At 41.2% G+C, this 285,914-nt stretch overlaps 18 protein-coding genes, 1 long non-coding RNA gene, 2 other non-coding genes and 1 gene segment (V, D, J or C); 7 read left to right on the top strand and 15 right to left on the bottom strand.

The window, feature by feature from the left end:
- The first annotated feature begins 196 nt into the window (after nt 1-196).
- On the top strand, nt 197-8,150 carry LOC133151642 (phosphatidylinositol 5-phosphate 4-kinase type-2 beta). Of its 2 annotated transcripts, XM_061274843.1 has the most exons (11): nt 713-830; nt 902-944; nt 3,401-3,498; nt 5,453-5,549; nt 5,655-5,807; nt 5,974-6,120; nt 6,399-6,437; nt 6,601-6,714; nt 6,873-7,131; nt 7,341-7,444; nt 7,866-8,150. In XM_061274843.1, exons 3-11 carry the CDS (start codon nt 3,434-3,436, stop codon nt 7,944-7,946), a joined length of 1,059 nt encoding a protein of 352 aa, XP_061130827.1. In that variant the 5' UTR covers nt 713-830; nt 902-944; nt 3,401-3,433; the 3' UTR covers nt 7,947-8,150. The 2 variants fall into 2 exon arrangements, with proteins under 2 accessions (XP_061130826.1, XP_061130827.1); XM_061274842.1 differs by lacking the exon at nt 902-944 and having other exon boundaries at nt 197-830.
- A 1,229-nt stretch (nt 8,151-9,379) lies between these two features.
- On the bottom strand, nt 9,380-12,756 carry psmb3 (proteasome 20S subunit beta 3). Its single transcript, XM_061275231.1, has 6 exons — nt 12,605-12,756; nt 11,738-11,922; nt 11,558-11,665; nt 11,297-11,474; nt 9,588-9,682; nt 9,380-9,513 (listed from the first exon to the last, which is right to left on the bottom strand). The coding sequence occupies exons 1-6, from the start codon at nt 12,605-12,607 to the stop codon at nt 9,465-9,467; spliced, it is 618 nt and encodes a 205-aa protein (XP_061131215.1). The 5' UTR covers nt 12,608-12,756; the 3' UTR covers nt 9,380-9,464.
- A 719-nt stretch (nt 12,757-13,475) lies between these two features.
- Nucleotides 13,476-13,665, bottom strand: LOC133152108 (U2 spliceosomal RNA). Its single transcript, XR_009714073.1, has one exon. It is a non-coding gene; the product is annotated as a U2 spliceosomal RNA (small nuclear RNA).
- A 751-nt stretch (nt 13,666-14,416) lies between these two features.
- Nucleotides 14,417-18,566, bottom strand: cwc25 (CWC25 spliceosome associated protein homolog). The gene is made up of 9 exons (XM_061275233.1): nt 18,381-18,566; nt 18,066-18,238; nt 17,754-17,990; nt 17,596-17,665; nt 17,359-17,510; nt 16,865-16,937; nt 16,584-16,780; nt 15,510-15,677; nt 14,417-14,856 (listed from the first exon to the last, which is right to left on the bottom strand). Exons 1-9 carry the CDS (start codon nt 18,396-18,398, stop codon nt 14,745-14,747), a joined length of 1,200 nt encoding a protein of 399 aa, XP_061131217.1. The 5' UTR covers nt 18,399-18,566; the 3' UTR covers nt 14,417-14,744.
- A 3,798-nt stretch (nt 18,567-22,364) lies between these two features.
- On the bottom strand, nt 22,365-29,988 carry LOC133151809 (transcription factor Sp6-like). Of its 3 annotated transcripts, XM_061275155.1 has the most exons (3): nt 29,780-29,988; nt 29,645-29,680; nt 22,365-23,938 (listed from the first exon to the last, which is right to left on the bottom strand). In XM_061275155.1, exon 3 carries the CDS (start codon nt 23,819-23,821, stop codon nt 22,913-22,915), a length of 909 nt encoding a protein of 302 aa, XP_061131139.1. In that variant the 5' UTR covers nt 23,822-23,938; nt 29,645-29,680; nt 29,780-29,988; the 3' UTR covers nt 22,365-22,912. The 3 variants fall into 3 exon arrangements, with proteins under 3 accessions (XP_061131139.1, XP_061131138.1, XP_061131140.1); XM_061275154.1 differs by lacking the exon at nt 29,645-29,680; XM_061275156.1 differs by lacking the exons at nt 29,645-29,680; nt 29,780-29,988 and adding an exon at nt 24,201-25,673.
- A 6,407-nt stretch (nt 29,989-36,395) lies between these two features.
- scrn2 (secernin 2) lies at nt 36,396-44,537 on the top strand. 3 transcript variants are annotated; one of them, XM_061275143.1, is made up of 9 exons: nt 36,422-36,543; nt 36,633-36,664; nt 37,715-37,877; nt 38,681-38,862; nt 39,149-39,348; nt 39,877-40,092; nt 41,236-41,401; nt 43,315-43,495; nt 43,847-44,537. In XM_061275143.1, the coding sequence occupies exons 1-9, from the start codon at nt 36,478-36,480 to the stop codon at nt 43,997-43,999; spliced, it is 1,359 nt and encodes a 452-aa protein (XP_061131127.1). In that variant the 5' UTR covers nt 36,422-36,477; the 3' UTR covers nt 44,000-44,537. The 3 variants fall into 3 exon arrangements, with proteins under 3 accessions (XP_061131128.1, XP_061131127.1, XP_061131129.1); XM_061275144.1 differs by lacking the exon at nt 36,633-36,664 and having other exon boundaries at nt 36,396-36,543; XM_061275145.1 differs by lacking the exons at nt 36,422-36,543; nt 36,633-36,664 and adding an exon at nt 36,912-37,068.
- A 2,755-nt stretch (nt 44,538-47,292) lies between these two features.
- LOC133151352 (uncharacterized) lies at nt 47,293-61,267 on the top strand. Of its 5 annotated transcripts, XM_061274299.1 has the most exons (8): nt 47,896-47,938; nt 48,016-48,114; nt 55,743-56,111; nt 56,195-56,338; nt 56,900-58,534; nt 59,050-59,118; nt 59,311-59,337; nt 60,962-61,267. In XM_061274299.1, exons 3-8 carry the CDS (start codon nt 55,782-55,784, stop codon nt 60,980-60,982), a joined length of 2,226 nt encoding a protein of 741 aa, XP_061130283.1. In that variant the 5' UTR covers nt 47,896-47,938; nt 48,016-48,114; nt 55,743-55,781; the 3' UTR covers nt 60,983-61,267. The 5 variants fall into 5 exon arrangements, with proteins under 5 accessions (XP_061130287.1, XP_061130283.1, XP_061130282.1 ...); XM_061274298.1 differs by lacking the exons at nt 47,896-47,938; nt 48,016-48,114 and adding an exon at nt 55,015-55,138 and having other exon boundaries at nt 60,962-61,266; XM_061274300.1 differs by lacking the exons at nt 47,896-47,938; nt 48,016-48,114 and adding an exon at nt 55,164-55,654.
- Nucleotides 61,268-61,685: 418 nt separating this feature from the next.
- LOC133151974 (uncharacterized) lies at nt 61,686-68,755 on the bottom strand. The gene is made up of 20 exons (XM_061275429.1): nt 68,707-68,755; nt 68,467-68,634; nt 66,884-67,003; nt 66,677-66,799; nt 66,588-66,617; nt 66,365-66,508; nt 66,129-66,278; nt 65,745-65,879; nt 65,515-65,675; nt 65,327-65,450; nt 65,197-65,251; nt 65,055-65,121; nt 64,721-64,854; nt 64,607-64,650; nt 64,361-64,534; nt 64,139-64,284; nt 63,909-64,067; nt 63,654-63,739; nt 63,402-63,573; nt 61,686-62,863 (listed from the first exon to the last, which is right to left on the bottom strand). The coding sequence occupies exons 7-20, from the start codon at nt 66,151-66,153 to the stop codon at nt 62,693-62,695; spliced, it is 1,653 nt and encodes a 550-aa protein (XP_061131413.1). The 5' UTR covers nt 66,154-66,278; nt 66,365-66,508; nt 66,588-66,617; nt 66,677-66,799; nt 66,884-67,003; nt 68,467-68,634; nt 68,707-68,755; the 3' UTR covers nt 61,686-62,692.
- A 35-nt stretch (nt 68,756-68,790) lies between these two features.
- LOC133151188 (macrophage mannose receptor 1-like) lies at nt 68,791-75,021 on the bottom strand. The gene is made up of 22 exons (XM_061273994.1): nt 74,914-75,021; nt 74,676-74,843; nt 74,467-74,574; nt 74,276-74,392; nt 73,349-73,563; nt 73,170-73,279; nt 72,886-73,001; nt 72,761-72,817; nt 72,526-72,681; nt 72,365-72,453; nt 71,832-71,955; nt 71,702-71,752; nt 71,466-71,633; nt 70,997-71,113; nt 70,803-70,922; nt 70,364-70,572; nt 70,181-70,290; nt 69,891-70,012; nt 69,766-69,822; nt 69,531-69,686; nt 69,349-69,440; nt 68,791-68,946 (listed from the first exon to the last, which is right to left on the bottom strand). The coding sequence occupies exons 2-22, from the start codon at nt 74,815-74,817 to the stop codon at nt 68,791-68,793; spliced, it is 2,592 nt and encodes an 863-aa protein (XP_061129978.1). The 5' UTR covers nt 74,818-74,843; nt 74,914-75,021.
- A 4,526-nt stretch (nt 75,022-79,547) lies between these two features.
- Nucleotides 79,548-80,841, bottom strand: LOC133151438 (uncharacterized). The gene is made up of 2 exons (XR_009713907.1): nt 80,332-80,841; nt 79,548-79,945 (listed from the first exon to the last, which is right to left on the bottom strand). It is a non-coding gene; the product is annotated as an uncharacterized LOC133151438 (long non-coding RNA).
- Nucleotides 80,842-80,869: 28 nt separating this feature from the next.
- On the top strand, nt 80,870-82,710 carry LOC133151437 (Ig kappa chain V region 3374-like). The segment is given in 2 exon segments: nt 80,870-81,023; nt 81,140-82,710. Coding segments are annotated over 2 exon segments (360 nt in total).
- Nucleotides 82,227-85,124, bottom strand: LOC133151436 (group XIIB secretory phospholipase A2-like protein). Its single transcript, XM_061274459.1, has 4 exons — nt 84,808-85,124; nt 84,309-84,397; nt 84,025-84,190; nt 82,227-83,592 (listed from the first exon to the last, which is right to left on the bottom strand). Exons 1-4 carry the CDS (start codon nt 85,067-85,069, stop codon nt 83,474-83,476), a joined length of 636 nt encoding a protein of 211 aa, XP_061130443.1. The 5' UTR covers nt 85,070-85,124; the 3' UTR covers nt 82,227-83,473.
- A 1,425-nt stretch (nt 85,125-86,549) lies between these two features.
- On the top strand, nt 86,550-91,404 carry LOC133151435 (uncharacterized). 2 transcript variants are annotated; one of them, XM_061274457.1, is made up of 10 exons: nt 86,685-86,726; nt 86,822-86,900; nt 87,380-87,479; nt 87,834-88,184; nt 88,257-88,355; nt 88,444-88,558; nt 88,727-88,836; nt 89,452-89,594; nt 89,665-90,950; nt 91,032-91,404. In XM_061274457.1, the coding sequence occupies exons 1-10, from the start codon at nt 86,690-86,692 to the stop codon at nt 91,115-91,117; spliced, it is 2,406 nt and encodes an 801-aa protein (XP_061130441.1). In that variant the 5' UTR covers nt 86,685-86,689; the 3' UTR covers nt 91,118-91,404. The 2 variants fall into 2 exon arrangements, with proteins under 2 accessions (XP_061130442.1, XP_061130441.1); XM_061274458.1 differs by lacking the exon at nt 87,380-87,479 and having other exon boundaries at nt 86,550-86,726.
- A 1,097-nt stretch (nt 91,405-92,501) lies between these two features.
- On the top strand, nt 92,502-101,454 carry LOC133151187 (sodium channel and clathrin linker 1-like; the record flags this gene model as incomplete). Its single annotated transcript, XM_061273993.1, has 10 exons — nt 92,502-92,582; nt 92,675-92,754; nt 92,885-93,062; nt 95,244-95,342; nt 95,492-95,563; nt 95,671-95,745; nt 95,837-95,976; nt 96,083-96,275; nt 97,072-97,268; nt 97,586-101,454. Coding segments are annotated over 10 exons (1,191 nt in total), but the record flags the coding sequence as incomplete, so codon positions are not given.
- Nucleotides 98,845-113,615, bottom strand: zmp:0000001082 (integrin alpha-D). The gene is made up of 29 exons (XM_061274314.1): nt 113,475-113,615; nt 112,790-112,907; nt 112,550-112,641; nt 111,790-111,872; nt 111,211-111,325; nt 110,993-111,123; nt 110,370-110,512; nt 109,561-109,717; nt 109,194-109,406; nt 109,020-109,137; nt 107,965-108,107; nt 107,284-107,430; nt 107,020-107,217; nt 106,213-106,343; nt 104,562-104,719; nt 103,264-103,430; nt 103,057-103,173; nt 102,901-102,971; nt 102,687-102,834; nt 102,506-102,604; nt 102,164-102,243; nt 102,005-102,082; nt 101,397-101,472; nt 101,039-101,146; nt 100,910-100,951; nt 100,709-100,834; nt 100,504-100,620; nt 100,137-100,247; nt 98,845-100,064 (listed from the first exon to the last, which is right to left on the bottom strand). Exons 1-29 carry the CDS (start codon nt 113,515-113,517, stop codon nt 99,879-99,881), a joined length of 3,516 nt encoding a protein of 1,171 aa, XP_061130298.1. The 5' UTR covers nt 113,518-113,615; the 3' UTR covers nt 98,845-99,878.
- An 837-nt stretch (nt 113,616-114,452) lies between these two features.
- LOC133151360 (nicotinate-nucleotide pyrophosphorylase [carboxylating]-like) lies at nt 114,453-118,254 on the bottom strand. Of its 2 annotated transcripts, XM_061274317.1 has the most exons (5): nt 117,738-118,254; nt 116,584-116,837; nt 115,809-116,119; nt 115,563-115,694; nt 114,453-115,483 (listed from the first exon to the last, which is right to left on the bottom strand). In XM_061274317.1, exons 2-5 carry the CDS (start codon nt 116,834-116,836, stop codon nt 115,292-115,294), a joined length of 888 nt encoding a protein of 295 aa, XP_061130301.1. In that variant the 5' UTR covers nt 116,837; nt 117,738-118,254; the 3' UTR covers nt 114,453-115,291. The 2 variants fall into 2 exon arrangements, with proteins under 2 accessions (XP_061130301.1, XP_061130300.1); XM_061274316.1 differs by lacking the exon at nt 117,738-118,254 and having other exon boundaries at nt 116,584-117,064.
- A 3,067-nt stretch (nt 118,255-121,321) lies between these two features.
- On the top strand, nt 121,322-136,965 carry ppp1r12c (protein phosphatase 1, regulatory subunit 12C). The gene is made up of 20 exons (XM_061273310.1): nt 121,322-121,677; nt 122,559-122,733; nt 122,810-122,940; nt 124,344-124,462; nt 125,342-125,501; nt 125,606-125,750; nt 125,838-125,912; nt 125,991-126,070; nt 127,520-127,632; nt 127,712-127,779; nt 128,165-128,298; nt 128,396-128,483; nt 129,174-129,291; nt 129,777-129,892; nt 131,168-131,211; nt 131,971-132,004; nt 132,219-132,323; nt 132,914-132,964; nt 133,042-133,092; nt 134,159-136,965. Exons 1-20 carry the CDS (start codon nt 121,469-121,471, stop codon nt 134,243-134,245), a joined length of 2,103 nt encoding a protein of 700 aa, XP_061129294.1. The 5' UTR covers nt 121,322-121,468; the 3' UTR covers nt 134,246-136,965.
- An 11,944-nt stretch (nt 136,966-148,909) lies between these two features.
- Nucleotides 148,910-153,672, bottom strand: LOC133150797 (THO complex subunit 4-like). 2 transcript variants are annotated; one of them, XM_061273313.1, is made up of 7 exons: nt 153,366-153,499; nt 151,087-151,257; nt 150,819-150,974; nt 150,593-150,740; nt 150,438-150,504; nt 149,469-149,694; nt 148,910-149,267 (listed from the first exon to the last, which is right to left on the bottom strand). In XM_061273313.1, exons 2-7 carry the CDS (start codon nt 151,174-151,176, stop codon nt 149,253-149,255), a joined length of 702 nt encoding a protein of 233 aa, XP_061129297.1. In that variant the 5' UTR covers nt 151,177-151,257; nt 153,366-153,499; the 3' UTR covers nt 148,910-149,252. The 2 variants fall into 2 exon arrangements, with proteins under 2 accessions (XP_061129297.1, XP_061129296.1); XM_061273312.1 differs by lacking the exon at nt 151,087-151,257 and having other exon boundaries at nt 153,366-153,672.
- Nucleotides 153,673-154,635: 963 nt separating this feature from the next.
- On the bottom strand, nt 154,636-154,754 carry LOC133152093 (5S ribosomal RNA). The gene has a single exon (XR_009714060.1). It is a non-coding gene; the product is annotated as a 5S ribosomal RNA (ribosomal RNA).
- A 1,258-nt stretch (nt 154,755-156,012) lies between these two features.
- On the bottom strand, nt 156,013-158,949 carry LOC133151431 (ras-related protein Rab-33B-like). The gene is made up of 3 exons (XM_061274445.1): nt 158,627-158,949; nt 157,536-157,714; nt 156,013-156,509 (listed from the first exon to the last, which is right to left on the bottom strand). Exons 1-3 carry the CDS (start codon nt 158,843-158,845, stop codon nt 156,194-156,196), a joined length of 714 nt encoding a protein of 237 aa, XP_061130429.1. The 5' UTR covers nt 158,846-158,949; the 3' UTR covers nt 156,013-156,193.
- Nucleotides 158,950-160,229: 1,280 nt separating this feature from the next.
- On the bottom strand, nt 160,230-174,732 carry naa15b (N-alpha-acetyltransferase 15, NatA auxiliary subunit b). Its single transcript, XM_061274443.1, has 20 exons — nt 174,520-174,732; nt 171,926-172,010; nt 171,715-171,819; nt 170,954-171,111; nt 170,671-170,805; nt 169,395-169,548; nt 169,045-169,164; nt 168,432-168,527; nt 168,173-168,279; nt 167,707-167,779; nt 166,950-167,119; nt 166,730-166,882; nt 166,243-166,371; nt 165,929-166,142; nt 165,150-165,343; nt 164,955-165,063; nt 164,746-164,844; nt 164,025-164,168; nt 163,161-163,258; nt 160,230-161,640 (listed from the first exon to the last, which is right to left on the bottom strand). The coding sequence occupies exons 1-20, from the start codon at nt 174,571-174,573 to the stop codon at nt 161,443-161,445; spliced, it is 2,595 nt and encodes an 864-aa protein (XP_061130427.1). The 5' UTR covers nt 174,574-174,732; the 3' UTR covers nt 160,230-161,442.
- Nucleotides 174,733-180,916: 6,184 nt separating this feature from the next.
- On the bottom strand, nt 180,917-285,517 carry maml3 (mastermind-like transcriptional coactivator 3). The gene is made up of 6 exons (XM_061274526.1): nt 284,397-285,517; nt 231,742-232,479; nt 224,761-225,693; nt 187,439-187,705; nt 186,231-186,306; nt 180,917-185,013 (listed from the first exon to the last, which is right to left on the bottom strand). Exons 1-6 carry the CDS (start codon nt 284,775-284,777, stop codon nt 183,947-183,949), a joined length of 3,462 nt encoding a protein of 1,153 aa, XP_061130510.1. The 5' UTR covers nt 284,778-285,517; the 3' UTR covers nt 180,917-183,946.
- Nucleotides 285,518-285,914: the final 397 nt, after the last annotated feature.

Below are 285,914 nucleotides of genomic sequence, written 5' to 3'. Positions count from 1 at the left end.
AGTCAATATTATTGACAAAATTATTCAAATTTAAAAAAAATTAATAATAATCGAAAATACCATGGGGCTTGGAGGCAACATTTTTCTGAAATAGTCTTCACAAATTACAGTTGAGTTTTGAAGAGAAACAAGTTGTATTCTGAAAACATTCAGAGTGTGAGGCAGTTCACACGGGAGCCTGCTGGGGGCGCTGTTGACCAAAGCGCGAAAGACGCCATCTTGAGGAGACCCTCGGATGCAATGCTGGTTGGTGATGACTGTCAACAATTTTGGGCGCATCAGGATGAGATTACCGAGTTCAAAGTGAACCCGAGTCACATGGGTTGTGGGTTATAAATATTAGGAGAGGTGCAAGAGGAGCTCTTGGACTAATGTTCGCCGTGTGGGGTTGTTTTTAAAACGCAAAGCCCGCTATAGCCTGATGGCTGGCTAGCTGCTGTGAGGACCCGCGGCCTGTACGGGAGGAGGAAGGGTGGTGACGGCGCAAAATGCTCGACTACCCCTGACTCCCAACCAGACAGTTCCAAGACAGAGACTCGCTTCGAGTTGAACGACGAGCACAATGCACTTAGAATTTTTTTAAAGCTCTTCGCTTTTCAATTTTTTTTGGGGGGGTGGGGTGCTGTTCAGACGCTCCGAACGACAGTGAATGCCGTGGCGCGTGCTCTGAATTGCCAGCCCGAGACATGTCATCCAACTGCACCAGCGCAGCGCCTGTCAGCGCTAGCAAAACCAAGACGAAAAAGAAGCATTTTATAGGACAAAAAGTGAAACTGTTCCGTGCAAGCGAACCAATCCTCAGCGTTTTAATGTGGGGTGTGAATCACACGGTAACTTTTTTTTTTCCATTGTACTTACATCAGCTCTCGAATGGTGTGTTTATGTTGCTGTTTTGATTTAGCTGGTTTGTTAGCCACCGTTACGCCTCTGCAGAAAGGAACGACGTGAGCTCAATTCCTTTATTGATATTAGTTATAGTGTGATGCTTGTGTGCTTCGAAGGGTGTAAAACCGTTCATGTTGTCAACCGCTCACAGTTGCAATGCAGTTTAACCACACTGGCGCGTGCATGTGTATGTGGTGCAACACCCTGCATTTTAATATACAACACTAATGAGGTCGACTGCACATTGTGACTCCAAGCACGTCGTAACTTTTTGCATGTGTTCCCAATGTCATGGACAGAAAGAGCTGTTGCCGAATGTGCAGGCATGGTGGGAGGGGTGTGACCGGCAAGAAGCAGGTTTCTCTCTTTCACTTCCGCTGCTGCAGAAGGAACTCGATTTGTAGTAGCCACTCACTGGATTGTGCATGCGTCATCATAGATAATGCAGGAGTTGCATCAACTATTCCAGCTCTTTCCATCATGTTTGTTTGTTGCGATTTTACTTTCCCCGCGGTCAGAGCTTTAGACGTCCTCTGTTTCACAATTTCTCAAACGCGTTCTTTATTTTTTGAATATTGTGATCAATCATCACCAAAGTTTATCTTATTAAATTAATTAATGACTACCTTTTTTAGTTAAAATGGAAGAGCTTTAAATTAAAAAAATAGCTTCTCACTAAAAAACAGATTTCTGTAGTCCTCTACGAAAGCCGACTGATTACCTTTCTGTTGAATCAATATGAAATCGTTTTCCGGCATCATTGCCAATCCGGCTCGGTATGTGGTTAGTGGCATGACCTCGGGGGGGAAAAAAAACTGATAAAGGGTGCACATCCACGCGTGCACAAAAAAACTAAACAAAAGCAGTTGTCAACCACTTTGTCATTTCAATTTATTACGACTTACTAGTGTTGAGTGTGACATTGCCAACTTTAGTTTAATTATAACAGGGCTCTGCCCTGTACTTAGATTAACCTCAGAGCAATTTACAAATGCTGCACTGTTCTTATTAAATACATCATTAGCCACTAAAAGAAGCAGTAGAAATCTACTACTGACAAGTGTTGTTGACAAAAAAAAAGAAGCCATATTCAAATTTACAGCACTTTTGTTGAATTCCATAAGTTTATGCACCTGTTCCTTATTTGTCCGGTTTGCATGCACCACGTTCACTTTTTGCTGAGCCAGTTGAGTCGCGCAGTATGGACAACAAAGGTTACGGTTTGTCTAATAGGCGATACTCATTTTCAATCATGAAGACTTGCCTTTTTAATGTATGCAACATACAATACAGTAAGTATATCAGTAAATGGTCAAAGCACAGAGTGAGGATTTTTTTTTACTGCATCTCTGATATTCAATGAGTGTGTGGGTGCCGTTTATGGGAAATTTTGATTTGTGGTGTGGGCAGGAAACCATCAGACAGACAAGCTTTCCTCTGCGGAGCCGTAGTGGAATGCATTTTAAAGCCTGAAGCTGCCAATTTTTGGTGTTTAGATTCTGGATTACGTTGGTGTAAGGAAACTTTGAACTTGTAATGTTGACCAAAAAGGATTCATTGCATTTTATTGCACGCCTCACTCTGTCATTTTTTTTATTGTCTCAGAAAGTTATGCTCGGAGATAATTTATTTTGAAATGGTGAAGTCCTGTTCCTTTGATGTTCTTCAGTGAGTTTTAAGAAAGCCATGTTTTTATGTGACAATACTGTTAATTTTACCTTTCAATGGTAGTTTCAAACAGTAAAACAGTGCTCTGGCTTGTGTTTACGCCACAGGGTGAAAATGATACCTATGGAAATAATTTGGTTTAAGCCAAGGAACGTAATATCTAGCTAGAATTTGTTGTCAAATATGTATTGTGGTTCCAGAAATCAGGTTTTGTTGAAGCCACACACCGTTCAGACCTTTTTCTGTCCTCTACACGTAATGTTGTGAATTTATTCTTACATAACCATTTTAAAGGATTTGTACCACCATTTGTTGTCTCCCTCCAAAAGGGACAATCGTCTGTTGACCAACTGAAGTTGAATGGTGTGGACATTGTTTTGCTGCTTCCATTTTTGGCAATGGAAATACAAAAATGAGTTGCTCTCTATTTATTGTACTTTGGTTGGAAAAAGATTTATTGCGCCTTGGATAATGTTTGTGTCATCAGAAAAAGGTTGTTTTAGTACCATGCAAATGTGCTCAATTCGACCCTTTCAGCCATTTCAAATTTGGCTTTGTGCTTGATGGTTATGCCACTTTCTGAATACATTCATAGATTGACAATCTCGAGACAAAACGGAACCTCTTTGAGTTGAAATCAGATCGTCCTGCAAATGAACAATATTCTTCTCAAGTATTGTTTGAGCGCAGCACATCCATTGATGGCTGATTACTCTTGGTTAACGTGCGAGTTGCCTTTCCTTTTTAGCAAGGTTAATTCTATTTCTTTGACTTGTTTACAGTGCTGACAAGATTTATTTGTCTCTTTCTCCCAGTTATCTGATCCACCGCTCTTTTCCTCCTTCAGATTAACGAGTTAAGTAATGTGCCTGTACCTGTAATGCTGATGCCAGATGATTTTAAAGCCTACAGTAAGATCAAAGTGGACAACCACCTATTTAACAAGTAGGTACATTCATGTTCCCGTGCTCTCATTGCTCTGACCGCACATCTGAAAAAAAATATATATATAATATTTTCGCAATCCTTTTGTCGTGTTTGACTGCTTCTACGTATATTCTGTTTCCCTTAAAATGTTCTGTAACTTTTCTTTTGCAATCCATAATTTTGTTGTTGGGAAATACCATCAAACACATGTACAGTCTGATGCCTCTCCCAAAAAAGTAGCCTGAATTTGAGTCAATTTGATTCCCAGCCCTCACTATGGCAATGAAAGGAAGAGATTCTTTTTCTCACAATTTAAAACATGCTTCTGTCAAAATACACCCAAGGATTAAGATTGGAAGCATACTTTACACAGCCCATTTTTTTGTCTTGCTGAAAGTATTTGGTCACCACTTTTCCTTTGCATAATGACAAGAGGCGTAGCTGCTTGTTGAGCTGAGATGCAAGCCCCACAAAGGTGGCTTGTACACAGCTCAAAAAAATTAAAGGAACTGTATTTTTATCAGGGTATGGCATAAATTCAATTAGACTTTTCTGATAAGGTTTTGGTCAGGTACGTGGCAGAGGGCATTCAGTTTCAGCTGCATTGGTGTTGATGGAATTAACAACGGGTGCACTAGAGGGGCAACAACGAGATGGTCCCCAAAACAGGACTGCTTTTGCAGGTGGAGACCATTTCAAGTTCTTCCTCTTGATCTTTTTTAACAGTTTTTCCACAAGTGTTGGCTTTAGCTAGAGTCATTATCACGAATCGGAGCATGAGGCGATTTCTTAACCCTTCTGAAGTTGCGCAGATTGTCCAACTCCTCCAGGATGGCACATCCATGCGTGCTGTTGCAAGAAGATTTGATGTGTCTCCCAGGACAATCTCCAGAGCATGGAGGAGATTCCAGGAGACAGGCAGTTACTCTAGGAGAGCTGGACAGGGCCGTAGACGGTCCTCATTCCATCAGCAGGACCGATATCTGCTGCTTTGTGCTAGGAGGAACAGTTTGAGCACTGCCCGGGCGCACAAGATATTGAAAAGAATTTTGAGTTGCAGAAATTGAATTTAGGCAAAATGGACGAGCCTGCCATACCATTTTTTCACTTAGATTTTTGGGGTGTCTATATACTGGGCCCTCTGTAGGCTGAAAACTTTTATTTCCATCAAAAGATGTGGCGTCCTTTTGTTCCTGAGACATTAAACTGTCCATATAAGTATAGGTATCCAACCTTTTTTTTTTTTTTTCACCATTGAAATCTGATGTGTTTTCAAAGTGTTCCTTTAATTTTTTTGAGCAGTGTATTTCCTCCCATGGATTTGTGACTTTATGTGTATATGTATATGTCGTGCAGACAGCAAACACAAATGGGTGGGGGTACCCATCAAATATATTCTTCTTATCAGACGTTAATGCTAATCTATGCGTCCGACAAAACTCAATGCGGTTTACTCTGTTGACTTTTTGCCTCCACTGCTCTGGTACGTCACAATTAAGTGAAATTTTGAATGACTTGCTCACAGGTGCATTTTTGGAAATGGGCTGCTGACAACAAATTTACTCTGTTAATTTTACACAAGGTGGCCCTCCAGACATCCACCAATTTGTACGCCAACAATGAAAAAGTCAAATATGCTACCTTTAAATCTGGAAATGGCGTTTCCGTATCTCTCCAAAGTGGGAATGATTTCTTTCAAGAGAGGTAAATTGCAACATATCAGACAGTGGAGGTGTACAGTGAATGTTGAGTATTCTTCCCGTTCCATTGTGACCAAAGTCTGCTGCTTCCTTGTCACACTCACGTCAAAGTGTTGAATCTCCTTTTGAATGGGATGTTAGCGAAAGGATGCCGTAATATTCTCATCCAAAAGGCACAATTACATTTAAAAAACCATTTGTAACATTGTGCACGAGTCAGACAAAGAGGAGCAAGCATAACATTGCTTGACTGTGTGACTCTCCCTTGTCAGAGAAAACCTTCCTAGTCGCTTTAAGTTCAAAGAATATTGTCCCATGGTGTTCCGAAACCTGAGGGAGAGGTTTTCCATCGATGACCAAGACTACCAGGTAAGCGCTTAGTGACAAGTAGTAGTGTTGTAATTGGATGAGCTCCTGCCAATATGGGAGGGTTCTTTAAGGAATCCTGTCCGTTTCTCTCTCTCCCTCTCGCAGAACTCTCTGACGCGGAGTGCTCCCCTCAACAGCGACCCCCAGGGTCGTTTTGGCAATCGGTTCCTCTCCAGCTACGACCATCGATTTGTAATCAAAACTGTGTCCAGTGAGGACATCGCTGAGATGCACAACATCCTAAAAAAGTACCACCAGGTAGAATGCTTGCCGCCATGTTCTATTGTGGCAGGTATTTTGTGTGTATTTCTCCCTTCTGAATGTGCAGCGCAAGGGGAGAAGAATATCTCTTCCTTCTGCGTCTTTGTTACCTCACTGCCACTCTTTGTCTTAGACCTTCCTCTCTATTCTCCATTTTCCACAGTTTATAGTGGAGTGTCATGGCAACACGCTGCTCCCTCAATTTCTGGGTATGTACAGGCTAACAGTGGACGGGGTGGAGACGTACATGGTCGTGACCCGGAATGTATTCAGCCATCGCCTCACTGTTCACCGCAAATACGACCTGAAGGTATTTTGGCATGTGTGCTCAATGCTAACAACAAACCTATTAGTTAGTGGCCAACGACTTGGAAGCTGAACTATATTTTCCCTTGTTTATCTTTGTCCTTGTTCTATTATGGCTCTACTGCCATTAGTTGTGGATGTTTGGCCGACTCCCAGCTAAGAATTTCTTATATGGCATTTGCGTCTTTTCACCTGCCAAATATTGTTTGTACAAAGTCTGAAGCGTGCTTTTGTATCATCTATTCCCGTCATTTCTATTTATACCGATATTTCTTCTTTCAGGGTTCCACAGTCTCAAGGGAAGCAAGTGACAAGGAAAAGGTGCATTTGATTATTACCCCCAAATAAGACAAAAATAAATGCAGGAAATTCATTTGGGATCTGTTTTAGTTGACCGCTTATTGCAATCAAGTTGGTTTGTTGTGCAGACAAAGTGGAGTTTGTTGAAAATTCTACATGCACTATTATTGTGCGCTCTCCTCAGGCAAAAGAGCTCCCCACTTTAAAAGATAACGACTTCCTGAATGAAGGCCATAAGCTGCAAATAGGAGACGACAACAAGAAGTACTTTTTGGAGAAGCTAAAACATGATGTGGAGGTAAGTGTGACTGAAGCGTAACACTTTACGCCGTGAAGCAACACTGTGTAATATTGAAGGAGGGAGTGCTGTAGTCCTCCGTTTCTCAAAGAAACACACGTTTGAGCTACAGCTGCGCAATTGTTTTGTGGTATCAAATGGAATGTTGGATGTTTCAGTTCCTGGCCACTCTCAAGATCATGGATTACAGTCTTCTCGTGGGGATCCATGACGTGGAACGAGCAGAGCAGGAGGAGATGGATGTGGAGGCTGGTGCAGATGAAGAAGAGTATGAGAATGACGGGATGGGCGGAGGCGCTCTCACTGGCTCCTTTGGCACACCACCCGACAGCCCTGGAAACCCCTTTAACTGTGCATTCTTAGGGCCCGGCGACTTTGACCCCTCTGTTGATGTTTACGCAATCAAGAGCCATGACAGTGAGCAATGTCTTTCGGCTCTTTTTAATGCTGTGCACGTTTTTGCATTCCTATTTTTTGCATGTCACTTACTGGTACCGCCGGCATGTAATTTTTTTTCTTTAGTTACCCACCGACCTATTACATCGTAATTGAAACAGCTCGTCTTTTTTTTTGAAAGTACGTGTTATGTATGTATGAGTTAAGTACGAGTTACTTTTTGCCGCTAGGTGCTGTCAAGAAGGAGGTGTACTTCATGGCGATCATCGACATCCTCACACATTATGATGCGAAGAAAAAAGCTGCACACGCTGCCAAAACTGTGAAACACGGGGTGAGTGACATGACTTTAGCACAAACACAATTGATACTAGCCATTTGGTTACTCAAGTGTTCAACAATAATTTGCACCAATGATCAAAGGCCGTCAAATGATCTAGTGGAGATGAAATGGTGATGATTTACCAATCAACTGTGATGCAATTTTAAATGCTTCGTGTTACAGTTTAAAAAAAAAGTTTATTCTTAATCTGGATTAAGCACAATGTGCTTTGCTCTGTGCGTGAGTGGGAATTAAGTGGTGCAAGTGCTCAGTTGTTTTCGCACATAATGTTGCCGGTTATCTTGTACATTTAATGGTAAGCATTGCTGGTCCTCTATTTGGTTGTAGGAAGTTGATGAAAGAATGTTATTGGCAGTATTACCTTCCAAGATTCCTTTTCATGCATTTGTCCATCTTTTGTGTTGTTTTCCAGGCAGGGGCCGAGATCTCAACGGTGAACCCCGAGCAGTACTCCAAGCGCTTCTATGAGTTCATGTCTAATATCTTGTCATAAACTCCTCTCCACTAAGCCTGCCCAGCCACAGTTCTGTCACACGTGTACGCACGCACGCACACACACGTACACACTTTATTCAGCCAAGTCTTTCTTGTCTTTCCTTACCCTCTTCAGCATCATGACGTCGTCATGTTTTGAGGCGGTTACAAACCCCTTAACACAAATAATCAAACAATGCACCCCCTTCCATTAATTTTAGAACATCCTGACCACTTTGGTTTTGTTGAATTTTTGTCTAAATTATTACTCCTGTTTTCTCGTCCTACCTTATCACCCTTCTCGCCAGCACAGGAACTGTCTCACTGATGCCTTGAACAAGTGTCCGCTTCAGCCGTTTCTAAGCACCGTCTTCTCACTTTCTAATATGTTGTAATTCCTTTCATTTCCATTCGACGTGAACACACACAAAAAAGACAGCATGATGAGCATGTTGAGTCTTTTTCAAGCTTCTCTTTCCATATCAATAACAGACAAACAAACCTGTTGACAATTTGGAAGGAACATCTATCCATTATTCTGTTGAGGGTCACAGCAATGTTGGAGCCTGCCCCGATTTTCTTTGGGCAGTAGGCGGGGTGAACTGGTCACCAACCAAACATTAACGTGCATATTGATGTGCTACAATAAGTAAATGAATGCAGTTATCAAAAATGCATGGCTGATGTGCACACGAGACCCCACCAGTACATTTGACATTGAACCACTCAACGTAACATTTAAGTGTTATCATGAATACTGGACAAGCAAAGACAAAAAATTGGTGTTTGAATGTTACGTTTCCATATCGATTTTGAATATTTTGGAATCATTAACGTAAACTTGGTGTGAAGGTTGGTCAGAGAAAAAAAGATTAATTTAAAAAAAGGAGGAATTCAGCAGAAAATATGTTTTCATAAGAATATTTTTTTTTATATCTTGTTTACATTGATGTAGCAATTTTGTGTTTGTATACAGTATTGTTTTGTTAATGACAGACATTAGTAAAAAAAAAGGTTACTTGAAAATGGATTCATTGCATATTAAAGGGAGTTTTATCTTGTCTGATTACTTTTTGGTTATTGGAATGCTGCATGCATAGAGCAGGACAAAACGCATGATCCCATTAAATTATTAATTTATAAATTGCTCGGAAGAAGGAAAGGTCCCACTTGGAGCACCTGAGTGTTTCAGTCAAAGTTCAACAAAACCATAACTGTTGACCTCATGGCAACTAAAAACTAAAGGTAAACCATCTTTTTAATATCAAATAAATCAAGATAGGACATGCAGTGACTGACAAGTAAACCTGCCCAGCAGATATGAGGAATTCAAACCTAATCAAACCATTGACCACTATGTAGTCACTTTTTTTTTTTTTAATGCCTGAATTGTACTCTTAACTAAAGATTTACATCGAGCTGTAGATAACTCATTTATTTACGCTGAAAGTCTTGACTGTGTAAACAAGTTTATTTGACAATATAAATGGGAAAAAAACTGCAAATGCATTGTTTTAATATGAACATTTGATGGGTTTTAATCCATCCGCGCCTTCAAGGTTTTGGAGGTGATCTTGTCTTTCTCACTGAAAGAGAAGACAAGCATGTCAATCACCGCAACTTTTCAGCTCCAACCCATCAACAGTGTCACCATACTTACATGACGTGTACGACAACGCCCATGCCGGAGACTGCGTCCCGGTCGACTGCATTGAGCATGGCTTGTGAAATCGTCTCAAAGAGGTCATCTGGCTCCTGTGTGACCATCAAACAAGACACGTGGAAAATGTAAGCAAGGCACAGACGTCTTCTTTTAAAATGCCGTTTTTTTCCATGTATAATGCGCCCCCATGTATAATACGCACCCTAAAAATGGCATGTTGATGCTGGAAAAAAGCCTGTACCCATGTATAATACCCTAATTTTTGGACTATAAGTTGCACCAGCCATAAAATGCCCAAAAAAGTGAAAAGAAAACATATATATGTATATAAGTCGCTCCTGAGTATAAGTCGTCGTCCCCCCCCCCAAACTATGAAAAAAAAACGCGATTTATAGTCCGAAAATTACGGTACGCACCCAAACTTTGACTCCTACTTAAGTCCGTAAACGTAAAATTATTTAAAAAAAAAGAGATCATCTTTGGGAACAACCAGATGTTATTCTGCCGGTCAGTATCACTGCGCATGCGCTAGCAAACTCAATAGCGAAGAAATGTTTTGGATTTGTGTAGGGTACATTGTGACAGCAAACGAGCAGGTGATTGAGCAAGCGTCTGATACGAGAGCATTGTGTTCGTATGGAGCGTGTTTGAAGTGAACAGCAGAGAAGAAAGCGCATCTCTAATGGCGGCCTCCGTATGATATCCGAATTAAAAAAAACTTTGTTTTTTTTTTGTACCCATGTATAATGCGCACCCCAGATTTTAGGACAATGAATTAGTTAAATTTTGCGCATTATACATAGAAAAAAACGGTAAATGCTTCCAGTGCCGTCAGCTACTGGGGTTTTAATGACTCCTGTTAGTCATTTTTAAAATTATGAGGATGGACTTTCCTGCCAAAAAGTGACGTCGCACACGAACAATACATCAGAGAAAATAAACAAATTTGATCGCACAGATCGTTTTGAAATGGACTGAGCTATGATCAAGGGCAGGCTGTCAACATTTTTTTATTTCAAGCAGAAAAAAGTGGTCTTTCCTTCCTTATTCTTTTAATGGTCAGGTGTGACGAACCTTTTTGAAAGTGCGTGCTACTTCTTGACTACCGATTAAAGAGAAGGGCTACCAATTTGATACATACTTCTGAAATAACAAATTTGCTCTAATTACCTTCCTTTGATTATGAGCATGTATATTAGTTAATAATTGATATCCATCTTTGTGAAGACACTATCAAACTCTGGCGCGCGGGCCAAATTTAACCCGCAGTGTAATTATATCTGGCCCGCGGAGACAAATTGTGCATCGACTTTGTGTCACTACTACAATTGCAAATTGTCTTCATTTCAAAAAAATTGAGATGTTGCTAGTTTTTTATATTATCATTCATCTTTTTAAAAATTCAAACAGTTTTTACCAGTCTCTGATTTCAAAACTAGTTAGTCATCAGTTTGTTGTATAACCTATACTGTATATAATATGAGATGTTCCTACATTTATTTGGGTTGACAGTCATAATGGCCCGCAGAAGGAAACTATGATTATGATGCAGCCTGAGACAAAAATGAGTTTGACACCCCTGCTTTATCACAATAATTAGGGAACAGAAAATGTCATTTGGCACCACATCAGGACACCCTGGTTTACATTTTGAATCTTCACTAATTGCAGGTGGTTGCTGCAATGGCTTTTGACACTCAACTTACCATGTCGGGTCTCCACAAGGATTCACACATTCCATACATTTGCTCCGAGCATGTCCCGCTCACGACAAAGTCCTCCGTCACCATGGGACATCCAATCAAATCCAGGGAGCAGATGAATGGCTCCAAGGTCTTCGGATCCAGCCCGGCAATTACAGGCTCGATGTAGTAGGGTCCGAACCTACCAAGAAAAATCCCTGTGATCTTTCATCTTATCTCTACGCAGCTTTTGAGACTAATATGGAGCCATGGAATGGCACAGACCTGCGTTCATACAAGAGGTTAGACACCATGCTCATGAAAGTCTTGGGTTTGATCTGGCGCCCCTCCTTCAGCTCGTAAAGGTTCAATCTGAATTTAAGCCTCTGGGATCTATTTGCAACAGAGACACACACAAAAAATGATCTCGGTGATGACTTACCTCAAACTGTCACAAACACTTACACTGTCTGAACGTCAGTGGCTAGACCGGCAAGTCCAATGTACAGCCTCTCGCCCATGGGGAAGAGCTTCTCAAAATCGGTTGTGACCATCTGAGCCTGAACGCCAAACCTGCGGTCGGATGCGATGGCCACACAGTTCTTCCCTCTCATGGCCATGACAGCCCCTCCATTATAGGACATAAAAGACTGCATGGTGGGGGACAAAGGAGAGAGGGCATAATTACATGGTTTCAAAAACCCTGAGAATCAGATATTACATGCAGAAATAATAGGAGATGAAACAAAACATTTTTTACTGTTCTTCAGACTTTTATTATCCACTGGTGGTGGGAGACTTAACAAGCTCCCCTCTCATCTATAACCACTCAACAATGAGACGTATGTGGAAATAGTTGTTAGTTATATCATTGACAATGTTTTTAGCGTGCTGTTGTATTAATATTTTGCAACTGCTGCTTTTGTGAAATCACTATAAAGATGTATTATTGTGTTGTATTGTACTTCTCCAGTATGCGTTCGGTGAATACTTCTGGAGAGTGCGCAATTACACGTATCACAGAGTTATGTAGAATATATGTTATGCGATTTTAGATAGCTATTACGAACGGTTCAGAGCCACATTTATTCACCCCATTTTGGACCAACTGTTCAAATGTGACTTTCAACCTGCATTTGAACTACTTTGTAAACATTATGCAACGTTTTTTTTCCCGTACACTGTATGTATTATACATATGTTCATGCAAATGTTTCCTATAGTACTTAGTTTCCCGGCCATGCTAAACGATTAGCATGGCTGGGATGTCCATCTACTTAAAATTACTTTCAACTTTCAAGCCCATCGTTCAGTATTGTTGCTTATTCCTACCATTGTTAAGATGTTGTAGTCCAAGTGTCACAAACAGGACTTTAAACTGGGCCTCGCAGGGAATTTTGAAAGACTAGCTTCCCGGTGTGACTACACAAATTTGGAGAAACACCGAGCATATACACACAAACATGATTGGGTGTGTTGCTCGAATATGATTGGCTCTTTAAAAACCATTTCATTGGCTGTGTCGATGGACAACATAGTTTCTTTGAGGCGCGTTAAAGGAACATACCCGCCAAATTTTATTTTCTGCCATTCGGTTAGTAAGCGTGTATAAAGAATAAAAGTGCAAATATCATCCATTTTCTGGACCGCTTTATCCCCACGGTGGTCGCGGGCATGCTGGAGCCAATCGCAGAGCACACAGAGACAAACAACCTTCCGCACTAGCACTCACACCTAGGGGCAATTTGGAGCGCTCAATCGGTCTACCAAGCATGTTTTTAGGATGTGGGAGGAAACCGGAGTGCTCGGAGAAAACCCACGCGGACACGGGGAGAACATGCAAACTCCACACAGGGAGGGCCGGAGGTGGAATCGAACCCGCACCCTCCTAACTGTGAGGCAGACGTGCTAGGCAGTGTCTGTAGAGTCTGATGTACATTTAAACTTATTTTAGTCCACTGTAATATACACAATTTTACTATAAACACTACTTTAATATAGGAAAAAATATTCCCAATAATTACCAAAATGTCATGCATGTTTAAAATCGAATATATAGTACATGTTTTAAAAGAAAAACAGTTGATGTTTCTTCAGGACTCCATTAAGTTACTTTTATACATTCTCTGCTGTAATAGTACTACATCAACATCTCTACCAACTTCAAACACCATAATAACCAACGTATTATTTTCACCAGAAAAGGGGGTGCACCATTCCTGGAGGTACTGCAATACCAGGTCGATGCATGGAGTGGACGGAGCAAGCCACTATTCCAACTTCCTGTTCCAAAATTCAATTTAATATATGGTCCCTGGTAGGGGACGTATCAGATATTAAACTGATAAGAACAGATGCTACACTTGACCTTAGCCAAAAGGCCGAGAAGCGATAACCCGAGGTAGTCAAATGGGGACCATGTAATTTCCAGCACTTCAACCTAAAGTGAGAGTGACAAACGTCACCGAACGACAACAACACTCATTTACACGCCAGGACATTTTAAGTGAAATGAGGACAGTTGTGCCGCTTTGGGGCCTATAAAAACTAATAAATATTGAGTAATTGCTGGGTTCTATAAGCCATGTGATCTATGTTGGTCCAATGAAAAAGCACCAAGAATGTTATCTCTATTAATGGCATTACAATGTTATTTGACACTCAAAGAACCCAATTACAAGTATTTTAACTTTGACCAAAACAAAATGAGAAAATGTAGCTTGACTAATATTCTAATCAACAATATTACGCCTGATGTTGGATACTGTATTTTTCCCACTCATAATTTTCGGTATTTACCTAACTCACAATTCCAAAGTAACTAGTATCAGTATTATGGTGGTGGGAAATATAACAAAATGAAATGTTACTAGATGCAGTGAAAAGGTGTATGTTGCAACTAATTAATGTATCCACTTTTTATGGGAGGAAACTTATAAAGGGCACTCTAGGCATTAGCAGGGAGAAAAAACAAAAAATACCTGACATCTTTATACAATCAACCACTTTTTATCCACTTGCCATCATGTTTAAAAATAGTCACCAAACAATTTATCAAACTACCCCAAAAAATGAGTACAATTGTTTCGGAAAAAATCATACTTCATCGAGCCATTTCAAAAAAATTTGTGTTATGACTTCAGATCAGTTCCGTATGACTATTTAGCCAAGTTGGAAATTTATTATAGAGAGGTCAAGCAATACAAGTTGTAATTGAAAAGACTTCTGGAATAACATTTATGATAAAACCATCAAAAGTCTCAATTGTCTGGAAAATTTGAAAGGAAAAATACAATATTTTCACAATGGTAAACAGTTTCTACGAAATAATTTTATTTTACAGGACTGAAAATTGATTTTATGTAGACATAGGCTTATTGTTCATCTCAAAACAACATCCATTCCTCTACTAAGGATATTGATTAATGTGTGTTTCCTCTTTTTAAGTCATTATGTACAATATTGTTCATGTTCATCTCTTCATGAAATTATCCAACGAAGCCGGTGTCCTTTGAATGGAGTGAATATTCCGCTTCACTCTGTCCTCTAAAGAAGACGTGGCAGCACTCTCCAACTTCATATCACTGCAAGAATGGAAAGAGGTGTTATTGAACAAAAACTGTACAATTTAAGACTTGATATTCCTCCTTGACAGCAATATCAGCACAAAGATGATCTGTAAGTTCAGTGATGATCTAACTTTGTGTTGTAGTTCTTAGTCCTGAGGACAATTTTTAAGGGTCTTTGTCTTGTAGCGAGGTCAAAGGTATTTTTACTTGTCTTTGCTTAGGACAGTGCAGACTCAAGATTTTAGATCATGACCAGTCGAGACCAGGGCAGTAATAATGTGATCAGTGAGAAATGCAGAATGATAGCATAATTTGTAGACATTAAAACACAAATTAACTTAGATTTGAAATTTGTTTCATTGTGCTATTTTAAAATCAACACAGGAGATTTTGTTTTCATTGCAAATGTAATGAATGCAAAGATACCGTTAATTTATTTCCGTTTTTTTTTTTTTCTTTTTGAAGGGGTGTGATTTTACTTTGATAGACAGTCTTGGTCTCTACATTATACTCTCAAGTCTCGGTAAAGTCTTGGTCTCAGTTTGAGTGCTCTTGACTACAACACCAGTGAAACTTAATTAAAGCTATTAAATTTAAGAGGTCATCCAGTGACATCAAACACAAAGGGCCATAAAGTTTGGGTTAAAAAAATGTAAAGACAAACGTACTGGATAAAACCAGCATGACGGTCATGCTTGGAATTTTGTTCCTGCAGTTTTTCCTGCTCATCTTGCTTCCTGTATCTTCTCACGTTATTCTCCCGGTCCTCATCTCTCTTCTTGGCCTGGTCCATCATCTCCTTTCTTTTCTGCTCCAGCTCCTCAGCAGAGAGCTTCCTGAAAGAAAAGCATGACAATAAGCCAAACTTTGCTTAAATGCTGCTAAAAATTAGTGCAACAATCTGGTTTTCTTTCACAGATAATCACAATAGTCAATCTCACACAAGTGTTCCTACATGCAAAGAGGCATTGGCAATGCATGAACAGTACAAACGATGCCATGTCCCTGTTATGACCCTATCTTTTTTTTAACCAAAAAGGTTGAGTGTATCACAAACGGGAATACAAATTTTCATCTGCCTGTTACATGCCAGCAGCACTTAAGGGACCAACCCGCAACTGCTAAATACAAAATATATCAGTTTCTGCATTATAAGACAGTGTTGGCTTAATACAAGTTAATAATTCGGGTGGGGGCATCAGTGCCTCCCCAGTCATGAACCTCACCGCACGTCACTGCAGCAGAGGTTGTACTTTCTGAGACAGCTCAGGAAGTTCAACTAGCCAAGGAGCAGCTGAAGACCTTCTACACTGCCATCATTCAGTCTATCCTCTGCACCTCCATCACTGTCTGGTTTGAATCGGCCACCAAACAGGACAAGCACAGACTGCAACGGACAATCAGGTCTGCGGAAAAGATAATCGTGACCAACCTCCCATCTATCCAAGACTTGTACCTGTCCAGGACCAGGAAACATGCAAGTAAGATCTCTACTGATTCTGATTCTGAAATAAAGTCACTCTCCATACAATTACAACAAATGTCGATTGTTCCTATCGCCAGCAAATAAAGGGGTCAACACACTGAATATGGTTTCACAATCATAACAGCTCTCAAAAAAATATAACGCCAATGTAGGCTGTGACAAAAATGATTTTGATGGCCCAGACTGATTCCAGTGTATACAAGCACACAACCGCACACAACACACACACACACTGACCGATATCCCCAAGTCTTACTTTGACACATGATTCCGCTGCCTTTGATAACGTTGTCTCTGTGGGCTACAACCTTTGACATCTATCTTCCTGTCGTTTCGGTGTGAGGAAGAGCGGTGATTTTCCCCATTTTTTCTTGCAGGAGATCGGCTTCGGCTCCTCTCGTGGCGTTTTGAGTGATTCAAAGCAGAGGACTGGTATTGTTTGCCGACAGGTAGCTAGGGTGTAAAGAGAAGATTGAAGAGTAATGGTCGTGGGTCCACTGATAATATGTGTGACATGACACTTTGCTGCTTACTGACCAGGAGGCCATAGCCGGGCAGATGATGGGAATGAGATTTGTTATAAGAGGTCACTCCATCTGGTGAGCGCAACCTGAAAGACACGTTTAATATTCAGATCTAAATTCGTAGATGTTTCTAAGCAATTAATAAGCAATACAATACATGTTGACATGGACCCCCCCCCCCATTTTTAAAAAAAACATTTTAATACGAATTTGTTTTAACCGTGTTTGTTATTGTATGACTTATTATTTCTGCATGAACAGCACTTTGTATGCAGGTGTTTGTTTTAAAGTGATAAATACAGTTGATTGTTACAAGTAACATGAAAAGTTGAAGTCATAAAACCACAGATTTGTTTGCAATATTGTTGTAATCTGCCTTATGATATATACAGTTATGTTTAAGCCACATTTATTAATTATTTAATCACAATATTAAGAGGGATCACAATTAGATTTGTTTTCTAAAACATTCAACCCTACTTTTAATTATCAAACAACCTTGTGTACCTGTCTTTTTTGTCATCTCTTTCATCCGAACTCGAAGTTGAGTGGCTTCTCTTGTGTTTCTTCTCTTTTCTTTTCTCTTTGTCTCCTTTCTTTTCCTTCTTGTCCTTCTTCCTCTTCTTCTTCTTGTCTTTCTTGTTGAGGTTCTGGCGCAACTATGACCGTGACACAAAGTTTCCCATAAAAGTTACCAAAAAACAGCGAAACCTGTAGTAGGAAAGCTTTTTAATTCTTTTTTACCATTTCTTTAATTTTCTTCATCTTCACTGGATTCGTCAAGACTTCTCTTTTCTTTTCCTCCTCACGCTTCCTGGAATGCAAAACACAAGATTTCATGCAACAAAAAGTTGCATGAAAATAACAAAAAGGTCTTGAAAAGGAGCAGAGCAACGTCTTACCTAATTACAAAAAGAGGATCCTCCCGGATCTTGGCGGCCATGTCCAGGCTGGAGGTAGCCGTGATGGGACTAAAGATGGAGCCAGGCAGAAGGCCAGTCTCTGCTGATGGACCACTTTCAGGCTCCTCATATTGATCGGTGATCTGCTTGTCAATGGCACGACCCATGAGATACTCATCTCTGGACACCTGACTAGAAACGCCCTGGTACATCCAGTCCAGACGATCATCCTTCTTTCTGTACAAACGATACATAATGAGAAAATCTGACTGACATTCGAACGTTTTCCATGTTGTGTTCTTGAAAACTAACTTGATGGCACCGCTTTCCTGGGCGTATCTGGTCATCTCTTCGCGGGCTCTTTCCTCCTTTAGCTCCTTCTGAAGCTCCTCGATTTTCTTACATTCAGATTCATGTTTTTGCTCGGCTTTCCAGACACGCTCGATGTTTTTCATAGTCTGGGGGTGCCAGCTTTTCTTTAAGTTCTATCATAGGACGAAAGAAATTCATTGAGTAGCAGGGTAATTTCAATAAACAGCTTCAATTTGTAACAGAAGACGTAATTGATGATGTACACAGAAAGGAATTGGCATTTCATGCGATGGCAGCTTTCAACAGATAACTTACCAGATCTCCGCCCCCCATGTTTAAACCTTTGTTTTAGTTACTAATGAAAGCGAGGAAAATGAAGATTATTGTCCTTTTCGAAAGACCGGGGGTAAACGAACGTTTTACATTTACACAAAGGTCGAGAAGGCTGGGAACAACGTAGCGAGTATGCTGCTACGGTCTGTTGTGTTTCCGGTAGGTAATCTTCCGTTTCCGGTACAGATCGTGATGCATTCAAGGCCTCAACGTGTGCTGTGTGAATTCAAAACACACAAATAGCTACAATTAAAAGACAACTTTAACGATTGCTCTGTGTTACATCATTGTTGTCACATGTTATGTTACTAATTAAGTATTTAGCATATTATTCGTCACAACCCTCGTTGGGAGATCAAATTTGGGAGAGGGAACCCCTGATGACAAAGCAACAATATGGCTAAATTGATTTTCAGCATTCAGGGCATGTTAAGAAACGTTGGTATATGCCCTTATATTTGTTTTGATGTGTTTATTTCGGCAAGCACATAAACAACACACTTATTACAAATTCATTTCACATTTTCTTGTCATGAGTTGCCGAAAAGGGAAGCGGGAGGAAGCGATTGTGCTTTTCTAGTCCCGTCCTCATTACAGCCAGGGTTTCACAGCCAGTTTGCATGTTCTCCCAGTGCCTGCGTGGGTTTTCGCCAGGCACTCTCCCATGCTGGCCTCCTGTCGTTTGACCATTTTCCTAAAACATCATTACTCTAGATAAGATCTGCATAGAGGAATGGGCCACCATACCACCAACGGTGTGTGAAAACCTTCTAAAGACTTACAGAAAATGTTGGACCTCTGTCATTGCCAACAAAGGGTATTTACTATATAACAAAGTATTGATATGAACTTTTGTTATTGATCAAATACTTATTTTCCACCATAATTTGCAAATAAATTCTTTAAAAATCTGTGATTTTCTGGATATTTTTATTTTGTCTTTCATAGTTGAAGTGAGGCTCGGTAGGGCACTAGTTAGCACGTCTGCCTCACAGTTAGGAGGGTGTGGGTTCGAGTCCACCCTCCCTGTGTGGAGTTTGCATGTTCTCCTCGTGTCCGCATGGGTTTTCTTCGGGCACTCCGGTTTCCTCCCACATCCCAAAAACATGCTTGGTAGACCGATTGAGCACTCCAAAATCTCCCTTAGATGTGAGCGCGGACGGTTGTTCGTCTCTGTGTTTGCAATTGGCTGGCAACCAGTTCAGGGTGTCCGCCGCCGACTGCTCGATGACAGCTGGGATAGGCTCCAGCATGCCCGCGACCTTCGTGGGCACAAAGCGGTACAGAAGATGGATGGATGGATGTTTGAAGTGCACCTATGATGAAAATTACAGGCATCTCTCATCTTGTAAGTAGGAGAACTTGCACAATTGGTAGCTGACTAAATACTTTTTTGCCCCACTCTATCTGGAACAGATCAGTGCTTTTTAATTAATCTACAGGAGCAACAGTCTTGTCTCATTTCAGCTTTTAATGTTACCGTTACCCATTATTAGTGTGAAGGCAAAGGCATTATGTTACTCTACACCACAGGTGTAAAAACTCAAGGCCCGGGGGCCAGATACGGCCCGCCACATCATTTTATGTGGCCCTCGAAGACAAATTGTGCATCAAATTCGTGTGTCATTACTAGAATTGCAAATTGTCTTCACTTTTAATAATATCTTTTTTAAAAAATATTTGACCAGTGTTTACTCATCTGATTTGAAAACAAGTTATTTGTCAGTTTGTTTTGTAGCTTTTACTGTATATAATATGAGATGCTCATACATTTATTTGGGTTGACAGTCATAATGGACCTCAGAAAGAAGCTATGAATACGATGCGGCCCGCGAAAATAATGAGTTTGACCTCCCTGCTCCACACCATTCACTTTATTAGTGTGAAGGCAAAGGCCTTTACACTTATGTTTTTCTATACCATTCACTTTATTAGTGTGAAGGTGAATTCTACACCAAAACTTTATTGTTCGCCTTCGCACTTATGTTAATTTACACCATTAACTTTAATCTTGTTCTTCTATTTTATTCTCCTCACTTTTTTGTCCTGCTACTACTTCCACATAATTCATCCGATTCACTCCATTCCACTTTTGACGTATTCCGAATATTCACGTGATGAACCCTTGCATTTTTCTCATTCTAAATATTTTCCGTTTTCGCAAAATTCGCAGATTTTTCCCCATTCATTGGCACATACAGCATTTCACATTTACGTCGTTCCAGTTTGAAATCCACATCGTTCAGCAAATTCAAATCACATTGGGGAAGATTTCCAACATTCCCAAAATTGCCAAGTTAAAAAATTTCACTTTTTCATGTTTAAAATTTCACAAAATTTTGTTTTTCATTTCTAATTTCTACATTTTTCAACCGATTCAACCCATTCCAACTTTAAACTGTTCATGTTTTGGCTACCTATTTTTTAAATCTAAGCCAGATTTTACAAAATTTCGTTTTTCCCTTCTAATTTCTACATTTTCTAACCTGTTCCAACTTTAAACATCATTTTGTAGCATTCCCAAAGTACTGCTCATTTATTCAGCTTCATCACCTTCACACACAATTTCTCCAGAAATTGCAAATTCTAATTTCAGATGGTATACATGTGTGACTGTGTGATTTCCTAACCAAACAACTGCAATGTGATCCACTGCATCCACTTTTGCAAATAATTATTAGCAGTCTTGGGGTGAAATAATTCACACGCGCACATTTTTTGTATTAATTATAGAGGGCAACAATAGTATAGACAGTATACATCGCATCCTCAGCATTTTTATTACAGTAGCTAGAACGTAACATGACAAATGACAAACAACTAACCCTTTTTTCAAATGTATCTATCTTGTGCTACTGTTCAAATCAACATAAAGAAAAACGCCATAGACTATTACAATTCAAAATATTAATACTCAGTCGTACATAACACGTACACAACAATAAAACAACCACTGTTAAATTTCTTATCTTCTAAGACTGCAATATTGTAAATTTACTAGTTACACTAGTCATTATTATCTTAGGTCAACATTAATTCTTTGTTATACCTTCTGTTAATTCTTTTAGTTTTAAAATTTGCAGTGATTGAAATTAATCTTGTACAAATTATTCTTGATTCAAATTCATCTTTAAATATGGAAATAGCATTGTAAAATCCAGCCGATGAGACTCATTAGATTCATATTTCCAACACGTGTTGTGTTGAAGTTCCTCACCTGGAAAAAAATAAACGTCACTCCTTCCTTCTACAGTGTTTTCTTTAGAATAGAAAGAGTGCTCAGCCCAGAAAAAGAATGCTGTGTGCTACGTTATATGACCATTATGTACTCAGTTTTTCATTGTTGATCAGGTTGGTGTTGAGTTGTATATGCTTGACATAATTGTTGTCAAACATGTTTGTACAGAATCATGCATCATAATAACTGCTGTGATGTGATGTATGTTCATAGTTGGCATAACTTGTGGGATTTATTTGTTAGACAGGTGATGGGTCAATTTGCTTAATTTTCTTTATAAAAAAATATTCCATCAATGTAATTTACTAATAAAATATATTTACCATAGCAACTCCAACTGATGCACCCCTTGTTGTTGGATCTACAGGTAAAAAGTGTCCTAGCAGAATTTAAATTTGCAACACACTCTGGTATCAACAGAGTGGGTAACTTCAGCAATTCTAATACAGTATTTCTTTGCCTCTGCCAAGGAGAAGTAAGTATTTTTCATTTGTTAGGCAGCAGGATTATGAAAAAAAGCGCAACCAAAACATTCCATAGAATATGTGCATGGGGAAGAACCCATTTATTTTTGGTTTAAATCCAGACAGGGGGAGTTATTCTCTCACCCTATTCTCCATAAACAAACAAAAAAGAAGTTATAGTTTTTAAAACTTTTCTTGTAGAACGTAGTCTTGGTTTTCTATCATGTTGACACTGTTGCCATAAATATGGACACTGAAAAAGAATGATGTACTGAATTTATTCAATTTTATTTCATCAAGTGGTTGCACAAAATAAAAGCATCTGGATCAAAACAATTTTAAGTAGAGCAGTAGTCTTAATCTACTTTTAAAATGTATCTGAATCAAGATAAACATATAGGGCCCTGTTTTCATTCTGGCGGTCGAAGCTCATATCCGAGTCCATTGTGCCCGACAATGCGGGAAGGAAAAGCATCACCCCAATACACAATACCGTCAATCAAATACACTAAAGTCGCGTTCGATGGCCTGCACCCGGAAGTAGACCTGAGCCTGTTTACCAAACCACTTGACAAGATAAAATTGAGTACATTCAATCCACCATTGTTTTTAGTGTAGTCGTAAATCACTGAGTTGATAGTCCCATTAATATCAATAATTTACTGAACCACAGAAGAACACGTTCAGATCCATCTGTTTAGTTTTCTAGCGTCAAACTCATGCAGGTCAATTATAGAACTGAAAGTGCAATGGATGGTGTCTCCTTTTAGATCAAACTTGATTCAGAAAGTAATGAACTTAGCCGGACCAGACTAGCCAGTTACACTGGAGATGGAGGGGTCTGTCTCGCATTTCAGCTTGAGTGGAGGCTCGATGGTGTCAGGTGCAGACATGTTTGACGATGACTGAGGAGGTGTGGGGGAATCAAAGCCCTTGCCCTCTCCATTCACACTCTCTTCTCCATGCTCCGCTGGGGACTCATGCGTGCGCATGTGCTTGGCCAGATGATCGCTGCGCATAAACACCCGAGGGCATAACGCACAGCTGAATTTCTTCGTACCGGTATGCGTCTGTAAATGTCGCTGCAGTTCATCAGAACGTGTAAAACGCTTGCCGCAGAAGAGCCAGTTACAGACGAAGGGCCGGTCCCCGCTGTGCCACCTTAGGTGGGCCTTCAGATGAGAGGTCTTAGCGTAGGCCTTACCACAGCCAGGGATGTGACAGTTGTGCATGTGCTTCCTCCTGCTGTCATCCGTGCTGTGGCCCATCTGCTCAGCGTGTACACAGTTAGGACACCGACACGCTGCCTGGCCGGTACCTCTGGAAGAAGAACGTCTCTGGGACTTTGGCCGGGCCAAAACCACATTCACCCGTGGCTCTTCCAGTGCATAAGGTTCTTGTTGCAAGATATCAGGTGCCAGTGGTTCGATCTTCAAGCCATCGGGAGGGAAGAGGTGAGGTGAGTATGAAGCTGGTAGATGTTGACTCAAAGGCAGGGAGCACATTTGCGGGTCGGAACTGTAGGAGCCTAAAGAGGACTGCAGACCCATGTTGCAGCCTGGACTCACAGACGGTAAGTCAGCACTTTGCCCTGTGTGGAGGTCAATCCAGTTCCCAGACTGAATATCCCTCTGGAAGTCCCACCAGGAAGGGATGGGCATGTCGTCTGTGCTACCACTAGATGGTGCTGTCCGAAGCCAGGGTTCATAATGGTGGGCCATGTGAGCTTTGCAGGTGCACTAGTGTAGATGAGATCAGCGGCACAAGGTGTTGTTCAAGTATCTTGTTGTGTTGTACAGATGATTACCACATGGCAGGGTGGCAAAGCACTACAAAACCTGCAGACAGAAAGAGGGCAAATGATTAATTCATATACATTAGCTCTTTATTTGTTACAGGCATTCCATCAGTGACTTCACAAAACCATGAGAGATGAGGTCACCCCCCCCCCCACCTTCCCAGACTATGTATACGCCTTTGTGGTGCTGACATTTCTACACTTCAGATATGAAAGCATTGAGGCCAGAATCCTCTTTAATGCAATATTTAAACAATCTTCACATACACCTCCGTCATTGCCGTGGATACTACAATTCTCACATTACGTGGCCGTGCAGACAGAAGAGAGGGGGAGACAGACATGTCCAGGCACAGGCCTGCCACTTGTATCCGCTGCCAGGTACTTCCCATGGAGGACAGTCAAAGAAAAGCTCAAAGAAAACAACATCATTGGTCTTGTGTAAAGGTAGTGGAGGGGGAGATAAATGTTGGTAAGGTTGGAGGAGGGAACAGTGGTAGGGAGGGGTGTTGACAGGGGAGCAGTTTGGTAAAGGAAGAAGTTATGGCTGCGGGCCAAAATCTATTTGTACGTCTCTGTGGTGTGTTGAGATGAAATGAAACTTGGCAGACAGCAGAACCTGTTTTGATGAATCACACTTGATTTATAACCCTTCACGCATCACATGCCTTCAGGCAACATACAAAAGAAACCCTGTAAAACATTTCAGCTTAAACACACCGGAGGCACCAGTTGCAGTCTGATGACAAACAGAGACAAACAATATCAAGAACAATCTTCAGGTCCCTCCACAATAAGGAGCAAACACTTAGAAAGGCCAGCGGAACCCTGACTCTAGCAGCATTCCAGCTCTGAACAACTCTTTACACCTTTAAATATGTCAGTCAGCTGCAGAAGGAGGGGCTCTTTTGAAAGGTGACACAAAGCTTGTTAAAATGCAACATGTCTGTAGAAACCGACAACAAGTCGAAAGCTGGCGCGACTTGCGCATGGCTCCAAACAATAAATTCCTTGCTCCAAACAATCTTGTTGACTTCCACCACACCCCCCATCCTCGAAGATCTACAATTACTTTTACAGCAGGAAACAGTAAAAAAGTCTGAAGCTTTAGGAGCTAAGTATCTCGGTCTGAAGATCCTTTGGAATGATATCATATCTGACAAAGCAAACAGGACAGACTCCATGAGAAAGCTCGTTAAGACTACTACTTCAAATTTGCTTTACATACATTTGGCGTCAGGCTGACTGACAGAGACATATTTTCTCAATCTTCATTTGGTGAGTCAACATGAATGTAGTCTTCTTTCTTGAAGGTCCAGTCTTTAATACATGGATCCGACATGCAATGAAATTGTAAACCAATTAGTTAGGAATTCCCTAATGAAAGGTGCGGTGCCTAGGGTCAAACAGATTTATTTCATGTCGGCCTGGAGCCACAGCTACAGCTCTGTAATTTTGGGGGAATGTGACTCCAGCGTATGTCGGAATAGTCGCCCGATCTCCACCAATACATGAAGCATCCTACTCTTCCATTTGCCAAACTGCTGGGAATACTGCGAGAAACAGCTGGCAGAGGGCGAAGGGGAGAAGGGGTGGAGTTGATGGGCTGGGGCGATTGGAGGTCTGGCTTGGGAAGAAAATAATGGTGCTAGGCAATGACAGAGCTGTGGTCAAAAAACCTGCCTGGCCAAGACCCAGCATTGCCCCCGCTTTACAAGTCACCTATTGGCAGGAGGCAGAGAGGGGAAATAGTTCATGTTGATCAGCAGTGTCTTCAGACTAATTACATGATATCATTAAAACTTAAGTACCGTTTTTTTCCATGTATAGTGCGCCCCCATGTATAGTACGCACCCCTAACAATGGCATGCTGATGCTGGAAAAAAGCTTGTACCCATGTATAATACGCACCCAATTTTTATGAATTTCTTTTAATTTTTTTTTTAATTTTTTTTTTTTTTTTTTTTTTTTAAGTCCCAAAGATCGTCACACACGCAGGGAGGCAATGGGTCCCATTTTTAAAGTCTTTGGTATGGTCTTAACTAGGCTGGATGTCATTTTTTTGTTGGCGTTGATTTCTCCGACTGCCCCTAAACGCACCACCGCGCTCCGTGCGCACACGGCGGCTCTGTATGGGAGAGACGTTGAAGAGGAATAAAAACACCCTTGGAAACCAAAACTTGCCCCTCGTCGTGACTCGGAGCCGCAACAAATGTTTCGGATTTGTGTAGGGTACATTGTGACAGCAAACGAGCAGGTGATCGAGCAAGCGTCTGATACGAGAGCATTGCGGTCGTATGGAGCGTGTTTGAAGTGAACAGCAGAGACGAAAGGAACAAGGCAAAGTGTTGTGAAATAAAATATTACCTGTAATACGCATTTTGTTATTTGCTGATTGAAACTGCTAATTAAACTGTGAATTGAAACTAATAGGTGGAGAACTGAACTCTCGCTCTTTATATAGCTGACGTGTCTTGCGCAACCGTTCTGCGCATCTGTAATGGCGGCCTCCGTATGACGTCCGGTCCGCGATGGAGATTAAAAAACAAACAATATTTGACAATAACACACCATCGATTGCACCATCGCATCAAACGATGTGTCGTCAATTATGAATTTTACTAAGTGTGTTGGGCAGGATGGCTGAATGCGATGCGCGATTGACAACAAACAAGAAGAAAGGTGAGTTTTATTTCGGGGGAGATTTGTCATGTCTCGTCCCCAGTTTTGCTATGTGTCTAGGTTGCCATAGTTTCTGTTCGTGTCACCCCGCTCTTCCTGTGTCACCTCAATCGATGTAACGTGTTTTGTATTTAAGTCCTGTCTGCCCCTCGCTCACCGTTGGATCATTGCATGTGTTACTGTCATTCTGTTCCTGTCTTTGGTAATGTCACCCTGTCTTTTTGTTCCACGACTTTGTCGGTCAGTCCTGTTGTTGGTTTTGTTGTACCATGACTTTATTTAAAAAAAAAAAAAAAAAAAAAAAAATTAAAAAAAAAAAAAAATTACAAAATTTTTTCTTTGTACCCATGTATAATACGCACCCCAGATTTTAGGACAATAAATTAGTAAAATATTGCGCACTATACACGGAAAAAAACGGTAGTAGTTAATTCTCGTAGTAAATGTGGTTTATTGTGGACATATCAGCTTAAATCAAAAGTGACCAGGACTTGTGGCAAGGATAGTGACTTTGAAATTACCGCTCTGAGCTTCAAACATGTTTGGCTCAAAACTAAAGCTTTTAGACATGATAGGAAAATAGAAAATAAATACAGTGCAACTTACAGAATGTTTACTACATTTGACTGAAAGGTTGATATTCACAGATGAGGACGCTGTTCCTGTATGATTCAGGACAGCTAGTTTTGTGCGTGTCGAAAAACTCACAGGGTCTTGTTAACGCATAAAACCCTCCTTGGTCTATCTTAACCCGACCTGTCTCAGTTGCTGCATATCTCAACATCTGCTTACAACATTCGCTCTGCTCAGCGGATTTTTTGGATGTCCCTAAAACATCCCCTGCACTGTCTGCATTTCAGGATGCTGGAGTGACAACCTGAAATGAATATCAAAAACCTTTAAAACTTCTACCCCTGTTTGGCCTTTTAAGCCGTGACAATGGATGTGCTCAAAGAGGAGCGCTACAAGTGGTTGTCGAAAAATTCACCCTGTGTACATTTTTGAGGGTGTCGGATTGCTTGATTTTTTTTGGTTTTATTTGTTGTTGTAATTCTTTTCATCCCGAATACTTCTTTCCCTGGAGAAGTTTTGGTTCCTGCAAATAAATAAATAAATAAATAAATAAATAAATAAATGGATGAATACATACAAACATACATACATGCATGAACGAACAAACAAACAAACAAACAAACAAACAAACAAACAAACAAACAAACAAACGAATAAATAAATAAATAAATAAATAAATAAATAAATAAATAAATAAATAAATAAATAAATAAACATGTCTGTCTCACAGTTCAGAGGTGCAGGGGTCGATTCCAGCTTTCCTGAGTCGTTGACATGTTCTCCCTGTTCCTGTGAGGAGTTTACTCCCACATTCCAAAGATGCATGGTTGGCCGATTGAGCACTCCAAAATGTTTGTAGATGTGAATGAGAGTGCAAATGGTTGTTTTTGTATGTGTACTCTGCGATTGGATGGCGACCAGTTCAGGGTGGCCCAAAGTCAGCTGGCATAGGCTCTTGCGTGCCCACAAACGTGAGGAGAAGCAGTTCAGTGACCAGAGGGAGGGAGGTAGGTTGGGCGGGAGGGAGGGCTAGGGAGGGAGGGAGGGAGGGATGGATGGATGGATGGGTGGATGGATGAATGGATGGATGGATGGATGGATGGATGGATGGATGGATGGATGGATGGATGGATGGATGGATGGATGGATGGATGGATGGATGGATGGATGGATGGATGGATGGATGGATGGATGGATAAAAAAAGACCAGTCATTATGCCGTGGGATATCATCGGACGTGCTGAGGGAAATTATCATATTTAGTTGGCTAAAACTATTAATAATATTTTATTAATAATATTTATTCTAAGTCTATATTTTGCATCAGGGGCAGAACCCCCCATTTTTCATGGAAAAGGCTTGTTGCAGGTTTATTCTTGCTTCTCAAAAAATTTTTGTGTTAAAAAAAGTTATCATTTATAATGGCCGTCAATTTAAAGTAGATTTTCAATATTATTTGTTCACAATTAGTGGGGCTCCACTGTATCTTTGTTTATCCATCAACTAACAATGCATAGTGACAGACAGGACGTTGAAATGCTCTTCCATTGAATGGCAGAAAGTACAATAAACCTGTGTATCCTGTTGTCCTCTACACAAAAGAATTACGCATGGCTTCTGTCAAGAATATCCCCTTTGTGTTCACTTCAGTAGGCCCTGACTTCATTTTGAGTAAGTCAATTTCTGAGGAAATTGAGACAACAACTTCATTATTTCAGTATGTATACTTTTTTTTGTAACATTTTACTTTGACACGTGAAACGCTGTGAGATTTTTTTTAATGTAAAATGGGTGCGTCGGTTCATAAAACGTTGGGAAACATTCATTTGGACACTCACAGAGCTCTCATGAGAGTACATCTGTGGGTGATATCACTAGGAATGTATTTCACAGTTGATTTATGGGTTGTCACCAGTTTGTCATATGGCACATATCCAGTATTGCAACTTTTTTTTTTTTTTAAGAAAGCCGGTCAGGCTTGATTCCTCTTGTACAACATTTAACATTTTACCCAGCATTACAAGTAATATTTGTTCTCGCGTGTTGTGGGGTTTTTAAACTAATATTTTTGGCAGGCTGGGCTTGAATAATTTTGTCTTTTATAAGATAGATGGAACATCAAAAATGATTGATGGACAGATGAATCCAGGTCTCTTTAATGTCTAATCTACTTTTAGGCAGTGTACTTTATGTCCAAAAATGTTTGTTGTTAATGCAGTGTTGCTTCTTATTCATAGTTTTAAATTAATTATAATTCAGACTAACTCATCCAAATTATCATGTTACCATACAAGTAATTAAAATTAACCACAAAAATATTTTGGCATGCACCCCATTAATTCATTTCTGCTGCACCCAGGAAACCATGGATTTATGATACTGCTGCAAATTGGGATTACGTATTATTAAAACATATATGACCACAATTAGATTTGCAATTACATTCTTTGCGGTAAATTCTTTTTAAGTAAAAAAAAAAAAACGCTCTTACCTGAATTGTCACTCTCTTCTCTGGGGTTGACGGCAACTTTTCAGATTGTCAATAGATAGGTAGACGTGTCATCCTCAATCAATCAATTAATCTTAAACACTCGTAGTCAAGATATGGTGCAATTTAAGCATTTACCTGTTTGACTATGAAAACTCGCCTTGCCGTTGAGGGGGAAATATTAGGTCACATTGGCTGAAGGAAGTTTGGCTCAATTCAACTCTGCTTCTTCCACTGGGTCGGAAAAAGTCCACAGAAGAGAAATATGTGCACATGTTCCACGCGAGCTGATAGAGCTTCTTTGTTGCGCTCACAATCGTGTGACAAACTTTACTGCAGCGCGTGTCTTGAGGCCCCGCCCTCTCCTGCTGCGTCCTCACCTCCACAGAACATCTCTAATTCCTCGTTCCATTTATGTCGTACTTGCATCTCTTGTCTCGTTAAGCAGGTTTTATTTATTCATGAAGAAAAATCTCATCAAACATAGGCTCCAGCCTGCAAACGCACGCACGCACACACACACGCACACACACACACACACACACGAAATATATCATCATTACAGTATCCAGGTGGCACCGCCACTGAAACAAAGGGCCTAAAAAAGAGGCTGAGTGTTAAGGAACCAAAACAGCTGGTGAGAAACTCAGAAGATGTTCATCTAAAGCATGCATGATGGTAGGGGATGATCTCTAATAAAGCATAGCATAATGGTGTGTCTTCCCGGGGGATTATTGGTAAAATGAGAAAATTGCAGCGTTTCAATGTCCATCTGGCTAGCATAAAAGTCGTGCATCAAACCGTTAAGCTATTCCTGCAATCGGAACCGTTTTTATGTGTTGACTTTCAACTCTCACCGCATTTTACAGCCACCCACAGCATAAAAGCGATTTTGAAATTTAGAATAGAGCAATTAGGATCAGCAATTAAATTTGTGGTTAAAAGGCAAAGGTGGAAAATGGGAGGAGAAGATGGGCGGCATCAGTCGTACAGACAGTAATGACGGCGCCACTGCTGTTCAACAATCAAAGATGGGAGGCGGGTGCTAGCGAGGAAGTCTAACTTTGCAAAATACAGGTGTTTGCCACAATCAAAGCGCAGCTTGCAAAAATGACTGGGTTTGAAGTTGAAAGAGGAGGCAGGAGAAGAGGGGGGCAGTGTGATGAGTGAGTGAGTGAGTACCTATTTGAGGAGGAAAAGGTATCTTAACGTTCTGGGCCAGAAATTACCTGTGAGATTTTGAATCATCAACAAGGATAAGAAAATTGGTTACTTCATTGTTTACTGTTTACTTTTCACATTTTCTTAGCCGATAGAGAGAAAGTAAGGCTTTGCTCTAAAGTCTGGTCAGTCAAAAGGAAACGATGACAAGGTTCCCATGGGATATGACAACAACGATGGTCAGCGCATAAAATGTTCATACAAACTTCAAATAGTAGGAACATATGGACACAGAAGGAAGGTTATTACACAAAGTTTGGAAATTCATTGTTTTCTCTCATGGAAGTAATGTCACCTTTAGATGACAAATTGCAAGAGTAATCACTTATACTTCAGTGACATAAATATAAAACCTATTAACTACTGTAGTTATTCACGTACACCCCAAGAAGAAGGTAAAGATTATTTTGGGAACCACAGGCCTTTTTGTGTACGTTACAGACCACAAAGTCATGCTGAAGTGACAGTAACAGTAACACACAAGTGTGTGCGCAAAAATAGTGTCAAGGACAATGTGTCAACAAGCTATGAAACATTTGGTCTCTGTTTCATTGGGAGAACAATGACACAGCAAAACTCATAAATTGCATTGAATAAATGGCAATAAGGCCTTTTAATTGTTGATTAAATATATAGCCTATATACCAATGACTTACTAGGTCTTTTTTATTTCATAGTCAAAATACATAGAAAATTAATTTGGCTGCAAATCATGTTGTGTTTTTTAACTTGTTGCCTTCATGTTAGGTTTTGCCTTTTCAAAAATGAGCAGTAATGAAGTTATTTCCCAATGTGTCTGTGTTTGCTAGTTGTTTTGAAGACGCTCCACCAACATGCTGTGACACGTAAGGAATTACCGGTGGTGACGAAATTGTTGTTGTTTTTTTTAAAGTAGATGAAGGGGTGACATTGAAACCTGTGTTAAGTACATTCAAATAAATCAATGTAAGAGTTGCAAGAGATCGCAAAACTCAGTCTTCTTCAACACAAAAGGATTTCAGGATTTTGGACTTTTGAAACAATTCATTTCTGAATAAAGCTCTGTACTGTATTTACAAAAAACTTGCAAAATAATTCACAACAGAAGCAGAATCAGACCTCCTGTTTTGCATATACTGCTCAACTGTCAAACATATCAATCAATCAATCAATCAGCCAGTCAATCAATCAATCAATCAATCAATCAATCAATCAATCAATCAATCAATCAATCAATCAATCAATCAATCAATCAATCAATCAGCCAGTCAATCAATCAATCAATCAAACTATCTATCTATCTATCTATCTATCTATCTATCTATCTATCTATCTATCTATCTATCTATCTATCTATCTATCTATCTATCTATCTATCTATCTATCTATCTATCTATCTATCTATCTATCTATCTATCTATCTATCTATCTATCTATCCATCCATCCATCCATCCGTCCGTCCGTCCGTCCGTCCGTCCGTCCGTCCGTCTGTCTAGAGAGAGAGAGAGAGAGAGAGAGAGGGAGAGAGGGAGAGAGAGAGAGAGAGAGAGAGAGAGAGAGAGAGAGAGAGAGAGGGAGAGAGCTAGACATCTTAAAATACATAGGCCCTATACATTAAATTTGAATTACATTTGGAACCACACAAGGAGTCCCAAGCACAGAGACTCTATTGTTCATAATTTCCCCAATTGTTTTTGTATGTGTACTGTATTCTGTATCCATCCACCGACACGACTCTGGTGGGTCTCATCACCAAGGGAGACGAGACTCAATACAGGCTGGAAGTTGACCTTCTGACCACGTGGTGCAGGGACAACAACCTCCTGCTGAATGTCGACAAGACCAAGGAGATTGTTGTGGACTTCCGGAAGGGTCACACCCAACACCTGCCGCTGACCATCGACGGTGCTGTGGTGGAGAGAGTGAGCAGCGCCAAGTTCCTGGGGGTGCACATCAGTGAGGATCTCTCCTGGTCCACCAACACCGCATCACTGGCAAAGAAAGCCCAGCGCCGCCTGTACTTCCTGCGGAAACTCAGGCGAGCGAGCGCTCCTCCGGCCGTCATGACTACGTTTTATCGCGGCACCATTGAGAGTGTCCTCTCCAGCTGTATTGCTGTTTGGGGTGGCGGCTGCACTGACTACAACTTGAAGGCCCTGCAGCGCATAGTGAACACGGCTGGTAAGATCGTTGGTGCTTCGCTCCCCTCCTTGAAGGACATTTACACCTCCCATCTCACCCGCAAGGCAACCACGATTGTGAGTGATGTGAGTCACCCTGCTCACTCTTTGTTTGAGCTTCTGCCCTCTGGGAAGAGGTACAGGAGCCTGCGCTCCCGCACCACCAGACTCTCCAACAGCTTCATACTCCAGGCTGTTAGGATCCTGAACTTGCCCCCCCTTTCTGCGTAGCGTCCTGTACTTTGCGCTATGCTTACTGTCTGCTGTACGCACACTGGCTCAGTTTTGCTCCTCTTATTTATTGGGTTATTTGTTTATTATTTATTCATCACTCATTTTATTTATTTATTATTTATTAGTTATTGTTAGTGCCTTCTTGTTTTTATTTTGTGTCGTCTACTTGTATGTTTATCGTGTACTGTGTCTCGTCATCGTGGGATGGAGGAAACGGAATTTCGGTTTCTTTGTGTGTCTGACATATGAAGGGATTGACAATAAAGCTGACTTTGACTTTGATTTTCTTGCCACTTTAGATGATATAGAATTATTTTCTAGAGAAATATTGACTCCATTCATGTCTTTGGTCTCATGATTAAGAATATTTTTTTCAGGACTTCAATAACGGCTGCCTGTTATGAGAGCTCCACTCACTTTCATGTTGGGGTGGTTGTGCTAGTTGTTTGGTATTCGGTATTTTGGGCCACAGCGTTCACTGGAGGGAATTGTTGGCATTTGTTGTTTTGCACCTTAATGGCCAGAATTTTTGCAACCAGACCCATTTTTTTTTCTTTTTGTTGGACAGTGAATGTTGATGCTACTGTCTGCAATGGTACAGCTGTGAGGAGCGGTAGCGGTACAGTTGGTTGAAGGGAGCTATGGTCTATTTTGTTTGGTGAAGCAGAATTTGTACAGTTATTTATGACTATTAATATTGCAGTTCTTATGATGATGATTTAGAATATTATCTTGTTTTATTATATGGTTTGTTATATTTTTAGTTTATTTTGTGTATTGTATTATCCAATTTGTTGTAGTTAATGCCTGTATTATTATATCTCTAATTCAGTGGTTTGTAACCTTGTTGGAGGTACTGATCCCCACCAGTTTTATATGGGCAATATTAAAAAAAAAAAGAAATTTTAAATCAAGACATAGATGTTTTTTACTGGTGCACAAAATGAGCCGTGCATGATCATCACCTTGTTCAAAGAACAAAACCAACACAATGCATGAACTCAACAAATTACATAACTGCAAATCAGTGTGCCTTTGCGAGGCCTGTTCAGATATGCATTATCACGAATTTACACAATAAAAGTGTGTTCGGACCTCCGCGGTGGAGGGTCTGCCGAACCCCGGAGACCGACTCACCAAACCCCTAGGGTTCGATCGAACCCAGGTTAAGAACCACTGCTCTAATTGTATTTGGTTTCACTTAGACAAGAGAAGTGATTCTTAGTCACAATAAATAAATAAATAAATAAATAAATAAATGAATAAATATTGCTCCATTGGCTTTTTTTCAGTGTGTTCTGGCTTTTGTTTATGCAATACTGTACGTATGTGTGAGTCACCTCACATTTGTGTTTGCCTTTGATTCAAGAGGGTGTCTATTTCCAATGGTGTTTTTGCTGTTTGTGTATAAGGATAGACAATATGTGCAGTGCCTGTCAGCACACTCCAGGAGATGAAAGGCCAACAGGGGTGTGTAAGAGGATGAGTGCCATTCAGGTAACAAGTTGTCTCCTCGAAACCTCTCAAGAATTCATTTCTGGTGCCTCCGGCATTCCAAAGTTACCATAAGCCTGTTCACTGCACGCTGCATAAAAATAACTCAAGATACAACAATATATATGTATTAAAAAAATGTTTTGTGCATGACGATCTGTATGTGCCTGCCATCATAAATATGACTGAGCCACTGACAAGACTAACAGGTAAAAACTGAGTCACCTTTTGGGTGTCATTACGCATGTAAATTACAATGTGTATCAGTTATTAACACAACAACATTCTGGTTTTGACAAACGTAATGACATACAAAGAATGTTGCAATGCCGTTGGACAGGTAGTGTCTATTTGAGATGGTAATTCACTAGTAGCACATTCCCGACTTTTTTTAATTCAGATGAAGTACCGTATTTTCCGGACTATAAGGCGCACCGGACTATAAGGCGCACCTTCAATGAATGGCCCATTTTGAAACGTTGTCCTTATATAAGGCGCACCGGACTATAAGGCGCACCATTAATGCATCATGTCAGATTTTTAATCCAAATCAAATCATTCTCCATTTTATCTTTTTTATTTCAACTTCAGACGCAACAAATTACTTTATAATCACAAAATAATGATCCATAGTCTTTTTGATTCATGATTCATAGTCTTCAGCGGGCCACTTATGATTGATTTCATGACACAATGCTTCGGGCCAGTTTAAATTTAGGAGTTTGGTCCATATATAAGGCGCACCGGACTATAAGGCGCACTTCGGCTTTTGAGAAAATTCTAGGTTTTTAGGTGCGCCTTATAGTCCGGAAAATACGGTAATATTTGGGGAACTACGTACATGAAAATGAGTTAGCAGAAATTACATTATCATGCTGTGACTATGGGCAGACCTACAATGATTTCAGCCATAATGGAGTGTCACTTAAATCAATTTATTAGGGAAGAAGAAGACAACATTATGATAAATTTTCTAGACTGTAGAAAGAAATTGTAATGGTAACAATAGTATATATTTTTCCCCCCCTTGACCTGTTGACATATCAGCTAACGCAACTAGAATGAACCCTACCCTCGAGTGAAAAGTCCAAGATGATCATTTATTTCCAACATAAAGTTCAATTAATATTTAAATAGATTTTAAATTTCTTTATTTAACTGTAAATAATCTATTCAGCAATAATTTTGAATGAAAAATTTCAATGCTGCTTTCAATGCTGCTTATATTACATTGTGGTGCCGAAGAAAAGGAGACGCAGGAGATATGTGACAATAAACTTTCTTGAACATGCATGCTAGAGAGCAGGGAAAAAATACGACTCACAATGAACGAGCGTCACTACATAAAACCACACGGTCAACACACACCCTTCAACCTTAGGTTCCCCGTATATAAACACCACAACATGACAATCAAAATATCTCATCAAGTTTACACTAACAATTGATGGCTGAGTTGGACGAATTAAATTCAATTTAGTATTATTATTATATATTATTATATAATTATTATACAATGCGCCCGTTTTGTCTAAAAAAATTACTAGAAAGAAAACGGCAAAAAATTAGTCAATTGTCGCTTTTCAAAACTGTTAGTGTTGTTATCGTTGCCCAATTCCGAAACGACCCAATGGATGATCCGTGCACTCATAGCACAACGAAATACTCAAATGGCTTGCCGTAGAAGGCTTTCCGGGGTCGAGCACTTTGGCAAACAAAATGAAGCAATGTTGACAGCCTTAGCAGCGTTTAGCAGCCCGAGCTCACATGAGCGACAGGAAACCAAGATAAAGGTAGTGCCAGGAGAAACGAGTCCTTTAAGTACACACTTTAGGATTTCTTGATCACGTGACTCTTGTGTCTCCAACCTGTCTGTCCCCAGCCGGTGTTGTCAGCGTTCACAATTTCCGACAGGTAAATTAAGTATTTGGCAGCAATCGTAATGGTGCTTGCGCTAGTTTACACAGTTTTGACAATAGCACTATAGCGTAGCAGTCTCCCCCACCTCCCAAAAAAGGCATTAGACATTGCACGACATGCGCGTTACGTTTATCGAACATTTATATTCAGGCCTTTTCTTGTTCAATAAACACGGAACCTGCAACCATCTCACATTTGCTGAATTTATTTCCGGAATTAAACGCTGACGTTGATGTAAACGTGAAATCAGAGCGATTCTTCGGCTGTGTTGGTGGGCGGATTTGTGCAGATTACAGTCAATAAAGTGCTCTCTGCACAAAACTCTCTCCCTAATCCTTAGCCGTCGCTGGCGTGGAAGAGGTCGTCGGTGTTTTATCACTTCTGGGACTCAACAAGAGGTTTTGCGTGGATTTATTTTTTCTTCTCGTCCGCACATAAATGCACCTTTGCAGTGCTGCACGCATCCACGTAAACTCACGCGCACGCACACACACATTCGTGAGAGGATTAAAAACAATGCTGCACACCCTTTTAAAGACTTTTAAAGACATGCAGGCACATCATGGTTGTTACACTGAACACAAACAAACACGAGGGGTGAATCAATAGGTTCAGATTTTTTAGGATGTCAACGCCAATCAGAATGTAAAGCATACAGTATATTAAGGCAATGGATGGTTATTACAGTATTTTTAAAATTAGTAGACTATTTAGACACCAATTCTTAAAATCACATATCATCACATGCCCATATTGCCGCAAGTATTTTTAGTGATACTTTGAAATTTGTACTGTATGTAAGCACAGAAGGAAATGGTGATTGAAGATATAGCAACCATCAAACTTGCCTGCATTTCTGTCTTCTGTTAACTACAAATAAAATGTCTAATTATTTGTCTTGTGAAAACGACACTTCATAATACAAAAAACGTGTATTACTATAGCTCCAGAAGTGACAGCCATGAATCTGCAGTGTTTGAGAGCACCGTTTGAGGATTTCTTTCTTTCTTTTATAAGAATCTAAGAATTTCCTTATTGTTTTAGGATGGCAGAAGATCCCATGTCATGTGACTGTTTTGTTTCATTGCCGCCTGGCTCTCTTGATGACCATGTCATTTTTGGGAAGAACTCTGACCGTCCCCGGGATGAGGTGCAGGAGGTAGTACATTATCTCCCAACATCTCACCCTCCCGGCAGCATACTGGAGGTAATATCACTATAGTCACCTATTTTCAATGATGTACATAGACATTTTTGGGATCAGGTGCTCAACAACAACAAACAGCAGTTCATATTATACTGTACCTACTGGCTATTTATTGCATAGCAACTGAGGGTAACTTACAGAAAAACATGTATCACAGTAATGTACAGTGGACCTCTGCCATTGGTTGGGGACAGCCTGCCCGCATATAGCAAAAAGCAATGTATTGTAATACGTAATTGATGACCAGTTTAAGTTAGGGTTTTATTTTTTTAAACTTAGGAATGACAGCCATGCCAGCAGCTGTATTTCCCTGGAGTCAGAAAATGATCCTATACTTCAACTTTGACCTTAATTTTAAAACAACAAATTGAATTTTTAAATATTTTTTTCAGCCCTTTTGTTTATGTTTCAATTAGTTGCACACTGTTCAAGAATGTGATCGCAAGAAAACCATAAGAATATTTAATATCAGGTTAAGTTTATTATTTTTGTTGTGAAAATAGCATTTGATCTTCCGTTAATACAGTATTTAATATGTTAGCAAAGCCGCTATTACAACCTTACTTCGGTGTCTGATATCATAAATGCATGTCTGATATTTCTAATCAACCAGTGTCACAATTGGTAGAGAAACTGACGAGTTATGAAATTATTGGAACCAGATAGAGTTATGAACAAGATTGCTTGGGAATTGACACAGAAGAAATGTGTTGGGAAACATCTCGACAGTCCAGGGGTCACCAGTCTCATTTATCTCCTTCTCAGTTATCTCTTTCCACTTTGTTGTTCTCTTTCATTTGTAGTGTACGTACATACAGATCCCTCAAGTGGAGCAGACTCATGCTGTCATTCTGAGTAAACCAGCTTGGATGTGGGGAGCTGAAATGGGAGCCAACGATCAGGGAGTTTGTATCGGGAATGAGGCAGTCTGGACTCGGGAGGCTGTTGCTCCTGAAGAGGCTTTGCTGGGCATGGATCTTGTGAGGTGAGCTAGCTACTACTGAACACACTGACAGCATCTGGAGCAACTGAAGGTTTCAGTATTTTCGTAAATGATATGTAAATAAATTGTGTTTTGAAACACCTTTTATTAACTCAATGGTCAATTCGCCACCTGCATCTCTAGACAGCTGAAGATTTAGTTCAACATTGACTCACGTAAAGAAATGTTCAAAATTCCCTGCTGTTCTTTTGTTGAAAATGATTATTCATTATTGATTTTAATTTAAGGACAAATATGCTAAGAAAAGCATTATTTCTGCTCCCCTCAGGTTGGGCCTGGAGCGTGGTGACAGTGCACGGGCGGCGCTCACCGTCATCACTGGCCTCCTGGAGCAGCACGGACAAGGAGGTCAATGCAGGGAGGATCCAGAACCTTTTTGCTACCATAACACTTTCCTTCTGGTGGACCGTAATGAGGCCTGGATTCTGGAAACAGCTGGAAGACTGTGGGCGGCACAGAAGATCTCAGGTGATACAGTTCATGGAGATTTCCTCCGCCTCAACGTCACATGAATAAGGTTCTGAGTTTCGTTGTTCAAAAGTGTTGTTTGGTTATTCAGAGTGACTCCAAACGGGTATGTGAATGGGTGAACGTGAGACTTTGTAAAGCGCTTCTAACATTATGGTGTGGATAAAAGCACTATATAAGTGCACTCCATTTGCTGTTAAAATGAATAAAGTCACGATATGATGACACCCCCAAAAACATCCGCCAAACAGCAAGGTGAAAGGTGAACCTTGATAAAGCGAGGCAGCACTGTTCTTTGAAATTGACAAAGTGACTATAATAATAATAATAATAATAGTAATAATAGTAATAATACATTTTATTTATAAGGCGCCTTTCAAGGCACTCAAGGTCGCCGTACAAACATAAAATAGCATACAAAATTAAAAGAAAAACAAAAACGTTAAAAAAAAAACTATGCCCGCATGCCTGCTGACTAGCCACAAAATCACATTTAGCCCGTGTGTAAAAGCCAATTTCTCTTCTCAGAGGGTGTGACAAACATCTCCAACCAGTTGACCATCGGCACCGACATTTCTGCAGAGCATCCTGAGCTGCGGAGTGTGGCCCAGGCTCAGGGCTGGTGGGATGGTGTAGGAGAGTTTAACTTTTCACAAGTGTTCAGCCCGGAGACGCAACCTGTCAGGATGGAGCTTGCCAAAAAGCGCTATAAGGGGGGTGCAGAACTGCTCCAGCAACATGACGGTAAGGGTCATAGGCTTTTAAAGTACGACCCAGAAAATTCTGAATTGGCTTTGGTTAGCCTGTTTGTATTTAAAAAAAAAAAAAAAGAGAAATAATAAAATGATGTTGCTGGATTGTAATTTACTCTGTTATTTTTTGTTATTAATTGCATAGATTTTTAAATACAGTGGAACCTCGGTTTTCAACCACAATCCGTTCCAGAAGGCTGTTCGAGAAGTAAATTGTTCGTATTCCCAATCATGTTTTCCCACTACAAATACTGGAAATAAATTAATCCGTTCAAAGCAAAAAACAAAACAAAAAAAAACCCCGCCATTTTTAAGCCTTTTTTCATTTGCGCATTTTTTTCCGATCGCGCAACTGCAGCGCACCACCGAACGCGCAACCGTAGCGCGTCGCCGACTGCGCAACTGCACCGCACTGGTCGCATTATTGTCACATATAGAAAATATTTTTAATGTCCTGATGTACTTTCCAAAATTTAAGTGGACCTCAGTGCGCAAGGAGCTTAATTTGGTCCGATCGCGCAACCGCAGCGCAGCCGGCCGCTCACTGTCGCATTGTTTTAAGAGCGTCTTTGTTTTTTTAGGATGGCTTTACTGCTCCCACTTGCTTCCTTTGGAGGCATGATGCGAGTTGATGCAATCCTCAGAGTAACGAGATTTGTTCGAGAACCGGGACGTTCGAAAACCGAGGCTCCACTGTATTACATTTGGTGCATGAATAACTATCATGCAGCATCCCCTTTTAAAATACAAGTCTGAAAATGCACTTCAAGAATCACATAAAGGGGGAAAAAATTATAATATTATAATAAAACTAATGAATATAATAGGCTGACGTCTACTTTTTTGTTTGATTTTAATATGTTTGCATCTACAGCCTGTACCTCTGTCTCAGTGTGTCTTACTATGCTCATCATATGTGGCTAGGAAGAGCAATATTGTTAGTGACAATAACTAAAACTAAAGAGACTGTATCTAGATACAGTGTGTAAATTCATTTCTGGGATTGTGAACTTGAATGGGTTTGCGTATGTTCACGGGGTGCAAAGTTTGCTATTTGGATAACTGAGTTGAATACTTATCCTATGTACAGAATTTATACTATTGGCTTCTCCAGTAATTTTCCTGTATGGTTTAGGTTCCATGACAGCAGAAGTGATGATGTCTATTCTAAGGGACAAGCCCAGTGGCATCTGCATGGACTCTGGCGGTTTTTGCACCACAGGCAGTATGGTGTCGATATTGCCCAGAAACACCAACCTGCCCTGTATCCATTTCTTCACTGCTACTCCAGACCCCTCTCGGTTTGTAAATTCCTAAACCCCCAAATTACCCAAATATGTATTCCAAACATACTGAAAACAATGACTTTAACAGACAGACAGACCAGTTTTCTGACAAGCAAGGAATTGCAAAAATTGAAGGAAAAAAACTCTTTGGCTGTTAACAAGGATTTTAACAATTAATACGAATGGACTAAAGGCTGCTCAAGCCTTGAGTCTTTTGGTATTTCAAAAATGTTTACCTTGCTAGCAAAATCTGTGAAATACTATGAGAAAAGTTAGCTCGCTGATTAGTACTCTACATACTATATGATTTTATATACTATACCATTTTTGAAAATAATAGAAAAGATTTGTCGTTTTTTTTCAAAAAAATCATGTTTCCTCGTTTACAGTTTGCTTGCTGCCCAGTAATAATGAATGTGGGGAAAAAATATGAGAAGTAAACTGATTTGTTCCCATTCATTGTACCAAATAAAAAAAAAGCTAAATCAGATCAATAATAGTATAGGGCGGTGGTGTGCTGGTTAGCACGTCTGCCTCACAGTTAGGAGGGTGCCGATTCGATTCCACCTCCGACTCTCCCTGTGTGGAGTTTGCATGTTCTCCCCGTGCCCGTGTGGGTTTTCTCCGGGCACTCCGGTTTCCTCCCACGTACCAAAAACATGCTTGGTAGGCCAATTGAGCACTCCAAATTGCCCCTAGGTGTGAGTGCGGATGGTTGTTTGTCTCTCTGTGTGCCCTGCGATCGGCTGGCAACCGGTTCAGGGTGTCCCCCACCTACTGCCCAATGACTGCTGGGATAGGCTCCAGCACGCCCGCGACCCCCATGCGGACAAGCGGAATAGAAGATGGATGGATGGATAATAGCATAAATTTCATCGGTGGGCTTCAATCCCCTAACCCACTGAGCCACAAACAATTGCGGTGTTTTTGAAGGCAACAAATGTTTTGCTCTTGTCAGTGTTCTTTTAAGGTCGCAAATGTTAGCAAAACATTCGCCAGATGGGCGCGAAAGGTTTTATTGAGTTTTTATGTCATAAGGAAATTTGGAAATATTTAAATTACCAGGCGATTGTTTGGCTAACATTTGCGACCTTGAACGAACACTGCCGAACCATGCAGACAATGTAACGTTACATTATGACAACACTCACAATTGTTCACCCCTCAGTCGGATATGGGCTTTAGTATTGAATACCTCCGGACCGGCCTTATTTAGCCCGGTTTACCCGCCGTTCCTTTTTCATTACAATAGGCACCAATCAATTGGGGCAAGAATGAACTGAACTGTGCAAGTCACCACTCCACAATGAACACTTGCAACTTCTTAGGTTTTGTCATGATATTTCATGAGTTCGTAAATTTCGGCCAGTGGTGTTGTTGCCAGATGTGGTTGCAAATTACAGCCCATCAAATGCACAAAGGTTTCACACAGATGAAAGATCAATTTTCGGATTACAAATATTATGTTTTATTGATTGGGTGTTACCTGAGCCCTGAGTACATGGGATGCTATTTTCAGTCGACAAGTGGAAAAATTCGGTTATAAAGATTTTTTACTGTACATGAAATATAGTGAAGTTATCAAATTTATTTAGGACAAAAAAACTATATGTGTGTGCAGCTGAGTTCCTTGCCGCATTGCTTAAGAAACGCAACATTCGTTGGCCAATCAGATAATAGTGACAGTGGCCCCGCTTGTCCTGGGTTTTGGAACCACCTCGGAGAAGGTTCTGCAAAGGAGTTCCATTGTAACTATAAGACCCCCAAAAATCTAATGGAAAAGCAACCAGTCAAGGCCATTTCAGTGTGGAACTGGTACGATGGAAAAGCCCCATTGGAAAAGCTTTTTGAATGTACTTCTGTGTCAATTACTTTTTTTTTTCTTTTTTCTTCCTCCATCTCGTCATTTCTTGCTCCTCATCCTCCAGGTCCATATTCAAACCTTATATCTTCTCTAAGGATGACACACCTGTGCTCAGTGTGGTCTCCCCATACTTTGGTCCTGATGATCCTGTTAGGAAGTACCCGCGCTTTCAGGGACAGGTGGACCGCAGACATGACCTTTACAAGGCTCACCAGGAGGCACTTAACACCATGAAGACTGACCCGGTAGGTCAATTACTTGTTCAGTAGTTTAAAAAAAACACGTTTACTTAACAGATGAAATGCATTGTTCAAATGTACATCAAACATTAACAATAATAGACTACAAAATGTTGAGTTGCTCAGTGTTTTGTCAGAGATTGCAATGAGCGCTACTAACAATTTGACACAGTAAGTGCATTGGGTTATAGTGCACAGTAATGAGTCAGAGAACACATTTTAAATATTTATTGAACAAACTTTGTCAATTTACAGAATCCTGCTAACAAAAGAAACCAAAAATACAAAGCTGCCAGGACTTCAAATTCATCCAGTTATTTCTCTTTGTTTGTATGTCCTTTTTCTCATTCCTGGCAGGACAAGGGCGTGGCCATATATGAGATTCTGAGGGACCTCGAGTCGCAGTGTCTGAGTGAAATTTCCGCCATGTTGAGTGGAGAGATACCAGGCGATGAACTAGGAAACTTGTTTTTTGATTGTGTGGACACGGAGCTCAAATTCTATCAATGACAGGTGGGAAGACGATTGATTTTGATCCTAAATGATCTATCACAGTCTGAAAACTTGGCCTGGTTCAACAACTTTTCTTATAGTGCATAGATATGACAATCTAACCAATTAACTGTGAACATTAAGTTAGGAGCAACACTTTTCCCCATCCTGTTGGAACAGCCAGTCAGGTTAAAGGTCACACTGTTTGTGGTGTCAGTGGCTTATTCTCTGCATGTACATACATGAAGCTGTCATGTATGATGAGCAACTGTTTTAGCTTACAGTGGCCTCAACTGTTCATTCCCAGCAAATGGAGACTGGCAGGAGAGGCCACAGTGGGCTTTTTGGAATGTTTATCCTCCAACTTGCCACTGCCTCACCACACACATTGGTTGATACCATTATATCAATAATTAAGATTAAATATTTAAAGTGTGTCTGTAATTAATAATGGTGTAGATGGCACGTGCAATAATGTCGCAGTGGCTTTGCACTTCAGCATTGTATAGAGTATGGCTACATGAACAATGTGAAATAAATACTGTTTAGAACGAGACCTGTTTCTGTTCGAGTCTCGATACCAAAGTGCAAAGTAAAAGAAATACCATAAATGTGAATAAGGGGAAACACGATCAAATAAGATAACCTTTATTAGTCTCATGATGGAGAAATTTGTATTGTTTCAGACTTTCCTCTGCAATAATGGTTACAGAAAAACAGCCGTGTGCAAGGAAAACACAGTACCTATTGTATGTGTTCAAGAACCTTGATATAACTGACGTACATCTGTGCACAGAGCAGAAGGAAAAGAGTCACAGTGATTTTCTTTCAAAGAACCCATAGAAATCACAGTGAATTTCCACCACCAGGTTCTTAGTTTTTCAATGTTTGTATGGTGGCTATTTTACTGGCACCATTCCACACAGCCCTGCGTAAATTCTCTTTGTCTGCGTCAGTGATGAGGTCAACAATAACAGTCATCAGAGACCTGCAAATGACAAGTGTGTGGAGGAAGTAGATGATAACATCCTCTGTGGCCAAAGGCTGATAGGTCTCACTAGTGGACGGAGCTGAGTTCGGAGCAATCTCGGACACAGCAGGAGCAGTTGGTAGGGACTGCAGCAGTGGAAGCTGACTGTGAGATGAGGTCTTATTTAGATTAAAGTAGACATAATACCCAGCCAATGCGTACCACGGTCCCACTGCAAGGTAACCACATAACACCTGGACAGCCATACACTTCATGTTAAAAAACATTAAGTCAATTAATGTCATAAAATTGGGACATTAAGGACTTTACATTATTTTGTGTGCACCTTCCCCCTCGACTCACTCAAAATTTAGTTTGCCCTGCATATCATTCCAAATTCGCAAAGGAATATTTGGCCAGCTCAGGTGTCAGTAAGACCCAGACTAAGTGTAAGTCTGCCATCTTGTGGTAATTTCAGTTGATTTACTCAATGCATTTTCATGTTTATAGATTTCCTTCTTGTCTCAACTCAGCATCGGACTTGTTTTTCCCTGTGTATTTTTTTAAATTTCTTCTTTCTTAATATTTTGTTTTAACTGTGTTTTTGTATGACTTAATTTTGATCCATGTAGGCTTGCCCGATTTTAGATGGAAGTCCACCACCTTCCTCCCCGAGATATCAAACTTCCAGGCTCCTGTCCAAATGCCTGCACTTCCCCCTGTTCTCCTCAATGAAGCTTCCAATTATTAGAAGGTCGTCAAACATGGCGGCAACCGGTCTTTCTTATGGCAGTTTTAAAATGATTTGAAAACTGCAGTGAAGTTGTAGTAAAGTAAAAGTCGACGGCAGTTGTGGCTCTTCTATTGCACTATTTGGGGCCTCTGCTTAATGTGCGGCGCATGCGCAGAACGTTGCTATTATACGGCAGCTACACAGTTTATGTAGGTGACTTAATCATACGTCAGTAAAAGTTGGTGAATTCAATAAAATTGTATTAAAATATATTCAGTGTAATAATAGGATATTTATACTTGAAAAGAGTTAATTTTCCAGCACATGAACATCAATTTCAACGAAGGTCGCCAATTTCCGCTATAAATCCGCATTATATTGTTGGTGATACGTTCTCTCGTCACCGTGGGATAGAGAAAAACGTAATTTCGGTCTCTTTGTGTGTTGTGACATGTGGAGAGATTGACAATAAAGCTGACTTTGACTTTTTGACTTTGAATTGAGGGGGGCATCTATGCAGGATCGGCCAAAATGTGGAACAAGGGCAAGTGAGTTAGACCCCACTCAACAAGCTCTTTAGAGAATTTGGACAACCGTCCCATTCGCACCCCCAAGAGGCACAGGGGGGAAGGTGGGAGTACAGGGCCACGAACAACGAACGACGATACTCCATCCTGTAGGTGGCGATAGAGGCTGAATCCACAGTCTCAAGGTCCAGAGTTCCGATGGCGACTGTTGAAGCGGTTGATCGGCGCGTTGGCGTACACTAGCATAACCTTGCAATTTTAGTGCAAATCATTTATTTGTGACCAAAGGGGGTCTGGCTCCAATCAGCATCCAAGTGTCTTTGGAAGGAAAGGTGACTATTGGGAAATCCAAGTTCATTTATGAAATGCTAAGTGCTGAGTATTGCTAGCTTACATTGGTCTCCAAACCGGTTTGCTGGAACCTAACAACTGTAGCGGGATAATAATTTTACTGCGCTAAAGTTGTGATTGTTTCAACCCGGTGATAATGCATTTATTTTCTTGCCACGTTTTGTTGTTGAATCCGACTATAAAACTTTCAGAACCTTCTTAAAGGCTGGCGTCCTTAGAAAGATTGCTGAACACAGAAACACTATGTATAATAATGATCAATTGATGGACTCAAAGAAATTATAGAAAGCAAAAGGCCAGAGTTTACAAAATAATGGTAAAGAGGCAAAATGGAATTTGTAGATGTGGTGTAATTTGGCACTCAAAAAATGCATACGAAAAAAAAAAAAATTGAGAATGAACAAACACTCCACAAGTTGTCAAAATACACAGTATATGAATATTACACAGTTAATAGGCATTTATAGTTGCACAAATTTATGAAATACATGTTGAAAGCGATGAAATGTATGAGCACCATGGCAAGTCAAGTAACATCACAACAGACCTCAATCTGTGTCTTGTTAAAAAAATGGTGTGTGCGAATTGCGCAATTTACATTACATTTGGCAGAAGCATAAAAGGAAATGTAATTAAATATGTGCTTAAGAATTTGAAAATGATCTTACTAACCTTAAAGCCTTTGAGGTGGATACACTTTTAATGCTGGCTCACGTTTCTCCCCCTGTAGTTGCTGGAGTTGTCGTGTGAGGATGCACTCAAAACAACCTAAGTATGGCCAAAGGCAGCTCCATTGTGACAGAGACAGAAAATGGAGGGATGATTACAATGATAGACAGGAAGATAGGCATGAATACTGTCGGGATGTACAGTGGGATTCCTATCACAGTCATTTTCAAACTGGACCTGGTAGAACAGAAAGAAGCAACAGAAGTACAGACTACAGAGACCCTCCTCAAAAGCTGTACTCTAAAGACTCCCCGGTCAGAGATGGAGATACGGGAAGTCCAGCGAGGGGACGCTTGTCTTCCCCGGACAGAAGGGTTGCCGAAAAGAAAAGGCGATGGTTCACAGGTGACAGTCGTGATGACTCCAGCTATAGGTGTGAGCCTGATGGCAAAAAATATAGGCGGTTGCCAGATAGTTTTTCAAAAGACTTTAAACATCAGTTGACTCAGGAAGTCGACTTTAAATACAGACCGAGTATGCAAGATTCCCAAAGCCGACACAGACGTGAAGTGTCGACTTCAAGGTACCACCAAGCCTATAACTCCAGTCACAGGCAACCTTCTACATATAACAAAGAAAGGGACGATCACGAAAGAAACCACAGTTACTCACTTGAAAGGAAACTTTCCAGAGAAGACTCAAAAAAGGTAAAACACTTGTATCCAGAGTGAGAAATTGTAAATTTGTCATGTAATAATGTAATCTGACTTGTGTTGATGAATAGAGACATATCCGATCCAGAGAAAGGAAGAATAGCTCTCCTACAGATCCAATAGATCATCGTCAAAATCAAGCAAGGGATTTGGATGAATCTAAAAGACAGGTAGGTTCATCTCACATAAAGCAAGTTATGATGACAATTCAACAACAAAAAACTGTGAAAAATATTGTTGGTATTTAAGCTCCACACATGGCATTCAATGCAGTGCAGCAGTTGTTGCCTAATTTCAACGTGAAATTCAAAACAATGCTGTATCAAAGTTTGCCTTAACAAAGATAATGATAAAGTACATCAGAATGTCATTTCAGACTCATCTAAAAACATCCAAATTTTTTATTTTAAAACATTTCACTGTGCATTATGTGTATATCTACAAATACATTATATGTATAGGCGAAAGTACATGCATTTTTGCTTATCACAAACAAAAACATGCATTTTTGTTAACTGATGTTTGCTTGACTTTTTCAATCTTCCCGTGTATTTAACACTTAATATGATAAATCTATCATGATCTGTTATTCATTCTAGTGACTTTGCATTACTGCATTGCTTTCGTTTATGGGCAGATTTACAAGTTGTGTAAGGTTGGTCGTGTCTGTGAGATTCTTAATGAGATATGAAGTTGGATGATTTAGTAGTTGCGTCTCTTAGAGTTGTAAAACTTGCATTTTGTCATTCTTTTTTGCCTGATTTGATCAAAAATGTAATCCTTAATTGTTATAATCATCTTCTGAACCTCCCACTGTAAAGCATAGGGGTTGCATGTATCAACACAAAAATTGATAACTTGACTTTTTAAAAAACAAAATGCACACTTTCTTGAAATATACATTTTCAAATATAAACAAGATAACAGCTAACCTCATGTACAATTAAAACTAGTGTTAACACAATACCAAAATCTAGACTTTGATAGGATACCTGCATGAAATACCTCTGTACCGGTACCAAAATGATACCATGACAAAAACTTAAAAGGATCAGTAAAAAGCATTGAAATAGCTGACAACTAAAAAACCCAAAAGTAGATTGTATTTGTATTAATTGAATTAAATACATTTGATAGCATAAAAGATACATTTTGAAAAATTTTAAATGATTTGAAAAAATTATCCAGAAAAAAATAACATTTAACTTTTTTTTCTCACTATTGATCATTTTATTTCTATAAATTATTGATTGATTGATTGATTGATTGATTGATTGATTGATTGATTGAACTGTACAATAGTATTGCATCACATTAGGATTGATTGTTTATAACTTCAGTATTTGGGCATTATGAACATTATAAGCCATTTGTGGAATACACACAGTTATTCCACATTGGTGATTATCATTGTTGTTCTGCACTGATAGGCCCCAATGCTACATAGATTGTGAGGATGTACCGAATGATGGGTATGGTTGAGTGTCTTCTGTTTGTCTAAGCGAGTGCAGGTGACATTAGCATGAACTGGTTGCCTTTGTCCATCTCCCATCAGTCTTTTGAGCATGTGACCAAGCCCAGTCAAGATGTACCTGAGAAGAAAAATTCCAATGGTTTCCAACGGTTCCTTGATGTACTCAATAAAGGTGTGGATGTGGACATGCTCAACCAGATAGTGATTCAGAACCCTGCAGATGACTGTGGGAAATCACCACCTGCAGCACTTTCCCACAATGTGGTGGATCATTCCTACATTCCAGGAGAGCAAGTCGGGCAACAAAATGTCAACAAATGCAACGAAGAGAATTTTGGAGAGGAACGGCATCGGCTCCATTTTCCACAGCATTGTCTTGAATCTATTAGCCCAATAAGGCGCTCCCCTTATGATGCCACGTCAGTGCAGAGGAGCGATGAAACACAAGGCTGCATGGGGTCCGGGATTCCTCCTGTGGTGGAGAAGAAAAGCCTGGCACCTGAAGATGAGCACAAGCACCAGCAAATTCAGGAAGTGCTGCAGGCTATTGGGGTGGACTTGGGACCCGAAGAGCTCGGCCAAATGTCGCACCGGATTAATGAGCGATTATATGGGAAGAGAGGAAGCGATTGCAGCTACCAGAGCACAGAAAGGAGGGAAAGGATCACAAGATCGGCCCACTCTTCAAGGCGCCGCAGCAGGTCATCATCTTCGTCATCTTCATCAGCAAGCAGATCGAAACCTTCATGTAATGACTCCTCTGTTTGCAGAGACTCGTACGGTGCTCAGAGCAATTTCAAAGTGGAACAAGTCAGGGTCCCTAACAACAGTAGATCTTTACTGGATCATCAGAAATGTGAAACCCAAGCAACTGCTTTTCCAAATACTCCCACGACATTAAGACCCACAATGCTCACAATGCCAGCCTATGGTTCTGTGAATAGGCCCCCAATGGTTTACCCACCTCAGGTCCCCAACATTTCCAATCTTGGGCCCAAGTTTGTTTTTCCTCCCCCTCCCGCGTGTTTGCCTCATCAGCCTTCCATGCTCCCTTTGCCAAGTTGCCCTCCCTTCATGCCTTACCCTTACCCTTACCCTCGTCCATTCTCCTTAAATATGCTTCCATCTGTCCTAGCGCAAACAAGACACCTTCTTCCACCACCTGTCAATAACATGCCGCCACCATTTATAAACCCATCAAATGTACAAATTCCATTGCCCAGTATAGTTGATACTATCAAGTGTAGAACATTATCAAGGCCTCGCTGTTTGCTGCTCATTGATACAAAACCGCACAGGTAAATCATGCTAAATTTGGATCTGTTCATTCCAGTGTACACAGAATTGTGGCTAGGCATTTGTTCATGAAAGAAAAAGCTCACAATGGTCACTGAAAACTTGTAACTAACAAAAGACAGAATAAAGAAATTGAAAACCACCCAATGAAACTCAGTCATTGCTTTTGAACTGTGTCAACGATATATGTATGTATTTATACTACTATATCGAGAGAGAGCAATAGAGAGAGGGAGAGAGTGTGAGAGAGAGAGAGGTATAGAGATAGCTATAGATACCATATAGATAGATATTTTTTTGCACAACCTTTTGAGGCAATCAAACTATTTCTGTAAGACAAGGGTCCCCAACCCCCGGTCCATGAACGGGTACCGGTCCGTGGGTCATTTGGTACCGGGCCGCCAAGCCGCACAGGGAATTTTTTTTTATTTTATTTATCGACGATCAATTCATTCTGGTCAAGACGCTCGTCCTGGTCACGTGATATGTTTTCCGAGTCAAGCCCGCGAAAATGAGTAAGAATTTATTTTGAAAAATATCAATTTAAATTTCTTTTTTTTTTTTTAAGTCGCTGTGTCCCTTAACACAAGACGCTCGTCTCGGTCACGTGACATGTCACCCCAGTCGAGCCCGCGAGGCAAGCAAAAATGAGCAAGAAAGCTTTTTCGGAAAGGGAAAAAAGCCCAATGAGGAGACTGAAGAAGAAGATAACCACTTCTAAGAAAAGAAAAGCTGCATTTAAAAGAACATTTCTGGAGTCGTACTTAATATATGGATTTATCGCCACAGGTGACTGAGGCGCCAAGCGCACTCGGCATATGTGGCGACAGGCGAGCTAACAAGGCAATGAAGCCTTCAAAACTGCTTCGGCACACGAAGACCAAGCAATCCTGCATTAACAGACAAACCTTAACCACTTCGGGTGTCATTTTTTACGATTACGACTAGATGGGGCCGGCTCGTTTCTAAGAAACGAGCTCAGTGCTCCCACTAATTAAACGTAATGGTGAGTTTTATTTTTATGTCGTTTATACTTGGTTTTATGCCAGTCATACAATTTTATTTCATCGTATTTATATATTTATTATACATGTATTATTTATATAAATTTATCATTTATTTATATAAAGACTGGTCCGCAAAAATATTTCTGACGCGTAACCGGTCCGTGGCGCAAAAAAGGTTGGGGACCACTGCTGTAAGACACTGCAGCTGTCAGCAGGAATTGTGGCTGACCAATATTAATTGTTCCGCCAATTAAATCGGCCTATTTTTGCTTTTTTCAAGAAAATAAACATCGAACCAAAATTTTAATATATCGTATATTACGTTATCTGTACAGTGAAACCTCTACTTACAAACTGAATTTGTTCTTTGATTGCATTTGTAGCTAGAAAAATTCGTAAGTAAGAGAAAATGTTCCCAGAAGAATGAATGTAAAATGTAAATTTAAGGTTTAAGTGCTTTGCCTTGAAAGTTGTGTCAACTTGCTGTAGGACTAGGCGCTTAAGAGTGGCAGAATCATCTACCGTGCTTAATTTCCACACCCTCTTGCCGCTTTTTGCACTAGCTTTCTTAGGAGACATGATTGACCCCAAACACTCTGGACGAACTACGGATGAACTTGTCAATATGCTAACGCGCGGCAAGATGAACACAGGTAGTGGCCGAGCGAATGCTAGCGACACGCACACACACACACGTCACATCACTTGACACGCTCTGACAAAGTCGCTCACGGGTTTGGATGTCGTATTTGGTTCGTAAGTGGAGGCAAAAAAATCTTGCGAATCTGATTTGTATCTCAAAATATCGGTAAGTATATAGGCGTTTGTAAGTCGAGGTTTTACAGTGTACGTATATGTTAACTACCCCTTAGTCAAACAATAACCATATCATGTATTAATGACAATTATGTAAACTTCTCATACTTTGTGTACCTTGACGCACGCACGTACACGCACACAAAGGTCACTCACACATGCACACATTATGGACCGCATTTGCGCACACTCATTTTGGTTTTACATCTGCACGTCCGGACACAGACACTCCTGAGTCAATTGTTAAATGCTCCACACATACTCTTGCCAAAATTGCCTATTAAATTAGACAACCTAGCCATCACCAGGTGTACAAAGGATGGGTCTAGTAGGCAGTGTTTACAGGATGTCTGGACTCATTCAAGGTCAACTTTGGCACTCATGAGAGCTGATCTGGAACCCAAGGCAGGATGCGTGGGACACAACTATCAGAAAATAGGCTGCGTGCCCAAATGCCCAGTTGCGTTGAGGAAGTAACTTGGGAGGGCCACTGATTGAGGCTGTGATTAATAGAGATTATTAAATGTGAGTGCTGTATTTTAGGATGCTGTTTTCTGATGTCACCCATCAGTGGGTGTGAGTGTCGCGAGGATAAGAAATTAAACCAGTTCTAACTTGTGTACTTTTCCTAAACTCCAGACGCTAAAAGAAACAGGAGGAAATTCAATACTCCTTGTGAGTCTCTACTCTTGATTGGCTGGCTTACTTTGTGGACAAACTGACTATGCTTTGAGGAAGCTGTAGTAATAAATTATTAATTAAGGCTTATTAATAATTGCTGATCAAAATTATAACAATATGTACGATTGTAGTATGTACATACATACTGTGCGTGTGTGCGCGCGCGCGTGTATTTGTATATACGTATTTATGTGTTTGTGTGTGTGTGTATATGTATGTACGTGTACTGTATGTGTATGTATGCATGTATATACATATTTAAATGTATACTATACACAAATAATTTCGTGTATGCATGTATATACATATTTAAATGTGTACTATACACAAATAATTTCGCGTGGATCTCAAATGCGAACCAGAGGTGGTTGTCATGCAGTCCACTTTTCATTGACAAGAGCATTGGGTGTGTGCAGATGTCACCAAACTGCATTTTCACCTATTTTGACTGGATAGTGGTTGCAAATTCATGTCACCAAACTGCATTTGCACCTATTTTGACTGGATAGTGGTTGCAAATTCAGCTTTCTCAGATGCTAATAAGAGGACATACGTAAGCCCCATTCATTTTTATTATTATTTAAAAAAAAAAAAAAAAGATTAAAGTCCCAATGATCGTCACAGACACATCTGGGTGTGGTGAAATTTGTCCTCTGCATTTAACCCATCCCTGTGTGATTTTGATCCATCCCCTGGGGGAGAGGGGAGCAGTGAGCTGCAGCGGTGCCGCGCTCGGGAATCATTTGGTGATCTAACCCCCCAATTCTAATCCTTAATGCTGAGTGCCAAGCAGGGAGGCAATGGGTCCCATTTTTATAGTCTTTGGTATGACCCGGCCGGGGTTTGAACCCACAACCTTCCAGTCTCAGGGCGCACACTCTACCACTACTCTTGCACAGTTCTTTTGAACCACAATTCAAAAGCACTGTCTGATTTCCATTGGGCTATTATCAGTACATTATTTGAGATGACTTTTGTCAGTTTCAAGTTATTTCAGTGATCATTGTGGGTTTTTCTTTCATTAACAATAATATCAACCATTTTGTCCAGGAGTCTCTGTTGCATGTTTATTTGTTGTTCATTGCTAAGCACTGAGGCTTCATGCTGCCCATTTGCTTTTTAATTCAACAAATGAAAATGTGGTTACAAACTGTCCATCACCAAGCAAAAACATAAGACAAGAAAATATCAAAATACACTGACAATAACAATAATTGCCTAACACTGTGATGTGACGTGAATTTGGATTTAAACTAAATTTCCAATTAGTTTCTTTTTTTTGACACATTTTCTTTATGTGAGTGCAGAGTAAATGCTTGTAAATATAACTGTATATATTGTAATACGCCTGTTATTTTCTCCAAGTAAAGGGTTTGAAGTGGTCATGGAGTTGTTGTTTTTCTTGCAAGTTAGCAAAATCTGACCGAACTACGTAGCTACTGCATGTAGGTACATTTCACACATTTTTTTTCCTGTCTCAAGTTCAAAGGTTTGTGGACCTGCAGTAGCGGCTACTGGGGGAAAAAAAACACAGGAGCTTAATTTGTGCTGCTGCAAACCTGTCAGACAATTTTTTGTCCTTCAACGTTGAAGCATAGTGACCATAGACATATTTTATAATATACTAACTGTATCTCTGCATGCAATGGAGTGGATCCATTTGCACATGTGGGTGTGAGTAGGATCATGCTATATTCATATGAACGTCCTCAAGGTGACTGGTAAAGTACATTAGTAGAAAATGGGGTTAAAGAACGTTATGGAACGCACTGATGCTGGCATCCGTACTCCCACACGTCAGGGGGCGCCCCGCACTTCAAACGGGCCGGAAATACCGAAGGAAAACAGTTGTTGTTGTGTGCTTGGTCGTCGAATATGGTAGTTGGATGTTTCAACAACCTGCACTCTATTTAAGTCAAGGTACTTCATTTTAACACTACAAAGATTACAACATTTTGTTCCAGAATGCCAAGTGCTAAAATGCTATTCAAGCTACGTAAACGCTCAGTGATACTGAAGAGCTACTAAGCTAAGTATTCGAACGTTTTGCTGTTTGATCGATTAATACGGGAAGAAATGCACGGTGGGATACTAAGGTTAGACGCTTAAATTCAGTGACCCAAACTTCGTGGGTTCGACTCCCCTCTTCCATTTTCAGCCGTCGAAGTGTCCTTGGGCAAGACACCGAATCCCAAATTGCTACCATTAGACGTTCGTTGTAAGCGTCTAATAGGCGCTGTCGGCACCGTGATTCTGTTGCTTAAATGCGTGCACGTGGTTTAGTATTTACTGCAGTAATATATCGTTGGTCTAATGATATGAGAGGCAACTATTTCGAGCCCTTATACATCAAAATGTAGACTGTAATATATATTCTGGAAAAGGTCAGAGCTTGCTTGGCCAATGGATGCATAGGTGTTCCAAATATTTTTAAAAGTAAGTTTATCTTTTTCGTGGCACCAGACAAACATTCAACATGCTAACGTTCGTTGCTTTTTCTCCTTCAACTCTCTCCACTTCTCAGGCCGCACACGCCATACATGAAGGAGGCCTTGGTTGAAGAATGGATCCGGTAGAGTGGGAAAATGCTTCTCTCAGGCAACAGAGGAACCTGAACTTAGTTCAACAAAGAGACATTCATGATATGGAAGTGAACGGACCTCATTGCTATTGCAGTGATGGGGAGCCTCTGGAAGATGACGGTCCGGAGCTGACCAGAAAACTTAATCTGCTTCGAGATATTGAGGAGCGAATATTACACAAGAAAGCCGCAATTCTTATAAAGACATTTGAAATGATCAAAAAGAAACCGCTAGACTCTAAAGCTAAAACTCTCAAAGACAGGGTGTCTACAATTTTGCAACAGAGACATTGTCTCAACTCTCCAGCAAAGGTGAGAATCAAAGTATGCTATGACCCTTGAGCACTTTTGTTATTACATTTTGTTGTTGGGAATGTATTATATTTGAATCACAGTGCAAGATGTATGTGTCGCCTGAGCGTGATGACTCTCCAAGCCATAGCAGAGAGTGGCAGGAAGACCATCCCCTGAAGCGCAGAGTCGAAGCTTTGATGAGGCATAGGTTCTGTGACCACAGTGGATCCACAACAAAAAATCCAGTTAGTAGATTGGTCATTTCTATCACTGTTGGGTCACATGAGCACTGTACATTTTAAAAACAGTTTGTTGCTATCAGTCAATGAAATGATTTTTTTACATTGTACTTTTCATACATATAAAAATGCGGTACATTTATGAAGTAAAGATTGCCTGCTCATTTTTTACAGTAATTGTGGAAATGAAAATGAGTTCACAACATTCAGCGGTTTCAGATTTCTCCTAACGCCCCCCCCCCCAAAAATAATAAAGAAAAATGTTTAATGGAATAATTCAATGTTAATAGACTATATTCAGTCAATCGCAATTGATAAATTACATCCCATGCCTAGAACAAAGTAGATCAGGTATTCTAAAACCCTGTTGCAAATTTACAAATAGAGCAATATTGTTGTAAATTGTTAAGCATATTCTGGATGAAGCGGCCTTAATAGCTTGCGGTATGTTGCTGAATTTAGAACATGCGACATTCTATGAAGACTGTTTCATCCAGAATATTCGACGTGTAATATATATTTACTTAACTTGTGACAAAATTAAGATTACGTTTTGACTTTTTCCAGGCTTCCGCTCATGAAATAGCTACGCCGCCTGTTACCCCACCTCCCCGCAGTCAAAGTATTACTTCACAAATCCAGAAAGATAATGTCGCCAACAAAGGCTTTGAGCGCTTTCTTAGCTTGCTCAACAAGGGAGTTGACATGAACCTGCTCAGTAGGATCGTCAATGATGACAGCGAACATCTTCAGCTAGGAGACCAGCCCTTTAACAGCCAGCACTCCAGTGTGAAGGATGATTTGCATCGGCCTACTAGCAACGAGAGCCTTCAGTGCAACAGTGGAGCCCAGTTACTTGAGAATGGTGGGGAGAGGGCAGAGCTTTCTACTAGCAACACAAGCCTTCAATGCAAAAGTGGAGTCCAATTACTTCACAGTGGTGGGGACGGGGCAGAGCTTTCCACTAGCAAACACTACCGCAAGGAGAGACTCTCACTGTCGAATGACAACAACATGGGCAAAGACAAACACACTTCAGGCTCCAATAGTGTCTCCAAGTCTCCCCCGACAGTGGAGCAATCTGAAAAAGAAGAAAAGGAAATGGTTGTGGTAGATGAGCAGCATGAACAGCTCCAGAACATTCTAAACACTTTGGGCTTGAGCCTAGAAATGGAAGACTTGAGTAAACTAACACATCGGACTCAAGAGAGGCTGTATGGGAAAAGGAATGAAAGTAAGTCTGTGAGTCCCAGCACAACAGAGCAGCCAGTGAGTCCAGTAATGAGTGGATCCTGCAAATCTGACAGGAAATCATCTTCCTCCTCATTGTCGCCTTCCAGAAGCTGCCGTCGCAGTCCCTCTCACAGGCAGCTCTCCCACCACAGGGTGTCTCGGGATCGTCACGAGCAAGATTCATTGTTAGCATGCGGTGACTCAAGAAAGAAGACAGAAAATTCATTTCATTTCTATAAACGCCAAAATGACGTGCAAGAACAGAAAACTGTTGGCATAAACAATGATGCCAACATCTCGTATGAGAGCCCTTATGTTCACTCACATTGTGATCCCGATTCTTCGTTCCATTGCCCGGATTACGATTTATCTAATTTCACTCATCACTATTCCTCATGCAGTGGTGACACCAATCAATATTGGACCAGTACTACGGGAGCCAGTGTCCCTCCACACTATTCCGGTAGTTATCCTTACTCAATGGACACCCACGGCTCCCACTGCGCTATCCCCTCAGTGCAACATAACGGCCACTCCTTTCTAGATGTTTCTTTTGTAAATCCCGACCTGTCTACAAGTGAAGGTCAATTTGGCTCAGTCACTGCTCCAAGGAATCTGCATGTTGTCAAAATGAAGCAGCCACGTCGTCGTCGGTTGCCACAGAAGCGGTTTGAGCAAGGGAAAGCCAGATGGCTAAAATGGATGGGGAAACAGAGTCGAAATGTGCAGATGTTGAGGGCTCTAAGTGAAATTCCCCTTGAAGTTAAAGAGACAAAAGCCTCAGGAAAGCAGGCAAAGCCTACCCAAGATCATGAAAAACTCTCAAGGGCTCAAAGTGAAATTCCCTTTGAAGTTAAAGAGACAAAAGCCTCAGGAAAGCAGGCAAAGCCTACCCAAGATCATGGAAAACACTCAAGAAAACAACAAACACAAACAGATGAGGAGATTAAGGCAAACTTAAGGAAAATGGTAAGGATTTCCCAAACATAGTTTGTTAAAACTGAGCATATTGAAATGCAAATTGACTGAAAAATCACTGCATAATGAGACAATAGTGAAAAATTGTAAGACAGCGGATTGTCTGAAGGCACATTGTTCACCTTCACCCGCAACAAACAATACACAAATGCAATGGAGCAACATATGTACGCTATTTTATTCAAGCTTTATCTGTTCAGTTTTTGTAACTCTTAAATTTTGCATTTATAAGTCAAATCCAGTGGGGTTGATGCAAAGCTTTAATAGCATTAGTCTTGTTGCATTTGCTGTCATACTTTTACAATTTGTAAAACACAACTGCAAGAAGCAGAAGAAACAAAGGTGAAAAAATGGAAAAGCCTCAAACAGGACTGAGTCTGTGTATGCCTTGAGGTGCAAGTTGTAAAATCACTCAAAGTATTTTTTTTTCTGTGGTAGATTTGTGGGTTTTAACCTTTTTGTTACAAACTCATGGATGTATCTTCATATTCTCCTGTATTTTTAAGCTGGAAACATTCAACCAGATGTCAAAGAACAAGTCTCATGCGCCGCCAAATTCCTATCCTGACACACAGGTAAGCAACTAATTCACTGCAGCATTTTAATACAGGGCGTCTCTGAAATGTTCCAAGACTGGTGTCATGAAAGATATATGAGGGACCTATGAAAACCTATGAGCCTAACTGAAGGAATAACAAGTATGTCAGTGAAAGTTGATGTGCATATTATATATATTTTAACTCTTGTGATTACTATTTTATTTTCAGTTGCTGTGTGTTTTGCTGCTGAGACAGGTATTTAAAAAATGTTTGTTATAGAGGTTTCTGGAAATTGATCGAGTCGAGTACACCTAAATCTCGATTTTACGCCGACTTTGGGGTTGCACAATTTGGGAATTGTGTTAACCCCAAAAGTGTGTTATATAGAAAGTAGTGGCACTAATTGAAAGTCTTGTTTTCTTTAGAAAGGCAGGTTTTTAAGGCAGTCGTTTGTCACGTTAATTTACGCCAGGCATGTTGTTGGGCAGCTAAGGGGTTCATTCGCCATTCGTCATCGTGAAGACTCGCCCCTACATTGAAGTCATTGACATTTATATTAAAAGACAAGCAATACGCAGATGACAATGTCAGGCGGACTGATTAAGTCATTTTGATGCTATGCGAATTGAATGGAAGAGAGAATATAGCAGCTACTTATTCTACTACTATGTCTGGCCACGCTCCTTGACTTGTGTTTTATTTTATATCCCTTTGCCTGTTGCTACACCCAGCCATAATGCATCTAATAGGCATCCTTAAAATGTTTAAAAAAACACTGTATTCCAAAACAGCAGGCCGTTGCCTAAGGCAAGCAAAAAAACTAGAGTAACATGCCTTTGCTACCTTCTCTGATGTAATCCAGATGATGTGTCAAATAAGCACTCTCTACCCAAAAAAGTGTGTTTGAGTAAATCCACCGCCACTCTGTCCCAAAATACTGCCAAATAACTTTTTTCTAGGTGGGGATTGTAGTAGTGACATCATTTTTTAATACAGACCAGGCCCGCAAAATTATCTGACACATTTGTAGGTTTAATAAAAAAACAAATAAAGAAACAAAAACCTTTTATTTTTGAAAAGTACATGTCGTTTCATTTCATTTTTGCTTTTGAATAATGTTTTGTTTCGTTTCAGTTGCTAACATGAATTGGGCCGGTGAGCATCGCGCTTTTATTGTGAAAACGTTTATCAAGAACACATCTAACTGCAACACAACGAGCGTTCCGTTTACGCTTCAGACTTGGTAGACATGATCCTGTAACTCCTCGGAACACGATCTTGTTATGGGTTACTAACTTCAGAGCCAGTGGATCAGCATTGAAACGAAAATCAACCGGCCGACCTCGCACAGCGAGAACTCCAGAAAATGTGGCAGCGGTAAAATCAAAATAACATTATTCAGAAATGAAAAGAAACAAAACAAAATGGAATTTTATGTACTTTTTGAACATAAAAAAACCAACAAAAAAAAAACGTTTTTTTTATTTATTTGCATTTTATCAAATTTACAAATGGGTCAGATCATTTTGCCGGGACCCTGTATAAGAAGTAAAATGTTGGGTCCGCTTTACTGTCTCTTTAACCAAAAAGTTCAGCGGCGTCTGCACAGAGCTAACTAAGGTCATCGTCAGACTGTATATTCCAGGGCGATTGCCAGGGTGAACCTTTTAGAGTTGGGACGAGGTCTTTGGAAGACCAGTCTTGGAACATTCATGAAACGTATGCACTTATGTCTGTATTGATATAAGAAGTGTGCTTACATACAAATATATCTCTATCAAATCTCTTTTCATACAGCCATCTGACTCTTTACATTGTTTGGGCTAATGATGATTTGGAGAAAATCACGCATTTTGTGTTTTATCTTTTTTGTGTGCAGATGTGTGACGTTGGACTGTGAACCCTGACCCATCTGTTAGATGCAGTAGTCCACTTTTTTTTATACTTAACATTTTTTATACTTAACATGAATAACAATTTTTTTCTTGGGGCCGATTCTGAATTGCTCCATTCGCAAGATTAGTGGTTGTCATACCATTGCATAAAGTTTGATCTCAAAAAATATTTATCTTTTATCTTCGGTTTACGATGTCCATCCGTTCTGAGGGAGTAATGTGAATCGAATTTTGGTGTAAGTCGGAACAGTAATAAAATGAAACAGTACAGTAATAAAAAAAAAAAAAAAATGAAAACAATTCCTTTCCTTCATTCCTTTGGTTGGCTTGCACACTGGAAGGGGGGTTGCAAGAGAGAGAGATTGCAGCAGTCCAAAATGCCGTATACCATGCGAGTAGGTCACGCCGTCTTCCTCGGTCCAGAGTCTCTCTCGCTGTGTATTCTTCCACCGCGTGCACCAACTAGTTCCCGCGCACGTTAAGAATCTTAGGACGCCTTTATGACACAAAACCGCTTTAAGTGCATGAATTGAAATACGAAATAGGGATGCACCGATACCTCTTTTTTAAAAACCAATATAAGTACGAGTACTTTGATTACACTACTTGTTGACACAGCACTGAAAACCACAAAAAATATAATTCCACCAAATGTAAATGTCATTTTTATTTTTCACTGCAACAAGAAGGAAATGTTACAGTTGACAGTAACAGTCTACTTTGAATATCTCATTTTTCTATTACTTTATAATAAGAACCTCTTCTACATAAATTCTTTGCAAAAAAAAAAAAAAAAAGACTGAGAACGGCATAACCTTGTTTGTTCAAAACGTTCTGTTAGCTACACTAATGCCTACTTGGAAAATGTAAGTGGAAGGTTTTTTTCTTGCATGTAAAACGACTCTTTGTGGGGTGAAAGTCAATCCACTGTGCTGTCAAACTAATCAGAGAGACTGCCCTGTGAGCACTTTGTCGTCTACCTAGACGTCTAGGCTAAAACCCGGCTAAAAAGGTCTAAAAGTGAACGTTTTTTAGACGTTTTCTAGATGTAGACGTTTTCTATGCTATAGATCAGGGGCCCCCAACCACCGGGCCGCGGACCGGTACTGGTCCATGGGTCACTTGGTACCGGGCCGCCAAGCCGCACAGGAAAAAAAAAAAAAAACTTTTATCGACGATCAATTAATTCAGGTCAAGACGCTCGTCCCGGTCACGTGACAAAGAATTGGCGATTCTCTCCCAATTAGTCCGTTTTTGTCCGTCGGAAGTATCATTTTTGTGAATCGTGTAGATCCGTTGAGAAAAAAATTTCTTTCCTCGCTTACCGTTTTTCTCACTTACGTTTTTGCTTAGTATTTTCCTGCTTCCCGTGTTTTTGTCGCTTAGTGCGTGCTTACTGTTTTTCTCACCTACATCTTTTTTGCTTCGTTTTTTTCTCACCGTTTTTTTACACTTACCGTTTTTTCTTGCTTACCGTTTCAAATTCAGTCCGTTCAATGCGATAAACACAAAGCCCGGATGCAAAAAGGCAATCAAAAAGAAAAAAAAGCATGAAAGTCTGGCTTTTTCTAATAGCCCATTAGACTAAGATTAAGTATTAGATCAAACTATAAAGTGGTTACTTTTGTACAATTATCCCACAAACCATCTGTAGCTGGTGGAAAAGGCTGTGCCAAAAATAATTTGAACACTTTGACGACGTCTGTCCTCACATTTTAGCGCAGACTGGTCAAAGCGGAGCTTTGCTTGATGTCCTTGATGGAGACGTGACCCCACACGATCATCTGCGTGATGCTTTGTAGATTGGCCTCTCTGTATTTGTAAGTCACCTCGTCGAGGCCGTTGATTGTTATCTGGAAATGATCGTCGGCGCACTTGATGACAACCTGAGCAACAACAAGGACACCATGCACGTGATGAGTGTGAACGGCATGGCAGCGAGCAAAGGCGGGAGATGTGACGTTCACGTTGACATTTTTGGGACTCGTGACTTTTTTTGGCGAGCAAGCCTTACAGTTTGGTTAGCGATTGGAAGAAAATTCATGCTATGGTCGACATTTCTGAGTAGCATCACAAAGGACTAACATTTCCATTCCATACTTTTTGTACTTTGAAGAAGAAAATCACTCCAGACTTTCTTAGCGGCTAGGTGCTCTTCAACCGGTAAATGTCTTCTTCCCATTGGAAACACTCAATTATATTTTAAGATTGACGTATGTTTAGGGAGGTTCTACAAGATGGAATGGATTTTGACAGACAGTTGTATGGATGCGCCTTGTGCATATGAACAAACAACGAAGCGACAATTAGATAGAATTAACTAACCGGCACCAATCAAAGGTAAAGAACATTCCACACCAAAGTTTGGAAACCCCAAAACTGTAAGTGAGTGTGTGTGCAGAAATACAGTGTGATTCACGTCACCTTGACTTCTTGTCCACGTCCAGAGCTTTGCATGGGATGCTCCTCTCTTTCGTTCCAAGTTGTGTTCACTCTGGAGTACAACCAAATCTTCTTGGTTACAAAATTCAACTTGAGGAGCAGCGCGACCACGTTGTCGGTTTCGTCATCAGGCACAAACAGGTTGATTTTAAACCTGCAACACAGATGTACAACTGTGTGTTTGTGGTATTAGCATTCTTGTGCCCGTGTGGGAGTGGCTGGGGTTCCTCATACCAATCTGCCAATTTATTTGCTCGTCCTGTGATGGTGATGACGTTGTTCACACGGAGACCTCCCTTCAGCTTGATCATTGATCCAAGCTGCAAACATGTAATCAAAACATAACTGGCCAAAACATCTTGAGTAGAAATTGCATGCAAATGCTAAGATCTGACACTGAAATGAGATTGTGTGGAAATCATTACAACTGTCTTTTGAACCTGTCCAGAAACGTGGGATGCAGAGAGAGAGAGAAAATAATCAACTCACTGCATTCGCTGACTTGGTGAGCTTGCTTCTGTGCAAGCGTACGCTGTCACCAGAATGGCTCTCCTCTGTCTTCTCTGAGGTGATTGCATAATGCACTTTGGGCATCTTGCACATGAAGCTGTTGGCTATCTTGCAGGTCATCTGCTTCCATTTTCCAGCCTGAAAGATGAGCAAGAAGGATTGCAGTGGATCGTGCAAATGTTCTTGCAAACGGTCAATTGGGCACGCACCTTTTGCGACATCGCCACACAGTCCTTTTTCAAGTGTTTGGGTTCTTCCGGGGCCCAGTCGGCGAAGGTCACCTCGTGGCGGTCCGACCACTCAAAAATGCCGAGGACAGTCTGGTCATGCAGTCCGGTCCACATATCGCTGGTGTCTGCAGAGGACAAAGGCGAGCAGATCTCTCACCCAGAGTTCAGGGGATAGTAGTTCTACAAAGACGGTGTACGCACCGAGGGCGGAAGCACTTTTCACCCACGTCTGCTCCACCTCGGAAAGGATGGACACCAGATTGGCACCCAATTTCTTACAGTCAGTTTGAGCAGCGGCCCACTCCTTCTTGTCCTCAAACGTTTTGTAGCAGAACCCCGCAAACTCCTCCCAGGACTCTCCCAAGCATCTCGGCTCTGGAGGTGAGATCCCGTGCGGGGTTAGCAGTAGTTGAGCACTTAACATGAAAAAATGCTCCGTGAACTCACCTCCGTCTGCAAATGTGAAGGCCTCATCCGTCGAGTCGGCATTCCTGCAGGTTGTACATGTGACAATGAGCTGGGCCTCTTATTGGTACTTTGCCATAAATAATGGCCACTCACTTGAGGGAGGTGATCCCGTTCTGGGTGGAGCCAGCAAAGCCCTTCTTTGCCAAGGCTTTCATCACAATACAGTCTCCTCCGATGTCGTTACGAATGACGCCGGCGTGAATAGCGGCCGCGCACACGCTTGAGTCCTGCACTCACATCAAGTCAAGAACTCAACAGGCTGGGCACGATAGGGAGGATTTGACTTCCTGATCGGTGTGTGGAAATGAAATAATCTTTCAAATGGAAATAATTTGAAAATCCCAATTGAAATGTACATTCATCTTTGAAATGTTTATTTTTGCCAAGAGCCAGTGCCTCTCCAGTCCAAGGGTCAGCAATCACGTACCTTATTGTAGACCAAGGTTCCTGTGACATTGTGTTTGGAGTTGGCGCACTTGGGTGGGCAGTGGAACCTGCAGAAGGCAAAGACAAGCAAATTTACGACAGGCGCTCACCGTTATGGAAACACCGGGGCAGGTTCGACTCACGTCATTGCTTTGGTCAAGTGGAGGCTGTTGAACGTGCTGTCACAGGTCATCGCATCTGTCAGACAAACGGTGATATCAAAAGATTTGGACTGTATGTTTTACCCGGCAGCGGAGGGAGAGACTCGCTTACCATCACGTGCGCATCCCAAGAGGTCAAAGCTGAGGCCGAAGTCAACGCTGTCCTCCAGCGGCAGGATGCGGACGTACTGAGCGGAAAACGCAGAGCCAAACCGGTGCTCCCCCCCTCCGGTAAACTAGAAATAACACTCTCATTTGTAATGGCCCGGTCGGCGTCAGGTCGACTGGCTGGCCGCTCACCTTTTCGTCCGGGTGTTCATTCCAGCTTTTGCCATCCAAACTCATCTTCATCTCAAAGTCGATGATCCAGGACCTTTGGTCAGTATGAGGACAGCCCTGGGTGACGATCCCGGTCACCTTTCTCACGTGACCGAGGTTCACCTGGATCCAGCTGGTGGAGGCTGCAGGACACAAGTTCGCTCAGGACACCAAACTGCCAGCCCCGAAGTAACTTTCGGTTGTCTACGTACGATCTTGTGACGGTCTCCAGCAGGAATTCTTGTTCAATTGAGCTTTCTCTGGGCTGGTGTCGCTCATAAACGAGGAGGCTTCAAACGCTGAGTCGCCGATGCGCTTGTCCGCCTCGACTAAACTGTCAAGACACACTGAGGACAACCCAGAATCATGTTGCAACGGATTCCTGATAACTGAATCCTTGTGTTGTATTGTTCTGGGCATTGTTAGGCGCCGTCGATTCACTAGGCCAATGGTCGCCAAGCTTTTATGGCGAGTGGTCCCCTGAACCTTTTAGCCATCGCATCAACGTCCGTAGCAGAACAGACCCTTCAACGTGCCGTCATATCCCAACTCTGGTCGGTAGATACCGCATTAGACAACAGAGACGCGAAGCCCACCTTTCCGTTCACAGCTGTAGACCATGTGCAGATATTTGGAGACTGCAGGGCAGGTCTCCCGGACGCCCTCATAAGGGTCAGCAAGACAATATTGACGGTTGTCACATTTCTGCCTGTAATGACGGAGGGCTCCTTGCACCACACAAGTCTCTGCAAGTCACAAGGCCGAGAAGCTCATTTGGCTGCAACGGTCGTATCGTCGGACCACGGACGACGTCGCTTATGTCCTGTCTTACCCTTTGTTGCGTTCTGAGTTGGACAAAGGCTGCCGCTCCTCCGTCCGTAGGTGGCCGACTGGATGCGGATGACGCTTTGACCCTTACTCTGACAAAAGAGTTCGACGTTCTTCTGGTGGTTGCACACAAGGATCTCCCGAAAACCTGCGAGCGCACCATGATGTCTTTTTTCCGTCTCGCATCTTTTGACGTCAACATTCAGGATTCGGGGAGACTGACTTACCGTCATGGCGTGGAGGTTCCGGTTTATGTCCTGCGAGGCAAAAGCCAAATATGGGCATCAACATAAATTGGCCATGAGTCATATCTTACCTCGAGCTCTTTTCTTGCATATGTAGTTCCTCTTCTTCTGGCAGTTGTCAAATTTCCAATTTCCCAGTTCACGTTTAGTGTGAAAGGAAAGGCAGCTTTCATCAGAGGGTTTACTAGGGCTATCTGTAAGGAGACGGTAGATGCTAAGCGCTCCTCTCCATTGCTCCAGACTGTCGGCAACAAACCATGGACGGCGTTTGGACCCACCTGTGGTCCAGTGGGTATAACGAAAGGGAGACCCGTCAGTCCACTTGCACCCCTCTTCAGTGATTGTGGTGTTGGTGGCCAACCACCAAGAAGAAATTTTTTTATAAGCGCTGGATAGACCTTTGGATCAAACAGAAATAAGATGACACCAGTGAATGACTTAAAGCCTATACGTATTGTAATGCCCCTCAGTGCGTCAAGGATGTTCAGACGGTTTGATCGCCGCTTTTATTATGACAAAAAAAGGCAACAGAAAAACATGCAAACAAGATTTGCTGGTGGCCACAACTCACGCCTCACACACCAACTGATTGCCAAGCTAACCAGCCCGCACAACCCACCCGCATGACGTCACTTCTCACTTCTGGCCCCGGCCTCACACGGCTAGATACAACAAACATTACACTATCATGGTTATAAATTCATTTGACATTCTACTCATTCCGTTGTGGTCAACATAAAGTGGAACATCAAATCCTTTGTCTGAATTCTTCGTCGTCATAGCGTCACAAGCTCCTCTTTTATCCCTGTTCTGAATAGTTTTGGTGCGGTCTCTTTAAATGCAAATAAGATACTTCAAGATACTCCCCTCCATGCCGGACGTATTTGTAGTTTTTAGCGGAGGTAGCATTTCCTTGCACCGCAAACCTTCAGCTCGAATAAAAGAGCAGAAGACTTGTCCTTCCAACCATACATAACACGTAACAGAATAAATCCCCTCACAATATTTATGAATGCAATCAAGTTGAGCTAATGCTAGCACTAACGAGAGGCTAACAAACGCATTTAACACATTCTTGCGTTCCCCAAGATTAAAACATGCAACTAGCTAATACCACTAGTCAAAATACATCCACGAGAAGTGACAAGAGGGCACAGCGCTAAAATCAGCAGAAAGACCAATGCTAATGCTACGACAGTGAGCGCATACTATACACGCAATACGAAAGTTAAATACAGTTTATTATTTTTGTGTCGTCTCAAGCTTAGCGCTTTACTGTGTCCGCGGCCCGGTGGTTGGGGACCACTGGTCTAAAGTACTTCATTTATGTTTATTTAGTATGGCGGAACCGTTACGCGCATTTAGTTATGTGATGTGTGCCGTCTATTAGTGTTGTGTGGTGTCAGAGGTTGACCATTGACTTAAGTGTATTTGCAGAACCACACACTCACACACACACACACACACACACACTCACCCATGAACACTACACACACCTGCTCTCACATCCTTACGACAAAATGTGTGCCTTTGCCAATTTGCCTGTATCCCCCTATGATCCAGTAAAGCAATCAAAACCGAACCACGTCTTCCCTCCCGTGTTCTGACCAGCACCTGGGGGCGAAAAGAGCATTAACATCCGAGCCAACCCCCTATACAGTCCTCAGCCTACACAACACAACCACTTGGGGTCTGGTAACCAACTGCAGGTGACGTCACAAACAACGTTTTCTTTGTCTTGAGCAATAAAAGAGAACTGGCAAAAAAGTTCTTTCAAAATGTCACTTTCTTTGGCATATCTAGCCTCTACAAATATCGCAAGATTCTCAACCAACAGTACCGATCGAGCCCATATGCCTACCTAGTATGTAGGTCTGCTCCGTGTTGTCAGTGATGCTGAGCAGGTCGCCTCCGAGGCGGACGCAGTCGTCTCGCGCCTCCTGCCAGGTCTTGGCATGGTTGCGGTTGAGCAGGTAGCAGATGTCCTTAAAGAGGTTCTCCACCCACGAGCCGCATTTTTCGCTCCAGCCTGCAAGCAAGACTCGCGTCACTTGAGGGCCAACTGGCCAATGACCAATCGGCCGCAGGATGGGATGCCCACCTGCTTGCGGCTCATCATGGCGAGTCTCTTGGATTTTGGCTGCAAGAACGCAAGGGGGATCAAATATGAGAGAGCAGTGAGAGGTTAAGGGGGAAAGTGAGCTGTGGTGACTTTTGGACCTTTTTTGCAGACAGATGGCTGCTCTTTGATGCAGGGCCACTGATAAAATTGTCCAGAAGCTGACAGAGCAAAGCAGTCACCGCGTCCTGTAGACTGTTCTCCCTTCACTGTGATGTAGTTCTGCGGACGACAGGGCGGATACCAATCGAGTGCGTTTGGTGTTGTAACTTATTTTCTTCAAACGTTCAGATTTTTCTTCTTTTCCCATTACTCTACTCCATATTAAACATCAACAACTACTACTCTTCCAGTGAAATCACAGTGTTCCTTTTTTATTCTCAGACTGTCCATCTGTAAAATTCTGCGCTTTTATATGACCAGAAAAGCTTGTTATAACTATTTTATTCAAGCTTGTCAATTTTATTTGTCTTCAAATAAATTCGTGGGCCAGCCCCTTTGAAACTTTACAAATATATTTTTTGCTCTTGCAACATTGTGACCAACCCAATTTTGGCTTTGTCATATGTCATTCTGGACAAATGGCAACATTTTAGACTTTTTGCTTTTAGATGTTTTGCTTACTGCAGACGTTGCGTCGCTCCAGAAAAAATTGTTGTCTTTGTTCTTCTTGAGTCCCATGAAAGGCCAATATCCTTTATCATCTCGCACGTGAGCTTGAGGAAAGCAGAACAAGCGCTAGTTGCAAAGATTCTGGTGATCATTGCGGGATGATCACAGAATTGTTGGTTTGTCTTGGTGCTCACCAGCCAAGAACTTGTTTTCGTTCTCTGAGTGGACGCTGGCCAAGTAACCATCCCGTCCCTTGCAGAATTTCTCGGCGGCCTGCCAATTCTTACGTTTCCACTCAAAATGATAGCAAGAGTCGTCGAACAGGAAGTCGCCGGGGTCGCAGGAGGAAGCTGAAGCCACAAACAAACTTGGATTGGAAAAGCACGGCGGGACGATGCAGGAGTAAAAACCAGAGTGACAGCCACTCACTCTCCACTCTATTGTAACCAAAGTCTTCCAAGGAACACTGCCGGCCTTCTGGGCAGTCTGCAGAAAGACCACACAATTAAAATGTCCCTTTCGACATCAACATGACAACTCCTGAGCAGGCTTACCGTCCAGCGAGCGCTCGCACATGAACGCCAACGAGGATCCGCACGAGGCTTGTCGCCACTTTCCTGGCTGATTCTCGGTCCACGAGCCTTGGTTGACGTACGCGCAGGACTCTACATCGGAGCTGTCGGGAGAAGTGGTGAAAAGCATCTTACAAACAGGATGAATTGGAGGTTCTTTTCTTGCTCTCTTTTAACAAAAGACTTTTTTCTCCCCCTCGTCACATGTGCTCTTTCCCATTTTGGAAAGGGCCCCCAAACATTACCTAACATTCAAGACATGACCTTCTTACCTTCCAACTTGACCTGGAGCCCAGTTGGAGTAGGTCATCGTCTCACGAGCATCTGACCAAGTCAGCTTCTTTTGCTCGTTGTCATACCGACACCGAGCCTCGTCGCATTTCTGCAGAGACCGATCCCGCTTGTCAGTCGCGTGCGTACCAGTAGAAAATCAACTGCTTGCGCTTCCGTCTCACCAGATTGGAGAGTCCAATCCAGAAGGGGTTCTTGCCCATTTCCTTCTTCACAAAGGCTTCCTCGTCCGATGAGCCGATGGAGACCAAGTCGCCGCCCTCCCAGAAGCAGTTGTACCGAGCCCCCAGCCAACCGTTGGGGGTCTCCATCTTCTTGTAGCAACTGGACTGGTGAAGACTCCACCCCTTCTCACATGTTGATTTAGGAATGGCTGAGGACACCATTATTATGCCGTTATTTAGAATGGCAGAAATATAGAATTATCCGCACGTAATGGCATGACTTGTCTTGTCAGCATTTTGTGGAAACTAAATTCCAGTGAGTTTTTTACCAATCGTGTCAACTGCGGCACCGAGAATCAAAGGACTTTAGAAAAGGCCTTCCCTAACACTTCATATCTGATGACACAACTCTAAGAATAAGACCAATGTCAAATCATGCCTCTTCCTCTTCTCTTGCAGATGTAGCTGCTGCGCTTCTCCTTACAATCGGCTTTTGCCCAGCGGCCGTCGGCAGTGAGCAAGGAAAGGCAGCTTCCACCGGGGTCTTCTCCGGCGATGCCTGGAAGGAGACGACAAATGCTAAGCACTCATCCGTTTTGGCGCCGACAAACATTCCCCGGGTTGTAGGCCGACCTGTTTTCAGATTTTTGTAAGTGGACGTCGATCCGTCAATCCACTCGATGCCGTTAGTGATATTGGCATTGGCGCCCAACCACAGAGTGGGACTGCTCAGGGGACGAGCGTACAGCCCTTTGGATCAAAGTTAAACAACAACCAAGAGTTTGAACATCGTACAGGTGCGTGTCTAACAGCATTGTTCCTTCTGGAGTCCACGGGGCATAAACTGTGCGAGCCTCTATCGCAGGGGTCACCAACTCCGGTCCTCAAGGGCGCCAATCCAGCCTGTTTTAGATGTATCCCCCCTCCAACACACCTGATTCAAATAATCAGGATCACTATCAGCCTTAATAGAGCTTGCTGATGAGCTGATCATTTGAATCAGGTGTGTTGTTGTAGGGCTGCACCTAAAACGGGCTGGATTGTCGCCCTTGAGGACCGGAGTTGGTGACCCCTGCTCTATCGTGTCCTCTGGGAGGTTTACCTTGTATGAAGTTCTGTTCATCAGAGTGGGTGATGCTGAGCAGGTCGCCTCCGAGGCCGACGCAGTTGTCTCGCGCCTCCTGCCAGGTCTTGGCACGGTTGTGGTTGATCAGGTAGCAGAAGTCGTTTGACGGGTTGTCCATCCACCAGCCGCACTTTTTGCTCCAGCCTGCAAGTGAGACCCGTGTCACTTGAGGGCAAAGCGACGACCGACCGAATGCAGGGTGGGATGCTCACCTGGTCCCCATGTTGATGACGGCAGAACAGGGAGAGCCCCTTGCACCTTGGCTGCAAGAACGCAAGGGGGATCAAAAAAGAGAGTAATAACGGGTTCAAGGGCAAAGTGAGCTGCGGTTAACTTGCGGACCTTTTTTGCAGATAGATGGCTGCTCTTTAGCGCATGACCACTCATCAAATTGTCCAGAAGCTGACAGAGCAAAGCACTCTTCGAGTCCTGTAGACTTTTTTCCCACCAACTGCGTGACGTAGTCCTGCGGACGACACGCCGGACGCCACTTGAGCCTGTTTTGTGTTGCGCTTGGTTGAATGAGTTTTTCCATTCCGTGTTGGAGCATTTCAACTTTCTTTTGGTGAAATCACAACTTTGAGCGTTTCGGTGAAAACTGCATACTGGGACCAGTTTTGTCATGTCATCCTGTTTTATTCTCCGGAACTCCGTCAAATTCTGCACTTTATCCTTCAAGACTGATTCCTTTTTTAAAATCTCATTCAAGTTTCCTTGTTCATTTTAATATCATTCTAAAGGAGAAACGGCAAGTTTGTTCCTCAAATGTTCCATCTTATATACTTCAAAAGCATTTTTCTATTCAATTCCAATCTTTTGCCTTTGGGTAGAGGCGAATGCCAACTTCTTTGGACTGCAGTAAATTTTTTACTTACTGTAGATTTTCCGTCAATCCACTCTACAATGTTTTTCTTCTTCTTCAGTCCAACAAAAGGCTGAGATCTTCCTGCGTCTCGCATGTGAGCTTGAGGAGAAAACAAGCGCTTCAGCACAAAAAGAGCATCCACTTGTCGAATGTTTCTTGGCATTTGCTGACCTGCCAAGAAATTGCCTTCATCCGCTGAGAGGACGCTGGCCAGATGACCTTTGTTTCTTTTGCAAACCCTCTCGGCGGCCCACTGCACCTTCTTCACCCCCTCGAAACGATAGCAAGACTCGTCAAACAGGAATTCGCCAGGGTCGCAGGAGGAAGCTGAAGCCACAAACAAACTTGGATTAGAGAAGCACGGCGGGACGGTGCAAGAATAAAAACAAGCGTGGCAGCCACTCACTCTCTACTCGAAGGTAACCCAAGTCTTTCAAGGAACACGGCCGGCCCTCCGGGCAGTCTGCAAAAAGACCACGCAAGTGAAATGTCACTTTTGACATCAACATGACAACTCCTGAGCAGGCTTACCGTCCAGTGGGCGTTCGCACATAAACGGCAACGAGGATCTGCACGAGCCGTGTCGCCACTTTCCTGGCTGAGTCCACACACCTTGGTTGATGTACGCGCAGGAATCCACGTCGGAGCTGTCGGGAGAAGTCGTGATAAGCATTTCAGTATTTTTTTTCTTGCTTTCTGGTGAAAACTTGACAAAAGGTCTTTTTTCCCCTCATCACGGTGCTCTTTCCCATTTTGGAAAGGGGCCCCATAACCTTGCCTGACGGTGAAAGGACATCAAGACGTGACTTTATTACCTTCCAACCTGACGGGAGTCCCAGTTAGAGTAGTTTCCCGTCACGCGGACATCGGACCAAGTCAGCTTCTTTTGCTTCTTGTCATACCGACACCAAGCCTCTTCGCATTTCTGCACAGACCAATCCCGCTTGTCAATCGCGTACCGGTAGAGAATCAACAGCTTGCGCTTCCGTCTCACCAGATTGGAGAGTCCGATCCAGAAGGGTTCGTCGTTGCCCATTTGCTTCTTCACAAAGGCTTCCTCGCCCGATGAGGCGACCGAGACCAGGTCGCCGCCCTCCCCGACGCAATCGTGCCGAGCCCCTAGCCAACCGTTGGGGGTCGCCATCTTCTTGTAGCAACTGAAGCCGAAAGGGAGCCACCCGTAGACCATATCGCATGACTTCTGATCGACTGAGGAAACATTTGGGGGATTGTAGAATATTTGTATTTGACGCATATTCCACTTATTCAAGCTCATCTCTGTTGAGTGTGGGCCTCAGGTCATAGGTACTTTTAGCCCTCAAGAAACGCTGACGTACGAGTACAGAGAATAGAATTGGCTCAGCTGGCTCCGATCCAAATTTAACCATCAAGCAGTCGTTTGTGACCATCTTTCCCCCGAGAAAATACTGGCAGTCTGGGATCAGAGTTTGAACAATGAGTGGTTTGGTTTGTGACCGTTTAGGGTAGAGACTCAATGTAAAAAGCACGGAGTCTGGAAGGCACGGGAGGAACTTTTCTGGACGCGAGACATTTCCACATCTTGGAGGAATAAAATCTTTTTCCAATCAGCTGATTGTCTTAAGCTATTTTTTTCTTCCCTGAGGAAGCCACTTTCAACAGCGAGTTCCCGGAGATTAACTACTAATAATAATAATACATTTTACTTATAAGGCGCCTTTTAAGGCCCTCAAGGCTGCCAACTGACCAGCGAATACAATTTATCACAGTATTATCAACGTTTTGCCACCAATGTTGTGGGAAACAAGAAATTCAGACCAGCTGCAGTCTTAATTCCAGTTTTGCCGATTGCGTTAGCTCCATGACTTGACAATTGACACGCTCACAACACACAGACATATTTCATCAGAAGTCAGTGCGAATCGGCCAAGCGTCACGTTACCTCTTCCTCTTCTCTTGCAGATGTAGCTGCTGTTTTTTCGGCATTGGTCAAATTTCCAGTCGCCGTCGGCAGTGAGCAAGGAAAGGCAGCGTTCGCCAGTGGCGTCACTGGCATTATCTGGAAGGAGACGACAGACGCTAAGCAGTCGTTCGTTTTGTCAGCGACAAACATTCGCCGGGTTTTAGACCGACCTGCTTTCAGGTTTTTGTAAATGAACGGGGATCCATCAGTCCACTTGCTGCCTTCAGTGATCTCGGCATTGGCGCCCAACCATAGAGTCAGCGGAATGTCACGCAGATCTTCCAATCAAAGTTAAACAACGATCAAGACGCATTGTTCCTTCTGGAGTCCATGCGGCATAAACTGTGCGATACTCCATCGTGTCCTCCGGGCACTTTACCTTGTATGAACTTCTGTTCAGTGTCGTCGGCAAGGCTGAGAAGGTCGCCTCCGTGGTCGACGCATTTGTCTCGCGCCTCCTGCCAGGTCACGTCCTGGTTGTGGCTGATCAGGTAGCAGAAGTCGTTGGCCGGGTTCTCCATCCACCTGCCGCACTTTTCGCTCCAGCCTGCAAGCGAGACTCGCGTCACTTGAGGGCCAACTGCCGACAAGAGCGCGACCACGGATGTGACGCCCACCTGGCCTGAATATTGACGACGGATGAGCAGTAAGAGCCTTTCGGACCTTTGCTGCAAGAGGGATCAATAATGAGTGCGCGTGAAAGGGCAAAGGGAGCCGTCGTGACTTTCAGACCTTTTTGGCAGATGGCTACAAAGTTGTTTTTGTCACAGCCATAGTCATCAACAAAACCACCATAGGAGACAGCTATGCAGTTGTACTTTAAAAATTGCAATCGTGGGGTGTCTTCCTGCACACATGACAGAGATAACTTGAGCGCATGATGGCTTTTGTTTTTTTTTGCTCTTGTGAATTACAATCCTAATTGCCATCAAGCTGCAGCTTTGTCCTTGTTCCAGCTGATTTTCTGAAAAACATTTCTTCGTAGCTCTTCTCGTAACATTGCGGCCATTCCGGTCAAAGTTTGACTTTTTTGTTTTTGTTCAAGAAAGCTTTTTCCTGCTTAAATGACACTTTGTATCTCACTTTTATCTTTTGCATTTCAGTACGACATCTCATTCATTCATATCATATCATTCTGGACAAATGACAACTTTTTAAGTCACTTAAACATTTCACTTACGATAGATGTTCCATCAGTATACTCATAATTGCCATTCTTCCTCGCGAGTCCCACCCAACCAAGTCGATAGCTTATGTGAGCTTGAGAAAAGCAGAACAAGCGCAAGTTGCAAAGATGCTGGTGAGCATTGCGGGTAGATCGTGGAATTGTCGGTTTGTCTTGGCGCTCACCACCCAGGAATTTAACTTTGTCCTGTGAGTGGACGCTGGCCAGGTGACCTTTGCGTTCCTTGCAGAAGTCCTCAGCGGGCTGCCAATTCATCTTCTCCCGCCCAAAATGATAGCAAGAGTTGTCGAACAGAAAGTCACCAGGGTCGCAGGAGGAAGCTGAAGCCACAAACAAACTTGGATTGGAAAAGCACGGCGGGACGGTGCAGGAGTAAAAACAAGCGTGGCAGCCACTCACTCTCCACTCGATCGTAACCGACGTCTTTAAAGGAACACTGCCTGCCCTCCAGGCAGTCTGCAGAAAGACCACACGTTTGAAATGTTCCTTTTGACATCATCATATAATTCGTGCGGGCTTACCGTCCAGCGAGCGCTCGCACATGTATGGCAACGAGGATCCGCACGAGCCGTGTCGCCACTTTCCTTGCTGATTAGTGGGGTCCACGCCAAGGTTGACGTACGCGCAGGACTCCACGTCGGAGCTGTAGGGAGAAGTCGTGAAAAGCATCTCAGTATTTCCTCTTACTTTCTGATGAAAAATTGACAAAAGCTCTTTTTCCCCCTCATCACGATGCTCTTTCCCATTTTGGAAAAGGACATTTTGACAGTGAAAGGATGCAAAAACGTAACCTTCTTACTTTCCGTTTAGACCTTCAGCCCAGTTGGAGTAGGTCACAGTCACGCGGACATCGGACCAAGTCAGCTTCTTTTGCTCCTTGTCATACTGACACCAAGCCTCGTCGCAATTCTGCAGAGACCAATCCCGCTTGTCAATCGCGTACCAGTAGAGAATCAACTGCTTGCGCTTCTGTCTCACCAGATTGGAGAGTCCGATCCAGAAAGGGACGTCCCCCATTATCCCCTTCACGTAGGCTTCCTCGGCCGACGAGGCAACGGAGACCAGGTCGCCGCCCTCCCAGACGCAGTCGTCCCGAGCCCCCAGCCAACCGTTGGGGGTCTCCATCTTCTTGTAGCAACTGGAGCCGAAAGGGAGCCAGTCTTCTTCACACGCTGAGCCTGGATCAGCTGAGGACACATTTGAGACTTACTTGTATGACGTACTAGCATAACGTCAGCAGCGTCTTGGCATTTGTATCGAGTTTTGTTTCAAAAGACAGAAAGTTGGTTCAGATTAACCCAAGTAGTGGGTCAATCCAATCGGTATTTCTTTAAAACGAATTTAGGTTATTTTCGTAACCAGCATTCATTCCAGTGCATGTTTCTCCATTTGCACTTACGATGACATTCTCCCATGTTATTTTTTCAAGTCCTAAATGGCATTCAAATGCAAACAACACACTGTACACACCTCACTGCCAGTGACTATTGGACGAAAATCAAAATGGATCACGTGTCAAAAGGATAACGTTAAAATAGAGAAAAGAAGCTTGAGATTAATACGTTTGTGGTGGCATTTTGCTTGCATCGACAATGTGGCAGGCAGCTTGTGACGCAGTGAATCAAAAGGCACGCGCTTTCCCTTTTTGGTTGTTGCCTTCTATTAGCTCACCACTAAATGACACTAATTTCTACACTTAGCCCACAAAAGACATGCTCAAATACGCCTTCGTGTGGATGATTTATGTACTGCTTGCTCTATGAACCTGAGCCCCACATTATTGATGTGGCTTCTTTGTTAGCGTAATGGAGAAAACACAGCAATGAAATGGGAGAACGTCAAGTCAAGTTGGGGGTAACCAAACTTGGTTTTCCTGCAAGTCACTTTTTTATTTCTTTACGTCAGGCAGGGGTTGGCAACCCAAAATGTTCAAAGAGCCATATTGCCCCCCCAAGAAAACCATACCTATCTGGAGTCGCAAAAATCTAAAGGCCTTTTATAAGGCTACATAGACTGTCAATACATAAGCTGTATGCCTACTATTGAAATAATCAAGCAGGCTAGAAATAAAAAATGAACATTAATAATTGAATGTCTATTCTCCCTGCAGCGCATCCTGGAGAGAATTAGGCACCACGGGACAACTGATGTAGTACGATAGCGTTCACGTACCTGCATAGCAGAGCTGTCTGATCGATATCGGTCACGTACGACTCATCGCAGGCAATTGAGAAAGCTGGAGCTGAATTGATGTCCTTGATTTGCTGATCGGTGATAGTGTTTGCTATTTTAATCACCCTTTCCCTCACTGTCCGAAAATAGGCACTCTGGTAATTTAATGAATGAATCCTTCATCTACTCGCTATCGGTGAATGGTTTATCATCTTCTGGGCTGCAACAAAACTTGTAGCAGCAGTAGAGTTTGGAGATGCAATCCACTTCTTGAAACTGTTTTTTCGGTCCTCAAATCTCTCCACCAGCACAGTTTGTTTCATGGACTTAAATTTTTCTCTTTTTATGTTTTAAATATGTTCGAAATAAAGATATATCATCATCATGTCGTTGTGTCCTTGGGCAAGACACTTCACACACATTGCCTCCAGGTCGCCATTGAAAACGAGAAAGTGTTCTCAATGGACACACTTGGTAAAACATTGAATGGATGAAAATAGAAAAACAAAGCAATAAATACAACAAAAGCGGCCCCCGATGAAAGAACGAGCGTCACGAGCGCTTTCTCATCGTCTGGGAGTCCACGAGGGGCCCGCGGACAGTGGCGAGGTGCCTTCCACTTGCCCTCGCACAACTTACAAACAGCAGGCGCGCACACGTCGAGCTCGCGTACGCGCGCACGCCGCCGGCTTTCCGAGGGGACGTGACGTCATTTGGCCCGTTTGACTACAACCTCTGAGCAACGAAAAACTTCATTTTTATTTTTGTCGAGATTTTATTCGGGAAGGGCAAACAAAGCAAGCACTTCACCAGGATAAAGGGGGCCGGGGGACGTCACCTTTTGGGCTTCGAACCGGGCACAAACCTGCTTAGTTGGATCGACGCTAATGTGGTGACGTAGTTTATACTTTTAGTTTGTCATAATGGATTTGCCGGTAACGTCATTTGCTCGTTAAACAAGAAAAGATCAAAATCATCCAGGAGACCTTAAATAAATCATTGGTCACTTAATTGTCTAAATTCTCACTTTAAAGTCGAAATGTTGACTTTAAAGTGAAAATTTAGAGTTTCAAGTGAGAATTCAGACTTTAAAGTCACAATTCAGACTTTAAAGTGAGAATACCCACTTTCTGATCAAAGAATTCTCACTTTAAAATCAGAATCCTGTCCCCCTCTTTTTTTTTTCTTCACCGGCCGTAATCCTCTTCCGTACCAATCCAACTCCGAAATCGCAAATTACTCACTTGACAAAGTCCACGCGGCGCTCAACGCAAGAATACGCACAAGGCGCGCGGCCAGTCCCATCGCTCACAGGAGAGAATATTCCACGCAAATAGTTTGCAGTCAACAAATTCGACTCCAAAGCAAATGATGGACGGACTATACCAGTCACAATAAGATTGCGTGTTCTGATGCTACTCGGACGTCGACCACCACGTGACGTCACAAAGACAAGAATAAGGTTGACCGCGACAGGTGAAGGGAAAAAAAGGTTCTTCGTTGCATTTTTCCCATTAATGTGTCATTGTGATGATTGTTTTTCCATCCAAGACAACATTACGTTTTTATATATGACATTAATGCTTTCATTATTCCTCATTCCTTAGGAGCAAAACATAGTTTTGAATTAGGCTGTGTTCATATATAGATTTGCAATACATAATACAATATTAATGTATTCATTTTGAATTTTAATTACAACTATATGTGGTTACTAATTTTTTTATAGTGCAAACTATACTCTGTCTATGTGCCATGATAAATTCATCGTTTTGTTTCATTTTATTTCTCTCGAGACTACCTGTACAATATAAATGTGCTTGGTGAGACATTAATATGTCGTGTTACCAAGTTTGCTTCCCTTTTCTGATAAGCAGCTGCTACAGAGACAGATGATGATACTCAGACATTTTTATTTCACAATGCTTCAACGTCGCAAAGACACAGACACGAATTCAGGCTCTACTCTGAGCATTGTCCTGGGTTCGGCAGTGTTTGCGTGACAGGGTTTTGCCCGGCTAGGCTGGCCTCGCAGCTCACTGACTGGGCCTTGCGCCACTGGTCCGGTGAGAGGCTCAAGGTGCTGGTCCAGCTGTAAAGCCCACCTACATCAGCCTCTTCCAGGGAGCTGTGCGATACCCCCGAGGTAGCGGGGGCGCCATCAACCTTCCAACCCAGGGTCCAAGTTTGGGGGCCCCCTTTGGCCAGGCACACGGCTGTGGCCTGTTCCGTTTGCAGCTGCTCCTTGGAAGGAGGGAAGAGGGTCACGGTGGGCCGATGCACCTCACCCGCTGTCAGGGGGACAGGACAAGAGACAAGCAGTTTTCTCCAATTGCACACACTTTCAATGTCACTTAGGTCACGGTTCGGCTCATGTGAATTTACAAGAACACACTTTATGAAACACTAACCTTTTCACCGGGCAAAAAACGACCAAACGGTCATAATAAACATTATTCCATCATTGCATTGTAGGTACAGCTACACTTTGGGAAATAGCCGTTAACAGCTAATATCAAATTAGGATTTTAGCTGTTACTCAAGAAAGGGCTGGGCGTTTGTTTTGTAAAAATTGACAAAAATAATGTTAGTCGTTTTCCAAAAGCTGGCTAAGGAACTGGAGAATTATCAATTATTTTGATGCAAAATAATAGATAATCAAGTAAATAGTACTCACCAAGGATAAGTTTGGTTCCTTCTTCAGTGAAACTCCACCACAGTGATGCAAAGCGGTGAGCCGTCCGTACAAAAACTCATCTACTGTCAATGAGCAATGATTTGCTGTAATACCGAAAAGCACAAGTCCAAACAGGAAGTGGCGGCCTCGCACTTTCACAAAGGCAGGTGCGCTCGCAGCTTCATTTGCATGCTCCTCTGCCATCTCTAAAACATGATGAATCAGCTCAAAAAATATTTTTGCTCTCAAAGACCACCACAATGGCCCACACTGGAAATGTTAATTGTATTTCTTTCAGTAATTCTCTCACATGCTACAAGAGGGCGGCTGCGTAATAATAGTGGAACTTGTCCAACACTAGCAGAGAATCATGACTCTAAAATTTAGAGTCTAAATTGACAATTGTTTTCGTGCGCTACCCCGATGAAGATGATTGTGAGCAAAACCATGTTCATTTTTGCTAAGTACAGCGCAGCTACTGATGCACTCAGACGTGGAAAAGTCCAAAAAAGGAGGAAGTGATATCTTCTCGCTTTCATAAATGCCAGCTGCGTTCGCAGCCTCATTTGCATGAGCTTCTGCGCTTCTTCAAAAAGTCTGCAGCACTCCTTTTGCGCAAACACCACTCGCACTACGAGTCAGAATGTGGTCTTCCGCACTTGCGCTTGTCCTTTGGGCTCTGCTGATTCCTGGTGAGACTCTTTGAAACTTGGTGTCAGAGCAGAATATTTCATAGGAATGACTAGTTTGACTTGACATTTGGTGTTGCTTCATGGTGGCAGTTGGGTTCTCATTCATCTCATTTCAGGATCTTCTGCCCAGAATTTTCTGAGGCAGACGGACAGACTCATGTCTGTCTCTCTCGGAGGAAGCGTGACCATCAGGGCCACAGGGAGTCAAAACATTGGTAGCGATCTCAGTTGGTACCAAGTGAAACCTGGACAGGCTCCCAAACTGCTCATCTACTCCGCAAAATCAAAATTCTCAGACGCGCCATCTAGATTCAGCGGCACTCGATCCGGCTCTGACTACACTCTGACCATCAGAGATGTCCAGAGAGATGACCTGGCCGAATACTACTGTTTCGCCTACTACAGCGGTGACAGGTCGACACGGTGACTCAGAGACGTACAAAAACCTCCTTGGACTTTTGAGAGAAGTGAAAGTGGTCTGTAGAAGGTGGCAAGTGAAAAGCAGAAGACAGAAGATTGCTCAACATAACTGGTCAGAATTCAAGTTTGATTCAAGACTATTTATGTCTATTGAACTATTTATTACAATATAACATATAAAAAAATGTCCTCATAAAAATACACATCACCACAAATTTTCTACTGCTTTTTAGCTGTCACAACAGTAACATTGCGCTCGAGGGGGATTACATACAGGTTATTGGATTGGTGGCGAGTGACGTTGTTGGACATCGTTAAGAGAGACAAGTTCAGGACGGTGGTGGCACCGTGACTGTCAGTATCATTTGACATAATTCTGCAGCATTCCCCAAGTTTTTATTCAGCTTCTTCGCCTTCACAGGCAATTTCTACAGAAATTGCAAATTCTAGCTGTTTTTAATATACCGTTTTTTTCCATGTACAATGCGCAAAATTTAACAAATTTATTGTCCTAAAATCTGGGGTACGCATTATACATGGGTACATAAAAAAAAAAAAAAAAATCTTTTTTTTTTATTATTATTTTTTTTAAATCCGGATATCATACGGAGGCCGCCATTACATTACTTTCTCGCATGCGCAGTGATACTGACCGGCAGAATAACATCCGGTTGTTCCCAAAGATGATCTTTTTTCTGAAATAATTTTACGTTCACGGACTTAAGTAGGAGTCAAAATTTGGGTGCGTATTATACATGGGTACAGGATTTTTTCCAGCATCAACATGCCACTTTTAGGGTGCGTATTATACATGGGGGCGCATTATACATGGAAAAAAACGGTAGTTCATGTAGCATAAATATTTACTATTGTATATTATTCAGAAACGTGTTTTTTTTCTTGGATTTACATTCTTGGCGTCAGGTTTCACACATCGGCGCTTGCCACCAACATTTTCGAACAACAACGAACATTTTCGATGACCCAAATTAAACATCTAAAAATGGTTCAGCACCATAATCTTACAACATCATTTAGAAAACCAACCAATTACTGTAACTTGAATTGAAATAAAATAATACCCGAGAAGAAGAACAGAAGGATGAAAGCGCCACATCTGGTTCTGGAACCATGGCAACTCACAGAGCTGAACTCACTGTTTGTGCATATTGTGAATTTTGTCGGGATTCCTAAAAGGTTGTAAACAGTTTCTTACGATAAGAAAATATGTTGACGCCTATTAAAATGCAAAAGTCTTGTGAACGTCTTCGTGAATACCAATGAACCCTACCGAACAATCAACATTATGAACGTGCGCAACCCTCGCTACTTTTTGCTGCTCAAGTTAACCCTTGCAAAAAGTGCTTTTAAAGTAGTTTGTATGACAGATGGAAGGACACAATGACTAGAGATCAGGAGACAAACATCTTAAAAGCTGGATTTTAATGATATTATTAGAAGAAATTAGGCCTTACTGGTGACTGATGTTTTCTAAGCATGTTATGCATGTTATGAGTGGCTTAGTTATTGCCCAAATAAGGGAGTGGTAAAAGAAGTTAGAACATGGCTTCTTTTTTCTTCCTTAACCAGCCTAGCCTCAATTTCTGGCCAATGACTCATCCACCCAGTGAATGGCAAGTAATCCGTTGAACAAAAACAAATAAATTAATGGATGAAAAAGCTTGTTGCTAAAAGTGAAATTAAAGCAAACGGAAGTTTAATATAGTTAGCAAAGGTTATTTCGAGCGTACGCTATGCAGTTTATCTACAGCACTGTCAATACAATACACTTTTAAAAGGTATTTGGAACAAAACGAATGTCATGTTATGATTGTTATCCCCACCTAGAAGTATAAATAAACAGCATTGCTGATAGAGCAGAACAGTACTTTGAAAATACAACAATATTGTCATTCAAAAAATACCATTGCAGTTGTTCATTGCAATACCACTTATACTAGTGTACTTAATAGTACTTTTGATATGCTACTGCAACTTCCACTGTCTTCTTCATAGTAATATGATATAGGTTAGAGTTCATCTTTCTCTTCTCCTTGGCAATAGCATGATGCTCTCTGGCTGTTCATGTAGGGTCTGCAGCCCAGAGTCCACACTGTGTTGAACAAAGTGTCCGCCACCGTTTCACATGCTGATGAGAGAAAGTAATGGACAAGAGTGGAAGTCAGCAGCATTATCAACAGTACCTACCAGGAAACACTACATTTTTAAACTCACAACTTTTAAACTAGGCTGTTTTAGCTCTTGTTTTGTTAAGCAGTGGGCAATAATCCTGAAAAAAACAAATACCGTTCCCCTCATTTATGGATTAAAAAAAAACTTTTGAGCACAAATCGTTTGTCAACTTATTGAAAGCATTTAAAAGCAACTCATTTATTGGATTGCTCTGATTTAACCATCAGTGACTTACAAAGAAATAGAAATGTTAGACATCATTCAGCAACTTAGATTTAAGAGAAGCCAGTTTTTTGTGTGTGTCTTTTTTACAATGCAACAAATGGTCCTCAAACATTCAACAAGGTGAGTATTGTATGAGGAAATGGTATGAAGAGAGGATACCAACCTTCAACTTTGGACACGAAACCAAGGCTCTTCTTGAGGTCGGTACAGATGCTCTGGAGGCACCAGCGGAACTTGGAGTCACAACGGTACTTGTTTGAGCCACAGGTATCATAACACATGTCCAGCTGGTTGCAGCACTTGGTCATGGCGGGGATTCCCATATCCATCTAGGGCACAACAAAAGGTTGCCGTAATCATACACCATGAATGACTGTAAGATTAAGTTTTGAATCAGGTCATTTGAAAACGGGTTTTGATGAAATTTTTAGGTCAACAAATACATACCCCCTCTGGAACAGGGAGACCAAAGAAATATGAGCTGCACCCATCAGGCTCAGGCATCTGATACCCAGGACGTGGAATTGGAGGATTACCTGAGAAAGGTGAAAAATCCAACATCACATGTACGTATATAAATATATTGTGGGGTCCAACATGTCTTGAAAAATCAGATAACAGCATGAAACCATTTTGCTATCAGCTAAGGTCACAGTCCATTTTCTGACCCTCCCAGATGATAACAACATTGATAATATCAGGCGCCCTGTAAAAGGGTGTTGTACTATTTTTTAACTTGATAACAAATATAGGTTGTCACTGTGGTGTATGTATATATGTATTATTGTCTTCATCTGATCAGCATGACCAAATTAACTCCTGAACGCTAACACTGATAAAACAATGCCAATATTAAATGTTTATCATTTCAAGACAGCAAAGCTCTGACAACGCTGGATCAACTGACCCACATTCTATGTTACTTTGTGCATCAAATCTACTTCACCATATCGGCAGCGATACTGGCAGAGTCCATCCCGTCCACCCATGAACTCCAGAATTGAGTCAAAGTAACCGGTAGCAGCCTCAAAGCCGCCTCTCAGAGAGTTCAGGCCCCAGTCTGTGTCGTCTTCCTCCTTGCCATTGGATGCCGGAGTTGGAGGTGATGCTGCTGCGACAGTTTCCTCGGTTTCTTGAGTGACTGCACTGCTCAGCAACAGGAGCAGGAGGGTAGAAATGAGGGCCAAACGGGTCATCCTGCACCTCATACAGTTCAGCGCGCAAACTAAAAGCTGAGTAGTGAAATCGCACAACCTGAACTTTGAGCATGCAGACGTCAGGACAACCTCACATGTGGAGGAACAAAGTCCAGGTTTTGTCTTGCAGAACTTGTAATCACTCTTTGATTAATGGCACGCATTCATACAGTGCACTGTTCAATCTGATTTCATTAGATTTACTGTAGTCTCACTTATTTAAAACAAACTCACAACTCTTGTTAGGTTTGGGGAAGTTTTCTCAGTTGGTCAGGTGTGCTCCTGGTCCAGTGAGGTATCACCAAAATAACAATAGTATGTACCATGGAAACGGGGAATACAGTAAGCCAAACGCCAAAGAAATGTTTGCAATTTATTTTTTAGTTAAATGGAACACTAAGAGCGTTGCATTAGTCTTTGTATCTGATGTGTGTGTTTTAATACTTATAATGGTCTTAATTTGACAAAACGATTTTAAAAGAAGCAGATCATGTCCAGGGTCAATCAAGTTAACCCGCCAACGTTCAAGAGTACCAGTATTATTTGCAACTGCGTAACAATACAGTAGAAATGATTTGCAACTTCGTGATTACAGTATGTATTGCCATTATTAAACCAGTATAGAGGAAGACAATAATATTCACTCAGCATTTTAAAATACTTGATGTTGTGATGAGACATGGTAACCATGACGAGTATAATTTTGTTGCGTTACACTTTAACGCCACTGCATGTTTTACAGTGTCGTTCCCTTGATCGTGCAGCAAAGCACCATGAAGAATCACCTTTTATGAGCCAACTGAGTCCAAAGACAACATGAAGATGAATCTAAACGTATTGAACTTCTAATTTCCAATGGGTCAAATTTGAGTAAGTCTCCAAAGTGTCAGCAAATATATCAAATAGGTGAGGGATGAGCAACTTAAGTGCCATTGGTCGGCCACATCGTGCCACACAGTTCCTAAACAGATGTATGTCCGAAATGCCATTTGAATTATGGACAAAATATGTGCATACATGTTAAATCTTGTATTTTCTTTTCCATTATACTACATTTCTCAAATCATGTATAGAAGATCCACTTCCATAACCCAAAAACAAACCCCTTATTGCCACCCCCCCTCTCCGTTTTCAGATTTATTTTTTTACAAACATTTTTAGTATATCATTATCATTTATAACTCCTTGCGTCTAATGCTTCATTCGGTGGTAAGGTTAGCCATGAATCATAGAAGATAAATATAGAAATATTGAAATTATATATATTAAAGCATGTTGTGCTGTACTGACCCCTTTGAAACAAACAAGTATATTGGCATGTGTTACCCAATCAATATAATTTCTTAGCTGAACATTTAATTCTTTCTACTTATTACTTAATACACTTAATCTTATTTTTTATATGCAGCCCTATTTATGTTTCTGTAATCACCACAGATACCACAGATAGTTTGAACTCATTTCAAAGAAAACGAAAACGTCCGAGGGACCACGAACGCAGCAAAGTTTTGTGACGCCAAATTTACGCGACAAGACCAAATCGGAATCGTAATGAGACGTAAACTGAAAAACATTATTTTGTTTTTGTCATAATGTCTTTCACAAACCTCTTCGCGAGTCTCTCTGGAAGTGATGCGAAGAAAAATGATCAGTCGTCTTTTACAGTCAGGTAGTAGCGGCAACCTTCGTATTTAAGTTTCCATTTGATACACTTGTACATTAAGCCTCGCTAATGGTACTTTTAACTCATTCATTTCTTATAAGGGGCGACATTGGCAAGGTTCAAAGTACTACAAGCAAAAAGAGGACGAGCGAGGGTGAGCAACCTGGTCCCCATACAAAGGTATGTTAAACCGTGTAAAACCTCACAAGCATTAGCATTTAACCACAATCTAAATGTACTTTCATATTTTGCATATTAATGCTGCGCCAGACGGTCAAATGGCTGCTTTTGTCTTAGTCCTTGCGAAAGAGTGAAGAGCTTGTTAAGAGCAGACGGCATAATTTAAATGTTAACTAAATGCTGAAATTTTACAGTATAATCACATTAGGGCCACACTGACGCTGTTCACTAACTTTCTCTCTTGATAGATTTTCTTGTGGGTTTGAGTTGCTGCAGGAGGGACTGGTGCATTGACAAAATAAACGTGGAAATAATGAAACAACATCTTAAATCTTGGGTGCAAATGGTTCAGAAATGGGCAATGACGTAAAACATACTGCCAAACTGGCTGCAAAGTGTCTTAAGAACATCAAAAGTCAATGTTTTCATGGAATGGCCGTCACAGAGCAGAATCTGTTGTGTTCAACATTTATTAGCAGACCTGAAAAGGCATGTGTGAGCAAGGAAGCCTCCAAACTTGATTACACCAGTTCCGTCAGGGGAAATTGGCCACAATTTCTACTAGTACAGTATATTTGTGTAAGCGTATACAAAACATTTCACGTAGGCCATTTATTTACAAAGCTAAAGCAATGTATCTATACTTCTGACTTGGAAAGAAAGTCATGAAAAATTGCTGACATAAATCCTTCTCCCAAAATCCAGCACATCCCTTTGATAATTTCAGCTGGTTTAGTTAGAACAACAACAAAAATTGTATGAGTTCATGTTGGACAATGAGGGAAAAAGTGTCTTTCATACACTGTGTGTAATCTTGAGTTTAACTAAACAATTATATTAGTTTAGAGTACAGTATATAATTGTGACATTTTTGGATGGGGTGCTGTGAGAATTTTCCACTGTAAAGTGATAACCCTCACATTCCTTTCACAGAAGCAACGTAACTGGACACAGGCAAGCAAGCCCAATTTGGACACCCAAGATTATTCCAAGACATTTGACTATCATGTGCAGCTCACTGACCACAAGAATAAAAGGGCTGGCTTCACCAAGGGCTCAGCATATAACTGTGCCAATCAGGTCAGTTACAGTGGCCCCAAATTTCAAACAAACCACAATGGCAACCGGCAACAACAGACAAAACAGACCAAGCAGCAGAAAGGTCGACAGCAGAAGCGAGGACAGCCACAAAATGGAGGGGGACGCCATCAGACAAAAAGTTCAAGGAAACCTGCAGACAGAACAGAACGCAGAAATCATATACAGAACAGAATTAAGACTCGGGTGAGATTTATAATTGTGACAGATTCAAGTGGCTGAATTTACTGCCATTCTTAAAGTTCTTTCTCTTTTTAGCCAGTCAAATATTTCACAGACGAGTTTAAGGAACAGAATATTTTGTTGGTGAATGAACAAATGGTTTGCCGACATTTTCTTCATGGAAAGTGCATCAAGGTGGGTGATGTACTGGAAACTGATATCCAACAAAACTTCAGTATGTAAGGTGTTGATAAATTGCTGTATTCTCTTCCTCTTGTTGCAGGGTGACAACTGTCAAATGCAACATATTGAGCCTGAGAACGATCTCGTCAAAACGCGTTGCAAGTATTACATGCAGGGAGCCTGCATGAAAGGGGAGAAATGCCCGTTTATGCACAATATCCTTTGCTTTAGCCAAAACAAAGTCATAGTGGACTCCACTACAGGTAAAGACGCTTCGGTAGAATGTAGCATAGGCTACGCGGACCTGCTGTTTGGGTCAAGTTTCATATTAGGGTAGAGGCCAAAGTGTTTCAGTTTTAATATTATCCTTAACAGCTATGCACGGTCCTTCCCATGCAAATTTTTCCATAAAAAGGGAAAGTGCTCTAAAGGAGACGACTGTAGGTTTTCTCATGAGCCGCTTAATGACATCACCATGAAATTGCTGAATGAGGTGGGTGTATAAAGTTTGCTTTGTTCGCCTTTCAATTGCAAGAATAAATAGGAAAAACTCTTTGGAATGACATTGATTCATCCATAAATTTATCATCAATTTTGATCTGATCCTAATCACACGTCACAACAAGTGCGGTACGTTTAACGCCAAACAAAAGTCATTTAGATGAATCAGTCTCGACTCATCAAAACTACTATCCGATGAATGATAAGATTGGAGATGCTGGTTACCCTGTCCAAACCAGGACTTATCTAAAATGTCATCTACAGTTCAGAATTACTCACTTGTACGAAGGTGGAAACAGTGACAAGGGTCAAGTTTTGATGTTCATCAGTCCATAGTATGGCAGATTAGCACTGCTGCTACTCTCCCTTCACGTGGCAAGTGCATTGTGAGGTGAAGAGAAATCTAATGACTTCCAGAAAACAAAAAAACATGTCCACATAATTGTGTGGTATTGCTCCAAGAAAATGGTGTCCATTAGATGAAAATCAGATCACATTTTATGACCAATTAATGCCAAAATGCAATATTTCCAAAGGGTGCGCAGTTAGTTGCGTACTTCTTGCAATTTCACAACTTCCAAACTACTTCCCATTTCTTTTTCTGCAGTTTATGGAATATGAAATGGAGCTTGCCAAGAAAACTGAGCAGTCTTCAGTTCAGTCCGTGACAGTAGATGAGCCGGAGGTCACGCAAGCACCCAATCTCGAAGAAGAAAATAAGGCGTCTGATAACATAGAACAGCCCTTCAAGTATGTGCTAACTCAATATGTAGAATTGCAGCTGGACTCACAATAAAATAATTGTTTTTTTTTTCATCAGGTTCAACTTTTATAACAGTGCCACCTCAAATGCAAACGAGGAAACATGTCAGAGTGAAGAAGTAGATGATGTCATTCAAGAAGATGGTCAGCCATGTGAACCAGCTTGCCAGTCAAGTAACCTCAGTCCTGAGCCACCAGTTTTATATTCTGTTGAAGCAGTGCTGGGCCTTCAGTCGTCCGGCGTCTTCAAAACTCCCATAAGTCCAAATCCGACTATCTTCCCTGTCCTTCCCGCTTCCCCTGGTTGCAGTGACTCAGAAAATCATTGTGAGGTCCCTTACTCAGTTAAAGTTGTCCTCAGAGCATCTACATCCACAGATAGCTCAACTTGGAGTGGCTCACCTACCAATGCTGCACCAACGCTTCAGGTCGTATCTTACACTCCAGCAGACGAGCGGAGTTCGGCAAGCCCAAATAACAAAGCTTCCAATTTATTAGGTACACAAAACAAAGTGCTGAGAGAGACTTTAAAAAATACAACAGCCCTCAAAGTGGCTCAAGACAGTCATTGTGACGATACGGCAGTGCCTACTACGACTTCAAAAGTCACAGAAGCAGAGGAGTCTCCAGAAAACATGAGAGCAGAACACACAAGACCTAGGAGCCCTCTTCAGAGTCCGAGAAGAGACAAAACCCAGCATCTAACAACAGACAGTGCTCAACAGCTCAAGTCCTCCAAGGGGGGCTTACAAAGCCTTTTTTCAAGCCCCCCTCACCTGATATCTCCTCAGAAACACTCACCACCCTCCAAGTCCCGTCAGTTGCATCATTTCCATTCCCTTAGTCCGTCATCTCAGAGGTCCACACAGTTTAAAGAGAGTGCTTCGGTTCCCGCTGCACTTGCCAGCCCCTTCTCAGAAAACAATCACCTTCCTCTGCAGTGTCACACACAATCTACTCTCACTTCCGAGGCGCCAAAGGTACATTGTTCTAGTGGAACTACAACACATTGTAAAACTGACTGCCTTAGCGTGTCTGCACCTAATCAAACCTTGCAAACGCCATTTAAAAGCCTTTTTGCAAGAACCATCCATGACGCTCAGAATTCAACAATTTCATCCATAACCCACAACTTGACAGCTTCTCCCAAGTCTACTAACGTCAAATGCCAAGATCCCATAAAAACGACCGCTGAACCAGACCAGCCTCGTGCTAGTTCTCTCTTCAGCCTGTTTGCCACCCCTCTCGGTTTCCACTCGCCACCATCCATGTCTCAACCAAATCATTTGTACCAGCCAGCAGCTCTTTCCTCAGATACCGCTCAAAGCGATGCTCCTTCCATTGGTAAGAGGACCCAACAGAATGCTCATGAATACCATGATGAGAAACTGATGAGTTGTGATGCAAGTTGTCTTTTTCATTTAGGAGGTTCTTCATCACCAGGAACTTCAAATTCAGTCCTGAAAACACTCTTCCTGTCACTGAGCCCATATCAGCAAGACGGACCGTAACTGATTAGTCTTCAATTTTTCTTCAGTTACGGCAGATATTTAAGTGGGTTCTCATGTACCAAATTTGTCTTTGGGGAAAGCAACAAAGCAAAATGTCTGGGTTGGTTTTGTATTGTCTACACAAAACATGGACGCTCCAGTTGACGTGACTTTTGAAGTCAGTCTTTATTCTAGGTACATTTTTTAAAATTTATTTTTGTATTACTGTATATTGAATATGTTTATACGATGTTTTTTTATTTTGAGCACATAATGAAGTAATTACAATTAAATGTCATGCAAATTGAGGTGCATTGGGGTGTCTATCCATCAAACCATCCAATTTCTACACTGCGTATCCTGTTCAGGGTCACAAAGTGGGAACTGAATCTAGGCTGCTTGCACTGAAGTTGGACATGAACCACTACAGCATTAATGACTTGTGATGGTAAAGGCGCGACTAAATCAAGTGCTTACTTTTTTTTATTTTTATTGACAAGTATTGTTGTATACAAGGGTCCTGACAAGCAAAAAAAAATACTTTGGACCCCAAGCTTTTAATGCTGACAATACTTAAATTTTGGGGTATCTTGCATAGTGATTGTTTAATGAAGACCAAACAATCTGAAAATGTTTTACCTGCACATTAAGACTCAATGCATCACTTGTAGTGATGCCAGGAGATTTATATAAGGTGAGCAAGACATGGTCACCAGCCTATGCTTGTTTGTGTTGAAACATTTGGAACAACACGAAACGAATTGACTGCAAGTTTCAAAACGATGGAGAAGAAAAAAACTATCAATACCAAAAAATTATTTAAAAAAAAAAAAACTGCCTTCGAATATGATAAATGTTTTTAAGAGTAAAACGACTGGTTTAGATATAACGATGTCTAAATAAAAATACTAGTTTCCCAATTTTGTTTCATGACTAACCCGAAGGCTCACTCTTTTAAAACTTGAAAACGCAACGTGCTTTTTGCCAGTAGGTGGTGACATTTGTCTGGGAAATGACATTGCATGTTTCGTTGAATAAGTCAGTTAGCCCGCGCAAAATACACGACATTTGACACAGGCACTATGTTCCTGTATTGTCCTTTCAACGCAATGGCGACGTGACTTTACGTTACGGCTTTATGTGCCTTAACGACGACCTAATGAGCAGTGCTAAGTCATTACGTAAAATGTTTTATATACAATACATAGCTATATGTATATATATATAGAGAGTGAGAGAGAAGGAAAGAGAAAGATAAATGTTTGTTTACAGCATAAAAATAAGAAAGCAACACTTCATGACTGCAATGTGGTTATGATTAACAATGTAGACCATTACTGAAAGGTACTTTTATTCACAAAAGCAACATTACACTAATCGTCTCTCTTGCTGCAAAAATTAAAAATATGATCTGAGAACTGCCATAGACAAAACGGATGGAATGACCGAACAACAGGAATGCGTTGAAGGGCAGATTAATAAAAAGGTGAATAAAGATACATTATATGTAATTGTTCTTATAGGACAGTAAATTTAAACTTTTCAACAAGACTTTCCAACTTTTAATTGAACTTTTAGGAGGAGGATGTAGCAGAGGCTCAGTGCCATGAGGAAAACAATGTCCAACCACTTCAGACACTTAGACAGCAAGAAGCAAAGTAAGCATGTGACACAGTCTGCCTCCCCTGCAAATGACCTCTTGTACCATTTTCTCTCTTGTGGATTAGGCAATCGAAAAACAGATGAATTAATTGGAGAGTTTAACATTGTTTATATATACCTACCTAGAATAAATGATGAGTTCGGGAATGCGTTGGAGGAACAACCTGTCTTGGACACAAAGATCAGTACCATCCAGGTCCCATGTGCTTCCCTTGACCACAACACGTATGAGGTTGTGAACAAAGTCCACGGGTGTGCGCCGGTGGATGAGGTTTTGGCAGTCCAGAAGCATGATGTGGTTAAGGTCTGGATTGTGTCTTTTTCAATTAACAAAACTTCCCACTTCAAAGTGGTCATGGATTTGGTTGATTTAGTTTGTGATTTGGAGTTCCTTTTCATCTTTTCTCATGTTACTTTGTGTGTCTGTCTTGTTAGGATATTGTGTCCACTTGTGTTCAGTTACCCGGTCCCTCGTGTTACCCAATCAGGTCCCTCCAACCCCTTCTGTCTGGTCCAGGTATTCCTTGTTGTATGGTCAGTGTTTTTGTATTTTGTCCAAATGTGTTAAGAAGTGATTCCTTTCTCAAAGCTCATTAGGGACATCTACTGGTCAATACCGTATTGGCCCGAATATAAGACGGTGTGTTTTTGCATTGAAATAAGACTGAAAAAGTGGGGGTCGTCTTACATTCAGGGTCTAGACATTACACCCATTCACAACGCTAGATGGCGCCAGATACCTTTAAAACGAATACTGAACTTAACTCCCCAGGCCAAAGCGCACCCCTGTCATGAAGAATAAAAATAGAAATAGCGATAGCATGAAGAAGAAAAATAAAAAATAGCGGTAAGAAAGAAAAGAGAAGAAAATAAGATAAGTGATAACAGAAAATGGTAAAACCAGAAGCCATTCATTTACAAATGTGATTGCACTTTAGTTTACATATTTAAATGTTCAGATATTGTGATACAGTTTTTGCATGATTTGAATGAGGAAAAATAACATGCTTTTTCTCTCGAATATATTGTTATAATCATTTGTTTCAGATGTACTGTAATTATTTTCTGTATAAAAATTACATCTGGTTTTCAAAAAGTCTTTTTTCAAACTTGAGTCTTGAAAAAGAGGGGGTCGTCTTATAATCAGGGTTGTCTTATATTCGGGCCCATACGGTAATACTGAAGTAGAAGTAACAATGCTTCAGTCTTTGAACATAAAATCAACGCAGTCTGCCATGTCACCCAAAAATTTACTATCTGTGCACGCAGGGGTATTTAGTTATAGACAGGAATATTTATTTACCACACACATTGGGATGTTTTGTATTTAAGAATGAGTGTGTTTCATGAAATGCAAACCAAGGTGTGAGCTCCAGTTGTTAAATTCCCAGCGCAGCAGCTGAATGTACACTACCATTCAAAAGTTTGGGGTCGCTTAGAAATGTTCTTATTATGAATATCAAATTGGTATTTTTTTCAACGAGGATAACATTAAACTACAATCAGGAATACACTTGATACATTGCTCACGTTAATATGTGGTAAATGACGATTCTCGGTGCAAACTGGTTATTATTGCAATATCTACGAAGGTGTAAAAAGGCCCATTTCCAGCAACCATCCCTCCAATGGTCCATTGTGTTTGCTAATTGTGTTAGAAGGCTAATGGATGATGAGAAAACCCTTGAAAACCCTTGTGTAATTAATTTAGTTTTCATGGAATACACTAAATTTCCTGGGTGACCCCAAACTTTTAAACTAGTGTAACAGTGCTTTTAACAGTAAGTGTGGAGTGGAAATAATGTGGTGCAAATATGGAATAAATTTAACATTATGTTTATGAGCAACCCTGAATAAATATGAGCTTCTAACATTGAAAAAAATGAGCCTCGAACCCGCGATTAGGACTTGATTGACAGTTTTTGCAAAAGGTATACGTATATAAAAAAACAATGAAAACATCCACTAAGTACATGAGCACTCAAATATTTTCTAATGCACAGTGTGACTTGTCAATTACCTTTAAGAAAATGACAAGGTTGCCCAGGGTTACATTTGAGGCAATGGTACATGGAATGACCAGTCTGTCATCGGTCACATGATTTTTTTATTTTGACCTAATACATACTTCGATTCGGGGCTACATTTAGCATGCCCACTTTTCTTCAAGAATGCTCCAAAGCACCGCTTCATTTGGCCTATCATGAGTTCCAAGCTGCTTTCCTGAATTTTGATTACACTGCCCTTTTTCATTTTGGACTTTAGTTGCGTTTTGCATTTTGAAGACCGAAGTACCTTATTCATGTATCTTTTTATTAAACTTGCCATATTTGCACTCCTCGTTTGTGTTCCTGCACTTGGGTCCCCAATCTTGCTAAAACATTAACAAATTGAAAAAGTTGAAAAAGTTAAAAGTTGTTCAAGTTTTCTCTTCCTTTAAGCAATGATTGTGTGTGTGTGTGTGTGTGTGTGTTTCCCCTTTCAGGCATTGGTTAAAGAGGGGCAGAAGACAATGGATCTGGAGAGTAAAGATAAGGCCATCCAACAGTTAATCCAGGAAGCTGCTGTCCGCACCAGGAAGGAGGTACACATGCATGGAAGAAATTGCGTGTGTGTGTGTGTGTGTGTGTGTACACCATATTATACCATATATATATATATATATATATATATATATATAATATATATATATGATATTTATTAACTGAGTGAACTATGACGTATATTTACCAGGTAGATAATGTGCGAGAGCAGTGCAACGTTGAACTCCTGCAAATAATAGAAGAGTTGTCCCATTTGCAAACGGTAAAACCCTTTGAGATTTAATTTGCTCTCATCTCAACTGATGTTCCAGTCAGTGTACAACCTCTACACTGCTCTCTCTTATTGTAACTCGCCCCAACTCTCTCCAGGAGTGTGCAATCAAAGACATTCAAATCGAGAGGTGCAAGCAAGACAAAAAAGCGGTTGAGAAGGAACTGGAGAAGGTACTATGCATGAAATGGAAGTTGGAAGATTTTTTTGTGTGTATTTTAAGGTTTTACGTGTGACAAGTTTTGCATTTTGTGTTTCTTTCAGATGACAAAATACCGGACAGAGCAACACCTTGAAAAGATCAATGCTCTTGAGCTGAGATGCCTAAATGCAGAGAGGATAAGAGACGACATGAGCGCCACTCTGCAAAATGCTCAAAGCAAAGTAAAAAAGTTTGAAATTGAGTGAGTGAGTGTTCTTTTTTTATTATTTAATTGTTACAGCTTGCTTCCAAGCTACATGACACCAAGTCAGCCACAGGCAGCGGTTGTCTTTTTCTCCCATCTACAGCAACAATGAAGAGCTGCTGTGCAGTCAGGAGGAAATACATCGTCTGCAGAGCAGTTTGGCCGCAGCTCGGAAGGAGTTTGACCGTATCAGTGAGGAGCGACTCCAGCTGCAACAGGAGAACATGCAACTCCGCAGGGAGATTGATGAACTTCAGAGAAGAACCTTGCTGAATCAAAACAAGACCAAAAATCAGGTAAATTGTTTCAAGTTTTTAAAGGACAGTTAAATAAAACAACACAAAGTACAATAAATTTAATCAATAAACTATAGCAGAACATTTCTCTGCTATCAAACATGTCTGCAGAATGTGCTGAAATTGCACACCGCTTGAATGTAAGCTTTCAATCAAATACTACTGCTATGACCTAGAAAAAAATGTGTCTGCCTGTGCCTAAATCAAATACACCAAAATTGCTTTTCACCACGTGTTTCACCAGTTAGATCTGCTTTGAGTCTACTTTTAGTTTCCAAATTTGCAGATATGCTAAGGAGCACGGCAAGTACCCCCAGTCAGACATAGCACATCTACGAAATTAACACATTACTGCTGGACCAGTCCATTGCCCTAGCACGAAAATGACGATGTGCCTGTTTTTTTACATTCTGGTACCAACTTGTGGGATGAATCTAGGATGAGTTGAATCATATTCTGTATGATTACTGCATAAATTCATTTCTTTTACAGTTGCCGCATAAATTGCTGCTCTGATTCTGTTCATTATTTTCCCAGATGTTGGAATTATGTTCATAGATTCTTTTCATTCTTTGATATTCTTATGTATGTGTGCAACTAATTTCCCCAATGCAAGACTAACACTATAATAAAGGCTCCACTGTGTTATGTTAATTTATTTCTTTTGGATTACTATTTATTCAGAATTCACATGAAGCAGATTTGTTTTTAATTCACCAACACATTAAAAAAAAGTTATTGCAACCTTTTTCCGTTTGAATATAAGAATCCTTTTTGTTCTGCTGCCCATTCCCAGATAATGCAGATGGAGCAAGAGTGCAAGTTGAAGGAGCAGACATTCAACGCACAAATACTGATGCTGGAGGAGAGAAGCCGTAATTTACAGGCTGAGAGGATGCATCTCCTCGCAGCCCAGCAAAGAAGTATTCAACGCTCAAAGGATGAGGCAACAAACATTACAAAGGCCTTTGAAGCCAGAATTCAACATCTCACGTAAGAACTGAACAAGATATGGAATTCATTTAATGAGTAATTTATTGGTTAGAGGATCAGAAGGTTGCCTGTTCGGCCCAATCATTACTACTTGTGATAAGACGAACTTTCATACAAACCAGTGAGAATTTTCTTCTGTCCTTCTATTCAATGCGTGCTTTCAGATTGTGGACATGATTGAGAAATGCAATCTGTCACCTATTGAGCCTTAAATTCATAGGGAATAAAATCCATTACACAATATTGACAAATTCAGACACAAAATTAATGTTGAAACGTGCAGTTGACTTACCTGTGATTGTCATTCTACATTTTAGGACACAGATGAATGAACACAAACTGCGATTACGTGAGCTAGAACTACAGCTCAGAAATAACCAAGACACTCAATGAGGTTTGAGCAACACACAAATAAAACTCTTCATCTGCAATGGACTCTCGCATGGCATGATGGCCTTAACTTCTGGTCAGCATGTAAAAGCATATAATAAGCTGTGATTGGTTGCGACCTGAGACAGGCAACCTGTGATGTCATTGTCAGGCCACAGCGAGAGGTAAAATGGATAAAAACATATTTTGCCTGTCTAATTCATATTCCACAAACAAAACAATCAGAACACTGTGTTCTGACTTGTTTTATTGGACAGAACATTGTTACAGAGAAAATCTGGGGGTTGACTTTCCCTTTGACCACATAAGGTAAGAGGCCACTCATGCTTAGTATCTCAATGATACAGTGGAACCCCAGAAGTCGACCACGTCGGTAGTTGACATATTTTTCGGTTTTCGACGCAAAATGTCTGTGTTTGCCTCTCATCTCGAACAACACTTTGTAAACGTTGTTTTAAACCACTGTGGTCGTGTGCGGTTCGCTTCCGGAAAGCTGCACGCGCTAGACGTCAAGATCACGGGGGTGCACGCTGAAGATTTGAGTTCACGCTATAACAACTGTAAAAAGAGAGCTGCTTTATGTTATATTTAAGAGGCTGGGTCCTGAATCTGGATAAGAGCAAGCTTTAATGCGGGAGCTTTTTCAGAGATGCAACACACTTGCTCAACTTCCGCACATTCGCAATGACACGAGAGCAATGAGTGCCTGTGTGCTTTTACATTCGTCACACGGTATTTGTAAATAAAAGCCATCTTTTCATTCACATTGAATTGCTTCTGGAACATTATTTCCAGGACTAATGCTCTTCTACCACGGATATGTACGTTTTGTCATTTTAATTTATTTTGATATCAGTATTTGTAATTTAAATGTCCAACACATTAGACGCTGCTTATGGACCATGTAAGGCTGTGCTCCAGGATTTTGCTGTAAAGTATTTTCATTGTTTTTGTGGTCTTATGTTCTGTTTTAGACAAAATTGGACAAATTGCTTCGGAACGCGTTGACTTTTCTTCTTGACGATCCTTCTAGAACGAATTAGCATTGAGATCCGGGGTTCTACTGTATACCTATTTATTGTAAAACTATATGCATGTGATCTGAATTCATCATGATGACAGTTATTATTTTGCCGACAACGGTCAGTTGACATCCCAACAAATCAACAACTTTGAAGCAGCATAATGAAGATTTTTGACTGGTATTTTTTTTATTTTTGTGTGGTTACGATTTTTCACCTTGTTGCTGTAAAACCGGAATTTCAGATCTGTTATTTTGACATTCAGTGTAAATTTTCACACATCAGTCCATCCAATATTCTCCACTTAACAAGGCCAATTCTGTAGGCGCAGTAGTCTAACTCATGTCCATACCTCCTTGGCCGAAGCCAACTTCTCCAGTTCCACCTACATAGGGGACACAGTGCACCCAAGTCTGCTGTGTGATGTAGGCTCTGATGTGTCCATGATATGCATTGACATACCAAACACATAAGGGATGTATCCAAATTTCACATACGAGTCACCTCAGTTCATTCTCAGATAGCCAAGCATTTCACGCCAACTCTAAAGTGAAGTCCAGACACTGTCAAAGAACTTGATTTCCATCAGCTAAATTTCCAACCTTGGCTTTTCTGTCACTATATGAGAGCACGAGACAATGGGTGAGCTTGTACATTCAACCAGACAAGCTTTGCACCAACCACTCACTGAGCCTTGAAATACCTCAGTTGCAGCTCAATGAATCCAATAGGACTAAAACGTCTGTTATCATTTGCAAATATCATTTTGGACAGAATACCTATATTTTTTTAAATAAGAAAATTAAAATTCTATGATGTCTAGTGCTTGACAGAGTCATTACTTTCAATAATTGCCTATACAGTACATACAATACAATGATTACTGGAAAATTGCATCACTCATGTCATCCGGGGTTATATAGATCTGCTGCTCTATCCTTCATTGGCTAAAAGGCAAGTCATGTGCTCAGCAGAACCACATTTCATCCTGGGGCTGAGGGAAAAAAAAACTTTAACCCAGCAAAGATCGTCCAGACACGTCAACTCAACCAGTAAGAAACACCACGTAAAATAGATTAATCACCCCAAATCATGGGAGTTGAACAGTTCGATGACAGTATATGATGACTGTTTTCTAGACAATGATCCATACAGGTTTGTCCATGAGTTACTTGACTATTGGTCCAGCCATGGTCATTTATTCCGGTGCTGTCTCAGTATCAGCCGGCTGGTTGCCTTCAAGAAGATTTTTTTCTTCAGCAGGCACGTCATTTCCGGGCTGGCTGGTACAACCATTGTTCTGAGTGGCAGCTCCCATCTGAAGGCCAGCCTCTTCTTCCTGCTCTTGATAATACTGGACTGTTTTTCTCTTGAAACATCCCAGCTTTGTACACAAAACAAATGATGAGAAGAGGAATATGAGTAGAATCTACCCGCTGACATTCAGATCACTCACCTTGTACATGATGACGGTAAGAAGAATCAAAAGTGAAAGTCCAAATCCAGTTCCCGTGAGTATTATGAATAGTTTATCAGGCGAAATGATGAACTCAACGTGAACTTCAGTCTGTTGACAGATGAAAAATGAAGTATATAGTATATGTATGTGATTTATGATGATGATTACTTGGTGGTATTTTTGTGTGAGCAAATATGTCCAGCAAAACACCAATTTCTGTGTGGGGTTGTTCTCATTCCACATGGCATCTCACTTTTCATGTGACAGTCCTTTAGTCTTTGCATCACAGTGTGACCATTTGAACATCATTAGCATAGCAGTAATGTCAAAAATGCTACCTGGAGCCAGATTGATGTAAACATACCTCTTGTTCATAAGAGGAATCCAGTACATATCGTTGTTGGTCATAATCAAGGTGGATCATGCTTTTGAACTTAACCTCTCCAATGTCCCCAGTATATCTTTCCAGAAATGCCTTATTCTGCAAAGTGGGAGTTTTATCAGTTGCCAGATTAGCTACGTGTGGCATAGCTTGTCTGTGTGAGTGCATGAAGGAAATTAGTACTTACCTGCACACGCGCCTCAAGATTGCTAAATTGTACATCTCCAGACAATACAAACTCGGTGGACGATGCACTCTCCAGCATGACAGTGTCACACTCAATGATTTTGCAGTGTTTTTCTGGGGAACAATACTAAAAACGAAGGGAGAAATCAGTTTGAGTTAACATCATTTGTAAATGGACAACTGTGAGATTTATTTGACTTACTTCAGAATTGATTGCAGTCATGTTTTTGCACTGACTTTTGTTCTTGAGAAAAAAGATACAATTGAATAAAGACTAATGTAAATGTCAACATGCAGACAGCTATCGGTTTGGTGGAACTATGAAAGTTACCTGATGTACAAAGACTTGATAATTTTCAAATTCAAAGTTGTATTGGAGTTTAGTTGGAAAGCTCAGAGACACATTCACAGGAAAGGCTTTCCAGCCAGGGTTATCCACCTGCCAAGAGTGAATGTGCATTTTTAACAAGGATGTGGAAAGGAAACTGGTATCCTGGCGTGACAGCATCTATGTGCTAAAAATACATCAAAAATTTAAGTTCAACCTCTCACCCGCACCTCTAAAGTGGTCAAGTTGCTAGTATGAAGTCATGATAGTAAATATTAACCTCCGATGTTAGCAGTACTTGTTGCCGTAATCAACTCATGTTTAAATAGATGTCTACCTATAGTTAAATGATTGGTTTCACCTTATATATAATAAACATCTTTTTGGGGCCTGTGTCCTCTTCTGTGAAGTTCACATAAGTGGTGGTGTCCTCTTTTCTGAAACAAAAAACAATGCAGTAGGTATATAAAGGATGATCCCAGGGTCTTTTGAGTCAACCATAAATCCATTTCCAGAACTGCTTATTGTTTTTGGTCATTTTTTAATCCATTTGTTGTTTCGTTCTATTTGCTGGTTAGTGCGAAGCTAACTAGAGCTTGTGCTAAGCTTCTAGTTTTACACCGACTGATTTCACCCACTGCACAGTGCACATTTTATATTGAAATGTATTTTTTATATTTCTCTTTTTTTCATTTACTAGTTTGATTCTCGACCCCTGTGCCATTGCCCAACTACTGCCGATTCTAAGGCCGGGTATAAAGGTTGGCCAGGTATAAAGGTTGGTATAAGGTTGCGTCAGAAAGTGCATCTGCGTTACAAATTGCGACACAAATCATGTGAGTGACGAGCCAAAAGTCACGACCCCTTCCATTTACTGATTGTAAATATGGCGGAAAGAGACCATGAACTCTGTATGTATAGGAAAAGCACAAGTCTCACAAGGTAACAATCCTGTTAATAAGGACTTACACTGTTATTGCCATTTTTATTTCATATTGTACTGGAAGCATCTTGGTCAGGTTAGACATGGTGGAGTTGTTATTATCACTGAGAATACAAAACAGGCAGACATTTTTAAAGAGTCAGAAAATGTTAAAATATGAGTAAAACCATAGCAAAGACATCTACCTTTTCGCAACCACACTAATTGCAATAGTGTCATTCCATTGATAATTGGTGGAGATTTGGAAAGAGCTCTGAAATGTTGCCTTCACATGTAGAAAAAAAGAATGACGTTAGACAAGCAGAAAGAAACAGTTCAATGAAAGAAATTATAGGTGCATATTCAAGTGAGTTTAAGTGCGGCTTTATGGCTAAATCATTTTCCGTTTTTCCAATCGTATTATGCAACAAATCTATGAGGACACTTGTGCTTTTTTGGGCCCACGGACATTTCGTTGGACATGTGGTTCAATTTTGCTCGCTATGTCATGAGGTTGCGTGCTTAAATTGTGCTTAAGTTGAACTCACGGTTGATCTGCTGCGATACACAGGAAGGCTGATTCCACATATTGTTTTGTCAAATACTTCTTCCAGATCATCGCAATTGTGGGGCGTTCGTCTTGTGGCCTGTCATTGTTTTAAATGTATAATATTCATACTGATATATTCAACTTGGTCTTTTGTGATCAATATTTTTTGGCAGTTATACCTGTGTAAGAATTTGAGCCATCCTGGAGTAGGAGAGGCCTGGGGGGTAGTACATAGTCAAGCTGGTGTTGTATGAGTCGTCACCATGATTGGCTATTGTAATGGACATGTTAAAGTAAGATTCTTCAGCCACCAGTAATGTTGGAGTCCTAAAGGATACAGCATATATTTTAAATGTATGAATATGCTGTGCTGCACTTGCAAGATATACTTACAAGAAGTTGAAGTCCACTTCAATTTCAGCAATACAGGTGTCATTCTTTTTACACTTTCTTTCAAAAGGGACCTGCATGTATAGTTTGAAAGGATCAGAACATACTATTAACGCATGCTAAAATGAAAATATACATCAGTGATGTCACAGCTGCTACCTCGACTACAGCTTGTGTTTTGCCATCTGCATTGAGGACAACATCTGCATGCTGACTGTCCACCTGGGAGAAGTTTAATTTGATGCTGAGAGGTGACAGTGTGTCTTTCACACATTTCTAGGAGGGGAAAAGTACAACTGAGACATACTTACTAGATCAGAAAAGTATTTTTAGAATACAGGAGTAATTGCATGAATGCATTCATACTGGCATGTAGATGAGGTACAGGAAGCATTTGTCTTTCTCCAGCAATTCATAGGTGAAAGTAAGACTTCTTGATTTACTGTCACTCTGACTGAAGAAACCTCGATGTGATTGTCTCATTGGATCCACATCAAGCATGTATGAAATGTTTAGTCCTAACTTTGTGGACCCTGCAGACACAAGTTTTTGGATTACAGTGCATGCACAAAGTATTCACAGTGCTTTACTTTATTTTGCCACGTTTTATGCAAGCCTCATTACAAATTGATTGATGATGGATTGATTGATTATTTATTTTCCTCAAAATGTTCTATGCAACCTCATGTCTCAATACAATATTCTGATTAATATTGTGTTTGCGGAATATGAATCAAGTGGCAAAATCCACCCTTTTTTAAACATCTTAAGGGGCGGCCATTTTGACTCTCGACTGAAAATCACATAACAGTTGCCAGGTCTCAATTAACAACCAATCGCGGCTCACCAGTTGTCTCAATTTAGTCATGTGATGTTTGCAAGCTGAGCTGTGATTGGTCATTAACCGACCCCGTACCTTTACCAAAATGCAGTACTAACTTAATTGACTTAATTGTATGCATGGCCTTATCTACTTTAAAGAATACCAAGTTGCAGTTACAACTGTAGTACATATTGAGCGTGATGTTTAATACTGTCGTTACCACATCAGACAGTAAAGCATATTAGGAACAGCTCTCATTATGATGCAGCACATTTCTACACTACTGCAAACTACATACAAGAATTATGATTACTACTACTACTATTACTACTACTCTCTGACAGGGTCAATCCAATTGAACAATGTTACCCTTGTTGTGGCAAATTATTTGATGCATCTGTTGTATTTTGCCTGCGAATAATGACCATACATAACTTAGTCAAGTGGAGCCCTCCACCAAGGAAAGCGACCAAAAAAAAAGCTGGTGTACCATAATCATGTTTGCCTACTCAAATGTTGATGAGTTAGCAAACTACTTCCTGATTCATGGATGTCAACAAACAGAGAGACGCTGCCATTCTTATCAGGGAACTTGCTCTATTAATGCTGCATTAATGTGAACAATAAATCCTGCCAACAACTTTGTCCTGAAACTCACCAAATCTAAAATGTGGAAAATAATTCTATACTTTTATATGTCCCTGGTAAGTTGATCTGCCCTTCTATTTGCTATTTGTTTACAATGTCAAAATGACCACTGTGAAATTTGATACAGTAATTAAAACAACAGAGCTAGTGCTGGAATTTTGCATTTTTTAATTTAAGGGGTCATCATTCTTACCTGATTTACTCTTTGTTGTTTCTACTATTCCAAAGCAGACTGTTAAGTTAACCATGGGTAAAATCGTGTCTGTGTTCGTCGAGCAGTCAAATTGGTCAATGCTAATTTCCTTTGGCTGAAAAGACAGATGAGCTATAGCATTAACAATGGGCCTGGACCTGGAATAAACAAGAGGGGGGGAGATTTTAGATGTACATACTTATTGCATACAGCAAACTTATTGGGTACCCATTGAATACTTTTAATGAGGATATAAACAGTGTTCAGGTTCTGAAACAGTGATGTGTGGTGAGTTTCACGATTGATGAGCCACTACTCCTCTGGAGTCGGATTTGAAAATGTCCAAAATAGAAGATTAGCCTATATTTCTTTTATCCTATACAAATATGACAATTTAATTTTTCAACATCAATATTTGTTTTCAAAGCTTTTAATTATGCCTCAATCAATTTCACTCTGTTGAACAATTTGATCGAAAAAAACAATCTAAATTAAGCTTCATTAAATTAAGTTCATTGCTATTGGTGGTGACGTTTTTGATTTTTGCTTATCTCTATTTCTGAAAAAAAAAAACATTTCGTCTTACCTTTGAAGTGAATGTATGAAAGCTTGATTATAAAATTACTCACATGACTGGTATTAGAACAGCTTTTCTGCTGTTTCTAACAAGTTAATTCATGTCGAAATTGGTAAAGAATTTTAAGAGTTATCGTTAATTTATCAATTTTATTATTTATTATATATTTATAGTTATATACATAGAAATATTATTATATGTTATATATTATATAATTTTATATTTTTTATTCAAATGTACCGTAAATTCCGAACTATAAGCCGCGACTTTTTCCCAAAATTTTGAACCCTGCGGCTTATAGTCAGGTGCGGTTTATATAAGGATTTTTTTTCGTGATTTTTGTGATGACTTGATCACTTTTATACACTGCGGTATCTTGAAGAAAAAAACAACAACAAAAATACTATTTTGAAACACTACTATGGCTGCTGCTTATTCTGGCTGTGTTGCTTGTGACTATTATGAGCTTTAGTAGGAATGCACGCTAGGTGACCTGCGTCAAAGGGCTCTAAACTCTTCGTCACAGGCAATGTTTAGAAAGACCTGTTAAAGTATGTTATAAAAACTTTAAAAAGGCTTTCTGTGAACGGTCTTTCTTTGTAAAAAAAATGCGTGTGCACGTGCGGCTTATAGTCCGGTGCGGCTTATATAAGAAAAAAACTAAAATATCCCCCAATTTTAGCTGGTGCGGCTTATAGTCCGGTGCGGCTTATAGTCCGGAATTTACGGTATTATTCATTTATTAGTTATTGTTAAGTTATCATAAATTTATGGCAGCACGGTGGAACACTGGTTAGCATGTTTGCCTCACATTTCAGAGGGTTTGACTCTGGCACCGGCCTTTTCACAAAGCTATCCTACTGGTCAGTCGACACATGGGTGTTGCAATTTGACCAATCTAACGAGTTGCCAGACGCCAGCGACATGTACTGTATATCGAGGAATTATATTCGGAAAAACTATCACCATTTCAACTGATGATTGGCAGAATAATAACAGGTTGCCCATATACAGGTCTTCACAGTAGCAGAATATGATGTTAGAGCTATCAACCCTAACATATGATATTCATACCTTAAGACAACAGCTGCTCCGTAGGACCCAACAACAATGTCTGGTAGAGCATCATCTCCGAGGTCAATGTTTCCGTTTATGGCCTGCCCAAAGAATCTCATCCCGTGTTTTATTTCCCGCCCTAAGATTCTCTGGAATGGGAGATACATTTCTGATATGTATTAATACTGCAAATTCATTGTCCAGGAACATAGAGATCCAATACAATAGCTGTATCAATGAGTCCAACTTTCCAAAGATAATGCAACATTTTAATGATACTCAAAGCAGTTTTAATAAAAAAAACTGTTTTTTTATTGTGGTTAAACAATTAAAACAAGGTTTTTATTGTGGTTTTAGTTCGCAGTGTTGTATATGCTCAATGTCCATCCATCTATTTTCCGTACCGCTTGTCTCCACAGGGGTCAGGAACCTAGCCTAGCGGTTATCGGGCAGTAGGCGGGGTACACCCTAACTGGTTGCCAGCCAATCACAGGGCAATACGCTCAATCTGTTCACATAAAGTATGATCCAGTGTTTCTATCCTACAGCTAACTTCAGGGATGATAATTAACACACTGCTCTCAATATAGTGCCTGCTCTCTATATTGCTGTTGTCACAGCGAACAGTATATTGATCTGTTTTGGACTTCTGCAAGTGTACCTAATCGTATGTCCAGTCAAGGGATGGTTTAAAATAGCAACTCTTAATAACTAAAGGATGGTGGAGTTAACTGTTTCAGACAGGAAGTTGCAGCAGTTGTCTGACTTGTATTAACCAAAGACAGTCCCTCCAAGTTACAGTGTTATACAAACAGTATGTCTCACCTGACTATAAACACTGCGTATCCCTTGGTGTCTGTCCCCAAAGTAGATGTACACTGCCCCCGCATTAGCATCCTCAAGAGGAGCCCCAACTGCAACATCTCGCAGCCCGTCTCCATTCAGATCTGCAAGACTGGCTATGCTGGTACCAAATCTCCCCTTGGCAGGTTGGGTTACATTTATTTCACGTTTTAGCAGCATCTGGAGAAAGCAACCTTTTAAGCATATTCATCGATTCATTAGTTCTTAATTCGCATTCCAGCTCACCTCATCAGTTAGCGTGTAGACGTAGATTTGTCCCTCAGACTTCTCCTGAGGGTGGTAAAACAGTGGTGCTCCCACCAGGAGAAAATCACTGTTACCGTCCGAGTCCACGTCTACAGTGCAAAGGTCTGCCCCAAAGTAGGAACCAATCTGCATGGACATTTTGGAAAACAAATATACGGCTTTTACGTAAAAATTCTAAAAAGCAATGGGTGTTTTGAAAGAGGCATATGGCCAGCTCAGTGGCCTAGTGGTAGAGTGTCCGCCCTGAGACTGGAAGGTTGTGGGTTCAAACCCCGCCCGGGTCATACCAAAGACTATAGAAATGGGACCCATTGCCTCCCTGCTTGGCATTAAGGGTTGGAATTGGGGGCTTAGATCACCAAATGATTCCCGAGCGCGGCACCGCTGCTGCTCACTGCTCCCCTCTCCCCCGGGGGATGGATCAAAATCACATGGGGATGGGTTAAATGCAGAGGACAAATTTCACCACACCCAGATGTGTGTGTGACGATCAGTGGGACTTTAACTTTTATTTCTCTAGGTTCTTTTCTGAGGCTACGAACTACTCCGTTGTCTTTTTGAATTTTAAAATCATTTTTTTCTAAAGTCAAATTAAAAAATGTTCTTTTTTTTATGCATAATACTTGACTACATACAATAAATTCTGTGAATTTCACCAACCTGCTCCCCGTTTATTCGTTGGCTTACATTCCAGCTGTTCCCATTGCGCGCAAAAAGTACGATTTGTCCTACATGCTCAAATCTTGGTGCACCTGTGAAATATAGTGGAACCCCATTCACCTGTCCCACAGAAACGGAGTATCCTGCAAGAAAATACACATTACAGGTTATACATTACTGGAATGTTGAATGCTACAAATATGACTACTGGTAGTCAGGTTATAAGTGCTTTTATTTTTTTAAATCTGCTAATGTTGTTACAGGGAAGTTGGACATGGGTGACAACATGGATTTGTGCGTGTTTGCCACTTCATCTGCTACCTTGCGCATCATCAATTAAGGGAGGGAATGTATAACCATTATCTTTTATATTTGACTATGCAGCTTTTAATTTATACATTCATGTACGACAATTACGAGCATTGTAAAAAACTAAGAATCAAGCTTCTGGCTCCTCTCGGCAATGCAAGCAATTTATATTTCACAGGTCATCAATGGGTGTTGGATTTTATTGTTCCTTAGTTTTTTTTTTGTATGACAGTTGGGAATTTTAACATCTACTGGTCATTCAAACCTTTAACAATTGTTTTATTGTAACAGTTTGGCCCTTAAAATAGAAGGTACAGTGTTTATTTGTTTTCTCCCGCTTATCCAGTTCAGGGTCATGGAAGGGCTGGGCAAGGTACATATACAGTATGACTGAAACTCACATGGACCCTCAAACTTCCCAAAATTGTGAACCTTTGGGCCGTTTATAATTCCATTATCTTAAAATGCAGGATTTTGGACTATGGAATGAGTGCCTGGAAAAAGGCCCGAGCAGAGTCAAACCCAGAACCTCTGCAGGAACCACATGTGGCAGAAGCATTTCATTTGATGTGTCGGTGGAGGGTTAAGAATCACAAAGTCGAGGGATGTTGACTTGGATTGTGACTAAATGAAGGTTTCGCTATAAAAAGGATCCAAGGGATTTTCAACCTCCACATGGACGCTAATGTGTCTAACTAGTATAGCCTATACCGCACTAGCATAAATGATAAAGAAAGAACCATTACCCATGTAAGAGTCCATCTGCATTTGCGGATCTTCAATCTCTGTCTCCATTTGAGCTTGCCGTTCGTACAGAGCACCACGCCAGCTGTTTGATCCCACTGAACCCAGAATCAAGGTGTCCTGTAATGGGTTAGGGTTAGGGTGACTTGACTTCCCCATTGATAGAGGTCGCTTACCTTGTAGAATGCCGCACTGAATCCCCTCTGCGACATTTCATTGTTCATGTCTTGGGCCCGAGCAACTTTGTTGTCTCCTTCTATGTTAAATATGTGTTCTTGAAAGTTTTCCAGTAATCCTGTGAGCCCTTCATAATTCTCAATTTTATAAGCATATTTGTCCTTTGGGTCTGAGGCAATAGCCTTCACTTTATTTAGGCTTATAATTTTGACCTGAAACCACAGCAAAAACAAAGAACATATATTTATTATATTCGTTTTGACTCAATGCAACTTGTCCAATTTGAATTCAAATTTAGTATGGGAGTTGTTCAACCAAACGATACATGTTTTCACTGTTCTCAACAATAAACAGAAATTCTCTGACCCCAATAACAAATCGAATGATACGTTTTTCAGTATAGGTGTTGATAACGTAATTTGCGTCTTCATCTTCGTCACTTGGATCTCCATCTGTGATTAGGACCAGAACTTTGATTGCATCGGATGAGGCTCCAGCATGTTTATTTTCAAAGAGGTTTGTCCTGTTGGGGGGAAAAAAGGTACAAATTGTGTTTCGGTTCATAATTCCCAAAAGAATAATATTTATGACTGTATTGTATGACTGTACTGTATGTTAAATTGCAAAAAGAAATACTACAATTTTCTTTTGTCTCTCGATTTTGCCCTTCAGTTTTCCCACATTGTTTAGCCTCATTCCAAAAGGGAACAAAACGTTTTACAATTTCGACTCTCAAACAATGTGAAGAAAACTGTCTTTTTTGCCAATTTACTAAAATAAGTAAATGAATAAAACATTTTCACATATTATTAATATGGTATTCACAGCTTTTGCTTAATACTTTGTTGGTGCATCTTTTTGAAGATTATGCTCAGACCCCAAGGAAAAAATCCCAGCTCCACCAGTGTTCCAGACATGTTTGCCCCGATTCAACTATGATGGCTTAGCGACTCAAGGACATTCACAGAGTTCTCCTGAAGCCACTCCTTTGTCATTATCCTGTTGGGAGGTAAACCTTTGCCCCAGTCTGAGGTCCTGAAAACCCTGGAGCAGGTTTTTTGTATACTGCTACATTCGCTTTTCCCTTAATCATGACTAGTCTCCCAGGTCCTAACACTGAAAAACAATCTCGCAGTAAATTGTTGCCATTGCCATGCAGTTTTCCTACTACTTACAATACAAATCTGAGGGCTTGGTGGGTGTTGGTGAGGCTTTCCATATGAGGTTCCGCTCTAAGTTTTTTTTCTGCATTTCCATTTTGGTAGTCAATAAAATCAAAGACTGTTCTGTGAGAGCTGGCAAACTGAACTGCTGCAAACTGAAAAACATACAATGACTTCACGTGTTAAATACAGTGGAGCCTCTGAAGTCAAACTACCCAAACATTGTACAACACGGCGTTCACACAAAATGTTCTGGACACATATACCCCAATAAGTGCCAATAGGTATGCCCACACTTGCTCTGTGAGCAACTCCAGAGTGGAAGAGAGTCCAACCCCTCTCAAGGGGACTGGGTAAGGGTAAATGGTGCACATTCATTTTATTCATCATGGAGGCCATACTTTGTCTGATTCCTAACTCAGGACCTGTTTGCCCAATCAGAGATATAAAGCCCTTGACAATTTAACTCCTAGGATCATTGGGACATACAAACCCCTCCAATATACGGTGACTGCTTCACCTTATTCTAAATTTGTTTTAAAATCAGGGCAACTTTAATGGTGTCACAGAACAGATTGTGTTTGTCTTTGAATCTTCCACTGTAAACATCACAACTCTGTTGATGTGCCACTAACCTTGATTGAAGTGTTTTTGAGGCTATTCATTATGTCCAATATGAAGTCTTTATTCTTGTTAAAGTCATTCTCATCCATGCTTTGTGACCCATCAAAGAGGAAGACGAGATCTACAGTCTTCTTTCTGCATTCTACAACGAGAATACATTAATTCTGGAAAATCTTTTTGGACAAAATGAGTAGCAATGTTTAGAGATTTAACATTTCACATCACTTACCTTGAAAGATCGGTTTAAAAGAGGTGATCTCCTGAAGATCCTCTGTCACTTTGAAGCAGACACTGTTCAGGTAGGAGTTGTCATAACATTCATGAGCCACGTAAGGGCTGCAAACCTTCATGAGAGCATGGGTGACAAAGGTTGTATCAAACATTTGTGGCTAGATTACATTTTGAGCAATGACAATTTGGTACACACTTTTAAAGAAACAGGAAGCCCAATGCGATGTTTGATGATTTACAGAGACTGAAATGAGATACGAAATATTCTGTAAGCATGTGTGTCTACTAAACAGCGGTCGCATCCTGACCTAGAAAATAGCGACTACAGAGACCACAAACTGTGGTAGGGTTTCTTGCCCCCTTTTTTGACACTTGATCTCTATTCAGTTAATGTCATTATTCTCAGAAAAAGCAAAGAACGGGTGTTATGACAAGACATAAAACATGAAAGTGAACAATCACAAAGAAACAAACAGAAGAAAAATGCACGAAGCAAAAACATGATTATTTATTTACAAAACAAAAGTGAAAATCGCGTGGCATGAATATGGCAATAAATCATTTGTGGTATTCTTACAGTGAACTGCGAGTGTATCGGGTCTTCAGCTATGGACAGTCCAAGGTGCTTGACTTGTAATTCTTTGTCTTCAAATGAGAGTCCTGTGACAATAGCATTTCAGTGGTACCATTATCATTATCTCTGACATGTGCACGTCTGAAGGTGAGAGGCACCGTGAGCCAGATTTTACAAAAATCATAGTGACCCCCACACCGCTTGCGCATTACTATTAGTATAAAATAGAACACATAGAATGAATAAAATGTGTGGATATACACTACCGTTCAAAAGTTTGGGGTCACAAAATTGTTTGGGTAGTGTAAATATTACTATAATAAAATATTATGAATTAAATATTGTAAATTATATCTTATATTTGTATAAGATTATATATAATCAATGAATATAAGTATACATATATATTATAAGATTTTTTACACAGAAGATTATATATATAATCTATAAATAATTATCTAAATAAATATATACACTACCGTTCAAAAGTTTGGGGTCACCCAAACAATTTTGTGACCCCAAACTTTTGAACGGTAGTGTAGTTCTCATCATTCACAAGTCATTCCACATTTTGAAGAATTCTACTGGTACATTCCTGTCAATGAAATGGATCATTGAACCACAAGTAGTCTGCAAATATACAGATATGATGAACTTTGGTCTGATTTTTTTTTTTAGAATTCTGCTTCTGCTGTTTCATTAACAATCAAAGTCTCTTCGTTGTGATTCCAAGGCATCATACAGTCTTCATCGCATACTGTACCTTGTGGGTTGAAGCACTTTGTAGTTTGGCTATCATCTGGTTTGCATACTGCCCCAGATCCATTATTGTAAAGCGGTGCGGTGACAAGTATTCTAAGGATGAGAAAAACACTCGTATGGATGAGTTAGATGTGATACTGGTGAAATATCTCTCAGAGACTGATGTATTTTGAATTACAAGCAAGGTCAATTGAACCCCAAAAATACATGGAATAAAAAGCAAAAGAAGAAACAAACTTACCCCTTATTGGAGCCAGATGCGAATTGAAGCACTTTGTACCCAAAGAAATCTTTTTGGTTGCCTTGGTAGACTTTAGGGTTTGTGGTGTCAATGTTAAATGTCAAAGACACAGGGAGTGCTACAGTTTGTGAGGAAAAAAAAGCCTGGCTCAGGGTTTTGAATATGCCAAACTGTTCAAACGCGTATTACTTTGTGTGTACATATACGTATCTCTTGAAATTTTCTGGCCGAACTCCATTAAGAACTCCATTAAGAATTGGAGTTGTGATTGCAATTGCTTAGTCCATACAAACCTCAGTGATTTAATTGGCAAACACAGTTGTCCACTTCCATGAACAAGCTAACCAAATATAGGATGTTCATTTTATGTTCCTTCAAGGAGCTCATAAAATCTGTAACTATGTCTTTGCCTTATCAAAACTTTTGACAAAAAAACTTGTCAAACAGTATGTAGTTATTAACAATAACTACATTATGTAACCAGTGTACCATATAATTGCTTGTTAGTTTTACCGTATTCAAGTCAAAACATTTCTAGCTTCCCTTGCTTCTTTGAGCGTCTCGCAGAGGCAACAAGTTTGAACATTCCAGACACACGCAAAAATGTTATTTATCTCTGCATCGGTATCCTTTGATTTATACATCAGAAAAGTCTTTCTTAAAATTTAAAATGTAGATAACTTACCAACAGTCCACATGAAGAGGAAGAGGCAAAGCTGAACACACATCTTTCTGGTTGCAGTTCTCCATACAAAGACAAGGTTCACTGTGGGGCCTCTGCAATGCTTCCGGTCTAAGGCGTTTCCTTTAACAGGTGGTTGTGACACTTCGTGTTGACTTCTTTCATTATTACTCACATAAAATCTTGTCAATATTTTATTTGTTATTTCTGTATTCAAGTCATTGCTCTATTCAAATCATATTTAAACTTCTACTTTATTTGTTATTGATGTATTCAAATCAAATGTTATCCTGGTCAAATTTCTTTTTTTTCATGATTATCGTAGTATTATAGGTAGTAATGTAGATTGTGTGTCTGGCAGTGAAACCCTTGGTTGTAATCGGGCCGGGACTGGATAAGCAGAATTACTTCAATCCTTGCTTCGTCCCTTTTCGATAAGTCACGTAAAAAAAAAGTTAAATGAAGTTGTAATAAGTGTGTTGTATTTGTCTAAATAAACAAAATCAAATGAAAAAAAACATAAAAAAACAAAAAGGAAACAAACTAACATTAATCACTGTGTTAAGAGAGTAATAATGACTCTGCAAAGCCACCTTGTAATTGTAACATTTTGGTCATTTTGGTAAAACTTTCACTTTACACGTCTGTGGTTTCTGGGTGTGAGAATCTCATCTTGTGAAATGTTCTTCCTCCTTTGCAATGTGAGAACTACAAGAATTTGTCATACGTGTGAGGGGCCAGGCAGAAACAAAATGACTCCCCAGTTTCTGTTTGGCCCCATAATCCAACGACCATAATCCAACTTTCACAAATGGACAAAATTAAAACATATTCAAAAGAGCCTTAGTGTAGACCGGAGCAATGAATGAATGAGTTGTGAATGATAGAGTTTTGCCATTTTTGTGGACTTCAGTTTTGTCAGACAGCCTACAAACATTTGTTCATACTGTGCTAAATGATCATTTTGCAGAAACACAAACATTTGCTGTTAAATGAACTGATGCTTTATTTTGGTCAAGGGGCAAACAACTTTAGAACTTTAGCACGTCATTGTAACACAAAAATAAACATAACCCTGTGTAAATGTACAGTACTTAGGTTTGGAACCACAAAAACAATAAGTTTTTTTTTCATTGTATTTAAATATTCCTTGAATCGTAGATGAATACAGATGTCATCAACATTATGAAGCAATGTTGATAAGAATTATTCTGTAACCCCCCAAAAATAATTAAAGCAGAATCTGTTTTATAATTTACATTCTTCAAAGGTGGCACCTTTTAGCCACATAACACTTTTGCACATCTTGTATTTTCTCAGTCAGCTTTATGATGTGGTTGTAGTTGATGCTTAAGGACTTGGAATGAATTTAATTTCACAGCTCTGCATTATCAAGAGTTAATTGATTTCATTTCTTGACCTCCTTGCGTGTGTGTGTGTGTGTGTGTGTGTGTGTGTGTGTGTGTGTGTGTGTGTGTGTGTGTGTGTGTGTGTGTGTGTGTGTGCGTGTGTGTGTGTGTGTGCCCGTGTGTGCGTGCGTGCATACACACCTACTAATCTCTTTTATAGATTGGGATGCGGCTGTGTTCTGGATTAAGCAATTACATGTACATATAATGGGAGTCAGCACACATCTGTTACCGTTTAATGTTTCTCTGATTGACCCCTAAACAAATCTCAACTGTTCTAGAATGAGTTTCTTTTTCCTATTGTGATACGTCTCTTTAACCACTCACGTTTTTATTGTTAATAAATAGGTACATTTGATTTTTGCGAATGCACAATACGTTTTGAGTGCTAATCCTTCATAGAGGGAAGATTTAAGGAATAGGTTTTTGAACCTTTAGTGAGAAGTCCACAACTGGGCACCCTTGTGTAATACATCCCAGGGAAATGATATCTACACAAGGCGAGAAATACTCGTGTAGGTTATCTGGTGTCACCCCTCCACTGGCTTCTATCAAGAGAGCTGGGAATTCTTGTCTCAGAGAAGCAGCTGCAACATGAAGCACCTGTAGTATCGTATTTTATTGTTGGTTGTTGATTTTTGTAAGGGAAATACTGCAAGTTCTGTCATGATATACTGTGTACCTGTGGCTGGAAGTTGTCAAGCATAACTATGTCTGCTCCTGCTGTGGCAGCCTCCATGGCCTCCTCTGTGGAGCGACACTCCACTTCAATCTTACTGCTGAAACCACACACTGACCTGGCAGCTTTCACAGCCTGGAGAACCAAAAATGATTGGAATGATTGATTGATCAATTGATTGATTGAGTTATTGATCGGTCGATTGATTGATTGGTTGATTGATTTCCACTCAAAATGCAGCATGCCCACCTCTGTGATGCTTCCTGAAGCCCAGACATGGTTGTCTTTCAGCATGACCATTCCACTCAAGTCCTGCCTGTGCATGGACACAGTACCCACCAGCATAGCGTACTTCTCCACCAGGCGGAAGCCAGGGGTTGTTTTCCGTGTGCCTGCCACTTCTCCGTGCCATCCTCCTGCTCTTGCCAGTTTCCTGAGTTGAGAACATCGAGTGGCGATCCCTGAGGCTCGAGCAAGACAGTTTAGAGCTGGCCTTTCACCCAGGAGGAGGCATCTGGCCGGGCCTCGAACCACAGCAGTAAGCGTGACAGGATCTGGCCCTGTGGTTCACATTTAATTGTCTGCAGTTAGCCCTACAAGTATTTTTAGGATAATGCTAACAATGTTTCTTGCCTTAACATTTTATACCACATTAAATGATTCCCCGCACAGATGAATGTTTGTGAAGGGTAGGAAATAGGTTTTCCCAACTATATAAAATAATATGTATCATGAATGTGATGTGTACATCACATTATGTACAATATGTACATGAAGAAATAACAGTCGAGGGAGAGCATATTGGCCTTTCCAGCACTAAGCAAAAATGGAATATGTCAGTATGTTTGCTTTGACTCCGGTACTCCAATCCCAAAAATACAGTGCATTATAAATATGTTTCTGGTTAAGATAATGGAGACAACATGCAACGGTGAATAGGACTGCTCACATTCACAGTTTTTGGATGAGCTCAGAGTGTATCTGCTTTTTTTTTTTAGCTAATCTGATCGCATTCAAGACTGACCAATTTCATCTCCATCCCGGTGAAGCCAATCTACGGTACAGCCGACTTCAGTGAACACTGCTGTGAAGAAGGGACTTCCTGCCAAAATACTGTGTGGGCTTTTACACAACAACCTCGCCTCCACCTGCTGTGAGCCCACACACACTCCCGCAGGATCGAAGTTTGGTGTGTCCTCCGCAAGCCATGCCTTTGCCAACTGCATCACAGCATGAGGTGGGAGTGAGTGGGCGGCTGTGTATTTAGAGGGCAGCATTCTGTAATTATTCATGAAACAAAAGATAAGATGGTCTATTGTCACTGAAGCAGAAATTGAAAGTAGAAAAATACTTAAAATAGCTTTGCAGTTTCGTTTTACTGCAGCCTGTGTCAAACAATCTGTGAAGAAAATGATTAGGACTGGTCGTTCTTTGTCACACAATACAATACAACACAAAAATCCTTTGCTGTACAAATGCACATAAGATGTAATCATGGAATACATTCAGTGACAAGAACATAAAATTAAAGTACATATACAATTTTATTTTCTAAACTCCTCAAACGACTCAAAATCAGGAACTGAAATTGAAACTCAAATTGGACTTGGGTGAATCGTTCATTACAGCCCATGTTTTACTAACCTTACAATCACCCCTGAAATGACTGCAGCCTTCGTGGCATTGTGAGTGTGACTGAGGGTTTTTAGTGGAGGAAGCATTATCATGAGACACCTCCGTAAAATGTAGGTCACAAAAGGCTGCAGTTTGTTATGGTAATAAAATGCAAGCAATCTACAAGACACAAATTTATTTGAAAAAAAAAAAAGCTAAAACCTGAGCTTTTTTGCATATTACTATACTTGAGTTGCTGGCACTGAGTATGATTATGTGGGCTTGCACTGTGTAATATACAAAGATACTACATATAAAGTTGAATACCTCATTGAAGTGGTCAGAATCATCTGGAACAGTTTTATAGGTTTTCACTCTTTGCGACACTATCACTTTCATTAGCAATGAACAGAACTGCCTCAAATAAATTATTGTGGCATTACTCATTGGCTAAGACAACCCATATTTGATCACAGAGTAGACATAATTTGTTGATTATACGTACTACGCTAAAATCTAACTCTCTGTGTAACGCAAATAAATACCATTAAGAAGTTTACTTACTTTCTTTTGTGATTCGGCTTCCCCTGCCGCTGACTGCGTTAACCACAAAAAATGTGGAGTGGAATTTGACCCTTGGTGCATGTTGGAATGTTTATGAGCAACAAAGAACAAGTGTTAGCACTGTGAACATATTGATTCCTATTCTTTACAGGCATAATAATGAATGAACTATAAGGGGCCATGTGCCAGAGAATTTAAGTTGCTCGTCGATTGTCGGCATCTAATAAAAATCCTAACTCATGATAGACTTTCTTTGTGTTTTTTCTGTGACATTGCACACATCAGGACTGACTGGAGGTTTAAGCATTGTTTTGTTCCACTACTTATTGGCCATTTGAAAAGATAAATGTGATAACCAATGTCAAAAAATTGTGAAAAAGTGCACAGTGTTTGGCTACAACGATACAGGTGGAAGGGACAAAGTCTCATTTCTACAGAAATGTGGAACTGTCAATGTGGAGTAAACATTTTGTTTGTTTTTAACACTACCTATGTGTTTTAACGTTAGAAAATCCATGCTACAAACTCCCCCTAGAGGTCTTCATTTTCAATGTTGACATTTTCATTCCGTACTCCAGGGGTCACCAAACTACGGCCCGCGGGCCGGATACGGCCCGCGGGACCGTTTAATCCGGCCCGCCAACCCTGAACAAATTGTATTATTAAACTTTTTTTTTTTTTTTTGCTCATTTTGCCTGCAATGACTGCGTTTGCCCAGTAGATGGGGAAGCGCTCGCCTGCGCATTTACTACCGGAAGCCGTGTCAGAAAGCTCGGTGCACACTCACAAGTGCGTGTACGGACATGGCGCACTCGCGCTCTATTTGTATCAGTCCCGAATTTAGAGCGTGGGCTGTGACGACAGCATTCTTGTAATTTGCGCGCTGAGCTTTCAGATGCAGTTTTGCGCTAAAGCCACCCACAAACCTTCCCCTGGAATCCTTCCGTTAAAATGTCGCCCAAGTAAAGCAGGGTGAACACAGTGCCGAGCGTTTAAAAGAGTTGCCAATTTGGCTCGACGTACGCGACGTGACGTTCAGCCACATGAACGTCAACATCTACCCGTCACAGATCGAGGTAAACGGACAAACACCTCGGATCTCGCCTAAGAATTGCCACAACAAATTTTACTCCAGACTATGACGCACTATCAAACTTTAACAAAAAAGACAGCAGTGTCTACAAGCCTACTGGAACCTACAAAAGGATTATAAGGAAGGAACACAAGAACTTTAAGAGACTGCTCATATGTGTCAGAGAGGTTCTGCTCTGACAACTGAGCTGAACTTTTATCTGTTAAGATTGTTCATGGCACAACAGAAAGTTAATGTTCCATGGTTTTTTTTCTATGAAGAACCCAGAGAGAGTTATTTAGTTATTTATTTCCTGTTTTTTCTGTGAAGAACTCAGAGAGGGTTTAGTTATTATTTATTTCATTAATAGTGTTATTATTTGTTTCCTGACTTTTTTTCTGTAAAGAACCTGGAAAGGGTTATTAAATAACCGTTATTTGGTTATGTGTGGCTTTCTGGAAAACAATATTTTTTTTAAGCTCCCCTACGATCGTCACACTTTTTCTGTTACAAACTGCCACCGGCCCGCCATCAGAGAAGGGAAAGGTTATGTGGCCCTCACAGGAAAAAGTTTGGGGACCCCTGCCGTACTCTTAAGCAACAGAGTCACTCACTGACCGTGTAGTGGTACACTTGCCTGATTTTAGTGCAGGTAGCATGGGTTCAGTTTTGATTTGGGGCAAGTGTGTTTTCTGACACTGAACAGTGACAAGTCCACAAGTCATGTCTTTTACCCAAAGTCAGCTGGGATAGGCTGCAGCTCACCCATGAGCCTGACATAAGGATTGCAGCAAATGCATGGACGGACTCTTAAATATAACACTGATCTTAAATTGAATATCGGTCAATTGTTGCCACCTGACTCCCGCCATGCAAATCACTCTTAAGCTTTGAGCTTGCTTAATGTTAGACATAGTCAATGCTGTTTTACTTTAAGTGAATACAGCCGTCAATCATCACGGGTCATTAACTAAAGCTGTCTCGGTTTTACCTCCACTTGTCTTTGCATAAGCAGTGAGAACTGCTTAAAATAGGGGTCGATTTTGTTAATAAAGGGCACTTTGTCTTGTCTTTGCCAGTGCATTAATGTTTCTTGATAATTTAAAAATTGCATTACATGACCCGTACCACAACTTTTCACAGTCTAGAAACTATTGGTTACCTGGAACACCCAGTGAGAGGTGCCTACCAAACACTACTTGAACACTAATCCTATACACTAACATCAAATGAACACTAATATCAAATGAATTGCTGGAGGGACTACTTTTGGCTGATGGGGATATAGCACCCCCTAGCCTGGTGGAGCGCCATTGCTGACAGAGATACATAGCACTATCCATCCATCCATTTTCTGTACCGCTTAGTCCCCACTGGGGTCGCGGGCGTGCTGGAGCCTATCCCAGCCGTCATCGGGCAGCAGGCGGGGGACACCCTGAAGCGGTTGCCAGCCAATCGCAGGGCACACAGAGACAAACAACCATTTGCACTCGCACTCACACCTAGGGACAATTTGGAGTGTTCAGTCGGCCTACCAAGCATGTTTTTGGGATGTGGGAGGAAACCGAAGTGCCCGGAGAAAACCCACGCGGGCCCGGGGAGAACATGCAAACTCCACACAGGGAGGGCCGGAGGTGGAATCGACCCCACACCCTCCTAACTTCACCTTTTGCAGCTTCACTACTTTGTTTATAAGTGACGATAGATTAGACAAAATGACAGAGAGAGAGAGAGAGAGAGAGAGAGAGAGAGAGAGAGAGAGAGAGAGAGAGAGAGAGAGAGAGAGAGAGAGAGAGAGAGAGAGAGAGAGAGAGAGAGAGAGAGAGAGAGAGAGAGAGAGAGAGAGAGAGAGAGAGAGAGAGAGAGATAGAGAGATAGAGAGATAGAGAGATAGATAGATAGAGAGATAGAGAGATAGATAGATAGATAGATAGATAGATAGATAGATAGATAGATAGATAGATAGATAGATAGATAGATAGATAGATAGATAGATAGATAGATAGATAGATAGATAGATAGATAGATGGTGGACGGTCGAACCTGGGACGGGCCCGACCGCGGCCATACATCGCCGCGGGCCAATATCACATTACAGACAAAGAGAAAGGAGAAAAGAATTAGATAAACTGCTGGGTCAAAAAACAACCCGATCTGGGTCAAAAATATGACCGACAAATTGACCCAACTCCCTGGGTCGGTCGAATTTTTAAGCTTGCAGTTTTAAGAGTGCATACTCTCACATTTCAATAAGCATGTCTCGTGTGCTCATACAGGACAAGTTACCACCACTAATACCTAACAACAAAATCAGACACCCGTTTTTGCCTCTTGTTCAACTGTTCATTGAGAATAATATTTGAACAGCAAGTCTGATTACTATTATTTTGACATTTGCTGTCAGGAATGGGCTGAATGCTATACTGCACTTTTTCCAGCAGTTATTTCATTTATTGTACAACTGTACTGTACAGCGCTTGTGACGTGTGAAGCTGTGTGCGCGCGACTCGCTCACCAACATCGCACGAGCACGAGCACAAGCACGAGCTGAAGCTTCGCTGCCAGTGATCAGGAAGTGAAAGAATACGCATGGAGGGTGTGTCTTTCGCTTCCTGGCTATGCTTTATTTCCAATAACACGGTCCTCCTTGGATAATCGAATGGGCGACTCGGCGAGGTCCAAGCGGCGGGAGCAGCTAAAGCGCTGGGCCGGTTCCTGTACCGACAAAGCGTCGGCCTTGCCCCGGCGGAGATGGCGAGGCGATGTCGTGGAAAGAGGAACCGAGGAGTCAGAGGCCGAGCTGCAGGAGCCTCCAAGTGAGCAGCTCATTTCGAGAAGCGATGAAAGCAGCCCGCTCCTCAAGAGAAGGTAAGTCAAACCTCTTTGGGGAACACTTGAACACAACTTGTCTGCTAGCTGCTGGTTAGCTTTGCCCGAAGGTCCATCTAGAAGAACGTGCGTGGACCTGTGTGGGTGGACTACAAATGAGATAACATCGGCACGTCCTTTAGCTTAGTACAGCACAGTTCCCTATGCTTTAAAGCTATTTTACAGTCAAAAAAGTGGAAGGTCTAAGAATTCTGAAGGCCTTTAATGGTTTTTCTCAAGCCATTAGTGATGGGGCACAATGGCCAAAACTGTATTGACACTGTGTTGGCGCTATGTCACGCCGTTGCTCAACACGGACGCTGCTGGATCTTATACATCGTTCAATTGCAGGCACCTTGTATAGTACATAGTGTTGTTATTGTGAAAATGATATTGTGTAGGCTACTAGTCTTTGGAGTTCTAAAGATTCGTTTTCTATTCATTTTCACACACGCATTGATGAGGCCGGTGTGCTTAAAAACGATGGAGACAGCAAATATATTTTTATGTATATTTGCATTAAATATCAAAATAATTACAACATGGTGGAGCACTGGTTAGCACGTCCACCTCACCGTCCACCACCCCTTCAGAGATTCTGAGTGGTCAGAGTTTCTGTGTGTGTTTCTGTAATGGAATCAATAATTTTGTACATGTGTGTATATTAGATAATTGAATGTTCCAAATTATCTGTAGGTCTAAATGTCAGTGTGAATATGTCGGCTCTATTCTGACCCCTTCCTAAAGTCAGCTGGCTCTGACCGGCTCACCCACAACGCTAATGAGGAAATGTGGCATGGAAAATGGATGGATTGAAAATAATCAAATCTGAAAATACTAAGTGAGTCTTCATCCTACATTCTGTCCGTCACACTATTTAGAAAACGGGTGAGGTTTGACCGAGCTGCAGAGTTCCTGGCTGCGTGTGCCAGCGGAGACACAGATGAGGCCCGAGTGATGCTACAAGAGGCCAAGGACACAATGAGCAGCAACAAGGAGGATGGACCAGAAATTGTTAACTGCTCCAATGCTGATGGAATAACTGCGTTACATCAGGTAAAGCTGCTATTACTGCCTGAGTTTTATTCCCTTACTGAGAATAAAACTGAAATTAAAATTTAATCCTGCAAAGGCCTGCATCGATGGTAGCATGGAGATGGTGTCATTTCTTCTGGAGCATGGTGCCAATGTGAACCAGGTTGACAGTGAGGGCTGGACACCCCTACACGTCGCTGCCTCCTGCGGCTACCCTGATATAGCAGAGTAAGTTGCTCTTCAACACTGTTCAATGTTTGCAAGGCTGTACCAATTGTACTCTGCATCTGGAAAGTTTTCACAGTGCTTCATTTTTGCCCACATATTGGCATTTTACAGCCTTATTGCGAGACAGAATCACTTCATGTTCCGCCTTGAAATTCTACACGCAATAAGTCTTTTGTTTTAAATGTTTGCTGATTTATTCAAAAAATGGAAATAAGAAATCACTATATGCATCAGTATTCCCAACATTCTTTTTTGACACAACCTTGGCAGGAATTCCAGCTTCAAGTGTTTCTTAGTCTGATCCCACAAACTACACACCTATCTTTGAGCCTATTACTCTTAGGAACATTTCTCAGGCACCATCGGGTTTGATGAGGCCCGTTGCTACACAGCCGTTTTCAAATCTTTCCACAGGCAGGGCCACCTCCAAACTTCTTCATAGTGGCAGATTAATGTTTCTTGCTAAAATGGCCAAATTGTCTTAACTTTTAATCATGTTGATATATTGCAAGCATTGTTACTGATCCCACTTTTAAATCTATACAAACGTGTTTATTTTTTTACTAGATTCTGATTTCAAAGCTACTTAGTCATTGATTTGCTCTGTACATCTGGTATACTACATATGAGGCAATCATATGGTTTATCGTCATAGAGGCCCTCTGAGGGAAACCATAACTACTATGTAGCCTGTGACAAAAATGACTTTGTGCCCCAACCTCTGCTCGAAATAACCCTGTCACAAAGGTCTACAGACATTAACATAGACGTCATACCTAGTTGTCCCCCGAGAGGCGCTGCCAACTGCGGGTCTTTACTTGCATAGTTGTGTGCCTCTTTAAATCGTGTCTGCTCAAAGATCATCAGTGGAAAAAGGAATCGCCTGAACTTCATTTTTAGCTTCTTGGCAGAGATTGTATCGTTTTTCAAATGGGATATTTTAGTTTTCTTTGAATCATCTTGCAAAAATCCAAACCACCAAAAAGATTAGCTTTGTCATTAAGAGATGTGTGCAGAATTGATAAGGAAAAATAATCCTTTTTCAAATTTTGTAAGAAGGCTGTATTGTAGTATGGAAAAAGTGAAGCACTGGAAATACTTTCTCGATGCACTGTATAAAACAGTGTCTTGATGCCATAGTGTTCTGTGGGTGCCAGGCTATTTGTGCAGTCAACAATGCTATCATTGTTGCTGACTGTGTTTGGCAGGACAACATGTCAGCTAAAGAATGAACATGCTGGGCGTACCACATTGTGTAGAATTTTAAACCGTTTTAAAGAAATGAAAACACATGGTACAATATTATAACTCGACAAAGAACCTTTGTGTTAGCATTGATGTTTCCTGTTAACAGCTAATTTATTCATTTTTAAACAGTTTGTCGCTCTGCGCTTGATTATCAGTTTCCTTTTGCGGCATGGAGCTTCTCTCTCTGCTGTCAATTGTGATGGTGACGTTCCTGTGGACATCGCCCTGGATGAAACCACTGAGGCCCTTCTCCAGGAATACACTCTGAGACAAGGTAAATGTTTTTTGGCGACCAAACAACATATTAGCTCACTTTATGTAATGTATTAACAAAGCCTCACATTCACTTAAAGTCCCAATGATCGTCACACACACATCTGGGTGTGGTGAAATTTGTCCTCTGCATTTAACCCATCCCCGTGTGATTTTGATCCATCCCCTGGGGGAGAGGGGAGCAGTGAGCAGCAGTGGTGCTGCGCTCGGGAATCATTTGGTTATCTAACCCCCCAATTCCAACCCTTAATGCTGAGTGCCAAGCAGGGACGCAATGGGTCCAATTTTTATAGTCTTTGGTATGACAGGCCGGGGTTTGAACTCTCAACCATCCAGTCTCAGGGCTCTACCACTCTACCACTAGGCCACTGACCTGGTCTTATTTGCAAACTTAATCCTAATGAACTGTTAAGTACAGTGGCAGGCAGTCACCAGCGCTCAGTGGCTGCCTGCCACTGTTTACCCAGAATAAAATCCTCCGCATCAACAGGCATTAGCGGCCTCTTAACGAAAGCTAAAGCTAACAAGAGCTAACCAGCTGAGGAAACGTTCTCTCTGGCCAACCAACTATAATTTTTTGGGAGTGGCTAATGGTGTACGGGTGTAGGGGTGCACTTGCTTGGCTTGTGTACATATAATGGTGTGAATGTGTGTGTGAGTGACCCTCACTCAGACTTCATTCTGATCAGAGTACAAATATTTGGATTTGATTTCGTGCATAGCCCTAATAAATGGAAAAGCACAGAAATTGCATATAAGCTCACAATCAGTTTTAAGCACTTTGGGGTCATTCATCAAGCCTTTGTCTTGTGTCAATCGAAGTCTCAACTGAATCTGAATTGAATTGTTTTGAAAATACTGGTATTCTGCTTGTGTTTAGGTTTGGACTTAGAGGCCGTAAAGCGGGTAGAGGAAGAGCAGATCACAACAGATGCTCGGACCTGGCTGACTGAGGGACCACCTGCTGACATACGACATCCAAGAACTGGAGCAACTCCTCTCCACGTGGCTGCGGCCAAAGGCTACGTGGAAGCGCTCAAGTAGGAGGCTTTTGACAATTTTCAGAGAGGAGAGAAGCATTGAGCCATCGTACTTCAAGTGAGAAAATCTCCTGTGACACTCTTTTTCACTTGATGATCTCCAGGCTACTTTGTCAATGTGGGCTGGATGTGTCGGCCATGGACTTTGATGGGTGGACGCCTCTACACGCTGCTGCACACTGGGGTCAGGGGGAGGCCTGTCACATTTTAGCTGAGCAGATGTGCAATATGGAAGCCCGCAGCTGCTCAGTGAGGCTTCCCTTTTTGATTTTCATGTAAAGTGAATTGGTCTTGTATTTTGGACTATTTCTACTTGGTTTATCATGTATTCTGCAGGGTCAGACGCCTTTGGATGTAGCAGATGAAAGTGTGGAAGAGCTCCTGGAGGAATTAGCTCTGAAACAAGCCAATGTGAGGCATTCTTTCCTGAATGAATCCAGTCAGGTGCCCAGATCACTAACATCTGTGTGTCTTGAACCATCTTCACAGTGGCGCAACGAGCAGTCCATACGAGAACGGCAAAACCAACAAGGTGCTACCACTGTAAATGCGCAAAGTAAAAAACGGAGGTTTGTATTTATCCAATACTTTTAGGCCCGGCGAACATCTAATTTAGCTCTGTTACCCTTTTTCAAACATTAGAGTTGATAACAATGATTGACCGGTAATTGACTGGTGGTCATTGCAAGGAGCGTACATTGCCTCACACCCAAACTGGGATTGGCGAATGCTTGAACAGGATTAGCGGGATAAAAAAAAAAAATTCAGTAAATAGATAATTGTCAAACTCTTTAAACGTTTTCGACCTCTTTAAATACAAGTGTCTTCTCATGGCCACCGCCCTATTTTGACATGTGATTTCATATTGCTATTCTTCTGTATGTCAATTCCTCACTAAGTGAAATTACTGGACAGTGTCCTTAAGACATCACAATCTTGAGGGGGTTTTTTTAATCGTAGATCTTCATTAAAAAAATTAATGAGACCCAGTAGGGCTGCTCAATTAATCAAATTTGAATCATAATCACGATTTTGGCCCCAGACGATCTCCAAATTCATAGAATCAAGGAAAAATTGTTATTTGGTGTTTGTGTTCTGAGTCACGCATGAGCAAATCAACCGCGTCATGAACTCGTTCATATTCTGGATGAACGTGAACTAAATGTAGCACATTTTTGTTCCGTTTGTTTTTTTGGCAACACGCTAATTTTGGGGCCATTGAATTGTTTTGAACGTCAGTTTACTTAGGTTCAAGGATGCCAGGTTTTCTCTTCTTAGACTTCTAAAAATAAAAAATAAACATTAAACACACTGGAAACGAGGCTTGAATAGGCGAGGGAAAGGATTTGGCAACCCCGGTCACAAACAGTCGCATGGTGCGATGGCAGACGCTCCATTCGATAAAAACTCATGTCACGCGACAGGCAGATTCGCTATTTCTTGTCAAACGGCAACGATAAAGTATCATCCTGTCAAAGCATTCAGAAATTTGGCATGAATTGAACCACAAATTACTCTTAAAGAGATTGTTTCTGTTTTAGTTATTTATTTGGGCTTTGCACCTTTACCTTTGCACTTGTATGTCCCAAATTCTAAACGTGTTCTGGTTCTTTAACAAACAAGAACACGTTATTGCGAATGGAATGTGTGAAAACGATGAGAAAATGCCAGGGGGTAACAGCTTGTAGCAACTTTTTTTGATTGTGGTGGAAGAAAAGAATGATTTCCTTTTTGAAACCATAAACTTGGTTCATAAAATTTCAATCGTGAACTATGAACTGACAAGTTCATTTTAAAATTTGTGAACTGAGCTTTCCACCAGTTTGTGTAGAAAATGCTGTTCCAAACTTCTTCAATAAGTGCTTTTCCAATTTTAAAAACATAATTGTGCAAATAATCATGATTTAAATATAAACAGAATAATCCTGATTATGATTTTTACCCATAACCGAGCAGCCCTATAAAACCCAATGAAACACACTGCAAGCTAATTTCTGCCTCTACGTTGTTGTCACCAGGAGCTCAGTGTGCAGAATGAGCAGTAAAGAAAAGTTGAACCTTCAAGACCAATCGAAAGAAAGGGGTGTCTCAGGAGGCCTGGAGCTAAGCGAGGACAAGGAGAGCAGTCCAGGTGATCCCTTGTAAAAATCATTTGTTTTCCATTATTGTCTGTGTTGAGGCGCAACCAAGTGTTTGTTGTCATTCTCCAGAGAGCTCCACCGTGTCCAGTCCAGACACTGAGAGTGGGACCACGTCTGCAGCCAGTCCAGTTGACAAGGTGGGATTTAAAAGCCTTGCTTCAACCACTGTACAGTATATCAAAAAGATTTCATTTGTCATGACACCTGTTCAAGATTTGTGGTTTGGTTATTGCTCATATACAGTATGTATAAGGTTACAGGGAGGTGTAAAATGAATTCAACGTCAACAGTGTTTACACACGTTTTGAACTATATACAATACACTTTTGGGTAGTTCCTTTCTAAGTGATCACATTTTCAAATTGAGCAGATCACAAATTCACTTTCCGCACTCTACACTTAGTCTCATTCAACAGTTTAAATGCTCGTGTGTTGTCTTTTTTTTTTTTTAAATTCAGATGATACTATCCCAATTCGAATAGACTGTTGAAATCTGTGGTTGTATGTATTTTTACAATGTAGACATCAGACGAGAGAGGCGGCGAGGATAATAGGGAACAGGACAAGGCAGTTCGCACTGCGAGGGTCCAGCCCACCCCACAAACGAGGGAAAGCACGTCCGAGAGTCCTAACACACCTACTACTGAGCGGCGCAAGTAGGAAACATACTGATTATCCGGTCAATTCTACAAGGAATGCTCCAAAATGTTTATTTGGTGCAGGTGTGGCTATTAGCGCTTTGCATTTGTTCAGGTTTCAGGCTCCAGTCAGAGATGAGGAGTCTGAGTCTCAGAGGAAAGCTCGCTCTCGACTTTTGCGCCAGTCCCGCCGCTCCACTCAGGTATGCAGTTTGAAGTGTATTGTTATAGCGAATTGCACTGCACTTAGGTCCACAGCTGTCCGTTCAGCTTTAAAGTTGTTGAATGTGATTGAAAGGAGCAAGCAGATGCTTGCACACCCCACTCGTGGTTACGTTGTTAATTTAGACTAAATTGAAATCATCAGTCAGAATGTAAACCTGGCTCACCTTGGATTTTCTGAGCAAAATGAAACTTTACCTAACTGGCAAGTTCTTTTCTTAAGGCTACACAACAGCTTTATTGTCCCAACATCTTGAAATCTCATCACATGCTGTGTGTATTATAAAACACTGTGCCATAATTACACTTCCAATGTAGTTACAGGCCCAATTATTTTCCTTTCACCACTGTCCTTCTGTTTTTAGTACTGGATTGCAGTGTTATTATTTTACTACTTTCAACAATAATCATTTGACTCCACAATAAATGTCAATTAATGAAATTAGATGAAGCAACACTTCATCAGTTAGTAACTGCTGTAGCAGTGAAACCTCTACAGCTGTGACTAGTGTGAGAAAGATATTTGTCTCCTATAGTATTTATTTGGGTTAACCCTCTTGTTGCAGACCGACTTCACTGACATTGGAGCTAAATGCCAAGAAAACATATTGTGTTTTGTCATGTCTTCTCAACTGAAGGTTCTCTGTGAATTGTGGTTGACTCTTTTGCAGGGTGTGACCTTAACAGACCTAAAGGAAGCTGAGAAGACCATGTCGAAGGCTGCTGATCCCCTGCTTCGTAACGTTCAGCCCGTCAGCCCCATCATCACGCTCACTCTAGCTGAGAGGGGTGAGTTTGTTTCTGTAAACATTCTATCGCTTCTCAGTTTTTTTCTTTTCAACTTAGCATTCATGCTGTTGTGCCATAGAAAGAATGAGGAAATATGTTTTTTTGTTATATCATTGTTTTTTCTTTTCCTTCATCAGTGCTCACCAATTTTTTATTCTGACAAGTCAAGATGTTTGTATGTGCCAAGTTCAGCGATTGAACATAATACAAAACGCAGCAACACAAAATTGTCAAAAGGCTAACCTAACTCAAATTCAAGAAAACGAGCTATGGATTTGCGTCTTTCGATACAACTTTTCAATCACAGTAGGAAGAAGTAAAAAACAAAACAAATTCTGAATACAGATTTGACTTGGATAATAACAATGAAATAGTGGTAGAACCCAGAATTTGGGGGGGGTGATCCCTGGTCATTGTGACCAAGTTTCCCTGAGCAAGATAGTGAACTCTCCCAGTATTTAAAGCAGCTTCTTCATGCGTTACAGATACAGACCCAGTGAAGCAGGAGGAGCCTGAGGGCGACAGGCGTCTGGGAGCAAAGGACAGGAGGCGAGCGAGAAAGGAGAGGCGCTCCACTGGCGTCATTCAGCCGGGTGGAGAGGTGAGAAAGACCTCACAGCCAATCAATTGATTCGTTTTGCATGAATTATTGCCACCTCAGAAGTTTGCTTTACAGCTACTCCTGGTCTGCTATTCACAAATCTGTGCTTTTATACTTTTTGGGGATGTTAACATGTTTTTCCAATTTTTATTTTTTTTGGGTCGGCCTCCGTGATAGCGACGATCTATGTGCTCTTTTTTTGGTAGCGTTAAAGTTCATTCTTAACGGAAAAAGTGCTAAAAATACTAAATTGGGCTTTATCATTTGTAATTCAAATTTTCCATTCCTTTGGTGTAGGTGGTTGTAATGGACATTAAAATTGGTTGTCAACTCCTAAACCATTCAAGGATACGCCAAGTCCACTTTCTTTTGTACATCATTTTCACAATGGTGAATACAGACTTTCTTGGCCCATTGTATGGTCCCATACTACAAAAAGACATAAAGAAACATTTGACAAATATGCATGCATTTTCCACCACTTACCCTGTTTAGACTCACGGGTGAGCTGAAGCCTGTCAGCTGATTTGAAGTGAGTCAATTAAAAGAAAAATGCATTCATGCCTTTGGGTTTTTCACTCTCTTCAATTCAACCTCCCATTCTTGTTTTTGGATTATGGGAACAAAAAGGAGTATCTTGAAAAGAAAAAAAAAACATGGGGCATGGGGAGAACAATGCTACTCATACTGATGAGATAAAGCTAACAAGATATAAGTTAGCCGGTTATCAGTATATCGTAGCTGTGCTTAGAAACAAGTAAGAAGCAACTTTCATTCCTGAAGCCCTTTCAGGCACAAACCACCTGTATCCCAGGGGTGGGCCATCTGCCCTGGCGGGATTTGAACCCTGACCTCTACATTATGAGGCTGATGTTACCCAGCGAGCCAACCAGCCTGAGCACGTCAACTTCGAAATGCATTCATTAACCCAAGCTTGAGTAAAAGTACCGCCGTGCTCAAATTTCTCATATATCAAGCAAGTGGAAAATCAACCCAGTATTTTTTGTTTAAATCTCTGCGAGGGTTCAAGTTTTTAAATTATCAACTTAAACAACAACCCCTCCCCCCCAATATCACAATGTTCCATCACTATTGAGCTATTTTTAGAACGGCCCTGTGACTTTGTCATGTGGTCCTTGGGTGCCCACCTCACTAGATTCTTTTCTAACTGGTTTATAATACAAACTGACTTAACTAACATAGATGTGGCCTGCTTTTAATGAAAATAGTCAAAATTGTCCAAGGTGTGTCACTGACAACCGGTTTGTGTTTCAGAATGATGATGAGGATGGCCATTTTGATGAAAACGACCCCTCCGTGTAAGTTTTACTGTCATGTTTATTATTATTATGTCACCGTATTGTGATATATATTTTTTTTTTTACCATAATCTGCTGTGATAAAATATTGATGGTGGGCACTGCTTTCCACACGTAGGCCCTGACTCAGCACCTCAGTAGCAACCCAACCCCTACCATTGGAATTTTAATTCGAGTTAATTTTGCTTTGAGTTTTTATTTTATTAAGTTGTCAGGGTGTTTTTTGTTATAGTTTTTTCCCATAACACTTTAGTTTTAGTTTAGGTTTTGTGTTAGTATTAGGTTTTTTAAAAATGTGTTTTGCTTTCAGTTAGTTTTTGTTTTTAAAGTAATTTTCGTTTTCATTTTATTGTTATTGGTGATGCAGTTAAATGTTTTTTTTTTTTTTTTTTTTTTTAATATTTTTAGACATGGCAGTACTGCAAATAAGTGCCTTTGAATTTGCGTTTTAACATGGAGTCAGAAGCTCAGACTAGACCATTGCATGACTGATAGCAGCTTCTTGCATGCCAGAATAGCTTGTGTTGTCAATAGCACATCAAGTCAATACTGTATATCAAGTTGAGTCATGCCTCTAAATCCTTTGGAGGGATTTACTATCTGTCCCCAAGTATTTTTATTTCGCTGTAGTTGATCTTTCCAATGTCTATGTCCATGTTATATGTGCGCCCGGCTTCCCTATCGAGAGAGTTTTTTTTGCATTTCATTAGAAAAAAAAAAAATTAAGACATGTAATCAGAGTTCTCTGTTCCTCTGCAGTGCGAGTGGATTAGAGGACGCTGACTACAGGATGGTACGTGCCTGAGCTCCTCCCCATGCAGATGTTTGCACATACCTAAAAAGGAAACACAGGAATGTTATAAAAGAGATTTGGCTTTCAATAAAGGTTGCTGGATGTCTGGAATGCTCACCAAGATATTTCCACCTACTGTATATGTGCAGACCTCTGTACCTTCATTAGAACCCGACTATAGTGAGCCTTGACTGTCATAGTTTTCCCCCTCCAGCTCTACTTCCAGGTACTGCAGCAGAACCTGGCACTGAAGGACAAGTTGCAAGAGACGGAACTGCTGCTCAGCCAAAATAAAGTGGAGCTAGAAAGACTCAGACAGGTCAGGCCAGTTTGACGTTTGATTTGGAAACAGAAGTTTAGCTAACTGGATTGTGTGAACCTGAATAGCTATACTAGTAGTAGGTTACAAAATCTCCAAAAGGGTAGAGTTCCATGAGACATTAAGATGGCAACATTTGGAAATATTCCAAACAGAAAACTTTCCTCAGAATCACCTCGGAAAGGTCATATTCAAGCATAAATATAAATCATTTTGACTTTTTCCCCCCTCACTTTACTCAACGGCATTGTATTGGAAACTTCAAAATATGGCTCAGCAAAAAAACACTAAAAGAAAAAACAAATACAAGTGCCAGTTTGTTACTTGAAAATCTTGGGTTGGGTTATTCGTAAACCAAAGCATCACTCTGTGAAATGTGTTTTAGTCAAAATATTTTGTTACCTTATCTTTTAAGAGGCAATCTTCAATTTGAAAAATCCTGGTTCATTCCTACAAATTTTCATTCATTTTCATAGAAAGTTTCTAACTTTAAAAAATTGCTGGACTTTTTCAAGGATAAGTTGAGAAGAAAAGCACTGGGTTTGACTTGTGATTCTAGCACACGACTTGACAATTGCTCTCTGTGACAGAGTCAAGATGGCAGCACAGATAGACCTGCCCTGTTGGAGCTGGAGAGATTTGTAAGTACACTTGATAATGATGAAAGGAAGAAGTCTTTCTTCTAGCTCACTCACTTGAGCTTGTTTTGCCTTTTTAGGAGAAGTTGGCCCTCCAGAGGAGAGCAGTAGAACTGGAAGACGAGTTGAAGGTTCTGACAGAATTCACAATGATTAGCACGCTACAGTAAATAAGTACAATTCACATGAAGAAGCAGAGCTGGATGCTCACGTGTAAAAACAAAACAACTTTTCCATCAAGTGGGACATTTCAGTCCAGTTTGTCGTTCAAATAATAGATGAGTTTAAATGTTCTCTCTGTTGTCCATTTATTCATTCCCATGCATCCGCTATGCAGAGAACAGGGGTACATCCTGGAATTCATTAAAAAATACATGCTGTGTGTAATTTCATGTTAAATGACACACGTCATGGTGGCTCGGTGGTCCACTGGGTAGCACGTCCGCCTCACAGTTAGGAAGGTGTGGGTTTGATTCCACCTCCTGTGTGGCGTTTGCATGTTCTCCCCGGGCCCCCTTGGGTTTTCTCCGGGCACTCCGGTTTCCTCCCACATCCCAAAAACATGCTTGGTAGGCCGATTGAGCACTCCAAATTGCCCCTAGCTGCGAGTGCGGATGGTTGTTTGTCTCTGTGTGCCCTGCGATTGACTGGCAACCGGTTCACACCTGCGACCCCCGTGGGGACTAAGCGGTTCAGAAAATGGATGGATGGACACATGTCATGCTAAATCAAGTCTCTTAGCCAAAAGGCTTTTTTTTTTTTACCCCTGCAGATGGCACTCTGTTCAACATTGATATGAGAGTACAGCCTTGCCCTTTCCTTTATTCAAACCATCTAGAGTAAAAAAAAAAAAAAATACAACACGTTTCTTGAAGCTTCATTTTCCAATCACCAGACACCATTTTATGGCCTAGAGCCATAAAACAATGGAATAACAAATTGTGTGCATTGTGTAAAACTACACGTGCCTTTTTGTACCACGTGACAACATAATCTCAGGCCGCTAAGCAAAGTAGTCTATTGGAAGCCATCCGAAACATTGAAGCATCCTAAATCAAGACTAAAGATACCCATAGTGGTGTTTTTTACGATGGCCGGTGACAATCTCCAAATAAGAGAAGACAATCTCGTCTTGTCGGATAAGTTTCTAAATAATTTGTGTAATGATTTGACACCAGCTTTTTGTTCTTTTTGAAGGTTCTGGGAGACCTGAAAGCAGACAACCAGAGGCTCAAGGATGAGAACGCTGCTCTCATTCGCGTTATCAGCAAACTGTCCAGATGAGTTCCCCCCCCCCCCCCCCCCAAGCCCCCCCCAAAAAAGAACCTTAATGTATTACAGGACAGAGCAGAGTTACAAACCATGTCAAACACATCCAAGGGTAACCGAACAGAATTTCAGGGCTATTCGCAGATTTACTGTATGAGAAGCTGAAGTGCACCTTCTGTGGACTGGGGGCGTTCTCCTGTTCATATTCTCTTTTAGCTTCCATTTTATTTGTTGTTTTTAACTGGAATGTTTTAAGTGCTTCACTCCTTGTTTGTCTAAACTTTGTGTTAAGACAGGGGTTTTCAACTGGTTTTGTCCAAGGGGCCACCATTATAAGCAAGAAGCAACTTTGGGACAACTGCTTTGGCGGAATATTATTACATCTTGCACCGAAGGAGGATAGACCTATACAGGCTATTTTACAGTGCCTTGCGAAAGTATTCGGCCCCCTTGAACCTTTCAACATTTTGCCACATTTCAGCCTTCAAACATAAAGATATAAAATTTAAATTAAAATAATTTAATTTAAATAAAAGAGGGACACAATCGTGAAGTGGAACAAAATTTATTGGATAATTTAAACTTTTTTAACAAATAAAAAACTGAAAAGTGGGGCGTGCAATATTATTCGACCCCTTTACTTTCAGTGCAGCAAACTCACTCTAGAAGTTCAGTGAGGATCTTTGAATGATCCAATGTTGTCCTAAATGACTGATGATCATAAATAGAATGCGCCTGTGTGTAATCAAGTCTTCGTATAAATGCACGTGCTCTTTGATAGTCTCAGGGTTTTGTTTAAACCGCAGAGAGAACCATGAAGACAAAGGAACACACCAGGCAGGTCCGTGATGCTGTTGTGGAGAACTTTAAAGCCGGATTTGGATACAAAAAGATTTCCCAAGCTTTAAACATCCCAAGGAGCCCTGTGCAAGCAATTATATTGAAATGGAAGGAGTATCAGACCACTGCGAATCTACCAAAACCCGGCTGTCCCTCCAAACTTTCATCTCAAACAAGGAGAAGACTGATCAGAGATGCAGCCAGGAGGCCCATGATCACTCTGGATGAACTGCAGATAACTACAGCTGAGGTGGGAGAGTCTGTCCATAGGACAACAATCAGTTGTGCACTGCACAAATCTGGCCTTAATGGAAGAGTGGCAAGAAGAAAGCCATTTCTCAAAGATATGCATAAAAAGTCTCGTTTAAAGTTTTCCACAAGCCACCTGGGAGACACCAAACGTGGAAGAAGGCGCTCTGGTCAGATGAAACCAAAATCGAACTTTTTGGCCACAATGCAAAACGATATGTTTGGCGTAAAACAACACAGCTCATCACCCTGAACACACCATCCCCACTGTCAAACATGGTGGTGGCAGCATCAGCCAAATACAGGACCATTCTGGAAGAAAAACTGTTGGAGTCTGCAAAAGACCTGAGACTGAGACGGAGATTTATCTTCCAACAGAACAATGAGCCAAAACATAAAGCCAAATTTACAATGAAATGGTTCACAAATAGACGTATCTAGGTGTTAGAATGGCCAAGTCAAAGTCCAGACCTGTATCCAATCAAGAATCTGCGGAAAGAGCTGAAGACTGCTGTTCACAAACGCTCTCCATCCAACCTCACTGAGCTCGAGCTGTTTTGCAAGGAAGAATGGGCAAGAATTCCAGTCTCTCGATGTGCAAAACTGATAGAAACATACCCCAAGCGACTTGCAGCTGTAATTGCAGCAAAAGGTGGCCCTACAAAGTATTAGCGCAAGGGGGCCGAATAATATTGCACGCCCCACTTTTCAGTTTTTTATTTATTAAAAAGGTTTAAATTATCCAATCAATTTCGTTCCACTTCCCGATTGTGTCCCACTTGTTGACTCTTGACAAAAAAATAAACTTTTATATCTTTATGTTTGAAGCCTGAAATGTGGCGAAATGTTGAAAGGTTCAAGGGGGCCGGATACTTTCGCAAGGCACTGTATTTGCATCGGTATGTCTATTTTGGGAATCTCAGCTACATTTGGCATAGTTTGGGTTCAGAAAATTAGCTGGAAAATAAATCATGTTGAAATAATAAATTAATTGTATTTTTAAAAATGTGAATTATTTTCCATTTCCTTAGACCACTCGGGGCCGGAGACCACCGGTTGACAATCCCTGTGTTAAGAGACTAAAAGCCATGCTAATTAATATTTTTGACCTCAAAGCTTGAAGTGAAAGATACTCTTGATTACTAGGAAAAGAAAAAAATGCATATGTGCCAAATCTTGTCCAAATTGAATGAATGAATGTGGTGTAGCCTGTCTTACTCTTTGGGATGAGTCTGGACTTTTCCTTTTAAACTGCTGCAAAGCCGGACCAAGCATGTAAAAAAAGTTTCTCTGTGTGTGTGTGTGTGCGTGTGTGTGTACAAAAGTGTAAATGGTGTACATACAGGAAAGAACAGCGGCATTTGACATTGTCATTTCATATTACTTTCTTTAAACTGGATGTTGCTGAATGCATCAGCTTGTAAGCAAAGTACAGTAATTGCCCTGGAATGTCTTTCTACTGTTAAGTTGACAAGGCCCAATAAGGGCGAACCTGTCCACTGTTTACCGTACTGCCATTTAATGAAACACATTGCATGTCAGGTATTGTAATGCTGTGCCTTCAAGTATTTGCTCTATTTTGTTATGACAGATTAATATTGTTAAACAATAACATACATACATTGGTAAACGATAACATACAATGATTTTGACTTATTTTTCTTTGCATTTCAATATTTTGTTGGTGTAAGAACAAGTTTGTGCAGGAATGGATGCCAAGGGGAGGGTATAACACTGTCAGAGATCCATATAGCTTCTGTTACTCACCCCCCAAAGCAGATTATTTGATATTCCATACTATCTTTAGCAAATATTGTTGGAGGTTGTGGTTTCTCCTGAGTTCCATAATGTGTATGCCGTTAAAGTCAAACTACCACAACTAAGAGCCTAAGTTGGGCAATATCTTTATTGACCAAGAACAATCACAAATGACATCATGTACAACCCCACCAGCATGCCAGTGATTTCATAGGAACTATACAATGTGGAGGAATGTATGGCGCAGGAATACATACAATAGCTTTTGTTGAAACAAAAACAGCTCTACATCCATATGCTCTGGTGCTTAATTTGGGGTTGGTTACCAGTCACATTTGTTTCAAAACAGTCTTTGTATGAAATACTGAGTTAAGTATCATCTGACTGTTGTTACTGCGTTTAAAAGGGAAAAGAAAGAAGGCTTGCGGCTGAACTTGACACCATCAGTCACTCCCATCAGCAGGCATTTGTTAACTGCGACACAATTGGAACCGTTTTGGAAGGTGTTGTCACGTGTAGCCTACAGTAAGGCAAAAGAGGAACACCACCAAAGCAAACAAGACAAACATTTGTTATTTTCTTGACATGATCATTTGTGATAAGGCTTCAGGCTTTTTAAGTTTTGTTTTTTTCCTCCAATTTTTCCAAACATTCATTACCCTGCAATTATAAAAGGGTTCATTTGGGGGAGCATTGGCCGTGCCCACAACTGACAAGTAGTCTATCAAAACAACCTCCACTTCAACAGAGCTACAGGTGGGTGTTAGTTGACAGCGAAGTGAGTACTTGACTTTCAGGCTACCTGGCAGCAACCGTACACACGGTGAGACTAGTCTTTAATCCTAAGGCATTTTTCATGACCAATCACTCCTGGGCCACACTCATTTTAAAAAGGAGTGTAAATGTAGAGCAGCTCTGAATGAAGGCAGGTATTGGTCATCATATTAAAAGTCAGCAAGCGAGTAGACAAGGAAAGGAATGATGGATGTGGCGGGGAGACAGCTGATTATCAGTTGATGTTGAGACAGTCACACAGTTACACAACCAGTGATACAACTAGGTAGAAAGGCAAACTCAAGTTGATTGTACACTTGCTTTAACCATGTACAGTACTTCATTCTGAAAGGAAGACACCATCCTGGGGAAGCAGCAACCAGCAAAAGGAAAAGAAAGAAGCAGGGGGAGTGAGGTACCACCAATCAAAGCTTAATGAGGTGATGTGATCGGATGGACGGGGTAAAGTGCTGCTACTGATGCTAAGAGGACTCAAAGGAATGTCAGGGTGAAGGCATAAGCTGACAAGGCATAGCTCATAACATGAAAACATACAACAGTAAATTAAAAAAAAAAAAAAGGCCAATTGGCGGAAGGAGACTGCAGGATTGGGTGGCGGGGCGGGCGGGCAGGCGTCTTGCGACAGACACGACAGTTAGACATCTTTCACTTGCCGCCCACTCAAAGGCCTATTTTAGTCTTTCCAGTCTTTCTTGATGTTGAGGTTCCACTCCCAGCTCAGGTGGTCGTGCTTGTCGTCATCGGTGAACTTGGATTTGATGACGTAGGTACCGCGGGCCAGCATGCCTTTAGGAGCCTCCTCCACCGTGGTCAGAAAGTCATATGCGGCCGGGCGGGGCCCATAGCTGCCCACCATGTAGTCCGATTTGTCGACTGCGAACACAAACCAGAGGGAGGGTATTACAAGGGGAAAGAAGTGAGAAGAAGTGAGAAGAAGTACATCTGAAGAGCACTTCTATATTACTATTGCTTATTCTATTCACTGAGACCTCCATCATTGAAATTGTCCATCACTGCTCTAGACCTAAAAAGACAACACAGCTTCTTTCTGACCTTCTCTGTATTTCTCCATTGGCACCCTATAAAGCAGTGCTTCTCAATTAATTAATTTTCTGTTATAACCCACCAGGAAAAAGAAGATACTTTGTCAGTTTTGAGCCGGATGCCCTTCCTGGGGCAAGCCTCTGCACTTATCTGGGCCCAGTTGACAGTATGCACTGGTTTGTGCACCATCCATAGGGATGGATTCTGCAGGCACATTTCTGACAGCTCAAATCAGTCAAAATGTTCACTCACTCCTCATTCCTTTCCTGTATGTCTGCTGCACATATTTCAGACCTGAAACAATTTCCTTGTTGACCTGATGAGACAAGAAAAACATTTTAAGTTAAGATTAATTGATTGAGTGCTCATCATTAAGACATTCAATGCATTGGCTTCATGCAAACATCTTAAAACAGGAATTAATAATAAAGTAGGAAAACTGCAAGAAAAATTCTAATGATTTCTTTCAAGGAACACAATATTACTACAGGAATCAGCAGAAATCAAATGGGGGTGGTTGTTTTCTCAACTACAGTCACAACAAATGGTGGAATCTTTGAATTCATTTCATTCACTGAGGTTCAACCCTGTTACAATTCGAGATATTAATAGAAGATGTGACTGCATGCATGCCTAAAGGACAACACTGACCTGCACCACACTTTTTATTGAAATGGGTTTTATGGGCCGCCTTGACTTGTAATGAGTCTAGTTTATCCGATTTCGTACCAGTCAAATCCAAATAAATGTAAATCATTTTGGGGGGGGGTAATCCCTGTCTTTAAATTTCTATTAGACATTTTGAATACGCTGTCGAACACTCACTATGTGAAAGAAAAAAACTACAAAAATAATTAAAAAGTACACCTGAGACTGTAATTCTTGATCTTTGGGGGATTTGACGAACGCTGTGATAGACACCTCGAAACTGTTTTCTTGTGAAAAAACTGCTTGAATTATCCATCCATTTGCTGACACGCTTTTCACAAAGACAGACAACCATTCGAATTCACACCCAAGGGGAATTTGGAGTGCTCAATTGGCTGTCAATGCATGTCTTTGCAATGTGGGAAGAAACCGGAATACCCGGAGGAAACCCACGCAGGCACGGGAAGAACATGCAAATTCCACACAGGAAGGCAGAGGTGGAATTGAACGCTGCACCTCTGAACTTTGAGGTGATGTGCTAACCAATGACCACTGTGCTGCCTGCTTTAATTCATTTGAATACAATTGAGGTAAAAAAAAAAAAAAAATTGTCGCATCTACAAGCGATCCTGTTTTCTCATGGTGGCCCCGATTTGGAGTAATCCCGAAGTGTTACACTCACCAGTGTTGGTTTGGCCAAAAATTTGGCCATAGGCATACGGAGTTGTAAGAAGAGCTGCTCTTACCTTAAAGCTGATCTTTATTTTGTATTCAACTCCTTCCTTTAGAACAAAGGCCTCATCCTTGAAGGATTCCAAGTCTCCTGGTGGGAACCAAAATCAAACAGGTATCAACAAGTTATAAGCATACATATCACAACTGTAGTGACCAACATTATCACAGATATAAAAATATAAGAAAAATCACAGATCAATAATTGTTTTACCCCGTTTTATTATTAATACAAAACATACATGAGGTGTATCGGAAAGGTTTCAGGAATGGTGTTCCAAAGGTTCGATTTCAAATGCAAACTACAAGCATTCTCCTTCAAAATAATCCCCCTGGAGTCTCACGCAATTTCTCAGTCTCCTTTGCCAGGCTTCCAAGCACTCTTGAAAGGATTCTACGGGGATCCTCCGAAGCGCAGTCGTTACGGCCAGCTCCATACAGCCCACATCTTCAAAACAGGACCCTCTGATGACCGCCTTGAGTTTGGGAAAGAGGAAAAAATCACACGGGGCCAGGTCAGGTGAGTAGGGAGGTTGCTCCAACACGGCAATGTTTTTCTCCGCCAGGAACTGTCGGATGCTCAGGGCATTGTGTGCAGGCGCATTGTCGTGGTGTAGCAGCCACGAGTTGTCCCGCCACAACTCTCGCCTCTTCTCGCGCACTGAACTCAACAAACGCTGCAGGATCTCTTTGTAGACGTGCTGGTCGAACGTCTGGCCTTGTGGCAAAAACTCCCAATGAACGATGCCCTTCACGTCAAAGAACACAATGAACAACACTTTGACTCTGGACTTGACTTTTTTGGGTCTTGGCAGAGTTGGACTCTGAAGGTCAAGGCTCTGCCGTTTGGTTTCCGGGTCATACTGGAAGATCCATGACTCATCACCTGTGATGACTCTACTCAGCAAACCTGGTTCGATTTCAAGACGCTCGAGGATGTCCTGACAGAAATGCATACGTCGATCCTTGTGGTCATCGTTGAGCAGTTTAGGCACCATCTTTGCGCAGACTTTGCGCATGCCCAAATCTTCTGAGATAATCTTCCAAACGTTGTCCCGGTTCATTCCCAGCTCATTTGCGATCAATCGAACCGTCAAACGCCGGTCGCCGCGCACCATCTGCCTGACGCGCTCAACGTTGGCCTCAGTTCTGCTCGTTGAAGGCCTTCCGCTTCTTGGGTCATCCTCCACGTGCTTACGTCCCTCTTTAAACCTCTTGCACCACTCAAAAACACGGGAGCGTGACATGGTCTCATCCCCGTACACTTGCTGGAGTAATCCCAGTGCTTCAGACGGCGTTTTTCCCAACTGGACCAGAAACTTGAGGTTTGTTCGTTGCTCTGTGCTCATTGCTTGACGACCTGACACAGAGGATATGTATATAAAAGCATGTAAAATAAAATCGTTGTTCCTAAATCAGCAACCCTAGAGTCGTTTTTGCATGTTAGAAATTGTTACGAACAGTAAACCAAAGGAATAATCATGCATGCAGGGCACGACTCTAAAAATGTACTAATTTAGGACGACAGTGATATTTAACAGGAAACATGGCTTGGTGTACAATTTTGGATTATGATCATGCCAATCGCACCTCAGATCTGATATTTTTTCTCATTTACTTCTGAAAGGATAGAAAAATGTCCGAATGTTCTGAACTACACTTTTCCATCCCAGTGTGTAAGAAGTCGAAAATTGCAACGAAAAGCTGCCTTAGTGAAGGTCTGTGTAGCGATGGTGCCATTTCCTTTCATTGTGATAATTTTATTTACAATGTCGCTGTAACAACCGCTTCACAGAACATATAACATGAAATTATCCAACAGAACACCACACAAAACAGCAATAATTCAGCCATAACTATTCCTACATATGAAGCGGTTATAGATGAAAGAGGTTCAAATCAAAGTCTCCTCTCACTGATGGATCAGAGGCGTTATGGTCACAGCGTGCGTGCATGACGTCACACACGTATGCTACACGCTAAATTTGAAAAGCAAACAATGAGCAGTACCATCCATTGATAGAAGGAGTCAAAGAGAGGATGCTTCAGTTCTCCTCTTCCATTTGGTACATCCACTTCCATTCCAAGCGCCGAGTCACAGTTCTAGGTACACATCTGTACCGATGCTCTTCTCAACTGAGCCTCAGCTCTATCAGCCATCCATCCAGCCGTACCAACGTAGACTTTCCAACAATGCTGACATTTCCGCTGAACAAAACAGGGCCTTGAAAAATGCTGCCCAACACAGGCGCAAAAAACAACAACGCCCCGTGGCCATCAAGCACCAACAGTCAAATAGACATTCCTTCCATCAAAATCAGTGCTGCCGAGAAGGCACAACCAAGCATATATTTTTCTCCTACGAGGAAAGCCATGGCCAAAAGGCTGGGGGGAAAAAAAAAAACTCCATGAAGAAACAAAAAACACCACATAACCCAAAAACAGCTGGAAGACGCCGCTATCTTGGGGGTGGGGGGGGGGGTTTACATTACATTACAAGAAAAATTACAAGCACATTAGAAATTTTGCGCACAGAAGCGTGGTTTCAACAAAGTCAAGTTACCAATTAAGTGCTTGTCTGTTGGCTGCAGACGCCAAGAAAACGCTAAATCAATAAAATAGTACGCACACATGTATGGTCAGTCAATTATGAGATTCTATTGTGCATACTAACCCGGTTAATCGCCTCCTGATGGATATAATACTAAGGAACTAAAAGAGTTTCTGGTTTTTGATGTGCTATATTATATGCCGGTGTTAGTCTGCTCTGACCCTCCGCGTGGCACTTCAAGTGTGCCTCGGGAGCACCCACATTGAAGACATCAATGGGGAAAAGGGAGCAATATCATAAAGTTTGATAGAACTCAGCTGTCTCATTTTTGTGTCTGGTCTCGTATTTGCGTGTTATTGTTCTGAAATAAAGCCTTTTGGGCATTATTATGGCTTACATTTGAATCTTTTTGCAGTAGTCCACTACAATTTATTTTTTTATGTAAACATAGTTTTTAAAAATATAGAGTAACTCTGTGATAATAAGAGCTCTAAAATTTCCACACATTATCCTGTTTGTGCACTTCTCTGCCCTGTCAATTTGAAATATTTTTTTTTAAATAAATGATCCTATTTAACAGATTACTTGATTACAGAAATAATCAATCGCAGTCCTAGATTCAAGAAAGTACAACATTTCTGATCCATAAATCATCCACTTGGGACTCACCTTGCAAGTCCAGCACCAGAGGATTCGGGGCGCTTTCACACATCAGAGCCATTTGGGTCACCTGGACATTGGCAACGCTGGGATCTGACAAGAATAGAACAGGCGTGAGCTCTTGCAAATTTGACATTCCACATGAAATACACATTATAAATGAAGGGCATGGAAAGACTTTGCTCACTACCAACATGGTGATAGATACGTTTGTTTATATCATCATCTGTAAGTGTATTTGTGTAAACTATAGAAAGTATAAACATAATTCAAGCTTTCAATAATAATGACCATGTGACAAATTATACTACAGTCCTCAGTCATTATCAGTGACTTGTACTGTATGGTAAAAATCTGGTTGTGCATTTCATCTTCATTATAATTCTCCCGTATGGATAAATAATGTTAATGTCACAGAGTTAAACATTTGAACGAACAGTCTTGTCATTCTAGAGCTCACCGTTTTCTCCAATTGTCTAAGGCAGTAGATCTCAACCTTTATTCAGTGATGCCCCCCTGTGAAATATTTTTCCAGATAACCGATGAAGGGGGGGACAAAAAACAAAGACTTCAAATAGTGTAATGTGCCACCATGGTCTGATTTATGAAACTTAGGAAATTAATTTGTATTGTGGTCTGTCTTGAGCTACAATGGGAAAGAAAAATTGTGCAAATAAAAAATGATCAACATAAAGTGTCCTCTAGCATCATAAATCCATTTAATGAACTTACATTTTCCAGACTGATTTACATAACCTTATAATTATCCTAAAATGATTTTTGTAGGGATGACCCCTGGGTGCCCTCACATACTCCCACTTGAGATGCCATAAACAGAGTATTATTGAATGGCAGCATCCAAAAACTCTTGTTGTGCACGTTGCTGGATATAGAGAGCTTGCTGAAGCTTGTCTAGCAAAGGCCACAGTTGCTGTGATCAGCAAAGACGCATTACTCCAATGGCTCATATTCTCAATCTTAAATACATAATGTCCAAAAGCTGCTTTAGTCTACTCCCTTATGTTAAACAAGGACATTGCACTTTTTTGCAAACTTACCAATGTCAAACTTCAGCTCACTCATCATTTCAGTCACTTTCAGGTAGGCGCCTCCTTCTATGACATCATCTAGCTCCCTCCCTTCCAAACTCAAAACATTGCTATCCTTTACGAGACTATTAATGAAGGTTTAAGGTGACTGACTGATAGCTCACACACAACTTATTTTTTCTAAATAGATATCTGATTTACCAATGTGATGTCATAATCCTTAATTATTGGCTTGAACATTATTACGCATGCCATTCAACAAAGCAACTGAAAGAGCAGCTGCATTACCAGCTTCAGTGACTGCAGTGCCGAGTAAAGCTTCCTTGTATTTACGTAAGCTCTCATCATCTTTATCCAGCTCATGGATCTCCTGCACAGTCTTTTGGGCAGGTGGCTTGTAGTTGACAATCTCGGCCTCTTCATTTTCTGCGGCGATGGCTGCCAGCTGCTCCGGAGTCACATCGTCCTCAGCCATGTCTGGTGATAACAAAAATGAGAACTGAGAACAATAAGGGTATAAAAATTTTTTTTAAATGGGAATGACGTTGCAGCTCCCTGGAAAAACAGATGTCCAAAATGATAAAGAAGAGAGATGCATGCAGGCAAGTGACTGAGCGCAAAAAATGGCAGCAGCGCCCATCTTAAAGCTTCTTCAGATGCTGCTGACCTAACAGTGACTGCTACGTGACATCACATCAAATCACTTCTCTGAAATGACATCACCACTATAGGAGAGTTACCCATTTCATGACTGCTCACAAATGATACAACAGATATCAAGAGACAATCACACTCAGTCTATTACCCTTTTACACAAAATGCCATGTTGATGAGAGCTTGACTAAGATGCTTTTGGCCAATATGTTAATCAATGTTCCAATCAAAAGAATCATCTTTGCTTGGTACAGACATCCAGAAGCTTTGTGCCTTCAAATGAAACAGCTGACCAAATGCCATGACTCTTTTTTGGGAATGAAAACAGGCAGCTCAACCTACATAAGAAAATGGCTGTCAATAAATGAAGGTAAGTTTACAGACAGATAGAAAGGATTGGCAGCTAAAGACATGCGAGTGGGCTTCCCGTGCACTCTTGAGCCAATTACTGAAACACAAAAATCTTTACTGATGCATTGCATTTGGTGTATGTTAAGAGGGTGGTATATGTAAAAACCATTGTAAAAAGGAATACGCTTTCATTTGGAATGAAAACCTCAGTTTGTTGATTCAATAGTCCTCTCGTGCAATGCTTTCTTGATGACAGCACAGAGCACGTTTACAAGTTCCAAACGTGAAACAACCCTGAATTTAAGCACAATGCTAATGCTAATTTGGGCCATAAACTCAGTGATCTGCAAGCTTTTAACTTAACAAACACACGTCTGTCAACTGCCGTTATATGTCGCGTGGTAGCAGCTCATCAATGCTGTTGGTGGGAACGTTCCCTCCGAAGCAATGCTCAAGTGCTGGAAATAAATCAGAACTTGCTCCTTTCTCAACCAATCTTTATGGATTTTTTTTTCCCCAGACTTCCACAAACATGAACACAGCAACAGTACTTGTACACTTTCAAATAAGGTTGTATCGGCCCAATACCCGGTACTCGCCCATTGCTGAGATGTACTTATATATTTGTTTGTTTATCTCCCCTAACACATTTGAATGAGAAACTGTGGTCCAAATCTTTGACTGGTCTTGCATAACATATGGGAATTTTCCCAAATCTGTTTTGCTCTCTTATGTGGGTAAGGAAAACTTCTTCCCCATACCTTTTGTGGCCTGCCCAAACTAGCAGTTATCAGAGGAATGTTGCGAGGGGAAAGCACCCCAATGACTACCAAACGTGTGCACTCCAAAGCATGTCAGAGCACAAGTCAGTGACATGCTGGCTCATACAAAGCTGTGGCTGCAGCGTTTTTGGTAAATTAATATCACAATCAAGGCTGTGAAAATGATAGTCTTAACCTGTGTGAGCATGATGTAATTTTAGGCCAAAAAAAAAAAAAAAAGCCACTTCGACTTAGGGAAATGGATCATTCACGGAGGCGTGAATGGGACAAAAAGTAATGCATTATCATACTCTAGGTCATTAATGAGCTAGCAATGAGAAAAGCCCTCATGATTTGGCTCCATCCGTGATGATGACATTTTAGAATTGAACAAGAGCTCAACATCGAGGTTCACATCATCTAGATGGATGGTGGTGGCAGGAGGAGCATGCAAACGTCAAATGGCAGAGGAGCCTGGCGACTGTCTAATTCACAAGCATTGCGTGGCCTGGCCTTCTTCTGTTGATCCCCCCCCAAAAATGCTGTATCACCAAACCAACACTGATATGCAAGTAACTAGGGAGGTGATATGCTTATGTCTATCAGTCATTAGGGGTAAAACAGTTGAAAGTTGAACTAGTCCTCTCCCTAAAAAAAAAAAACATTACATCGTTGAGGACAGGCGGAACCATTCATGAAAAGACCAAGCAAGACCGCAACGTCTTGCAGCAGAATCTTGCCGCGATAACGCACAATTAATACGAGCACAACAGGAAGACGACAATTGTACGAAATGAATTAAGTTATATCTTGTTGTGGGGGAAATAATTTGAAGAAATGATCATAACTTTTTACTTTACGCCGTCAATTTCTGACAGGGTGGGGCTGATGACGGGGACAAGGGGCTAATGGCTAATGTGGACTGAACAATTCAACCGAGCTAACCAAAGCCAGCAGGCTGACGCTCCACTGGCAAGTTCGAGCCTGCCAGGTGGGTGGGGGACAGGAATATAACGGGTTAAGAACCTCCAACGAGAGAAAGGTTCGCCTTGAACGGAAAAAGGGTAGACAAACCTTTTTGTTTAAAGCAGAGATGCTTCCAGGTGCCTTGCAGTAAGTGCGTTCGTTGTGCGCTGCTGTGCAAGAATGGCGAATAACGGAACGGCGCCGCCCGGTGCGCCACCCGCCCGCGCAGGATTTCCGGGAACAAAGCTACGGCGAGACTAAAGTGTCAAACATACTTCATATCTGATCGGGTTATTCATTGTATATATAGGAATTACCTCACCCCGCCTTTCAACACAACACCGTATTTGACATTAAAATGTTGTTGTTTAGGTACAAGTTAGGTACATTTTTTCTTACTATGGGCAAAATAAATCAAACGAGATGTAATTTATTATTCAATTAGGTTTATTGATTATTCTATTTTGGTATCTGTAATCTTAGCCTAGAAGTTCTAGGTTCTTAACCTGGGTTCGATCGAACACTAGGGGTTCGGTGAATCGGTCTCAGGGGTTCGGCAGAGCCTCCACTGCGGAGGTCCGAACACACCTGATTTATCGTGTAAAATCGTGATAACGCATATCTGAACTGGTCTCGCAGAGGCACACTGATTTGCACGAATGTAATTTGTTCAAGCATCGTGTTGGTTTTGTTCTTTGAACAAGGTGATGATCATGCACGGCTCATTTTGTGCACCAGTAAAAAACATCTATGTATTGAATTTTAATTTTGTGTGCGTGAATTCTTCGCTAAGGAGGGGTTCGGTGAATGCGCATATGAAACTGGTGGGGTTCGGTACCTCCAACAAGGTTAAGAACCACTAGCCTAGACCATTTAATAGCATAATTATCAAGTCAGTTGTCAAAACTTGCAAATGGTGTTTTTATTTTGGTGCCCTGCGAATGGCTAGCAATTCCAAATAGATAGACTCCAGCACACCCAAGACCCTGGTCCTGGGGAGGATAAGAAGTATAGAAATTGGATGGATGGTTTTCACATTAGTATTTGGCAAGGTTTTGAAATGAGTTATCTTGGCATTTGGATTGGGGGTGGTACCTTTTTATTTTATTTAGAAAATGACAATAAGCAATTAAAAGCCTTCATTCAAACTAGGGTTAGGGAACCTTGGCCCCACAAGACTTATATCCCGGCTGTTTTTCATGTATATGGCTCTCGTGGGAACAGGATTCCCTACCCCTGATCTAAATGAATACATCTGAGATTGATTCAAACCCACATCCACTGACTGTAAAGCAGACATATAACAGATACTGTAATATCCACAACACATCTTTCAACTTAAAAAAAAATAATAATTTTGACTGTTGTTCTATTTCTCTCTATTATCATGAGCTCCTTGGAAAATCCAAGCATAAGGCCCAAATACCACTTTTTCTTAATATTATTTGCAATGTAGTTGTAGTTTACCTCAACTGGCATAAGATTTAGGATTTGGGGATGAGTTCAGTGATCAGTTAAATCTACTTTCTTTGTATTGGAAGTGTATTACTATAACAATTTGGTGAAAGTAGACTTTCTCGCTTTCTCCTGGCATTAGAAAATGAACATGCCATGAACAAGACCAATTTGATTGTTTATTATGTACAAAACCCTGGGATGTTCACATATCAAGTATACAGTACCAAGTGACAGAAATTATGAAAGGTTTGAACATAAAAAGGGTATTAAAGTAGTAAATCAGTATTGCAATTAAAAAACACAAGCTATTGAGGGAGAAACGCCAGTGTTGGTCTCTCGCCAAAAACAATAGAACACAATCATGGAATTTTTTATTTATTTTTTTAAAAACATTTAAAATGGAACACATAGTTCCATGCGGCAAAATGGCTTGTAGATAAAAATGAAATGAGATCCATCGTGGTTTTACAAAATTGTCGAATTCGTGTTTTTTTTCCAAAGCTCTTCTAATTGTTGTTTGCCTGTAAAAAAAACAAGAAATCAAAAACATTTAGTTTTCAGACTTAGTATGTATGTATGTATGTATGTATGTATGTATATATGTGTGTGTATATATATATACATACATTATATATATATATAATGTATGTATATATATATATAATGTATATATGTATATATATGTATATGTATATATTAATAAAGCAAGCGTCAAACCGCACCATAGCATTGTAAGCATCCAACTGAGCATCCAACTCTTCAGCTGATAACTGGGGTCTGTTTCCTCTTCCTCTCCCTCGCCCACTTCCACGTCCCCAACCTCTTGAGCCTCCACTGCTACCACCTTGCCTCCGTTCACTCCATTCACTCCTTTCACTCCTGTCACTTCTGTCACTCCTGTCAAGCGTGGACTGACCGAGCCGGCTCCTGTCAAAGCCTCTGTTAGAACTGTGGACAGACCACAAATCAGCTTATAGGATCAACAAGAAAACACAACTCAAGATACACTAATAATCAAGGGGTGCAATGAATCCCTGAGTAATTTGAGTACCTGCTCAGGAAAAAAATGTTTGCCCCTAGAACCCATTTATTTACATGTACATATTTACATTAACATCTACATTTGACTTTTACTGGTTGCGTTGGCCATTTATATAAATCATTTGTGAAGTTAGAGGTAAGAACCTCCAGGTTAGGCAGGTTACACAAAGATGCTAGGCTAGCATACTGTCGGCTATAAACAAATACTAGTCTGTTTACTTACTACATAATGCACTTTATGTGTCTGTCCGCTGTTTAATTTCGTATTGGGTCACTTTATTGTGTATTTGTATTTATTATTTTTAGTATTATTTCTATTGGTTCCCACGGGAATCAAATGGGAAAATGACACTAAAGGCGAGGAAATACAGGTAAAGACAGTTTGCCGACAGTAACTGAAGTATGATAAACCTACGCGGGCACAGGGAGAACATGCAAACTCCACACAGGAAGGCCAGAACCAGAATTGAACCCACCGTCTCTGTGAGGCGACGTGCTAACCAATGCCCCACCATGCCGCAGAAAATAAATCTCATATATTTGTAATTTCTGAATACTCAACTGTTCAACGTTCATTAGGATATCTGAATAAAAAAATATTCAATATCTACATCTCAACTGAGGATTGAATGACGGTGGAGATGACTCACCTTTGTGTGGACGGTCTACTTTGCGAGTCGCCGTCAGATGTCACCTGTACAATCTTCATGGGGCGACCTGAAAGAGTGAGATGTCATGTAGAGAGCACACTTAGATATGCTGGCATGGTAACAAGAAGGTTGCTGTCTAAGAGGCAAATCCCCACCATCAAGAGGGACTCCATTATAATGTTTCAGAGCTTTGATTGCATCTGCTGGCTTTTCAAAGCAAATATCTGCACTTCCTTTGCTGCGGCCAGAACGGTCATAATGGATTGCTACTTTACTCAGCGGCCCGAAGTCTTCAAACAGCTCCTGGGGGGAGAGACGTCAAGCGTGGGTTATTGTCACATTGACACTAACACGGTGACGTTTAAGAGCTGTGTAAATTACTTGAATGTCTGAGTCGGACACTCCAAAATCCAGGTTGGAAATGAGCAGTTTAGTGCCATTTTCTGCTCTTCTGTCTGCTCTTGAGCTTTGTCCCCCCTGTTCACCAGAATGCTGCTCAAACATGTCATGCTGCCATTTGTCTGGCAACTCTCTTGGCTAGGAGAAAAAAATGGCAGTTTAAACACCATATAAACCCAAAATGCAGTCAGTGGGTGAACAAACATAACCACACGAAGCGTGCAGTTAAAGGAAGGCCTGGGAAGGTCACCCTTGGAGCTGGCCTGGTTCTTTGGAGTAAAGTGATGTAAGGCAACGACAGAGCACCATGGAGCAGCCATCTTGATTGAACAATGAACATCAAAAAGTGGCGACATGGGCACAAGGCCTGTTGCGTTGAGTAGGTTGAGTCTTGGTGAGGTAAGGCTGGTAGGCCCTAACCCTATGAACAAAAGCATTAACAAGTATGGAAGCCCGTAAGGGGACATGAAGGGACAACACACTTTTGAAAGAAAATCAAAACAAAAAATTACAAAATCTCTCAAAACACTCCTATCCTTAACTATGTGAGGTGCAGTTATCATTGTTGTCCACTTGGGTTCAGCATCCTCAAAATATATGACAGTTCAATATGTAATGAATGAGTGTAGCCCCTAAGTTCCTATTGAAATTATCATTTAAATCAAGCATTGTATACTGGTGGTCCGCGGCCCTCTAGTTAACCGTAGCGGTATCGCAGGTGGGCTGCAAAATTCTAAATGGAAAATAATTGTAACATTTAAATAAAACTGAAGTTGATAACCCCTGATTTAAGTTCTTTCCTTCTACCGCAATAAATTACACCTGTCGTGTTACGCATTTACTCCTTTTGCTGTCAGGATATATTCACACTTTGTTAATCATGAAGACGGCAATGTGCTCCTGTGTTGAATCATTGTGCTTAAAATGATGCAAACATTTTCTTTCCAGACTTATTTCATTCTTTGTCACTATGAAGTAATTTAATCCAATATGAATGAATGGCCTCACCTTAAAACAACACATTTAGACAGGATGACAGCAGTGGAAGCATGTCAGTGCCATAAGTGTCAACATCAAAAGTGTGTATGTGTGTGTGTGTGTGTGGGGGGGGGAGGGGGGGGGTGTTCAGTGCCAAAAAGAAAAAACTATGGAACTTTGGTTGAAGTAAAGCACAAGGTCTGTAATGCATTAAATACGCCAGATAATTAGATAATTAAATATCTAATTGCAATGCTGAAAACCAAAGTTCAGTAAATTAACCCTTTTTTTTGTCAGGAAGCTTATTACACACAAAATGAAGTGAAAGGGTTCTAAGCATTTTAGTAGTCCAAATTCCAGCCTCTCAAATACAAATCCTCCCTATTCATCCATGAAAGAATACAAATGGTGTTTGCACTCCAATTAAAATGAGACAATGCTGAATATCATCTTGCCCATATTCTGAATCAATCACTACCCCGTAAAGTCATTCCCAAACATAGTCTATTTAAAATAAAAATAGATTTTGTTCTACATAATTGTACACATTTTAAGCATGCAAGAACTGAGAAATGTGTCACTTAATTGGAACACTGCCGTGTGTTGTCTTTTATGATTAAAGTTTACAGTAATCAGTCCATTTTGAAGGGGAGCCCCCTAATGTGATTTACATAGTAAAAAAACATAATTTTCATACTGCATGTACTGCAGGGTTGGGCAAATTGAGTGTGTTTTTCATTATTTATTTGTATTTGGTTTGGGAACAAAGCTCAATTGATGGAAACCATTAGAGGTTTATCGGCATACGTCCTGCGGGCTGCACCATTATTAATTGGCCCACAAGAAATTTTATAAATAGAATAGAATACGGCCGACACGTCAATTTTAGCCTGAATGTGGCCCTCATTGAAAACAGTTTTGATACTTTGCTCTACGCTGTAGTTTTAAGTTATCAAATCACTATTCACTGGCCAGCTGCACAGTTTCATACTGCTTTTATTTAATCCAACTTGAGTAGACCTAACAATTTTGGCATTAGGAACGACATTTGGAACATGGGACCAGAATATTATTAACATTGCATGAATGAATGAATCGGTAGGTGGGTGAATAGACGGATATACCTATAAATTTGTTCAATGTTATTTTAAATTGTATTTATTTACTTTGCAGTTGTTTTCCTTCTTGCAATGCATTGTGGTCGATACTTTTGAAACTTTTGAGTGGACATCGATGGTCACTGCTTTTCTAAGTGCATTATGGGTAATTTTGAGTGTCCTGCATTTGTGCCGCCTGGACATTCGGACACCCCAACAAAATGGTGCAACCCATTGATAGCGCACTACGCTATATAGCAAAGAGTGTGCACATTCGGACACAGCCTAAGTTTCTTTATCCGGAAATTGACCCAGAAACATATTTACGCGAATTTGTTTAGCAAGATTTCGCTTTTTTTCCGACCTTTATCTTTTTTCCCTTTCATCTCACTTTAGGTGGCGCCGTACACAAGCGTTTTAACTATTCAATGAAGGTATTTAAGATCGTTCTTACTCTGGTGTACGGTGTGGGCCTGTTGTCTCGCTCGCGGTTAGAACTCCGCGCCGACCTCGAAAATCCACCGGCGAAACCAGAACGTTCACTCAGGCGGGACGAACCACCACCACGGCTTCCTTTGCTGTTAAGCTTGATAATGTCGTCCAGAGACATGCTCATTTTGTCGACCATGGTGGAGCGAAATGTTAGTTCAGACAGTGTCGGAGTACAAAGAAGTTGGAACAGCACAACTGTATTCGTTCAGTATTGCAAATCCCTCTGGTGGCGTTGTGTTGCGTGGTGCTAGCGGATATACGTACACAGTTTACGGACATGACGTAAATTACGTAATAACCAGCACTTTCCCTCATTGGTTACATGTCGCTAAAGCTTTATTGAAACTCGTTTCCTTTCATTAAAGACTTTTAAATGCTAATCCAAACAAAACCTGCAATTCCTTTGCCCTGCTCAATTTAATTAAACGTTTTGTGAGGTATAATAATGTTTCATAGGTATCGCTGATATTTCATGAGTTGGTAGAAGGATAGTTTGGCAATCCAGTCACCATATAGAAAGCATGCTTGAAGCAAAAAATTGCTTGAAGTCAAACAGACACATTTTAAAATAATAATAATAATGTAGCATTTAATTTAGGGATTATATATTTTTATATGTCATGATCGTTATTTTCTAACATGCTGTAATGATGTGTATATTTACGTTATCTGGGTTACGCTTCATTTGTGGATTGCTCTGCAAAATCAGTTTTGCCTTGTCGGTATCTTAGTTTAGCAAGGAAAAGTACCAAAAAGTATGCACTGTATACCCATTGTAAACCGCCATACTTCGGCCTCGGAGACGAACAACTTTTAAGGATTACAGTAGGATCAATATGGCAGAATTTCAGGGGAAAAAAAGATTTGCCAAATGGAGGACTAGTAAACCCGCCTTCTCAGAATTATGACCTTGACCATGTTTTTCTTATGCCTTAGGAAAGTAAAATCAAGCACTTGTGCCACATCCCCACTGCATATAGTAACGACATGATAGGATTCCTCTGGGGTGCTGTTGGTGAGAGCGCTGTAGTGTCCGACGGGGGGTGCTGGAGTGCGCTTCGCCAATCAAACAAAATCCCGGACAATTTTGAAATTCCACCACGGACTTTTTTCCCCCTCAAAAGTAGGACATGTCCGGGGAAAAGAGGACGTCTGGTCACTCTATCGTACGTTATGGCTGTTGTAGAAATTGGCTTTAACAATTGATGTGCAAAAAAAAAAAAAAAAAAAAAAGCTTACAGCACCTGGTATTCCCAGGCGGTCTCCCATCCAAGTACTAACCAGGCCCGACCCTGCTTAGCTTCCGAGATCGGACGAGATCGGGCGTTCTCAGGGTAGTATGGCCGTAAGCCGAGAGACGGTTCATAATTTAGCTTTTTGTAGACACAATCACCCCGGAAAATCCGACGTACTTGATGGCTGTTGTAAAAGTTTCCTTTCACAATTGACGTGCAAAAAAAAGAAAATAATAATAAATAAAAGACTTTCAGCACCTGGTATTCCCTGACGGTCTTGTGGCACTCACCCGGCGAGTCTCCTCCGATGGCTTAATGCTTCATAAACATCTACCTGTCCGTCCTGTGTCACACCTCAGCGAGTAACTGTCGAAGGTTTTTGGTTGTGAATTGACCAAGGTGTAATTACCAAATCCCAGAAACAAGATCACGCGCTTGTACTTTACAAACACTCCACAAATCTTTGAATCTGAATGTACAAAAGGAAACACTTGATTCTTAAAATGTTACGTTTTTTACAATATTTATGTTTTATTTATAGACCAATAGTGATCCAGCCATTTGGTTCATGAAAGCTAAACACCTCAGTTTTCCAAAGTTCACTGCGCGGAGCCATCTACCATTTGGTTGGTAATTGTTGCACCACAGTGATAGAATCTGGAACTTTCATGCACTAATACACGTGCACACACATCCTGGGAGGCCCATTTGCATGCAGATGTGTTACAGATATGGCGTTGAAAAGATGTTTGCCTCCTCATGTGACAACCTGAGTCATCTATTAGACATACATCATGTGATACGGTCTCAGTCGCCCCCATTCTTCACATGATGCATGAAGTTCGACCCATCTGATATGCTGCTGATAGACTTACCCATCAAAAGTTCATGCCAAGGTAGAACTGACCTGTTGTTACATTAGCTTTATATTATAGTTCCATAGGTTAAGTGTGTTTTTTAATGTAGGAAGTGGAAATTGTTTTGAAAATCTCGCTCAACAAATTGTGGCAATGGTAACTGACACGTGAATTAAACTCAATAAACCATGTGGACAATAGTTTTTATGCGTAATATTATTCGGGAAGTCACGATTAGATTTTTTCCAATTTGTTCTAACATCTTACGCTTTCAAGCATAACTGAATACACCCCATTCCTGTAAGTTTGGGCCCTGAATCTTTGTTCTGTGAAGTGCCTTCAAAAACTTTTTAAATTGAATTGTTAAAACATGTTGGGACAATTAAAAACCAAAACCCATGGGAACCCAACTGGCAACTTGCTCCAAATTCTGATTGATACATTGATTGAGGTTTTGTATTTGGCAAAGTAGAAATCCAACTTGAAATACTCATTCAATAATTTATTGGTTTTTGATTTTACACACAGAGTTCAATTTGCAATAAACACAATGATTTGTCATTGACATAATATTTTATTTGGTAATTAATAAAGATTACAAATATACAATGTTAGAAAGTGTAACATGCACAATATTAAAAAGTATAAATATTAAAGTGTCTGACACTACCAATCCTTGCTAATCATTGTTTTTCCTTTCAGCAGCAGCTCCACATTTCTTTCTCCTTTGTTTTTTTATTGAAAACTTTAAAAGAGCCGCTGTATGCAAGGTTATATGCTGCACTGGGATTCTTCTGTCTCTTCAGTCTGGCACCAACAGCATTGACAACATCCTCCACCTTATCACGTTGATAGGGCACCTCCCCGACACCGCGTGGTCTACTTGTGCATTTGGCTGATGTCTCAAAAAACACCATGTTGTGAGTCTTGGCAAAGTTCTTGGCCTGATCCTGGCTCACCAGACCATCCGCCTTAACGACATCACGGAGGTCACTCTTGTTCCCAACCAGAAACCTGTTAAGAAATCAGCACAAAAACGAGACAAATCTTCTAAAGTAGAATAAACAATACATGTAATTTAGGCCTTCCTGCAAACCATATTAGCGTCAATGACTTCTCAATGCAGTAAAACCCTACATCGTCAGTTTGCTGTTTTGGATCAAAGCAATAAAAAATATTATTTTGGGGCCATTGTGCAGCAACCTTAGTGTTCCTTTGATATCTAATCAATGGTGTTTTTAGCAATCATTGAATGATGGGAAAAATATATATATTTTTACTTTTCTCCCCGATGAAGCTAGTATGTAGTCTTAATTTGTGCCAACTGTACTCCCTGACATTTATTAATGTATATAAATATCAAAAGGTGATGTTAATGAATGTCTGTTGTGTTTTAATTTGTTTATCCTTGTCAGTTTGTGAGAGCCTTTTTTTAGGGCTAGTATGCTAGCTAATACTATTAATGGGATTCATGTGAAGGGGGTTGTTTGTACTGAATAATTCCATTCATCCATTTTCTATACCACTTGTCCCCACGCGGGTCGCGTGCGTGCTGGAGCCTATCCCAGCAGTCTTCAGGCTTTAGGCGGGGGACACCCTGAAATTAATTGCTTATGTGGCATGCGTTCAGGATCATATACATACTATTGTAGATACACTGTGTTGACACTTTGCTGAATATTCATTTTGTTGGTATAAACCACAGCAAATTAAATAATCTAGAAATAAATGACAAACTCTTGTTTATATCTGTACCTAGCCACTGTAAACTTTTGCACTCCTGCAAATAGTGTCATTATTCCTATGACCCTCTCCGTTTTAACTGCTTTGCCACCATCTCTCATTTATAGGCTGGTAATTTGAGGGTCCGGCCCCTAAGGTGACTGCAGTAAAATTCTGGTCAGCTGACAAATATAGTTGGTGACCCCTACTGAACTGCTTATGTTTTTTGGGGGGTCAAATGCAAACTGAGGCCTATGCAACTTGACCTGGAGTGAAATCAAAAGTGCACCCTGGACTCATCATCTGCTGAGCTGTTACCTGAGGACTTTCTGGCCGAGAGAGTTCTGTCTGCACTCTTCTACCCAGGCCGAAAGGCTGTTGAAGCTGGCCCTGCAGGTGACGTCATACACGAAGAGAACTGCGTGCACGTTGCGGTAGAAATGTTGCACCATAGACTTACGGAAGCGCTCTTGTCCCGCTGTGTCCCACAGTTGGAGCTGGTGATACAGAAAACACAACAAAACAGACACGAGAAAAAAAGAGGAAAGAATGACAAGATGGAAAAAGTGCTGAAAAGCATGTGTTGAAATACCCACTCGCCAACAAACTAGCACGAACAATAAAATTCAATGAGTCACCAATAAGACGGAAGAAAGAAAAACACATGAAATACCAAGTCTCCTCTAAAGCAGGGGACACCAACTTTTAATACCTTAAATAAATTTTCAAATCTGACAGACCCCACATACCATATCATGGGGATAGGGGTATTTGCAAATCACTCCAGCAATGCCAAAAGGTAAATATGCAGGAGTTGACCTCATAAAACAACCTCCATGAAACGTTTTGAAAATAGTTTTTGTTGATGTCAGAGGTCGCTCTAATTAAACCAAACTACTGATTAAGTTCACAAAGAAGGCACAGAAATGCTGTTTCTTAACAAAAATAGACTTTACTATCAAACTCTGCTCAGCGTCTTGTGCCGTTTGTCTACCCAGGCAGCATTATTCAAACGGTGGAAGTCATTGTGAATGTCCCAAACATGAAACGAAGCAAAACAATTGTTTTCGTGCCATTTGGGGAACAAGAACAAAACACACGTTGCATTTGCCCCATGTGCTTGTGTTTAAGATAGCATTAGCATTGATTTCATTCATGTTCACCAACTCGACAGCTAAATCCGACGTGGAAAATTCCTCCTAAAGAAATTACCTTGATGTTTTAGACAGGCAAATTGAAACAAGTAACTTCACAAAAACGCACTGGTGATGAATAAAACGGCAACACTGACATACAAAATAATGTTGCATTTAAGTTTATCTTAATTGATTAACAGTTGTTTCACCTATTAGAAAGTATTTCAAATACTCAATTTGGTCTTTAATTACAATACACTTTTGGCTTCTTACCTTGATCATCTCTCCGTCGATGTCAAGAACTATCTCTCGGAAGTCTACGCCGATCGTAGCCTCCGCGCTGTTGGGGAACTGCCCCGCGCAGAGTCGGTGTGTGAGGCAGGTCTTGCCTACCGCAGAGTCCCCGATAACGAGCACTTTGAAGGTCCTGCAGCCGCTCAGCAGCGACGACACACTGCCCAAAGAGCTGGACAGCTCCAAGGAGGACTCCATAGTTCTTGCGCTCGCGTTCACTTGAGTGGGACTTGTCCGCACCTTCCTTGCATGTGTGAGTGGCAAACTGCGGCGCAACAAGGACACAAAATGGAGTGCACTCCGCCGCACAAATCCGAACACGTGAAAACAGGATGCTAAAATCACTACAAACCTGCAGTTGAAGTACATATCCTTAAATAAAAAAAATAAAAAACGCACTAAAATGTTCCTTAAACCTACGATTGAACAGTAGCATCAATGTTTGTTTGTTTGATTTTAAATATTATTTTTCTCACTTTTTTGGTCCATTTGTCAGTTATTGTTAAATCAGCGAAAACTTAAGGATGAAACCAAATATTATTACTATTAGTAATATGTAAATTCGAAATGCCAGTCAACATTGAAGTTATGTCAAAAAACGTAAAGATTTAACTTCTATACGTTATCATTTAAAGAAAGCATATGGTGTAAATCAAGTTTATTGAGCATTTAACCATGTTAAAATACTATTTCCGACGCAAAGTGGTGTTTTCCTCTATTCACCCAATTTAGGGCATTTCCCCCCTCATTCCTCCTCAAGCACCAGCCCCGCCCGTGTAAAAAAAACAAAAACGACTAGTCCTCACATTGTGACGTCACACCGCCACTAAACGCCCAGTTTCTCAGAGCAGTTGTCCCTGCAACTTGGGTTGATGTATGACAGTTGACAGACTGAGCGCAAAAGTTTGAAACATTTTAAACTTCATCTTGCACTTAATTTGAAAAGAAAAAAAGTGTATTCCAAATAAAAACAATCGTATGAAACGTATTTTCATGTTGGATATAATTTCTAATCCCGGCCTCATCCCGAAGATAAAAAGAAATCTCTTTTCATTCTACCGCTTTAATTTCTAGGCAGAGTTTTCCTGCTGTGCTGCCCTCTGCTGGCTCTTTTGACCGCTCTACAGTGCATCCGTGCGTACAACTAAAAAAAAAACCTCAGTGAGATTGTCCAATAGCTTATAAAACCATAAAATGAACATCTGCGCGACGAATTTGTAAGACTTATACTTTTATTAACATGTAGAGCGTTGCTCCACCCACCCAAAAAACAACAACCTTTCAGCCTCACTGTGATGATGCAAAGGGCCATTTGCACGGAGGAAAGTTTGACATATCCTGTTGTGTAACAACAGCTAATGTAAGACAATGCATACAGACAGAAACAGGACAGACAATATGGGCTGTTATAATGAACGTTTGTTTGTAATAATAAAAATGTCATTTGTACCGAAGTTGGCACATTTTATTAGAAGAGTATGCTCCTTGACAATGATGAGCACTTGATGAGCGTGACCCGAGAACTTGGATACCACCAGTATGACTACATCTACCAATGCAAAAGGAAAAAAAATCCCAACACTTTACTTTTGTGTGGTTTTAATACAAAAATCCAGAGATATCTTACATTGCCATCTCAGATTTAATCTTTCACATTAGAACCCAAATTAGAGAAGGGCAAGAAACAAGGGAACTGGTGTTACCAAAACAACCAATTTTGGGTGCTGAAATCTTTGCATTTTAATGTTCGACCCCAGAGAACAGGTTTGAATGACAAATTCTGACCACGTGAAGAGTCATTCGGATTTCAATGGAAGACCCTTCTGCACGAGTTATAGTGTAGCTGTAAAAAAAAAAGTATGCTGAAATCACTTCGGTGAAATCAATACTTAGATGGACAGGAGGCATCTATGATATTGCTTAGATCCATCACTTTCTCCTAAGTGTGAGCATGTCGAGTAGTAGTAGCAGTGTATTCAGAACCAGACAAAACACAACCTTGCAGTTTTCATTCTATGCTACGAGCCGCTCTGTAGTAACAGACCATATATTAAAACAACAAGGGGAGCTAGTGCCTTCTTCCAGGCCGCGTTGTCACACTCTGCCGCACACTGTGTGTAGAAGGACTGCCCACTGGTGCTCAAATGATTGTTACGGCAGATTCAAATTCACCTGTGCTTGATGGATGTCCTTATCGTCGACTTCAAGTCCTCATAAACTCTGCTCAGCTTCCTGCTGACTCGGGTCAAACTCACTGAGCACACAATTGCTCCCAAGTGACAGCTGTGTCCCATTTTTGCATTTATTAAATTAGCTTTGCTTGTAAAAGAACCAACCGATGGGCTTGTGGAAGCGGCAGAGTCAAACTCCAGTGGTTGTCATCTCAGAGAAACCAGTCAGGTCAGTTTCACTCCAACATTTGCCAATAACTGTTGCTTTTTTTCCCCCTCCCAATTTATATTCAGTGTGGTTGGTTGCGCTATTAAAAAAGTAAAATGGCCATTTTGTTAGCTTCCTCCCCTTTATCACAAATAAACAAAACCGCACACATGCTCAAGACTCATTCACATCCATGACATACACACACACACAAACACACACGCATACAGTCCTGATTTTCAGCAAATGGGAAAGAGCCAAGCCATGCCGGGTCAGACCCAATGTAAGCTGAGCCAAAGAACGAAACATCGATTTCGCTTCCCGTGTGTCTGGCTCTATAAAATTACTGCCAGGCGTACCACAAGGCTCTGTGCAAGGCCCTATTCCTTTTCTCATCTCCCTTTGTCTGGTCATGCTCACATCTCGTTAGCTAGCTCTTCTGTTTCTGTGGACACATCTCCATTAGCGATCTTGGTGTTCTCCTCGTATCCAGGCGGCATGAAAGCTAATGTATAGGGGTAAAGCTTGTGACACACTGCACGATATGAATCAGCACACTCCTTTGAGTCGCTCAGGGAGCCACTCCGAAGACTCTCCAGGACATCTGTGCAGATCTGAATAAGAAACAAAGCGTCAATTGTTAATTGCAAAATCAGCACAGAACTCCATTAAGTCCTGCAATAACTTGTTGGGTCTTTGAGAAGCAAGTTTGCAATGCAATGACTTACTGTAATACATGGAGCAACTTTCTAATTTCGAAGAGCAATACAGCGGAGGCTTGGTTATCGAACGTCCCAGTTCTTGAACAAATCGGTATTCGAACAAAAAATTTTTTTGCTTCAGATGTCGGACGAAATTTCGGTTGTTGAAACTCGCGAGATGAGCCGATAGTTCGTTATTACATTCGCGTTACTCTGAGAATTGCATCAACTCTAATCATTCCTCCAAAGGAAGCGAGTGGGAGCAGTAAAGCCATCCTAAAAGACAAAGACGCGACAGTGAGCGCCCGGTGCGGTGCGGTTGCGCGATCGGACCAAATTAAGCTCCCTGTGCACTGAGGTCCACTTAAACATAAGGACATTAAAAATAATTTCTAAATTTCAGCGACTGCTCCGTCTCAATAATGCGACCAGCGCGGTGCAGTTGCGCGGTCGGCGACGCGCTACGGTTGCGCATTCAGCGGTGCGCTGCAGTTACGCGATCGGACAAAAATGCGCAAAGGAAAAAATGCTTAAAAAAGGCGTTTTTTTGTTGTTGTTTGGAACGGATTAAATTTGTTTCCATTATTTGTAATGGGAAAACATGGTTCGGAATTTGAACGATTCACTTCTCAAACAGCCTTCTGGAACGGATTGTGGTCTAAAACCGAGGCTCCACTGTACTTGCCAGGGACTTGAGGCGCGGATTTTGTGAAAAGGGGAGGGCGACTACAGGGCTGCAGCTATCTAATATCAGTAATTAGTAATAGTAGTGGCAACAATAGCCTGCTGGAAATTCTATTGAATAAGTGTTTATTTGGATAAACTATTTTACATTTAACTGGCCGGCTTGCATTGGCTGTGTTTACCTTGGGCCCTGAATGACTCTCTATAGCTATGGCCCTGTGATGAGCCAATGACATCAAGTGTGACTGGTGGCTTGTGCGTTGATGAGGAAGCTATCTTGTAGTTGTAATAACTGGTAGGAATTGCACAACACATTGACCATCGACAATTCATACGTATGTTGTGGTATTATGCTTCAGTTTGGCACAAAGGCAGGCTCGTGTGCGGCCCGAGTGGGGCTCTCTTTCCTGGTCGCTTACCGGGGCTGCTGTGCTTCCTAACCTTTGAATCCCATATTGAGAGAACAGAGGCAAAACTAAAGCCCTCCGTAGCAGCAGCCACACTGATTTTTTTTAAATGAATTTGATCAAAATAAATAATACTCAAAATTATCACAATGTGTCATGTGCATGGCGAGTTTATCTTTCAGAGTTTTGCGTAACATTTGGCAGTTCTTCAATTTGCCACGTGAACGCCCGTCACGGATTTGTGTCTCAACATGTTTGACTGAAGTGCAAAATGTGAATTTTGACTTGCAAACTGCAAAGCAAACGCTCTTGTTTCGAGCCTTGCTTCATGAACAAACATACCTGGATAGATTTGTTTTTGAGTGACTCATCGAGTGCGGTGGCCAGTTCAACTGCTTTAGACAATGTCGACGAGTCCATGTACACCATCATCTTCGCAGCTGCAAGAAAGACAGGATGTTACTTTGTCAGCTCATTTTGTGCACGTGTGTACTGTTTTGAGATGTCAACATAACGAGATAACCCTGTAACCATTTAATTCCAAGAGTGTGGTGTTGCGTATGGTCTGTCATACTAATGTAATGACTGAGGCATGATTAAGAGATTTCTGGACCAAACATTGTTGATTTGTCATGTCTGCAGAGTGGGGCGAGGTATGACGTGGCTTTTGTTGCTTTCATGATTCTTCAAGTATTGTATGGAGTCTGTGCAACGTGCATGTGCTCTGGTAGAGAATGCTTTGTGATTTTCTTTTGTGTGACAAGAGGGGCTTTAGATGCCCAACACCTGGACGCTATGCTAATATTGTGTTAACGAGGTATGAAGGTTAATGTAACTGCAGCAATTCTTGCTGTAGCAAACTCATACTTCTCTACGGTGCTGCGTGAGGCACACAGATGTAACCAGCTTTGGACATTAAACGACAGTACAATGTACACATTGACAGTGTACTATGAGACCTGAAAACCAGTTGTACTACCAGATTTATTTCAATGCCCCTTAGTGCTGGATATTTGTGTTTTAGTATACATTTCTGTCTCTTTTGTGTATGAAATATATAGTGAATTATTCATATATATATATATACATATATATATTTTGAATTTTTCATTCATTATTAATATTGATTGAATTCATTATTAATATTGATTGAATTTTTCATTCATTCATCTTCCGAACTGCTTCTCCTCAGTACATGCAACATACCAGCCAATCGGTGTGGTACAGAGTTGGAGTGTTTGGAGAGGTAGGCCTGGTTGAAGCTCTTGGCATTGCTGTCGCCAAACAGCCGAGTGACTTCTTGCTTCAAGACTGTCCGAACCACGTCAGGCAGCTCTTTGCTCTCTGAAACTGAGCAGAAGGGAAGGCGGCAGAGTGTAAGATGTACAGTAGTGTTCAGAATAATAGTAGTGCTCTGTGAATAAAAAGAAATACTTAGGATGGAAGGTACTTTTTATGTCTACAATGAGAACAAGGTATACATACAGTCTGTTAAATCTAGTTATTAGAAAAAAGACCGGGGACACCCGAATCCCACCTGTTTGAGAAACTCACTGACTGAATGCCACGCTACTATTATTGTGTACGCCCCCTTTTCTACTTCTCCCAACTAATATCCCCCGATTTTACAGCCTTAGGAGTGTACATAGCATGAATGCTTGGTCTTATTGGATTTGTGAGAATCTACTGAATCTACTGGGTGCCTTGTTTCCCATGGAAAAATAAAATTATACTCAAAACCTGGATTAATCTTTCTAGTCACACAGCATTACTATTATTCTGAACAATGTGAATACTTTGTGTGTGATTTGATGGAAATAAAACAACCAACCAGGTGAAAGAACATGAGTATATAAAGAGCAGAAAAATGCTCCAGATTTTTTTTGCTTGACAGATAATGGATGGATGGGTGGATGGATGATTTTACCTCCTTTAAAGAAGCGCACTAGACACTGGTGTAGCCATGGGTGGTCTGGGTCGATGGCTAACGCCCTTTTCACTGATTGGAGCATCAACATGTACTTTTCTGAAGAGATAATGCCCATAAAGCATGTTTTAGTAGCAAGTTTAATAATGGCAGAATACACAAGAGTAACTACAAAGTCCTTCTTGTTGCATTGAGGTGAAATAACAAACCTTTTCGGAAGTAAATTTCAAATGCCAGTAGGTGTGTGTCAATTTTATCTTTGACAAGGTTTTTGAGAGGTATCAGAAACTTGACTGCTTCTTCCAGTGGATTTTCTACCTGCATACATAATGTCAGCATAAAGGTCAATATCACTGTGACCTGTTAAGCCTTCTGAAACATCTACTGTTTCACTTAAAACAAACCTTGACCAATTTGTCCGGAATGAGCTCCTCTTTCGGGCCTCCAATTTCTTCATCGTCATCCTCCTTCTTCTTTTTTTGATTCTTCAACTGCTTCTCCTTTTCTGCATTCTTCTTTTCCTCCTCAAGCTGGGCCTTCTTCTGAGCTCTCCGCTGCTTGTTCCTGAGCTTCTTCAGCTCTTTGTCCGACAGGTTAGCTATAGGAGAAGAACAACATGTGTAAGAAAGAACGGTCGTAAAGGTTCGACAATAAATTGCAACACCCCAAGATTTATAACATTTTCGTGCAAAAGCAAAAGTACTATATATCATGTAGCTATTATCTGAGCTACTTCAATTTGTCAGGTATAAGCGAATTGTCTCTTCAGACTACGGTCAAATTGAAAAAGGATCACATATGAAGGTGGCCCTGGTCGGACTGGGTGGGTGGGGTTGTTATCAGTTAAACCGTTCAGACTGTCATAAAAAATCCGATACTGGTCGCATAAGGACAAAGGAGTGCAATCTGGGCCAGATTTGCCTGCAGTATGAACCTAGCCTTTGTTACTGCAGTAATCTTTGTTTAAGGGTTCCTTTGTGTCACTTCCACACGACTGTTTTCTACAGTAAGGTTGGCATTTTTTGTTTTCTCATGTTTTTATGTGTAATATGCTTCTGAACCAGTTTGTCTTGCGTGAACAAAAACTTGTGATTTCTTAAAATTTGCGGTGGGTTTGGCTCATCTGATAGGTACTGACAAATGGCATCGATATAAAATTTAACCTAAAAGCAGTTTTCATTACCAGTGTCGGCCTGCAACTCCTTGCTATCGTCAGTCAGAGGATTGTCATGAAGGCTCAGGTATATCTGAATGGCAGTGACGGCGGTCTTGTAGTAAAAGGGATGCATTCGAAGTACATCCTCAAGTTTCAGCAGGTCCACATATGAGCGCAACGTCATCTTCCTCATGCAGTAGGTGTGGAAATCAAACTGGTCGTCCGTGATCTCCACAAAATGCTGGAGGAGCGCAGGCAGACAAATTGATGTGATGTGGAAATGAATACAATCTGTATAAAACACACAATTGTAAGGACTCATCCTGTTCAACAAAACCTACCCTTTCAATTTCATGGCACTTCTTGAGGGCCTCGCCATATTTGTTCATAGCCTTGTAGGCAAGTGCACACTCTGTCTGGAACCACATACACTGCATCTCATTCAGGTTCTCCACTGCTGATGCCCCCTCCTGGACAAATACCAAACACAGACAATGACACATTCAATTTATAATGTCCAAGCCACAAGAAACAAGACATGCAGACTATGTAGAAATTTATGGTATATTTACTGTATACTGACCATCTATACTTTGACACCACTTCAAAAAAGATCTTAGTTTACAGTTGTAAAAGTGCTATACATGTAAATAAAAATGTATTGTATTGTACTAGTAACATAAAAGCAAATATTCCAGGAATTAGACATAGACCACTGTGGATTTTTCTTTCATTAACAGAGGGTTACCGACAATTTTGTCCACGTGCATCTGTTTATAGACTCATCTGAAAGCTTCTTTCAGCATCTACTTGTGAATGCGTTCTCACCCGTGTGAACTTGGAGCACATCTCCTCCGCCTCTTTGATCATGCCAGCCTTCAGCATGTACTTGGCACACTTTGAGTTGATGAATCTGTCAGCAGTATCCAAAGCCTGTGCCTCATCCATCCACTGTGCTGCCTCTCGAATGTTCCCAGCATGCTACCAAAGAAGGTACATTCAACACCCGCAAATGCAGAAAGCAAATATGTGTTATAGCAAAGGTTACCTTGTAAATCTTGGCTTTGACAACAAAGAGTTCGATGAGGGTTGGAGTGCTCTCAATGGCTGTGTTGATGTATTCCAAAGCCAATGTCTGTTGACCAACCATGTCATAGTGCTGAGCCAGGAAGTACTGCACCCAAAGCAATGTGGTTGGTGGCTCCTCTTTACCATCATCTGCGACAGGCCAAGAAACCAGTTAAATTCATAAAATTATGCATCAGACAGCAATAAATAAAAAAACAAAAAATGCCCATTGACCTTCGTCAATTTTATTATTGGAAGAGACAAGAGACTCCAGAAGTATCACCTCTTGTACGAGGACTGTTTGTAGCCTGTTGAGGCTAGTAGGGCCTGAATTACCCAAATTCATTTGAAAATGACATCACATGCTAATGGCCAATCACAGCTGACCTGTTTTCTGGGTTTGGTCATGTGACATTCGCAAGCTGAGGCGTGATTGGTTGCTACCTGAGCCTTCAGTAAATTGGGACCTTTTCAATTAACAGCATGTGGGAAAATGTGCATTTAAAAGGATTAAATGTATATGAAAAATAACATTATTAGGGGATGGGCGAGTACAAGCATCGTTACCAGGTATGTGTGCCGATACTAGCTTTAATTCGTGGTCCTGGTACCCGTGACGTCATCTGATATCTATTGTGGCCGTTTTCTGATTAGCAACTGTGGATTATCATCCTGAAAGCTCAACAATTCCTATCATCACATCTCTATTTGAAATACGCTCATGTGTTTGCTCTTACCATTTTGGCTGAACAGTCGGGAGCTTTTTAATGAGGTCTCAAATCCGACCACTAGTTCTTCTATAATTGACACCTGCAATTAAAAAGATGAACTGACTTGTAGTTTCCAATAAAAACAGATGAATAATTTGCTTTATCTTTCGTGCAAAAAAAGTTATTTACATTACCAGTCAAAAGTTAATATATTTAAAAAAAAGTACTGAACTTTCAGATGCACGTGGTTAAAATGTCTCCAACTGACAATTTTCTACCCTTTTTCTATAATACATTCAATTGATAAATGTTAGTTTAACACATTTTAATCATGCACAATCGACGTACATGTCCTGAATTAAGTAAATTCAATGGAACCACAGAATCTTCTTTTCTCCAAGTGCGTCAAAACTTTTGTCTGGTTAATGATTCACAAAACAAAAATCTGTTATTTAACTACTGATATCAGTCATTACTGAACCATTGATGTTACCTTTTCTTCGTCGTTGTAAAGAGATCTCAAGGTGGTGAAAACAGGTGGACATCCTTTACTGAAGTTCATCCTCAGGTACCTGTCAAGACACGCTTTGAACTTCTCACCTACAGGATAAAGATGTGGTGTGATGAAGATTGTTAGGGGGGATATAAAATGTACAAGTATCTAAATCTACTAGCCTGTTCTTATACATCTCATCATGTTAGAAGTGGAGTTACTATTAGTCTGTTAGGACAAGAGTGATTATTGGCCACACCAGTAAGAAAGTTGAGGGGAAGCCGGCGAGGAACGAGGCCTTTTGGAAACTTCTCCCAGGCATCTTCGTAGACCTTAAATCTCTCCTCCACACTGCCTAAAAAAAAGAAAATATGGAAATTTAAAAGGAAGTCAAGTCAAAACTTTTCTTTACAATAATATGTTCTATGTGCACCCATTAGTCTAAACACGACATTTGGATGAGTATTGCGTTTGTGGAATATGAATTAGGTGGCAAAACTTAACCTAACCCCTTTTTATTGTTCTCAGGGTGCGGACATTTTGACACTTGCTGTCGACTGAAAATGATATGAAAGTGCCTAGAGGCTCATGTAACGACCGATAAGGGCTAGCCTGTTTGTTGGGTTTGGCAATGTGACGTTCGCAAGCTGAGCCCTTAAGTGCTTTGACATGAATAATGACTAGAGGCTTTTGCTGCCTAACTAATATTCCACAAACAGAATATTAATCAGAAGACTGCATTTAGACTGATGGGGGCTGCATAGAAGAATTTATCATTACTTGACTTCCTCTTTAACACATTGACAATGCACCTTGAAATAGTTTCTATATTTACTTCATTGTTGGCGATTCTAACGGCAAAAACACCTTACTTGGTTTTAGAGCTTTCTCCAGGCCGTGATAATATAACCAATTCTCTGGGTTCCTCTCTTGCATGCGATGGTAGACATCTGTAGCCTCATCCAGACGCTCCAACTTTAATAGCAACTCCCCTAAAGAGAAACACATCTTCAACCGAGCCCGGAACTGTACTAATTCCAAATAAAGCATTTATAAAGTAAAAATCACAAACACCATAGCTAGTAATTACACAGCCAGTACTAATCAGTACAGATATTTAGCTCCGTGTACTATAACAAAAATGTCGACATTCCAATGTTGAAGCTTTAGATGGACAATTGTCTCTTGTCCAGTCATTGTGACGTTGAGAGACTCTACTCACCCCTTGTCTCTTCCACTGCCAATTTGTCACAAATCTGCTTTTCATAGTTTGACAAGTGCTCCAAAGCCTCCTTGTAAAGACCCGCTTCTCTCAGCACCTGGTTCTGGTAAAGCAGCAGCTCACTATACTCGTAGTCCACTTTGTCAGGAGACGTCTACAAATAAAACACATAATTTGATACACAGAGAAAAGCAGATAAAGATACTGCTGAGTAAGGTGACCAATTCATGGTGAGCATGTGGGGGTTGTAGGAGAAAACACAAAAGTCTTGGATTGACTTGCATATTTGGATTTTTAGCTTTTTTCAAATTTATAAAACAGAAAATTAAGATGTTTTTCATTCCAGAACCTCATTGATCAGATAAAGGAAGCCCAAACATACAGGAATCCCCATTGAGGGACAAGGATGCACTGTAACTCCGACAAAAAGATGAAATGTGAATAATTGTGGTACACAGCAAATGATTAACTTGGAGATTAAAATACCTCTGCAATAACTGTACTAAAGGACCACACCAGGCCAGTGACATACTTTCGAGCTTGACAATGACTAGCAAATTAGTTTTAGGTTAGTAGGGATGGGTGGGTTAGGGTTACCAGAAATCATATGGGTGCCAATACCAGCTTTATGATCAGGAACTCAACATAAGAAATTAGAAGACTAGAACATGAATGTCACGCAATTTTAAGCGGAATTGCTATATTGGGATATGAAGGTCATTTTCATAAATTATCTGTCATTGCTTTGGGCGAAAACTTTAGGTATCAATAAGTAGCTACTTGTGGAATTTGGCACTTTGTATCGGGGTGACATAATTCGAACAGAAATACGGTTTTGACTGCAAATGAATATCCTAAGCAGGACAGGAAATTTGCTCTTTGCCGCCTCCATTATATCCTGTCCATCCACCGCGCTCAAAGGATGGTGTCACAGAAGGTTTTTAATTTCGTTAGGACTATCTAGCAACACACTGCAGTATTCATTTGAGGCACCCACCATTTTATGGAAGTTACAGTAACGGTACGCCTCAGACTATATTCATTTATTTGTTCTGGCAACTAAAGCATTCAAGTTTTTATGTCCCTTCATTTTCCCGCTGTTGAGAAGTAACTTGAACAAAAACTACTTTGCCAATAAATGGCATGACCAGAAGTGTGTATTGAACCTGGTGCACGTAGCTGTGACTGTGACTCAATTGTGCTATGGATGCAAAGGACATGCTGACACAGCCACTAAGCTCTAGACAGTGAGAGTATTTATAAAAGAGTGCCAAACCTGTTGTGTTTTCCTGAACTCCTCAATGATCTTTGCTGCCATCTCATAGTCTTCCAGGAGATGATAGGCAATGGCATAACCAATCCAGGAAGCTCGCTGAGCGGGGCGCAGCTGCAACAGCTGGTACCGTGTCTCCTACAGGAACAATGAAGTACACAGGATTTACTAACTTCCCAGCAGAACCAGCAGTGTGATGTTTTGTTACTTGAAGAAACTCAAGTAAATACAAAACTTACACTGTGGGAATTTCTGAAGCTACTGAAGCTGTTGCCCAAATACTTACCCGATAACCTTCCAGATCTCTCATCTGAATCTGCAGCAACGACAGATCTCGAAGGATCTGGAGGTTGTCTTTGTCCCACTTAAGCGCGTTTCGGTAACACTTGATGGCCTCATCGTATTTTTTATCAGAGCGCTGTAATAAACCGTATACGTGCCAGCCTGATAGGTACACAGAGTTAAGGAGTGTAGAAATAAATATCACAACAAACAAGTTTGCCCACCCCATGATTTGGCAGCTGGGCTGGCTTGAAGACCCATGTTTAAGCAACAGCCAAGGTCCATGAGAAAAGGGGAAAGAATTTAACAACATTGGAAATATAATCTTGTAAACCCGAATCTTGTAAATACACTCATTTCAAAACGGACAGTGTTTCGAATGATTTGTTAATTCAATGTTCATTGATTTAAAAAAATGATTTCAATAATTGCAAACAACTATATTCTATCGCAACGTACATTTTTAAAATATAATCTTAGGTCAAGTGATCGCTAATTTCATTACATGGGTCGCGCCTTGCCCTACAGGACGCTGACATGTTTTTTTCCCCCCCGTTGGAGTCTTCAACATTTTCCATAAACTCTCTACACAGCTCTACATAGTGGGGATAAAGTTGAAATTTTAACTCTGTTGCTGACCCAAATCATCTTGCTGTGAAGCCCACTGCCACAGGAGCCTTCATTTGACACACTTAATGATTCAGTGAACATGAAACCATTAACCTTTGAAGAAATTAATTACAATTGAAAAGTATTTAAGGATACAGACGTGACTCTTGAGGTCATTGCGCAGGCCTCTTCTCACCAGGTCATAAGCATCTTCCTTCTTGCCCAGGCAATTAAGGGTCAAGCCTTTCATAGCTAGGGTTTCTGCAAAGGAAAATAGGATGCTTGCTGAACAAGACCTTCCAGCCTTTAAAGAGGACAATTTCTATGTATGCCTACATGTATACACACATGCAGTTTGGCTACAAACCTCCATGCTCTGCAAACTTGGGGTTGGACAGGATTTGTTTGCAAAACTTGAGTCCATTTCTGTACTGCTTATGCTCATAACATCGCTGTGAAAAAGGCAAGGAAAAAAAAAGACATCACATGAGCACAAAATTCTTTTCAGACCTTGCAAAAACAGGACGTATGACCGTTAGCTTGCTGAAATACATTTTTGACAGAGACAGATGCTTAGTAGATATGCCCCAACACAACACGACTGTTGTGTCTATGAGGACCAAACCCGCAAAAATAAAAAATAAAAGTGAAAGTAAACAAATATTAATATTGTTTATACAAAAAAAAAATACAATTCTACTTTTATAACAAAAGAAAACTTCAATGTGTATTTTGCATTTATTTTCACATTTATTTTGATGTTTTTAATTTTTAAAACATTTCTATATTTTACTTTTATTTTGTATCATATATTTTTGTGTTTTCATTTTCATGTATTTTTGGATATTTCTTTTCATTTTCTATATTCATTATTATTTGCACTTTTTTTTTCTTTTCTGTGATTTCGGTAGTCTTGGTCCTGCAATTTAGATGGAAATATTATTCAAATGAGAGAGGGGCCCTATGTGTGTCGTGGGTTAAAGTATTCATCTATTGGTTGATCAATAAGTGCAAAGATTACCATCATCTACCCAATAGGGGAATAGTTCACCCCAAGAAACACTCAGGACCGCCCCTTGATTTGAATAACATTTCCTTCAGCATTTCATTCATTCATCTGCCGAAACACATTCTCAGGCGTGTAGCGGGTGTGCTGGAGGCTATCCCAGCAGTCTTTGGGGCGCTTGGTGGGGTACATCTTGAACTGGTCGCCAGCCAATCATCGGGCACACATAGACAAAGACACCCACACTTCGGACAATTTGGAGTGGTCAACCTGCCAATGTTTTTGGAGTGTGGTTCATTTCTTTTTAAGAAAATGAGTTGCGCCAACTCTTGCAAATCTTGTATAAATGAAGTAAGTAGTTGTATGTTGATCGTAACTGTTCTGTGGTGCGTTTATCTTTTGTTCGAAGTGTGTTTATCTTTTTTGCTCTGGAGTATGTTTATCTATTGTGCACTTACCCGGCCATAAGAAAACGTACACGCTCTATAGGTACGACTCAGTTATGAATTGCTGCAAACCCAATGGCCTACCTACCACTGAACTCCCGGGAAAGCTATAGTGACAGTTCAGTGCATTTCGGACACAGAGCGCAGTAGGCGGATTCCGAAAATGACTACTTTTACTGTTTTGCAGGGGTTTTCTTTACACAAGTATCAAGTTGTTACTTCTACCAAAGTACAGAGCGTGAGTACTTTTCTCACTTCTATCAATAGAAAGAAATACCTCAGATAATTACAATTAGATATGAATCATTCAGAAATACAAAACTCCCCAGTGAACATAAACCGAAAATGTACTTGCATTAACAGAAAATTACCAATATTCAAAGTGCAGTTCATGTTAAAGAGTTTTTTTTCTTTTCACTCAGGAATCCGTTATTGCAAACAGTTTGTTTGAAAACAATGCCCAAATTGGCTGGGTATGCTACTTGATGATAGTGAACCGAACTATGGGATGACGTCAAATTGGAACGTGCCGAGTCGCGACTGTTCAAACCTAAACAGCACGCAATCCAGCTCTCAAACCACGTTAAGAAACCCTAGAGCCACTTGCAAATGTGCACATGCCACTAAGATCGACTACACAATGTACAAGGACATATTTGTTACGACTTGACAGAGCCAAGTCGTGTACATTCCGCAAACGACAACACAGCTCGAAGCATGGAGCGAAGCGAGGGCATGGGTGTTAGCTTGCTAGCTGCCAAAGTACAGCAGGCAGGCCTGAAGGTGCTACGGAATTGCTGACACTATCATGCCGGAGATAACTCAACTCACTCTAAACTGAACCCTCGGGTCTCACACTTGAACCGATAGCTACACTAGCGTGGAAACCTATAAGCCACAAGGGCAACGCCTTGCAAACAGATTAGAAGCGACAAATAGCCATATTGTTGAATTAAGTTACCTAGCCTGTAAGCTAACACTAGGCTGCTAGCGTATGCCACTTTCTATAGCGATTAATGTCTACAAGTTAGCTAGACACGCCGCTTCTAAAACAAACCAAGAAAACACATTAAACGTTGCCAATGAGCATCCAACGAACAAGTCATTAAAAAAAAAACACCAAGTCCTCTTGCACTCGTACCACGAGACACTCTTAGCTTTTTTTTTTTTTTTTTAGCTTGTTAGCCATTATTGGACCAAGGGTCCTTTCCAAACTAGTGATGCCTATCACACAACAGCACTTAGATGTTGCTTGTACTTCATCCATGCATTTGGGTCATTTTGCCGAAATGGCCACTAATCGATGGCCACTATCACAACAAAGCAACGGCCAACCATTTTAGTTCCGTTCAAGTGACAGCGACGTTCACGGCCGGAGGAGCTAAGCCATTCAATGAGTCCATTTTGCTAGCTCATGTGCTAACAGCCCGAGTGCCACCGGTGGCTATGCTCTGTAAACTCGCCAGTACTCCCGCTCACAATTATGCCACTTCCAAGAGAGCAACTCACCAAAATCCTCTTAAAGAGAGCGTTCTCTTTTGGTGGTAAAGTAACTGTCGGCATTGTAGCAGTGAATGAGATCAGTTCCCTCTCGACCTCAGCACATGTAACGTTAGCTAATGCTAGCGCGAACAGGCAAGACGAGTCGAGCCGAGTGACGGACGGGCCGGGCTTGCTTGCCCGTGGGGCGCCCCAGTTCGATTGCTCGGCTTTCTGCCTTTGTCTGTTTCCCCTGACGCACTGACGGAACCCTGACAGCTTCAAAATGGCGGCGACTGCTGTGGGTACTTCGACCACCTCGGCAAGGGGCATGAGCTATTTTCTGAGACACATTTTAAACGCGAATATTTTTTTGTCTGGTGCTGAAGGTACAGCTAAAATGAAATCGGACATGTTTTCTTAATGTGTGCCTTTTTTTGTATTCCGGTACAACATTAATCAATGGGAAAATCCAAGAGACTTTTTTTTGGAAGCTTGACATTTTTTTCCATTAAAGAATTTATTTATTAGAAATTCTGTTAATGATCTCATTGGTAAAAATGTTCAAACATATACTGATTAACGACAAAATCAGAATAAAATACAATAACGGATAGTGGTCTCTTTTCTTCTTAAATATACTATATATAGATGCATTGTATTGCATGGTATGTATAAGAGCAAGAGTATAAGAAGATTCCAATTAAATAATCTTTTAAGTTCAAACCGATAAACCTTTCTACAGTACAGGTTTAAACTGTAATTGCACAGTTTCACCCTGGAACCTCAAGATGGCGTCATCTCGACAAAAAAGATGAAATCACACAGAGACAAAATTTGATGCTGATCATGTACCAGTAAGTCAACATTGCACCACCGATAGACTGTATGAAGTGATCCATTCATTCAAATATTTATACATTATGTAAATTAATTTATAAATCAGGTCAAAAGAGGCAATTGGAGCATTTAGGCTCTGTGACATTAAGATGCATGTTTATTAAGTAATGAAACAAAAAGATAAAGTCATCCAGTTGTAATGAGACAACTTTAAACAGGTGAGTCTAGGAGAGGAAGATTAAGGAAGAGAGAGACATAAGTGTTGTTTTATTCATGGTAGGCGACATCTTGGGCCTTGCTTTTCTGTTATCTGGTGGCCTCCTACTCCTACAGCACAACAATGGCTCCTGCTACCACATTCATCACTTTGACACACCACACACACACACACACACACACACACACACACACACACACACACACACACGCATGCACTCACACACACGCACACACACACACGCACGCACACATGCACACGCGCACACGCACACAAACACACACCATCCCCCAGCAACCGCATGTGCCGTTCCACTTTGGTCCACCTACAGTACATTTCCTCACCTTCTTAGCCTGCGAGATAGGGAGGGAGAAAGAGAATGATCTCCTAACTCATCACCCCCTCTTGGCGACACATCATTTGTGGTTCTGTAAAGAACTCATAACAGTGCTTCTGGAGTGGGGGCTGATGTCCTGTGTGCAGAAGCATTTGGTTACAGGAAAATAGTGGCTGCCATTAGTTTGGTTTCACCACTGAGGGTCCACTGAGATGCCAGCTGCAATTCTCTGCAGGATGAGATCTTTTGCCTCCAGTGCACATACATATATTTAATAATAAATATAAATTTTACATACATCTGAAAAATGCAGCATGTATTCAGCCTTTACTTCCTGTGCGGCTTGGCGTCCCGGTACCAAGTGACTCAAGGACCGGTACCAGTCCGCGGACCGGGGGTTGGGGACCCCTGACCTAAGATGCTGATCGAGACATGTTAATTTTGGGTTGTTGCCAGTGTTAGAAAAAAGAAAAAGAGATAATTGATTGTTGTTCGTGTCTTGATGTAAAGTTTGCACTGATTATTAACTGCTGCAGGGATATTTGCACTTAAGAAAAGTTGTTTGATAATGCGAATATTTTCGAAGTTTCAGCGACGGCGCAGTCATAATGCGTCTGGCACGCTGCAGTTGCGCGGTTGGACGGAAATGCCGAAAATAAGCCTCTCCAGCCTGGATGTCAGCTCCAATTTTGGAATCTTTGCTATTTGGGTCAGCGACGGCGCTGTTACAACAATGGGTCCGGCGCGCTGAGGTTGCACGATCGGACCAAAATGACGAGAGAATTTTTTTTTCCTGCGCACGGAAGTTCAAAAAGTGGCAAGAAAATTTTTGACAGCTTTTTATGTGGTAGCACGAATTTTTCATTGCGATCTGCATTTTGCTGTATCAAAGTAAATGTCATGAAAAGGGGGAAAACCCTACATGGACGCGCAATGTGTTGTGTTGGGTTCTTTTACAAATAATGAATGCTGCTTGGAGTTCACAGGGAGCCAAGCTCTTTATTCATTGTATATTGTCTGGCCTCTAGCGGTGAAAGACGGAACTACAATGGTATGGATGACACCACGCAATCAATGTAGGTTTGAAACTCGGGTTATAGTTTCAATGTCGAAGTTAAAACTAGGCTTGCAGTTTCCGAATGCCATACGTGATGGGTGTTGTAAAAAGTTGCTTTAACGATTGACGAGCAAAAAAACAAAAAACAAAACCCTCACTGAACCTGGTATTCCCAGGCTGTCTCCCATCCAAGTACTAACCAGGCCCGACCCTGCTAAGCTTCCAAGATCGGGCGTCCTCAGGGTCGCATAGCCGTGAGCGGTGGTTGAATCCAAACTTTTGCATTTTATAGATAATTTTGAGTTTTGGCGTTTCATGGAAACTTGGCTATTGTGACAAATATTTGAGGGAGTGGCTGATGGGTTTAGGGGTACACTTGCTTGTCTTGTGTGCTGACACTGTAAGTTCGAGTCCCACGTGTGTGTTCAAGATTTGCGTTAAGTTTTACAATTTTGTCCGATTCAACCCGTTTCAACTTTAGAATTCCAAAGCGAACCTTTTAAACCTGTAGTTTGTTTTGTTCCAAATGACCAAAAATGGCGCTTTTTTTTTTTTTTTTTAATTCCCATTCATTCTCTTTGGGGCATTCAACATTTGCTCTAATTTCTACGTTTTTCAACCGATTCAACCCATTTCAACTGTTCATCATTTGCCTACCTATTCCACAACTTCCAAATTTTCAATTTTGAAATTTACGCCAAATTCTCCAAAATCTCACTTTACACTTCTCATTTCTACATTTCTCAAGTAACTCAACTCATTCCAGCATCAATCTGCAGTATTGCCCAAGAATTTATTCAGCTTCTTTGCCTTCACGCGCAATTTCTCCTGAAATTGCATTTTCTAGTTTTTGTTGTTGTTGACATTTCAGCTGACCTCATTGGGTTTGTGTGCATGATTGAAGAATTTAAACCGTTCATCTGTTTATTTTTTTGTTTATTGATTGATCGATTATTGTTTTCATAGCAGTAATGAACCTCTTGGTTGTCTATAAGCATGTTTCTGGGTGTGGGAATGCAATGAACAATTTTGCCAGCAGCAGCCGCCCCCAACTCCCATCACCCTGCTGTCCTTCAGAATCCCCCCTCATCTCGTTTTTCTCTGTCCAAGATGGTGTCGCTATTGAGCATGAGTAATGTTGTTGTTACCGCTGCAAGTCTCCATTTATCAACGTCAGATGGGAGAACAGGGCGTCTATGGCGGATGTGCGGGTATGTACAGGAGAAAAAAGAAGCTATACTGTGAAGAGAAGAGAGATTTAGCAGTGACTGGAGGAGGGAAGGTAGATAAAGGTGGTTGCAGTGAGGAGGCAAGTCAGCTGACAGAGCGCAAAGGAAGGTGTTAGGAAAAGATGGATCCCTTCTGCGTCTTTGTGTGGTCCGTGAAATAACAGTCATAGGTTCATCGGTGCTATCATTGACAGAATAATCAAAGTGGAAGTCAACCTCCAAATTTTCTTTGGAGATATACGGTCAATTGGCAACATACAACGTCATCATGGTTATCCCACTAGACAGCGGCACGTCGAGATGACGTCAGTTAGCGTCCCAAGATGGTGATGATTTCCTGACAATTAAAACAAGAAAACATAAGAAAACATGAGCGTGGAGTGCGTATGAGTGATCTTGCAAAACAATATGGCCCTAAAAACTGTTGGTGACAGCGCTGGAGTGGGTGACGGCAATCAAAGAAAAACCTGGACAACTTTGAAATCCCCCCCGGACATTTTAATAGGTAGCAAAAGTAGGACATGTCCGGGAAACAGAGGACGTCTGGTCACCCTAGATGAAGGTTCAATTAAGAACCTAATTGTTTGCCTGGGTAAATAAAGGTTAGATAAAAATAAAATTCTTGCAAAAGAAAACCTGATTTTGACGTCGTTGAGAAGAGGAGGAAAATGGTTGAACAACAAAACAACACACGAGTTATTCTTGGCGATTCGTTTTTGCGTTGGTGTGCACTGAAGGAGAAGAAGGGAATCAGAAGTGATGCACTGTTAGCCAACAGCTGTTGTGGACAGGTATGTTTGTCTGTATATTTTGAGAAAATAACTCATTTTACGGCCTTCTTGAATCATATAGCTATATTGAGACACAATGGGTAAGTAATGGGTTAGTAGGGTTGTTTAATGGCTGTAGTTGTACATGTAGTCCCATAACTTCGAGTCAGCTGCTGACTGTATACACAACTTCAAATATGGCGCTTGCGGATGTCAGTGTGGAGGCGTTTCCTAAAACCAACAGGTGGGGAGAAGGGACGTGCGCATGCGCAGTATTCAAAAACGGACAAATGGGCTCTGAGCTTTCGGAAAGATTGTCTGAAAGGCCTTTAAGGTCTTACTTTCAGACAATAAAACAAATGATAGAGAACATCTGAATGATTTATTGACGTTTGGGGGAATTTTTGGGGAAAGGTTGATGAGCTGAGGTGACAAAAGTTGAACTTTTTGGAAGGAGTGTCGTTAGATCTGGAAGTGTAGCAGAGCATTTCGGAAAAGGACATGTACACTCAAACATGGTTGTGGTAGTACAGTCATGAACATTGCAAAAGACAGAGATGCGCAATTCCAGTCCAGAAAGTAAAAAGCCTGCCACAGTTTGTCTTTAGCCACATGTGTTTCTACTCAAATGGCAGGTACCGTATTTTCCGGACTATAAGACGCACCGGACTATAAGGCGCACCTTCAATGAATGGCCCATTTTGAAACGTTGTCCTTATATAAGGCGCACCGGACTATAAGGCGCACCATTAATGCATCATGTCAGATTTTTAATCCAAATCAATTTTATCTTTTTTATTTCAACTTCAGAGGCAACAAATTACTTTATAATCACAAAATAATGATCCATAGTCTTTTGATTCATGATTCATAGTCTTCAGTGGGCCACTTATGATTGATTTCATGACACAATGCTTCAGGCCTGTTTAAATTTAGGAATTTGGTCCATATATAAGGCGCACCGGACTATAAGGCGCACTGTCGGCTTTTGAGAAAATTTTAGGTTTTTAGTTGCGCCTTATAGTCCGGAAAATACGGTAAATAAACTCATTCATAGTTGAGTAGAAGCCAAATTGTGGCAGGCTTTTTACTTTCTGGACCTGCATTTCCCATCTGTGGTTATAGCTAAGGTTTCAGTTGTTGAGGCGAAGGGGGGACCAACCAGTTGTTAGGTTTGGAGGCAACTACCTTTTTGTGCAGGGACTGATAACTTTGAATTGTTTCCTACCCTTAATAATTCACCATAAAAATGTTTCCTTTGCCTATCTTTTACATTCGTTTGATGCTCCTAAACGGTAAAGTGAGAACGTGTAGAATCCTGTGCCACCTGGTGGTAAACTAATAGAATGCAACAAAGTTCCAGGGCATGCAGAATGTGCAAAACCAGAAATAGACCACACTTTGCAAGTCTACCACGATGTCCTCAGCAGAGGTACAAGCAACTTCTAGTATTCCCGCAAGTGCATTTGATACACATGCTGTCGTCATTGATCCATGGCTGCAAGACATATCAGCAAGGTCAGCATTCTGTATGGTGAGACGTGAACCATGTAATGTAATAAACAAACTTATTGTAATTTCTGTGATATTATTATTATTTTCTTGTCTATTGTAATGAAGATCAGATCATGTTTTATGACAAATGTAACCAGGTATATATATTTTTAACCTTGCTGGATTGTTAGTTTTCAGCTGCCATCTGTGGTGTTAGCGGTTTATTTTGGACCCGTGTATTAAATCAGCCATAAAATACCCTAAAAACAATCTTTTATCATCCAATGTTTTTCTTAACTCTTGTTTAGCTGGTCGGACTCCCTTATCCATGAAAAGATTGGTTTTAATATTTTTTTTGTGGCCCCGTGGGCCTTTGTTTTAAAAGGCTCACGTATCCGTCTTTCAACTGTATGTAACTTCATAAGAATCGAATCTTCTGCAGACCACAAAGTCATAGATCAAGAAATAAATAACAACAACTGATTATGATCAGCGAGAACATTCTCTTTATTATATTTTAAAAACAAAAAAGTTTTTGTAATTCTGTTTTGTTACAGTTTCAGAGTTCTGTACAGAGTAAAAAGAAGTAAGCACTGCTTAAGAACAGTCAACTCTCAAACTAAATAAACAACAAAAAAAAGGAGGTTTACAATAGAAATTAGTAGTAAGACATTGTCTGAAGTGCAATGGCATAGCTCAGATGGGTTAATTATGAAACAAAAAAAGTCTAAATTAAAAATACTTCTCTATATTGGCCAACAAACAGTAATTCTTTACAGAGTAGAGACTGTTCTGTTATCTGATGTAATTAAACCTGTAAAAACATATTTACAAATAGCCATTACCTTATATATATATATATATATATATATATATAGATTTTTTTCTTATAATCACATACTGTATGTCAGCACCAGTAAAAAAACAAACAAACAAACAAACAAACAAACAAACAAACAAACAAACAAACAAACAAACAAACAAACAAACAAACAAACAAACAAACAAACAAACAAACAAACAAACAAACAAACAAACAAACAAACAAACAAACAAACAAAATAACAAAATAACACAAAACTAAACATTAACAATAGTTTTTTTCTTTTGTTTTGTCAAAACGTTGTCTACAGACTTGGTCCCAGAACACAATGATAATTGCAGGAAGTTTGTTTTGCTGAAGCGAATAAACAAAGTCAGGATGAACCTTCACTTTAAAGAAGACAAGACTAACCCTAAGCGTGACGCAGGAGCGCTTCACCACCTCACAAAGGCCAACCTACTTTAGTGCTCTGACAGTGTTGGTTTATTTGTCATTGAAGCCTACTTGGAGTTCTTTGCAAAGTTTTGGACACCAACACTGAAGTTTGACTACTTTTCACAAGAAAGGCTCAAGTAAAGGCTTTGTTTTAATGTCCTCATAAAATTGCTACAAAATAAAGCAATTGTCAAACTCGGTATAGACAAATGGAGAACTTCAACTCCCCAAACAATGACAAAAATAAAACACAACCTCATTTGCAGGTATTAAAAAAAAGTCACCAGCTCTTCTAGGGTGTTTATTTAAAGGGTCAGATCACACAATACCAACAACCATGAAAACAAAAGCAGTAATGGGCATGGAGTTCCTTTACAGGGAAGAAGGCTTTTTGGTTTGTTAACTACGGCGTCATCCTCCAAACATTCACACCGATGAGCTGACGACACAATAACGCACAGCCACAGAATGATACAATTATGGAAGGAGGAGGTAAGATCCCTAAAAGCATTGACATTTTTCCACATGTTGTTGTTGATTTTCAAACCCTAAAAGCGATGGAAATTTCAGGCTTCTCACCTGGGAAGCTCATAAACTGTACGACGCTCTACGAGATGGCAGAACAAGCAATCACGGAATCTAATGAATGAATCCCAAAGGTTTAGCAGTGGTTTATTTTTCTAGTAAAGCACCAGAGAGGGGACGACATAATTCTTCACAGTAGGTTTATAGTATGACACCATTAAGTCGGAGCGCATTTGTTTCATTGCAGCGCGCAGTAGTGAAGGAAAGCCGCAAGGTAGCAAACGGATGTGACGCGATGGAAGAAAAGGCTGTGGTGCGAGGACAAAGGGGGGGGGCTTGATGAGAGCAATTTTCACTTTCCGTCTTTTTTTTTTTAAATAAAAGAAGTCACTTGTGGTGCTTGGATACATTCAGTGCCCAGTGATCATTTCGCCTTCACTGTGTCCGACGCATGCGATGTGCTTTGTGCCACGCAGGTAGAGCGCTTCATGTCGGCAACCTATCACGCGTCCTCGCAGATTACTCATGTGTCGTCAATTTAAACAACTGAATGTGCATGTGCTAGCCTTAGCTGCCTGTTAGCTCCTTCGTTCTCTTTGTGTTCTTCTACTGTACATGGATGCTTGTCATCCCCAGACATGCACAGAAACAGGACCTCCCCCTTCCCTCCAAAGAAAAAACAAGCCAGTTGCCTAGCAAAAAAAACAAAAAACAAAAAAACAGGCGAGGGCAGGGACTCTCACTTGTGCGGCGAAAGAGATGAACATCATTTGTTCTGTTGTGATGTTCACAATTTCAACAGCGAAAGGAGTGTTGAGAGCGAGGAATGATTCTCTGGAGAAAGGGTGGGAAAGATGTGTGGGGGGGCAACAAATAGATCAAATGGAAAGAGTGAGCGTGAGATGAAGGGAGAATTATTGGTGCGTGTTGGAGTGTGTATGGGGGGCACATTTTGAAGACAGGAAATGGCAGGATTGGGAGTACTTTGGACTCCCTCTCAGCTCCTCACACAGTAGAGAGATGTGAAGCACTGAGCTGGGTGGCACAAACACAAATAAACTGCTGTCTTGAGGGCAACTTTTTCTTCCCTTCCATCAATCTGATGTGCTGAAGCTACGGCTCAAAACGCTCTTGCACAAGACAAAATGATTTCTCAGTGCACATACACACGCCCAACACAGGAACTCTGAATTGGCATCTGGTTGTTTTCACCTTGAATTCAAAAGGCTTCTTTACTTCTAGATCTTAGGTGCAGAGTTGCCATATTTGTTGCTCTTGTGAAATGCTTATGCGGTGCTAGCTACACAAAGGCATGGCCCAACTTAGAAGGGCATCCTTTCTGGGTCCAGAGTCTGCTGTCCAAAGTGAAGGACCCTTGTGTCAAAATATTGAAAAAAGCCATATGCTTTAGGTCCAATCAGAAAGGTCCGTTCAAAGAGACGAGGAGGTTATAAGATCTCTCACCCAAAGCTTGCCACATTCGATTCCAACCCTGTGTATGTGATAACCTCAAAGAGACAAATGTAGGAAGCTCTGCACCTAAGGTTCCTAACAGAAGAATCCCTTTGGGAAAACAAATATTTGACAGCCAAGAAGGATCAAAGTTGCCACAATTGCACTCCTGCGGTGTGACTGAGATTCTACACAGACAACAGTTAACATTGGACAACATTTGCATCTTGAAATGTTTAGTTGATCCAGTCAAAACTCGTCTCCAGTTTTCTTTTAGGCTATTGGCTGGGGAAAAACTCCTCCATCCAACCATCACTCGAGTCCAGCTCTGCTCCTGATCCATCCCCCAATCCAAAGGCTCCTCCACTGGAGGGCCCGCCCCCATATCCATAGGATGACATGTCTTGATTGGCTGTCCTTTGGTAGCCCGGCGTCTGACTACCAACACCCCCAGGTCCGTAGGGTCCAGACCCCCCACCAGCCCCTAGGCCCGGACCTCCGGGGCCTGGCCCAAACGCCCCCATTCCAGCCACCCCTGGACCCAAAACTCCTTGGTTTAATCCCTGGCTCATGACCATGGGCCGGGACTGGTTGGTCCTTGGCTGACCGCCCATGTGAGCACCCATTGGGCCACCCATACCCGCTGCCGGGTTGCCCACCCTGGGGTCCATCCCCTGGGCCATCCCTTGGCCCGGCCCCTGAAAATGTTGCTTGGCCACTCGTGGGGGTTGACCTGGCTGCATTCCGTAGCCCTGGGCGGAGCCAAACCCGACCCTATCCCCTACTGCTCCTGTAGTCCTTCCCATGCCTTGTAGACTTTGTCCTTGTTGCTGTGGCCAGCCTCCCCCGGCCATGTGGCTGCCACCACCGCCTGCTCCCAGCATACTTTGTAGTCTTTGTGCTTGGGCTTTGGCATTAGTTGGGCCTTTGAGGGGTTGCTGGGCCATGGGATTCATCAACATCCCTTGTCCTCCATAGCCTCCGGTGCCACCTGCTCCGGGCATACCTCCAACTCCAGGACCTGCGCCCGCCTGCCGGTTTTGCCCTCCAACTGGGTTGTGCTGCTGCGGAAGACCGAGGGAAGCTTGCACACTTTGGCCCTGGTGCTGTTGCTGGTGGATCATTTGGCTCATGGAAGTGTTGAGCCCGTAGAGGGAACCTTGGTTAGACCCTTGGGTGCTGTAGGGTAGGCCCATGTCAGCTTGGGGTCCTACGGAGCTCCCCTGGCCCTGGACAGAGCTCATCTGGACCATCTGCTGCTGGTTCTGCTGCTGCTGTTGGAGAAGCCGTGCAGCCCGAATACTCTGGAGAGCTTGGCTCCTAGATGCCAGATCTTGAGGAGGACCTGTAAATAATACATAACATGCACTATGGTCAATAATAATTGACAACCACATAATGTCATTTATAAGACACGGACATTTTGTAGAAGGGTGGTGGTGACAACTAAAAAGTACTGCTATGGTGAGTGAATTTAATCAGTTGAAAACATTCTGGTTGCATTTCTTAAAGATTAAGAAAAGATTCACTAAATATATAAAGGCAGATATTACATGCATGAATAATTTATCTATGGAATAATGCTCCAGTGAAGTTTGAGGTTTCCAGATCGTCATTTACAAAATGTATTTTGGTCCACTTTAACATACTTCATCTTTAAACAGTATGAATTCAATTCAACTCCTACGACGGAGTTAGCCACACTTTTCTTTCCTGTCGAGGTCTTCTAGCGTGGAAATTGCTCTAAATCCTGTAATAAACCCACTTCTGACATCATTCCACTAATCCCTCACCTCACAGCTTGGCGTGCAACAGTAACAGTGCGAGAACAAAGAGGATCACACTCTCAGGATTTGTGCAGTGAGTAGACGTACGGCACAAATAATTGTAGACATACTAAACGTGAGCATGACTGAAATTTGAGGCGAGACAAGAGACTAACTGTTTTTACTTACTTCCGTAGATAAATGGTCGGGAAACAACTCAGGCCCACGTGGCTTACTCGATATCTTTTGGACTTTCAGTTATATATTCTCTGATGGCTACAAAAGACTTTCATCCCGAATTTGCACCTTCCTCACCGAATAGTCTTCATCTCCCCATCATCCTCACACCCACTCTCTGTCACTTTCTGTCGTTCATGCCAACCTCTCCACGTTCCAGATCATCTACCTATTCTTCTTGCTGCCACCCCCCTCCATCCTCTCTCCCACTTCACTCCTCTCATCCATCTCTCTGACTTCACCGGAACTCTGGGGGATCCAGGACAGACAAGTTGCCGTGGTAACAGGCAGAGCAGGAGAAAACTCTCTCTTTTTTAAAAGACACACACACGCACGCGCGCACACACACGCACACACACACACAAAGGGAGGCGAAATAATCAAATAGATAATTGATAGAAACACATCGAGGGGATCAGCAAACCATTGGTTCTAAAACTAATGAGGTATTTTTGTAAATATTGAGTTTAGACCATCTATGTCTGATTACAAACTGCTTCTTTGGACTCGGTGTGTAGTTAAATACATGTAGAAATGTTTGCTCATGTTGGTTATTCACCTTGATACTGACTGACTTGAGGGAAGGGATTCCTCTGGCCTTGGCCCATCTGTCTTGGGAGATGCTGCTGTTGGAGCTACGCAAACACACACACAGCAATGTAACGTCATATAAAATAAACATTATAAATCAAAAGACAAATTAGCAGAGTGTATTAAAAGCAGATGTGGTGTACACACTATGGTAAGATGTTTTGAAATCTCATCAAAGTGATCCTCGTGGAGTTACTTACAGCGTGTGCTTTTCGTCTGCGCATGTGCGTTCTTTCATTAGTATGTGTAAATCGAGAGTCCCCCAAAATTAATAGAGACATTAAGCCAGACTTTGGTACTTGGACTGCAGTGTAATACATCTTTAGATGTTTGGCACAGACAGATTGACCAGTGCTAACTCGGAAGCAGAAGCATTGTGTTTGCGTGGGCTGTGCGCGCTTCCGTAATTCAGAAGAGACACACTAAACCTCAGCGGGGTGTTCCCTTCCAGACCACAATTTAAGTACATCTGTGTATGTTTTTGCAGAGCCAATTGAAAAGTAACATGGTGGGCGGTGACTTCAGAGTCCAAGACTGGTTAACACTTGGTTCACTCACAGAGAGAGAAGTAAAAAGAAAACAGCCCATTATCACAGCAGGTGGGATGTGGCCAACAACATGAACATGAGCGTGCACACATGCTGCAGAGATGAAAAGGAAGTGGTGAAGAGGGTAATTAGACATGCAGCCAGACAACAGTGGGGAACATCAGGGGATGGATAAGCTGCTCTTATTCATGGACAAAAATACACAGTACAGAAGAAAAAAACAATGTAGGCCAAAATGATAACATGTCATGGATCTCCACTTAGGGCGGCTCGGTGGCGCACTGGCTAGCACGGGATGCGGGTTCGATTCCACCTCCGGCCCTCCCTGTGTGGAGTTTGCATGTTCTCCCCGGCCCCGCGTGGGTTTTCTCCGGGCACTGGTTTCCTCCCACATCCCAAAAACATGCTTGGTAGGCCGATTGAAGACTCCAAATTGTCCCTAGGTGTGAGTGCGAGTGCAAATGGTTGTTTGTCTCTGTGTGCCCTGCGATTGGCTGGCAACCGGTTCAGGGTGTCCCCCGCCTGCTGCCCGATGACGGCTGGGATAGGCTCCAGCACACCCGCGACCCCCGTGGGGACTAAGCGGTTCAGAAAATGGATGGATGGGTCTCCACTTAGTGTAGCTCACCTGTTCGGCCAGGAGTTGCTGATGCTGCTGCTGCCTCTGCTCTCTGAAGAGCTGCTGTTTCTGCTGCTCCATCATGTGCATCTGTACCCTCTTCTCCTGCTCCATCGCCATCATCTGTTTCATCATGGCTGCCTGCTGCTGGTTTCCCGCATAGCCTGGAGGTGGACCTGACCCCTGGTTAGGGCCCACTCCTGAGGCCACGCCGCCGGCAGGGTGTGGAGGTGGGATGGCGCCAGGAGGTCGGGACATACCCACTACACCTTGCTCCTGGAGAGACATACGGAAAGAGGCAATTGTCAGTTCCATTGAGGGCAGTCATGGGTGGCAACTGGCAACATACTGGGACTAACGTTTGGCCCGCGGATATTCATTGACAGGCTGGTGGAGTGTGAACGGTGGCCGTCACGCACCAAACTAATCGTCAAAAAGTTGTTGTCGGGGTTGGGGGTGAGGTGGGGGTTGACTAGGCCCTGAAATGGACTGGCCTTTTGGGACTCTCCTGAAATTCCCCTGGTGGAGGCAGAGGCGGATTGCCGTGGTGGCTGGCGCCTCACAAGCACCTAGATTTTCAAGCCATGTCGGCTGCTCCGCACAGTCCTTTGATGCTGAGGATTTTTCTCAAAATCCATACTGTGCTCTCTTTACAGGAGCTTAGTCTGGTCTTTTATTTCTCCACCCCTCTGTTATGTTTTCTTTTTACTTTGCATCTTCGAAAATGTATAAGGTGCGGTAAAAGGCGGCGCGGCGCGATGGACTCCTGTTTTGTATCACCTAGTTGGTCATTGTTTTTTTTCCGTCACTTGAACGGGGATGACCTGGTTGGTCATCGTTTTTTTTTTTTTTTAATGGGTTGTGTCTATTATATTTGATTGCGCCCTGTGGTAAAATGACAATCCGCTTTTCATATTCTGTGTGAGCTAATGTGCTCATAGTAGCATTCATGAACTGCCCAAACGGATCTTTGAACTAAATTTTGAACCAACTGGCAGTTGACCATGCGTTGTAACGCCACAGTTTTGTTGAATTTTCTTTCTATGTTACTTTTAATGTATTGTCATGTATTTAACCCTGGCTTGTTGTTCATTGCATCTGCTGTTCTTATTTACACTGGCAGATACATGACGGATGTATAAGCTGCATCAAGGAACACTTGAATGTCTTTATTTCTTTCAGTCCAGTATTCACAATAGATTACATCTGGACTATTGAAATGTTTTGATGAACACACACTACAATATACAATCACTGTTGAAATTATTTATTGTTTCTAGTTCATATTGGTTTGTAAAATGGGATTCCTTCTATTAGCATTGTCATATCGTAATGACAAGTTGTCATTGCAAAAAAGGTTTACATTTGGTGACATTTAAGCCATGTTCAGAAAAGTTTTGAAATATATTTAATAAAAATAAATCACAATTGCAACATTAAGTGGAATGATCAAGAATCACTATCTGTGAGTGATCAAATGACTTTCATCTGAGTGAAGTGGTATTGATGTATCGCTATACCTATTGTATACAAACACGTGCATATTTTGTATCTTCCAAACAGATGTCTCCAAAGGGAGGTACCCAAAAGTGTCACAACACCGCATAAATTCAGCCGCTTTGTTGCATAAAAGCGTAAAAAGGTATCTTTAGCCACATCATCCTGAGTCTCCGCAAGAGCAATGGTGGTTGGTCCTTACTGCATATATTATCTCCTTATTAGCATATAAAGAGCATTTCCTTCCCCATTTAGCCATATGCTAATATGCTTGGCTCACAGGGGGAGCATTTACTGTATGAATTTCCTAAAGCTCGATGACTGGATATTGTTTAGCCCAACGAAGGGAAGCAGTAGGTGTCTGAGGGCAAAGTGACATCTGTACACATCCAAATGCATCAGCACAGTCTCTCGCATGACTCAATGACAAAGCACATGCACCTGCAGGTGTAGGAAGACAGCAGATGCGGGATTAGGTTTCAGCCTCCTAAACTGTATTGAAGCGTCGGAGATGACAAAAACCCGGTGCAGAAACCAGAACCGTTGTTTCCAGATGGTGCAGACAGCCGCACCAGACTGATCGATGCTTTCAGCTGCGCGTCTCGACTATCGCTGCTGTCTTCCTTCGGTGCACCACATTCAGACAACAGAGATGGAGGGAAGCGGAGTAGTTTCGTAAGGTGACCAACAGGTGGCACTGGTGACCTTAAAACAGCTGTGTGTGCGTGTGCGCGTGCGTGTGTCATTGGTCTCTTAGCAGATGGCTCAATCATGACTGCTCTGATCTACGATTCCGCCGTCTCCCCCACGCACAACCCTTTTTTTTTTCACATCTCTCCAAATGCTCCACCATTGAAAACTCACTGCTCCTCTTCAATCGTTTGGAAAACACAGGGCCCCTGGGCGTCTGCGTTGTTGTGTGTTTACGTGGTATATAAGTAGGCTATAGGAAACCGATGCAGGACAAACAAGCATACAATTGCATGTCAAAAAGGCAGCCAAATGACAGGAGGAAGATGACATTTGAGCTGCCTTGTGCAAGGTGGAGTGAGGGAGGGAGAAGATCAAGGAGGAGAAAACGGTGGCCTCGGGAAGAAGAAGAAAGCAACAGTTGCTGCGGCAAGGACCAGATGGTTCTTGGATCAGAAGCTACGGTTGCCCTTCACAACACTTGGCACACACTCACGATCCCACACCTAATCTGTTCCATGTAAATATTCTGCTTGGGAATCTTTTGTCACATTTGCCGTGAATATTATAAAATACGAGTTATCTCAATTGTCTGTTTACCTCTTGTTGTCTGTCCCCACAGACAGTAGCTACATTCTGGCACTTCTGCACTGTGCAACAGAAATGGGTCAATGCCTACTGAGGCTGCCATGTACACAAGTCAAGTTACCAATTTGCTGCAGGAAAGGAAGAAAGGATGTGGTGGAAAAAAGATGCATTACAGGTTGCATGTGTGTGTGTGTGTGTGTGTGTGTGCATGCGTTTGTTCAAGCACCATGTGTTTGTGTGTGGCGGAGGCTGTCAATTTTATTGGGTTATGAGGCATACAGAGCACAGTCAATTACATTACATGTGAAGCAAGCTGGGATATAGTATTTGTGTGCTTGTGTGTTTGTGTGCACGTATGTGTGTGTGTGTCAGTGAGTGATTGCATGCAGATGTGGGTGTGTGTATTTGTGTGTGGTGAAGAAGGCAGTAGTTCATTTCATTCCTATCTTACACAGAAAAATGAATCATGGTTATGTTCATTTTTACATTTTTCAATGTATTTATTTTTATTTCAAATCATACAATTTCTGGAGGCTATTAAAAGTGGACTCTCGAATTGCATATGTCTTTAGTTATGAACACTTGGACTGAGGTATGAAATTTTCATTAAAAAAAAGAACTTTGTTAACAAATGATATTCCATACACGAACAGACTTGGCAAGGATGGGTGGTTGGCTCTATGTGTCGTGCTTGTTCAAAACTAGATGTATGGATGCACATGTGTCCCCACGAGTGGGCCATGGGGGACCGTGTCAAGTTGCTTATGCGCCGCACTTGAGGCACAAGCTCTAAAAACTAACAAGATTTGGGGAATTTTAGAGGAACGGTCACATGTTCACACTTCTACACCTTGTGGCCAGCTTTCCAGAAGGGTTGAAGCTGTTGTATCTGCATGGGGTGGGCCGACACCATATTGAAACCTTTTGATTAGGAATGGGATGTCACTCAAGACTCCTCTGAACTTACCTAAATAAATTCCAAGAGTACTATTGGCTAATGCAATGAAATAGCTTTCGCTTTATTGCAGTACACTTTTCACGGCCTTGTGCCATTATTCATTAATCCATCCATCCATCCGTCCGTCCGTCCGTCCGTCCGTCCATCCGTCCATCCATCCATCCATCCATCGTCGGACTGATAAAAGGCAAATGGAGTGCACTTGTATAGTGCTTTCATCAACACCTTGGTCTTCGAAGCGCTTTACAAAGTCTCACATTCAACCGGTCGCATACCCATTCATACCTGCAATGCGTCCCTGTTTGAAATCGCGATGGAGCGCACCGGCACTCTGTTTTTAGAGCACTCTGAATAACCGAACGGCACTTTTGATCGACGTTCAGTTCAGAAACTCCGAAGCGTTTTCAAATGTGTTATTGAATTTGTTAGCCAGTTATACTTCATTCTACATTTTAGAAGTAACATTTATTAAGCGTAACAGATATTCAGAAAGAAATTGTTTAAGGGTGTGAGGGTGCTCGTAACTTAAAAACTTTAACGTACCGTTTTTTTCCGTGTATAGTGCGCCCCCATGTATAGTACGCACCCCTAACAATGGCATGCTGATGCTGGAAAAAAGCTTGTACCCATGTATAATACGCACCCAATTTTTATGATTTTTTTAAAATTTTTTTTTTAATTTTTAATTTTTTTTTTTAAGTCCCAAAGATCGTCACACACGCAGGGAGGCAATGGGTCCCATTTTTAAAGTCTTTGGTATGGTCTTAACTAGGCTGGATGTCATTTTTTTTGTTGGCGTTGATTTCTCCGACTGCCCCTAAACGCACCACCGCGCTCCGTGCGCACACGGCGGCTCTGTATGGGAGAGACGTTGAAGAGGAATAAAAACACCCTTGGAAACCAAAACTTGCCCCTCGTCGTGACTCGGAGCCGCAACAAATGTTTCGGATTTGTGTAGGGTACATTGTGACAGACGGCAAACTAGCAGGTGATCGAGCGAGCGTCTGATACAAGAGCATTGCGGTCGTATGGAGCGTGTTTGAAATGAACAGCAGAGACGAAAGGAACAAGGCAAAGTGTTGTGAAATAAAATATTACCTGTAATACGCATTTTGTTATTTGCTGATTGAAACTGCTAATTAAACTGTGAATTGAAACTAATAGGTGGAGAACTGAACTCTCGCTCTTTATATAGCTGACGTGTCTTGCGCAACCGTTCTGCGCATCTGTAATGGCGGCCTCCGTATGACGTCCGGTCCGCGATGGAGATTAAAAAACAAACAATATTTGACAATAACACACCATCGAGGATTGCACCATCGCATCAAACGATGTGTCGTCAATTATGAATTTTACTAAGTGTGTTGGGCAGGATGGCTGAATGCGATGCGCGATTGACAACAAACAAGAAGAAAGGTGAGTTTTATTTCGGGGGAGATTTGTCATGTCTCGTCCCCAGTTTTGCTATGTGTCTAGGTTGCCATAGTTTCTGTTCGTGTCACCCCGCTCTTCCTGTGTCACCTCAATCGATGTAACGTGTTTTGTATTTAAGTCCTGTCTGCCCCTCGCTCACCGTTGGATCATTGCATGTGTTACTGTCATTCTGTTCCTGTCTTTGGTAATGTCACCCTGTCTTTTTGTTCCACGACTTTGTCGGTCAGTCCTGTTGTTGGTTTTGTTGTACCATGACTTTATTTAAAAAAAAAAAAAAAAAAAAATTAAAAAAAAAAAAAATTAAAAAAAAAAAAATTTTTTTTCTTTGTACCCATGTATAATACGCACCCCAGATTTTAGGACAATAAATTAGTAAAATATTGCGCACTATACACGGAAAAAAACGGTAATTAACATTTCATCCTTCTCGTCCGCTGGGGGCAGAGCAGGCTCCTCTCAGCCTGCAGCTCGCTAGCTGTTCTTCATTTTGCATTTTAAAAGTGAAACTTATTTAGGAAAACAAGGATATTTTATTAGTTTGATATAGTTTAAAGTACAAAAATGAACAATCTTTTGAATAAGCTAAACAACTATTCCGTATGATAGTATATGCACTGGTAGTGTTGGGGTAAATGTTGCTGCCTTTCATTTGCAAGGTGTGGGTTTGATTCCCAGCCAATGTCCCAATATCCAGCCACTGCTGGTACCAAGTCTGAATCACGAAAATGGGCGGGTTGCATCAGGAAGGGCGTCTGGCGTACAACAAATCATGCAATTCACTTGCTGTGGCAACCTCCAACGGGACAACTTGCAAATTTTAAGAATCAAATAACTAGACTTGCTTTACCTGACGTGATTGCACAGTGGAAACTTTAAAATAGAAGACTGCAAAATACATACAATACAATTCTTCTGTATAAAAACTACAATGAAATGTCATGCAGGACAGACAGTAGAAACACCTGCACATAATTTGTGGAAAGTCCATGCAAAACAATGTGTAATGGTAATGCCATTATAACAAATTAGCAAAAGCCAAACTGTACGGAGAGCAAAAGGACAGTTGGAGGAAATGCATCGTAGCACTGTGCATCTCATTATGAAGCGACAACAAGCATGGCTGTCTCCCAAGTCCAGATGAGCAACATTTGATTGTGCAAGGGCAAGAGACTGGGAGTGAAATATTTTTACACCGATTGACATTCAACTATAATAAGCACATGTAAAGTGTCCTGCAGTGAGGCGCTCTGCGCTTGAGCTTTTCATGAAGTATGAAATGTGCTGGTCAGAACTAACTTGAGGAAACCCAACACATTTGTGTCCTTTGATGCCCAAATTTGCTGCTCCTGCAGATAGCTTCACTAAACACGCGACATAGCGTATCACCACATACACATCAACGGTGAGCAGATGGTGCAGTCAGACCTGACAATATTCAAATAGCCTTGCAACTCCACGTGTGAAGATGCCACCACTTTGACCCACACACGTACAAGAACAAGGACATGAAGATGTACTCTATGAAGCCAAAGTCACCCACTGTCCCTAACACCACCTCCTCATTCTCACATATAGTCAGTTTCTCCCCAAAGAGAGTTATATTTAAACTGCTGGAGAGCAGCCTTCTTCCCCACAGTGGTCTGTTTAATCTCTAACATCTCTGGGCTCTAAACCCGAATTGGCCTATTTCTGAACTACACACAGAGTGTATATGCTTAGGAAAACAGTTTGGAAGTAACTATACACACTCAGATTAGAGAACAGTAAACGGGGTCAAATCCTTTGCCAATAAGTGAATCAACACGGTGCAGTGCAATGAAACCCGGATTTGAAAACATACAATCACAATAAAGATTCGGATTCTAAAATAGCTACTCGAAAGTGTTTACCAAAAATACCCAAAGGAGAAAAAGATTATAGCACAGTTTCCACCCTGGTTTTGTCGTCTCGCTGAAATTAGCCTGCTATGTGGGGAGGATTGATGCAAATGACTGCTTTACCTGCTTGCCTGTGGCAAAACCACTGCCAAGTACTTGTTCTCAATCAACCCAGAGATTGTCTCAAAAAGCGACACATTAACAGCTAGAGATGGGCAATTTACCAAATTTTGCCAGTTTTTCCTCCGGTCTTGTCCTTTTGTCCTTATTTTGTCCTTATTCATAATATAGTTGTAATATATATGGCTTGTACTCCGTGCATTCGCCAAAGCATGCACACAGACACACAGGCAGAAGATAAGACACACTCATCAGTGGAGGAAATGATGAATTGATGCTGATTAATTATATGCTGATAAAAGTATTCTTTCATTTTACTGATAGGCAGAGGACGTGCTCTCGTCTTACGAAGCCGACTATTGAGGGGAATAAGATGTGACAGAAGGTACACTTTAAAAGGACAGAGGAGTGAAGGAAGTCATCTTCGAGATGGAAGCTAGGAGAAGAAAATGAGAACAAAGTGAGAGGATGAGATCATTGGTGACCGTCAAGTGCTCGTGGCGAGCGAATGAATGCACCACCCGAAGAGGGACCAGGTGCTACAGTAAATCCCCTTGGAAACGGTCACCATGGAAACGAACGTGTGTTTGAAAGATTGCCTGACACGTACACGCATTTCAGCTTCGTTCATGGTGTGTGTGTGTGTGTGTGGCGGTAGCGTGGGACGTACTGGAAGAGCCAATGAGAGATTGATGTGTTTGTATGTAATCTAATTATGGTGGCTGAGAAAGGTACATCTGAGATCCATCTCAGAGCCGCAGCAGGTGGACTGCTCGTCTCTTTGCTGCCTCTTCCCCCTTTTTGTACTGTATGAGCAGCATTTATGTATATCATCGCCCGCTTCATTGCTAGTATGCGTACGGCGGGAAATATACAGAGCGACTCGGAGCGAGTTTACATCTAGAGGTAGCATTAAACAGAAGGGAAGAGATTTCAAACGCTGTGTGTGTGCTCTTAACACACGGCAAGTATTTGAGTTCTTTCCGGGGAGAATTGCGGGATCAGTGTCATTACACGGCTGGTAGTGGAGGTAGAAAAATACTTGTGAGTGTCCGTCCTCACATCTCTGTTTACCTCCATTCCTCTGCCTTGTTAGGACAGGGAAGTAGGCTTCTTTTCAATTTCCTTCTTCATTAAATGTTATGTCCAAGGTTTCTTTTTGTTTTTCTTTCTCCTCCCCCTCTTATCATTTGCCGCTTGCCCATCATTCATTTCCATTTTGACTGAATGAATGGATGAAGCGCCTCCATTTTCTTCTATCACTCGCATCTGTCTGGCTGCTTCTCTGCCCTGCTCCACCCTTCCTCCTTCATTGGCCGTCCACCTTCTGCTATTGATAACCCCAAGGCTCTTTTCAACAGCCTCATCATAGCAGTATACATCTCTCACTTTTTATTTTTCCCTCTCTCACTTTTAGTTTTTCTACATTGAAGATTGTTCCATTTTATCCTTACTGATCATCCCCAGTTTGATAACCTCGCATTCACTATTTAGCCCTTCCCTTTTTTTCGGTTGGCCGTGCAGCCACTACCTCTCTTTGTTCCTCCCTCCATCTCTTCCTCTCTAAATGTGTCTCTGCCTCTGTCATAGTCCTTCTCCTCCCCTCCTCTCCCTCTCGCTCTCTCTCTCCAGAGAAGCCATTAGATGCTGCTGTGAGGCTATAACTCTTTTACTCTCTCTCTCTTTTTCTCACTCTGGCTGTGGTCTCAGGGCAATAGCCTCCCCCTCCCCGCCTCCCTGCTGCATTCCTCCTCAACCTCGCCATCTCTCGCTTCCTGTCTTTCTTTAGGCACTCCTTTTCTCTCTCTCCTTCTCTTCACATCACTGTTCGCTCTTCCGCATCTATCCGCCGTGCCTCCTTCCATCTTGATCCCCGCACCCCCCCTCGTTGTCTGCCCCCACCTTCCCCTGCATTCTGCCATCATCCGACGAGATAGACTTCTCTATAGCCTATGCATGCAAATGAAGAGAATGCAAACGGAAAGCCATGTTTGCATTCAAAATCGTGTGTGCTGCACCTATCAACAATTTTAACAGACTAATTAATGGATGTATTAAATTTCTTTTTGTGCCAAGTCACCGTAACTTAAAATTCCTTTCTTTCCGTTTATTGTATTAGAAGATAAACTGTCTTAGCCCCCACCACCCGTAACAATCCACTCAGCACAACGTTGTTTTAGTTTCTTTTGTCTTCTAGAATGAGCTGGGTTTTTTTTCTCGACAAGCTGCACCTTCAGCTATCTCCATCGCCCCTGACTGCCCATCTATGTATGCCATTAATCTTTCCTGCTCCTTACCCTTCCCGCTCTAGCACGCGGGAGTGAGACAGAGAGAGAGTGAGACATACGGCCGGAGAATGACCATTAACTCCAAGCCAGCATCGCCAATAATTCCACAGCAGCCCATTATCCACAAAGAGCCAAAATGGCCTTCGGTAATATGATGAAATCTTCTGTAAAAAAGTAGGCATGGGACTAAAAGCATGAGGGTGTAGAAATACTTCCACTCCAGAGCAGCGTTACCACATTATTGCATTCTACTCATCTATCTGGCTGTCTCCCTACCTCCCACATTTTGCACAATCCAGAGTATTTCTTTCAATTCTCTATATTTCATTTAGTTTACTTTTGCCCCCCCAATGATAGAAAAGGCTAATCTTCCAGTCAACTATCAGTGTGAGCCCAAAACTAACCAAAAATGCACTTTCAAGGACATGAGTGAGCATATAATGTGAGCAAAAGGTATAGCACAAATGGGCCTAAGAACCCAATTTGCTGTCATTGCTATCAGCTACTGGTGGTGTTAAAAGACTGTGTGTTTTAGAGAGCGAATGCATTGGCGTACTGAAATGAGCCCAATCCGTTCTCCACCATGTTGTTCCACGGGAGGTGGTGAGGTGATGTATGGACTCCCTGTGATCACCCGACTCAGCAGAACAGATGGACAAAGTGTGAGACAGAAGTGTGCAGTAGGAGACAAAACAAAAATGTTTCAGCATTAACGCAAAGTGGGACTTTGTAATGAAATGCCTGGTGTTGCTCTCCAAAAGGAGAAGTGAAACACACTCATCATTGTTTTGTCAGGTGAAGTTTAGCACCACACACTTTCTTGTGCTTTAAAAAAAAATTCCTCAATAACGGTCACAACCTGGAGCCACCTAGTGCTACCTGTAATTTTAAAGAAAGATCTATACTTATACTAAATAGAGCTTGGAATTAATGGCAGGTTCCTCAGATTGTTTGCTCATAAAGTACATGTGGATAGAACACACAATGAAGTGAATTTAAATAAATGGAGAAATAATATGAAAGAAATAATCCAGTGGCCAGTCCCAATCGAAATGTTCTATTCAAATAATACAGTGAAGTGGAAAGAATTAAAATGAATACAACAGTGCTTCAGGTAACATTTAGTATTCAACCTTAGTTTTGGCAACACAAGTTTTTCACAGTTTAATTCACCTGTAGTGTCTGAACAATAAAAACCAAAACAAAAAAACAAATACGAGACTGATTGTTGAGAATTACAACGGTCTAAAAACGGATGTTCACGACAAGCCCAGACAGCAACCCCTGCCTAATTTAAAACTTTTAGTCGTGGTCAAAGGCTTTACCTGATTGGAAGCTAGATGCTAATGCTAAAGCCATGTCATGTCATGTCAATGATCAGCAAGCTTGTTACAAAAGCACATGCCAGTCAACTGTCGTTAGATGACGTGCGGTAGCAGCCCATCTCAGCCACACTGGTGGCAGGCAATGTTCCCTGAAAGGCTTTGCGTGTGTTTTTAAAAAAATGAGTCAGTTTTCATGACACTTATCTTCTAACATGTGCTATCAATACAGAATATGGGGGCACACTTTGGGTGAAAACGCATGCAACCACTGAAGATGTGTGACCCATTGCAGTGAGTCCTGCATTGTAAAGTTTTCCTGAGACGAGAGTTTCATTGAGATCCAATTGAAATATATTTCATACTTTTAAACGTGAAATTGACTTGCCTATGGATTACCGTGATTTTCCATGTAAAATACGCCCCCGTGTATAATACGCACCCTAAAAATGTCAGGTCGATGCTGGAAAAAAGCCTGTACCCATGTATAATACGCACTCAAATTTTGACTCTTACCTAAGTCCGTAAACGTAAAATTATTTCAGAAAAAAGATAATCTTTGGGAACAACCGGATGTTATTCTGCCGGTCAGTATCATGGGCAAGCAAACTCGATAGCGAAGAAATGTTTCGGATTTGTGTAGGGTACATTGTGACAGCAAACGAGCAGGTGATCGAGCAAGTGTCTGATACGAGAGCATTGTGTTCGTATGGAGCGTGTTTGAAGTGAACAGCAGAGAGGAAAGGAACAAGGCAAAGTGTTGTGAAATAAAATATGACCGACCTGTAATACGCATTTTGTTATTTGCTGATTGAAACTGCTAATTAAACTGTGAATTGAAACTAATAGGTAGAGAACTGAACTCTCGCTCTTTATATAGCTGACGTGTCTTGCGCATCCGTTCTGCGCATACTGTCATGGCGGCCTCCGTATGATATCCGGTCTGCGATGGAGATTAAAAAACAAACAATATTTGACAATAACACACCATCAAGGATTGCACCATCGCATCAAACGATGTGTCGTCAATTATGGATTTTACTGACTAAGTGTTGGGCAGGATGGCTGAATGCGATGCGCGATTGACAACAAACAAGAAGAAAGGTGATTCCATGTTTTATTTCGAGGGAGATTTTCTTCAAAAATTGTTGTACCCATGCATAATGCGCGCCACAGATTTTAGGACAATAAATTAGTTACATTTTGCGCATTATACATGAAAAAAAAACGGTATATACTGATTGTCCCCAGTGACGTGCACGGCTCATCCAATGGGCTACTTTGAAGGAGCATGTGTATTTGCATCCTGTACTTGACAAATAAAATAAAAGTAACTTATTCCGAGGACTGTGCTCATGACTAAATGTATATTTGGATCTGTTCCATTAGTTGAAAAAGCAATAAGCCTGCCTTTGTTCCAGCCACACACATTTCTATGGATTTCATGACCCACATCTGTCAAAAAAAAACCCAAAACATTCCAAATCTAACCATCTAATCTTGCCATTTTCTATAGGAGTCAATAGGAGAACCTGCACAGCCCCAAAAGTGGAACTGCTTACCTTTCCTGACTTAAGCACCCGGGAGAACCAGACCCTTTGCCCGTACGGGCTTACGCTTCAGGTGCTAGAGGGCATCTGGCAGATACCCATGTATGCCTTTAAATTAATCCGTGATCGTAAAGTGACCAGTATCCGCCGCAGTTAGCGCTGAGTACCGATAACTTGAAATAAGTCCGGCTATCTTCCTGATCCCAATATCCGGTATTTGTTGTATTTGTACATTCCTAATATTCATTAATAATAATATAAAGAATGAGATCATAAAATTCGTGCAACTCCAGTTGTCTGGTCACCATGGTAGCCAAGGAGCCAATCTGTCGTAACTCTGGTGGCAAACAAAGTGCTCTCTACATAAAACGAAACACTGAAGAGCCAATTACCTTGGTTGAGACTAGAGATGTATTTGAAAACAACAATGCCATTGAGCGAGATATAAGAAAAAGGGAGGGGTGGCGGCTGTAAGAATGACACGAGAGGGACGGAATCAAAGCTTTTGATAAAAGAATGAAAACACTCATCTCGACGAAATGAGGCAAAAGGGCAGGGAAAGCAGGGAGAAATATATTGGCGGAACGGTTTTTGAAAGCGAGAACTGAGATCAATGTGTCAACAAATACAGGGGGGGCGGGGGTTGCTTTTGGGGGCGACGTGGGGACAGAGTGGGAGGAAAGCAAAGAATAATACAGAGAAAACAAGCTCAAGTCAACAACCCAAGGACAATCGAATTAGAGAAAAAGGTATGAGAAGAGACAGATGTCAGAGAAAAGAGGCTCCGCGATATGGAAAAGATTCTTGAACAACGAATAGAAATTTGTACATCAACTTTTGACGGCACAGAATTTAAGGCGAGATGAGGGGGTGGGGTGATAGGACTGAAAAGATAAGAGAAAAGAACGAATTATTGTACAATTCTGCTAATTAACGCCCGCTCTACCGACAAGCTCAGCAAGGCGGCAGGCATTTACTGAAGAATTGACACTAACCTGACGGCCCTGGGTGGGAGGGGCCTGAGGTAAAGGGGAGGTGGGGGTGGTGTGAGCTGTGGAAGCTAGAGAGGGAGTGAGCCAGTGTAGCGGGCGGATGCACAAGGAGACAAATGGATGGTGATTGAGAGGAAGAGTGGGGGGAGGAGGTGGCAGTTGCGGTCTGAAGTTATCTGAAAGCACTCCATCAGGCTAAAGACAAAGAAGATCGAGGGACTCCAGGGCACAAGACGGTGATGTCTGTTTGTCCATATATTGAAGTTTTTACATAAATTCACAGCCTCATTTAGTCTCCACCTGCAGCAGTTAACATGAAGTCCTCTATAAAGGAGCGAATCAGAATAATCAATACCTTATATATATATATTTTTTTCTAAGACACAATTGACGGTGTTACATGGCTGAAAATAATTATAAATTGGCAATTTACATAAAAAAACAATTGGCAGTGTTACATAGCTCAAAATAATTCTATTTATAAACTCTGCATTTTTAACGATTTATTGTTAGCATAGACTGTAAAAGAATGGATAACTGATCATTTGCAGTTTGTCCACAAGTGGTGAGGCACGCCACGCGTCAGGAACGTGGCACCCGACAAAACGTTACTTTATTCACCGCATACACATGCCGCGGTTAATGGTTACTGGTGGATTCAAGCACAAGCGAAGAGGGCGAAATGAAAGAGAGGGGTTAAGTCGTTGAGTACGAAGGGATTTAGACCTCAGAGGAAGAGAGGAGAGAGAGAACAAAAGTAGAGCAGTAAATGACTCAGTGAGCGTGTAAGTGTTTAACTGTGCCATACTGGTGTTAGTGAGTGATAAGAAAATCTAGAGGGGCCACGCTGAAGCTAATGCTACCAGGTCTCCAGCACTTTCTTGAATTTGTTCTTGCTTTTATGGGTCCCTGTTGAGCCACACCAGATGTGGGAAACAACGAGAAGGCACCCTCCATATATTGCATATGTCATTTCTCCTTTTTCTTTTCTCTCGAGACTGCGGTGCCTCTCCACAGATGAGCCACCCGAACTGATTGACCTTATCGACAAGTTCCACTTTTCTACGAGTATATATGCATGTGTGTGCGTATGAGCATATCTGTCCTGTGAGACTAATGTTATGCCTCCAGGTTGTGCCGCAAAGAAATCAATGACAACAAAACCTTTTCCACCTGAGAAAACCAATGACTGTGGCTTTTGCAACACACGCAGAAATGTGTCAGTGTGTGTTAAACACGCTTGCAGGTCGAGTTTTGCACCTCCTCTTTATCCCCGTAACAAATAGGGATAATAAAGCAATTTGGTAAACCGTGCATACCTGTCTACTATATCCGATGTTGTCTTTCAAACCTGGAGGTGATCGTTAAAGATGTCTAATGGTGGTTGTGGTGGGCTAATGCGTCAGGTGCTCTCAGAGAGCAGAGTGGGCCATTTGTGATGTGGCTGCTGAGATTGATTGGGGGTGGGCGAGAGCAGCATATTCTAGCGTTGTTAGCCTTGCTCATTGACCAAATGGAGATCAATACGCAGAGCGGCCCGAGGACAGTCTAACACATGTGCGTGCGCACACAAACACACGCACACACACACATACGGTACTGCCCAAATGTTATTGCATACATTGCTCTGTGGACAAACACGGAAGAAAAGAAAACAACACACACATACGCCAACAGCCCGTGGTCTAAATAACGTTAATGATTTGACCATTAGGAGGGAGGCATGAATCAGTGGTAATGGCTACCAGGGAGGGACTTTATTGATACATTGTAACACATGCACGGGAATATACACACAAACAAAATGGCATGTCTAAAAATGCAATTAGAGCGACGGAACAACAAAATGCCCGAACGTGTCTAAGAGTTGCAAATCTGCCGACTAAATGACAGTAGATAGAAAACCATGTTTTTCTATGATGCCAATTCTGCTGAGAAGTATTCAGAGTCAATAGATGTGTGACAGCACCTTTGTGATAAACATTTATGTTATGTCACTTCACTAAGACTATTCTTATTGGTGAGACACTAAAAGAAGTTGAATTTCACATACGATGGTGTACAGAATAAACTCGGTTTACAAGAAAGTTCCCTTCCTGCTGTGGTGAAGTCACCTGATTTTGTCAGAAGGCACTGTTGTCTGTCATGAACAGACTGTACACTCTTCTAGGCCATGCATGTGCATGAGTCAAAAGAAAAAAAATACAATGCAGCTCGAGCGTGCGCCTTCGTGTGCTGCACGATGATGTTTTTGATATGCCATTGTGCAAACTAGATCATTAAATGACGTTTGGATCTTAAAATATCATGCATACAGTAAATATGTGTATAAAATAAAAACAGTCTGTGTGGCGACTGTACTGTTTGAGTAAAGTGGATGGAAAAAAAAGAGAGCCACTGTTGCAGATACCCTTTGAGATGTTTATTCAGTGGGACAAATAATTGCTGCTCTTTGCAGGGAGCCAAAGTCTGTTTTTTTGTGGAAGATGCATCTTGAAGGTTGAGCATTCTTTCCAAATTTTTGTTTTGTTTAAAAAAAAATCCTATTTTTCTTCAATGCATATCAAAGGGTGTCAATAATACTCAGACTGTTTCTATTCGCAGGCCAGTCCGGGCCCTATTCCCCACCAATAGTGGGGGTCCACTGTATTGCTTTTTTCATCTCATCACTCAGTAGTTTTAATGGAATGTTAGCATTTTGTCACAAATTCTCTGTCCAGATCTTCATGATTCGTCTTTAACTGATAGAAAAGACTCATCATGTTTGAGTCGCTAGTAAAGACTTGTTGGCGGCATGTTGTGCAGATTACCATTTACGGGCGGGTGTTCGACTAAAGCCAAACCATGGAATTACCATTCCAATTTTACAGCACCAACTGCTTGGACTGCTGTCCACTTTGTTCCCTGGTATGCTCTTCACATCTGGCATGTTGTTTACATCCATGCTCCTCTAGCAGTGCTGTAAACGAGTAGTTGCGTGTGATGTAAACATGCTAGCACACAGTTGTAGCGTTGCAGCAGTTACATTAACCTCACTGACTGTTCATACAATGTGTGTAGCTTACAAGTTGCAGGACATCTGCACAGACTCCATTGAAGTCAGCCCACAAGTGACCACTTGCCCATAATCATCCCTGTGCCCCACTCTCCAGGCATGACCAATCAACCAACAATGAATTCAACTGTTAAATTAATTTAAATCTTGAATTGTGAAGTCATGCCTGGAGAGTGAGGCACAAGGATGACGTCAAAGAAGCCGACTGTTGTTGTGTGACACAACATGCACTACACTGCGTGTGCGCCATTAGAATAGAATAGAATAGAATAGAATAGAATAGAATAGAATAGAATAGAATAGAATAGAATAGAATAGAATAGAACAACAAAGTGGAGGTACAATAAAATTGCAGGTGGCTTTACAAGATTCTATTACCGTATTTTCTGGACTATAAGGCGCACCTAAAAACCTAAAATTTTCTCAAAAGCCGACAGTGCGCCTTATAGTCCGGTGCGCCTTATATATGGACCAAATTCCTAAATTTAAACTGGCCCGAAGCATTGTGTCATGAAATCAATCATAAGTGGCCCGCTGAAGACTATCAATCATGAATCAAAAAGACTATGGATCATTATTTTGTGATTATAAAGTAATTTTTTGCGTCTGAAGTTAAAATAAAAAAGATAAAATGGAGAATGATTTAAAATGATTGGATTTGGATTAAAAATCTGACATGATGCATTAATGGTGCGCCTTATAGTCCGGTGCGCCTTATATAAGGACAAAGTTTTAAAATGGGCCATTCATTGAAGGTGCGCCTTATAGTCCGGTGCGCCTTACAGTCCGGAGAATACGGTACTTGGTATAAATTCAAATAGTATAAATATAAATAGTATAAAGAGTGTAAACTGTGTAGAGAGTGTGAGGATTTGCAAGTGTTGGTCTGATATAGAGTGACTTTAGACAACCTACACTTGAGTGAATTCCAGAGCAATCCAAGTGGCAGCTCGCGGCCCACAAGCAGCCCGGAACAAACCCTCAAGTGGGTCAGCCTGTGGTCCAACCTACCTGAATTGAATTGCATCGCAATCGCAGTATGTTGACTAAACATAGAAATCAGAGAATAATATCTGTTGCGAGGCTGAAATAAGAGGAGTTGGACCATTTTAAGTTAAAAATGATCTAAACTATTACTCGATTAGCAAAATACTTGTTTATTAATTTCAAAATTGATTAGATGTCGATTAATCGATTAATATAGACAGGTCTAGTATCTATATTTAGAAATGACGGCGAGTGTGCTCCCCAAGCAACAATCATGGGTCACATTTTCTTGTGCTTGGCCCCGAAGGCAGCAGGCTTAAACATGGACAGTGACATAAAAGTTTAGAATTCCTGAATTCCAAGGTGAGCCTCAACTTCACAACCAAGGTCATTTTATCTGAAAAGAGTGAAGAAAGCAACAAGGTAGGTGGGAACAGAGAGGAGCAGAAGGAGATATGGAAAATAAACTACTATATTTAGCCTGATATGACATTCCACAGAAGTACAGTATATTACTGTTTTTACTCTATCTATCTATCTATCTATCTATCTATCTATCTATCTATCTATCTATCTATCTATCTATCTATCTATCTATCTATCTATCTATCTATCTATCTATCTATCTATCTATCTATCTATCTATCTATCTATCTATCTATCTATCTATCTATCTATCTATCTATCTATCTATCTATCTATCTATCTATCTATCTATCTATCTATCTATCTATCTAATTAAGTCACACAATGGGTTTGCAGTAAAAAAAAATTCTATATATCGTCAAATAGAGGCAGACTATCTTACTATATGGTTCGTGGATGTTTTCAGACTCATCTTCTGCCAAGGAGGAGGAGTGAGAAAGTTTTTTTAAAATGAGAGAAACAATGTAAGAAAGCATGAGTTATAGTAAGCACTATAGTGGAAATAAAGAGGTATGGCATAGGGTGGTGGGAGCAGCAGAAGAAGAGGAAACAGAAGAACGGAAAAAGTAGAAAAACCCGGTTGCCAGGTGCTGTAATATATTCGATTGTGAACAAGTGTATGTGATTATAGTTCCTGAACGATATTATAAAAATAAAACTGAAGTGAAATTGATGCCCAAGACGCCCAAGGAGAGCGTACAAAGTAAACGGGAAAGATAGACCGAACGCTAATGACGCTACAGAATAAAGGAAAGGCTGTGCAAGTTTGTGCAATTTCAGCAAGATCTGTTTGTGTGTGTTTTTCCAGATGGCAAGGTTGACGTTAATGAACGATTGGTGCTGGTGGCATCACACAAAGATTGTACTTAGAGACGGAATAAATAAGATCATGTACCTTCTGGTAGGTCCCTTTTTTTATGCATTTGCCAGATTAACAGCATACTTTATGAGCAAACACTTAAACAGTTCTCGACATGTACAAAAAGAGCAATGAGGTTTGGCTGACAGCATGGAACCACCAAAGAGGTACACAGACAAACAACCAAACCACACCCCATCTTATCTCCGTTCCCTAGTGTCTCCACAGGGGCAAAGTGTTGGCATGGCCTGCCTACACAGAGGCCACAGAGAGATTTACCTCCTCCGCACTGCTTGTTCTGAGAAAGTAGGACAAAGAGAAGGGTAGATGGAAGATGAATGGAGTTTAGGCTGTGATGGGCAAGGTCGTGTAAGTATGGAGATTTTATAGGGACATGGCGCCCAAGGTGACTGTTGTGACTAAGAGTGACGCACACATCATGGTCTCAAGTTCAGAGTGTAAAAGACGGGCTGGAGGGCCAGACTGAAGAAATAAAAAGAGAGTGATAGATGGAAAATGAGACCGATTTGGTCTTTACTTGAGTCGCGTTGGAAAGTGGAGAGCTCAGTGTGTGTGTGCTGCAACAACCCCCACTGGCAGATTACAGAGTGACGTAGTGTTATCATTTCGCTGATAGGCGGTCTTCCACAGGAGGGGGATAGGGAGGAGGAGGAAAGGGTAGTGAGGGGAGGGGTGACAAGTCTCATTGCTGGAAAAATGGTCTAATAGCAGAGAAAAGGGGAGGGAGAGAAGGAGGCAGGAAAAAGGGAAAAGTGAGGCAGAGATAGAGACATAGTGCTGCACAAAGGAACAGAGCAGACACAAAGAGGAACAGAGGGGTAAGGAAGGGAGAAAGATGGCTGAGACCTTTTTGTACACATGATCAGCCAGTACAAAAGCAAGCCAAAACCTTAACAATTTAGGAATGGGATAGAAGAGTGAAACAATGAAAGACAGGTGACGCAGACGTGGAAAGGCGGACTATAAAATTATTAACACACAAAAGAGAGAGCGAGAGCAAAAAAAACAACAAAAGTCAGAACGGGTGGTTCACACATGGTGCGTGCTGGTCCCCACATGGCAGCATCAAGAAACATTTACAATGAGGCAGCTGTTCCATTAGCTACTGCCATTGTGCCTAATTACATCCTGGTCTTCTTAGACAAACATACACACACGCACACACACACGCAGTCTCTCTCTCTCTGACGCACGCACGCACACACACTAAAAGAGCATATGTGAACGTAAACACACAATCGTTGCCTGTCCAGCCAACCAAAAAATCCCAACCACGCACGCTAACAAGGAAAGGAACTTGGCGCAGAAGACACACAATGTGTGTGTTAATCACAGTGCACAGTCCCTTACACCCTTCCAAGCCCCCATACAAGAACACACGGCAGAGAAATGACACTTCATACACAGACACAAGCGCGCACTGCATGCGCGCACACCTCCCCCAGCTTTTGAGGAGGATCTGAGGCATTGTGAAATACCAAACATACCAGAGAAGCCACATGAGAGAGGAAAAAGGCAGCGTATGAGACGCCTCAAAAGGCACACTCACACTCTGAGATGCACTGCTTGCAGTTTTACAAGAATGAGGCTTTTCACACATCAACACAAACACACAAGAGCAAAATAACACGATTCAACGCCCGATAGACAAATACGCATCGATGCCAACCCTGCACAGAGACACACACACGAGCACACATACAGGCATAGACTTTCCGCTTAATCAGCTCAGTGTTGTCGTATTTGGATAAGAGGCACTCCTAAGACGACCTGACAATGGTGAGACGGGAGAGCTTACACTGTATTAAACCAGACGAACAGTACCCAGCCATTTTTCAAGGAGTGTAATGTTGCTAACCTGCCAAAGCAATGATGTGGAAGAGGCACTGAACAAAGTTGGTTCAAACTTCAATCCAAGCGTGTGGAATTGTGAACAAAGTGTTGGATATCAGAAGGCCACTTTACTGCTCACTTTGAAAGTACAGTTTGTGCTCCATCCACACCCGCCGCACATTGGTTTTATGTCACATCTACTTCCATATACATACCAGTGATGTCATCAATGATAGGATGCCTCAAGTCAGCCATGTGACTTCACTCAAATGCAAATAATGACCTAATGTTAGCATATGCATTTTCTATATTTCAAGTATGTGCTCTCATCTGCAGCAAGACACTCAGCACGCCGCCTGAAAATGCAGATATGATCATTTTCCTCAACAAGGACTGTTTTTCTATTCATACTGTATGTGCTGCTAGTCTGAACCCGGTTGCTAAATTGCTCTGCTTTTGTCTATCTACACAGCAGGTTAGCTCATCAGTGGGAGCCACGTGTCCACTCATTTACAGTCACGTGTAATTGTATTTTTACGAGTTTTTAAAAATACGACTCTCCTGTGAAAGGGAGAAATACACTTCCATTAAGGTTCATAGGTTTGATGATAACGCTGTGAGAAATTCTGAGTAAAGTTCATAAAAAGCATAGAAGTATTCATTGACAAGTTCAAACAACTGATTTACATCTCTGTTTAAACCAGGGGTGTCCACACTTTTCCTTTTTTGTTGGGCAGTGGGGGTACTGAAATGATGTTTGATTGGTTGAAAATATGAGAGAAGAGAATAAACTTCTCCTCTTTGACCTTGCCTCCTTGTGTAGAAACTAAGTACTGTGGTACAATGCAGGCAGATTTATTTTGTATGATTCTAATCCAAGTGCTCTTTTCCAATCCTTTTAATGTGGCATAATAAACACACAAAAAATCAGACCACAGAATAATTTACAGACTGTATACTGTTGTTTTTCTTTTTAAGATGATTATTATTATGGTGTTCACAATTATTTTGCAGCTGATTAGGGGTAGCAAAGGAGCCACCGTAGTGCGCTGGTCAGGAAATAATGGGCGTTTCGACATTGCCAATGAACCAATCATAGGACGACTTAGGACATGTGACATGCAGCAAGACGAACAAACTTTCGGTCCTTCCATACTTTCTGTGTCGTGCTCATGAAATGTCCCTTACAAGCAGTTTAGCTCACGCAACATCTTTCCACCACCTGGTACACTGAAACAACAGTAGACAAGACTTTCCATACCGTCATGCAAGAAGATCATTCATTTAAACCAGGGGTTTTCAACTAGTTTTGTCCAAGGGACCACCCTTATAACCAAGAAGCAACTCAAGGACCCGTGCTTTGGCAGAATATTATTTTATTTGGCACTGAAGCAGGACAGACCTATACAGGCTATTTATTTGCATCTATTTTGGGAATCTCAGCTACATTTGACATAATTTGGATTGGTAGCTGATTCGCAAAATTAGCTGGGAAATAGTAACCCAATAAAATTTATACCTAACATTTAAAAAATTTCCATTTACAATCTCACGGACCACCTACAATACCACCAAAGACTATAAGAGGGCCGCGGACCGACCACCAGTTGACAATCACTGATTTAAACCAATGATGCTTTTTTTCTCTCAGTTGATCTGCCTTAGTCAAATAACTCAAAGGGTTTGTTTACCACCATCGGAAAATGTTTTTGGCTTTTGCCACCCGAAAGAACTTATGACATCGTGGTGTCATATAGCTGTACATCATTGTTTTCTGTTTTAATTATAGTCTAGAAAGTCTCATTCACAAATTATTGTAAATACGTAGTCGTTTTTGGATTAGTAGGCCTGCGCACCAGCTGAAATGTTTGGTTGTCTGACCTTAACAATGACGGTTTAGAAAAAACACCCAGAGGCAAAGCAGGCAGTTGTCTCACCGAGTCTGCAATCAGACAGAGATGTAATTCTCCCATTCAGAACAGGTTTCAATTATTTCACTCTCAAGATTAAGATGGGGCGAGTCCTTCTTATGAGTGACTGCGTTACCATTGCTCTGATGGGGACATTGTCCATTACACCTCATTGGTTCCCTAAATCACTATTCATTTTCAACGGGGTACCCTGTAGTTTAAACCCACCGAGAGGAGCAAATGAGAGAGGATACAAAAGAGAACAAGAGAAATCGGTCACGTTGCGGACACCACGTCAAGCCAAGCAAATGCAACATCTGAAGAGATGCAACCCCGCTTAGGACAGGTATGAGCTGTTATCACTCTCTGGCGCGCTCTACCTCACACACGCATGCACACGTCTGCACACACATGCTGTCTTCATTTCCATCCCCCACCTTGATTTATGAACTCTACCAGGGAGATTGCTTTTCACAAGAGCAAAACATATAGCAGCCTGCCTTTGAAAAAAACTATATCACATGCACGACCCCCCCCCCCCACACACACACACACACACAAGGTCATAAAGCCATGCCTGCTGTCTATGTCAAGGAGAAATGGAGAAGAAAAACAAACAGATTTCTTAATAGTAAACCAGTAGTGTTGAGAGGTGACTGCGGAATACCTCACTTAGATGTTTATTTCAAATCCATCACCCCACCAACAATAAGGATGCACCCAGATCTGTATCTAAGATAGAACCAGAGTAACAATAGTTGAGAAAATATAGTGGTGCTTTGAGATTAGCAATAAACCGATTATCGACTGGTTCGGTTATCGGCGCCGATATTCTTCATTTTGATAAATATCTGCATCAGCCTTCTTAAAAAATCGGACAGCCGACAATGAATCAATTTAAAACTGTTTTGTCATCAGGGAACTATTTACCGTAATTTTCGGACTATAAGTCGCGTTTTTTTTTCATAGTTTGGGTGGGGGGGCGACTTATACTCAGGAGCGACTTATATATGTTTTTTTTCACAGATTTTTACTTGATCATTAACACATCACTTACTTACAAGTATAGTTGACCACTTCACATGTTATTTTTAGTATAGTTGATCACTTCACATGCTTTGATATCTTTATCTTGAACATATTCAAAACATGAAAAATAGAGAGAAAAAATCAAATAAAGTAATTAACACTTTAAAGCGCCATATCCTCTGGACATGTCCTCTGTCACCAGGATGACATAAAGGACAAGAAATTTGATTGATGGATTTAATGATTTGGAGTGACACAGATGGTTTGATAATATTGTTGTTTATGTGATAGTTATTTAAAATATAGTTTATATATCGTTGTAGGGGCCTGTGGAATAATTTGAACTGCGGCGCGGCACACAGCATTGTTGACAAAGGATGATCGATAAAAGACGAGAAATTTGATCGATGGATTTAATGATTTGGAGTGACACAAATGGTTTGATAATATTGTTGTTTATGTGATAGTTATTTAAAATATAGTTTATATATCGTTGTATGGGCCTGTGGAATATTTTGAAGTGCAAGCGCCGTCAGCGGCGTGCACCCATTGTTGACAAAGGACGATCGATGGATTTAATGAATTGGAGTGACACAGATGGTTTTATAAACGTGTTATTTATGTGATAGTTTTTTTTAAATAACTGAATGTTACGTCAGGCCCGTTCTCAGCTCCTCGTTTGTGTTTGTCACGTTAGCATACCGTATCGTTTAGCCTGTTGTTGCTCGTTCATGTCTGTTCTTGGTGTTGCATTTTGTCGAATAAATTGCCCCCCAAAATGCGACTTATACTCCGGAGCGACTTATATATGTTTTTTTTCACATTTTTGGGCATTTTATAGCTGGTGCGACTTATACTCCGAAGCGACTTATAGTCAGAAAATTACGGTATTTAAATGTTAATTTTTCAAATCAAACTTTCAACTATTTATTTAAATTTTAATTCAACTTTAAATGAGATGCTGCTGACCATGGGAAGTCTCTGTACCTTGTTTTTCTTTGATATTAAGACAAATATAAATCAAATTTGAATAAAATCAGTTATTTTAAAATGTAAAAAGCAAATAATGGCGAGCTACTTACTTACGTTTTCATGCAACTTTAAGACATGCTGATCCCTGTGGGAGTTCCTTTAACTTTTGTTAGAATTTCAAAACATCTATTTTCTAAGATTAAAAGTAAATTTTCATTCATTCATTCATTCATTCATTCATTCATTCATTCGTTCATTCATTCATTCATTCATTCATTCATTCATTCATTCATTCATTCATCATCTGAAAATTTCAACACTACAAAGCTTAAAGTTGTTCAATGTTAAAACAACCCATATGATTCTATTTTAAGCATTCCACAGGTAATTATTATTTTATATATTTTTGGCAAAATGGCAGTCTAATTTCTTATGAAATAGGAGTTACTTTGGTGGCTAAAACGCATGGTTCACTAAAATACTGCCTCCTCTGTACTTACACACGTTCGACTGTAGACTTAAGGCAGTGCTTCTCAATTATTTTCTGTTACGCCCCCCCCTAGCAAGAAGAAAACTATTCGCGCCCCCCCTCCCCACCGTGACTATCCTAACTTGTCTTGTAAGTCGTAAAATGTTGCACTGTCGCAAACGTGACAGAAGTAACAATGAGAGCGCCACTGCCCCCTGCTGTAGTAAACGCGCAATTACACTTTATTCTAGTACTGCCAAAAAAAAGCCTGTTCCCCAGGGTCACACGCGCCCCCCCAGGAATAGCACCACGCCCCCCAAGGGGGGCGCGCCCCACTATTTGAGAAGCACTGACTTAAGGTGTGGTTAATGAACACTCACAAAAGAGGGCATCTCATAATTACATAGTGGGGGAAGAAACTCATTGCACCAAACAACGATAACTAGCAGTGGAGGACACTTGTACGTGGAAACATTTTAAATGATTTCTCTAATTTCTAATTTGATGCACAAAAATCTGAAAAATAGTGTGTGTGTGTGTGTGTGTGTGTGTGTATGTTTAGTCGGCAGGGGCGGTACGGGGGTTGCTTTTTGCTGCTGTGTTTAGTTTAACTGTTATTGTAATTTAACATTTTGTGAATTTCTGCAGTGAAAAAAGTGATTTAACAGTAATAGGGATGGACATTTTAACTGTACTTGCAACACAATTATTCTCAATCATTGATTAATATCATTATTTAAATAGGCCATCAATTGTTGCAGCTACAAATATAGTTAAGGTTTTATTGTTCATTAAGGCTGCTGGAGCATGGACTTTTCAAGAGATGAGAAATTAAATCATGTGTATTCACCTTGGAGGTTTACCTACGTACCTGTGTTCGACATGTCAAACCTGGTGAGATGTTGCTCCTGCGATACTTCTATTCTGGGCCTCAACCTTGTGACCTAGTCATTGTCTTTGTGGCTATTTTTGTCATGCAACTATGCCCAAAGCAGTTCATGAGACACCAAAATGTGTGCGTGACAAAAAACACTTGTCAGCTAAGAGTCCTGGTGTCAAACGGTTACTACATAAAGACTGATGGTGGCTCATTTGTAGCGCTGACAGTGAGGGTGTGACTCTCTGAAAACAATAAAATAACCTCTATTGTCTTGTGTCCTCTAAATTATTTTCTTTGCAGGCTTTGTAATCAAGTCACATGCTTCATATCACTAAAGTGTGCTTATGTATTGTTCATTTGCATATATTTTACAATAAATTTAGTGGCCACTGCATTATGTACAATTAGATGGCACTAGGGCAGCTCGGTGCAGCACTGGTTAGCACGTCCGCATCACGTCCGGCCCTCCCTGTGTGAAGTTAGCATGTTCTCCCCGTGCCCGCGTGGGTTTTCTCCGGGCACTCCAGTTTCCTCCCACTTCCTAAAAAACATGCCAGGGAGAGAGACATAGTCTCTCCAACCTGGGCCATTCTTGGGAGCTCTTTCCAGTTGGACATGCTTGGAACACCTCACTAGGGAGGAGTCCAGGAAACAAGATGGCGGACCACCTCATTTTGCTCCTCGTGATGCAGAGTATTTGACTCAGTGAGCATTGAAGCTGTGTTACGCTTGGCCGGCTGGTACTCATCAGTGTCCAGTGTCCCACGGGCCAAATAAGCTTGATACGACTCTTTCTTCAGTCTGACAACATTTCTTTTCTTTGGTGTCCACCAATGGATTGGTGGATTGCCACCACGACAGGTACACTACTGTTCAAAGGTTTGGGGTCACTCAGACAATTTAGTGTTTTCTATGAAAACTGACATAATTGCACAAGGGTTTTCTAATCATCCATTCACCTTCTAACACAATTTGCAAACACAATGGACCATTGGCGGGATGGTTGCTGGAAAGTAGAAATTGCAGTAAAAACCAGACGTCTGCAGCTAGAATCGTAATTTATCACATTAACAATGTATAGAGTGTATTCTGATTGGTTTAATGTTCCTCATTGAGAAAAATAGCGATTTTATTTTAAAAATTCCTAAGTGACTCCAAACTTTTGAAAGGCAGTGTATCAACCACTTTAGGGCCACAGCTCCGGTTGGCCACCTCAACAGTGGAGACACAGAACATGGTCTACTCTGACTCAATGTTCCCTGCTTCCCCTGGGAGAAGGGCAAAGAAGCTCTGCCGGAGGTGGGAATCCAATACAAGCTGTCCAATGACACAACCACAAGTCAAATATTAAAGGGTGGGACCATATGACAGATGCCAATGGGAAATGTACTAATATAAAATGACAGGATATTTATCTGGAATAAAAGGTTCCTAAATGAGAAAACACTAACCAGTTTAAGATCACCTGGAACATTCAATTTTGTGTGGGGTTCTGAGTATGGTCAATAAGCTTAAAAACAGAAATTCCAGAGCAAACAATAAATGTCAATCTCTATACTTGAGAGGATTTGCTGAGTTCAATACAGTTTAAATCCACATTTCTGCATGCGCTTGTTTATACAGTCTTTATCAGCTGGTCTACAATGGATGGATGGAAGAATCAATTTGCCATTTGAATCAATCTGAATTACAATTTTTCAAATCTTTAAAGTTCACAGTGGAATCTCAAAAATCAAATGTCCCAAAAAACACACTTACGGTCGCAAAAAAAAAAGAACAACCTGCATGTAATATGTCGCATGAGGGTTCAAGAAATTGTGCGACATCGTAGCATCCCCCAAGAAACATCAATTGAGAGCATCTAAGGAATAATTACGGGGCTCGTGTTTTGACATCTATTTCCTTTTTGCACTACTGCCATGCATGATGTCAACACCTTTTATTTACACACTCATATCCATGTGGATGCGCACACACACAGGTTGGCTGTTGATGGTGCGGGTAAGGATGTGCTTTCCCAAGCAGTTTCAACTTTTTGTGAGAGTGGCAAACATTCCGGTATGTATGGTAAGCAGATTTTCTGCCTTCTTGCACATAAACTACAATATGCAAGTGTGTGACAAGGTAAGATAGAGGAAAAGGAGGAAAAGAGTGGAAAAGAGAAATATGAGTGGCGTTAAATTGTTTAAATTTAACCATACTATGGAAGATGAGAAAGGATCAATTTTGTGTCTCCCATAGTGTGTCAGTCTTCATAGGTGAATGCACATGATCGGGAAGCCAAGTTTGCAGCAGGAAATGACATGAAACCCACGACACTGATGATCAATGCTGTGAAATCGGAACTCTGGTTGGAAAGTGAATTATCTTTGCTTCACCGGTGATGATGTCTCACTGCTCTGTTTGTTTGATCAACTTTGTGGATGGAATTAGTGTGACAGCAAATCTTTATTGGTATGGGTTTGTGTGTTTAATTGTCTCCATCCCCTTCATGGTTTGTCCACTGAAATCGCTATATGCGTAATGTTACCAAACCCGCAAAACGTGATAAATTGCCGGATTATGCACATTCTCTTCGATAATAGAATTCTAAGGTTGATTTAAGGTTTCCAAGTTTATGATGACTAGCTAACAATAAGAAGGTAGTAGTTTCTAAAGCAAGGTAAATCACTTCACATGAAATAACTTGCTTGGGTTACGAGTGATCATAACACTAGCTATTTTTAAAAATCTCTACAATGCGATCAGAGTTCGGATTAGAATTATGATCAGATGTATTGTTTACACAAATAATAGTAATCCGATTAGGACTTGCGTGTTCATGCATGCTTTGACATGCGCAGTTCAGTTTGGGCAGATTGGAGGCGAAACAAAATATCGCTCCATCCATTCCTAATTTAAACATTAGCGTTATTTCGCATATTTTTCACATTGACAATGCAGCTTCTGGTAATAACCAATTGTGTATAGTGACATCACGGTAGAGCACGTTTGTTTTGAAATGTCGGAATAAGTGTTTCCATGCGCGCCGATCGAATTATCAATCAATATAAACCACCCCTCTCATTCGGAATAAAATCTTGATGGGAATGGGCTTGATTCAATCAGAATATTCTGAATGGGGTGTGTACATGACGTATTTTTATCCCAATGAGGCTTTTAATTTGAATAAATGTGTCCATATAAACATTGGTACTGAAGCTAAGAAACCTACAGCATTGATGCCACTCAGGATGATTACTGACCCAGTGTACCATTAAGGTATGTGATTGTGTTCGCTGTGATGGGTCACATACGGAAGACAAACTGATTTAAGTGTGCCGTGGCAATCAAAGACTTCTCTAATCTTGAACTACACACTAAAACCTAATGACTCACAGCCTTTTGCAGCTGCAAACTAAACAAAAGGCTTGGTAAAAAGCCCCACCAAAAGAAACCTAACTTATATCGGATGTTCTAATCAGGACAGGGGCTCTCCAGGACTGGACTTGGAAACATCTCATATGTACAGTATGTACTGTATGTAATTATGTATGTACTCTATGCACAGTGCTCTCAACAATTATGGGCACCCCTAATTGAGATGTGTAAAAGCCTGAAAGTAAGTTCTGCGTACTGAAGCGTACAATCATGAAAAGTATAGAAATGGTTCATCGGACACATCATCAGTCCCTAAACCTAAACCCTTTGAAAATATGTGGAGTTGGTTTCTCACTGTCAGATATTTTAGTAACCAATTGTTTTTCTTGGCTGGTTGGTATATATTATTTAGTGATTAAAAAGCAACAAAGCAACGTCTAAGCAATATCACACACAAAGGACTGAGGGTCATTGTTTTCAAAAGTAAAAGCAGGTGTTTGCAAATGCCTTATTTTGATCAAACGCAAAGAAAACGTCTGCTTTCATGGAGGACTGTAGAATCAGAAAATGAATACTTTTGAGATCTTAACTCAGACGAAATGCATGCTTTTTGTAGTGATTGTTACTTATCCATTATTTCCACTGTACTTTTTTCAAGGAACACTTTTTATGAGACAAAAGTAGGTTGTTTTCATGAATTTTGTCAGTTTTTGCTTTATTCTGTCATTTGAGTCAGTATCAAGTACAATAATGTTGGATGAGGGTCCTTTAAGAGTGGATTATCGGTTTCAAATATATTTGAGGTCAATTGTGTCCGTCTATTCTGTGTGCCTGCAACACCACCCCCTTGCACATCTCTTGTATTATCCTCCATTCCCTTGAGCGCTGTATTGGTGGTCTTGGGGTTTGAGATGGGAGGGCTGCCACGAGAATGCGCAGACTGCGACTCGGAGACACAAGTGGGTAAACAGTATAATTCCGGTGTCTGCTCTTGGGCAAGTTCACATTATGTGCTAGACTAACCAGTCGTGTGTACGTATGTGTGTGCTTGTTAGCATCTGAGTGAGCAGATGGGGAGGATGGGGTAAATTTAAGGGACGAGGGCAGGGTCACATCTGTGTCTTCTCTCATGTATGCCTTTGTGCGTGTGTGGTGCCCACATTTGGTACCATCAACACAAACAAGATGATTACTGATTAGTGACACGGCACACAATTACATAAAAATCAAATGTCTGACCGCCCACATTTCTTCAGCCATCAGTTTTTCTGTGAAATCTACTATCGACATCTCTTGATTTGGTTAATTCGCAACCAAAATCCAATTAGTTAAACACTGATAGTATTAGTGAGAGTGTCAGTGCCTTCAGCATTAAAGTCCTCAAATAGTGGAGCATTTAAACAGAGACAAGCTGTCGCGTGTATGCACACACACAGAAGCAACCCCTGTCTACCCTCATCTTGGAGCTGCCATTGATTTGGGCTGTAAGGTGCCTTGGGCAATGGTTTCCACAGCAACCGGCAGCTGAGGAAGGCAGCCAAAGTTTGAGCTGGTGTGAGGGAAGTGTCTGGATGATGTTTGTGTGTGCGGGCTATTTGTGAGTATGTACACGAGCAACCAAACATGAATATTTTTTGAGTGTTTGTGTGTGTGTGTGTGTCTGTGAGAGGTACTGGCAGGGGGACAGCAGTCTGTTTAGTATGCAGCCTTCTGACTGCATCTGCCTTCCTACCTTTCTTTGGCTCACAGGATTCAAGAAAGAGAAAAGAAAGAAAGAAAGATCCATCCATCCATCCATCCATCCATCCATCCATCCATCCATCCATCCATCCATCCATCCATCCATCCATCCATCCATCCATCCATCTATCCATCCATCCATCCATCCATCCATCCATCCATCCAACCCCCACCTACATACCTACCGACCCATCCTTACTTCAACTTAATCGTTGATGTGTGTGTGTGTGTGTGGGGGGATGCTTATACTGCTTATACTGCTTATACTGCTATATGCAGAAAAACAATGCAAAGGTTATCTACACCTCAGATGGGACAACCAACTAGCCTCTAATCTCAGAAACAACCCCAACATTACAGATATGCATTTTATCTAACGAAATCATAAATTTTCTATAAACACGTAGACAGCAACAACACTATTGAGTCAAAGCGATGTGGTGCAGTACCAGCAGCTTCCTCTAAGCACAGTGTTTAAAGAGGCGAAGAGGGAAGGCTGCAGGGAGAATGATGAGAGAAGAGATATAAAGAAAAAAGTAGACACTAAAAGCACAGAGAAAGCAGTTTGTCGTGTGTGCCTCTTCACAGGAAGCATCTCAGCAGAGTGAGGGAGAGCAAATACACGCGAGAACACAGCCCCCCCATTAGCCCTCTCCCTTTCCACAAGTACACCCCCCATCTTCAGAGACTCACAAGGGATCTGAGAGCAGCTCAGCTCAAGCCCTGACACGTGTGCCTGAGAGAGGGGAGGAGTTAGAAAGTGAGCAGTATTCAATGTATGTGTGTGCATGTGTGTGCTTGTGAGAGCGATAGAGTGTGTGACCGAGTGAGCAGACGATCTGTGAGCGTGAGGGAGTGCGATATTGCTCTCTCGCCACGTGGGGAGAGAGCCAGTCTTTTTCACCTTCCCCTTATTCCTTCTTTCTATCTTAGACCTTTGACTTCTAAGTTTACTATAATCTAGTACACCTATAACTCTATTTAATAAAATAAATAAAAAAATCAGCAGTTAAAAAATTTTGCTAGATTTCCTTCAGCGATAAGGTGATTGTATCACAGCAAGAATAAAGGAAGAAAAAAAAAGTAACAAATATGTGCATGTATACCACATTGAAAGCAGTTGTATTGATAGTGAAAGTTGAAAGTAAAATGTGTATCTTCTTTTTTTTTTTTTTTTAACCAATATTAAAGGCCTTTTTAGCATCAGTTGTAGACAATCTGGTCACTACAAAATAAAATATTTTTCAGCCTTGTCTAATAAATAAACCAAATTCTTTTTAGCATTTGTGCGGTGGCCCACGGCCCGGTCCTGGTCCACAGCCCATTAGTTGGGGTCCACTGTGCGAGACAATTATAACTTTAAATTGTAAATAATTGTATATTTATAATTGTAAATATTCGAATATCTGTGTCATGTCTGCATTCTATGAGAAAGCTGAATTCTTAAAAGCCGTGACAGTAGGGGACAAGACATTCATTTGCTTCCAGATATTCCCACCAACACATTCCTTATAAATGTAATTGATCCAAGTTGGTCTCAAATTTGCTCACAAGCTTTTTTTGTTTATTTCACTGTCAAGTTGAGAGATAAAATAAAATATATAAAATCATATCAACTCATGTATTGGCTAGGTCTTGGCATTTGAGTCCCCATGTGGGAAACGGCAGCTGCTTTTCCTTGAGAGCTTGTGCACGTCAGGCTTTTCCGCACAACTGGTTGGAGAATGAGATGAAAAGAAGGGCAGAGACAATGATCAGAGTGGAATTACCTGAGGATAGCAAGAGGGGTGGAGAGAGTACGCAGCAGGAAGGACTTCACAAGTGTGCGCATGCATGTGGGCGTTTTCACAGCCTGTTTATTGTTGATGGTGTGTGTACGTGAACGTGGGGGCTGGTGTCGTGACTCATGGGGTTATTAGCACCGGCTCAAGCTTCTTCATGTACCCTAGTCGGTGTGTGACACCGACATTTCCTACATGCATCACAATATGCATTGACTTACTAACATACAAAAATGATCAAACTTGCTTCAGTTTAACATTGCGTTTTTCTTTTGGGGCCGAAGCGTTGTCAGTCCATCTTGCATCCTGTTCTAATTATGACGCAGATTAGAGCCAGAGATCCACGCAATGTTTTCATATTACAATACTGCACATGCACTAAACATATACTGTACATCATGCTGTACACCTCAGCCTTTTTTCCGAATCATACACATAGATGCCTGGACTGTGTGAACACACTGAAAGTATCACATCAAACACATACAACCATGCCAACATCTACCACAGGAACATGCCTGTGACTTTTCTTTGCCGAGAACGTTACCGTCGTGGCAACCTCGGCAACTGCCATAAATTAACGCACAGCATTATCTGAGGAGCAACAATTAAAGCTTGACTAATAAGCTTTTGAGGAGCACTGCTGATGTTTCCCTAACAGTTAGCCTGAAAACAATTAGTGATGTTTGAGCTTCATTTGTGAAATACATGCACGCACACACACACACACACACACACACACACACACACGCACGCAGACACACACACACACAGGTACACACACGCGTCTTCTTCTTTCTTCAGGTCCATGAAAATACGCATGCGGCATCCGGAAAAAATAGAAACCCAACGAAAACCTTGCGTAGCTTCGCATACAGCGACGCTCCGCAATGCAACTGCACCTGACTTGACACACATGCTCCAATGCTTTCTTTCCCTTGTAGCGTCCGAACGGAGGCCTTAAGGCAGGGGTGTCAAACACATTTTTCTCGCCGGCCGCATTGTAGTCATAGGTTCTTTCGGAGGGCCATTGTGACTGTCAACCCAAATAAATGTATGAGCACCTCATATTATATACAGTAAAAGCTACAAAACAAACTGACATATAACTCGTTTTCAAATCAGACGAGTAAAAACTGGTCAAATATTAAAAAAAAAAGATATTATTAAAAGTGAAGACAATTTGCAATTCTAGTAATGACACACAAATTTGATGCACAATTTGTCTTCGCGGGCCACATAAAATGATGTGGCGGGCCCTATCTGGCCCCCGGGCCTTGAGTTTGACACCTGTGCCTTAATGCATTCGTTTGTTCCGCAGTCATTGTGAATTAGGTGTAATGTAAAAAGCACACAGCACTTGACAAATGCTGTGTGCTTGTTGTTGCAGCACTTGTTGTTCGCTGGTACTTAAACTTACACATTTTTTTGGGCAGTCCTGATAATCAGAAAGGATTTTCCAAGGTCTAACTACCAAACCCTATAGCGCAACGTTGAACTGGAAGTATTGAAGATGTCAACTTTGCTTACCAAAAGTTTCGCCTCAATTGAATGCATATCGTTCATTGGGTTGTTACTTTTCACCCAACAGTGAACACAAGAAGTGCTGGAGGCAAAAAGGAAATGAGCAATTTTGTTGCTTGTTGCATGTGGTTTAACCATAAACTGTAATATGAAAATGACTTGCCAAACCTTTTTTATACCTGCATCAATTATTTGCCCGTGGCAATTTAGATGTGAAAAAAATCGCAATCTACCCCCTGGTGGCTAGTTTCAGCAAAAGCCATAACGCCTACTCCAACAGATGTGTGTGCTTGTTGCATTGTTGAAGGGTCATATTACATGGTTAAATCATTATCAAATATTTGATGTCAAGCAAGCAGCTCTAACTAATAAGGAACCTGCAGACAGAATCAGAATAGTATAGAAGTAAAATAAAGTAATTGAAATTTGTGGGACAATTAGACTCCAGTGTACTAATTACATGTACCGTAATTTTCGGACTATAAATCGCGTTTTTTTTTCATAGTTTGGGTGGGGGGGGGGGGGGGTGATTTATAATGAGGAGCGACTTATATGTGAATTTTTTCAAAAATTTTCCCAAAAAAAAAAAAAAAGTGGAACCGCGACGTAGCAAGGGATTACTGTAATTTGAATTTCAAGTGACGTCAGCAGCGTGGCGCGGTGTGGCGTGGCGGTTGTTTACAAAAAAGACAAAGATTGATCACGGGATGACGAAGATGACGAAGGGCTCCACGTACTACATGCTACTACGGCATTGTTTCTAAGTGACACGGAGGATGAAGAGTTTGAAGGATTTAAGGATTTGGAGTGACACAGAAGGTTTGAAAAACTATTATGGCTTTTACGCCCGCCCGGTCCTACTCTACGGAGCTCTCTTTCACCTCCGTGGATAGAAGTCGGGGGCCGGCGCTCGGCCGGGTGGCTGTCCAGGGACGGTGGATGGGGCTCGGTCATGGCCTTTACGCACGCCCGGTCCTATTCTATTTCTCTTCCACCTCCGTGGCTGGAAGTCCACGCCGCCACACGCCTGGAAGTTTGTTTTGTTAAATAAAGAGCCGTTTACCAAACCTACGTCTTTCCTTGTACTTTGTTAATGCTACAATATAATTATATACTAGATCTGTGGAATAACGACGAGGCTGACGTGAGGGCGCACGCGCGGCGTTGTTGACAAAGGATGAGGAATTTGATCGATGGATTTAATGATTTAGAGTGCACAGATGGTTTGATAATATTATTGCTTATATAATAGTTATTTGATATCTAATTTATATATCGTTATATGGGCCTGTGGAATATTTTGAAGTGCAAGCGCCGTCAGCGGCGCGCACCCATTGTTGACAAAGGACGATCGATGGATTTAATGAATTGGAGTGACACAGATGGATTTATAAACATGTTATTTATGTAATAGTTTTTTTTTAATAACTCTGAATGTTACGTCAGGCCCGTTCTCAGCTCTTCGTTTGTGTTTATGTCACGTTAGCATACCTATCGTTTCGCCTGTTGTTGCTCGTTCATGTCTGTTCTTGGTGTTGGATTTTGTCGAATAAATTTCCCCCCAAAATGCGACTTCTACTCCGGAGCGACTTATATGTTTTTTTTCACGTTATTGTGCATTTGATGGCTAATGCGACCTATATTCCGGAGCGACTTTTAGTCAGAAAATTACGGTAAGTGCCTCTACAGTATCTACGATTTCGCCCTCATTTTGTTTAAAGCAAAAGGACACTAGCCGATATTGTCCACAGTATATAGTCCAATACAATCCCATAAGATGCAAGAAGAATATAGGAATATTTTGCATTCACGAAGTTCCATTTTGCATTGCTCACTTATTTTTCCCTTCAGAGCTGGTTGCTCCTTTTTCATATTCACTATATTCACAAAACAATAAATCTCTTGCTTCCTGTGCTTGCTTCTCTGCAAATTTCTCTCTACCCGTGCTTTTGCAGTCTCCAGTTCTCCTCTGCTCACTCAAATAAATCTCTCAAACCCCTCTCGGCCACCCATCGAAATCTACGAAACACACACAAACACATATGGGCACATTCGCACGCAGGCAAACACACAACCCTCTAGGCAACAGCCACAAAGGCCCCATATTAATAAATCTGCTCTTTTATTGGTGCTGAGTGTCTCTGGCAGGAGGGTAAGGGGGGTGGGGTGGGTGACGATGAGGAGGAGGAGGAGGAGACTCAGAGATCAGCACAGGGGTGACTAACTAGTCATATCATGAACGTAACAGAAGATGTGTTTGTGTAAGAAGGAAACACAAAGAAGGAAAGAGCATGCATACGCACATTCTATTCACAATACAACAGCACTGACATAATTAGCATTAAACACACCATGAAAAGAACCACTTGGACCTTTATCTGGTGTCGCAGTTTGATAAAAAAATAAATAAAAAAAAAATAAAAGGTAGGTCTACCCACAGTATTTCTTCTCCAATGGATTATTCAAGACACCTGACATCTGGCTGAACCAGTGAAGCATTCTGAATATGGTCATGTTGGTCACCAGGCTCTGGAATCCAACTGCCTGAGGTGGGCTTTTGGTAATGACATCGGCAAGCTTGGCTTAGTGGACCAATCTCAGCCATCAGTCAGCCGTGACAGATTGGGGGTATGAGCGAAGGAGCTGTTTGGCTTGCTGTTAGTGTGTGTGTGTGTGTGTGTGTTTGTGCGTGTGCACATGTGTGTGTTTAAGGGCATGCGTTTGTGTGTTGTGTGGGCGGAGGCGATGGGGCTATCAGTGGTGGTCGCGTTGCAGAGGCATCAATATGCTCTCGACAGGCCATTTTCCTATTCCCTAGCCCTGGCTTGTTGCTGGGGTAACTACCGCCATTTTACCTTCACTGGCCTCACCACTGAAAGTCTTTAAAACAATTGGATGTCTGCCTGTTTAAATGACCTCTACCTCCAGAGCACCTTCTGTATTTGTCAAGAAACGATTGTTCATATAAACCTTTGGTTGACAGCCATCATCCTGCACATGGACCAACTAAGCTCGAGCGTACGAGCAACTAAAGGATTACTTGTTCTCATTCCAGGGTCAGATCAAAGCAAGAAATGTGGCCGTAGTGCTGACAAGCCTCCGGCACTAATTCAATGTCAACTCCTCACCAGCACTAATGATCATGGAGAGCATTAAACAATTAACTTACCTGTCCATGAGGCTGCATGTTGTTGTAGGGGATGTTCTGGTTCAACACTTTCTGCTTCATCAACAACATTCTCTTCTGCTCCTCACTCAGATGGGCTGTTTGGCCCGGAATAGGCCCTTGGGTTTGTCCTGGCCCGGCGCCTTGGCCTCCACCGGCCATGTAAGGAGGCATCATAGGGTTCTTGACCTGGCTGCTGCCTCCCATGGGTGGGGTCATCCTGTGATCAACCCCACTGCCGCTGAAGTGACTCAGTGGCTTGGTGTTGTTATATGACAAAATGGCAGCTGTTTGCTGCTGCTGCTGTTGCTGCTGTTGTTGTTTGGTCAGGGTGTTCTGGGCGATACTGTTCTGCTGTTGCTGGCCCATCAAGCTCATGTGATTGTGAGGGAGGTAGTTGTTCATAGGAGCTTTGGGCCCGTTGTTGGGGGCCATTCCAGCCACTAGAGGGGCCTGCGCTGTGTTAAAGGCTTGCGGTGGATACATCATGGGGCTATTGGGTTTATCTTGGTTAAAGGGTCCAGCATTGTAGGGACTGGTTGGTGGACCTGCTGGTGACCAGTTTGCTGCTTGTTGCTGCTGTTGCTTCTGTTGCAACAATTTAGCACGCTGCTGGGCAGCCATTGCTTTTAGTTGCTCTGCATGGGAAAGTTCAGGTGTTACTGGTCCTACTGGCTGACCTGGAGCGACCCCAGGTCCTGTTTGTCCAGTGCTTGTTTGACTAACACCTGGGCCAGGGTTCATCATGTAGCCATTGCCAGGCCGTGAAACCGCTTGCGTCTGAGCCTGGGTCGGGGTCTGAGGAGAGCGAGCCACGCAGTTATGTAACGGGGACCCTGACGCCATCGCAACGGCAGGCGACTGCTGCAAAGGTTGCTGAGGAGGTGTTCCGTTGGCAGTCGTCGCAAACTGCGGGCCTGATGATGATGGTCGAACCTGAGAAGAATTCACAAAAAAAATAACAGCGATGCCATGTTGATGTCATATTGATGTTGATGTAGCTCTAAATGTAGGTCAGAATACACAAAAGTAGGTACAGTATACAATTATAAAAAAGTAGAATCATCAAGCATATTTTGTTGATGTGATACTGTTGCATATCTACTTTTGCACCTTCCCTGTATGTAAACTCAATCATCCAGTAAAACACATGGGAATTTATATTGCTGCACGTAATAATTACTGTAATTTCCATTGTCAAATGTTCCATTGGGACCAAATAACTTATTAACCCTTCCATAACGGTGTGGCAGGGGTACTATCTTAAAAGCCCCTTTTTACAAAACATGTAACCGTCACAGAGGCGTGTAAGATATGAGTTTAATTTGTTTCGTGATTACGCTTGTAACCCAAACATTCTCTTTTCTCAAATCATCTTTCCTTATTGAAATTAACGGTAAATGCCATTGTTTCAGTCTATGTGCCAGTCATTCAACCATAGAAAGCAAACATTTTCATTTGTGCTTTTTCAAAAGGACAAATACCACACAAATCAGCACCAACAAATCTGAAACCATGGTTCTCAGTCGGAAAAGGATGGACAGCCCTGCCATGTCTGCCATCTAGTGATTGATGCTGGTATTACAACTTGCAATTTAAATGCCGTAAAGCCCAGGTTATGCCTTTGGAATGAATTGGGGGATATTTTCCCTTTACTTAAAATATTCTAGAAGAAAACATTGCTAAACCTCCAATCAACATTTTCCACAAAAAACACAAAGACAAAGAAAAAAAAATCAAATTGCGCAGAGCCATCGGTATTCAGGGGTCCACTGTAGTAGAAGAAACATGTTTATTACCTGCCCACCAAAATAAATAAAATATATATATATATTTTTTTAAGTGGTCTTTAGCTATATGATGCTGCTGTTACTTCTGACTTCTGTGCGACTTGGACAGCTGACACTACGCTTCAGCGCCGTTATGTGTTGGTGCACTTTGACTGCATTTTTTCCCAAAGTACCGCTAGTTGGAAATTATGGTATCATGTCATTTTTGCACGATAAAATTCATGGTATAGAACTGGGCCCGGTACTTAGTGCATCACTACATCAGACCACGACATCATTTTTCAGTTTGCAACAGTCCGTCTCAGATGAGAGGGCCTTGAGAAATCGGCAGTGTTTCTGTATGTTGTTGATATTTGGCTTTTGCTTTGCATAGTTGAGTTTTAACTTGCATTTGTAGATACGACAAACGTATCATCTTGGCTCAGTCCCTGAATTCGCCCCCCCAAAAAACCTATTACCGTAATTTTCGGACTATAAGTCACACCGGAGTATAAGTCGCACCAGCTATAAAATGCCCAAAAAAGTGAAAAAAAAACATATATATGTATACAAGTCGTCCTGAGTATAAGTCGCCCCCCCACCCAAACGATGAAAAACACCGTGACTGATAGTCCGAAAATTACGGTAAGTCATAGTTTGAGCATTATATACATATATATAATATATATATATATATATATATATATATATATATATATATATATATATATATATATATATATATATATATATCTTGCCTTTTTAGTGTAGTCGATTAAATAAAGGTTGAAAAGAATTTGTACAACTTGTGTCTGTACACAAAGTACAAAAGTAAAAAAAAACAGAGACAGCTCTAACGGAAAAAGGTACGCACATGTAAACTTAAGATTTCTTTACTCATTGAAATGAAAAGTGATAATTATGTAGGGGTCATTCTGGAAGTCCAACTGTCAAATGTAAGATGCACTCTGTTGACTGCGTACAGCTTCGGCAACTTCTGACGTGTTTTCATGTTGGTATTGGGTATTTTGGTTCCAATGTTTGGACAATCTTGTTAAGCCATGGGTTTTCCGCAACACTGTATGGTTGGTTGGAAGTTCTCGCGTATGAACACAGTCATTCGATTCAATTTCATTTGACTGACGATTCAGAGAATTGGGTGAATCGATATTGAATTGTGGGGGGAAATTGCTCCCTCGATTTTGAATTGCAAGAAGTATTGCAATGCACTGATGAATCGAGTTCTTTTTACCCACCCCTATTTCTTGGTGATGGTTTTGTACACAAAACATCCCAACAGCTTGTATCCTGCTTTTAAAAGAGGGCGTTGGTCACCATACACCGTGTGCACCATTATTGGGCAAGTGAGCATTTTGACCATATTATCATTTTTATGCGTATTTTCCAATTTCAGGTTGTTTAAACTTGAAGGCGTATTGGTTTTAAGCATATCAAATGAAGTGTATTTGTGTAACGAGGGAGGGTGCGGCCTAAGGAGGTCAACACCCTATATCAGGTGTGCATAATTATCCGGCAGCGTCTTTTCTTTAGGCAACATGGGCCAAAAAACAGATTTAACTGATTCTGAAAAGTCAAAAATTGTGAAAAGTCTTTCAAAGGGATGCAGCACTCTTGAAATTGCCAAGATATTGCGGCGTGATCACCGAACCATCAAACGTTTTGGTGCATAAAGTCAACAGGGTCACAAGAAACGTGTTGAGAAGAAAAGACGTAAATTAACTGCCAAAGATTTGAGAAGAATCAAACGTGAAGCCACCAGGAACCCGTTATCCTCCAGTGCTGTCATATTCCAGAACTGCAACCTACCTGGAGTGTCCAGAAATACAAGGTGTTCTGTGCTCAGAGACATGTCCAAGGTAAGAAAAGATGAAACACGACCACCACTAATCAATAGACACAAGTTGAAACGTCAAGACTGGGCTAAGAAATATCTCAAGACAGACTTTTCAAAGGTTTTATGGACTGGTGAGATACGAGTGACTCTTGACGGACCAGATGGATGGGCCCGTGCCTGGATCAGTGTCGGGCCCAGAGCTTCACTTCGACTCAGACTCCAGCAAGGTGAAGGTGGAGTACTGGCATGAGCTGGTATTATTAAGGATGAGCTAGTTGGACCTTTTCAGATTGAAGATAGACTCAAACTCAACTCCCAAACCTACTGCCAGTTTTTAGAAGACACTTTTTTTCAAGCAGTGGTACAGGAAAAAGTCAGCATTTTTCAAGAAGACCATGGTTTTTATGCAGGACAATGCTCCAGAGCATGCATCGAGGCACTCCACTGCATGGCTCGCCAACAAAGACCTTAGAGATGAAAGAATGATGACATGGCCCCCCTCCTCACCTGACCTAAACCCTATTGAGAACTTGTGGGCCCTTCTCAAACAGGAGATTTACAGTGGAGGAAGAGAGTACACCTCTCTGAACAGTGTCTGGGAGGCTGTGGTTGCTGCAGCATGGAAAGTTGATTGTTATCAGATCAAGTAACTGACAGACTCCATGAATGCAAGGTTTGTGGCTGTCATTGAAAAGAAGGGTGGCTATGTTGGTCACTGATTTTCTTTTTTTCCTTTTTTTTTTGAAATGTCAATTTGTAAATTTTGAGTTGTTTGATTATTACTCTCACTTAAACATGAAAATAAACAAGTGATGTGGGTACTTCTGTACACTAAAGGTTGCCTAATAATTGTGCACGCACAGATTTTCTCCGTAGAAAGCCAAAACCTCAGTTTTACTTTATGAAATAATCAGATTGAAGTTTATTAATAGGGGTGTAAATCGCGGGTTTTGTCACGATACGATATAATATCGATATAAAGAACGACGATACGATATTTGCCGATATCTTAAAGCCTGCTGCGATTCATTCACGATATATCGCGATATAGTGCTCTACGATCGATATTTTTTTTTTTTAGTAAAAAATATATAACAATATCCTGATTTATAACAATTCATACGCAAAATCAACAAGGTACTGCAAACTCTTTATTTAGGAAATTACAAGAGTATTGTAGTATACAAATTGCTTACTTTAACACTGAACTTTGATGTCGTGTTTTTTCTTTAAATGTGCGGCGAGATTTGTGCTCCCTGAATATTTGATCACCGCATGGCAGGATTTACAAACTGCACGTGTCTTGGTCGTTGAGCCATCTTTTCTTTGGAATCCAAAGTGCTTCCAAACGAATGACTTGAAGCCTAAAGGGGAGCAAATTTCCTCGTCTTTTTGGACACTAGCCATAGCACCAGCCCAGGAGCCGCGGACTAGTTGTCCCCTCCCCTTTCACGTGCGTGCTCTGCTCACAACACAACAACGCCGGAAAGAGGAAGCAAGCAACAATGAACTGGATTTCAAAATAAAGTCGCGTCTAATGTCCGAGGTCAAACACGGCGATATAAATCGATGTTTACCTTTAGCATCGATACCAATAAATCGTAGAGCATTATATCGATTAATCGATGTGTATCGATGTATCGTTACACCCCTATTTATTAACATTCTGGATTGACTCCGGTCACTGTAGTTGTTCAATTATAAAATTAGTCCTCAAAAATACAAATTCCTAATAATTGTGCACACGTTGTAGAGCATTTGGGAAAGCAACCCAAACACAAAATTAAGTGTGAAGTGCCGGAATTGAAAGTGCTAGTGGCGGAGGCAAACAATTTTGAGGACAAGCATAAAAATCCCGCAGTTTTGGGGTAAACTCACCCCAAGTGTGTGGAAATTGAATATATGTACCGGATTTTCTGCACCATAAAACGCACCGGATTATAAACCTTCAATGAATGGCCCATTTTAGAACTTTGTCCATGTATAAGGCGCACCGGATTATAAGGCGCACCTTCAATGAATGGATGAATTTTAGAACTTTGTCCATATATAAGATATATACATTTGGCCCGGGGGCCGGACTTTGGACACGCCTGTTGTAGTGGCTCAATATTGGTCCATATATAAAGGCGCACCTGATAATAAGGCGCACTGTCGGCTTTTGAGAAAATTGGAGGTTTTTAGATGCACCTTATAGTGCGGAAAATACAGTATATGTGTTCATCCTGCATAAAATTGCATTCAGAACTTGGGACAGTAAGGCCAAAAAACCGTTCTGGGACAGGCAACCACTAATAGAGATCTGGAAGTTGATGAAAAAAAAAAGAGGAAACCCCATAGAAGCTGAGCAACAGAGTGGCCCAATGAGAGGACAAAAGAAGGGCCAGGCATTCTACGGTCAACCAAAAGTAGAACCAAAGTGTAGCACTGGCGTTTGGATGGGCGGCTCCTCCTGGTAAGGAGTCGCTGTCCTGCGGTGGGGATGTCACGAGCGAGCACACCAGCGCCGCCTGCTTCCCCATTCACTTGAGAGTGAGGCTGAGACACTGTCCTTTGCATTGAAGTGAGATGTGAATTCACTTGTACAGTATGTTGGCGGAAAAATGCAGATTTTATCACTGCTTTTTATTGTTCATACTTGGCCTGTTTTCGTGACTAACCTGCCAGCGTGGCTGAGTAAAGAAATGCACGCAGGATCATATGACCACTTTGATGTTCAGCGCTTGATTGTCACAAGCTTCAGAAATGACCCAGATGCATGGAAACGCACCACTGGAAGGTTTGTCATTATTTGCATGGCCTAGCTCCATTTAGTGACTGGCTCCAAGTCAGTCCTTAGAAGCTCAGAAGTTGCATTATGTTGGGATAATTTCTGTTGGCAGTTCCAAAATGTTTACTTGAGCAGAAACATTTTCCCGACTGCCGCTCATTTTGTCTGTGCAATGGTGAAACCGCTTTGTGCTGGGTTTACCCCGGTATCTGACCCAAATCATTCATTCATTCATCCATCCATCCATCCATCCATCCATCCATCCATCCATCCATCCATCCATCCATCCATCCATCCATCCATCCATCCATCCATCCATCCTCCCCACCGCTTATCCTCCAGTGAAAATTGTCTCAGGTTTAACAAATAACATCACGTGTGCCAAATTGATCTCAATGAAGATAAACCTCCGACAACACACAAAATGCATGTTTATGTATGTGCAAACCCGAAGTGGTTAATCGCAATTCTAACTGTTACCGGCTTAGAAACAAAACACTGTTGGCTGTTGGTTCACACTGACCGAACTGAATTACTATTTTGGAAACATAACGATGGATTCACTTTCCCTTGAACTTTGTGGTACTGACCTGTGGTGAGCCCATAGGCACCTGTGGACCACCCTGCGGAGGCTGAGCAGGGGGAGGAAGGGATGTCGGTGGCACGGCGCCCCCTACAGGTGCTGTCGTATTCGCACCCGTTTCCTGTGGGCCTGGAGTCTGATTGTTTGCCGGTCGACTAAAATCGCCCTCTTTTTTGTCTTCAAAGTCTTCATTGAAGAGGTCGTGCATGTCATCCTCCGGAACTGTGTTGGCCAACTCATCGATCAGCTCCTGCCACTCTTGATCATTGAGGTTAATGTCAGAGAATAGCTTGTTCTGATTAGACAGTGATTGGGGATCCGAAGACTCTATTCCACCTCCGTCATCCAGCGGTTCCTGTTTCAGGTCTTTGAGGAGGCTGAAGCTGTCCTCCAAGTCAAGTGAGCCATTCATCTTCATGTCTGAAAGATGACTGCCACCGTTCTTCCCCAGCTCATCTGCTGGCCGCCCGACATGATTACCGTTGCTGTTTGTGCTGTTTCCAGTGGAAGTGTTGGGACTGCTAAGTAAGGGCTTGATATCTAATTGGTGGTGCAGTGGAGAAATTGGTGGAAGGTTGTTGTTATTATTGTTCGGAAAACCTGTTAGTGAGTCTAAGCCACCAGAGGCCTCCTTTCGTAATCGCTTGCTAGTCGGAGAGTAGCTGCCACCATCGCAGATGCCATTCTGGTCTCCATTGAGGGGCGATCTTGCGCTGTCCAGTTTCCTTTTCACCGTCTCCTGGAGCTGACAAAACATGAAAAAAATGATAAGTAACTTGAAAAGCTAACCACCTCCACCAAGGATTCACACTCACATTCACATCTATGGATTCCTCAATTATGCTAAGAAGTATTTTGTTTTGTAATAGGAGCAAACAGGGGTAACCAGACAAACTCCATGTTAGCATGTGCAAACAAACACCACACACGCATGTTTCCAAAATAAGTCAAACTGTAAGGCGGCTGTGCGAACCACTTATCCCACCTGTCAAAATTTGTGATTTCAGTTTTGAATACAACAGCTGATATTTGAAACTACCTGCATTTAGTGTCATTTATCACACTCACATTCAGTTCTTTCTATTTCATCAAGAGAGAACTTGTGATTGAAGAGGCGGTGAAGAGGGCTGTGTGGGTCTTTCACCGCTGACAATCAGCCTAATTATTTCCATGGTATTAGACTTATCTATGTATATATTCAAGAAGTATTGATATTGAAAACTAAAAAAAGCACGTGAGGCTTGATCTCGTTGTGTCGTAGTAAGAGGAACATCTCAGGTAAACGCATCAGCTAGTGAACACCCAACAAAGCGTGAGCATGTGTAAAATCCTTCACTCAATGGCTTTAAATAATTGAAGTCTCCAACACACAGACTTTGATTTTGCAAGCAAATATGGTTGTTTGGGTGTTCGTGAAGCAATAGAAGTGTGAGGGGTGTGTTCCAAGATTTCCTTAAATGCCTGTGACTGATGTTGATAATAACAGACTTGATTTTCAAAGCCCACCTATAAAAACTGCCATAATTATTCCGCTAGCGTGAGGGACGGCACCCACCCACACAGAAAAATGCAAGCAAGGACGCACAGGGTTTCTGTATATGCACCCAGTAACAAAAAAAATAAAATAAAAAATAGACTACTGAACTTCAGCTCTGCTTAGAACTTTTCGATCCACATGCTATCTTGCCCGCACAAATGTGAGTGTAAGAAATGTACGCATTTTAAATGTGGAACAGGATACAAAATGTTGATGGAAATCGATCTGTAAAGTCACACAGACTTCAAATTAGTCATTAAATCTGAATTAATTTAAATTAAATTATTAATTTAATTATCAATTAATTAAATATTAATTTCATTTTAATTAGTCATTATTCAAACCCACATGAGATGTTCAGCGCTTATTGGTAGACTCAAGCAAGGATGCCTCTAGAAGTGTTTTTGCTTTTTCTTTGTCTTTTTAGTGCCGGTTTAAAAGAAAGAAAGTACCTCAACATGGGGTGTAAAGAGAACATGAATTTGAGAAATGAAGAGGACTAAGGTGACGTAAACTGACTCACATTCAAAGCAATGAACTTTTTTTTTCAAACCTTTGGGACATAATGGAAAAAAAGGGAAATGTGTGAGACTCATTAATCTTCTTAACCGCTTATCCTCACAAGTGTCTTTTTATTTTTAACATTATACTATATTTTTATTGTTACACCTTTATGACACCAACTATGTCAAAATGTCGCTTAAAAATTGATTTAGACACATTGGATTAATGTGCCGTAGTCGGTAGTTCGACTATCTAAGTTCAACCATGTTGTTTCCTAATTAGTATATCCATAATTGACAGTAATACACATCTCTTGAACAGCAAATGAAGCTAAAATCCATTGTCATTCTCATAACTATTCACTCAACAGTAAATAGCATGAAAAAGACCTGGGTGGAGAGGAATGAGCAAACATGTGAGCAACAAGTGAAGAAAAGACCAACTAATCAAGGTATTAGAAGTCGTTCAACCAAGCTGGATACTTGGCTACATCTGACAAATAAAGGCAAAATGAAACGACAGGAGGATTTAAGACACAAATGGCAGTCGAGAGAAGAAGTAGCAGTGTGCCCCTCCTTTGACATAATCACCTGGTGACTCTTTTACTTGCTGCCAGAGAGAGAATGACAAAAACAGACAAAAGTGTTTGTAAAGGGTTTACATGCACAAGGAAGAAGGGATTTATTTCTCAGGATGGTGGTCTTCTTCCTTCAAGTGGAAATGTTATAAGAACACAAAGATGAGTGAAGAGAGAGGGCAGGGGAGAAAGGAACAGCGAGCCAAATGACAGCAGGGAGCAGACGCTGAGAGGGTGATCAGAGACAGAGAGGAAACACAGAGATGGAACCACTAAGGTGCTGTTGTTATAGCAACTGCTGCTTCTGCTCTGCTGCCTTTGTGTGCTCCATCCTACTTCCTCCTCCTCCTTTTGCCACCCGGCTCTTCCTTCTACCTCTCCATCTCCCCTACTCCCTTAGACTTGCTCCATCTTGCCACACTGTAATTATTGTATTCTTCTGGTGTAATATTTATAAAACATGTCATTTACCATTTTATTTCACACCAAGACCTCACTCTTCACTATCAAGACAGTGTACTAAAGAATTCAAATGTGTAATCAACCTGCATACTCAAATTCTGAACTTTTTTGGTAGGGGTGCAATCCTTGCTTTTCGAGGTAAATGCTCAAACAGTGGTGAAAGTAATAAGAAGGACGCATTTATAATAGGTGTCAATTATACATGGATTTTGACGATTCGTGGACTGGTACATGATTACCATGTGCTATGTGTGGCTTCAATTAATCCATTTTGTCTATTTGCTATCTACTTTCCACTCACCCCATCACCACTTCACTATGCCAGCCAGCCACTCCCACCTCATTACAGCATACAGGTGCTCCAGACCAGCAATGGAGCTACTATTTGAGCTTCTTCTGTGCACTTTCTCATTGCCAGATTGTTCTTCACACTTCCATGCAAAATTCTCCAGAACGATTCCTTGGACTGCTCTGCCATTGTGAACCCTCTCTGCGTCTGACCTCATCGTTCACCTCAGGCTTCAGTCTCTGAGCATGAATTCTGCTTAACTTCTTCCTCCTTTTTGTCTTGCCTGTCTATGTGGGTGGTTGGCTGTGATGACATCCCAGTGTGAGTCTTGCTCCCTGTTGATTCCTAAGGGTTGAGACTTTTCCCTGTATAGACCCCCAAATATTGATAAATATCAACATGAACACAGTCCACATAGTCCAGCATAGAAGTGATTAAGTGATATTGAGATACTTAACCTGGATTTATACTCTGTGCCCTGAGCTGTCACCTTATCATGGTGGTGGTGGTGTTGAGGGGTGCCCTAATGATTCTAAGGGGCAAGTTGTCTAGGGTTGTACCCCCACAGCACCCATGGCAAACAGGCTCTAGGTGAGAAACCCCAACCCATGAAATAGAATGGCTTTGGAAAACAATTTCCTTTGTCAGGACACAGGTCACCAGGGGCCCCCCTTTGGAGACTGGCCCGGAGAAAAGGCTTGATGGCAAGCACCCAGTGTCCGGCCCTCCACCCATGGGGCACAGGCTGAAGAGATAATGTGTGTGTTTCTCTGACTACCTCACGCAGCCGAGGATATCGAAGATGTCCAGTTTGGTGGGCTATTACGTCTCGGATTTCTGCAGATGGTATGGTTCTGTTACCTTCATCAAAACATGATCTGCAATTCGCTTGGAGCGATTCATTGCCAGGTATGAAATGGCTGGGATAAGAGTCACTAGCTCCAAGTGTGAGGTCAAGGTCTTCAGGCAGAAAAGGGTGGAGTGCCTGCTCCAGGTTGGGAGAGATCCTGCCCCAGGAAGAGCAGTTAAGTATCTTTGGGTCCTGGTTACAAGCAGGGAAAGAATGAGGCGGGGTGAAGAAGATTAGAGCAATTTCTGCAGTGTTGTGGACTCTCGACTGACGCTTTCAATTTACCGGTTGATCTACATCCCCAACCTTAACGATGTTCACAAGCTTAGCCATTACAAACTAATTTAGGATGGAGGGTGTTTGAGGCATCAGTTTTTCGCCGATTTTCAGTGTTCATGGCAGAGCTCATTCCTTTTCCTAAGGGAATAGCGAAGGTTCACTGTAAAACCTATAAAAATATGATCGCTTAAAAGTCTCCATTCTATTTTATGTTATTCGATAAAAAGTTGGGGATTTTACAATATGTCACACACACAGAGGCGGGGTAGCCACCCTTGACGCTAATTGCCATATAATGAGTAATTAGAGGGTCAGGATCTTGGTCAAGGACACTTTAACTAAGTCTGTGAAGGAGCCAGGGCTTGAACCAACAGGTGAACACGTAAATGCAAACACACAGGCACATATGCAAACAAAATCACATACCCACAGCTCGCTAGCAGTGAATTTTGTACAAGAAATATTTGATACCGCAGCACGGTGGTGCACTGGTTAGCACTTAGCATGTCCGCCTCGCAGTTTGCAGGGTGTGGGTTTGATTCCACCTCCGGCCCTCCATGTGTGGAGTTTGCATGTTCTCCCCATGCCTGCGTGGGTTTTCTCCAGGCACTCTGGTTTCCTCCCACATCCCAAAAATCATGCTTGGTAGGCCGATTGAGCTCTCCAAATTGCCCGTAGGTGATAATGGGAGTACGGATGGTTGCTCGTCTCTGTGTGCCCTGTGATTGGACGGCAACCAGTTCAGGACCACCTACTGCCCGATGACTGCTGGGGTAGACTCCCGCACGTCCGTGACCCCAAGACTATCTACAAATTCCGATTTGTGTGATACACACACGCATGCTAGAGGAGAGATCTGGGCATCTTGTTATACCTCAGTCAATGTTCAAATCCAACTTTAAACTAGAGCTCATATTAGTAAGCATGGTAGCTTGGGGCGCAATATGTTTGAGCCATTTTGGAGTTAGTTGTCATGTAGTATAAAAAAGAATTGGCCAATGAAAAATGCACCCCTGGCAAATCTGTCTACATGTGCCAGAAATGCCATTTGGATGATGAGTCGGACTAGTGAGGAAATTCATTTGTAACAAATAAAAACATCCATACGAAAAGAACTGGAAAAAAATACTCAAAAGAAAGAGTTGGGCAGGGTTGTGGGTGAACGAGGAGGCTAAAAAGGGAGGATTTTAAAGAAGCTGTCCTTCCGCACAAGGACAGCAGTACAAATACACATCAACAAACATCCATCCTGTTGAAGTGTCCTTGAGCAAGCCACCGAAACTCGTGCCTTGCCTTGATTGCGACTGAAAGACCTTGACATTATGAAGCTGGTCATTGTCAGAAGGAAAAAATTTTACTACGATATAGAAGTTGTAGGCTATTTTGTGGAGCCCAAGACTGAAAAAGCCTCATTTGTACTTTCATTTGTGAAGGCAGCACACTCATCACCAGTTGCACTACAATTATTGTGGTAGAACCGTGTATGTGGTGCATGTAGCAGATTGCTATCAGCTACAAGTCACGTAAAATTTGACGTAAACTAGGCACTAAATTGAGCATATAAGACATGCCGCATACATTTGGTGTCCAATTTCTTAGCCCTCAACAGACAATAAAACATTTCTTTTAAGATGGAACCATGACCCATGAAATTCAAACTGGCAGTTTGAGTAATCGGTTGTATGAAATATCTTCTTCCATCTATCTTTTTCTCATCAAAACCAGATGTACATTAAAGGAGCAATCCAATTCTATCCACTCAGGAGTGCTATCAAGCGGCTTCTTGCCAACACTTTTGAAGAGGAACTTGGTGTGGTGAATATCTGTGCTATGTGAGAGCTGTAAGAGTGGTGCTCAGTCCAAAAGAAGGGGGCTGAATTTGTAAGGGAAGACCAAGGGTTGGATGTGACAAAGTGGTGAAGCACCTTCAAGTATTATTTTTTGGGGTGCCCTTATTCGCAGACTATTTGCAATGTATTACTAGATGGTTCCTCTATCAGAACGCAATCATCAGTATGGCCTGAAGACAAAAACAAAGCAAGTGGGAGAAAAGGACAGAAAACAGCGTGTGACAAGAGGAAAGTAGAAACAAAAGAAAATGTTGGCTGCAATCTGATCGTTCGTTCGTTCGTTCGTGAGTGAGTGAGTGAGTGAGTGAGTGAGTGAGTGAGTGAGTGACAAAATGCCTGCTGTACTGTACAAACTCCTGATTAAAATGTTTGCATATGTCAAACCAATCCACAGGTACCTTAAACTTGACTAATTTTCTCCATTTTCAGCAGTAAAAAGTTAATATATTGTCCAAGTATACTCAGGGCTCAGGTAACAACCAAATACGGCTCAGCTTGCGAACATCACATGAGCCGTAATTGGTTGTTACCTGATCACTGAGCACGTGATGTCTTTTTCAGTTGACACCAAATGGAAAAATGTGTTTTTAAATGTGTTAATTGTACATGAAAAAGAATGGCTATTAAATTTATTATAGACCAAATATTAACGTTTTACTGCTGAACATTGCTATATTGGTGAAGTAACCCTTTTAATAAAAAATCCATTCTTCTATCAAAATGTGAAGAAGAATTGCAGCACACTTAACCAATTGTTACACTTCGGTTGAAACTTGTCAGTTTTGGGTGGTGGTTCTCACCTCTGTAATGACTACTTTTCCAAAAAGTGACAAGCAACAAATCCAGGAACCCTTTGATGGAGACTTCTGGGGATTCTGAGACTCGCTCCGGAGCACGCAACATTCCAGAATCACGCTTGTGCAAAGCCACCACTAGTTAAAGTCGAACAATGTGCTCCCTGCAAAATGAGTGCCCCCTAAAGGGTTGATTGCATTCTCTCTTATATAGGCACAGCGTCATCAATAAGGCGCTAGTTAGGCATTGTCAATTATTGTCATGGATCTTCACACATCGCCAAGTTCAAGGCCTCCAGGACCCCGCACCAAAAATTTGGCCAAAATTCCAGAAGGTGTTGGTAAGCAGAGGCTGGCAATAGTGTTTAGGTGTAGTCAGGAATGGCCCAAAAAACTTGAGGTGGGGTCAGATTAAAGAGCTCAGAGACACTTTCAGAAATAGGCACACAACAAAAGTTTTAACTGTTTTTGATTGGTTCTGATTGATTGATTGATTGATTGATTGATTGATTGATTGATTGATTGATTGATCCACACAATTGATGGACAGCATTTTCAGAGACCCAAAATGTAGGTACAATAACTACAAAGTTAAAGTCCCTTTAAATGAGCGCATTCCATTTTGATTTTGACACAATTCAAATGGAAGTCCTTGTCATTTAAAATGTTGTCTGATCTTATTTGTGCTATGGGTTAAGACAATCCTTGAATACTGAACTATAGAGGAGGCAATGAAGAGAGTGTTTTACAAACAATTGCATGAAAACACTGTTGTTGGATAAAAAAAAAAAGGGGGTGAACGGCACCTACACAAATTGGGGTTAAGTATCAAAACAACACACTATTGTCCTTTTTAATCCAGTCAGTTATTTTATGTGAGTTTATGTGAGAGTGAGCAAAGAGTGAGAAAACTACTGACCCGACGTACAGACATGGTGGCAAAAAAACAACATCACTGTTTTAACCCTCTCTTTTCCCCCCACCCATCTACAACCCCTCACCGAAAAAACAACGATGAGCTAGAAATTGAAAATTTTAAAGAAGCAGCGTGACATTGATGGTTATGTTAATGTTTTCTAATGTGCAAGTCAAAGGATAAGGAGAGTAAGTAGTAAGTAGAAACGCAGCGGTTGGAAGACGGAGAGAAGGAAAATGGGGAAAGACAGAGGGGAAATAGTGTTTGTGTATGTGTGTGGTTCTTGGCTGAGCAGTTCTCTATTTATAGAGCTGCGGCTTCTTCCTGTTTCTGGAGCTGGACCATCAAGTCAAGAGAGGGTGGGGGTGTTGGGGAAGGAGGGAGGGGTTGGAATACAGTAAGGAACAGAGATGAGGAGAAAGAAGGACGGGTGGGAGGGAAGACTGGAGGAGGCTTTTGGTAAATCAACAGATCTACTCTCTCTTTTTTTCCCATCACTTACTTTCTTCTCTCCCCATCCCTTCTTCCACCCGCCTCCTTAACTCAACAGCATGGGCTGAACCAGCTGCTACAGAGAATGTACAGGAACGGGGGCAGTGCTAAAAACACAATTTGTTCATGTGAAAGTAAATGAGACATCTGACAGCAGATGTTTTTTAACTCACACGCTTGTAGCGATTCTGCTGATGCTAACCAGCAGCACATTCAAAGAAAAATGATCATAATCAATTGAACTGACAATCTGTACAATTGCCAACAATTAGCGCCTTTTGAGGAAAACATGACGACATGAATGGGCACCTGGAATAATAAAAACCAAAACAGAGTGGAACCTGTGAGACAGAGCACACTCTTTTCCAGGGTAATGGTTGACCTACATTTTGTTTGTATTTCAGTAATAAATTTCCCCATAGGAAGTCATGAAGAAAATAAATTATTCATTCATTCAATAAAATCTAAGTGACTTGCCTACATCATGTCCACGCAAAGGCGATGCAGGTATGCTCGATGCATCACCGTTGTTAACCTTCTTTACCGCCACGTATAAAATTAACAAAATGCTATGCTTCTCTTTGTCATGAGAACGTTCCAAAAAACATACTGCACATACCATGAACTTCTGCCTCCATGAGTGGAAAGGGTTTTATTGTCTTTACAGACATTCAGTTAATAGATTTATTTTTTGCACACGGGCAACTGCTTTTGCAGAACCACACAGCCTGCCAAAGTACATGCTTGCCGGCAAGAGGACGGAATTCAGCCAGCTGAGCAATGCGGAAGAGGAGACAACCAAACCATCGGCGGGATCCGGCTTGCTGTTACACACACATTTGCCAAGGAGATCCAGATCGCTGTTACGCATACACAATGATGATTGACGGGACAACCTGCAAAGTCTCAGTTTGTAGTCTCAATGCGCAGGCTCTGCTGGTTGTCATAGTCATTAATCCCAGACACTAGCCTGGCAAGCCAGACTCAACCCTGTACTAGCAGCGATTGGGTCTGGTGGGGAGTCGCACCAAGCGCATTTCTGAGGCGGGGAAAACCTGAGCAAACAGACACTTCGAAGGAACCAATCAGCGAAGAGCTGATGTGACCTCGCAGAAAATAATTGACATATTTTGAAATAAATGCTTCCAGTGCCGTCGGGTGCTGAGGTTTTAATAACTTGTTTTCATGTTTCTGGTTATTTAAAACTGATTTAATGCTGGATGATTAAAACAAACTATCATCTCTCCTGTGTGCCATTTTTTGACTTCCGCCGCACAAGAGTAATGTTGCACACTTCAAAGCAAGTAAAGGACTGATTGAATGGTTGGTTTTGAACCAAGGCAGAGCCGTGGTGAATAGTGTGCTCTTGAGACACAATTAAGTAGTGGGTGTGGCTTGCCAGACTAGCCAGACTTGCCATTGGCCCAGCATTATATGGACACGATGGGGAGAGGGGGCTCAATTATTTGAGGGAGGGCTAATTTCAATGAGACAAGAAATATGGTGCATCAAGTTTTCTACAATTCTTGATCCTTGGGGTATTTTGATGTAAGCAACCGATTGTTCACTGGGCTCATTACAAATATAATTATAAAGGGTGATTACTTCATTACTACAAGATCAAACGCTGGAAAAACAGACAGACTGAATGAATTGGCCAACAAACTACAATGCTAACATGGTCATTATTTAGTTTATCCAGAATTTACTTTTGGTTTCTCATGAACATATTATGGTTTGTTACTTGGGATTAGATAACTCGGGATGACCATTATCTCCTTCAGTTATTTCACCAGCACTCTTTCAGAGAACATTTCATAGCAACAAACCAAGTCCATTTTTTGATTTGAAGATATGAAAAAAAATAATCATATCAAGTGCTTCTCATTTCACAGATTCTTTTCATTAACCAACACTGGCAAAAAGTGCTTTAAGGAAGAGCTGAAAACTGTTTAACGGGAACCTTTTCTAATTTTACGCTCCAAATTGTGTAATGTGTTAAAGGGGATGTGTGTTGCATGGGACTTTCATGCATTAATTATTAAAAATTAATTACAAAAAATGATACATCAAAACATTAATGCATTTCAATCGCATTCCAAACAAAGCAGAACCTTTGTCAATGCACAATTTCCTTGGATAAAGACGCATCGCTAGGAGTGATGAGAGAAACATTTCATTTAAGAAACTACCCGATAGAAGCCTTGATAAAATCATGGTTTTGTGAAAATTACAAACCACTGACTCACATCAGCCCTCTGATACCAAAGATATGAAGAATAAGAAAAGGCAGCATGCCCCTTTGATCTGCATGCCGACGGCGATCCTCAGTTAGTGGGGCCAAAGTGTCAGCGCATTCCATATGAGTGGATGGCATGAAACCCAAGACAAGATACCTGCACATTATGTTGAAAACTGTGACCATTAACAACTAGGAAAGTGGGAACTTTACATAGATTTTTTGTCCCCCTCATTTTTAAATAGTCTGTATACTGCATGCTTTGATTTCGACACAAAAGTAAACCTTGTGAAAATTGGTTGAGAAATAAGAAGGTCAGGATTTGTTTTAAAAAGATTCAAGAAAGTCATTATTTAATTGTTACTCATAAAAACTCACAAATTCACTTGTAATACTGTTCTGAAAAATCTGCCCTAATATGCCATTATAACTTTTGGTCTGTTCAATTTTTGTCAGGCATAATTTCCATTTGTTTTTCCTCTGTTCGGTATCAAAATGCAATTTACTACATCAGCCCCGAGGCTGATGTCTGTTCTTTAATGCACGTGTCTGTTTGCTTTTGTCGTTCACTATATTTTAAGTTTATCTTATTCTGGCCAAATATCATCATATGATCAAAACTTAAACTTAGACTCAATTTTATTCATCCCTTTGGATTGCTCCCTCATGAAATTCTGGTTCCAGTAGCTCACACAGAAATAGTAAAAAAGAGAACACCTGGGTATGCCATCATAACCCTAACCCTTTTACAAGATTAATAAATTACAAAGCCTCTAATAATTAGATTAATCTAAAACTCATAGTTAGTATTTACTCACTTTGAACAAACATCTTGTCTGTCTCCACTAATATAAAATAATTGTGTAAACTGTATTTCCTACTATCCTATCCATCACTCACTAGGGTCGCAAATGTATTGAATGTGAACTCTCCTTAAAATCGAGCCCAAGTGCGCACGTGTAACTGCAATGTGCTAATAAGGGGAAATCAAATCATTATAAGGACTCCAGGTTCCCACATAATTAATGTTCAAATATTCTGAATGGTGACGTAGCAGTTCTCCTGGGCCTTCTGGTGATTTTGTTAGACAGTTACTGTCCGTTTCAAGAAATGTGTTATTCAAGCTCAATACAAACGGAAAGAGGAAGAACGAGTGAAGGGGCAACTTTGGCTTCATGACCATATGATCAACAGGAAGAGCTCTACAGCTGTGAGAGTACATGTACGTGTGTGTGTGCGCGTGTGTGCGTGTGTGTGTGTGTGTGTGTGTGTGTGTGCAGTTCATGCTGGTTTCACTGATTGGCTGAGTCCACCAAAGTGCCGCATAAGGCAAGCATACGATTGGCTACATGAAACCCAGCTGGTGTCTGCCTCTGCCCAGGCCTGTTGTGAGGGCAGAACAGTACACACACACAGACACACAGATGCACACACACACAAACACACACACTGCTTTCTAGACGCTCTTTCTCCACCAGTTCTTCCCTCTTTGCACTGTTGCCCCTGAGCAGGGTGAGGAGGAGAACAAGAGAAACAGCGAGGGAGAGATGCTGCTATGGTAACGGATGGGGGGTAGGGGGGTCTACTTGGCAGGAACACCAGATTCTCCCAGGCTGCACACACACGCCAGTGTGAATAAGTGTTTTCTGATCTGAAGACTAGTTGAATGAAGACGAGTGCTGCTATAGAAATAAAGTTGAATTGAGTTGAATGTGACTATGTGTGATCTTGTGCTCAAGATTTAGTCACGCAGATCGATGGCCACACGAGATCACATTCCTTAAAACGGGAATCACGACACCCATCTCATTATTCCTCCTCCTGTCCCTTGAACTTCTCAACAGCAATCAGCCTAGCTGGTAAGTAACTCACCAGCTAGTTCGTTCACGTGCCGGTTGATCAGAAATACCTGCGGCTGAAGCACAGCTCTACTTTTTGGACCTGAATTTGAAACGTCTGGTCATATCCAAGCAAATTTGTCATCCCAGCTTGGCTTAAGTCACCTGATGACACAACCAACTCGATTGAAAAACAAGAATACAAACAAACAAAAATCTCTCTTCATTTTTCTGTAAATAAAACAAGGCCATCCAGTAACTGTGGCCGGCCACCTTGCCACTGTGCTTTTCTTTGAATATGTGTGGATTTGTTTACACAGCTAAAACATACAGTTCAAAGCGGCAAAGAAGTTCACCCAAGTATACAGTTGATCAGTTGATGTATTTTGGAGACGAAGGCAAGTGTCAACTAGTCGAAAGTATACTCAAAACCACATTACAAAGCATTGGGTTGCATCACCTGGGGGGGGGGGTTACTCACCGTCAACTCTTTTGCAGTGAAAAGTTCTAATGATGATTTTGAAAGCAATGAGCAGGCAGGCTTTTGTCTGACATGGATTTATAGTATCGGCCTACAGCTATAATGTGAAGCATGAGGGTCACAATTCAGGATTAGAAGTTTAGTGGATTGTTATGTCAATCCACAAATTCGTCAGCTTCTGGCTTTTGCGGTGCCCTCCAGGAAGGCATCATGCCCACTACTCCAGCTCAAATGATGCCTCTTTTATCCCAATCACTCCGTGCATGCCTGAATCCGTGTGATGTGGTTATGTATGTGCTGTGCAACAAAGGATATAGTGAAGAGGGAGTTGAATTTCCCCTCGAGGCACATGAATAACTATATAATAACTATGAATGCAATAATAGTAATTGAGAAAAAAATCTTCAGGCCATAAACGACTTGTGACTGAAATGACAGTACGGTTGCTGGTTTCAGCAAAGTAACTTTTGCCATTTTGCCTCATTTGTTTCTAGATACCATTAACCAGTAATCAATTTGACACAACTATCAATCTTTACAATCGATTAATCAAAACATATGCTCTTCTTCAACACCGGTCAACAGCAAATTTAAATCAGAGTTGGCTTCATGAGACTCTGATTTGAAAAATGTTTTGACTACTTTCTAGCACATCAAGTTTTCGAGATACTTTTTCACATTTTGTTTTCAAATTTGACCTATGAAAGCTTGTGCAGTTACAATTTTATCATGCATTGTAATTTATAGCTAGGACTTCAGAAACAAAATCCACCCTTTGGTGAATCATATTTTAATAGATTTCACTAATTCTATTAGATATGTATTATTATTATTATTATTATTATTATTATTATTATTATTATTATTATACAAAAAATAATATCAGAAACCTTTACTTGCATTTCTGATTAAAAAGAAATTTGTGAAAATGTGTTTACCTGTCCAATTGGCTTCAATAGATTCCTTTCAGTCCCGTGACCTCAAATTGGTGTTTCAAAGATCTAATGAAATTCTGTACGTCGAAGATACGCAATAGTTAGTCAATGCACATGACTGTGTAAATTGAAGCGTTAGTAAAACATGGCAACTACCGTTTATTCTACAGAGGCAGCAGTTACATACATCATAACTGGCATTAACAGGAATCTCCTCAGATGATCAGATAACAGTTCCCCGTTACATTCCAACATACATTTCCCAGATAACAAAGGTCCCAGTAGGATTACCCAGTAAGGTCATTTGGATGTGTTCATCAAATACTGACTGGACCATTTCTACTACTACAGTACATGCTTAAATATAAACACCCCTTAAAAAGCAACTTCTCTGCCTCTATCCACGCTGACCTACACTAGGGCGCCCTGTGTCTTCTGCGCAGAGCATACATACCCGTTATTACCCCAGCATGCAAGTATTGATCCACTGCCCTGGTCTGTATGTGTTATTCCAAGATCCTCAGACCTGTAATCAGCATGTTAATGATAGTTATCACCCAAGAAACAGCCTTGTATAGTTATTTAGGGATCACAGGATACCACAGAAGAGGCTGTCGGCCTAAGATACAAACACACGTACAGACAATAAAAACACTCAAGGATACACAGACAAAGGTGGATGGATTGGTGATCGTCTCCTAATTAGGGTGAAAGCTCCTTTTGGTGCTTGTCCACTAAATTAACATCGGTTCCAAAATGTCCCATAAGACCTTTCTCATGGTATGAAATTCTTGAACGTTTGCCTGGTGTTTGTAAGGACTCTGGCGGCATCATTTTGGATCAGCTGCAGCTACCTGATTTATTTTTTTAAATTTTTTTTTAAGACCTGCAAAGATGCCATTACAATAATATAATCTACTGAAAATACAAACATTTTTCTGTGTCGTATTGAAACAGAAAACCCTTAAATCGAGCTGTGTTTGTTAGGTGTTAATAGGCAGATTTAGTAATAACTTTTAAGTGGTTGTTAAAATTCAGGTTTGAGTCGATAATTACACCAAGATTTCTGGATTGATTTGTCAAGTTCAATGACAGAGTTAAGGTGAGCGCTGATCTTTGCCTTTTCATTTTGGTGGCAAAAAAAAAAATCTCTCGATTGAGCTGAAGAAAATTTTGGTGCATGCACAAGGTGTTGAATACACTTACTTGATGAAAGTAAGAGACTGCAGTTATATAAGGACGATGAAATGTAAAGTTGTGTGTCATCTGCAAAAGTATGATAAGAGATTTTGTGATGCCTCATAATCTGAGCAAGAGGCAGCAGAAAGATATTAAATTGTAGTGGTCTACGGATGGACCCTTGTGGAACCCCACATGTGAGTGCCAATTGAAACAAAGTAGTCTTGTTCTTGCAGGTCAACTAATTGAATACAGTGCCAGTAAGTCCCACCCACTGTTCTAGTCTGTCGTGCAGTATATTATGATCAAATGCAGCACTGAGACCTAGCGATACCAAATGGTTTTGGTATTGTAGACCTCTATGTCTGAGAATTAGGACAGTTTCTCTCTATTGCGACATAGGTAGTAAAATTATTACTCCTATTTCATCTTCGAGGTTTCTTTCAAATCGGACCACTTGGGATCTCTGGAGATGTAATGTAGGCGACTGTACGCATCACAATATCTCCGCAATTTGTCCAATTCCTAATAAGGTTAGTTAATTACACTTCACTTGCACACAAAGTCACAAACATACATACATTTTATTGAGATATTTATACGTACAGGTGCTTAATCCAAACACTATTCTGTCAAAATCAACACACACTCATCGCTTTGCGAGTGTGGATAGTGTGGCTGTATTTGGCACTATTGAAGAAGAAGCATTTCAGAGGTAAATGACATCATTACCATATAAATGACTTCCAGCCAAACACATCTGCTAATGTAGCCACACAACCTTGCGCACATTCATACACACGCGTATGCACAGCGCACGCAAACACAAATCTACAGTATGTGCTCAACACATGTTTTTTTTTTTTTTCTCTCCGCAGCAGCAATGACATTGCGTGTCCACTTAACACAGAAGCTCAAGTTTTATCTGCACGCATAAGTTTCTTTTAAAACAGTGTGCTCTGAAGACAGTGCCCACAAACACCACAGTGATTGGAAACATGCAAAGCAACAATATGTTGGAGGGGGGGGGGGGGGGGGGTTGGCACACAGGACTACACACTTCCTCCACAGATGTATGACAAAAACGCAACTTTAAGAATGGACAAATTTCATGCATACATGCAAAATATTGGTCTTTTTTCATGCATTTTCATACACATCAACGGAGTCAACATTTTATAGCCCCACTGTGCAAAGAACATTTGCGAGTGTTTCCAAAGGTAGCAAATATCGATTTTTCGTCAGGGTTTGTTCAAGGTCACAAATGCATTCACCAGATGTTCCACAGCACTTTGAATAGTCACTGACAGTTTTTCTTGTTACAAAAAAAAAAAAAACTGTTGACGAACATCTGGCCCCTTGAATGGACACTGGCAAGAAATCAACATTCACTACCTTTGCAAACACTCCCTAAAGTCCCCCCCCCCTCCCCCAGTGGAATACAAGCTTAATATTATGGAGGTACTAAATTGAGTGCCTTCATATCATTCTAAATTCGCAAAAAAATATTAGTTCAGGAATCATGTCGTAGTATAGGGCAACTAAGCCATGTCTGCCGTCTAGTGGTAAATAGTGATATTATAACTTCAAACTAAACACGAGACCTCTACAAACCAGAGAGAGGGAGGATCAGCGGGGTGTGCACAACCGAACCGATAATAGCAATCTCTAATTTTTTACTTGACCTGTCCAAACACATTTTCCAGAAATCTTGGACAGCCCCCCCGATACGAGGGGTGTGAAGACCTCAAAACATAAGCGCACAGTGATTGGTTAAGTGTTGAGCGAGTATAGTACCACTTGCTTGTGACAAGCTTGGCAACGTGGACTTCGAAGTTATGATGGCCATTATTGTCCTCAAGACCAGAATGGCTTTTTATCTGTGCTTTAGGTTCCCAATAAAGTGGTGGTAGTAATGGTGGTTGGCGGGGGTGGAGGTTAAAATGAGTGAGCACACAGACAGCCTGCGGCTTGCTTTCAACATCTCACTCTTTATCCCTGTTCCCCTTTTTGCTCCTCCCTCCCTGTCTGTGGTCCTCCTATCCTCTCTCCCCTTGAGCCCGCAGGCCATAAACATCCGCATGTCACACACATGCCATGAAACACAATGAGCATGCACTCACACGCGCTGCGGCAGACACACATGTACAGAGACACCACCAAGACGGAGGACACCAGCCTTTGTTCCGCAGTGTTGGTTCTGGGGTCCTGAAGAATCATTCATGCAAAAAAATAAATATTTGTGTGCCTGTGTGTGGTTTGGTATGTGCGCGCGCTGTGCGTGTGTGTGTATGGATAAATCCCCCTCTGCCTGAACGCCCTTCCACCCAGACTGTCTCTTCTTAACACCATCACTTATTCATGTGAGTGAACATTAGAACAGGACTCTTCTTTTCCATCTCACGACAGAGTATGTCATGGGTAGGTAACTCCCGTCCTCGAGGCCCGGTGTCCTGCATGTTTTCTAGGTCTCCCTGTTTCAACACACCTGATTCGCCTCCAACCCCAAGACTATCTATCGTTCTCCATCAACGAAGAAAGAAGGAGGTCCAGGCCAAGAGCCAGAGCCAAATTAGGGAACCACTGACACTTGGTTTAAATTTTATTACCCTAATTTGTGTCTTCCAAAAAGATGGCTACATACAATGCTTAACAGTGCTCAAAATGGCTATGGTGGCTTAAATGGACACACGGCAGTTGTGATTGATGGAGCACCCGCACTGCAGACGGGACGATCGGGGACAAACTTTACTGCCCTTTACTGTACAAAACTGTGTTCACGCATGAGTGAGAAAACCCAATAATTTGAGGATTTTGAATGACATGCAGAAATAATATACAGTGGTATAAAATTAAAAGTTGTTTTTTGTCAATGTGTGCATAAAATGAGATCATGCACAAAATGTTGGGTCGCTGTTCAGTAGTTTTATGTCCTCTTTGAATGGGGATTTTTTTTTTTAATGCGAGAGAAGCCCTTTCAAAGGGAAAAAACAAATCACAATTTGATTATTTTGTGTTTGCATCAAAGCCTTTGTAGTGGAGGTGTGGATCCCAGAATATGTATTTGAGCATTACATTGCATTAATATGTTTTTTTGACATGCAAATATTTTGTCCTTAATGGCATTTTTGTCATACAACTGGTTAGGAATACCACTGACCAAACATTGTGGCCCCTCCATCGTTTAAGTTGCCCATCCCTGACCTATAACATTTTACCATTCACCATATAGCACATCTGTACATATGAGGGAGCACCAAAAAAAAAACGGTGGAGGAAGTTATTAATTATTTTAGCTGCTATTAGGAGGAAGCCATTAAGTCAATACCTCTGAAGACGTGTTATGAATGCCATTGATTGCTCTCTAGCTGACATACACCTCTCTGCTCCTTGTCTGCTACTCGTCGATGCCTCTCCCGCTTCAATCCTTTTCTTCCTCCGCCTATTCTTAAGCACAACCTTTACATTCAATTATTCATTTACAGCACTGTGCTCCTTTGCACCTCAAATCTCTCGACCAGTATTCAGATCATGATTTCTGCATCTTCCAAAAATGTCTGCGAAATCTGAGATAACCCCCGTGTGGATATTATTTGAAGGAATATCTAACTGGAAACTGAAAATTCTAACTTGGGGCGGTCATTAAATAAATTAAAGCGGGGCGGCATGGATCAGTGGTGGAGTAGTTGTCTCCTAATCAAAGGTTGTGGGTTCGGAGCATTGCCCATGTGACCATGTCGAGGTGCCCTAGATCAAGATACTGATCCCTGGGTGGAAGAGGAGTCAGTGTTTAAAGCATTTTGAGTGACACATGCACGCTGCACAGGCAAAACGGTGCATTCAGAGTACTTTCACAACATTGGGAAACTAAAGACATAGCAAAAGTCAGCGGGGATCACGTGAAGAGAGGAAGCTCTTTGACCTTGGAATCTTAGGCCTCACCAGTCTCATATGCAACAAAGCACTAATTGTCAATGGAAGCTACACTAGCTGCGGCACCCAAACAGAGTATAAAACAATGTCAATGTGATTATATCTGAATGTATACACACGCTCACACACAGTGCTCCATTGTCCCCACAAACAAAGATGGGAGTACATGCATCCCCGTGCCCCTGGGGGGGAGACTTGATTCTGCACCCACCCCTTAAATGCAACATGAATGTGCAGACACAGATGGATATTAACCCGCCCCCATGCTTGACAGCCTCTTTTTAAAGTAACAAACATGCCTGCAAAAGTGGGGGGTGGGGCAAAGGGGTCCCACTATGGTAACAAGGGCATTATAAGCCAATTAGGAGTGCCGCCTGAGTGACTGACACACAGGGTGGAGAGGGCGACACGCTCACTGTCTGATGTTTGTGTCTGTCTCAAATTGCAATCCCTTCTTTGCTAAAGGGCTATTACGGGCACATAAACAAATGTACGGAGCACATGCACACACATCTCCAGGGCAGCCATCCAAACGATCCCCTCCCTCGAGATCCACCTCCTACATGCAAAGGCATTTAAAATGACTTCTTTGTCTCGAGCATGCTTGAGAGACGGAGGAGAACGACAGCAGAAACACAAGCAGGAGACGGAAGAGGACAGGAGAGGGGAAAATGGCAGCAAAAGGGAAATGTTTTGTAGGAAGCCAGGACACCAAAGGAGGTGGGGAATGGGGAGAGGGGGTCCAGGGCTCGAAACTAACGATTGCCCGATTGCCCGGGGCAAGTAGCGATGGCAGAGGGGCAAGTAGAATTTTTTCCTCACTTGCCCGAACTTGCCCTGCCATAATACCATGTTTTCAAGCTGTAAAAACACGATTTTGTGCATAATTTCTCGCAACTTCTGCCGCTTCTGGTCCGACATTTTGTTTTCTAGGGAGCGGTTAGTTTCTCGTGTAAGTCTGCAATACATTGATAACGGCAAAGCGCTTCGTAATTAAATGCATGCTCCCTCACTCGTCCCTGGCTCTTCTGCGCCTGCGCACCAGCAGAGCTTGTTTCCGGTTGGCGGATACGAAGGCATATGAAGGCAAAACTTATAGTGTTGTCTTTTTTATTGCAAAAATGTGTCGGGCAAGTAGAAATCCACTCCAAAAAAATTCGGGCAAGTAAAATTTTGTTTCGGGCAAGTAAAATTTTCTCCAACTTGCCCGAGGGCAACTTGGGCAAAAAATAAGCTTCGAGCCCTGGGGTCACGGGGAGAAAACAGAGAGTGCATGCAAGAGAAAGAGAGAGCGAGCGAGAGGGAGAAAGAGACACGGATAGGAGGGGGGAGTGCAAAAGAAGACGAGGAGGGAGCGGGCTAAAGGATGAAAGTGAGGAGAGCGCAAGAGACAGCCGGGCTCCAGCGCTGCTCTGAACTCGTTTGATCCAGTTCGTCTCGCCAGGCGTTCCTCGAGATACATTCCTGTGGCTGGCCGGGTACAGAGTGAGCGAGTGATAATAAGAGCGAGAAAGAGATACGGATGGCGGGACCGTGTGAGATTGAGAAATGGAAGACAATAGAAATGAGGCTTCGAGGAAATTTAGGAAAGAGTAGTGGATGTTAAAAGACAAAAACAAATATGGTGGTTGTCACGATAACATTCTGACTTCGATATTACACTTGCGTAAAATACCTTGATACGATATGGAAACCATACCATTAAGGATGAGACGAGGCACAAATCCCACAAAATGAGATGTTTTCCGAGATTGAGTCAACGAAACTGAGACGAGACTTTTGCAAAATTTCTAATACAAAATAATACATAATATAAATTTTCCAGTTAACAAAATCTTTTCTTTTCACTGAGCAGACTAAAAGAAAACGAATGATCTAGCTCTAAAGTGCAAATATGAAAACAAACAGGAGTCACTTATGCATTAACAGCTGTAGGTGAGATCGTTCCTCTTACACAATAGCTGAATAAAATAAAAATACTTTCCTTTTAATGTACCAAACAAAAAAACAAAGTTTTCCACACACTATCATTACATTTACATACGTTATTGTATAAAGGTATTAGAGTGCCCCAAAAATGGTTGTTTATAACTTCAGCATTTGAGCAGTATAAACTCTTGATTAAATATTTACCATTTGATTTCCCGCCACCTTGTATTGTAAAGAAAGTGACCATACAGATGGACCATTGACCCGTAATGAAGTAAAATAGCCCAGTCATTTTACCCCCATCATTTTTCTTGTAGTCAGCTTCTATAGATTGTTTAGATATTTGTAGTTTTTCCCGGTGGTTATTCCTGTGTGCATTTGAAATATCCCACTGTCTTTGAATGCACCTTGTGTTAGGTGCAGACAGCTCGTCATGTCAGTGTTTAATCCTTTTATAATCCTCTCCGTTTTATAGATGAACCACAAAAATATGATAAATATTCAGGTACAAGTGGTACTACCTGTTACATGGCACAAGTGATCAGAGTGAGACACTCCCTTTTACGCACACAACAAATACGTGTCTGTGGTTTAAGCTAATGATGCTTGATAGTTAGAAATGTGTTGGATTATTTTGTACAAAAAGCAATTTGTGCAAAACAACTTCCTGGGTCAGTCCAATTTTTAACCTGGATTGGGGTGTTTTTAACCCAGCATTTGTAAGGGTGCAGCAGAAGGGGTACGTAACATAATGCATTTAATACATTTAATTGCATTTAATGTTTACATCTTCCTGGGCAAATAAAGCAACTGTGAAAATCACTTTGCTATTGCTATGTGATCCTGAAAGTAGCTAAACGACTGAAAAGCTATTTGATGTCGAAAATGGTGACATTACTGAGAAATGCGGTTAAACCAGTAGTATTGCTACCGCCCAACACTCCTGTTTATGCTTGTGGGCAGAATGTTACATAGGCAGCACAGCGCAAAAGCTCTTCCTCTCGTTGTGGGAGATAAAAACTGGAACGTAAGCGATTACCAGCCTCGCGATAGTCGGTCCACAACTTCACAATTGATGCCCCTCACTCCGCCTCCCATCATTTCTTACAGTGATGAGCTCCTGCATTTGTCTCACAATTTTTTTTCGCATCCATGACTATGAAGCGGTGAACCTTTCATAAACTAGAACAACAGGTACTAACACAGTTGTGAGTTTATGGTGTCAGGTGACTGTTTGGCAACTTGAGTGTGCCATGAATCTGTCCTCACCTAATGGCACAAATTATTTATGCTGGCAATTAAAACCTCAATTTACAAAAGGAGATGAACTCTTACATGCTAAGACGTGTGTGATGACAGCCAATAAATTAGGCAAATATAGCAATGCAATGGAAACTAAACTATCTGCAGAAGGTGGCAGAAATTTTTCTAAGTAATGTCAACGTTGTTCTCTTCAATAATATCGAAATGAAGAGATTCATAAAATGTCATTATGTTTCATTAAGCTGTCCCTGATGTTGAAGTACGTCTGTGAGTGCTGTTTTCACTTGTACCACTTGTAACGTAAGAGTATGACAGGAAGGAAGATCATCCCATCTGTGGTGTCTTCTCAAGGTTTCTCATTTTTCCCCAGTAGGGTTTTTTGAGTATTTCCTTGCCCTCCTGCGAGTTAAGATCAGGTGATGTTGAGAATAATTGTCGATTTTGCACATGTGAAGCCCTTTGAGACTTGTCTGTGATTTAGGGCTATATAAATAAACTTGACTTGACTTGATTTGACAGACAGTCTCTCCCAGCTTGAGTCCTTGCAAATACACAAAGAGCCTTGGATTTTACACAATGCTTTCAAATCTCTATTACAATTCATTCATTAAATACAGTACGTATAAACGTGTGATAGTTTGAAAAAAGGCAATGAAGTACGAAGAAAGATTGACAATACGTAAGTGTGTGTAAACACAAGGTTGGGGAGGTTTCGGGCTGTCATTACTTCCTGCCATCAAGTCCTATTTAACACATCCATAAAATGCCTGAGCTGCTCCAAGACTCCACTCAATGCGTCTTCCTGGTCTTTCGTTCCAGATTTGTGATTCTCTTTCCCTTCCCCACAAAAAGTTGAATCTAAATGCATCTTTAATGGGCAGGTTTATGTAGTCCAGCAAAACTTTGAGCAACAGAAAAAAGCCGTAAACATGAAAAAGGCTATTGAAATGCTCTTTGACACACAGTGACCTCCTTCTCAACCAAGGCATACAGAAAACTTGGCTTGGAAGCTCAGAGCACTAACTAAAAGTCTAAAAGAGCTAAAAGTCGGGGCCGCCGTCCACACCTCATTGCCTTATAACCCCCATGGAAAGTACAACCGAGGCCAACATGATTGGCACCTGTCAAAAATGTTCTTTCTGGACCTTTGTTGATGTATAGGTCCCCTGTATCCCAGAAAGATCCTCTTCAAATGCAGATTAATCTATTGTTGATCAGTCGATCAACGAGCAACTAATACATTTATCTCGACCGGGGGAATTAGGGGTGGGGCCTGGAAATAAACCTGCTCTTCCCAAGTCTAAATTTCAGTCCATGTTTTTGTAATAAAATTTTGCAGATGTGCTAGAGTGAGGCAGAAACGCCCAGTGAGCGCATCTACGAAATTCACAAACACGCTGAAATAAACCATCGCCCCTGCACAAAAATAACGATGCGCCCACTTTCACGCCAAATGCAGAATACTTTGTCACTAAATTATTAGGTGCTTTGGGGGCGAGGCTGCTTTGTACGCCGGTATACTCACATGTGCACAACTCTGCCCCAATCACGCTAGATTAGACTTGGGCTGGCACGAAAATGACATTATACCCATTTTTACACTGAGTGCACGAGTGCCACTCCACTAAAATAGGGCCCAAAAAGTATGTCATTTATGATAGATGTCGAGACCACAAAAAACTGTGAGCTTGTTAATACCCGCACGTTTATGAATGAAAGGCCATCCACTATCCTCATTGGCCACATTGAGGTTGGAAATGCCCATGAAAAAGCGAATGTACGTTTTCGTATGTATTGATAATTAGAAATGCTCAATAAGTAATATAAATGTTACAATCATACAGACATATGTGCCTGTTTTGTTTAAGGCATTTATGCTGTAATTAAGAAAAGGTTTGCCAACCTTAATCAATCAGTGCTAAGGGGCCAGAATTGAGGGATTATGTGGCAAAGAGGATGTTAATCTGTGGTTCTCCCAGGCGATGCGTGTTAGGGAGCCGCGTCAGATCCTGTCCTTTTGAGTTGAATCGGAGGTTAAGCTTATGTGAATTCTTAAAGTACATTAATACCGAAAAAAATAAATAACCAGAACCACATTAGAACACATACTGTCTGGTGTAATGCTTTGTTGTTACTTCTTTGCATTGTCAGGAATGACGTCTTGTCACATTCACAATAAAATCTTTTGCAAATGTAGTACCTCCAGTCACTGTCAATCTTTACTTCATTCATACGCAAGTATTTAAGACTAAAAACGGTGTGACCAAATACTGTCCTGGTGTGACCAAATGAGAAAGTGGAAATGTTAATATAAAGCCCTACACTCGTAAATCCAACATTGCCTATTTTCAATTTAATACAGCAAAATAGAAGCCTGGCTGCATTTTATTTCCTTTATGCAAGGTCTGTCTCTTTCTATTAGTATTATGCAAGGAGCTTTATCACGAAATTTGCTGTTGCCATTGGCTCTTTGGCTAAATTCAAATGCCAAAGCTAATTGATACCAGTAGCGATTTCCTTTGTGGTGCGCAATACAGTGCCTCAAATCGTATCGGTGCTTTTGTTGGCTTTGTATTTTGGCTTTATTCATCAGGACCTTTCTTTGGGTTTTGCATTACTCTGTGAAAAGACATTTACAGGAGCAAACCAACTACAAGAATCGAGAGTGCCCCCCCAGCCCCCACCATGCATATTTCAAAGAGCACAACTCTATTAAACCTGGTAACCCATTAACAGCTAAATATGACGATAACTCAAGAGTCAACACTGCAACAGAGCACGTCTTGCGTTGTAAACAATAGCGCAGTAGGCCCCACAATGTTACATACGATGATGATGACGACATTTCCTATTTTTCACAATTATACACCATAAAGTTGTTTAAATTATCTTTCTGAAACAAATACAAATGTGTAACTGTCACTGTCACAGGCAGGCCGGAGCATAGTGCAGCTGACATTTTGCAAAAGGTGATGTACCTGCTGGTATGACTGAAAGAATGCTGATTAAAATTTCGATTATCAAAAAAAAAAAAATCAAGGAAAATAGCTAGATATCAGATTTTTAGATGAAACTCTTATGTTTTTTGTTAGCATCTTTATATTTGTCCAAAACAACTGTACTTTTATGTGTATGGGGCAATTGAAATTTACCCAAAAAACAAAGAAACAAAAATGATTTGGGGAAAGAAGTCAACCAACTCTCTTGTGTGGACTACAAAAAATGTTCAAAACAAAAATATATGAGTAAAAATTATTTTATTTATTTATTTATTTACATATTGTAATTTTTGCAGAACCAGTGTTCCATGTTTCTGCAAGGACATTAGTTACAGCGGACACTTTTGCGGCAACAGATTTGCAATATCAATTGTTTGTATCCTCTCAATAGCCTCATCAGAGTTGGTTCAAACTATTCAGATGGGATGAAAAGCATGATCTATAACTAAATTGCTGTGCACAATCAAACTTGTCTCGGGCGTGTTTGTGAACTTAGTATAACTTGCTTGTGTAATGTGATGCGATTATTGTGGGAAATGGCGATGAAAAATAAATATAAATCTGGTGAGTGTGTCAGTTTTACTGGGTTTTATTTTTTTCCCCCATCTTATTAAATAAGTTGTCACATCCCCTGGAGCAGCTGTTAATGGGAAAGAGAACCACTTGTGAATGTGAACACCACAGATCACAAATTTCAATATTGAATACTATACTTGAAATTCATATCATGATCAAATGTCAAGTTTGGCAAACTCAAATTTGTAGAGGCGTCCTTATTTAAAGGACACTTTCCCCAGTAAAAAAAAAAAAAAGTCTGATTTCCTGAGTAGCCTAGCTAATAAAAGCATCAATAGGATAATCAATTCTGAAAAGATTTGTTTGTGACAGCCCTACCACAGTTAAATGACACCTATATTACATATTAATATAAATATAACCTATATTCTGTGTCTACCTGCTTCTGCATGTTATCTCTGTGTGCATCCAGACAAATGACTCGAACTGTATGTGTGTTAACGTACATTGTTTTGTGAAGAAGCACTGTGTGTGTGGCTGTGGACCAGTGTCTTTAGTAGACTTGTGGTAATCCTCTTAGCGTATGCTGCTTGAAGCTCAGAGCACATTATGTAACCCCTCTAATCCAACATTGCATCAAGCCAGACGGCAAAAGACCACAGCTCATGCTCTCTTACAAACACATGCAGGCGCGCACACACACGCACACAAAAACACACACACACACACACACACACACATACAGTCCTGGAGTCCCAAAACCAGACATCAATTTCTTTTGAAAAATGATCAACGACCTGGATTTAGTGGTAGTGGGTGTTGACACTAATCATCTCTCTCTGACCTCCTCACATATTCTCTACATCTCACCAATAACCCGGATAGCCAATCAAAAAGATTAAAAATATATATCTCCTCAGCCTCGGCTCTCTATCTTCTTCTCAGGGCGACAGCGGCCATCTTGCCATGCACCGTTGGTCTTGAGCAAATCAGAGTCAAATCACAGGAAGGACACAGATACACGATGATAGAAAATTTTGTTTTCTAAATTATAATTTCATGAGCTGAACACAAATCCATCTACAGTATTTTGCTTTGGCTAATACGGTGGAACTGCTGAATTCAAATAATTCAGTATGGGACGGATAATCCTTGGAATTGACATTTTACGACAGAAAATTGATTATTTATTTAGCATAATATCCATACATCCATTATCTGCACCGCTTAACCTCATGAGAGTCGTGGGCACGCTGGAGCCTATCCCAGAAGTCATTGGGCACGGTCAAACATTTTGACAAAAAAACAATCACACACACAGAATTACAATTATGGACAATTTGGAGTGCTCAATTGCCCTACCTTGCATGTTTTGGGAATGTGGGAGGAAACCGAAGTACCTGCAGGAAACCCACACAGGCACGGGGAGTACATCCAAACTCCAAACGGGAAGGTCGGAGCTGGAATTAAACTCACGACGTGCTAATATATTATTACTATGTTCCAGCTGCGACAAAATTAGAGCTTCTTCCAAGGAACACTTTGCAAGCAATAGCTTGTATCATGACCAATCATGTATCATACATTGTACATATTATTTGTTTTTCTTTTTAAGTTCTAATGGATTCATTAAGTGCATTTACTCAATATTTCTCAAACTTCTAAAAAGTTTTATTATGTTTGATTAAACTAATCCCACTACATATGTTTCCCCTGAATTGGTTGCATTGGTCCACCTCTATTTTTAGCCCTGTGTTGCACAGATTAGGGGCCTATTTATAGTCCTCCTTATGGTGTCCAATAAGAGGACTCTGTGAAGGAGAATGGCAGTATCACAAGGGTTCACACACTGCCCACTTGGCACAGGGCCCAACCTCACTTTCCCTCACCCTCCCACTCAAGCCCTCCCACAGCCAACACAAATTGGGCGGCCCCTGGCAAGGAGCCCAACGTTTCAGTGAACGAAGTTTACAACAGGTCCGAGTATCTTTTAAAAAGACAGAAAAGATCAGGTCAATCAGTGTATTATACGTGATCATCACAAAAGATAATTGCTTGAACAAGGGCCCCTCCACCCTCTTAATCTAACAAAAATACAGTCATGCAGTTTCCTCCTTTCCTTTTTGAAAAAAAGAGGACATGACATAATTCACCACACTGGGATTTTATCACAGACATACACTCATGATCCCGCGTGCACGCACATACACGCACATACACACACACACACACACACACACACACACACACACACACACACACACACACACACACACACACATGCAGTTGACATACTCAACCAGACAGGCAACCTGTTCGGGTTGTCTGCATCATAGTCGCTATGACAACAGCAGGACAACAATCCACAAAACGGCCACTCAAGAGGGGGCAGCCGGAGGAAGGGAGAGGAGGAGAGGTTGAAAGAAAGAGTAGGAGGGAAGAAAAGAAGGGAGAGAGAGAGAGCGAGAGAGAGAGCGAGAGAGAGAGCGAGAGAGAGAGAGAGAGAGAGAGAGAGAGAGAGAGAGAGAGAGAGAGAGAGAGAGAGAGAGAGAGAGAGAGAGAGAGAGAGAGAGAGAGAGAGAGAGAGAGAGAGAATGCAGCTGTGTTAATATGCACACAGATTTAAGAGAAGGAATTGCAAAAATACATTTCTTGCCTTTATACTCCAAAAATCAAAAGACCACTTTCAGGTGCCCAGAACCTAACTGATGCAGATACAGTATGTTCTTCCTAGTCATGCTCCTGCACAGAATTAGAAAGGTACATGAAGTCCCTAAAATCAACTGGGACAATTTGCCTCTGCTAAACTACTCCCTCCTACAGTGGTCACATGTAGTAGCTACCTTGAAGTCCAAAAACCATCTCAGTTTTCTTGCAGTCTTATACACCTTATTCTGCACGATTATGTACATATGTAACATAACATAACATAACATAACATAACATAACATAACATAACATATGTAATGTGCCAAGCAGAGATGACTTACCAGCCCCAACAAGCAAGACTTGCATTGTGCATGAGAGAAGTGCAGAAAGACGATAGTAGAATGTATTTATTTAGGGTTGTGATGACAAAAAGTCTGCACACACTTTTGCACAATTAATTTTACCTATAACCTGTACGGATCAATTAAACAAGAGAGCTCTTCTCTGAAGGCAAGTAAAATTAAACAATTGCCATGTGGTTGCACAAGCACTTTACACCCTCTTAACATGGTGATGTGTCTTTTGTCACCATTAATCAATCACTTCAAACTCAAGCTGGATGGGAGTTAGTAATTAAAATAACGTTATGAATAATGTTTTGCAAGCAAATTACTAACCAGAGTCTTTGCCCATTTGCAATAAAGAGGCTACATACTGCTGATAGCTGTTGCTTAAAGACCGTATCCCACTGATGGAGAAGGTTTGCGAGTGTTTTTGACCTTGAAAGAATGCGACCACAAAAAAAAAAAAAAAAACTCAAGACATTGGTCAGTGCTTTGCTAGCCAAAAGGTTGTTGTTTCTTCATGATAGAATGAGACACCCTGAGAGGGTAAAATCATCAATAGGGTCACATTAAACTCAGCTTACAGATGACATCCTATCTCACAGGTGTCAAACTCAAGGCCCGGAAACCAAATTTAGCAAGCCGCATCAATTTCTGAATTCAATGCGTTATAATGAACGAAGCCAAAGACAAACACTCGAGCTGTTGCCTGTTGATGGCCTCTGCAGCTTGCTCACAAGAAGAAGCTCGCAAGCAAACTTATCCAGCGTTTGGCGCAAGGGCTATTTATCACAGTTTTGCAACACCAACGTGTGCAATAACCGACCCAGATTCTACCATGGGCCACAATGCAAAGTGAGATTCTATTTCGGGGAAACCATTTGGAACTAAAAAAAAAAAACAATTCCGTAGTGAGAACAAAACGACACTAAATGCATCTGCTTAATACGTTTCCAAATAATTCAATATCTGTCGCTATATTGGTCTTCTGCAATTGATATTCAAGGCTAATTTTATTTATTTTTCCGGGAAATGCATCACTTACTGAATAATTTATTACATTTTACTTTTCTTTAAAATTCTGTCAGGAACATGACAGCGGTACTCGGAGTGGGAGATTGTTGTAAATACTGTGTATTTAATATTAACACTTCAAAAGATAAATGACTCAAAAAATTATTATTTATTTAGCAAAGACATTTCAACAATGCACAAATTAGACTGCAAACATTTAATTGTCAATGGCCGTTTTTATGTGAGGACATTTCCAAGGACCAAAATAAAAAGAAATGATTAAAAATATCCCTCACCAAGGTGCACTTAAACGAGCTGTGGCTGTTTGCATTCCAATTAGTATTAAGTCTAATTATGATTATTACAATTAGACTGGCACCCAACTAATGCCGAAAGAATATCTAAACCAAGGCTGACTTTAAGGAACAGGAAAAACCTTGAAAAGTGTCATCAGTGGCTTTTCCTGCAACCTGTGAAAAAAACTTCAGTCAGAAGATTGCCAAGCAATTTTTGAAAGGTTCTCTGCTGAGCTTTTAGCTTCAAACTCACCAAAGCACAAAAACATGAAAATTTGCTTGAACATTTCAGGAAAGAGTCGTGTGCTAATGGTTTTATTTTTGCTGCACTGTCACGACACAACATGGTGCAAGGAAGTTAAAATTAGTGATGGGCACAAGCATGATTACATTTGCCAATCTTGTTTCCGTCACGTTCTCAAAGTAACTTAACTGTTAGAGACCTACTTGGATTATATTTTGAAAAAAGGCAAATGACTGAATGGTCCTAAAATTCATGTTGAATAAGGCCACCTAAACTGAACACCGTCCATTGTTATTATTTGACCACATTATTGTATTTAAGTGTGCTTATGACAGATAAATAAAAAGTTACAGAAGCTCATTGAACTTATATTCTTTGCTTTCATTTTTGGCTCATGGGCCATGTGTCTAGTGATATAAAAAGAGCCAATAGGTCTCGATTACCACGTATTACAAAATGATATGACTAGAAATTACATTAACGTTATCCAGGAAGAGTATAATAGCATATCTGTAAACCCGACGATAGGAAAGGAGGGAAGAAAGTGAGTGTTATTTTGAGAGGGGCAGCTGGTGTGTTTCCTTGGTTGTGATCGTTCTTGCTGCTATTTTGGGACACACTCAGGAAGTGATGTACGGACAGGTTGCTGATGAAGAATGCGCAAGCAAACCCGGCTCAACCAAAACAAGTGTGACTGATTCTCCCAGGATGTCCACTGGGTGGATGACAAACAAATGAGAGAAATGTTATGATAATGACACACCTCAATGATACTTGACTAAGAAAAACACAACATATCTAATCTCCCTGAAGATGGCTATACAGTGGACCCAGCCCAGCCGCGAATAGCCAATAGACACTCCACTGAAAGTGATAAGAATGGTTAATATCACACATGGGCAACGAGACTCAATTTTGAAAATACATTTTTTCACTGTTGCTGGACTATTGAAAGATGTAATGTCAGTCTTAACCACAGGGTGGCAGACATCGCTCACCAGTGCCTCCAACGCAAGCTAGAATTGTGAAGAAGAACTTGTCATGGCAACCACAACATCAATTTCAAAAGTACAAAAATAGTACAATTTGTTTAGATTTCATGAGGATTTTCTCAATTTGTGTCTTCGAAACACATGGCAACAGTCCAGGCTTAATAGTGTTTCAAACATGTATAGCCGTCGTGATGATTCAGGACTAACTTTACTGCTTTGTAATTAACACCAGTGAGTAAGCCAGCCTTTTCATTTGAGGATTTGAATGACAGACAGGAAAACATATAATAGTATAATATTAAAATCTTTGGGTAAGATATTTTTGCGACCGCATGCACATAGCGAATTCTTGCACTTAATGTTGGTTTACTGTCTGGTAGTTTTATGCCATCTTTGAATGTGAGTTTTGATTGCGAGAGGGGTGAGGGGGTGGGGTTAATCATTTTATAGTCAAACGTCTACATACGATTGCTTAAACATACAAATTTTTCAATTTATGATGTGAAATTTAATGAAATATTTGACTCAACACCCGAAGTACAGTGATCCCTCGCTACTTTGCGTTTCGTTTATCGCGGCTTCACTACATTGCAGATTTTTTTTCCAAATTAAAAAAACATTTAAAAGTCAAAATAAAACTTCTAAATTGAGGAAAAATGTGTCTAACCTTTAGGACAATGTAGCATTGCTCCAAATGTTCGTTTACATTCCTTTAGAAGTCCGTTTTCACATGTTAGCACGATCGCGAATTAGCATCTTTCCACTAACTCGTTAGCCTGCCCAGTACTTCTTGTTGGTGACCGTACTTTGTGGATTTCACTTATCGCGGGTGGTTTTTGGAACCAATTATCCGTGATAAAAGAGGGATTACTGTAATTCCCACCACACAATGTCATCATGGTTAGCCCACGAGATGGAGGCACGTCAGGGTGTTAGTTAGCGTCCCAAGAAGGCTAACGCAAATGGTAGTCATGGTGAAAAAAGGAAGAAGGTGAGGATTTCCTTACAACTAAAACAAGAAAACATAAGAAAACATGCGTGCGAGTGATCTTGCAAAACAATATGGCCGTAAGAACGTGTCAACAATTAGAGGAAGCCCTCAAAGCGGTCAAGCCATCCAAGAGGATCACCATCATCTCTAAACATCTCAGCCCTACCCTGGAAGAGATGGAACGCCTTTTGCTTGTATGGATAAAGAACAAGGAGATTGCGGGCAAAACCATCACTGAAACGATCATATGTGAGAAAGTCAATGCGTTATGTTGATGATATGTCAGCTGGATAAAAGAAAACTGAAAAATAGAAAGAAAATATATAAAATATAAAAAAAAGCTAAGTTAGTTTGACGTTCAGTAAGTTTCAGTAAGTTAGGGAACTATGTATCTCTGAGTCTCTAAGGTACAGTGTGTCACGTCAATCAACCTGTAACCACCCACCATTCACACACTCACAGCCACGCCCCACCAATCTTCTCATTCACCCACACCTGCCAGCTGCTCGTTAGACGCCCTACTTAAACTCCGCGATCACGTCACTCCCGTCAGTCTGTCCTGTGATGCCACTGCGCTCTGTCCGGCTGACTCCTATTCCGCTCTCTGACCCGTCCCGCCTTCCTTGCTGCCCTTCCGACCACCTGACTGTTACCGACCATGTCTTGCTTGCCGCCCAACCTGACCACCTACCCGTTACCGACCACGTCTTGCTCGCCGCCCGTCCTGACTCTCCGACCACGATCACCGCAAGCGCCCTTCCCTGCTACACGCTTGCCTCGCTGCTCTCTCCACCAGGCCTGCTCCTGCCCACCGACTTCCCAGCGTGCCGTGGAGCGCGTTCCTCCAAGAAGCAGTGAGTTCCAGCCAACTGCCACGAACCAATCATCGCCCTGTTCCGGCCCGACCTCCAACACTCCACTTTCCCTTCACTAAATCTCAAAGTCTGTATCACTCTGCACTTGGTTGCTTCGTCTGATCTGTCACACAGTGACAATAAAAACCCATTTTTATTGATTATTTCTTTGTAATTTGTTTCTTTTTATATCTCTCCGATATAATGTTTTATTGCTATGTGTAATTATCTTCAGTATTTATTTGAGGAGTTATCGTTGTTGTTTTTTTGGCTTGGAATGAATTAAACGAATGACAGTGTATTATTGTGGAAATATTTGATCCAATATACAAATATTTCAACATACAAAGTAGATCCCGGAACGAATTAAATTCGTATGCAGAGTCTTGACTTTATGAGGTTATTCTGGGTAGTTGAGCACTGGTTCTTTTTTATGTGCATTTAAAAGATACTCTTCTGTAGATTGGCTCAACCAAAAACAGACATACAGATACTTTGTCCTTTTTGGCATTTTGGTCAATCATCTGGTTAGGATGTGTGCAGTCCTATGCAGACCCCAGTGGTGCTTATGAGAAAGTGTGCCTGCCCATCCATCCATCCATCCAAAGTGTGCCCCTCTCAATCAAGTTGCACATTCTTAGTCTATATTAATAGTTTAGACAATACAGTAACCACTCTATTCTAAACACGTTTTCAAACATTGCTGTACCCTTAAAAATCCAGCACAGAAAACATTTCCAGATAAAATTCCTTCCATCCATTTTCTGTACTGTACAGTGCTTCACCGTGATAGAGTTCCTGTAAAGTGAAAAGAAACAATGACTATGCTTCAAAATTGTGAAAAATCCACCCATTCCACGCAATGTGATAAAACCACGCCCCACCCAACAGTCAATCTGAACGCAAAATAATACAGAATTGTTCCAGATAATTGCTGAAGCATGTCCCAAAGTGAACCAAATAAAATCCTTTACAATCTGCAAAGAAACAAGTTTGCCTGAGTGAACTATACACTGATGAAGGAATATAATCTCTGTTTATATCCCCTTAATATACATCGAATAATCCCCTCGCTGGAAGAAACTGACAGGTCAAACTTTGAACAGAAAACTCCGTGCACAACTCTCACTGTGACAAAAGGGGGCAGTATTTAGAGATCGTCTTCTTTCAGTCAGATTGTGATATTAAGTATACGTTGGGTAGAAGAACAACACTGCTTGGTGTTTGAACACACAGATCCCCTCACAAGCCGCCCCTGTGTCCTCACTCTCGTGCTCTCCACTGTATTGCACTCTGCAGTATTATCAGATGTGTTTTCTTTCCCCCTGCACTGCAGCCACTGTGGCACAATTATCTGGCTACTGCACTAATGGCTATTGATGCAGCTAAGGGCCTTATATACACACACACGCACGCACACACCAACACGCACACACTTGCAGATGCATTCATAAAAAATTCATGACGCTGGCTCAATATGAAGGTGCGTGTGTGTGCGTGCGTGCGTTTGTGCGTGCGTGCGCACAATGGAGTGGTCAGCCATAGAATGTATAACAAATGTCATTCATCAAAGGAGAAAAGAGGCAGATGATATCTGTATGCATATCACTTAGCATGACAAAAACGACGATATACAGGTAAATGCTGCTTTGAAAAAGCGATTCAATGTGTACTCTTAAATGTTACGTGTGAATATATAATATATATATATATATATATATATATATATGCACACACACACACACAAGAGCCACAGCCCAAGTACAGCATGCGTGTCCGTGTCCACGTTGCTGGAGTCTATGCTGTAGGTAATTCCCTCTTAGTGAAGGATTTTTCTTTGCAATGAACCTGCGCTGAGAAAGCTTTAGAGCACTAAGCCTCCTGGCTGAGACTGAACCTGGGATCAACCAAGACAAGAAGCAAGAGATGGAGGGAGGGATGGATGAAGGCAAAAGAGTGGGAGAGAAGCACGGGTGGGTCTGAATGATCGAGCAGATTACAGAGGAGGAAAATCTAAAGTCAAATGGAATGAAAAGATGATGAGAAGACAAGTTGAAGCAAGAAGGAGAATTCTGGGAGAAAATTTGAAGGGTTAATAAAGAACTGAGTGGGATAAAATTGGGAAAAGTGGTGATCCACATTAGGGATGTACATAAACAGCTCACAATGAACAATTCTGTCGATTGTGTGGTTTTGATTGTTTGATTGGCTTATCCAAATGACCCAAGGAGCTAAATTGTCATGGCCCCCGTGAAAAACAGGTCCTCGGTGAAAAAGCACAACAAAGGACTACTATGATGAATAAAAATTTTGGAATTTTTTTTCCCTTAACTAGACACAGGTCATTGGAGACCCTCCTTTGAAGGCGAACGTGTAGTATCCATGGGGCCCGGCCGGACACAGCTCCAAAGGGTAATGGACTCACCACCGAGGAGTCAGGTGGACAAAGGTGGGGGACCTTGGCAGTCTGATCCCCAGCAAAAGAAGCTGGCTCTAGGGTTGTGGAATGTCACCTAGATGTAGTCAAGCTTGCCTTGACAGATAGCTTGAGCTTGTACCAGTCCACTTGAGTAGGTTTAAACTCGCTACTACTCTCTAGTTACCCACAGAGAGAGGCGCCGAGCAGGTGTGGTCAGACTTTTTGCCAGCCAACTGGATCCCTGTACATTAGTGTTCACCCCAGTGGAGCAGAAAGTAGCCTACCTACGCCTTCAGTTGGGGTGATGGGGTCATAATTGTCAACAGTTCATAGTACCCCCTTCCTTCTTTGGAGTCCTTGGAAGGCCTGCTGGAGCGAGTTCCTGCTGGTGACTTAATCATTTTACTGGGTGACTCAGTGTTCACATGGGCAATGACAGTGAGACCTGAAAGGGAGTGATTGGGAGGGATAGCCCTATCGATAAGAAACCAGGTGGACGGACCCACACGTGTTTGTCTTGATCCCCACTGAATCCCCGATACTGACCCCTGGAGTTCGATCAAACCCCGGTTAGGAAACACCGCCCTAGGATCTAGGTGTCGCCAACATGCTCTCCACATTACCAAGTCAGAGGGTTCGTGGAGGCAAAGTTAGTAAGGGAAACAATGATGAATTATTAACCCTCATATAGATAGACCAATTGTGCTACTTTCGAAGTGTGTATCAAAGTGAATCGTTCGTTTCATTCGGTGTTAATTTACTTTTTAAGCAAAGTCCCAACTTCACTGGAATTGGCGTTTGTACGGTATATTAAAGGACACGTATCATGAAGAATCTACTTTTTTTGCTTTTAAAATCATGTTCTTGTGTATCTGGAGTATCCAGGAGTGTAGAAAAGTGTAATCTACCCCTCCAGGTGCTGCAGAGATACTGCTATGATCGTTTTGGGGGGCAATTTTTCACTGTTCAGAGTTCTCCATTTTCTATGACGTTTTTTTTACCTATATATTACATCACATGGGGCGGGACAAACCAAACAAGGTAATGGGTGTTGCTTGCCAAACGGAAATCCAAGTAATAAACATGGATCCGCCATGTTTAAGACAAATCCACTTTGTTTATTACTCGGTGAGACTTTTGTAGTCCAAACCAGTGGTCCCCAACCACCGGGCCGCGGACCGGTACCAGTCCGTGAGTCACTTGGTACCGGGCCACCAAGCAGCACAGATTTTTTTTTTTTTTATCGACGATCAATTAATTCAGGTCAAGACACTCGTCCCGGTCACGTGACATGTTTTCCCAGTCGAGCCCGCAAAGCTAATATGTGGCGACAGGCTAACTAACCAGGCAATGAACCATTCAAAACTGCTTCAACACATGGAGACCAAGCATCCTGCAATAAAAGACAAACCTTAATCACATCGGGTGTCATTGTCTCCGATTACGTCTAGATGGGACCGGCTCGTTTCTGAGAAACAAACTCAGTGCTCCCACTAATTCAACGTAATGGTGAGTTATATTTTTTTTATTTATTTATATAAATGTATTATTTATTTATATAAATGCCGGTCCGCGAAAATATTTCTGACATGTAACCGGTCCGTGGCGCAAAAAAGGTTGGGGACCACTGGTCCAAACAACTCAAGAATGTCGAAGTGGAGAGATCAAAATGTTCCGTTGTTCAAGCCACACAAATCATTGCACAACATCAGAACCTTAAAGAAGTGCCTGGTCAAATTTCAATTTTTAAGCAGTGTTCCTACTTCTGTAATCAAAGTCCTGCTTGTTAAGGAGTGTTTCAGAAATATTTTGTCAGTATAGAGAAGGATTTGTCAAAATACCTCATTTCATTGATTGTTCAGTTCCTTCAATCTATGTGAACGACGGACACAATAAAGCGGTAAGTTCGAGATGACTCAAAAATAAACTGTATTTCACTTTAATAATCTTGTGTTTTCTTAGCATTAGCGTCAGTCTTTGTGCTGATTTTGGAGCTGTGCGCCCTATGTTTTCACTTCTTGTGGGTGTATTTCGAATAGTTGTATCAGATGCAGTGCATCGAAGGTGCTGTTTTATTCTTGGGCAACACAATAATACGTTCCATGCATTTGTTAGCTTCTCGCTAACGCTAGCATTAGTTTACTTCGTAGCTTGACTGCAGTGCTTGTTTACAAGACGTTCATAAATATTGTGAGGGGATTTATTTTATAACATGTATGGTTGCAAGTCTTCTGTCGTTGATATATTTTAATCAATCAAAAAGTTTGTGGCGCAAGTAAACTACCTCGTTTAAATCAGTGCTTCTCAAATAGTGGGGCGCGCCCCCCTTGGGGGGCGCGGTGCTATTCCTGGGGGGGCGCGTGTGACCCTGGGGAACAGGCTTTTTTTTTGGCAGTACTAGAATAAAGTGTAATTGCGCGTTTACTACAGCAGGGGGCAGTGGCGCTCTCATTGTTACTTCTGTCACGTTTGCGACAGTGCAACATTTTACGACTTACAAGACAAGTTAGGATAGTCACGGTGGGGAGGGGGGGCGCGAATAGTTTTCTTCTTGCTAGGGGGGGCGTAACAGAAAATAATTGAGAAGCACTGGTTTAAATAAAGCAAATAAAAAAAAAGTAAACACTCCCTTGGCTAAAAAAAAAAATACAAATGTCGAGCAGAAAGGGAGGCGCACATCTTGCGGCCTAGGAGGTGTGGGGTGTGACGTATCTAATTTGCATTTAAAGAGACAAGACCAAAAGGGCTTGCTCTGAGCTGCACTTCAGAACAAGTAGAAAACGAGGAATTCGGACAAAAGTATCATTGTTCCACTTTATATAGACCAGAACTAAATGAGTAAAACGTAAAACAGTAGACTTTATTACCGTAATATTTGGGCTTTAACTCTTACCTCAAGATCACAAAACATATGCGACTAAATAATACCTTCGTTTGTATTACACTTAACCGAAGATTAGCCACTGATCTGATTGGCTTTGCAGAGTGAAACGTTGCCATTGTGATTTGTGTTTTTCTATCAGCATCTAAGATGTGCAGAGTCACGCTCCTCTGAAATATCGACCATATCTGAAATATGTTGTGCTGCAGGTGATGTATTTCTTGGAACAACCAGCTTGTGACAAAACCAACTTCTCTTTCAATACAAGAGTGAGTTATTACCACTCAACTCAAAGCAATGCTGCAGACCAAATGGAAAAAAAAAATGAAAAAAGACAAACCCGGGTGTTTTGCCTTAAGCACCTCTGCATCTTCTGAATGAATCTCAGTGTTTTCATTCTCAGAGTTTCTCAGACATTTGACAGAGTTCACTTTCACATTTATCCCTTTACTGCACTGCAGAAAACATGCATTATTTAAATCAAATTGTAAAGTGGTATATACACAAAGACGGGTATTTATGAGACGTTCTTTACAAGCGTGTATTGTGCCTCCTCAACCTGCATGCAGCATTTTCATTTTTTGATGAAAACGAACAAAACATTCACCACAAAATAAATAACCATTTAAGAACTTCAATGAGCTGACATTCTGAGGATTTGGACTGTGCTGTATATAATTGATTTAATATTGTTTTATTTACCATTTTATCTAATGAAAATTTAATTAAAATCAAAATTTAATGTCTCCCAAACAGCCTCTTGGACCCCATTGTGTATGAGTGTGTGAGGAATACCTGTAATATGTACACACAAAATCCAAAAAGCTAGCTGTTCACTGATCAAAGTACGCAAGCAAATACAACTTTGTAATACTTGAATCTCTGTCTCCATCCACCTTCTGAACCACTTCTCCTCACGTGGGCGTGCTGGAGCCTATCCCAGCTGACTTTGGGCAGTAACACCCTGAACTGTTCACCAGCCAATTGCATGGCACACACAGACAAACAACCATTCACACTTACGGGAAATTTAGAATGCTCAATCAGCCTACCATGTATGTATGTTTCCGAAATGTGGGAGGAAACACACACAGGCACAGGGAGAACATGCAAACTCCACACAGGAATGCCGGAGCTGGAACTAAACCCGCAACCTCTGCACTGTGAGGCAGACGTGCTAACCAGTGAACCACTGTGTACTTGAACATTTTAATTTAAAAAAAAAAAGGATAAAAAGCAAATGCATCAGTTATAATTTAATCATGGAAAGGAATGAATAAATGTATGCTCTAGTCAAATTGTAGTCTCTAAATTATTACTCCGAAACAGAATGCTTTTGGACATTTACAGTAATACAGTGATCCCTCGCTACTTCGCGTTTCGTTTATGGCGGCTTCACTACATTGCGGATTTTCTTTCCAAATTCAAAAAAACATTTAAAAGTCAAAATAAAACTTCTAAATGGAGAAAACATGTGTCTAACCTTCAGGACAATGTAGTATTGCTCCAAATGTTTGTTTGCATTCCTTTAGAAGTCCGCTTTCGCGTGTTAGCACGATCGCGAATTAGCATCTTTCCGCTAACTCGTTAGCCTGCCCAGTACTTCTTGTTGGTGACTGTACTTCGCGGATTTCACTTATCGCGGGTGGTTTTTGGAACCAATTATCTGTGATAAATGAGGGATTACTGTACACTCAAGACAATGTGAACACATTAATTGTCACTGCATAAAATGTTGTCGAGAATGTTGTTCAAAATCTTATAGTCACGTTTGGCTCATTGGTAATGTGTGTGACAGTAAAATAAACATCAAGTCACTATCATTATTTCTTCTTCTCGTGGACACACCCACCCACACCCACACGCTGAAACCTTAATATTAGTGATAACTTCATACATTCATATTTTACCATTTTAATATTCTTATGTGCATTTGAGTGGAAGAAGAGCCCCCGCCTCCCCCAAGACACACACTCAAAAATGTAAAGCCGTAAACTGCTAAAGGTAACTGCTAACACAAAATAATGGCAAAACACATCCAGTGGATGAATAATCTCTTTGGATTGTGGTTGTACGGCACACACCAGTACTATACCAGGAAAGTATTTTCAATACCTCCGTCAAAAATGGAATGATGTTTATTTAGTACTGATACTTTGAGAGTGATTGTGACAGGCTGCAGGAAGCAGTTTGTGCAACTGCAGCCACTGCGCTCTTCCATATTGGGCTGGGCCTTTCTCACTCCCCAAAGCAAGTGGAGAGAGAAAGAAGTGGCCACAAGCTTTTCCGGGTCTGCTGACGGTTCACAGCTTGTTAACAAAAAAAAAAAAGGCACGTAAATATTATGCTTACATAGCTGACAGTCAGGGCAAGTGGAAAAATACTCAACAGCCTGACAGCAAAGCATGCTAATAAATGTCACAAACCAGAGAAGGGAACACATCCAATAAGGAAAATCACTTCACTCAACTGCATCGTCAGTTACATAAAAGAGTGACAGGTTCGCAAATTTGACACAGTTAAAAAACATAAACTCAGAAGTCAAGGAGTAGGAATTATTTTGTGACCAAGTTGTTTGACTGGTTGCATTTGACTAAGCAATTAATCAATAGTGTTTGTGGATGAGCAAAGTAGAGCACACACAACTCCAGCTACGGCGCTGCATTAAGTCATCATCTGTTTTATTTCAACGTGCTTGTAAATAACAGTTTAAATGTAAATTTAACATTAAAAGAAATCAACCTCGGTTCACAAAGGTAATCTGTTGTGAGACTGTGCATGAACTGAAGCTAGTTTTCCTATTAAAAAAACAATGGCACGGCAGGGTGGCTGACTCCAGCTACATCACGTAACAAAATCAACTGAAGTCAAAACGGGTAATCACTTGCGCTTTTTGCCTTCTTGGCATCCATACTAAGAACTTATTTGGATCAAAAACCAAACAAACAAAAGACATGTATGGGATTTTAAAATAGGTGACGAACAGCACTGATGACATTCACAATGTCTCTGCCACATCGACGGATTTATCCAATTATTGAAAATGTCAAACAACAAATGTCAGTTATTTGACTTTTTGTGCTAATTCAGTCTAAACATCAAGTACATAGTCAATAATAAATAAACTGCAAGTGTGCTGGATCCATGCATCGCTAAAGCTGCAGATAATAAAAGCCGATTCCACACAAATTAGTTGAAAGAACATTTTCTATTTGTCTACTGAGGCAACTGTGAACTGAACAATATATAGAGTAAAAAAAAACAATGTGTGCACACGTTTGTGACAAAAATCTTTCTTATGTAAAGCAAGTGTTGCATTTTAAACAAGGCTACAAACAGTAGACGCAAGAGAATAACGGTATTCTTGTTCAAACATGTGTAACAGCTGAGCTGCCGTGTCAAAACTGGTATTTTATCTAATCAAGAGAGAACAGTGGTGCCTCGGACTATTTGTTCACAAAGTTGTTCACTTGAGTGCTGGCGGTGAACGCTGGCAAACCTAGTAGATGTTTTTCAAGTAACAAGGCATAATTCATCTGATTCTTTGTTTTGAATTGGGATCACAAACTTGACGAACGAGTGCTATATGATGGCAATGAACTTATAGTTCAACTCGATTTATACTAAGCAGCAGTTTGGCAAACTGAACAGTAAATCACTTTTTGGTTTTTTGCTTTTTCTGCTGAGGCGAGAACGAATTACACTAATCCCTCGTTTATTGCGGATAATTGGTTCGAAAAACCAACCGCAATAAGGGAAATCCGCGAAGTACGGTCACCAACAAGAAGTAATAGGCAGGCTTACGAGGTAGCGGAAAGATGCTAATTCGCGATCGTGCTAATTCGCGATCGTGCTAATATGCAAAAAACAGACTTCTAAAAGAATGTAAAGGAACATTTGGATCAATACTACATTGTCCTAAAGGTTAGACACGTTTCCTCAATTTAGAAGGTTTATTTTGACTTTTAAATGTTTTTTTTAATTTCGAAAAATAATCCGCGATGCAGTGAAGCCGTGATAAACGAAACGCGAAGTAGTGAGGGATCACTGTAATGGCATTCCCATTGACTTCAAAGGGAAATGGTTTGAAATACAGTAAGGAATTTAACTTAAATCAACCACTGGATAATAATTTCTTTAAAATATTTCACTGGCTAATATCTTAAATTCGCAAAAATACAGAGAAGTTGAAGTTTGAATTTCTATGTTTTGTCGTTTGTGATATTAGTGTTTTACTAGGGGTGTAACGATACATCGATACACATCGATTAATCGATATAATGCTCTACGATTTATTGGCATCGATGCTAAAGGTAAACATCGATTTATATCGCCGTGTTTGACCTCGGACATTAGACGCGACTTTATTTTGAAATCCAGTTCATTGTTGCTTGCTTCCTCTTTCCGGGAGCAGTGCGCCCGCGTTGTTGTGTTGTGAGCAGAGCACGCACGTGAAAGGGGAGGCGACAACTAGTACGCGGCTCTTGGGCTGGTGCTATGGCTAGTGTCCAAAAAGACGAGGAAATTTGCTCCCCTTTAGGCTTCAAGTCATTCGTTTGGAAGCACTTTGGATTCCAAAGAAAAGATGGCTCAACGGACAAGACACGTGCAGTTTGTAAATCCTGCCATGCGGTGATCAAATATTCAGGGAGCACAAATCTCGCCGCACATTTAAAGAAAAAACACGACATCAAAGTTCAGTGTTAAAGTAAGCAATTTGTATACTACAATACTCTTGTAATTTCCTAAATAAAGAGTTTGCAGTACCTTGTTGATTTTGCGTATGAATTGTTATAAATCAGGATATTGTTCCATATTTTTTATTAAAAAAAAAAAAATCGATCGTAGAGCACTATATCGCGATATATCGTGAATGAATCGCAGCAGGCTTTAAAATATCTGCAAATATCGTATCGTAGTTCTTTATATCGATATTATATCGTATCGTGACAAAACCCGCGATTTACACCCCTATGTTTTACCTAATGTTTTAGGATGCCAGGTTTTGCCAAAGTATCACTTGAGTGCCAGTATTGAGTATTGATCTCTTTGCTCAGCAGCAATTTGAAACTAGATTACTACTAGATTATTATGATGCACTTTATTTTGGAGATAGCCAATCCCAGTTATCTTCTCCAGTTGGTACAAAATGCTGCTGCTTGCCATCTAAAAGCGTTCTCAAACGACACCACTTTTTTGTCGTTCTTGACTGTCGCGCTGTCACGCAAGATAAATATTATTCTATGTCTTGGAGTGGGTGAGACAACACACAAGTCCATCGCTGATGTAGTAATTCATTAATTGTAATGAAAAATTTGTTTTGTAACATGTTGGAAAAGTGAAACCAAATGTTTTATTAATATTTAACAAAGGTGATCGGTCTGCCTTCATGGAGGATGATAGAGATTGGGGAATATTTACTGTTGTTGACAATCTGACTTTCTGAGGATTAATAATCAATTAGTTGTCGATTAATCGTTGCACCTCTAGACGACACGGGGATAGGAATTTAAGATGACCTTGTTACAGTTGGTTGTGTAAACATTCAAATCAAATGGTAAAACACAAAAATAGCATTGCTAGTTGACGTTGTGTGGCAATGCTTTTCTTTTTTAATGGTTTATGTTTAGCAAAATGCAAAAAGGGTGTTGTTATTCCGGCACACTAAACAAAAGGATAACTGTGTTTGTGTGTGTGTGCGCGTGCGTGCGCACATGTGTATATGCATGCGTGCGTGTGTGTTCCTGTAGAACATGTGAACAAGCGTGGGAGGAGGGAATGTGGTTTGCAGCCACCCCAGATTAAAAACAACCAGTATGTGTGCACAGGAATTGAGGGGCAAAGGGTGAGAGGAAGCTAATGAAGACATAAGAGTCATACAAAAAAGGCACTCTGCAAAAAACCCAAAAACAAATGCTGTCCAACAGTCATCAAAGAAAACTGCAAGGAACAGTGTTTACAATAGTGTTTACCAAGTCCAAACTACACACCAGTGATGTCATGATTGTAAATTGACATCACACACTGCGTGTGTGCATGCTTGTGCATACTGTTGAGTGTCAGCTCCATGCCAGCTCGGTATTTTAAATATAGCACTCGGGCAACAGTCACAGCTGACATTGCCCATGCTCTTGCCAGCAAGATCATCGATGCTACATTACTGCTTTACTAAAGAAAAGAAACCAGAGAAGTACTGAACCCAGGGGGGGAGACGTTGGAGAGGAAGGGAGGGAGGGAGGGAAAGAGGGAGAGAGGGAGAGAGGGAAGGAGGAAGGCCTCAGATTCATGAATACTCAGCCGCCCACACGCCGGCCTGACCTGCCAGCAGTCAAGCCGGACAACACTACAAGAGAGCGTGCGTGTGTATGTGTGAGACGGAGACGTTCCTTTACGAGGTGGACGCCAAGAAGCGAGTACAACCAAAAGACAGGTTGTCCCGAGCCGCAGTTTTCCCGCTACTAATGTAACCCTCACAGCCTTACAGCTGCATGTTATGTGGGGAACAAAAGGACATAGTGGTTGTGTGATTTAAAACACTGTGACATGTTGGTTGAAAATAACTTGTTCATTTTGATCTTTGCCCAAGTGAATGTTTTAATCAAGATACTCACAAACAATCAGGGCGCTGAGCACAAACCAGTTTTGTTCAAAACGCAACAGACAATTGACTACTAAGTGTTTTAATCAAGATCCTGACAGACAATAAGGGCACTGAGCACAAACAAGTTTTTTTTAAAACGCAACAGAAAGTTGACGACTACCGTATTTTCCGGACTATAAGCCGCTCCGGAGTAGAAGGGTGTATTCAGACCAGAAAAGTCATTTAGTCCGCTTGTTTGCTCTGGACCAGAAGCGGACTTAATTTTTTTGATTTGGTGCGGTTCCTATTCAGACTGTACATTTTGCAAGTGAAGTATACACATCCACGCTTGTGACGATCTGTGTTCCCATTGGACAGCAATGACCAGGGCGGCACACAGAGCACAGACCCGGAAATGGAGGAAAATATGCGAGTCCGACGCGCTGCGTTCCTGCTCTGCATATTTGTGCTCTACGCTGTTTGTTTTTACACCTGAAGCGAACCGCACCAGAGTTCGTTTGGAAAAAAAATGGATCTCAGTCCATTTCTTTAATCGGCACCAGGATTCATTTGCGTCTACTCACACCTGCACAAAAGATCCGGACCAGCGTTACAATCGAACCCTGGTTCGTTAAAAGTGGACCAAACAATCAGGTCCGAATACACCAGCCATAAAATGCATAATAAGGACGAAAAAGATATTTATAAGTCCCACCGGAGTATAAGTCGCATTTTTCGGGGAAATTAATTTGATAAAATCCAACACCAAGAACAGACATGTCATCTTGAAAGGCAATTTCAAATAGAATAGGCCACACCAGGCTGAACGGTACGGTATGCTAACGTTACATGAACACATAAACAAGGAACGTGCCTGACGTAACATATTAAGAGTTATTCAAATAACTATAACACAAATAACATGCTAATAAGTTCATCTAACCATCCGTGTCACTCCAAATCATTAAATCCAATGAAATCTTCATCTTCTGTGTCACTTATAAACAACTCCGGAAACCCAGGAAGTAGAAGATGCGGCGCTTCCTCTTCTACGTCGCATACGTCAGTTACAGTTCCAATTATTCCACAGGTGTAGAGCGCCCTCTTGCGGTTTAGTGTGAAAATAAAATGTGAAATTTTATAATGTGTTAATAATTTCACACATAAGTCGCTCCTGAGTATAAATCCTACCCCGAGCCAACCTATGAAAAAAACTGTGAATTATAATCCGGAAAATACGGTAGTAAGGAACATGTTTAGTTGTCATCTTAAACTAAAGAAATGAAACCTAAAAAGACATATCATATCCCATGGAGGTATCCAGCCAAAGCTTTCAGGTTTTAAAACAAAACCATGAACCTTGTAAAATAGAAAAGATGTTACAATTCATTATTCATTGCCTTTCAAAAAGAAACACAATTAAGATATCACTTCAAAAGAAGATCCATTCATTTTCTGTACCACTTATCCTTTGGTTGGAGGTATGCTGGAGCTCATCCCAGCAGAACTTGAGAAAGATGCAGGGTGCATATTAAACTGGTTGCCAGCCAATTGGAGGGCACAAATATACAAACTATCACACAATTCAATAAACCCACCTTGCATGTTTTTGTAATGTGGGAGGAAACCTGGAGCACCTGAAGAAAACCCACATAGGCTGAAGGAGAACATGCAAAGCCCACAGAGGAAAGCCTGAGCCCACAACCACTGAACAGTGATGCTAACCAGGCATCCACCATGCTGTTGAAGACACAGTTTCCAGTCAAACCACTAAACTGCTTAAGCATGTTAACAAGTAGAAAAAAAATATTTGTCTTCTGACAAACTAAAATAGACTAACCTTGCCTGTAAACTGATTTTTTTCGATATTTGTGAGTTCAAAAAAAAAAAAGAGAACCCATCTTGCCCCGGGCCCGCTGATATTCTCTGAGCTGAACCAATCACAAAGCGACAGTGTGTTTAGGGGTGAGCTATAAAAACAAGAAGCGCAAAGACCAATGGAAACCAACAAACCAAACATGGCGACGATCAGTGGACGAAATTGATTCTGTTCTTTGAGAATTATCCAGTTTCATTTTTGAAAGGACAGTAAGATGTACTTTATTCATTTTTAGATGGCGATGTCAGGAAAACATGACTGGAAAAACTGTTTGCAACCTTTTAGGAACCGTGAGGAAAAACAGTCGCTACGTGCGCAAATCCTCATGGTGGGAAACGGGCTTTTAGGTATTAGTGACTTGTTAACTAATTTTCTGAAGCCGAGCCATGACTGGTTGTGACCTGAGATCTGCCAACTGTGATGTCATTTTCAGTCTACAGCAAGCAGCGAAATGGCTGCCCCCTGAGATGGAGAAAAACAGGTGAGGCTTGCTGCTAAACCCATATTAATATGATAATAATTAATATAATATTAATCAGAATACAGTGTTTAGACTAGTGGGGGCACATAGAACATATTCTTGTAAAAAAAAAAATATATATGGGTTGACTTCCTCTTTAAGATGCATCAACAGAATATGAAACACAACGTTCAAACATTATCATTTATCATGATTGTTTCAGTGAATATATTTCATTCTAAAAAAATTACTGTGACAGGCCTTTGTGAATTACCAACTTCCACCAGATACAGGGTTTAAATAAGCTGCAGATATGATGAGAAGCACCAATGACACATTCTTCTGAGTTAAAGGCTGACATGTTAAAATGTCATAACCAAAACTCTGACAGAGAAGAAAATTTGGGTGCATGTGATGCCTAAAGAAAACAGTGCAACTGTTAGTGCAAACATTTAGTCCAGAACAGTGGTGAACCCATTTCGGGTGGGTCTTGGACAGCTAGAAAAAGTTCCATTTATTTCTAATTTGAATATTCTGCGACAGTACAGATGAGTACCAAGCTCCCACATACGTAGAACCAAATAAGTAAGTGACAGGAAGTGTAGCTGCTTTGAGCTTTAGCCATTACTTTACTCCATAAACAAAGACAGTGCAGATCAACCTCTAGCTTGAGGACGTCATGGCAACCAATACGCTTTTGGTGATACTACATCAAACTCGTGCCTTTTCTTTGTTGTTCTTGACGCCAAACAAGTGGGTAGCGACAAAGTGGGTAGCATTAGGAAAATGGTAGCCTGGCAAGCCAAACTCAGCGCTGTACCAGCAGCGATTGGGTCTGGTGGGGGGGGGGGGGGGGGGGGGATCACATCAAGCGCATTTCTGAGGCGGGGAAAACTTGATCAAGTGGACAGTTCGAAGGTGCTGAAGTTAGAGTAAACCTTCAATCTAGGTTGACACCAAAGACCTTCTAGACAACGTTTCCCAACCAGGAAAAGGATTACTTGTGCCGCGGGTACATGGCAACATGAAACATTTTACTCCCAAGGTGATTAGTGAATCCCGGGCAGACAAGTATTTTTTTCCTAATCATTCAAATTTAAACGGCTGTTTAAATGGGGCTTGTTTGGTTGAACTGCAGTTATTGTGGAAAAATTGTATAAGAAAAATATTAAAATTTAATATTAATTTAATAGTTTAATAGTTATTTTCATTTCATATTTTTGTTAATATATATATATATATATATATATATATATATATATATATATATATATATATATATATATATATATATATATATATATATATATATATATATATATTTTATTTTATTTATTTTCTGTTGTTGTATCAGTGAGTTACATAGAAGACACTGCCTAAGAATTCAGTGCTAAAATTTGAAAACACCAAACAAAATGTTTTTCATTGAATAATAACTTGTGTTACATTACCTTTCGGAGAATCGGCAACAGATATGTGCGAGGGGACACTCATCATATGACAAAAAGGGTTTGAGGGACCGGATTGCACTGGTACTACTCTCAATGATGCTACTCATATGTTATAAGAATTTGGCTTTTCAACGTGTGCAAATGAGTTTAGATTTCTCCAACAAGCACCAAGCAAGTAAAACTGAAAGAACTACCTGTCGTCCATGTTTGTCCATCTTCACACCAGTGACTCCTTTAAATTTGTCAGCAGAGGTTTTAGGCCGCCACATGAAGTAAATAAAACTGCCCTTTTAAAAAAAAAAAAAAAAAACGCTTCAAAATAGCTTCCATTCCTAATATTTCCCAACAACGAATTATACTATTGTTTCTCATCAACTAAAAGTGTGAATTTGAGTAAATTCTCTTATTTCCTGCCCTACATAAAAATAAAATCCTTCTACAAAGTGACAAATTTGAGCACGTTTACTGTAACTGACAAGAACATGAAGCAACATATAATAACTTCAGCTGTTTCCTCCCAAGGTGTCAACATTTTAGTTGGAACTGTCTTATTCCAAATTAGCCGGTCAGCCAAAAAAGTCACTGCCACAAACCTACTATAATTTAATGTTGCATGTTAAAATGCTTGCCGCTCAAGTGAAGGCCGTTAAAGCCTCATTTTCATTTAACACCTTGTATTTTGAGACATGAAATGTTTAACATTAGGTTTATATTTCTATGAAATTGCCCAGCTGAAAATGTTTCTAGACAATATTATACAGTTTTTGGCGATGTACAATGTGAGTTTAAGAATCAAAAGTGTTCATCATATAAAAAGGGAAACCAATTGGTTGTTCATTATTAAGTTCAGTGTAAAGTAAAAATATGGTTTGTCTGAACACACAATTATTCAATAGACTTTTCAGTAGGATACTCAAGTAAAATATGAAACAGTTACGGCCCTAAAGTTCCTCTGTTATATTGTCATACTTTTATTGTATAATAAAACTCTTGCTTCAGGCCCCTAGGATTTACCTGCAAAAAGGCTCCAAATACCAAGTTGCTTCTTAAATGATGTCATTAATTAGCAGAGTCTGTATTTAATCAGTAATGTCGACCTTTACTTGAACTTTCCCGCCGTAGTAAAATTTACCATCCTAAACTTTAACCGTGTTGTGTCAAGGTACAAAAAAAAAAAAAAAAAAACTATTCAACATGTCATATTTTATCTCTTTAGGATTTGATGTGTTATTTTGTTTCCATAATAACAAAATTGTTAGAACATATAGGTAAATCCTCTTTATTTGTTGCAGGTCCTTATGATAATATGATAACTAATGCAACATGAACATGTGTTCTTTTACCCCAATTTCCCATTCAGACCATACACAAAAATATATTTCTATAGGAAACGCTTGTGTAAAACAGGCTCAAATGAATACGACAAGATCAAATACAGTGATTATTAACAAAAAGTGGCCTGAAGTTTCTTAGGTATGATTTGATCAAACCATTCAAACAAGACAACTTCATCCTTGAAACACAAAAGTTATTTATGTTCTAGTTCTTCACACCAAGTCCCCCAAGAACTGTTGCTTGCTGTATGCTTGAGAACATTAGTGAACCCACAGATACTGCTTATGCTGAGTCATTAATGTGAATTTGCCCACTGAAAGGGACTCAATCAGGCTGTCCGTAATTAAAGACTTGCTCCTGTCTTGATATGGGAGTGTCGGAGAACCAAGAAAGAACATACTGAACTCTTGAGATTCCACATGACAATACAAAATAACTGCCTATAAAGCATCTAAATAAAATATTTGAAAAAAAATCCAAGTTGTGAGTAAATGTGGCAGCTAACTGTTTAATGGCTTTATTCTCATGTAAAGTCATAATTTAAAATGTACCTGTGTTGATCACTTGAAAGAATGCATGACATGATATAGCCATGAATTCACGTCACAAACCACTGTAAAAACAAAAAGGCTATTGCTCAATTTAACACAATGCGTCGACAGCAACAGCACAAACTCACATACTGTTTTTGAACATCTCGTGGATGTATGTAGCACACCTTCTCCACACGGCCTATTTTGAAGAACAGACTGTAACATTACCCTGTGGGCATTTGTGTCTGCATGCGTGCACACAATGGCTTTGGCGAGAGCAACAGCAAAGCTTGGCTTTCCTCGAATGCCTGCTTCTGCAGTGACTACATACAGCCATCTAGCTGCAGCTCCGCTCTTCAGAGCAAATAGAAAAAGGATAGCACGCGCTTCTCTCATTTCTCTTCCTCTACTTAAAACGATTCATGTCTTGACACTCCCAAGCACAGCACAGGTTGTTGCATTTGAAGTGCCGCCATTAGTGACGCAGAAGACCCTCCAATCTCCGAGCTTTTGTCAGACAATTCAGTTAAATGTCCACAAGGGCTACTGGGAGGTCCTGCATTGCACTCGAGTACTACGTCCGGACGCTTCTAGCTAGGCTCCTTAACAACAACTGCAACTTGCAAGGAAATTAAAGACACTCTTATTTTGCATCTCAAAAGGAGAGGACTTGGGCTCATTGCAGCAACAAAAGGAAAGACACTGTTGACATTCCAGACATGAGTCCTTTGGTCTTTTCTCAGGAAACCTGAGCCTGCCCACAGGAGATACAGTGCAAACAGGGATTCTACACAGTTTCTCTGTCTGTTCTGTTCGTCTCTATGGCCACATGCGATCACATGTTTTAGTCCAATTTTTTAAATGGTCAAAACCACAGTGAGAATCACAGAGGAGCACTACTATAATAGCAATCTGCCTCCCCCAATCAGAAATTGGCATAGCCACTCTGTCGGCTCCCCTAAGATTCATTTGTTTTTGCAACACATGGAAATATTGCCACTACTCTGGCGCCAATTTGAGGTCTGCTGCTTTGGTCCCCTCAAAATGAACAGGTGCCCGTGCGTCGCATCATTGACTGGTGACATCATGGTTTTCATTTTTAATTTCACAATAGTTAAACACCGGATTGTGGTTAGAGAAAAGAATATCAATTCAAGAACCTATTTACAATTAGATGCACCTTCCTGCTTTGCATGAGATGCTCCTTACAGAACTTCATACAATAAGTCTCGAAGCGTGAGTACGTGTACGTGGTTATTTCTGTAGTAATCGATATTACAATGTATCCGTATGAATTGTTTTTCTAACCACCACCATTTAAATAGGACTTGATTGAATCACCAAGTGCCCTTTAAAGACTCAATCCTAGTCATATAATAACGTAGTCCATGTAAACAAACTGGCACTGGGGGACGGGCTGTTGATTTAGAAAGCATGCCACAAATCTGGAGCCTAAACTGTCATTGCTGAGAGCAAGGAAGCATTTGTTACAACACTGATGCCTACTTGCAGGATATCACACACTTAACCCAAGAAAGGAGAAGTAGTTTGGCTGGAGGGGGTGGGGGGATTGAGTGCTCCTAGTTAAACACTTGTAAAACGCCCCTGCACAAGACAAAGAATCAGCTGTTAAGTATTAATGATGGAGTATTCTGTTACCCTTCCAAACAAACGCAACTTGTAGTAAAAGTGAGGCGAGCAATTACTTGTGAGTGAGCGTGTTGTCAACTAACTCTTCTAAGTGCGAGCGAACAAGTTGGTCGGGTAGTAGTCACGCAGCTACTGTTTGTGGTCCGTGGATGTTGAGTGAAGTGTCTGCGGAAGTGTGCGAGTGAAAGGGCTGTCTGTCTCTGGCTGTCATTGGGAGCGCGTCCTTACCGCTATAAGCGTGTTATTCCTCTGTTCCGTGGAAGCGGCCGAGTCTGGGTCGGCCGGCTGTTTAATCTGCGGCTGCTTACTGCCGCCGCTCCCGCTGGCCGACTTCTTGGCCCTTTGCTCCAGACTCCGTTGGTACAGGCTGACCGTCTCCCTGCGCTCGATCTCCAGCTGCTCGGCGTGGGCTTGCTGGTACCTGTTCTCGCAGTTGACGTGGTGTCTCCGGCAGCCCTCGATCCGCTGCCTCAGCCTCTCCACGACCGTGCTGTGTTTAGGTATGCCCACAGCCCCGGCAGGCACCATGTTCCCGGCGGCCGGGTTCATGCTGTTGTTGATGCAGATACTGCCGTTGGGTCCGGCAGCGGGGGAGGCGAAGTCCCCCATCACTGGGCCGGGTGGCTGCTATTTTGAAGGAACTTTTCTCCAACGTCCAGTCTGTCTTCACCGCTGCCCCTTCCTCCACCTCCACTACTGTTACCCCCCTCTGTGCGCTCCGCGGCGATGGGTGCCAAGGAGCCGGCCAGCGGAGGTCAGAGCGGCAACAGCCCCTCAAGTGGGCGACAACTAGGGGCTTTAAAGGGCAGCGAATCTTGCGCTCGTACGGCCGAGAGCTCGCGAGTGACCTCGTCTTCTTCCCTCCTTCACACAGTTTCAAAACAAACAGCTCCCGAGAAGACAAATAGGATCCAACATGAGAGGCTTTGACAATGAAGCGTCTCTCCGCCACTCACAACAACTCCACTGGAAAGCGGCGGTGTGAACACGGGCAGCCGGTGTTCAAACACACACCAGCAGTCCCGCTGAGCAGCAACAGTCCACTCGCCGCTTTACGGTCTTGTCCTTAGAGAAAAAGTTTTGCAGCTTGCACCTAACGGGTTCCGGAGTTTCCAACTCAACTTGCATGTCATATGGTTACTGGTTTGAAAGGAATCCCGGTAAGGGTGTCGCTTGGTTCTGTTGTGAGGCATCAAGAGTCCAGACGGCGTAAAATGTGAATATGGGAAGCAGTGGCGGAAGTGTGTAGTCACTGGCTGACGCCTGCCACCATCACAATAATCAAGTCAGCTTCTCCACCATGCCAGCGGAGTGATATCAGGACAGGAGTTGAGTAAAACCAGCCAGAGGCTGTGAGAAGCCCGCCGAAGGAAATCTGGAAAACCCGGCGCGGAATTATGGCGGATCCGGTGGTTCTCAAGTCCTTTTCAGTCATATGCCCCTTGAGAAATTCTATTAGCCAAGTAGACCCCCTCCCCAAACAGCGCAAATAAATATTTTGGGAAGAAAAACAAAAAACCTCAAAACAAACTGATGTGCCGCCATTGTCTGGTTTACTCAACTTTGAGCTCGATGGATGGATGGATGGATGGATGGATGGATGGATGGATGGATGGATGGATGGATGGATGGATGGATGGATGGATGGATGGATGGATGGATGGATGGATGGATGGATGGATGGACGGACGGACGGACGGACGGACGGACGGACGGACGGATGGACGGATGGACGGATGGATGGAT

The sequence above is a fragment of the Syngnathus typhle genome, linkage group LG3 (assembly GCF_033458585.1).
Source record: "Syngnathus typhle isolate RoL2023-S1 ecotype Sweden linkage group LG3, RoL_Styp_1.0, whole genome shotgun sequence".
In the NCBI taxonomy this organism is placed as follows: Eukaryota; Metazoa; Chordata; class Actinopteri; order Syngnathiformes; family Syngnathidae; genus Syngnathus; species Syngnathus typhle.
The sequence above is the reverse complement of the archived record's forward strand: the minus strand, read 5'-3'. Positions and strand labels throughout refer to the sequence as shown.

Bases quoted from the DNA above. Each gene is read 5' to 3' on its own strand.
- psmb3 (XM_061275231.1), bottom strand. The intron at 11,475-11,557 runs GTCTGTGCCATT...TTTTCTTGGTAG, and splicing joins AACCTCTTGTATGAACGCAG to GTTCGGACCCTACTACATCG. The intron at 9,683-11,296 runs GTAAGTTGAGTG...ATGGTCACACAG, and splicing joins CCTTGTGGAGACCCGACATG to GAGCCAGATGACCTCTTTGA.
- LOC133151352 (XM_061274299.1), top strand. From the start codon at position 55,782: ATGGATCCGGTAGAGTGGGAAAATGCTTCTCTCAGGCAACAGAGGAAC. The intron at 56,112-56,194 runs GTGAGAATCAAA...TTTGAATCACAG, and splicing joins GTCTCAACTCTCCAGCAAAG to TGCAAGATGTATGTGTCGCC. The intron at 58,535-59,049 runs GTAAGGATTTCC...TGTATTTTTAAG, and splicing joins AGGCAAACTTAAGGAAAATG to CTGGAAACATTCAACCAGAT.
- LOC133151188 (XM_061273994.1), bottom strand. From the start codon at position 74,817: ATGGAGAACCCGGCCAACGACTTCTGCTACCTGATCAGCCACAACCAG. The intron at 72,818-72,885 runs GTAAGCCTGCTC...GTCTTTTTGCAG, and splicing joins GTGCGAACGCCCACTGGACG to ACTGCCCGGAGGGCCGGCCG. The intron at 69,687-69,765 runs GTGAGTGGCTGT...TTGTGGCTTCAG, and splicing joins TGGTTACAATAGAGTGGAGA to CTTCCTCCTGCGACCCCGGC.
- ppp1r12c (XM_061273310.1), top strand. From the start codon at position 121,469: ATGGGCGACTCGGCGAGGTCCAAGCGGCGGGAGCAGCTAAAGCGCTGG. The intron at 126,071-127,519 runs GTTTGTATTTAT...TGTTGTCACCAG, and splicing joins GCGCAAAGTAAAAAACGGAG to GAGCTCAGTGTGCAGAATGA. The intron at 132,324-132,913 runs GTCAGGCCAGTT...TCTCTGTGACAG, and splicing joins AGCTAGAAAGACTCAGACAG to AGTCAAGATGGCAGCACAGA.
- maml3 (XM_061274526.1), bottom strand. From the start codon at position 284,777: ATGGGGGACTTCGCCTCCCCCGCTGCCGGACCCAACGGCAGTATCTGC. The intron at 232,480-284,396 runs GTAAGGACGCGC...ATGTTTTGTCAG, and splicing joins GGAATAACACGCTTATAGCG to CTCCAGGAGACGGTGAAAAG. The intron at 187,706-224,760 runs GTAAGTTAATTG...ATGTCTCTCCAG, and splicing joins ACATGCAGCCTCATGGACAG to GAGCAAGGTGTAGTGGGTAT.
- cwc25 (XM_061275233.1), bottom strand. The intron at 17,991-18,065 runs GTTAGTTTTCAA...TCGTTTGTACAG, and splicing joins CAGGAAAGCGGTGCCATCAA to AAAGAAGGATGATCGTCTGG. The intron at 17,666-17,753 runs GTAAGACGTTGC...TTTGCATTCCAG, and splicing joins GATCCTCTTTTTGTAATTAG to GAAGCGTGAGGAGGAAAAGA.
- LOC133151360 (XM_061274316.1), bottom strand. From the start codon at position 117,064: ATGTATTCCATGATTACATCTTATGTGCATTTGTACAGCAAAGGATTT. The intron at 116,120-116,583 runs GTCAGTCTTGAA...TGTGAACCACAG, and splicing joins CCGGGATGGAGATGAAATTG to GGCCAGATCCTGTCACGCTT. The intron at 115,484-115,562 runs GTACACAGTATA...ACGATACTACAG, and splicing joins TTGACAACTTCCAGCCACAG to GTGCTTCATGTTGCAGCTGC.
- LOC133151974 (XM_061275429.1), bottom strand. From the start codon at position 66,153: ATGGTCTACAGCTGTGAACGGAAAG. The intron at 65,880-66,128 runs GTGGGCTTCGCG...GGTTGTCCTCAG, and splicing joins CTACAGCTGTGAACGGAAAG to TGTGTCTTGACAGTTTAGTC. The intron at 64,651-64,720 runs GTGAGTGGCCAT...TACAACCTGCAG, and splicing joins AACGGGATCACCTCCCTCAA to GAATGCCGACTCGACGGATG.
- LOC133151436 (XM_061274459.1), bottom strand. From the start codon at position 85,069: ATGAGGTGCAGGATGACCCGTTTGGCCCTCATTTCTACCCTCCTGCTC. The intron at 84,191-84,308 runs GTATGTATTTGT...GTTGTGCCCTAG, and splicing joins GTCTCCCTGTTCCAGAGGGG to ATGGATATGGGAATCCCCGC. The intron at 83,593-84,024 runs GTTGGTATCCTC...TTCTCTCATCAG, and splicing joins TTTCGTGTCCAAAGTTGAAG to CATGTGAAACGGTGGCGGAC.
- LOC133150797 (XM_061273312.1), bottom strand. From the start codon at position 153,539: ATGGTCGACAAAATGAGCATGTCTCTGGACGACATTATCAAGCTTAAC. The intron at 150,975-153,365 runs GTAAGAACGATC...TTTTTCTCCTAG, and splicing joins GGCCCACACCGTACACCAGA to CCAAGAGAGTTGCCAGACAA. The intron at 149,695-150,437 runs GTGAGTCATCTC...GTCTGTCCACAG, and splicing joins AGTAGACCGTCCACACAAAG to TTCTAACAGAGGCTTTGACA.
- LOC133151435 (XM_061274457.1), top strand. From the start codon at position 86,690: ATGCGAAGAAAAATGATCAGTCGTCTTTTACAGTCAG. The intron at 86,901-87,379 runs GTATGTTAAACC...ATTTATTAGCAG, and splicing joins AACCTGGTCCCCATACAAAG to ACCTGAAAAGGCATGTGTGA. The intron at 88,185-88,256 runs GTGAGATTTATA...TTCTCTTTTTAG, and splicing joins AGAACAGAATTAAGACTCGG to CCAGTCAAATATTTCACAGA.
- zmp:0000001082 (XM_061274314.1), bottom strand. From the start codon at position 113,517: ATGTGTGTTCAGCTTTGCCTCTTCCTCTTCATGTGGACTGTTG. The intron at 102,244-102,505 runs GTGAGTTCAACT...CTACATGTGAAG, and splicing joins TGTATCGCAGCAGATCAACC to GCAACATTTCAGAGCTCTTT. The intron at 100,248-100,503 runs GTATGTTTACAT...ATCTGTCAACAG, and splicing joins ATTCCTCTTATGAACAAGAG to ACTGAAGTTCACGTTGAGTT.
- naa15b (XM_061274443.1), bottom strand. From the start codon at position 174,573: ATGCCGACAGTTACTTTACCACCAAAAGAGAACGCTCTCTTTAAGAGG. The intron at 171,112-171,714 runs GTATCCTTAAAT...TGTACCTATCAG, and splicing joins TGACCTCAAGAGTCACGTCT to GCTGGCACGTATACGGTTTA. The intron at 163,259-164,024 runs GTATGTTGCATG...TCTTTCTTGCAG, and splicing joins TGTACCACACCGATTGGCTG to CTGCGAAGATGATGGTGTAC.
- LOC133151431 (XM_061274445.1), bottom strand. From the start codon at position 158,845: ATGGAGTCCTCCTTGGAGCTGTCCAGCTCTTTGGGCAGTGTGTCGTCG. The intron at 157,715-158,626 runs GTAAGAAGCCAA...CTGTATCACCAG, and splicing joins TCGACGGAGAGATGATCAAG to CTCCAACTGTGGGACACAGC. The intron at 156,510-157,535 runs GTAACAGCTCAG...ATTTCTTAACAG, and splicing joins CTCGGCCAGAAAGTCCTCAG to GTTTCTGGTTGGGAACAAGA.
- scrn2 (XM_061275143.1), top strand. From the start codon at position 36,478: ATGTTGACAGCCTTAGCAGCGTTTAGCAGCCCGAGCTCACATGAGCGA. The intron at 36,665-37,714 runs GTAAATTAAGTA...TTATTGTTTTAG, and splicing joins GCGTTCACAATTTCCGACAG to GATGGCAGAAGATCCCATGT. The intron at 37,878-38,680 runs GTAATATCACTA...TTTCATTTGTAG, and splicing joins CTCCCGGCAGCATACTGGAG to TGTACGTACATACAGATCCC.
- LOC133151642 (XM_061274842.1), top strand. From the start codon at position 687: ATGTCATCCAACTGCACCAGCGCAGCGCCTGTCAGCGCTAGCAAAACC. The intron at 5,808-5,973 runs GTAGAATGCTTG...CATTTTCCACAG, and splicing joins TCCTAAAAAAGTACCACCAG to TTTATAGTGGAGTGTCATGG. The intron at 7,445-7,865 runs GTGAGTGACATG...GTTGTTTTCCAG, and splicing joins CCAAAACTGTGAAACACGGG to GCAGGGGCCGAGATCTCAAC.
- LOC133151809 (XM_061275155.1), bottom strand. From the start codon at position 23,821: ATGGCCCACCATTATGAACCCTGGCTTCGGACAGCACCATCTAGTGGT.